The following is a 288,358-nucleotide window of genomic DNA, read 5'->3' as shown; positions in this document are numbered from 1 at the left end:
AACAAAGACTAATCAAACTTTGTCAAGAGAATGTACTGGTCAAAACAAAGATCCTTTGACAACCACACAAGAGATGGCTTTACACATGGACATCACCAAATGGCTCCTAATAGTGTCAACCTGACTATATAATCACAGGGAGAAGTGTATAACGTCAGGGGAAAAAGAAAATCTGTACCCCACTATGGATCAGATCATCAGTAACAATCTGCCAAATTCAGAAGGTCAGGTGCACAACTACTAGGCCAGCCAGGGACTAGAAAATCAAATCCTCTATGAATATGCAGTGCAGGTGGCAAAGAAATTCCAGGGTTTATATCTAGTAAACAGAGCACCTCAAAAACTAGGGAAGGAGGTCCAAAATATTGTACAGCAAACAGTGAGTGAAACAATGCCAAAGAAAAGCATGGAGGAGGATGTACAAATAGCTGAGGAAAGAAGAGCAGCAGAAAGCAAGTGGAAAAGGCAAAGGTACCCAAACAAAGTTCAGATTTCCAGAGAAGAGAAAGGAGATGTAAAGCACTCCTGAAGTACACAATGCAAAGATATAGAAGAAATCAAAAGAAGGGGAAAGACTAAAAAAATCTCTTAAAAAATCTGAATATATAAATGCAACATTTCATCCACAGGTGGGCTCAGTAAAGGACAGAAAGTTGAAAGGCCTAAAAGAAGGAAAAGAGATCAAGATAAGATGGAGAGCATGCAAAGAACTTTAGGACAAAAAGATCTTACTGCCCCAGATAACCAGGACACTGTGATGAATCCCACAGAGCCAGCCATTCTGGAGTGTGAAGTCAAGTGGGCCTTACAAAGCACTGCTGTCAACAAAGCTAATGTAGGTGATGGAATTCTTTCAGTGCTGCATAAAATTCCAAATATTGATGCTATGAAAGTGTGACATTCAATATGTCAGCAAATGTGGAAAACTTACCAGTGGTCACAGAACTAGAAAAAGGAAATTCTTACCCCAGTCCGCAAGAAAGACAGTACTAAAGAATGATAAAAACCACTGCACAAATTCACTTGTCTTTCAAGCAGGTAAAGTTATGCTCAAAATCCACTAAGCTTCTCTTCATCATTCCATGAACTGAGGAACTCCAGATGTTCAAGCTGCGTCAGACACATCAGAGGAATAAGAGTTGAAATGGTCACCATTTGTTGGATTTTAGAAGTCATAGAAGTACTAAATTTCGTTGATCACTCTCAGCAAATTTGGAAACTCAGCAGTGGCGACAGGAATGGAAATTGTCAACATTCATTTCAATTCCAAAGAAAGGCAGTGCCAAAGAATGCGGAAACTACCACACAAATGCACTCATCTCACATGCTAGTAAAGTGATGTTTAAAATTCTCTTAGCCAAGCTTAAGCAATATGTAAACCATGAACTTCTAGATGTTCAAGCTGATTTTAAAAGAGGTAGAGGAACCAGAGATCAAATTGCTAATATCTGCTAGTTCATCAAAAAAGAAAGAGACTTCCATAGAAACATCTATTTCTTCTCTATTGGCTATACCAAAGCTTCTGACTGTGTGGATCACAATAAACTATGGAAAATTCCAAATGGAATGGGAATACGAGGCCACCTGATCTGCCCCTTGAGAAATCTGTATGAGGGTCAGGAAGCAACATGTTAGAATGGACATGAACAACAGTCTGCTTCCAAATAGGAAACGGGGTACATCAAGGCTGTATGTTATCACCCTACTTATTTAACTTATAGGCAGAGTACATCATGTGAAATGCTGGGCTAGAGGAAGCACAAGATGGAAGCAAGATTGCTGAGATATATTTCACTAACCTGAGATATGTACATGACACCACCCTTTTGACAGAAAGTAAAGAAGAAGTAAAAGAGCCTGTTGATGAAAGTGAAAGAGGAGAGTGAAAAAGTTGGCTTAAAGCTAAACATTCTGAAAACTAAGATCATGGCACCCGGTCCTATAACTCCATGGCAAATAGAAGGGGAAAAATGGAAGTCAGTGACGTATTTTATCTTTTGGGCTCTAAAATCACTCCAGATGGTGACTTTGGCCATCAAATTAGAAAACAAATATTTCTTGTCAGAAAAGCTGTGAGAAATCGAGACATGTGTGAAAAAGAAAAGATACCAGTTCGCTCACAAACTTTGGTATAGTCAAGTCTGTGGTCTTTGCGGTATTCACATAGAGTTGATTGAGCAGGACCACAAAAGTGGCAGAATCCTGAAGAATTGATGCTTTTGAATTGTGGTATTGGAGAAGATTCTTGAGAGTTCCTTGGACAGAAAGGAGATCAAATTAGTCAATCGTCAAGGAAATCAGCACAAAATACCCATTGGATGAACTGCTAGTGAAGCTGAAGGTCTAATACTTTGTCCATTTAATGCAAAGAGCCAACTCATTGGAAAAGACCCTGATAATAAGAAGTACTGAAGATAGAAGGAGAAGGGTGTGACAAGAATGAGTGTGTTGGATGGCATCACTGCCAATGCAATAGATATGAACTTGGGCAAGCTCCTGGAGATGGTGGTGCCTATTGAGGCTTGCCTGATGCAGTCCATGACATCACAAGGAGTCAGATATGACTTTGCCACTAAACAACAAAAGGGAGCCTCCTAATTGCACTTTCATCTTTATCTCTCAAGATTTTCCAGCAGCACCTATAAAGGATAATATATCCTCTCCATTGTATATTGTTGCCTCCTTTGTCATAGATTAGGTAAGCATTTGGACAAGAGATTATTTCAGGGTCTTCTATCTGTTCCATTGGGCTGTATTCCATTTTTTTTTTTTTTTTGCAAGTTTCATGCTGTGTGGATGACTATAACTTTGTATTACAGACTGAAAGCAGGAAACCTGTTTCCTCCAGGTCTGTTTATTTTTCTCATGATAGCATGGCTATTCAAGGTCTTTTACATTTCCCAACAAGTTGTAAAAAAAAAAAAATTATCTAGTTCTGTGAAAAATGTCATTGGCAATTTCAAAGCAATTGCTTTGAATATGTAAACTGCTTTTTGTCGCACAGCCATTTTCACAGTATTGATTCTCCAAGTCAAAGAGAATGTTATATTTATCCATTTATTTTGTCACCCTTGATTTATTTCCTCCATGTCTTATTCAATTCAGCACACAAATCTTCTCCCAGGTTTACTTTTGGGAATTTTATTCTTCTTGCAGTGGTGACTGGGATTCCTTTCTTAATTTGTTTTTGATGTTAGTTTATAGGAATGCCAGAGATTGCTGTGTGTTAATTTTATAGCCAGACACTTCCCTGAATTCATGGAGTACTGCTAGTAATTATCTGGTTGTATGGTAGGATTCTCTGTGCATAGTATCATATCATCTGCAAACAGTGACAGTTTTACCTCTTATTTTCCTTTTCATTTGAAACTTTTTTCCTTCTTCTTCCTATTCTCTGATTGCAGTAGTTAGGTGTCCCAAGACTGTGTTGAGTAACCTTGGTGAATAGGAAGCATCTTTCTCTTATTCATGAATTACGGGTCATGGTTTCAGAATTTTACTATAGAGAACACTGTTTGTGATGAGTTTATCCATAAATGGCCTTTATTAGGTTAAAGAAGATTCCCTCTATTCCCTCTTCCTCTACAGGTTTAATCATAACTAGGTGTTAAATTTTGTCAAAAGCTTTTTCTTAATCTATATCCTAAACAGATTCAACACCTCCCCTTGGAATACTTAGGTATCTTTCGGTTTGTTTGTTTGTTTTTCCTCCTTTGGCCACATGATACAAAGAGCTGACCCATTAGATAGTGTCCTGATGCTGGGAATGATTGAAGGTAAAGGAGAAGTGGGTAGCCAATGATGGGATGGTTAGATAGCATCACTGATTCTATGGACGGAAATCTGAAAAAATTGTGGTAGATAGTGAAGGGAAGCCTGACAGGCTAAAGTCCATGGGGTGGCAAAGAGCCAGAGCTGACTTAATAACAACAAATGTTCTCCTTCTGTTCATGACAGGAGTAGCTTTTTTTTTTTTTTTTTTACTGCTCCATTTTCTATCCCACCTCACCCTGTCTAGATTCTACTTATGTTATATTGGCTCCTTATCATGTTGAGATTCAGCCACATTTTGCTATTTTTATTGCCACCCACATGGCCCAACATTTGTGTGATTTTAAACTCCACATGTTTCAGTGGTTTCCTAACCACCAGCATCCTGATATTTTCCTGACACACTGATGTTTCATTCTGTTCTGTTCATCTCGGTCTCACACTGTGTGCATATGCCAATTATCTATTTCCCTTGAATTTTCTTTGCCGTTAGTGTATATGAGACATTCTTTTAAATTACTAATGAAGATTTTTTTCTTTGTTTTGTACATTCTTATGTGATAACTATTCCATATTGACCTGCTTGATGTTCTTTGATATGATATGTTCTCCAGTTGAAATAGACAATCAAATCATATGATTATTTCGGTTTATGATTTACTCACAGCTGTTCAGGATTAGAGGCCTCTGTTTCAAAAATACAGTCTAAATAATGAAACAAATAAGAAACAAAACTTAAGCATATAAATCTTAATAAATTCTAGATTTGAAAAGAAAATTATCTCCAAGAAAGGAGTATATTGTTTGCAAGTTAAAACTGCCAACTTTGTCTATTCATCCCTAGATCAGCCAAAAAATATCATCAGCTGCTTTGAAAAGCATATTTTGAAATGATGATTAAGGCAAATGGCAGACGAAACAATGGACAAAGAACTAATCTGAAACCTATACAAGCAACTCCTGCAGCTCAATTCCAGAAAAATAAACGACCCAATCAGAAATTAGGCCAACGAACTGAGCTGACTTTTCTCCAACGAAGACATTCAGATGGCTAACAAAGCAAATCAAAACCACAATAAGGTACCATTCCATACCAGTCAAATTGACTTCTATCCAAAAGTCTACAAGGAATAAATTCTGGAGAGGTTGCAGAGAAAAGGGAAGCCTCTTACACTGTTGGTGGAATGCAAGCTAGCACAGCAACTATGGAGAACAGTGTGGAGATTCCTTAAAAGATAAAACTGCAATAGGACTGCCATATGACCCAGATTACACTGCCTGGCATACACACTGAGGAAACCAGAATTGAAAGAGACAGGTGTACGCCAATCTCCATTGCATCACTGTTTATCATAGACAGGGTATACAAGCAACCTAGATCTCCATTCGTTGAAGACGAATGGATAAGAAAGCTGTGATGAATATACACACTGGAATATTCACTTCAGTTCAGTACAGTCGCTCAGTAGCGTCCGACTCTTGCACACCATGAGTCTCAGCACGCTAGGCATCCCTGTCCATCACCAATTCCCAGAGTTTACACAAACTCATGTCCATCGAGTTGGTGATACCATCCATCCATCTCATCCTCTGTCATCCCCTTCTCCTCCTACCCACAATCTCTCCTAGCATCAGGGTGTTCTGCAATGAGCCAACACTTCACAGAAAGTACCCAAAATATTGACCCAGATTCAGCATCAGTCCTTTTAATGAACACCCAGAACTGATCTCCTTTAGGATGAACTGGTTGGATCTCCTTGCAGTCCAACGGACTCTAAAGAATCTTCTCCAACAACACAGTTCAAAAGCATCAATTCCTTGATGTTCAGCTTTCTTCAAGTTCAACTCTCACATCCATACCTGACCACTGATAAAACCAGAGCTTTGACTGGACAGACCTTTGTTGGCAAATTAATGTCTCCGTTTTTTTATATGCTGTCTAGGATGATCATCACTTTCCATTCAAGGAGGAAGTGTCTTAATTTCATGCTGCAATCGCCATCTACAGTGATTTTTGGAAACCAAAAAAATAAAGTCTGACACTGTTCCACTGTTTCCCCATCTCTTTCTCATGAAGTGATGGGACCAGATGCCATGATCTTAGTTATTTGAATGTTGAGCTTTAAGCCAACTTTTTCACTCTCCTCTTCCACTTGCATCAAGAGGCTTTTTAGTTCCTCTTCACTTTCTGCCATAAGCGTGATGTCATCTGCATATCTGAGGTTATTGATATTTTTATCGAGAATCGTGATCCCAGACTGTGCTTTCCGACCAGCGTTTCTCATGATGTACTCTGAATAACTAAAATAAGCAGACTGACAATATATAGCCTTGATGTACTCTTTTTCGTATTTGGAACCAGTCTGTTGTTCCAGTAGTAGAATATTACTCAGCCGTTAAAATCAGTTCTAAAGAGTGGGTGAAACCAGAGCCTTACTTAGAGAGTGAAGTAAGCCATAAAGAAAAACACCAATAGAGTATACTAATGCATATTTGTGGACTTGAGAAAAATGGTAATGGTAACCCTATATGGGAGACAGCAAAAGAGACACAGCTGTAAAGAACAATCTTAGGACACTGTGGGAGAAGATGAGGGAGAGATAATATGGGAGAATGACATTGAAACATGTAAATTATCATATGTGAAAGAAATTTCCAGTCCATGTTCGATGCATGATACTGGATGCTCAGGGCTGGTGCACTGGGATAACCCAGAGGGATGGGATGGGAAGGGAGATAGGAGGGAGTTTAAGGATGGGGAACACATGTACACCCATAGGAGATTCATGTCAATACCTGGCAAAACCAATACACTACTTTAAAATAAAAAAAAGAAAAAAGAAAACTGCAAATAAAAAAGGATTAGAACATATAAAAGCAAACAAAAAAAACGAAATTCAGAATTCTACATCAGGAATGCTAAATAAAAACAGACAGGGGCATTTCTACTTTAGAGAAATTGTGGTTAGAGTAAAAATATTTTTCATTTTCCTTTTCCTGGTGAATGGTATTTGCTCTTCAGTAGTGGGAATGTTTTCATCAGTATCCCTTAAATCAGGGTCCATAATTACTCTTCAAGTGACTTATTGCTGAGGATTTCAAGGAGAAATGGAAAGAGGGAACAAAGATATATCAGAAGGAGTACAGAATCTAATATTAAGTGTAGAACAATTTGCACCACTTTGTATATAAATTTTCAAAAGTTTTTCTCACTTTGAATTAAGCCATTTGTTTCCAAGTCACTCACTGTTAAAGTTTTACCCGTGGAAATGGGATCTTCTCCTCTCACACGAGGAGGCTTTAATGTGACCAAAGGAAATTATTTTCAGACTAGGGAGCCTTTTAAAGAGATTAGCGGCCAGGGCTTGTAGAGCTTGAAGGGTGCCTAATTAAAAAGACCTGGGTGGGACACTGTAAAAGACAGCTAGTCTGGACACAGTCTCCCCAGCTTGCCACGCTTCATCTATCTTTAAAAATTTGTTTTTTTTTACTTATCATACTCCTGAAATAGAGGCTACCTCTGATCTTTGGACCACTAAATATTGGAAGAAAGCCTACTAAGGAGCAAAATAACCAAGTGATTGGTATTGAAAATACCTAAATATGAAAGAGCTTAACAGTTCCAAGAAAATGGTTTGATTATGAGAAAAATAAAAATTAGAAGACAAAGCTTTGCAGGCCCACATTAGTAGATATAATGGTCATCTTAGTTAAATTCACCCATTCCAGTCCATTTGAGTTCACTGATTCCCAGAATGTCGATGTTCACACTTGCCATCTCCTGTTTGACCACTTCCAATTTGCCATGATTTATGGACCTAACATTCCAGGTACCTAAGCAACATTGCTCTTTACAGCACTGGATCTTGCTTCTATCACTAGTCACATCCACAAGACGGCTTTGTTTTTGCTTTGGCTGTATCCCTTCAGTCTTTCTGGATTTATGTCTCCACTGATCTCCAGTAGCAAATTGGGCATCTACCAACCTGGGGAATTCCTCATTCAGTATCCTATCATTGTGCCTTTTCATACTGTTCATGGGGTTCTCAAGGCAAGTATACTGAAGAGGTTTGCCCTTCCATTCTGCAGTGAACCACACTGAGTTAGACAAGGCTGTAGTCTGTGTGATCATATAGACAGGTTTTCTGTGATTATATTTTCAGTGTGTCTGCCAGCTAATGCCCTCTCACGTTACCTACCATCTTACTTGGGTTTCTCTTACCTTGGATGTGGGGTATCTCTTTACAGTTGCTCCAGCAAAGCACAGCCACTGCTCCTTACCTTGGACAAGAGGTATCTCTTAACTACCGCATCTCCTGACCTTGAGCATGGAATAGCTCGTCTCGCCCCTCCTGCGCCTGGGCAGTCGCCACCACTTGGACATGGGGTTGCTCCTCTCAGCCACAACCCAGATCTCGGGCAAGGGGTAGTTCCTCTTGGTCATGCCTCTGCGTGGTCCATCGCACAGCCGGCATCACTTCTGCATGGTCTGTCATGCAGTTTTGCCAAGAGAACGCACTGGTCATAGCAAAAACCCTCTTTCAACAACATAAGAGAAGACTCTACACGTGGAAATCACCAGATGGTGAACACTGAAATCAGATTGATTATATTCTTTGCAGCCAAAGATGGAGAAGCTCTATACAGTTAGCAAAAACAAGACCAAGAGCTGACTGTGGCTCAGATTATGAATGCCTTATTGCCAAATTCAGACATAAATTGAAGAAAATAGGGAAAACCACTAGACCATTCAGATATGACCTAAGTCAAATCCCTTATGATTATACAGACGAAGTGAGAAATAGATTTAAGGGACTAGATCTGATTGATAGAGAGCTTGACGAACTATAGACGGAAGTTCGTGACATTGTACAGGAGAGAGGGATCAAGATCATCCCCACTGAAAAGAAATGCAGAAAAGCTAAATCACTGTCTGGTGAGGCCTTACAAATAGCTGTGTAAAGAGGAGAAGTGAAGAGCAAAGGAGAAAAGGAAACATATAAGCATCTGAATGCAGAGTTCCAAAGAATAGCAAGGAGAGATAAGAAAGCCTTGCTCAGAGACCAATGCAAAGAAATAGAGAAAAACAACAGAATAGGAAAGACTAGAGATATCTTCAAGAAAATTAGAGATACCAAGGGAACATTTCATGGAAAGATGGACTCGATAAAGAACAGAAATTGTATGGTATGGGTTCTTAATAGAAGCAGGAGAAATGGAGAAGTGGCAAGAACACAGAACTGTCCAAAAAAAAAAGATCTTCCAGACCAAGATAATCATGATGGTGTGATCACTCATCTAGAGCCAGACATCTTGGACTGTGAAGTCAAGTGGGCCTTAGAAAGCATCACTAGGAACAAAGCTAGTGGAGGTGATGGAATTCCAATTGAGCTGTTTCAAATCCTGAAAAATGATGCTGTGACAGTGCTGCCCTCAATATGCCAGCAAATTTGGAAAACTCAGCAGTGGCCACAGGACTGGCAAAGGTTCGTTTTCATTCCAGTCCCAAAGAAAGGCAATGACAAAGAATGCTCAAACAACAGCGCAATTGCACTCATCTCACATGCTAGTAAAATCATGCTCAAAATACTCCAAGCCACTCTTCAGCAATACGTGAAGCGTGAAGTCCCAGATGTTCAAGCTGGTTTTAGAAAAGGCAGAGGAACCAGAGATCAAATTGCCAATGTCCCCTGTTTCATGGAAAAAACAAGATAGTTCCATAGAAACATGTATTTATGCTTTATTGACCCATTTCTTTTTTCAGTCATTTGTTATTTAGGCATTGAGTTTCATGAGCTGCTTTTGTAGTGTAAGGATTAACTATTTGTAAGTTACTTCGTTTCCTGTTATTTCCTCTGTTTCATAGGGTGCCTTTTCACATTGCTTATAGTCTCCTACTGATCGCTATAGTAAAAGAGCGGATATCAAACGAAGTCATAAGTAATACTGTCAGTCAAGTAAGGAAGAAGTTGAAATTTGCAGTTTAAATATCAGAGGAAGCTGGTTAATCACCTGTTAGCAGTGTATGTGATGAGGGGAGAGACTTGATGAGACCTCAGTGGGAGAAAAATGGATTTCTTGATATCTACAACAAATAAGATATGTACAAGGATTGCCAATTTCTCATCAGAGCTTCTTCCACACTATTATGTCAATCAGTCATCTAATGGTCTACTTTTCCATGGTCTTTCTTGATCTCCAACACTTCTCAGGAACTTGGCTTAATTTACTGTTATTTTCTCCTTTCAAAGGGTGCCTTTTCACATTTCTTTTAGGTTCCTTCATTGTACAAAAGCTTTTAACTTCAATTAGGTCACATACGATTGTTCGAGTTTTATTTCTGTTTCTCTGGGAGGTGGGTCAGAGAGCATCTTGCTGAGATTTACGTCAAAGTGTGTCCTGCCTACATTTTCCTCTAAGAGTTTTATAGTTTCTAGTCTTATATTTAGATCTTTAATCCATTTTGAGTTTAGTTTTGCATATGTTGTTAGAAAGGGTTATGGTTTCATTCTTTTACAACTGGTTGATGCTTTTTCCCTCAGCACCACTTGTTAAAGAGATTATCATTTCTCCATTGTATATTATTACCTCCTTTGTCAAAATTAAGATGCCCATGTATGTGTGGATTTATGTCTAGGCCTTCTATTTTGTTCCACTCATCTAGATCTCTGTCTTTGTGCTACTGTCTTGATAACTGTAATTTTGTAGTATAGTCTGAAATCAGGCATGTTGATTACTCCATTTCATCCTTCTTTCTCAGGGTTGCTTCTGCTTTTAGAGGTTTCCCTGGGTTTGTATATTTACTGTGAAAGTATAAATACTGTGAAAATGTTTGTTCTAGTTTTGTGAAGAATACTATTGCTTACTTGGTAAGAGTTGCATTGAACCTATAGATTGCTTCGGTTTGTGTACTCATTTTCACTATATTATTTCTTCAAGTACATCAACCTGGTATAATTCTCTGTCTCATCTTTCTTTCATCATTTTTTTATAGTTTTCTATATATGCATATAAGTCTTTTTGTTTCTTTATGCAAATTTACCGCTAAGTATGCTATTCTTTTCACTGCAACGCTGAACAGGATTTATTCTATTTCTATTTACTCATGGTTCATGTATAGCAATGCAAGCGGCTTCTGGGTAATAATTTATAACCTGAAGCATTTTGATATTCGTCAATTAGCTCTAGTAATGATCTTGTGGTGTCTTTAGGGCTTTCTACGTAGAGGATCATGTCGTCTGCAAATAGTGAGAGTTACTTTTTTTTTTTTTTTAACCAACCTGGATTCCTTTTTATTTCATTTTTTTCTCTGACTGTTGTGTCTAGGACTTCCAAATCAATGTTGAATAGTTGTGGTGAGAGTGAGCACCCTTGGCTTGCTCCTGATTTTATAGGAAATTCTTTCAATTTTTCACCATTGAAGATACTGTTTGGTGTGGGTTTCTCATATATGGCTTTTATTGTGTTGATATATTTTCCTCTTTCTTACACTTGCTTTCTGGAGAGTTATCATAAGGAGGTGTTGACTTTTGTGGAAGACTTTCTCTGCATCTACTGACATAATCATATTGTTTTTAATCTTTCTGTTTAATATGGTGTATCAGATTGATTTGCAAATATTAAGGAATCCTTGCATCCCTGGGGTGATGCCCACGTGCTTCTAAGGTAATGATGTATGATCTTTTTGATATGTTTTTGGATTCTGTTTGCTAGAAGTTGCAGGAAAATTTCTGCACCTATGTTTACCAAAATGTTTAGTGACATTAGCCTGCAGTTTTCTTTCTTTGTTGCATCTTTGTCTGGTTTCGGTATTAGGGTGATAGTGGCCTCGGAGAATGAGTTGGAAAGCTTATTAGCCTCTGCAATTTTCTGGAAGAGTTTGAGTTGGTTAAGGCTTTGTTCTTCCATAAACCATTAGTTGGTAAATTCAAAAAAAAAAAAAAGTAGGATTCACCTGTGAAGCCATCTGGTCCTGGTCTTTTGATCGTTGAAAGATTCTTGATTACAGGTTTTATTTCCGTGATTCTGATTCATCTATAAGATTTTCTACTTGCTCGTCCATTTATGGACAGTTATTCTTTTCTAAGATTCATACCTTTGTTATGCCTGTGTTTTCTGTTGTGATTACTATATTTTCATCTGTAATTTTATTATTTGGATTCTTCTCCACCACACCAGCACCCCCCCCTTTTTTTTTCTTTTTTCCTTGGTCACTCTGCCTAATGCTTTGTCTTTGATTTATATTCTCAAAGAACCAGATTTTCATTTTATTGAGTTTTGCCATAGTCACTATTGTTTCTTTTTCACTTATTTCTGTTCTGATTATTATGATTCTATTCATTCTACTAACTTGGGGGTTCTTTTCTTCTTTTTGTGTTTGCTTTAGATGTAAAGGTAGCCTCTTTCTTTGATGTTCATCTTCTTCTTTGAGGCAGATTTATATGCTATGAAACTCCTTCTTAACACTGCTTGTTACTGAAACCCAAAGTTTTGGGTTGTCGTGTTTTAATTTTCTTTTTGTAATTTTATTTATTTTATGGAGGCTAATTAGTTTACATTATTGTATTGGTTTTCCCATACCTTAACATGAATCTGCCCCAGGTGTACATGTGTTTTAATTTTCCTTTGATTGAATTTAAATTTGATTTCCTTTTTGACTTTTTCTGTGATCTGTTGCTTATTCAGATGTCTGTTATTTAGCCTCCATATGTTTGGAGATTTATTTAATTTTTCTTCTGTGTTTGACACCTATTCTTACTTCATTGTGATTGGAATAGATGTTTGAAATTCTTTCACTTTTCTTTCTTTCTTTCTTTTTCTTTTTTTTTGTTTGAATTTAGCAACGGTAGTTTTATGGACTGGGATTTGATCTTTCCAGGAGGCTCTTCCATGTGCACTTGAGGAAAGGTGTGTCCATTACTAATGAGTGTAATGCCTATATATAGCAATTAGGTGTAACTAGACAATTGTGCTATTTAGGAGACCCTCAATATGTAAGGTAAATGCAAGCAAGTAGAAAAAAGGAACTTAACAGTAACACAATTATAATGGGGGCTTTTATATCCCACTCACACCTATGGACACTTCAACTGAAAAGAAAATTAGCAAATAATCATGAGCTGTAAATGTTCTTTTGTAGGTTGTCTGTTTTTACACTTATTGCAGTGCCTTGGGTACGGGAGGAGGAGGTACTCTAAAGTTGGCCATGTTTAGAAGTGGCAGAAATTTACCCAGCATAATTGGTAGAGTTGGAAAATTGATAGAAAAGTCCTAATACAAAGATGTGACTTCCAAGCTATTGCTATCTTCCATTTCTATGAGTCGAGAAGTACTCACCAAGAAAGTGAAATCCCTGATATGAGGGTATATGATCACAAAATTGAAATATGCCTAAGAGAACAGTCTATATGCATAAAAATGAGTCCTGGTTAGAGCCCTATTAATTATGCTAAGTGTTAGAACATGTCTGATAGACCACATCCCCCGCAAGTCTCCCAGAACCTCCCCTAAATTACTATCTCCTGCATTTCTAAGCTATGGCACTGTACTTGGTATAGTATCATAGGCTGAGGCTTTAAGATTGTAAAAGTTCGTTGAGAACAGAGACCACATTAATTTATTACCTTTGGAAATATCTCCCCAAGACCTGAACCCAAGTCTGGCATAGCTGCCACCACCTAAAAGGCCAGATTCTAACTCTGAAATCTGCCCTTAATTCTCCTCTCCAACTTCCCCCATCTTATCACCAACCAGTGGTGTATTTTGTCCCTTGCTCTGGAAAGATTCTTTGTTCTTACAGTCTTCTTCATCGTTCAGGGGTGACTACCCATTGTCTGTATTTCAAACTCTCTGCTGATTGAATGAACATAATTTAGGAATGGCAATCAGAGGCTGCAGACAGGCCTGTACAGAAGCTTCTGAAGTTACATAGTGGGAATCTGCACTGACATATGGCTACGTTGAATGTTATTAGTGACTTGAATCCTATCAACTGAGTCATCTGGGAGATGAACATTTTCTCTGTGAAACTGTACAAAAGATTTCTGTATGACTTCTCTATAGTCTCCTATACCTGGTACTGTTCCCTCCAAATATTCCCAGTTGAACATACCTTGGCCTGATGTACACACATTCTGTCCTTTAGGCTTGGCTAAGACGGGAGGTTCATAGATCTTGTTAGCCCAATTTCTCAAGTTGGTAGAGGACTCTGTATCAATACTGGGGCATGTCCCTTGAAGGGCTGCAGGTGTTAACAATGAACTTGCCTGGAGCTGTGGTTTTGCTGCTCTAATGGCCCTACTTAGAGCTGAGGAGCATGTGATTATCCATAGGCCCTTCAGTTTGGACTGGTATTTATTTGTTTATTTTTATCAGTTGTGCACTTTGCAAACTAGAATTGTGGTCTTTTGGGGTTCTCACAAATCCAGAGGACTGGCAGTAAGACTGGGGACCATAGATGAAAACTTTTAAAAAAGGACTTCATCTCACCTGGAAAACTCTCTGTAGGAAAGGCCCAGGTGGCTCCAACACATCGTGGGAGACCTTGTGATCCTCTAATCTCCCTAAAGGCTACTGCAGCCTATTGTCTTGGTTAAGGGAGGTTAACGGAGCTGCGATTGCCATGATGTATTTGCTTTGTGTCATCACTAAATCAATAGGCAGCAATGCCTTGGTCACTACCCTTTGCAACGACCAGTCCTCAGGACTGGTCAGGTCTTATCCTCGGGATTTAGAAGGAAATCAGTGGGAAGGATTAAAGGAGAGTTCTGTATGTTGTTGACCAGGTCATTCTGCCTTCCTGATGTGCTTCCTTTCTTCTATCCTTTTCTCTTAATTATGCCCCTTCCATAGTTTCCTAGGAGATCTTACCCATTTAATAGAATGTTCATCCCAGCTGAATCTCTGAGGAAAGAGTGAAAACACTTAGGGAGCATTAGGAATCTTTGAGGATTTGCAGTTGATGGGTAAGAGTGTTCTTTACCACTTTCCTTTCCCTGAGAACCAAAGTAAGTACGGTGAATTCTGTTAAGTCACTCAGTCCTGTCCAAATTTTTCTGACCCCATGGATTGTAGCCTGCCAAGCTTCCCCGTTCATCAGCAACTCATAGAGCCTTCTCAAACCCATGCCCATCGAGTCAGTGATTCCATCCGAGCATTTCATCTTCTGTCTTCGCTCTCTCCTCCAGCTTTCAATCTTTCTCAGCATCAGGGTCTTATCCAGTGAGTCAGTCCTTCCCATCAGGTGGCCAACATATTCAAGTTCCAGTTTCAGCAACAGGCCTTCCAATCAGTATTCAGGACTGATTTCCCTTAGAATTGACTGCTTTGATCTCCTTGCAGTCAAAGGGACTCTCAAGAGTTTTCTCCAACACCACATTTCAATAGCATTGATTCTTTGGAGGTCAACTTTCTTTCTAGTCCAGTTCTCACTTCTATTTGACTCTGTACGTAGCTTTGACTAGACCGAACTTTGTCTGTTTTATAATATGCTGTTCAGCCAGGTCATAACTTTTCTTCTAAGGAGAAAGTGTACTTCGATTTCATGACCAGAGTCACCATCTGCAGTGATTTTGGAGCGCCCTCCCCCAATAAAGTTTCTCACTGTTTCCAATGTTTCCCCATCTTTATGACATGAAGTAATAAGACCAGATGCCATGATTCTCATTTTGGATGTGGTGTTTTAAGTCATCTTTTTCATTCTCTTTCACTTTCCTCAAGAGACTCTTTAGTTCTTTCGAAGTTCTGCCATGTGAATCGTGTCATCTGCATATCTGAGGTTATTGATATTTCTCCAGAAACCTTGATTGCAAACACTGTTGCATCCAGCGTGGCCTTTTGTATGATTAACTCTACATGTAAGTTCAATAAAGAGGGTGACAATATGCAGCTTTGACGTGCTCCTTCCCCAAATCCTAACCAGTCTGTTCTTCCATGTCCTGTTCTAACTGTTGCTTCTCGACCTCCATACAGTTTACTCAGGAGGCATATAACATGGTCTAGTAGTCCCATCTTTTGTCGAATTTCTCATTTTGCTATGATCTACCCAATCAAAGTCTTTGGCATTGTCAAATAGGAGTAGATGCTTTCCTGGTGTTTTCTTGATTTTTCATTCCCCAACAGGTGTTGGCAGTTGATCTCTGGCTCGTCTGTCCTTTTTAAATCCAGCTTGAACATGTGAAAGTTCATACTTCACATTCTGTTGAAGCCTGGTTGGGGAATTTTGAGCAGTACGTTGCGAGTGTGTGAAATGTGTGCAACTAAGCCGTAGCATGTACATTCTCTGGATTGCCTTTTTTGCAGTTGGAATGACAACTGACCTTTTCCAGTACTCTGGCCACAGTTGAGTCTTCCAAATTTGCTAGCATATAGATGGCAGCACATTCCTAGTATAATCTTTTAGAATTTGAAATAGCTCGACTGAATTCCATCACCACCTCGAGCTTTGCTTGTAGTTCAGTTCAGTTCAGTTCAGTCGCTCAGTCGTGTCCGACCCTCCACGACCCCATGAATCACAGCACGCCAGGCCTCCCTGTCCATCACCAACTCCCGGAGTACACACAAACTCATGTCCACAGAGTCGGTGATGCCATCCAGCCATCTCATTCTTTGTCGTCCCCTTCTCCTCCCGGCCCCAACCTTTCCCAGCATCAGAGTCTTTTCCAGTGAGTCAACTCGTCGCATGAGGTGGCCAAAGTATTGCAGTTTCAGCTTTAGCATCAGTCCCTCCAATGAACATCCAGGATTGATCTCCTTCAGAATGGACTGGTTGGATCTCCTTGCAGTATAAGGGACTCTCAAGAGTCTTCTCCAACACCACAGTTCAAAAGCATCGATTCTTCGGCGATCAGCCTTCTCACATCCATACATGACCACGGGAAAAACCATTGCCTTGACTAGACGGACCTTGGTTGGCAAAGTAATGTCTCTGCTTTTTAATATACTATCAAGGTTGGTCATAACTTTCCTTCCAAGGAGCAAGCGTCTTTTAATTTCATGGCTGCAATTAGCATCTGCAGTGATTTTGGAGCCCCAAAAAAACAAAGTCTGACACTGTTTCCACTGTTTTTCCATCTATTTCCCATGAAGTGATGGGACCAGATGCCATGATCTTTGTTTTTGCTTGCAGTTATGCTTCCTAAATCCCACTTGACTTCACATTCCATGATGTCTGACTCTAGGTGAGTGATCACAGCATTGTGCTTAACTGGGTCATGAAGAACTTTTGTGTATCATTCATTTGTGTATTCTTGCCACCTCTTCTAAATAGCTTCTGCTTCTGTTACATCTGTACCATGTCTGTCCTTTAATGTGCTCCTCTTTGAAGGCAATTTTCCCTTGTTATCTCTGATTTTATAGGAGGGATCTGAAGTCTTTCCCATTCTCTTTATTTCCTCTATTTATTGGCATTGATAACCGAGGAAAGTTTTATCTCTCTTTGCTATTCTTTGGGACTCTGCATTCAAATGTGTATAGTTTCCTTTTCTCCTTTTCGTTTAGCTTGCCTCCTCTTCTCAGCTCTTTGTAAGACCACGTCACTTTGCTTTTTGCATTTCTTTTTCATGGGGATGGTCTTGATCACTGGTCTTGATCATTTGTACAATGTCACAAATCTCCACCTATAGGTCTTCAGGCACTCGATCAGTTATAATCCCCTGATTCTGTTTACCACTTCCACTGTATAATCATAAGGGCTTTGATTTACATGTGTAAAATATATAAATTCCCTGTTTCATGTAGGGAAATATTCACCCAGGCTTTCATCTAAGAAATACAGAGAACTCTATATGGTATTAGGGAAATACATGAAATATAGCTGTTCAATGTTTGACAGTTTAGCACAGGTCTTAATTTCTGAATCATCGAAAATTCTCTATTTTACGTTTACAAATCTGGGAAATTTTTTCATGCGTGAATAATTGAGATTTCATATGAGAACCTTTCTCCCCAGATTTTCAAATATGAAATACACAGATTTCCAAATCTCCTATCAGAAGACCTTCATTCAAATTTTCTTGATGGAAATACAGATAATTTCATAGCTCAAGCATGAAAATCTGTGGGCAAATTCTATATGTCTAGTAGGAAAATTAGTGCAAGTTTTTCACATATTAAATGGACAGTATTCAGTATTTCATGAAGGAAAGACAACACAAAGATTTTCAAATGAGAAATATGAAAATAATCTCATATTTCATGTTAGAAAACCTGTGACCATATTTTGATATGTGAAATTGACATTTTCATATCTCCTTTAACAGAATCTGCATCCAGATTTTCATGGCTCTAACGTGAAAAATTCCAGATTTTATGCAGAAAATTCTATGTCCATACTTTCATGTGTGATGTATAGAGAATTCCATGATTCAAATTGGAAAAACTGTCCCCAGATTTGTATATGTGAATAATAGAGAATTCTGTATTTCACCTATTGAAACCTGCATCTAGATTTTCATATGTGAAACTTAGAATTTCACCTTTTATGTAGGACTATCTCGTTTCAGATGTCTATGCTTGAAACAGAAAATACCTTCATCAAGAGACTCCTTGGTTCCTATTGTTCTTCTGTCATTTGGGTGTTGTCACTGGGAAAACTAAGGTTATTCGTATCTCCAACATAAATTTTGTTTCTAGCTTGAGCTTCATCTCGGATTTTATTTTTCATGATGTTCTCAGAAACAGAAGTTAAATAAGTAGGGTAACAATACATAGCTTTGACATAGTCCTTTCCCGATTTTGAACCAGTTTATTGTCCCATGTCCAGTTCTAACTGTTACACCTTTACTAGCACGCACATTTCCCAGGAGGCAGGTAAGAAGTTCTGGTATTCTTATAGCTAGGAATTTTCCACAATTATTTTCCCTTTGTTTTGGTTTGTGTGTGATTCACAGTGTCCTAGTCATGCACAGAGACAATTAAGCAGATACAGATGATTGTATGGTATCCCCTTTCTTTTTCTATGATCCAAATATCAATTAATGTGTACCTCTTATGATTAAATCACTAACTACCCATTTTGTTTTGTTTGTTTTTTATTTTAATTTTGTATTTTGGTCATTGCTGCTATTGTGGTTTTCTCTCTTTTACAAGTATTCAAGTAGGAACTGGTAATTTCCTGTGTTTGCCTTCTTATTCTACAAGATTTAAGTTATGGTCACGGCAGTCTCTGACCTTTGACACCCAATGAATGGAGTTAAGCTTTGAGATCCAAAATTAGACATCTGTGCTGTGGGAAAATTTCAGGAATGTTAAAAAAAATAAAAAAGCTAAATATATTCAAGTGCTGACTTTTTGAGCTCCATTATGCTATTATATTTTACGTGGAAAGTTCTGAATTTCTTTATGCTGATGAAAATTCTTCATTAAGAGAAATTTCCAAGGGCGAAAGAAAAGCAGTAACAACAACAAAATGCACTTGATTGCATTTGGAAGTCAAAGTAGTACCATTTATGTGTGTATGTATGCAACCTCCCACCAAACAGAGTAATTCATGTTAACTAATGTTTCATGTTTTGCTTTCAAGGATAAAAGAATAGTGCTTGCCAGGCAAAACAGAAGTTCCAAGAAGACAAAAATTTAGGTGGACGTGAAATGCAACTCTCTCAAAGAATGGATCACAAATACTACTTCTACACTGACAACAGTTCTCCCAGAGCATCCGATAAATACTAGCAGAAGACCCGGGTCACCAGAATGTCCCTTGAGGGTTTCAGATATACTGGGGTGGAAAGGAAATAAGATGGAAGAAGGAAGGTAAGAGGAATCAAGACAAAACCTGCACCTTGGGGTGGGAGATGGAGAAGCAGGGAAGAGATTTCCAGAACGAGGCAAGACGCTTCACTATAGTGTACATTACTTGGGCTGAAAGGAAGGAAGGAGGAACAGCTAATGAAATATAAATTGTATAGAACAAGAGTCACACAGACAATGTGTGTCATGGCCCTATACGGCCCAGACTACAAGGCAGCTCAACCAGTGTGCATGGGGTCTGGCAGCTGGAACACTGGATTTAGAAAGCCATCCTGGGAGAGGACTGCTCTTGACTATGTGGAGATGGCCTAATGGAGCAGGTACGAGTAGATATGTAGCAGGGAATGCATTTTGAGTATTCCCAAACTGCCAAGGAGGCAGGGCTTTACTGCTGATCACACTCAGGAGGTAGAGACACGTTTTTTGCCCCTGCTCTTCCCACCTGTTAACACCGACTGCAAGACAATAGAGAAAGACCAGCCAAAAGTACCACTCATTCCAAATTTCTTATGCCCATGGCTGCTGGCTCCTATTCAAAATTGGCACCACCAGGGTTCCAGCATTCCAAGCAGCTATACCGCTCCTGTGCTCACCAAGGCAGATCCCAGTGCTCCACAAGTGTCTCGGGGAAGACTTCTTTGGTGACCACAGGTGAAAGAAAGATGAAAATTACATCTTAGACCCAGGGACAGAGACATTAAGGAAGAGGATTGGATATCTTCCAACCGGTTGAGCATGCCACAGATTAAATACACACTATTAATCACATAGACCCTGTATCTACAGAATAGATCAAAAGATGATAAGAGCTCAAGCAAAAGAAAATGACCAGGCTCAGGCAGCTGTCAGAACGCACAGCAAATATAGCAGTTTTAAGTATGAGCTTTCCTTGGAGAGATCCAGAGTCCAGTTTCCTCCATCGTTGGACAGCTTCCTAAAGAGGTATAGTTGTCCTCTGACTCATCTTGGGGACTAAGACACTGACAGATGAGACACGAGGAAATATGCATTATTCTTTTGATGCATTGCATTGTTGTGTTGTTGGTGCACTATTTTGCCCAGTTGTCGGCTTCTTTGTTATTACACATTGCTTTGGCCTTTTAAGATTATTTCAACCATATTTTTTATTTCATGTATAGCTATTTCAACTTTTACTTTGGCTACCTGTTTTCCATGCCTTTACTTGCTGTTGAATCTCTTCCTTTTTAAAAGGTATTCATTTCTACATTAATTGTGATTTTCTGTTATTCTGTGGGGGCTGTATCTGATCTTGTCAGATTTGCTTTCTTTATTCTTCAGTTGACACTCTGCTCTGGTGTTGTTTTTTTGGCTTGAGATTTATTCGATTGGTTCCCTTTATGAATCTGTTGTCTTCTCTGTTGTGTTTATTGCTTGTGCTCCTTTTATTTATTTTTTTCTTTTTGCCATTTACCTGTGTTACTTTTTTAAAATCTCCTCAATCTCTTCCTATGGTATCGTGGTTCTCTGAGCATAAGTTGGGCCTGATCTTCTCAGGTGTCAGCACGGAAAACAGGATCATGGGACACCAGGGAATTCCTGTCTACTGTGAATATTAACTGGTGACAGTCTCCATGAAGGCCTCCTTCTTGATCTAAGATGTACTCCAACCAACGACTTGTGCAACCCAGGGCTGATGCCTCACACCACACAACAAGTAAGACAGAAACACAAACCAAATCATCAGCAGAAAGACTGGCTAATGTCAGACTAATCCCATAAACACCTGCAAATGACATGAACATACATGGTCCCACCATTAATGAGAGAAGTCTCAGCTGAAGACTCAAGAACATAGTTTCCAGTCTCTCCCACTCCAAAGCCCATACTAGTCACTCAACCAAATTTATCGACTTGGAGTGGAGACGAGGAGCAATAACTATAACCCAGCAGTCTGAGAAGAAATGACCATTAACACAGAAAGTAGGGAAATATGAAGACAGACAAATATGTTGTGGGCAAAGGAATGTGGTAAAAATTCAAAACACAATGAAAGAAAAAACGGGCAGCCTCCCTACAAAATACTTGGAAGTAACGATAGTAAAGGTGAGAAAAGCATTCCTGAGATAGAATGGAGAAAAGACGAGAAACATTTTTGAAGGGCCTAGAAAAACGAATAAGTAACAAAAAATAATTAACAATGGACATTAATAAAAATGGACATTGGTCTCCAATAGGCTAATACACACTGTTGTACTGCTGAAGCCAACACAACTTTAGGAAGCAATTATCCTCCAATTAAAAACATGAAGTTTAAAAAGAAACACAACCGTTCAATGGCAAAAGAGACCTGACAAAGTTAAATGATACGTATAGAACATTTCAACCAAACAGAGAAAAATATGCATTTTTCTAAAGCGAAAATGAAATATCTCCAGGATATATCACAAACTGACTCTCAAGTCAAGCCTCAGTAATTTTAAGGTAATGGTTATTGTAATTATTTTTTTTAAAACCCACAATGCTATGTTTTACATACCAGATATGGAGGCAGAGACTGTAAAAATCACGAATCCATGTAGGCTAACAAATACACCTCTACATGGCCAAGAGATCCCTGATTAAAACAGAGAGAAAATTAAAAAAAATATTTAGAAGAAAATAATATTAAAAGCATGATTATCTGAACGTTGTGGAACATGCTAAAGCAGTAAGAGAGTGATGTTGATAAATACTACACATCCCAAGTAATTAACATAATATTAAATCTAAAGCATTTAGAGAAAGAAGAAAAAGCAGACAAAAATCCCCAAAGTGAATACAAGGGACAAAAATGATTAAAAAAAAAAAAAATCAGCAGAAATTAAAGAAAATACATGACGAAAGAAAATAGCCAAAATCAATATCTTTAAAAGGGGTCTCTTGGAGAGGATAGACAAAATAGATAAATCATGGTCCAGACTTATGAAGAAAAAAGGGACAAACACTTAAATCAATCAAATTTGACATGACAAAGCATGACATTATAACGGATACCACAGAAATAACAAAGAATCGTAAGAGACTACAGCAAACAACTGTAAGTCAATAAAATCCAGGGTCTTGAATCCATGGATAAATCCTCAGAAATTCAACGAAGAAGAAACAGAGAATATTAACCCAACAATGGTAAGCACTAATATTGAAACTGTGATAAAAGTTTTCCAATTGATAAAATTAAGGCAGATGGCTTCACATGGAAATTTTACAAACCAGTCAGAAAACTGCTAACACATGGACTTCTGAAACACTTCTAAAATTCTAGAGTGGAAGAAAACCCCACAAACTCTCCTACAAGGTAACCATCACTCCAATGCCAACACCAACATAACAGAGAAAAGGGAAGTTAGACCGATATCACATAGATGAACAGAGGCAAATATCCTTAGCAAAATACAAGCAAAAAAATCCACCAATACCTTAAAAAGACTGAACACCATTACTAAGTGGGGGGTATATGACAGATACAGAAACATTTTCAGAAGCTGCATATCAATGGGTCAGTTCAGTTCACTTCAGTCTCTCAGTCATATCCGACTCGTTGCGACATTATGAATGAGAGCCCGCTAGGCTTCCCTGTTCATCACAATGCTCGGAGTTCACCCAACTCATGTCCATGGAGTTGATGATGCCATCCAGCCATCTCATTCTCTGTCTCCCTTTATCCCCTGGACCCCAACCCCTCACAGTATCAGGATCTTTTTCTAAGAGTCAGCTCTTCCCAGCAGGTGGACAAAGTATTGGAGTTTCAGCTTCAGCATCAGTCCTTCCAATGAACACCCAGAACTGATCTCCTTTAGAATGGACTGGATGGATCTCCTTGCAGTCCAAGGAACTCTCTAGAGGTGTCTCCAACACCACAGTTCAAAAGCGTCAATTCTTCGGCGATCAGTTTACTTCACAGTCCAACTCTCACATCCATACATGACCACGGAAATAATCATAGCCTTGACTAGACAGACCTTGGTTGGCAAAGTAATGTCTCTGCTTTTTAATATGATATCTACGTTGGTCAAAATTTTCCTTCCAAGAACTAAGCGTCTTTTAATTTCATGGCTGCAATCACAATCTTCAGTGATTATGGAGCCCCAAAAAATAAAGCCTGACACAGTTTCCGCTGTTTCCCCATCTATTTCCCACGGAGTGATGGGACCAGATACCGTGATATTATCTTTCTGAATGTTGAGCTTTAAGCCAACATTTTCACTCTCCTCTTTCACTTGCATCAAGAGGCTTTTTAGTTCTTCTTCACATTCTGCCATAAGGGTGCTGTCATCTGCATATCTGAGATTATTGATATTTCTCCTGTCAATCTTGATTCCAGCTTGTGCTTCTTCCAGCCCTGCATTTCTCATACGTGCTCATCATATAAGTTAAATAAGCAGGGTGACAATATACAGCCTTGACATACTCCTTTTCCTATTTGGAACCAGTCTATTCTTCCATGTCCAGTTGTGACTGTTTCTTCTTGACTTGCATATAGGTTTTTTAAGAGACAGGTCTGGTATTCCCATCTCTTTCAGAATGTTCCACAGTATATTTTGATCCACACAGTCAAAGGCTTTGGCATAGTCAATAAAGCAGAAACAGATATTTTTCTGGAACTCCCTTGCTCCTTTGATGATCCAGCGGATGTTGGAAATTTGATCTCTGGTTCCTCTGCCTTTTTGTAACGAGCTTGCGCATCTGGAAGTTCACAGTTGACATTTTGCTGAAGCCTGGCTTGAAGAATTTTGAGGATTACTTTACTAGCGTGGGAGTTTCGTGTAATTGTGAGGTTGTTTGAGCATTCTTTGGCATTGCCTTTCTTTGGGATTGGAATGAAAACTGACATTTTCCAGTCCTGTGGCCAGTGCTGAGTTTTCCAAGTTTCCTGGCATATGGAGTACAGCACTTTTAAAACATCAAATTTCATTATTTGCAAGAGCTCAACTGGAATTCATCACCTCAGCTAGCTTTGTTCATAGTGATCCTTTCTAAGACCCACTTGACTTCACATTCCAGGATGTCTGGCTCTAGTTATCTGAGTCATAAAGACTTTTTCGTACAGTTTTGTGTATTCTTGCCACCTCTTCATAATATCTTCTGCTTCTGTTAGGACCATACCATTTCTCTCCTTTATTGACCCCATCTTTGCATGAAATCTTCCCATGGGTTCTCTAATTTGCTTGAAGAGATCTCTAGTCTTTCCCATTCTATTGCTTTCCTCTCTTTCTTTGCATTGGTCGATGAGGAAGGCTTTCTTATCTCTCCTTGCTATTCTTTGGAACTGTGTATTCAGATGCTTATATCTTTCATTTTCTCTTTTGCTTTTCGCTTCTCTTCTTTTCACAGCTATTTGTAAGTCCTCATCAGACAACCATTTTGCTTTCTTTGCATTTCTTTTCCATGGGGATGGTTCATCCGACATTCTATCAGATCTAGTCCCTTAAATCTATTTCTCAATTCCACTGTATAAACATAACGGATGTGATTTAGGTCATACCTGAATGGCCGAGAGGTTTTCCCTACTTTCTTCAATTTAAGTCTGAATGTGTCAATAAGGATTTCAAGATCTGAGCCACAGTCAGCTCCTGGTCTTGTTTATGCTGACTGTATAGAACTTCTCCATCTTTGGCTGCAAAGAATATAATCAGTCTGATTTCAGTGCTGACTGTCTGTTGATGTCCATGTGTAGAGTCTTCTCTTGTGATATTGGAAGAAGCTGTTTGCCTGTTTGCTATGACCAATGCATTCTCTTCGCCAAACTCTATTGGCCATTGCCCTGTTTCATTCTGTACTCCAAGGTCAAATGTATCTGTTACTCCAAATGTATCTTGACTTCCTACTTTTGCATTCCAATCCCCTATTGAAGGATTGAAACCATATGATCACTTCAATAGATGCTGAAAAATCTTTCATATATTCCAACAATCATTTGTGATAGAAATTCTCCAACAATTGAACATAGTAAATACTACTGCAATTAACAAAACCACACAAATCAAAACTATGAAGTATCACCTTGACCATTCCAAATAGGCATCATTAAAAAAAAAAAAAAATCTATAACAGCCCTGCTGGTCCAGGCGCTAAGACACCATGATCCCAATGCAGAGGTCCCAGGTTTGATCCCTGGTCCTGGAATTAGATTCCACATGCAGCGATTGAAGTTTGTTGCAGCCAAATAAAGAAGTAAATATATACATGTATAAATATATTTATATGATTGCATACTAATATATGAAGGAGAAGGTATGGAGAAAAGAGAAACCCCCTGCCTATAACCCAATAATCACACGGTTTGCCATACACTAAAAGGAAACCTTAAACAAAAAATACATGTGTATGCCAGTAACCATTGTAAAACCATTTAGAGTAGCCAATAAAGGGAAGCAACCTCAGTGTCCATCAAACGAAGAATGGATAAAGAAGCTATAGTCCATATATAGGATGGAAAATTACTCACCCATAAAAAGGGAGAAAGTTGGATTATTTGCAGGGTTGCAGATGAATCTAGAGCCTATTACACAGTGAAGGAATTAAAAAACAGAAAGACCAATATTGCATATTAATATAAATAAGTGGAATTTAGAAAACAGGTACTGAAGAACCCATTTGAAGGGTAGGAAGAGATGCAGTCATAGAAAACAGACTTGTGGACACAGTGTGGGAAGGAGAGAATGGAATGCATTGACAAATTGTACAGACATGTAAAATACCAAGTACGTAGTAGATAACTAGTGCTATGGAGAGTTCTAGTGGAGTGGGTTGTGGGGTAGGAGAGGAGGTACAAGAGGGAAATGGGAGGACCGCTCAAAAGGGAGGCTCAGCTATATTTACTAATAACTGATTTATTTCGCTGGGCCGCAGAAATTAACACAACATTGTAAGTTAATTATGTTCCAAGTTTTAATCATTTTGTTTCAATTGAAGAAAGGAAATCAGTCCTTGGCCAACTTGTGAAATTGACAAATAAAGTATCCAGGGCATGTCAAATAAAATATGTAGACTGCTTTAGTATGTATAGACTTAGCAAAAATAAACAAACAAACTTAAAATGCAGAACTAAGTTAGCCAGAATAAGTTCAGACTCTACACTTAAGTGTCCCTTCACTTCACTAATTTGTCATAAACATAAAGAATGGGTTCCTAAAATAAAGCAAACAAACGTGATATGTTTTCATAAAATGATGTCACCATTTTATGAATCCATGAATCCCCTCAAGTTTTAATAAGTAATAGCAGACCTTTGACTTTCACAACTATGGTAAGTAGGAATTAGTAAGCATAGGTTAAAACTGAGGTGCTGAACAAGAATCCCTTATATCGCAATACTAGAATGTGTGCTTCTGCTGCTGCTAAGTCACTTCAGTCGTGTCTGACTCTGTTTGACCCCATAGATAGAACCCCACCAGGCTCCCCTGTCCCTGGGATTCCCCAGGCAAGAACACTGGAGTGGGTTGTTATTTCCTTCTCCAATGTGTGAAAGTGAAAAGTGAAAGGGAATTCGTTCAGTCGTATCTGAGCCTTAGCGACCCCATGGGCTGCAGCCTACCAGGCTTCTCCATCCATGGGATCTTCCAGGCAAGAATACTGGAGTGGCTTTTGTGTGCTCCGAGAATACATGCTACTGACTGGGAAAAATGCATAGCCTAAAAGTGGAGAATTGTATTTTCTTCAGCAGGACTTTCATCCTAAGAAGGATTTTATCATGAGGAGTAACTTCTCAAGTATTGCCAAAAGACTGCTCTGAACAAGGATAGATGGAGCCAGGTTTTACAAAAGTTTTGGTACAATGATCAGGTATGGAGAATGTCCAAATATTATGGTTAATGAAGAAACACTGGACACCACAAGTGAATGAATTGACATATTTTTTTACTTCTGGGAATATGCAAAAATCTGGGCTCCTTGAAATAATTCCTTTGATAAACACCTTAACTAGGGCTAGTATCTATTCTTTCTGTCTGGAATCAGTCCTTCAGGCAACACTGGTGGCAGCTGCAGTAACTAAGGACTTGATCAGTTCAGTACAGTTCAGTTCACTTCAGTCGCTCACTAGTGTCCGACTCTTTGCCACCCCATGAATCACAGCATGCCAGGCCTCCGTGTCGATCACCAACTCCCAGAGTTCACTCAAACTCATGTCCATCGAGTTGGTAAGGCGATTCAGCCATCTCATTCTCTGTCGCCCCCGTTTCCTCCCACCCCCAATCTCTCCCAGCCTCAGAGTCTTTTCCAGTGAGTCAACTCGTCGCATGAGGTGACCAAAATATTAGAGTTTCAGCTTTAGCATCAGTCCTTCCAATGAACACCCAGGATTGATCTCCTTTAGAATGGACTGGTTGGATCTCCTAGCAGTCCAAGGGACTTTCAAGTGTCTTCTCCAACACCACAGTTCAAAAGCATAAATTCTTCAGTGATCAGCTTTCTTCACAATCCAACTCTCTTGATACAAGTCCTTAATTGCAAGGACATATCTGAAATTGTATACCTCCTGTGAAGAAGGCTGACACCAGTCAGAATAGCTGCTATCCAGAAGTCTTACACTGTTGGTGGGAATGCAAACTAGTACAGACACTATGGAGAACAGTGTGGAGATTCCATTAAAAACTGGAAATAGAACTGCCATATGATCCAGTAATCGCACTCCCGGGTGTACACACTGAGGAGACCAGTATTGAAAAATACACATGTACTCCAATGTTCATTGCAGCACTGTTTATAATAGCGAGGACATGGAATCCACCTAGATATCCATCTGCAGATGAACGGATAAGAAAGCTTTGGTATATGTACACAATGGAGTATTTTTCAGCCATCATAAAGAATGCATTTGAATCAGTTATAAAAAGGTGGATGAAACTGGAGCCTATTATGCAGAGTGAAGTAAGCCAGAAAGAAAAACATCAATACAGTGTACTAACTCATATATATGGAATTTAGAAAGATGGTAATCTTAACCATGTATACAAGATAGCAACAGAGACATAGGTATATAGAACAGTCTATGGGACTCTGTGGTAGAGGGTAAAGATGGGATGATTTGGGAAAATGGCATTGAAGCACGTATATTGTCATATGTGAAATGAATCACCAGTCCAGGTTCGACGCATGATACAGGATGCTCGGGGCTGGTGCACGGGGTTAATCGGGAGGGAGGATATGGGGAGGAGGGAGATGGGAGGGTGGTTCAAGAAGGGGAACACATGTACACCCAGGGCGGATTCATGTTAATGTATGGCAAAACCAACCAATGTATTAATGTAAAATAATTAGCCTCTGATAAAAAAAAAAATAAAAAAAGTTGCAATATCCCCCAAAATAGATAGAAAATATATAATTAATATAATCATTGGAATGACTGATGCTGAAGCTGTGACTCCAATACTTGGCCACCTGATGTGAAGAACTGACTCATTTGGAAAAACTTGTTGCTGGGAAAGTTTGAAAGCAAGACGAGAAGTGGGCAACGGAGGATGTATGGTTGGATGGCATTATCAACTTAATGGACAGGAGTTTGAGAAAACACCGGGAGTTGGTTTTGGACAGGGAGGCCTCAGATCAGATCAGATCAGATAAGTCGCTCAGTCGTTTCCGACTCTCCGCGACCCCATGAATCACAGCACGCCAGGCCTCCCTGTCCATCACCAACTCCCGGAGTACACTGAAACTCATGTACAGAGAGTCGGTGTTGCTATCCAGCAACCTCATTCTCCGTTGTCCTCTTCTCCTCCCGCCCCCAACCTTTCCCAGCATCAGAGTCTTTTCCAGTGAGTCAACTCGTCGCATGAGGTGGCAAAAGTATTGCAGTTTCAACTTTAGCATCAGTCCCTTCAATGAACATCCAGGATTGATCTCCTTTAGAACGGACTGGTTGGATCTCCTTGCAGTATAAGGGACTCTCAAGAGTCTTCTCCAACACCACAGTTCAAAAGCATCGATTCTTCAGCGATCAGCCTTCTTCACAGTCCAACTCTCACATCCATACATGACCACGGGAAAAACCATTGCCTTGACTAGACCGACCTTGGTTGGCAAAGTAATGTCTCTGCTTTTTAATATACTATCAAGGTTGGTCATAACTTTCCTTCCAAGGAGCAAGCGTCTTTTAAATTCATGGCTGCAATCAATATCTGCAGTGATTTTGGAGCCCCCAAAAAATAAAGTCTGACACTGTTTCCACTGTTTTTCCATCTATTTCCCATGAAGTGATGGGACCAGATGCCATGATCTTTGTTTTCTGAATGTTGAGCTTCAAGCCAACCTTTTCACTCTCCTCTTTCACTTTCATCAAGAGGCTTTTGAGTTCCTCTTCACTTTCTGCCATAAGGGTAGTGTCATCTGCATATCTGAGGTTATTGATATTTCTCCCAGCAATCTTGACTCCAGCTTGTGCTTCTTCCAGCCCAGCGTTCCTCATGATGTACTCTGCATATAAGTTAAATAAGCAAGGTGACAATATACAACTTTGACATACACCTTTACCTATTTGGAACCAGTCTGTTCCACAAATTGCCAACATCCGCTGGATCATGGAGAAAGCAAGAGAGTTTCAGAAAAACATCTATTTCTGCTTCATTTACTATGCCAAAGTCTTTGACTCTGTCGATCACAATAAACTGTGGAACATTCTGAAAGAGATGGGAATCCCAGAGCACCTGACCTGCCTCTTGAGAAACCTGTAGGCAGGTCAGGAAGCAACAGTTAGAACAGGGAGACCTAGGATGCTGCAATCCATGGGGTGGCAGAATCAGATACGACTGTATGACTAAGCTGAATATACTTAATGCCTTTTGTTTCATACCATTTTTTATTTAAAGTCTGTTTTGTCTACTATTAGTACAGTAACTATGACACTCTATTACTTATTGTTTGCATAAAATGTTCCTTACAATATATTGTTGAGAATCTCTTGAATTGTAAGATTTGTCTCTTTGATAGTCTATCTTTGCCATATTAAAAAAAAAAATCCATTTTCCCATCTTCTAGTTTACCATCTTAAAGTGTGTGTTTTGTTGTTGTTATTTATTTTACTAAATAACATTTAGAATGACTTTAAGAAGTATTTTGAGATATTTTCATGGATGTTGTTCAGTCATTCAGTCATGTCCAACTCTTTTGTCACTCCTTGGACTTCAGCACACCAGGCCTCCCTCTCTTTCACTGTTTCCCATAGTTTGCTCTAACACATGTCCATTGAACTGGTGATGCCATCCAAGATTCTCACCCTATGTCACCCTCTTCTCCTCCTGTCCTCAATCTTTTCCAGTATCATGGTATTTTCTAAAGTGGGCTCTTATCAACAGATTGGCAAAATCCTCGAGTTTCAGCTTCAGCATTAGTGCTTCAAAAGTATATTCAGGTTTGGTTTCCTTGAGGATTGATTGATTTGATCTCCTTGCAGTCCAAGGGACCCCTAAGAGTTTTCTCCAGCACCTCAGTTTGAAGGCATCAGTTCTTCAGCTCTCAGCCTTCTTTAGATTACAATTCTCACATCTGTGCAGAGGTTTGTGACTGAGGAGGTTTTTGTTAATAAGCTCATGTCAATTCTTTTTAAGACAAGATCTAGGTTTGTCATAGCTTTTCCTCCAGGAAGCAAATGTCTGTTAATTTCATGCCTGCAGTCACCATTCACCGTGATTTTGGAGCCCAAGAAAATTAAGTCTGCCACTGATTCCATGGTTCCACCTTCTTTCTTCCAAGTAGTGATGGAACCAGGCACCCTGTGTTGGTCTTTTGAATGCTGAGTTCTCAGCAAGGTTTCTACTCTCCTCACTCATCCTCATCAAGACACTCTTTAGTTCCTTTTCACTTTCTCTTTTTACAGTGTTCCCATCTGCATATCTAAGAGAGTTGAAGTTTATCCCAGAAACCTTGATTCCAGTTTATTATTCATCCATCTGACATTTTGAATAGTATAGTCTGCATATATCTCACATAAGCAGAGTGATTATGTGCAGTCTTCTTCCTCACCTTTCCCAGGTTTAAAATGGTCAATTGTTCCATGCCTTGTTCCAACTCTTGCATCTTGTGCTGCATACACATTTCTCAGATGATAGTAAGAAGGTTTGTGACTCCAGTCTCTTTCAAACTGTTCACAGTTTACTTTTATACACACAGCCAATGTCTTTAGTGGAGTCAGTGAAACAGAAGTAAACAATTTTCTGAAATTATCTTGTTTCCTCTAGGATCCAGTGAATGTTTCCTAATTGTTCTCTGGTTCATCGATTGTTTCCAAGTCTAGCTTTCACATCTGGAAGTTCTTGGTTTATGTTCTTTTGAAGAATTTTGAGTTTTACACAGCTAGCATGTGAAAGAAGCAACAGTGCATGCTGGTTTGAACATTCTTTGGCATTACCATACTTTGTTGTTGGAATGAAAACTGACCTTTTCCACCCTCATGGCCACTGATGAGTTTTCCAAATCTGATGACATATGAACTCAGTGTCACAGTTTAACTGCATCATTAAGAGTTTGGCAGTTTCATGTTAATGAATACTCAAAGTTTTGCTTAAACCATTTGGTTTCTCCTTCATATCTGAATGAGATCCTTGTTGGTGTTAGGTTTGGCTCATTCATCATTTTGAGAATGTTCTACCATCCTCTACTGGCCTGAAGAGTTTCTATTGAAAGAGCAGCTGCTATCTTTATGGGGATGCACTTGTATGATACTTATATCTTTCTTCTTGCTGCTTTTAATATTTGTTTTCTGTATTTAAATTTGCAGTGTTTTCATTTTTTTTTTCCTCTTACACACCCCAATGTGTTTTGTTTATTTCCTCCTTTCTGCTGCTGCTGCTGCTAAGTCACTTCAGTAGTTTCCAACTCTGTGCGACCCCATAGACAGCAGCCTACCAGGCTCCTCCGTCCCTGGGATTCTCCAGGCAAGAACACTGGAGTGGGTTGCCATTTCCTTCTCCAATGCATGAAAGTGAAAAGTGAAAGTGAATTCGTTCAGTCGTGTCCGACTCTTCGCGACCCCATGGACTGTAGCCTACCAGGCTCCTCTGTCCATGGGATTTTCCTGGCAAGAGTACTGGTGTGGGGTGCGATTGCCTTCTCCTTTCTTCCTCCACCTAATTAGTTGTTTCTCTGTCTCAGTTATTCTACTGTTGGTTCATTCCAGATTAACAGATGTTGTTAATCTCAGTAATTGCATTGATTATTATCAATTGATTCTTCTTTACTTCTTCTAGATCCATGGTAAACATGCTTATTTCTTCTCAGTATGGCCTCCAGGTATTTACTAGCAACTCTATTTAGCTTTCAAGATGTTAGATATCTTTACTCTCATCATTCTGAATTATTTTTCAGGAAGACTTCCTATTCCCTCTTCTTTTGTTTGTTTTGGTGTGTTTTTATCATGTACCTTTAGCAGTTGCATAATTCTCTCCCTTTTCATTTTGTTTAGATTACTGCGGTTTGGGGCCCTTTCTGCAGGCTGGAGGGTTATGGATCCAATTTACTGTTGAAGCTGATTTTGTGTGTTGGATTGGACCAGTAAGTTTCCAAGGTTTAATGTTTGGTGGATCTTGTGCCTGTGGTCTGTCAGGAAGCGCTAGGTCACTTCTCTATGAAGTGCAATGAATTATCCTGCAAGGTGCTTTGCAGGGTCTGTGGCTTTGGTATGCCTTCAGGTAGCACTTTTATATTGTTTATTTTTGTGTTTCTGCTTTGCTGAAGAATAGGTGCGGGTTGACTTGCACTGAAATTGCTGGCTTCAACTAGGGGCTTGATTTCCATGTAGGCATGGAAACTTTTAAATGTGCTTCTCTTTTAGTGTTCCTTGGTGTCAGGAGTTCAACAATGATCTAAAGATTGGGAATTGACTTTGTGGCTTCTGGGGTTTGGTCCCTGAGTTACAGAAGCATCAAGAATTCTGCATCCTCAGACAGAAGATAAATTCCAAGGTTTATGGTGAAGCAATATTCCATAGCCAAAAACAATCAAAAGGATTCATAGAGTTCTTTGGAGCAGAGCAAAGTGAGGTGGGAGATAGAGGTTTCTAGGAGAAGAAAAGGGAGAGTAAAAAGGCCAGCATGAAATCAACTCAGGAAATAAATCCATAAGTAAAAGTAGATTCTAAAGATAGAATTCCTAAAGGTATAAACATTGATTAATAAAAAGTTTCAAAAGTCAAAGATTAAAAACCTAGAATAGAATTCAAACTACTGTCAGTTCAGTTCAGTCGCTCAGTAGTATCCGACTCTCTGTGACCCCATGGATAACAGCATGCCAGGACTCCCTGTCCAACACCAATTCCCGGAGTTCACACAAACTCATATCTATCGAGTCGGTGATGCAATCCAGCCATCTCATTCTCTGTTGTCCCCTTTTCATTCTGCCCCCAATCCCTCCCAGCATCAGAGTCTTTTCCAGTGAGTCATATCTTCGCATGAGGTGGCCAAAGTATCGGACTTTCAGCTTTAGCATCAGTCCTTCCAGTGAACACCCAAGACTGATCTCCTTTAGAATGGACTGGTTGGATCTCCTTGCAGTCCAAAGGACTCTCAAGAGTCTTCTCCAGCACCACAGTTCAAAAGCATCAATTATTTGGTGATCAGCTTTCATCACAGTCTAACTCTCATCCATACATGACCACTGGAAAAACCATAGCCTTGACTAGACAGACACTGTTTGGCAAATTAATGTCTCTGATTTTTAATATGCTGTCTGTATCTATATAAACTACTATAAATACTGGAAAAATGATAGAAACCAAAATAATTCTCAAACTTGTAATGTAGTATATAGAAATGAATGTAAGGGAATGATAAGGAACCAAAAAAAAGTTTTCTTAACAAACTTGAAAAAATAAGTTGTTCATAGACTATCCTGCAGTGATTTATGTCAGAAAGTATTTTGCCTTCGATTTCCTCTAGGAGTTTAGGAGTTTCTCGTCTTATATTTAGAGCCTTAATCCATTCTGAGTTTAATTTTTAGTGTGGTGTTAGAAAGTGTTCAAATTTCACTCTTTTACAAAGTGGTTGACCAGTTTTCCCAGTACCATTTGGTAAAGAGATTGTCGTTTCTTGATTGTTTACTCTTGTTACCTTTGTCAAAGAATCCATAGTTGTCTCAATTTATGTCTTGGCTTTCTGCTTTATTCTATTGATCTATATTTTTGTCTTTGTCCAGTAGCATACTGTCATGATGACTGTAACTTTGTGGTATAGTCTGAAGTCAGACAGGTAGATTTCTCCAGGTCCATTCTTCTTTCTCAAGCTTGCTTTGGCTAGTCAAGGTTTACTGTTTGTTTGTTTCCCCATACAAATGGTGAAGTTATTTTTCCAATTATTTTTTATAAAAATACCGTTGGTAACTTGATAGGGATTGCGTGAATCCATAGATTGCTTTGGGTATTGTACTCATTTTTACTATACTGATGCTTTGAATCCATGAAAATGGTATATTTCTCCATATACTTGTGTTATCTTTGATTTTTTTCAGTGTTTTATAGTTCTCTATGTAGAGATCTTTGTTTCTTTAGGTAGATATATTCCTGAGTATATTAATCTATTCTCTGCAATGGTGAATGGAATTGATTCCTTAATTTCTTTCTGTTTTCTCATTGTTAATGTATAGGAATGCAAGGGATTTCTGTATGCTATTATTATATCCTGCCACGATACAATATTCACTGATTAGCTCTAGTAATTTTCTGCTGGTGTCTTTATTTATTTATTTTTTGTAAAGGATCATGTTCTTTATAAACAGGGAGAGGCTTATTTGCTCTTTCTCAATCATTCTTTTCATATATTTTTCTTCTCTGATTGCTCTGGCTAAAACTTAAACAATTATGTTGAATAGTAGTGGTGAGAGTGGCCACACGTCTTATTCCTGACTTTGAGAAATGCTTTCAATTATTCATCATTGAGGATACTGTTTGCTGTGATTTTATCATATATGGCTTTTATTATATTCAGGTATGTGCGTTCTATGCATGCTTTCTGGAGGATTTCATCATAAATTGATGTTGAATTTGGTCAAAGGCTTTCTCTGGATTTATTGAGAAAATCATATGCCTTTTTTTGTTTTGTTTTGTTTTTATGTCTCAATATATTAACCTGGTGTAATCCATTGGTTGATATGCAAATACTGAAAAATCCTTGCATCACTGCTTTAAAGCTCCCTTGGTCATGATGTGTAATCTTTTAATATGCAGTTGAATTCTGTTTGCTAGAAATTTGTTGAAGATTTTTGCATTTGTGTTCATCACTGATATTGGCCTGTAGATTTCTTTTTTTGTGGCATCCTTGTCTGGTTTTGGTATTAGGGTGTACCATTACATCATGGCTGATGTTGGGGTCTTCTCTCAATTTCCACTCACCATGTGGCCTTTCACCACCACTGCACAGGCAAAGGTTGTAATGGCTTAAGGCTGGTTCAGGTCAATACTGAAGGGTTGTGGGAAGAAATGGTAAAGGATACCAAAAGGGCAGGATACAGTGCCTAGAGACATTTTCACTACTGGAACACCTGTGCCTCTGTGTGTGTGTGTGTATGTGCGTATCCAGCCCACTGAAGATGCCGACAAGAAGACAGCAGTAGATGAATTTTGGGGCAACCCGAAGAGGAGGCACAAGGCATCCACAGACAGCAGGAGACTGGTTAATATATTTCCACAGTGCCCCTGTTCAGGACTTGAAATTGAAAAGAATGGCTGATGATAACTCAGGACAGTGGTTCCACAAATCTGGAGTGACCTTAAGAGACATAAACACACTCAGAATGTTTGCTGTGTTGTGTGTGTTTGTACTGGGAGGAAGGTGTTGAGGTTTTGAGGAGTCACCCACTGGTATGGGGCTTTTAAACCACAATCCTTGGATCCCCTAAAGGGCCTACTGTGAGCTGAAACACACGGCCTTTCACAAGCGGAAGCTCCACTGGGGCAAAAAAGATCCTGGCTTAGAATTGTATTCCTTATGTGGAGCTTGTGGAATTCACGACAAAAATCACTGCAAATGGTGGCTACAGCCAGGAAGTTCAAAGATGCTGGCTTCTTGTCGGAAAAGTTATGAACATCTTAGACACGTGTTAATTAAAAACAGGGACATTACTTTGCAGCAAATGTCCATCTAGTAAAAGCTATGGTTTCCCCGGTAGTCATGTAGGGATGTGAATGTTGTTCTTGAAAGAAAGCTGAGCATGGAAGATTGGATGCTTTTGAACTGTTCTGTTGGAGAAGATTCTTGAGAGTCCCTCGGAAAGCAAGCAGATCCACGTGGCCCATTCTAAAGGAAATCAGTTCTGAATATACATTGGAAGGACTCAGGCTGAAGCGGAAACTAAATAATTTGGCCATCTGATGCAAAAAACTGACTAACTAGAAAGGTCCCTGAGGCTAGGAATGATTGAATGCGGGAGGAGAAGGGAATGACAGAAGAGGATATGAGTTTGCATGAACTATGGAAATTGGTGATGGACATGAAGGTCTGGCCTGCTGCAGCCCATGGGTTCTCAAACAGTCAGACAGGACTGAGTGACTGAACTGAAAAGAACTGATAGATAATTTAATATTGAATGGAGGACGAATGAATGTCCATATTTTCAGAGGTGACAAACAGGGGATTACATATATCGTGTAGGAAAATGTGCACAGAGAAATTCCTTTATGTGATATAAAGAACTCAAAATTCCATTCCCTGTACACTGATTTCCATATTGGCTGCAGGGAAATCTGTGCCAAGATTTTCAAATGACACATATAGGGTACTCCATCTCATGACATATAAAATGTAGAAATTACAGCACTCATATTTTCAAATTAGAATATAAAGCATTCCCTATGTCAGAAATTAAACCTGGGCTCATATTTTAATAAGGAACATAGAGAGAATTCCACAGAGCACTCAAGAGAAGAAAGTCTACACCTAGCTATGCATGTCTTACACATCTCATCTGTCCTGTCATAGGGAGAAAAATCAGTATTCAGATTTCTTATATGGGATGTAAGGATTCTGCATTTCCTACAAGAATATCTGAGGTAAGATTTCCATATTAGAAATATGGGAAATTCACATATCACGGTGAATATATGTAACCAAATTTTTATATCCGAAATATGTACACTTCATATGTACTCTTACATAATCTATAGCCTTGTTTCCATATGAGAAATGAAGAAAACCTCAATTTTCCATATCACAAATTCCTCATCAGGTGAATTAAAAAGAATACATATGCAATAGAGAGAATTCCGTATTGCATGTAGAAAACTCTTCTTGCAGATTTAAGTATGTGAGATACGCAACCTTCCATATTTCCTTTAGAAACTTCGACACCTAGATGGAGAAATATGGCCCATAAAACACAGGATTTCATGCAAGAAAACAAATGCCTTGATTTTTTATGTGAAATTTAGATAATGCAAAATTCAGGGGAGATGATCTGCACTTAGCTTCATGAATGAATTACGGAGGTTTCACATTTCATGATGGGAAAATCTGCACACAGATTTTCATCAGCGAAATAAAGATAATGACATTATGTGTGATAAAATCTGGGCTCAGCATTAGAGCTTGGAAGGACTGAGAGTTTCATATTTAATGTAGGAAAATGGGTTACCTGATTTTCAACAGAATTTCAAAACTTCATGCAGTAAAATCTGCACACAGAGGCAGATGAATGGGAAAAGAATTTATCGTGCCTATAAGAGAGTCTGATGTTAAGAAGGATTGGAGATGGGAGGAGAAGGGGATGACAGAGAAAGAAATGGCTGGGTGGCATCACCGATTCGATGGACATGATTTTGAGTGAACTCCCGAGTTGGTGATGGACAGGGAGGCCTGGTGTGCTGTGATTCATGGGGTCGTAAAGAGTCGGATACGACTGAGTGCCTGAACTGAACTGAACTGATGCACAACAAAGCAGTATTACTCAGCTGTATAAGGGAATGCATTTTACTCCTTTGAACGAGGTTTATGGACATGGAAACTCTTATATAAATTCAGAAAGAGAAAAATCAATACTGAATATCAATCCATGTATTTGAAATTTATTTTTCTTCAAGGTTTTCCATCTATTTTTTTTTTTTTTTCAAAAACAATTTTAGGAAAATTTACTTAAAAACAACCTTATCTTAAAATGGAGTAACTTTGGTTTTACAAGCAGCAAGTAAAGTACAGAACCAAAAATTCATTATAGGAGCATTAAGTTCTACATTAGGTCACAGAGTCTAATCTGAAATCATACCCATAATATCATTTTTCAGGATATCTTTGAATTAGTTATTTCCCAAGATGTCTGAACCATAGCTACTCTATTTTGATTTTTAATTGTAAAAAAAAAAATTTAATAGCCAAAGCAGATTTCACCATTAATGACGTCAGTGTTTTTCTAGGTATGAGAAGATGCAAGAATTGGAACTCATAAAACCTTTTTCTGAAAAGATCTAACTATCTGAAGGCCTGTTCTGCCAGTTTTGTTTTTTTGTTTTGTTTTGTTTTCTTTTTTTCAGAGCACAGAGTGCCTCATTCCTGATTTTCAGACTGAACTTCTTTCAGGGGGTGTTGAAGGTCAGCAGCTTGCAATGGTCATGATGTAATCTTTATAGAGGCAGCTGGCAAGGACAAACTTCCAGTCAGCAGAGTCACTTCATAGCCTCATATCTGACCATGTGACACCATTTCATGGCCATTGTGTCCCGCAGTGCTGGGAAGGCTCATTTCCAGGTCTAGGGAAGTGACGGGCCACTGAGTGTGCAAAAATTGGATCAGGTCTTGCAAGTAGCAAAAGTCTCTGGACCGCTGTTTCACTAGCCTCCTTGTCCAGGAAAATATTTCCCCTTGATGCTTTTTCCCATACCCAGAGTCACATTATTACAATTATTGATTTCATATGGAACAGTCAGTTCAGAATTATGATCCAGCAATCGCACTCCTGGGCATACACACCGAGGAAACAAGAATTGAAAGAGACACATGTACTCCAATGTTCATTGCAGCACTGTTTATAACAGCCAGGACATGGAAACAACATAGATGTCCATCTGCAGAAGAATGGATAAGAAAGCTGTGGTACATATACACAATGGAATATTACTCAGCCATTAAAAAGAATGCATTTGAATCAGTTGTAATAAGGTGGATGAAACTGGAGACTATTATACAGAGTGAAGTAAGCCAGAAAGAAAAACACCAATACAGTATACTAACGCATATATATGGGATTCAGAAAGATGCAAATGATAACCCTGTATAAGAGATAGAAATAGAGACACAAATGTATAGTACAGTCTTTGGGACTCTGTGGGAGAGGGTGAGGGTGGGATGATTTGGGAGAATGGCATTAAAACATGTTTGTTGCCATATGTGAAACGAATCACCAGTTCATGGTCGATGCGTGTATTTGAAATTTTATGGGAACTGACAATCCTACATAGTGAACATCGAATAAGACACGGACATAAAAAACAGACTTGTGGACTGAGTGGGATAAGGTGAGGGTAGGATGATTTGAGAGAATAGCACTGAAACTTAAATATTGCCATGTATATGTAAAATAAATGATCAGTGGGAAATTGGTAGAAAAAGCAAGACACACAAATTCGTGCTCTGGGACAACCAAGAGGGAGTGAATGGGGAGGAAGGTGGGAGGGGATTAAGGAAGGGGTGTGTGTGAGGAACACATGCATAGCTTGGGCTGATTCATCTTATTAATGCAAAAACCCTCACAATATTGTAACGTAGCTACCATTCATTACAATGAATAAATGAATGAAAAGATTATTCACCATACTATTGCACAATGGCCAGGAACCTCGAAACGATTGTGGGAGGAGAGAGAGATGCCAAAGCACATCCAAAGTAAGTGCGATGATGAAAAGAGAAACGAATGATGGATAGTGAGGCACAGCTCTGTACAAAGAAGACTCACTGATTTCTTCAGAAGAGTGATAGTATTTGAGCCCAAAATGAGGAAACACCTGTAGTTGGGGTCTTGGTTGTGGAATGAGAGTTCAGAGGCACAGTGCAGCTGAGTCATCTGTAAATCTGAGAAGTGACTTTTGTAGGTCAGGCTGCTTCATCTACCCCAAGATTCCCTAGTAGAAACCTGTTATTCAGTAGGAGTATGCACATGCTCTCTCAACCAGCTGCCCTCATGCACTGGTGTCACGCTGTGTTACACAGATGCTCAGTTTCTCCACAAGGGAAATAAACGACCCAGATTCCTGGAAACATGCCTGTGAGTGCCCGTCCCACAGTCTCCTCACCTGGTCTCCTCTCAGTTATCTTTCATGGTGTTGCCTTCTCCCGAGTATTAGTCCTAGTAGTCAGAACTAGTACTGAGAGTTTTGGGCTCGATAACCTCAATGATGATATGCCTGGGAAACCAGCAAAGTCAGCAGAAGGTTGGTCAGACCCTGAGCTCACCGAGCACTCCTAAGTGAACTGCCAATTCTGTGCAGGCACAGAGAGAGCCCAAGTCTACAATCCTGCTAGATCCTGCTAAATTTTGGTCACAGAACAATCTGAAAAATTTTATGCTGTTGCTATAATTGTGGTGCCTGTAGGACTGTGTTTTATGTTCAAGTCCCTCGTGCCAATGAATTGGAGGGGAATGACTTGCTGATTCAGGATGCTCCAGGACAGAAAGGGTATGGGGGAAGGACCTAAATCACCTACCAAGGTTAACCTATCCCTTTCTGTCCCCACTCTCCATATCCAGGGTGCTGCCTCATACCAGTGATGCTGGCTACTGCTTAACAATCAGTTCACTGCCATGGCTTCTTGCGAAAGAACAGTGTGCTGTTACATCAATCCGTGGGTTGCCTGAGTTCCTCCACTTGCCAGGACAAACTCAAGGTAGGCGAGGTGTTAAACCTCATTACATGAAAGCTGTCCTTTCCTCTTTTCAGGGGCAAAATGTGTACCCACCCCTTCACACTCACCATCCTTTCGCATGACATTGTCTCCAGTCTGATATTCAAGTTCATCATGTAGCAGTAAAGCATGTCTTCTTCACGGTATCTAATCAAGGCTGTCATCTGGAAATGGTTTACAAACTGCTTTGGGTCAAGGAGTCTCTAGATGATAGAGGTGACAGGGCTGGAAGACAAAATCCAGTCTAGCATCATCCGAAATCATCTGAATTTAATTTGCGACTTGTAACGAGTCACCTTCTGCTCACCCAGAATGTATGAAGGCCAAAACCCCTAGTCTGTGCATATCAAACTCTTCCCCAAAGGAGGTGCTATTCTATCTGAAGGCCCTGAGATCCATCTTCAGGTCAGTTCAGTCACTCAGTCATGTCCGACTCTTTGCGACCCCATGTATCACAGAACTCCAGGCCTCCCTGTCCGTCACCAACTCGGGAGTTCACTCAAACTCATGTTTATCGAGTCGGTGATGCCATCAAGCCATCTTATTCTCTGTCCTCCCCTTCTCTTCCTGCCGCCAATCCCTCCAGCATTAGAGTCTTTTCCGTTGAGTCAACACTTCACATGAGGTGGCTGACGTTTTGGAGTTTCAGCTTCAGTATCAGTCCTTCCAATGAACACCCAGGACTGATCTCTTTTAGAATGGACATTCACCTTGGACTCCTGAAAATTAGCTTATTCCTGGAAAACACAGCCTGCTCACTAGGACTAACATGAGCACTTAGACATCCCAAAAACCTCACCCCCAAATTCACTCAGTGTTTTGGATGGGAAGTGTGTAGCACACAACCCATTTTTCTGAAGAGTCTGTCCCTGGTGCTAACAACAATTCTGATTAAGACAGCTGCAAGGACAGGCCAAGCATCAGTTTGTGCTCATCAGAACAACAGGGCCATCACCCGTAAATCAGGAACCGATTTGTAGGACTGCAGCCAACACTCATTATCCAGTAAGTATATTTTGTACCCATGCCTCCAGATCTGCAACTCTTTTTCTCATAGCCCAGATAAAATGGATGCGACAGCACCCAATGGGCCCACAGATTTGAACCAGAAGTGGCAGATTCCCCGTGCATGGAATTTTTCTGTTCTAGGCAGGTCTTCCGCTTCTGACCAATCCTGGGTTTCATCAGAGATTAGGTCCCTTGACATCCACAGGGAGGACTTCGAGAGCCTCATATCACTTGATTAACTGTTAGTGACTCCTCAAACCCTCCACATGTGCTTCCCAGTATAAACATACAAAACAACACAGCAGAAATTGTGAACTTCTTTATTTTTCTTGATGTAATTCCCGATTTGTGGACCCACTGTCCTGAGTTTACACTGGCCATCTGGGAAAGAGTGCACAAAGAAATTCATAAATGCAATATAAAAAATTTAGTATTTCTTTCCACTGTATTGAATTCCATATTTCATGCAGGAAAATCCATGCCTAAAATTTCAACTGTTATATATAGAGTATTCTTTTACATTACATATTTATGAATAACAGCACACATATTTGCAAATGTAGACTATGAACCATTCCCAATTCAGAAATTACACCTGGGCTCATATTTTAATAAGGGAAGTATAGATAATTCCACATTTCAGGAAGGAATATCAACACCCAGCTATTTATATGGGAAATAGAGCATCTGGCATGGCAAGAGGTGAAAAGTTGGTGTCCAGATTTCTTTTCTCAAATACAAGGTTTCTCTACTTCATATAAGTATATCTGATGTAAGATTTCCATATTGAAACATAGAATGTTCCATATTTCATGGACAAATCTGCACTCAAAGTGTATGTCTTATTGCACACTCTGTAGTTTGGTTTTCATATGGGAAAGGAACAAAATTCCAAAATTTCCACGTCAAAAATCTCCTTGTCAGGTTAATTAAAGTGAATATATGAAATATAGAGAATTCCATATTGCATGTAGGAAACTCTGCTTTCAGAATAAAGAATATGAGATACAGAGAACCCCATATTTCAGTTAAATACATCAACACCCAGATGGAAATATATGACATATAAAGCATACCTTATTTCATGAAGGAGGTGGATGAAACTGGAGCCTATTATACAGAGTGAAATAAGCCAGAAAGGAAATAACCAATACAGTAGACCGACACATATAGATGGAATTTACAAAGGTGATAACGATAACCCTGTATACAAGACAGCAAAAATTACACAGATATATAGAAGTCTTTGGACTCTGTGCGAGGGGGCGAGGGTGGGATGATTTGGGAGAATGGCATTAAAACATGTATATTATCATTTGGAAGTGAACTGCCAGTCCAAGATCGATGCATGATACAGGATGCTCGGGGCTGGTGTACTGGGATGAACCGGAGGGATGGGATGGGGAGGCAGTTGGGAGGGGGGTTCAAATGGGGAACACAGGTACACCCAGGGCAGATTCATGCAAAGTATGGCAAAACCAGTGCAATAATATAAAGAAATTAGCCTCCAATTAAAATAAATAAATTTAGAAAAACAAATAAAATAAAATATCTTATTAAAAAAAAAGAAAAGGTGTGCCTTAAATTTATATGTGAAATTTAGATGATTCCAAAATTCTGGTAAGATTATCTGCACCCATTTTCACGAATGAACCTCAGAGGTTCCATATTTCATGTGGGAAAAACTGCACCCAGTTTCTCAGTGGTGACTTAGAAATGATTTTATATTATATATGAGTATGTGATAAAGTCTGTACTCAGAGTTAGATCTTGGAAATACTGAGTATATCATATTTAATATAGGAGAAAGGACACACTGATTTTCTACAGAATTTCAAATCTTGTAGCAAAATGTAGAGATAATAGTAGATAAATGGATAAGGAAGATGTGGTCTAATACTCAGCTCATCTATTGCACTCAGCTATAATAGTGAATGCATTTGACTCACTTCTAACAAGGTGGATGAACATGGAGCCTCATTTACAGAGTAAAGTCAGAAAGAGAAAGAAGAATACTGAATATCAATGTATGTATTTGGAATTTAAACAGATGTTACTGACAATCCTATATACAAGGCATCCTATAAGAGTCAGACCTAAAGGATAGACTTCTGAACTGAGACGGATAAAGCGAAAGTGGGATAAGATTTGCGACACTAGCGCAGAAATACAGACATTACCATATAAATGTGAAATAAATGACCAGTGTGAGTCTGACACAGGAAGCTGGAGACACAACATCGTGCTCTGGGATAACCCAGAGAGAGGGAGTGGGCAAGAAGTTGGGAGGGGATTCGGGAATTGTGTTTGTGTGCGGAACACCAGTATGCCTAGGGCTGATAAATCTTGATACATGGCAATAAACCATTACAATATTGTAAAGTAATTACCCTCCAATTGCACGAAATAAATTAATAAAAAGTTTATTCACCGTAGTATTGCACAAAGGCCAGTAATCTCAGAAGGACTGGGGATATCAGAGAGATGCAAAGGAAATTACAGGTTAAATGCGATCAAAAAAGAGAAACCAACTGTGGAATGTGGCTCATGTGTTTGTACAAATTGACACACTAACTTTTGTGAAAAGGGACTTTTAAGAGCAATAGTAGCTGAACCCAAATTTAAGTCGAGACTCTGGGCGGGGTTGTTGGCCATTGAATGACAGAAGAGAGGCTCAGTGAAACCGAGTCGTTTTGCAATCTGAGTAGTGAGTTTGGTCGGTTAAGGTACTTCGTCTATCTCAGTCTTCCCTAGTGCATAGTTCTTCACACTTCTGACTAATCCTGATTCCCTTTTGTCCTGTGTCACTCTGTGGTCCATGGAGGATCAGTTTCTCCATAAGGTTAATAAATGACCCACAGTCTTGTAAACAAAAAAGTCATTGCCAAGCCTCCAGTCTCCTCACTTGGCCTTCTCACAGCCTTCTCCCTCAATTAGTACTGAAATGGTTTTGGACATAGATTCTTAATGATGATCTTCCAGGAAACAAGCAAAGTCCGCACAGGGCTCGTGAGATGCTGAGCCGCCCTGTTCGCTGGCAATTTCTCCACATCAATTGCCAATTTTTAGAGGCTCAGTTTGATCCCACAACTGCACTCCTGCTAGATCCTTCAATTTTTGCCTGAGAACCATTCTAAAAGATTTCAGGTGCTCTAGCAATGACAGTGGCTGTTTGCATTATCATCAATCCTTAGAAGGTAACAGGCAAGAAGACCAGTGGTATTCAAATGGGAGAAATAGGCCACAAGTATCAGACATTTTTTATGTCTCTTAAGTGGCAGGAGGAAGCAAACTATAAATTTTAGATTGTTTCCCCTTCTGTATACAGATTTAAAAGGAGGTTTCTTTTAAAATTCTGTGCTGCCTTGAGGACACCTGATTAGAACTGAACTTAAATTTCTCAGGTCTTAATCCAACCAATGCCTTTTTTATAAGGAAATGATTTCCTTAAGCTATGTTAATGAACTATACAATTTCCCTTTGCTATGTCTTTTTCAATACCGTTCTGCCTAAGATTCATAACCTACTTGACAAAGCAGAATGTTTGTCTAACATAAATTTTCGCTACAGTTCAGTTCAGTTGAGTTCAGTCGCTCAGTCATGTCCGACTCTCCGCGACCCCATGATTCACAGCACGCCAGGCCTCCCTGTCCATCACCAACTCCCGGAGTTCACCGAAACTCATGTCCACAGAGTCGGTGATGCCATCCAGCCATCTCATTCTAGGTCGTCCCCTTCTCCTCCGGCCCGCAACCCTTCCCAAGTTATGGTAATTAGATGATGTGTTTGCTGGGAAAGCTAAGCCATTTTATGGCACAGAACAAAACAGATTGCGTCAGTGTTATCTCAAAATGTATGTTATGGGTGAGGATCTCTGATTTTTGAGACATTTTCTTTCTCTAATTAGCGTCCTGCTAGTACCTGTGTAAACTTTGACTAAAGAGAGGCAAAGGGTCACTCTTTCTGCCCCCTTCTAATGTCTATGTCTAACTCTTTTTCACTCTTATTACACAAAATAAAACCTTATTACACAAATGATCTGCATGATGAAGAATCCTAAGTGGCCACAGATTGAATTCCTGTCTTCCCCAGGCCACAAATCCAAGTACCTTTCAATGTAGCTCATAAGCAACTTTTCAAATCCTGGGTACCGCTGAGTTGTAATGGAATGAATTCCTCAGTATCCTGCAGGAAAAGGAATATGAAAGATGGACCAAAATCACTTGCCAAATTAAACCCACGCCTCTCTGCTCCTACCCTTGACATCCAGGGAGCTGTCTCTTACAACTGATGCTAATGAGATGCTCCTTAACAGTCATCTCATTCTGGAATTGCCAGGTGTTTTAACAGAACAAACTGACCTTGCAACACCTTGCTACTTTCTGGATAACCCAGAATTTCAAAATAACTCTCTGGAAAGACTACTCTGGTACACAGTCTCTGGTCACTGATGACATACATTTCCTGCCAAACTGTATGGCTTCTATTCAAATGTGAGTCAAAAGCAGTCTTCTATAGTTATTCGCTCAGACATATAGGTATAGTGATTCCCAGGCTGTTCTGGCACTGTGCTTTTGGTGATCGTAATTCCTGGAGCCCCCAATTCACTTGACCCCTGTCTCCTGGCCGGTGCCATCACCCCTGGCCCTCTCCAACTCCTGTTCTTTCTGTTCCTCCTGAGCAACTCACCCCCAAGAAGTGGCAGGAAATATACGACTTTGGCCCAGAAGCCAGCAATGCCCTGGATGATGGCACTTCTCTGATTAAATGGATGTCTTCTCTTATCGCCCTTCCTCTGGAGCCATAGATAGGCTTTGGGGTCTTTCTCATTCTCGGAGCTCAGCTCCACCTGAAGGGACACCAAAACCTTCTGTAAATTCCAGTGAGGGCTGGTCACTCTGGACACCTCTCCTTGGATGTTCCTGGCGCTACTCCTCCAGGTCCTGCTCATACTCCTGGAAGGACTCCTGCTCCTGCTCCTCCTCTGCCATCACTCGAACTTCCTCAAAGCAAGGTCTTCAACCAGCAGCTGGAACTCTTACCCAATTTCTGACACCTCTCCCTCGTTCAGGACCATGCTTTCCTCCACCGACTCGCCACTGATAAGAGTGGCCTCCTCACCCGGTGTGCCACCTTGTCCGTGAAACATTCCCAGATGGATCCACCATACCAGTGGGTCCAGAGTCCCATGTACCTTGCAGACCCACACTCACAACTAAGCAGATTCAGGTTGGTCCAGGGGTGCTCCCCCCTTTCTCTGGTCTCACTCTCTATGTGGCACTGGTATTGGCCCAGAACTGCAAAGGAACTGGACACCAAAGCACAGCAGGTTCCCATAAGCTCAGCCACTCCCCACTAATTGGTTTCTTGCCTACAACCTATGAGCAGGGAATGTGAAACATGCTTGTCCCAGGGTCTTGTGACATCACACATTCATAATGTGTTGGTGAGAGGGGACTCACTTCTACACCCTGACCTCTACACCCTATCATGAACCAATCAAACGGAATCGACAGGCCTTTTCTCACAGGAACAACGCCCTTGTAATAATGGGCAATCTGGCAGCAGTGACCCCGTTGCTAAAATTGGCTCAAGACAAAGTTGTGGTGAGTCCTCAGAAACTGTTTCAGTGGGCAACAATGGAGAAGAGCCTGAGCAGTGAGTGGGCAAACAGGGTCAGTAACAATCAAATCAAGGATTAGGAACCTGATGCTGTAACCCTCCTCAAGCCTGAAATTGCTTCTGGGGCAATGTGTGACTGCCTGTACCAATGGGTCCACTCTGGTGAGAGAAGGTAGCCCTGAGGGTCAGGGGTCCTCACCTTGGATTCAAACTGCAAGTCCTGGGCAGAGAGTAGGGTTGGGTGGCGCACACAATGACCTCGCCTTCTGTCAGCTGTTGCAGAGTCCATCCAAAAACTTGTGCCTTGGGTTACAATAGTGTCAGGAATGCAGTCAATCTCTGCGGAAGGAGTATAGCACTTCCCTTGGCTCTCTGTCTGGTCCCCACACGTACCCCCTAACCAAACCATCCTGGAAAACCTAGCCCAAAATCTGTCAGCTCCAGGCATAGGGACACTGATGTAAAGAGGGAACACAGATGTTTCACTAGTTGAAATACCAGTGGGTCATATAAATTGAGAGATTTCCTTATTTTCCTGGAAAGTCTTCTCCATTCTGATCTTCAGATGTAAATGTAGAGAATTCCAACTTCCATGAAGAAGGATTAGTTCCTAGATTTTTATATGGGACGTATAGAGAATTTGATAGGGGGAAATTGTCCAGACATCTATGAGAAATACAAATATGTTTCGTATTTCATGGGGAAAAAATTGTTGTTTTGATATAAATGAACAATACGAAGAAGAATTTCATATTTCATGAAGAAACAGTGGTGGCCAGAATTTCATTTTTGAAATAGAGCTAATTCCAAACACATTTGGCCTTCCCATATCTTTATTGCACATTTTTGTCAGTAAAATTGATTGCCATGTTTATATAGGATGTATACAATTTCACAATTCAACCAGTAAAATGTAGGCACCATTTTCACATATGAAATATCTAGAGTTCCATATTGAGGAAGAAAAAATTTGTGTGTACTTATCCACATGTGAAACATACAAGATTCAATATATGATTAAAGACACATGTAAGTAGATTTTCAAACATGAAACAGATTTCTTATTTCACATAGAAAAAGCTACACCCATATTTTCTCATGTGAAACATAGAATATTACATAAATAATGCAGGAAAATCATCATTTAGGTTTTCCGATGCTTGAAGTAGATCATCCAAAGTTAGTGCTCTGGAACAACCCAGAAGAATAAAGTAGAGAAGGATGTGGGATGGGCTTGATGATGGAAAGGACACATTGATACCTGTAACACATTAATGTTGATAAATGACAGAAATCATCACAATATTATATAGCATTTATACTTCTGATATAATTTAAAAATATAGTTTAAAAAATGCAAAAGAAGAAAGGACTGTATTCATTAATTTATCATGACCTAAATGGAAAATCGGAGAAGGCAATGGCATCCCACTCCAGTTCTCTTGCTTGGAAAATCCCATGGATGGAGGAGCCTGGTATGCTGCAGTCCATAGGGTGGCTAAGAGTCGGACACCACTGAGGGACTTAACTTTCACTTTTCACTTTTATGCACTAGAGATGGAAATGACACTTCACTCCAGTGTTCTTGCCTGGAGAAACCCAGGGATGGGGGAGCCTGTTGGGCTGCCATCTATGGGGTCGCACAGAGTCGCACACGACTGAAGTGACTTAGCAGCAGCAGCAGCAAATGGAAAAATATTAAAAAGTAAATGTGTACAGATGAAATTGATTCACTTTCACTTACAGCCAACAAAATTTTAGTGTGACTATAGTTCAATAAAAACTGGTGAAAAATACTGCATCAACTATACCTCCAACAAAGAGTAAATAAATGGTTGCCTTTCTGCACTATATATGTCATTGAGGACATTATGCTAGGTAAAGTACTTAAGTTAGCAGAAGCAAAATTTTGATAATCTCACGACGTTGTTAAAATACCTGAGTTATAGAAACAGAGAGTGGAATGTGGTTTCTGAGCTAGTGGAAATGAACCATGATGATCCAGGTTACCAACTTTTAGTCACAGGTTGAATAATCTCAACACAGAAGACTGTGATAGAGGCAGGATGGACATGGAATGGCAGCCCTTAGGACAGGAACATAAACGAAGTTTGAAGTCCAACTCCACCGACAGAAAACTTCTCAGCAGAGTGTAGTGAAAGATGTATTGCAACCCTCCATGTTCTCTGGCCTTAGGCTGAGTAGCGAGCAGCAGAGTTTCAAAACAGACTGTGTCTTGCAGAGGCTCAGAGCACTTTCTAGAGCCACTCATGGTTGTGGCCTGGGTTTCAAAGTAATAGCCAATGTGTCCTATCCCCACATTCATGACCTATGGTCGTGGCAATTTGCGTGGGTCACTGTCTGTGGGATCCGGTGCCCCATTTGGATAAACTGAGAAGACTGAAGGCCAACTGCATACTGGGCACATGTTTTCCTAATTGAAGATGTGTGGGTATAGTATGAGGATCTTGGTAAGAGGAAGGCAGAGAGAACTGAGAGATATCTCCTCAGCTGGGAGTGGGCACTTGTGGCAGGACCAAGAATGGGTGCTGGATGCATTTTTCCCAGACAGGAGAGCCAGCATGCAGAGGGACACCCTCCTCCTTTCCAGGACCTTGGAAGGTGAAAGTCAAACGTGGGCCCCTTTCCTTTCAGGGTAGGAAATTTTATTTATTTCTGTGGAAGTTTACAGGAACACTGTTACCTGACACTGACCTTACCTCAAGAACAGAGGGTCTACAGGAAGATGGTTACAACAGCTAATCACACCCTTCCCTCAACTTCCCTATAAGTGGGCTTTGCTGAAAGCTGTGGGGACAGGTTCAGTTCAGTTCAGTTCAGTTCAGTCACTCAGTCGTGCCCGACTCTTTGCGACCCCATGAATCACGGGCGGCCTGTGATTCACGCCAAGCCTGTTAGCGTTTTTCAAAGGTATAACCCACCCAATTTCTCAAAACAAAAAAAGCCCTGCAATAAAAACACCTTGGTTTTAAACACCTATGTTCTGATATTGCTTAGCCTAACTATGTTGGGCGCATGGCTATTTGGTAACAGTTGCACCTAATCTCTCATGTCTTTAGAAGGTTGCTGACTATCTGAAACCCCATCCAAAACCACATTCTCTCATGAAAGTATGAGAATGTGTATTCTTCTATACAAAACGAGCTTGGAAAGGCTGATGGTAACCCCAATTACCAGGTGAATTTAAACAAACTGAAAAAATGTTGTCATTAAATCTTACTTCAGTTCAGTTCAGTTCAGTCACTCAGTCGTGTCCGACTCTTTGTGACCCCATGAATCACAGCATGCCAGGCCTTCCTGTCCATCACCAACTCCCGGAGTTCACTCAAACTCATGTCCATTGAGTCGGTGATGCCATCCAGCCATCTCATTCTCTGTCGTCCCCTTCTCTTACCACCCCCAATCCCTTCCAGCATCAGAGACTTTTCAACTGAGTCAACTCATCGCATGAGTTGGCCAAAGTATTGGAGTTTCAGCTTTAACATCAGTCCTTCCAAAGAATACCCAGGATTGATCTCCTTTAGAATGGACTGGTTGGATCTCCTTGCAGTCCAAGGGACTCTCACGAGTCTACTCCAGCACCACAGTTCAAACGCATCAATTCTTCGGTGATCAACTTTCTTCACAGTCAAACTCTCACATCCATACATGACCACGGGAAAAACCATAGCCTTGACTAGACGGACCTTGGTTGGCAAAGTAATGTCTCTGCTTTTTAATATGCTATCTAGGTTGGTCATCACTTTCCTTCCTAGGAGTAAGAGTCTTTTAATTTTCTGGCTGCAATCTATTAATTTTTAAAATTCTGTAATAACTGATTTGCTCGCATAAACATATAGAGTATATCTATTTGTCTTTACAATTTTTTAGTAGTTTACTTATCATGAGCATCATCTTATGGCTTTGTATTCATTCACAAACAGAAAAGTTTTCCTTCCCATATGTCTTTGTGGTGAGGATTTCTAGATTGGTTAACAACAGACAAGGAAACAAACAAAAACTGAAATTTGGTTTCATCTGTATAATCCATGCACAACCCATTTCTCTTAACCAGTTGCTCTTGGGTTCAGGAGTCTTGTCTACTGGTGTGAACATGGTAAACAGATGCATATACAGCAGTACAAAATGGAAAGAAGAAACTCAATATTATACAATACGTTGTTTTCTCTCGAAATTTGTATGCTGAAGCTCTAACTCTCTGTACTTTATACTTAGTGAAACTGTGAGGAAATTATAATTCTTTTCTGACCCTATTTGGAAATAGGACCTCTAGATTGGTAATTGAGTTTATACAATTGGCACTTTATAAGAAAAGCAGATCAGTCAGAGAAAAAACAGAAACATTACTATGTGAAGACAAAGCCAGAAAATGGCCGGTAAAAATCCAAAAGAGGTCTCAGACGAAAACAAATCAGCTGACTTTAATTACTGCCTTGAACCTCAGAAGTTTGGAATACATTTCTTGACTCTCCCTGGTATAGGAAACTTTCTTATGGCAGCTTTAGCAAACTAATATATGTGCTTCTCTTGAAAAGCATCTGTCAATTCCCAAAGAATCCTCCATTTCTTACACAAGTTTTCAGGGAATGGAAACTGGCAAAGAACTCACTTATCCATCAATTGATTACCCTCACAACGTCCTAGTGCTCCCTAAGAGTTATCATTCTTTCTTTAGAGATTCAGCTGGGTTAGAACTTATTCCTACTTCATGGTTAAAGATGACCTAGCACATATTAGCATGATCATAATTTACAGGAAGTGGTAAAAAAAAAGCACAAGGGAAAGCAGGCTGACATTGAAAATATACAACCCTCTCCACTTATCTTTCCCATACATCATGTTTAATTCCCTAGGAGAAAAGTGGTAGTGACCAAGGCATTGCTTCCTAATGCCTTGGGAAAATCACAAAGATGTGATGCTATGGTAATCATACCGACCTAAACATTCCCAAACCAAGACACTAAGCTGCAGTAGCCATGGAGAAGGCAATGGCAAGCCACTCCAGTACTCTTGCCTGGAAAATCCCATGGATGGAGGAGCCTGGTGGGCTGCAGTCCATGGGGTCACTAGGGGTCGGACACGACTGAGCAACTTCACTTTCACTTTTCTCTTTCACACATTGGAGAAGGAAATGGCAACCCACTCCAGTGTTCTTGCCTGGAGAATCCCAGAGACGGGGGAGCCTGGTGGGCTTCCGTCTATGGGGTCACACAGAGTCGGACACGACTGAAGTGACTTAGCAGCAGCAGCAGCAGCAGCAGCAGCAGCCATGGGGCAGCCTAGAGGACAACAAATCTTCCCATACTGTTGGAGTCACCTGGGCCTTTCCACCAGACAGTTGGCCAGGAATGTTTGTGTCAGCATTTCTATGGCAGAATTTGTGGTTTATGGCTGCCACTTTTATCACCAACCCTCTCGATTCCTGAGACACCCAAGAGACTATCATTCTAGCCTGTAGACTACTTATCTTAAAAATACAGGAATACAACCCAATCCAAAGTGAAGGGTTCCAACCCATGGAGATGTTAAATGGTCCTCAGACACACGAAGGGCTTTTATGAGCAGCAATACCACAGCTCCAGGCAAGCTCGCCATTAACACTTGCAGCCAATGCCATACACATATCCTCAGTATCAATAGAGAGGGTAGATTTGAAGTCCACTATCAACTAGAGGCCACATCCTTAGTGGCTCAGATGGTTAAGCATCTGCCTACAATGGGTATGGAAGATCTCTTGGAGAAGTAAATGGCAACCCACTCCAGTATTCTTGCCTGGCAAATCATATGGACGGAGGAGCCTGGTAGGCTACAGTCCATGGGGTGGCAAAGAGTCATACACGACTGAGTGACTTCACTTTCACTTTCACCAACTAGAGGGGAAAAAGTTTTATATATACCTTCTGTCTTAGTCAAGTCCAAAAGACAGAGTCTGTACTCCAGCACATCATGCCCAATGCATACATAAGTAATAATTTTTGCAGGTAACAGTACCAGGTACAGGACACCTTTTAGCTGATGTGCAACCAAAGTGTAGTAATATAGAAACCTTTAATGCTAGTTTCAGAGAGAAAATGGTCATCTCCCAGTTGATACAGTCAATAGGACTCAAATTACTAATAACATTCAATTTGGCCATAAGGTATTGCAGCTTCCCTCTACGGAACCTAGTCAAGAAGTTTCAGTTCAGGCCTGTCTGCAGGCTCAAATTTCCATTTTTCAAATGTTTTCATTCAATCCTCAGACAGTTAATATATAGACAATCTACATGCCCTCTGAGAAAATGATTAAGACTGTAAGAACAAAGAACATTTCCAGGGCAAGCGACAGATGGTGCTACAGGTTGGTGATTAGATGGAGGAAGATGGAGAGGAGAATGAAACGGAGATTTCAGAGCTTGGATCTGACTGTTTGAGTTGGTAGGAGCAACACCAAACCTGCCTGCAGACCTCAGAATGCTATACTAGACCAAGTGCAGTGTTACCACTTAGAAATTCAGGAGATAGTATTTGGGCAGGGGGGTGGTGGTCTTGTGGGAGAATTCTCTATTAGAGTTCTTCCAACATATAGCATAGTTAATAGATCTGGAGCCATGGTTCACGTTTCGATAGCATGCTCTTTCACAAATATTTCAATTGAGTTATCTTCAGTGGATCTATCATATCAAACCTTTGTGAACCCCATGGACTGCAACAGGGCAGGATTCCCTGGTCGTCACCAACCCCTGGAGTTCTTCAAACTCGTTTATTGAGTTGGTGCCACCATCCAACCTTCTCCTAATCTGCCATCCCCTTCTCCTCTGGTCTTCAATACATTCCAGGCATCAAGGTCTTTTTCAATGAATTCGAACTTTGAGTCAGCTGGAGCTTCAGTATCAGCCCAGCCAATGAATATTCATAGTTGGTCTCCATTCGGATTGACTGGCTTGATCTTCTTGCACTGCAAGGGACTCTCAAGAAACTTCTCCAACACTGAAGTTCAAAAGCATCAGTTCAGCACTCAGCTTTCTTTATGGTCCAACACTCACATACATTCATACATGACTACAGGAAAAACTATAGCTTAGACTAGATAGACATTTGTTGGTAAAGTACTGTATCTGTTTTCTAGCCTTATCAAAACTTTTATTCAGGAACAAGGATATTTTAAATCATGACTACAGTCCCCATCTGCAGTGGTTTTGGAGCCCAAGAAAACTAAGTCTCTCACTGTTTCCATTGTTCCCCCATCTATTTGCAATGATGGACAGGGAGGCCTGATGTGCTGTGATTCATGGGGTTGCGGAGAGTCGGACACGACTGAGCGACTGAACTGAACTGAACTGAATGGGAGTGCATGCCATGATCTTCATTTATTGAATGTTGGATTTTAAGACAGGTTTTTTAGCTCCAAAATAGGTTCTTTTGTTACTTTTCATTTTCTGCCTGAAGTGTAGTGCTATCTGAGTATTTGAGATTATTGTTATTTTTCCTAGCACTCTTGATTCCATATTGTGCTTCATCCAGTTCAGCATTCCGTATGATGTACTCTGCATATAATTTAAATAATTAGGGTGACTACATATAGCCTCGGTCACCTGTTTTCTTGCAATTTGGAAACAATGTAATGCACCTTGTCTAGTTCTAACTGTTGCTGTTTGACCTGTATACAGATTTCTCACAAGGCAGATAAAGTAGTCTGGTATTTCTGTTTCCTTAAGAGTTTTCCAGTTAGTTGTAATGTGCATTATCAAAGGTCCTAGCATAGTCAGTGAAGTAGAAGTAGATTTGTTTTTTTGGGAATTCTCTTTTCTATGATCCAGTGGGGGTTGCCAATTTGTTTTCTGGTTCTTCGGCTTTGCCAAAATTTAGTTTGAACATCTGGAATTTATCAATGCACTTACTCTTGAAGACTAGCTGGAGAATTTGATCATTACTTTGATAGAGTGTGAGATGAGTGCAACTGTGTGACAATTTCAACATTTTTTGCTATGACCTTTCTTTGAAACAGGAATGAAACTGAAGTTTTCTTGTCCTGTGGCCATTGCTATTTTTTTTTTCCTAATTTGCTAGCATATCATGTACAGCACTTTCACATTCTCATTATCTGAGATTTGAAACAGTTTAGCTGGAATTTCATCATCTCCAATAACTTTGTTTGCAGTGATGCTTCGTAAGGCCTTCTTGACTTCGCATTCCAGGATAGCTAGTTCTAGGTGAGTGATCACACCACTGTCGTTACTGTAAGATCTTTTTTCTGAAGTTCTTCTGTGAATCCTTGTCACCTCTTCTTAATATCTTCTGCTTCCTTTAGCTCCATACACTTTTGTCTTATTCTGCCTATCTTTACATGGGATATTTCCTTGGTATGTCTAATTTTGAGGGAGAAATCTATATCCCTTCTCGGCCATTGTTTTCGTATGCCTTTTTACATTTATCACTTAGGAAGGTTTTCTCAGCTCTCCTTGCTATTCTTTGTAACTCTGCATTCAGACGGACATATCTTTTCATTTTGCCTATCACCTTTCCCTTCTCTTCTTCTGTAGAAAGTAAGCAAATTGAAAGTCCTCCTCAGACAACCATCTTGCCTTTTTGCGTATCTTCTCCTGGGGGTGATTTTGATCACCACTTCCTGTGCAGTGTTATGAACCTCCATCCATCAGTCCATCATATTGGGCACCTGGCAGTCTTGGGTGTCTTTCTTTTCACCTTTTCATTCTGTTCATGGGATTCTTCTCAAGACAAGAATACTGAAGTGGTTTGACATTCTTTTCTCCAGTAGACTATGTTTCATGAGAATTCCCACCATGACCTGAATATCTTGGGTGGTTATACACAGTATGATTCATAGCTTCATTGAGTTAGATAGGACTCTGTCCAAGTGATCACTTTGGTAAGTTTTCTGCAATTGTGGCTTCTATTTTGTCTGTACCCTGATGGATAAGGATGAGAGGCTTATTGGGGTTTCCTCATAATATTTCAGTTATGAAATCATATAACAACATACCTTGGATTTGCATTGTTTTTTTCTCTTTGAATACTTCTCTACTGATACAAAATGAAGAGAGTACACACTTGGAAGTCGCATATTTTTATTAGATTTTTTACTAATTTTTTAAACTGTATCAATGTTGCTGAATGACTTCCTGACTCTAAATATAACCTATTTTTTAGTAACTCCTCCTGCCGTACGAGACACACACAAATAAATGGAAAGGAAGATAAAATGCAAAAGAACAGACAAACCAACTTCTGAAGAGTGTTGCAAATAAAGAAAAGCCATGGGAAAATCAGCCATAAGTTGGTTGACTGACATAGTAGTGTGAGGGAAACTCTGGAGAGAAATCAGCAAAACTTGTAAACAAATCATTTGTCATCAATCTAGTACAGTTCAGTCTCCAAGTCGTGTGTGACTCTTTGTAACCCCATGGATTACAATATGCCAGGCTTTGCTGCCTTCCCACCAGCAACTCCCAGAGATTTCTAAAACTAATGTCCATTGAGTCCATGATGCCATCTAACCTTATCTCATCCTGTGTTGTCCTTATCCCCTTCTGCCTTCCATCTTTCCCAGTAGCAGGGTCTTCTCCGGTGAGTCATTTCTTCACATTACATGGCCAAAGGATTGGAATTTCAGTGTCAACATCAGTCCTTCCAATGAATATTCGGAATGATTTCCTTTGGGATGCACAATTTGGATATCCTTGATGTCCAAGTGACTCTCAAGTCTTCTGTAACCCCACAATTCAAAAGCATCAATTCTTCAGTGATTAGGTTTTCTTGTAGTCCAGCTCTCACACCCATACAAGACCACTGTCACTTGTCATAGATATCAGTAAGTTCCTATTGATAACATCTGATTCTCATTATCCCTCCTTTCCTAGTATATCTTGCCTACATATTAAGAACCTGCTGGATTTCAAATCTAAATGACACATTTCAACTTCTTCCTTATTCTCATGACAGGATTCCTTATGACCTTGTTAGCCACCTCCATTTGTTTTAGTCTAGTAATCAGTCTATCCCAATGCTTCTGACACCAGGAAATATAGGAACGGAAGGGCCATCCTTTCATTTTTTTCATGTCATATCCATCTTCTCCTGAGCCTCCAGATACCTCCATCAGTACTTCTTATATGCTACTGATTAAGACAATTGTGACCACGCTTAATGTATCTTATAAAACTTATTAATGTATGAGAAAGGGAATTATGCTAAAACTAATGCTAAAAGCCTTAGTTCTCACTAATGCTTGAGAACTCCTTCAGAAACGGGACTCTCAGCCTTCCTGATACATTCTCTGGCAAGGTCTAGAGGCTCAGAGGAAAAGAATATTATAGAGATTCACCTTTTTGTATGGAATGTATTGTGGAATATAGTTGAATCTAAAACCTCTTTAAATTGTGACATAAAAGTAGGCATGACAGCATGCTAAAGACAAAAAACAGAGCCACATACACTTGGGAAAATAGTTCTAGTGGCTCTCTAGTGATATGACAGACCTGTTCATGTCTGCCGCTAAGAAGCCTGGTCCTAGATAAGGAAGAGGTTTATGTGGATTTCAATGTTGACATTTCCTCTCAGTTCCAGAGATTTCCATTGCTCTAGAAAAGGGAAAATTTGTTAGAGGTTACTATTCCCAAATCAACAAAGCCATATCCCAGTTTACCAGATCCCATATAGCCAAAGAAAGATAGAAATCCATATTTCTGGTAATAGGAAAGAAATTCCAAAACATCAGTGGAGAAAAGGCAGCAAACTTCTTGCCACATGGGAGGAAATTTTTCTTTGTTTTGTTTTTAAGAAGCAGTCAATAGTCTATAGAACATTTACAGTGATAATTTAGAGAAAAATGCTTGGTCTTTCAGTGTGAAACATATGAAGACCTGTGAAAAAGAAAGAAAATTTGAACATCAGTTAGGTGTGTAAGTGTGTGTCTCTCTCCTATCCAACTCCTTGAAAACCAATGAGTGTAGCCCACCTGGGCTACAATTTTGTCAATGGGATCTTACAAGAATGAAACCTGGAGTGGGTTGTTATTCTCTTCTACATTAAGTTAGGTGTATAAAGCTGAAGAAAAACATTACCCAAGTATTTTACAGCATCTTTTTCAAGGTAAAGCAAGCTGTATAAGCTCTCTTCTCCAGAGAGTCTCTCTGTAATTCCAAAGTTGCATTTGTGAAAAGGACAAGTTTACAAACTTGTGGACTGGGATAAATCAAGGCATAGAAGAGACAAATTAAGCAAAAAAGGGAAATGTTTAACAATCTGGATTACTTCAAAATTCCTTAAGTCCTTTATTTTTTCTCTAAATCCCAAAACAGAATAAATTCCATCCTTTACTGCTTCTACACGTCAAGCAGGAGAAAAAGGTAAAAAGAAGGAGTAGAGTGCTGAGAAGTGGGTCATAAATCTGTGCATCTGAATCAGTAACTTTACTACATTTTCATTTTTTTTTTTTCTAGAACTCATCTCCAAGAACTTCCTTCTAACTCTAATAATGCTGCAGATCTTGTGTTGCCTTGGTGATGGCAGTAGAGGGCCAATGAGATAGTGTCCCTGACTATCCCTCAGGGATCCAGGTATAAGGCAATGTATCCAGTGTTAATCTGTGTTGTAGGAGAGTCTAGAGATCAGGTAATGACATGTTCCAAATGGGCACAGAAACCATAGGCATGCAGAACCAGTTGCAGATTAAGAACTTTAATCACTTATTCCTCCTTTACATGGTGTTCAAGAAGATAATAAGATCTAGGCACAGTTTTAGTCTCTGTTTCTATCACTCAAGTATGAAGTACAAGTTTGTGCTGGTTTAAAGAGGGGATGGGTGTACATAGAAGCATAAGTGATCATGAGGTAATCATGAAGGGGCTTTTTGGTGTCACATTCAATGAATGTAAAGCTGAGGACAATAAATCCATATTGTAGCATGCTGTTAGAACTATGCAGAACTATGGCTGCTTGTGCTGGATTTCAAAGATGTCTTCAACATGTCCCCCACTAGGTCCTATCACCTATTCCATGTTTTATGCTATCCCTCCAACAAATGTTCAGGGAGGAGAAAATACCACTAGTTTGCTGCCATGAAGCTAGAGCTAATGTATGTGCTGGAATATGGACTTGGCCAAGCAGCAGTCTCCTCCATTCGTATTACTAATTCCAGGCAAGCTGAAAATACAACGTTCCAAGACTAAAGCAGATAGGGTCCTGGAAAATGCGCTTATTAACATCTTAACTGCATAGAAGAGACATCAGAACATAATCCTCCTCCACTTAAGCATTTCTGATGAGTTTCACACCTAAATGATAAGATGTTTCTAATCATGTCTGACAACGCTGCTCACTGCACATGTCCACACATGACCAGTCATTCAGGTTCCCTTAAGCTCCATGTTTTATTCTTCCCCTCTTCTGTGCCTTATCAGGTCCTTCATTTTGCCTGAATTGCCCTTCACTTCTTTCACAATTTCTCCTACTTAATGCTGATGTTTTTAATGCCTTCTTCAGGTGTAATTTCATCTTCAAATGCTTCCTGAAACATTTATAAGCTTCCCCAAATATATCACCACCTATAGTATGTCTACACTCCACGTATTTATATATATTACACATATTCATTACAATCATTTTTCACTATCTCTTCTATTAAGACAAAGACTTAAAATAATGTGAATAACACTTTTTATCACTCATTCATAGCACTTATGTATTCCTGACATATATAGATTTTTTCTTTCTGATGAATAGCCACAGGTAGGGTGAGAAGCCTGAAAAATATATTCGATACTGTTCATCTATGACATATTCATCAAAGAAATCTACACTAGACATTTAGAGCCTTAAAATAATGTAAACTTTCAGATGTTCAATCTGAATTTAGAAAAGGCAGAGGAACCAGGGATAAATTGCCAGCATCTTCTGGGTCATAGCAAAAGCAAGATAATTTCTGAAAAAAAAAAATCTACTTCTGCTTTCCTGATGACATCAAAGCCATTGACTGTGTAGATGGAAAAAAAAATGTGGAAAATTCTTCAAGAAATGGTAATGCCAGATCCCCTTCCTTGCCTCCTGAGAAGTCTGTATGTAAGTCAAGAAATAATACTTAGAACCAGACGTGGAACAACAGACTGATCAAAACTTGCAAAAGGGATATGTTAAAGAATAGTGTCACTTTGCTTATTTAACATATATGCACAGTACATCATGCAAAATGCCAGGCTAAATAAAGCACAAGATGGAATACAGATTACCTGAAGAATTATCAGTCCTCAGATACTCAGATGATACCTCAGTTATGGCAGAAACTGAAGAGGATCTATAAAGCCTCTTGATGAAAGTGAAAGAGCAGAGTGAAAAAGCCGGTTTAAAACTCCACTTGCAAGAAGTGAAGATCATAGCATCCAGTACCGTCACTTCATGGCAAATAGATGGGAAAAAAATGGAAACAGTGACAAACTTTACTTCCTTGGGCTACAAAATCACGACAGACACTTACTGTAGCCATGAAATTAAGACACTTCCTCCTTGGAAGAAAAGTTATGACCAACCTAAATAGCATATTAAAAAGCAGAGACATTTTTTTGCTGATCAAAATCCATCTGCTTAAAGATATGGCTTTTCCAGTAGTCACGTATGGATGTAAGAGTCGGATTGTAATAAAAACTGAGCACAGAACAATTGATATTTTTGAACTGTTTTGTTAGAAAATACTCTTGAGAGTCCCTTGAACAAAAGGAGATCCTACTAGTCAATCATTAAAAAAAAAAAAAAATAAGTTTTGAATATTCATTGGAAGGACTGAGGCTGAAGTTGAAACTTCATTTTTGGCCACCTGATGTGAAGAAATGACTCTTTACAAAATACTATGATGCTGGAAATAAATTAAAGGCAGGAGGATATGACAAAATGGTATGACAAAAGATGAGATGGTTGGATGGGATCACTGACTCTTTGGCTATCAGTCTGAACAGGATCTGACCATTGTTGGTGTGGTAGGGGAGTTTGGCATGCTGCAGTCCATGGGGTCATAAAGAGTCAGACATGGCTCAGTGACTTAACTGAATGAAAAAATAAACAAAAACAAAAACGGTGCCTAATCTGAATGTGATTCGTTACGGATATATTACAGATACTGATGCTGAGGAGAATACAGAAGAATTAGGGATAATGATGTCAATGATAACAATTGTTTATACATAATGTCAGTTTGCTTCGTGTACTTCGTTATCCATTCTTATGGAAATGTAATCCTAACAATAGCTTCAGAATTTGCTGCAATTTATTCAGGTCAACATTGTCTGAGGAAACCTCATACTGAAAGCTTGCTGGACTTTGACAAGCAACATCCTTTATATTGCTGTTTCTTCATCTATATACATAAGATAGTGGATCAGTTTAGCAGTTGTTCACCTCTAAGCTTTAACCTTTTCTTCCTCAGATGACATTGTATACAACAGACAAAATTTAAACTATTCGAGTTGATTTATGGAATGAATGTGGGCATGCAAAATTCTGATTTCTAATTTATCTTTTTCCTGCAATCTTCTTAATCAAGACATCTCCCTATAACTTCTAAACTCTTTCATGTTTGGATATTTTCAATGACAAACATTTGACTATTTTGCTCTTTAGAAGCCTTCCAGCTCATAAATATCTAGCTTTGGGCACCTCCCATTGTAACAGGGTATGCAGTTTAGAGAAGGTTGATCTTACACCCTGGATTAGTAGAAGCCGTCATCAAAGAACCATTCAATAGAATTGCGCCAAGGATCTTGAACTTTGAGTATGGTGGTTAGTCAGTGGAGTCCTCATTGTCATTGACCTGTACAGTTCAGACACAAAAAATATCTGCTTGCAATGTTGGAGACCCTGGTTCAATTCCTGGTCAGGAAGATCACCTGAAGAAGGAAATAGCTACCCACAACAGTGTTCCTGCCTGGGAAATTCCAGGGACAGAGGAACCTGGGGTCGGGGGCTGTGAGGGGTGGTACAGTCCTTTGGGTCGCAAAAATCAGACACATCTAAGCCACTAACACTTTCCCACTCTGTTAGTACTTTGGTATGGTGGTTTACTGGAAAAGCCTAGTGGTCCAGAAGTCAGAGGTAGACTCTGACTCAGGCATGCAATAAACAGGAAGACCAATGGCGAAAAAGAAAAAGAAAGAAAAAGAGAACTCACCCAATGTGGCTTGCTGGGAAAACTGTTCCTGACTATTCCTCCTTAATATTATACCACAAAGGTTCATTTAAAAATTAGGCAACCTTCAACTTTACAAATCCTGGCCATGAATACCTGTAAAAGACTCCCTATTCTGGAAAACTGCCTTTGGTTACATGAAAGTCTCCTCATCTGAGAGGTGAAAATCCCATTTCCATTGGTAAAATTTTGACAGGGATAACATGGAAACAAATGACTGAATAGAAAGTGAGATAAAGTGTAGTATAATTTGGTTTCCAGTTGGGATTATACTTGCTTTACCACTGCATTATCTTGCTTCTCTCATTCCATGTCTCCTGAAAATCCTCACCATTAAGTCCCATGAACATCAATCATGGGCACTGATTTAAGGGATTCTTATGGAAAATGTTCCAACCACAGAATGGAAAATACATACCATTCACCAAAATAGTAAAGGGAAAAACATTCATAGTCTAGCATCAGTTTCTCTTAATGAGAAATTTTGCTCTTTCTGACATTTACTATCCCTGATACAGACCTCTGAAATCTCTCTATTTTCCTCTTTTAGGTTCCTTGCCCACATAAGTCATTGTAAAATATGCTTTCCTTAGAAGCTGATGACATTTTTTTAGCTGATCTTGGGAAGGACACCCAATGTTGGTGATTTTAATTTGTAAATGATATACTATTTTTTCAGAGGGTTAGGATCTTAACAATCTTGCTTCCATCCAGAATTTCTTAAGATGAACATGTTTAATAAGTGTTTCTTATTGATCCCATAAGTCCTTATTCAGATGTTTTTTATTTATTTTTTTCTAATTAGAGACCTCTACTCCTGAAGCAGGTGAGTAAAAGCAAAAGGAAAAACAGACATGGAATGTGACTGTTTATTCCAATCGGAGACCACAGTCTATCAAAGAAAATTGAACAGCTCAACTAAAATAGTAATCTTTTAACAATCTGTAAAGTCAGATTAGAAAACTTCATGAGTAATTTAAAATCATACCTCAAAGGTCATTAACATAAAGATAAAAATTAAGGGAAGCAGAAGAATGGCAGATGCACAGGCAGTGACACCAAGAAGAACAGAACACAGCCTGAAAGTTCAGTGTGACTGAATAAAAAAGCATTAATGGAACAACAGGAAGATTGATAATTACTAGTTTACTGTGAACAATGTCAGATTCCTGATCTCTGAAGAAATAGGTTTTGTTTCGGGTACAGGGACCACACTTGATCACTCATGAACTTTTGTGTAGCAGAATTTTATCCAAGAATGAAATGGGACAGAGAAGCTTCTGACATAGACATCAGAAGGGGGACAGAGAATGCCCCCTGACTAGTCTAAGCAAGATAGCTATATACTATTTCATTTCGTCATAAAAATAAATCCACAGATTGACGCAAGGTTGTAAAAAAGTTTACCAGACCACTTCCATAATTTACATTTTAAGGTAACAAGATTAGATTTTACCAGACCCACTCCCATAGTCTACGTTCTAATATTAAGTTTAGTCAGAATGTTTTCAAGAAGGAGAAACTGTTCTCAAGCAGGATACACTATTGTTATATAATCCTTACTAAGGAATAATAATAATAATAAAAAGCTTGTCTTTTCCTACTCCTTGAGAATTCCAGGCCTCTATTTCTTCTTCAAGAACCTCAAACTGTTTCTCCTCCTCAGGGCCTCTGGACTTATCATATTGCCTATGAACTGACTCTCTTATTATCCTCTTTTCTTCTTAGGGGAATTACTTTGCCAAGGAAAAGCGGTGTCGTTTTAATTCCATAACTACTTCCTAATGTGATGGGGCTTCCTCCTTAAATTTATCAGCATCTCTTCTAACCATCATATTGACAGTCTCTGGTTCAAGTAATAGATCGGAGAGGCTGTGGCAATTGTAGGAGCCTGTACATTTGTAACTTAAAAACTTTCACACAGTTAGAAACAAACCCTGTTTTAAAGTTAGAGATGAAAGTTAAAATAGTCATTAAACCAAATTAAAACCCAGCAAAGTTAAGAGTTACATTATGTCCATAGTTACATGAGTCCATTTTAGGATTTTTAGATATCATCAGATCAAGAAGTGTCACATATGATTGTTGTTATTGAAGGCATTCACAGAGCTGAATAAAGGCCTTTCTTGAAGTGGAGAATCCCACCATGGGAAGCTTCCTTCAACTGATGGGGAGTTTGAAATGCTGAAACCTGAATCACATAGTTAATTCTAAACCTTTAGGATATATGCAAATATCTGTGCTTAAAAATAGTCTGTCATTGAGTTAATCTTTTTTTTTTTGGCGGAGGGGGCAGTCTGAACCTTCGTTAAAGGTATGGGTAAATTTTCAACTAATGGTTTTGTGTTTCCTGAGTTAGCTTATGCAGATGCCTATTAATGATATCATTTCTCTTTTTCTGCCTTCCCTGAAGACTGGAGTTGGCTCATATAACTTTTGACACTCCTTCAGTTACAATAGTTTTAAAAATGGAGCCACTGTTGCTCTGAATTGTAGAGGTTAAGATCCCACTTTAATCATGAGAAGTCAGTACAGTAAGATTTTGTCCATTCCTTAAACTCAGGCTGTAATGGATACTGCTCTTGACAAGAAAAGAGGTCTTTGAGCATGGTATACACAGTGTCTTTGAGGTTGATAACAACAGGAACAACATTTGCGCTCTACCCATACTTTTCCCATCAGCCCACACCCTAACATTTACATTATTGTTCATATTAAAAGAAAGGGTTCTGTATTCATGAAAACAGAGGCCTGGACTTGTTCAGCATATTCCTCACCCAAAGGGATAAGAGAGGCTCTGGCATCATTAGGAACCCATGCGGAATTAACACAGAATCCTAGCTGCAGCTTAATGGATGACTGATATAATAGTGTTTGGCTCATCCTGACAGCTCAAATATAATAGTGCATAGGAGGAAAGTGGACCAATGGCTTCAGTGAGCACAGAGAAATTTGCCACGCTTTCCAAAAGGAATCAACAGATTAGCCCCCGCACAGTGCTTAATACCTGGTTTCCTCAGATATTATTAAGATGTGGGCTTGTGTGTGGTCCCAATTCTCTGGAGAGTCTGATAACTGGGGCCTATACCTCAGAGGTCAGTCTCTCTCTAGTGTGGTCTTTTGCAGACAAGACAGGGAGCCAGAGGTGTCTTAGACGCCTGAGGGGAACCCATATGGAGATGCCCCTCCTTTCCACAGTAATAGCAAGCCCATTCCTTTTCAACTGTGTTCTTCTGCTTATTTTTCTCAGGCTGTTTCAGAGCAGTTGTAACAGACATTGTTGGGGCTTCAGTCTTTTGCTGGATTTCCCCCCCCTATTTTCCACCTCATATTCTTTACAATAAGGTAGCATCTGAAACATTTGCAACACTTTTTCAAGGTTTCAGTTCAGTTCAGTCGCTCAGTTGTTTCTGACTCTTTGTGACCCCATGAATCACAGCACGCAAGGCCTCCCTGTCCATCACCAACCCCTGGAGTTCACTCAATCTCATGTCCATCGAATTGGTGATGCCATCCAGCCATCTCATTCTCTGTCGTCCCCTTCTTCTCCTGTCCCCAATCCCTCACAGCACCAGTCTTTACCAGTGAGTCAACACTCCACAAGAGTTGGCCAAAGTATTGGAGTTTCAGCTTTAGCATCAGTCCTTCCAATGAACACCCAGGAACGATCTACTTTAGAATGGACTGATTGGCTCTCCTTGCAGTCAAAGGGACTCTCAAGAGTCTTCTCCAGCACCACAGTTCAAAAGCATCAATTCTTCGGTGATCAGCTTTCTTCACAGTCCAACTCCCACATCCATACATGACCACTGGAAAAACCATAGCCTTGACTGGATGGACCTTGTTTGGCATAGTAATGTCTCCACTTTTTAATATGCTATCTAGGTTGGACATAACTTTCTAAGGTTAAATTTGGTCCAAATACCTGTTTTCGTAAATTATGGCAGAAATCTGGACCCAAATGAATGAGAAATCTTTTTTTAGAATTATTTCCCTCTCTGTAATATTAACGTGAAAGTTAGTAAAATTATGGAGAGACTCCATAGTCTATCTAGGCATGTACCAGAATTTCCTTGTCTCCCTATTCTATGTCAGCCAACTTAGCATAGTTTAAAATCAGTAGGGGGTGAGGGGGTGCAGTCCTAAGATGGCAGAGAAATAGGACGGGGAGACCACTTTCTCCCCCACAAATCCACTGAAAGAGCATTTGCAAGCTCAATAAATTCCACAAAACGAATTCTTTACACTGGCAGAGGAAAAAAGACACCCAGAAATGTGGCCAGTTTTCTTCAAAGGAGGTAGGATAGAATATAAAAGATAAAAGGAGAGAAAAAAGAGTTAGTGATGGAGATCCATCCCAGGAAGGGAGTCTTAAAGAGGAGAAGTTTCCAAACACCAGGAAACCCTCTCTGCAGCAGGTCTGTGTGGAGTTTTGGATTCTCAGAGCGCAACGTACCCAGGATGAAAAACACATACATACATACATAAATACACAAAACCCACAGATTATGTGCCTAACGACAACTCCCAGCAGAGAAGTACCCCAGTCACTCGCATCTACCACCAGGAAGAGGAGGCAGAACAGGGAGAAGAGAGATACATTGCTTAGGGTAAGGACCAGGTTTGAATGCCCTGAGGGCAATCTGAGGGAGCTCTCATGAGAAAACAACCTCAAATGTGTGATAGCCAGGGCCAGGGTGGGAGTGGGCGGTCGTGTGGGAAGAGAGGGAGAACTATCCTGCAAAAAACCCTAACCTAAGGTATGGCCGGGCCAGCTCACAGAACAAAGGACTGAGCGAATACCAATGGAGAGTTAGCCGGAAGTGGACAGCCCATCAACTTCAGGAGTCAGGCGGGTGGAAGCCAGAGCAAGAAAGGGGCAAACTCGGCCCAGAGACGACATCCCCTATCAAACCATGAACAGGATTCCAGTTGCTAACCAAGACTTCCCGGGATTCTGGACAGTTGACATCCATCAGGAGGATAGCATCTAGAGATCAGCTCCCCAGTGGAGACACATGGGACACCAGAGATGGTGCACGCTCTCACCCAGTAAACCAAGCGGCTGGGACACAGGAAGTGATAGGACGAACTGACTGCCCAGGGAATGCACAGTCGCCAAGCACCTGGTTGCCTGAGCTGTTCCGACCTGGGAAGGGTACAAAAAAAAAAAAAAAAAAAGCCCAACTGAGTCTAAGTCTTTGTGGAGTACCTGAGAACGTGAACCTAGATCAGGAACGTGCACACAACTGGGGGCCTGCTCCATGCAGAGTAATCTGGAACCTGAACAGTGTAGACTGGGAAAGCACACACACCAAAAGCAGGAGCAAACCCAGGGTGTCCAAGACACTGTGAGAACTCCCCACACACCAGTGATATTTGTTTGCAATGTTCCTCCCTCTTCACAACACGATTGAAAAAGTGAGCCTAAATAAGAAATCAATTCTCGCCCTTATGTTAGGGTGGAAATTAGACACTGAAGAGACCAGTGAACAGAAGAAACCAAACAAACAGAAGGAACCAATTTGAAGTGACAGGTGAAACAGAATAAACGCTGTAGATAACAGCAACTACACTGGAGGTGCCTTAGATCACCTAAGCTGGAACCAAGAACTATCTGAAACTGAACTGAGCCCACACTGTCTGCAACTGCTCCACAAAAATTCCAGGATTTATTTTTACTACAATAATTTTTTTTTAACTTTTATTTTTTAAGACCTCTATACTGCCTTTAATTTTCATTTTTATAACATACTATTACATTCAGTTCAGTTCAGTCCCTCAGTCGTGTCCGACTCTCCGCGACCCCATGAATCACAGGACGCCAGGCCTCCCTACCCATCACCAACTCCCGGAGTTCACTCAAACGCATGTCCACAGAGTCGGTGATGCCATCCAACCATCTCATTCTTGGTCGTCCCCTTCTCCTCCTGCCCCCAACCTTTCCCAGCATCAGAGTCTTTTCCAGTGAGTCAACTCGTTGCATGAGGTGGACAAAGTACTGCAGTTTCAACTTTAGCATCAGTCCTTCCAATGAACACCCAGGATTGATCTCCTTTAGAATGGACTGGTTGGATCTCCTTGCGGTAGAAGGAACTCTCAAAAGTCTTCTCCAACACCACAGTTCAAAAGCATCAATTCTTCGGCTATCAGCTTTCTTCACAGTCCAACTCTCACATCCATACATGACCACAGGAAAAACCATAGCCTTGACTAGATGGACCTTGGTTGGCAAAGTAATGTTTCTGCTTTTTAATATATTATCAAGGCTGGTCATAACTTTTCTTCCAAGGAGTAAGCGTCTTTTAATTTCATGGCTGCAATCAGCATTTGCAGTGATTTTGGAGCCCCCAAAAATAAAGTCTGACACTGTTTCCACTGTTTTTCTATCTATTTCCCATGAAGTGATGGGACCAGATGCCATGATCTTGGTTTTCTGAATGTTGAGCTTCAAGTCAACCTTTTCACTCTCCTCTTTCACTTTCATCAAGAGGCTTTTGAGTTCCTCTTCACTTTCTGCCACAAGGGTGGTGTCATCTGCATATCTGAAGTGATTGATATTTCTCCCAGCAATCTTGATTCCAGCTTGTGCTTCTTCCAGCCCAGCGTTCCTCATGATGTATTCTGCATATAAGTTAAATAAGCAAGGTGACAATATACAACCTTGACGTACTCCTTTTCCTATTTGGAACCAATCGGTTGTTCCATGTCCAGTTCTGACTGTTGCTTCCTGACCTTCATACAGGTTTCTCAAGAGGCAGGTCAGGTGGTCTGGTATTCCCATCTCTTTCAGAATTGTACACAGTTTATTGTGATCCACACTGTCAAAGGCTATGGCATAGTCAATGAAGCAGAAATAGATGTTTTTCTGGAACTCTCTTGCTTTCTCCATGATCCAGCGGATGTTGGCAATTTGATCTCTGGTGCCTCTGCCTTTCCTAAAACCTGCTTGAACATCTGGGAGTTCACGGTTCACATATTGCTGAAGCCTAGCTTGAAGAATTTTGACCATGACTTTACTAGCTTGTGAGATGAGTGCAATTGTGCGGTAGTTTGAGCATTCTTTGGCATTGCCTTTCTTTGGGATGGGAATGAAGACTGACCTTTTCCAGTCCTGTGGCCACTGATGAGTTTTCCAAATTTGTTGGCATATTGAGTGTAGCATCACCAAAAAAGTAGAGGTTAGACCATCAAAGCTACAATATTTAAACAAAAGCATGATCCCCAAAATTATATATATATATAGTTTTGTTTTAATGTATTTTTGAAAGTCCAACTTCTACTTTAGATTTTTAATCTTTGCTCTTTGGTATTTGTTATCAATTTTTTACCTTTACAAATCTACTCTTAAGTACCCATTTTTATCTTGGAGTGTGAAACCTGGCTTGATTACTCTCTCCCGTTTGTACGCTCCTTTTTCTACACAAGGTCGCCTCTATTTCCTCCCTCCACCTTCATTTCTCTACCCACATCTACGAATTTCTCTGTGTGTTCTGGGCTGTGCAGAAGATAGTACTACCTCGATCTATCTCTCTCCTTTTGATTCCCCTTTTTCTCCTCCATTTCACGCTATCTCCTTCCTCCCTCTTCTCTTTTCTGTATAACTCGGTGAGCCTCTCTGAAGGTTCCAGACTGTGGAGAGCACATAGAGAATGGTTTCCTGGCTCGATTGCTCTCTCCCCTTGTGATTCCCCCTCTTCACCTTCTGGTCACCTTTTACCTCCCTCCTCTCTCTTCTCTTCTTCATGTAATTCTGCAAACCGCTCTGGGTGTGCTTCACTGTGGAGTCTTTTCATCATTAACCTAGAAGTTTTATCATTGGTCCTGTATGGGTGTAGACGTCTTGAGGCTACTGTAAGAATAAGACTCTAAATCAGAAGCAAGAGGCTTAAGCCCAAATCCTGAAAACAAACCAGAGAACTCCTGAATTCAGGGAACATTAACTGATAAGAGATCATCCAAAGCCTCCATCAATTCAGTCGCTCAATCGTGTCCGACTCTCTGCGACCCCATGAATCACAGCATACAAGTCTTCCCTCTTTATAACCAAATCCCGGAGTCCACTCAAACTCATGTCCATCCAGTCGGTGATGCCATCCAGCCATCTCATTCTCTGTTGTCCCCTTTTCCTCCCGCCCCCAACCTTTCGCAGCGTCAGAGTCTTTTCCAGTGAGTTAACACGTCGCATGAGGTGGTCCAAGTATTGCAGTTTCAGCATTAGCATCAGTTCTTCCAATGAACACCCACGATTCATCTCCGTTAGAATGGACTGGTTGGATCTCCATGCAGCAAAAGGGACTCTCAAAAGCATTAATTCTTCGGCGATCAGCTTTCTTCACAGACAAACTCTCATATTCATACATGACCGCGGGAAAACCAAAGCCTTGACTAGACAGACATTGGTTGGCAAAGTAATGTCTCTGCTTTTTAATATGTTATCTAGGTTGGTCATAACTTTCCTTCCAAGGAGTAAGTGTCTTTTAATTTCATGGCTGTATTCACCATCTGCAGTGATTTTGGAGCCCCCCAAAATTAACTCTGACACTCTTTCCATTGTTTTTCCATCTATTTCCCATGAAGTGATGGGATCAGATGCCATGATCATTGTTTTCCGAATGTTGAGCTCCAACCAACCTTTTCACTCTCCTCTTTCACTTTCATCAAGAGGCTTTTGAGTTCCTCTTCACTTTCTGCCATAAGAGTGGTGTCATCTGCATATCGGAGGTTATTGATATCTCTCCCAGTAATCTTGATTCCAGCTTGTGCTTCTTCCAGCCCAGAGTTCCTCAGGATGTACTCTGCATGTAAGTTAAATATGCAAGGTAACAATATACAGCCTTGACATACTACTTTTCCTATTTGGAACCAGTCTGTTGTTCCATGTCCAGTTCTGACTGTTGCTTACTGACTTGCATACAGGTTTCTCAAGAGGCAGGTCAGGTGGTCTGGTATTCCCATCTCTTTCAGAACTGTACACAGTTTATTGTGATCCACACAGTCCAAGGCTTTGGCATAATCAATGAAGTAAAAATAGATGTTTTTCCGGAACTCTCTTACTTTCTCCCTGACTCAGCAGATGTTGGCCATTTGATCTCTAATACCTGTCTTTTCTGAAACCTGCTTGAACATCTGGGAGTTTACGGTTCACATATTGCTGATGCCTGGCTTGGAGAATTTTGACCATGACTTTACTAGCGTGTGAGATGAGTGCAATTGTGTAGGAGTTTGAGCATTCTTTGGCATTGCCTGTCTTTGGGATTGGAATGAAGAGTGACTTTTTCCAGTCCTGTGGCCACTGCTGAGTTTTCCAAATTTGTTGGCTTATTGAGTGCAGCACTTGCACAGCATCATCTTTCAAGATTTGAAATAGGTCAACTGGAATTCCATCACCTTCACTAGCTTTGTTCATAGTGATGCTTTCTACGGCCCCCTTGACTTCACATTCCACGATGTCTGGCTCTAGGTCAGTAATCACGTTATCGTGACTATCTTGGTCGTGAAGATATTTTCTGCACAGTTCTTCTGTGTATTCTTGCCACCTCTTCTTAATATCGTCTGTTTCTGTTAAGTCCAAACCATTTCTGTCCTTTATCGAACCCATCTGTGTATGAAATATTCCCTTGGAATTTCTAATTTTCTTGAAGAGATCTCCTGTTTTTCCTATTCTGTTGTTTTCCTCTATTTCTTTGCACTGATCACTGAGGAAGGTTTTCTTATCTCTCCTTGTTATTCTTTGGAACTCTGCATTCAGATGCTTATATCTTTCCTTTTCTCCTTTGCTTTCGCTTCTCTTCTTTTCACAGCTATTTGTAAGGACTCCTCCGACAGGCATTTTGCTTTTATGCATTTCTTTTCCATGGGAATGATCTTGGTCCCAATCTCCTGTATAATGTCACGAACCTCCGTCCAGAGTTCATCAGGCACTCTATCAGATCTAGTCTCTTAAATCTCTTTCTCATTTCCACTGTATAATCATAAGGGATTTTATTTAGGTCATATCTGAATGGTCTAGTGTTTTTCCCTACTTTCTCCAATTTAAGTCTGAATTTGGCAATAAGTATTTCATGATCTGAGCCACAGTCAGCTCCTACCTACACAGAATGCAAGGATCACCCAAGAGCCAACAAGTTCCAGAGAAAGACATACCACACAAATTCTCCAGCAACACAGGAACATAGTGCTGAGCTTCAATATAGAGGCTTCCCAAAGTCACACCAATCCCATAGACATCTCAAAACTCACTACTGGACACTTCATTGCAATCCAGAGAGAAGAAACCCAGTTCCACCCATAAGAATACCAACAAAAGCTCCATGACTCAGTAAATTAACAAAGATCAAATGCAACGAACAGATTTTAAAAGCTTCAAGGGAAAAACAACAAATAACACACAAGGGGATTCCCATAAGAACAACAGCTGATCTTTCAATAGAATCTGTTAACCTCAGAAGGGAATGGCAGGACACATTTAAAGAGATGAAAGAGAAAATATACAACCCAGATTACTGTACCCAGGAAGGATCACTTTCCAATATGAAGGTGAAATCAAAAGCTTTTCAGACAAGTAAAAGCTGAGAGAATTCAGCACCACCAAACAAGCTCTTCAACAAGTGCTAAAGGATCTTCCCTAGACAGGAAACACAGAAAAAGTATATAAATTCAAACCCTAAAGAACAAAGTAATTGGCAACGTGATACTACTTATCAATAATTACCTTAAATGTAAATGGGTTGAATATTCCAAACAAAAGACAATGACTGGCTGAATGGATACAAAACAATTCCATGAAATATGCTGTCTACAAGAGAGCTACCTCAAAACGAGGGACACATAAAAGTGACCGAAAATGAAGGTCTGGAAAAATCATTTTACACAAATGGAGATTAAAAAAAAAAAAAAAAAACCACTAGTAGTGATACTCTTATCAGATGAAATAGACTTTTAAATAAAGTCTGTGAGAGAGACAAAGAAGGGCAGTACGTAATGATCAAAGGATCACTCCAAGAAGAAGATATAACAATTATAAATATAGATGGAGAAGGAAATGGCAACCCACTCCAGTGTTCTTGCCTGGAGAATCTCAGGGACAGTGGAGCCTGGTGGTCTGCGGTCCGTGGGGTCGCACAGAGTTGGACACGACTGAAGCGACTTAGCAGTAGAAACATAGGACATGGCAATATGTAAGGCAAATGCTATCAAGTATGAAAGTGGAAATTAACAATATCACAATAATAGTGGGAGACTTTAATAACCCACTCAAACCTATGGATAGATCAAATAAACAGAAAATTAACAAGGAAACACAAATTTTAAATGACACAATGGACCAGTAGACCTAGTTGATATCTATAGGACATTTCACTCTAAAACAATCAATTTTACTTTTTTTTCAATTGCACATGGATACTTCTCCAGGATAAATCATATCCTGGGCCATAAAACTAGCATTGGTAAATTAAAAAAAAAAAAAAAAAACAACTGAAATCATTCCAATCATCGTTTTTGACCATAGTGCCATAGATTAGATCTCAATTACAGGAAGGAAAAAAAAAAAAAAAACTATTAAAATGCCAACATATGGAGGCTTTTCAATAACCAAAAATCATAGAGGAAATAAAAAGAGAAAAATATACATAGAAAGGAGTGAATAATGAAAACACAACAACCCAAAACCTATAGGACACTTTAAAAGCTGTGCTAAGGGAAGGTTCATAACACTACAGGCTTACCTATGGAAGATCCCCAGAAGAGGGCATGGCAATCCACTCTAGCATTCTTGCCTGGAGAATTCCATGGACAGAGGAGCCTGGTGGTCCATGAGGTTGCAAAGAGTCAGACATGAGTGAGTGACTAACAATTTAATTTGCAGGCATGTTCATTAAGGGTCTTGGGCTGTGGCAGACTCCAAGCTTCAGCTGACTGAAATCTTGAGAATCAGAACGAGATGCTATCAACATCCCTTACATTCCAGCTGGTCTGGTGCAGATATAGATATCTATTCTTCTTCATATTGAGAGAGTAACAGGTAGGAAGGCCAGGGGTCTCCAAACGGAGGAAATAAACTGCAAGTGTCAGACATTTTTATCTCTCTTAAGCGGCAGGAGGAAGAAAACTAGATATTTTTTTCTTCTCTATACAAATTAAAAAAAAAGTTTCTCTTAAAATACTGTGTTGCCATAATGACTCCTGGTTTCACCTGAAGTTAACTATTCTCAAATCTTGAGTTAACCAATGCATTTTTCTTATGGAAATGTTGGTCTTAAGATATGTTAATGTACTAAGCATTTACCCCAGACTCTATCTTCAAGTCGGTTCCGCCAAATGGCTCAGGGCCTACTTGATAAACCTCTATGTTATACTCAGATATTGTTCCCTTAATCTATGCAAAATGAAACTATTTGTATGGTAATCTGCCCTTCTACAAGATTCAAGCTAATCATTTTATGGCCCAGGATGAATCATCTGGTGTCAAAATTATCCCAAATGCATCTTATATTTGAGGGGCATGGTGCCATTCGAAGCCTTAAGGCATTCCTTTCTTTCATTAACAGACAGCTGCTGCTGCTGCTGCTGAGTCACTTCAGTCGTGTCCGACTCTATGTGACCCCATAAACGGAAGCCCACCAGGCTCCCCCGTCCCTGGGATTCTCCAGGCAAGAACACTGGAGTGGGTTCACATTTCCTTCTCCAATGTGTGAAAGTGAAAACTGAAAGTAAGTCTCTCAGTCCTGTCCAACACTTAGCGACCCCACGGACTGCAGCCTTCCAGGCTCCTCCATCCATGGGATTTTCTAGGCAAGAGTACTGGAGTGGCTTGCCATTGCCTTCTCCGCTAGTGACTATATAACATCCAGCTGAAGACTAGCAGAGGGGGACTCTTTCTGCCCCCTTCTGATGTCTATGTCAGAAAGCTTTCTCTATCTCCTTTATCCTTTAATAAAACTTTATTACACAAAAGCTCTGAGCGATTAAGCCTCGTATCTGGCCCCGGATTGAATTCTTCTCCTCCGGAGGCCAAGATCCCAGTGTCTTTGTGTCATTCCGCAGGAACCTTTCAATATTCTTTCCCCTTATCAGTTCAGTTCAGTTGCTCAGACCTGTAAAACTCTTTGTGATCCCATGGACTGCAGTACTCCAGGCTACCCTGTCCATCAGTAACTTCCAGAGCTTGCTCAACTCATGTCCATCGAGTCGGTGATGCTATCCGCCCAAATCATCCTCTGTCATCCCCTTCTCCCACCTTCAATCTTTCCCAGCATCAGGGTCTTTCCCAATGAGTCAGTTCTTCACATCATTAGGCAAATTATTTGAGCTTCAGCATCAGTCCTTCCAATGAATATTCAGGACTGATTTCTTTAGAATGGACTGGTTAGATCTCCTTACAGTACAAGGGACTCTCAAGACACTTCCCCAACACCATGGTTAAAGGCATCAATTCTTCAACACTCAATTTTCTTTGTGAGATTATTTTATGAGAGTTCAATTCTCTTATCCATACATGACTCCTGGAAAATACCACAGCTTTGACTAGACGGCATTTTGTTGGCAAAATGATGGCTCTGCTTTTGAATATGTCTAGGTTCCTCAGAGCTTTTCTTCCGAGGAGCAAGCATCTTTGAATTTCATGGCTGCAGTCACCATCTGTGGTGATTTTGGAGACTACAAAAATAAAGTCTCTCGGATTTCCATTGTTCCCCAATCAATTTGCCTTGAAGGAAGGAAAACAAATGGCATGATCTTCGATATCTGAATGTTGAGTTAAGCCAGCTTTTTAACTCTCCCTTTTCACTTCCATCAAGAGGCTCTTTCGTTCTGCTTCAGTTTCTGGCCTAAGGGCATTGTCATCTGGATAGCTAAGGTTATTGATATTTCTCCGAGAAATCTTGGCTTAAGCTTGTGCTCTGGCATTTTGCATGATGTACTCTGAACTAAGTAAACATGGTAACAATATATAGCTTTGACATATCTGTCCAATTTAAAACCAGCCCATTGTTCCATGTCTGGTTCTACTGTTGCTTTTTGATCTGCATAAAGCCTTCTCATGAGTCAGGGAAGGTGGTCTGGTGTTCGCATCTTTGGAGAATTTTCCAGCATTTTTTTGTGACTTACATTGCCAATGGCTTCAATTCAGTTCAGTTCAGTCGCTCAGTTGTATCCAACTCTTTGTAACCCCATGAATTGCAGCACGCCCGGCACCTCTGTCCATCACCAACTCTCAGAGTACGCTCAAACTCATGTCCATTGAGTCGATGATGCCATCCAGCCATCTCATCCTCTGTCGTCCCCTTCTCCCTCTGACCCCAATCCCTGCCAACATCAGGGTCATTTACAATGAGCAAGGTGGCCAAAGTATTGGAGTTGCAGCTTTAGTCCATAAGTCCATCCAATGAACACCCATGACTGATCTCCTTTTATGATGGACTGGTTGGACCTCCTTGCAGTCCAAGGCACTCTCAAGAGTCTTCTCCAACACCATAGTTCAAAAGCATGAATCATTCGGCACTCAGCTTTCTTCACAGTCCAACTCTCACATCCATATATGACCATGGGAAAAACCATAGCCTTGACTTAATGGACCTTTGTTGCAAAGTAATATTTCTGCTTTTTAATATGCTATCTAGATTGTTCATAAGTTTCCTTCCAAGGAGCAAATGTCTTTTAATTTCATGGCTGCAATCAACTTATGCAGTGATTTGGAGCCCGAAAAATAAATCCTGACACTGTTTCCACTATTTCCCCATCTATTTCCCATGAAGTGATGGGTCCATATGTCATGATCTCAACTTTCTGAATGTTGAGCTTAAACCCTTCTTTTTCACTCTCCTCTTTCACGTTCACCAAGAGGGTCTTTAGTTCCTCTTCACTTTCTGCCATAAAGGTGTTGTCATGTGCATATCTGAGGTTATTGATATCCAGGGAAACTTGATTCCAGTTTGTGCTTCTTCCAGCCCAGAATTTCTCATGATGTACTCAGCATATAAGTTAAATAATCAGGGTGACAATATGCAGCTTTGACATACTCCTGGGCATAGTCAATAAAGAAGAAATAAATGACCTGCCTCTTGAGAAACCTGTATGCAGGTCAGGAAGCAACAGTTAGAACTGGACATGGAACAACAGACTGGTTCCAAATAGGAAAAGGAGTACGTCAAGGTTGTATATTGTCACCTTGCTTATTTAACTTATATGCAGAGTACATCATGAGGAACGCTGGGCTGGAAGAAGCACAAGCTGGAGTCAAGATTGCTGGGAGAAATACCAATAACCTCAGATATGCAGATGACACTACCCTTATGGCAGAAAGTGAAGAGGAACTCAAAAGCCTCTTGATGAAAGTGAAAGAGGACAGTGAAAAGGTTGACTTGAAGCTCAACATTCAGAAAACAAAGATGATGGCACCTGGTCCTTTCACTTCATGGGAAATAGATGGAAAAACAGTGGAAACAGTGTCAGACTTTATTTTTTTGGGCTCCAACATCACTGCAGATACTGATTGCAACTATGAAATTAAAAGACGGTTACTCCTTGGAAGGAAAATTATGACCAACCTTGATAGTATATTAAAAAGCAGAGACATTACTTTGCCAACCAAGGTCCGTCTACTCAAGGCAATGGTTTTTCCTGTGGTCATGTATGGATGTGAGAGTTGGACTGTGAAGAAGGCTGATCGCCTAAGAATCGATGCTTTTGAAATGTGGTGTTGAAGAAGACTCTTGAGAGTCCTTTATACTGCAAGGAGATCCAACCAGTCCATCCTAAAGGAGATCAACCCTGGATGTTCATTGGAGGGACTGATGCTAAAGCTGAAGCTGCAATACTTTGGCCACCTCATGCGAAGAGTTGACTCACTGGAAAAGACTCTGATGCTGGGAAAGGTTGGGGGCGGGAGGAGAAGGGGACGACGGAGAATGAGATGGCTGGATGGCATCACCGACTCTGTGGACATGAGTTTGAGTGAACTCCGGGAGTTGGTGATGGACAGGGAGGCCTGGCGTGCTGTGATTCATAGGGTCGCGGAGAGTCGGACACGACTGAGCGACTGAACTGAACTGGACTGAACTGAACTGCACTCTCTTGCTTTTTCTATGATCCAGTGTATGTTGGCAACTCGATCTCTGGTTCCTCTTCCTTTTTCTATATTCAGCATGAATATCTGGAAATTCTTGGTTCAGTTTTGTTGAAACCTCACTTGGAGAATTTTGAGCATTATTTTACTAGCATGAGAGATGAGCACAATTGTTCAATAGTTTGAATATTCTTTGGCAGTAACTTTCTTGGGGATTGAAATGACAACTGATCTTATCTAGTCCTGTGAACACTGCCGAGTTTTCCACATTTGCCGGCATATTGATTGCAGCACTTTCACAGCATCTTCTTTTAGGACTTGAAAGAGCTCAGTTAGAATTCCATCACCTCCACTAGCTTTGTTCATAATGATGCTTCCTAAGGCCGATTTGACATCACATTCCAGGATGTCTGGCTCAATCTAGGTGAGTGATAACACCGTCGTGTTTATCTGGGTCAGTAGAGAGACGCCGGCCCCAGTGCAAAAAACCACGCAAAGAGGTGCGGCTGTGAGGAGGTACCCCAGGCCTGAGGCCAGGACCAGTGGCCGAGAGGAGCTATCCCATGTCCAATAGGCCATGGTTGTGCGGGCGCAGGAGGGCCGAGAGGAGCTACTCCACCTTCAAGGTCAGGAGGGGCGGCCATGAGGAGATACCCCTTATCCAAGATAAGGTGCAGTGGATGGGCTTATTTGGAACAGCTGTGAAGAGACATCCCAAGCCCAAGGTAAGAGAAACCCAAATAAGATGGTAGAATGAGAGGGGCTATCAGAGGGCAAACACACTGAAATGATAATCATAGGAAACTAGTCGATCTGATCACACGGACCACAGCTGAATGTGCTACACTGGAGAAGGGAATGGCAAACCATTTCAATATACTTGCTTTGAGAACCCCATGAACAGTATCAAAGGGCAAAATGATAGGATACTGAATTAGGAATTCCCCAGGTCGGTAGGTGCACAGGATGCTACTGGAGATCAGTGGAGAAGTAACTCCAGAAGGAATGAAGGGATGGAGCAAAAGCAAAACCAATACCCAGTTGTGGATCTGACCGGTGATAGAAGAAAGGTCCAGTGCTCTAAAGAGCAATATTGCATAAGAACCTGGAATGTTAGGTCCATGACTCAAGGCAAATTGGAAGTGGTCAAACAGGAGATGGCAAGAGTGAACACAGACATTCTAGGAATCAGTGAATTAAAATAGACTGGAATGGGTGAATTTAACTCAGATGACCATTATATTTACTACTCTGGGCAGGAATCCCTTAGAAGAAATGTAGGAGCCATCATGGTCAACAAAAGAGTCCGAAATGCAGTACTTGGATGCAATCTTAAAAATGACAGAATGATTTCTGTTCGTTTCCAAGGCAAACCATTCAATATTACAGTAATCCAGGCCTATGCCCCAAAAGTAACACTGAAGAAGTCGAAGTTGCACGATTCTGTGGAGACCTACAAGGCCTTTTAGAAATAACACCCAAAAAAGGTGTCCTGTTCATCATAGGGGACTGGAATGCAAAAGGAGGAAGTCAAGAAACACCTGGAGTAAGAGGCAAATTTGGCCTTGGAACACGGAATGAAGCAAGGCAAAGGCTAATAGAGTTTTCTCAAGAGAACGCACTGGTCATAGCCAACACCCTCTTCCAACAACACAAGAGAAGACTCTACACATGGATATCACCAGATGGTCAACACCGAAATCAGATTGATTATATTCTTTTCAGCCAAAGATGGAGAGGCTGTATACAGTTATCAAAAACAAGACCAGGAGCAGACTGTGGCTCAGATCATGAACTCCTTATTGCCAAATTCAGACTTAAATAGAAGAAAGTAGGGAAAACCACTACACCATTCAGATATGACCTAAATAAAATCCCTTATAATTATACAGTGGATGTGAGAAATAGATTTAAGGAACTAGATCTGATAGACAGAGTGCGTGATGAACTCTGGACAGAGGTTCGTGACATTGTACAGTAGATTGGGACCAAGACCATCCCCATGGAAAATAAATGCAAAAAAGCAAAATGGCTGTCTGAGGAGGCCTTACAAATAGCTGTGAAAAGAAGTGAAAAGCAAAGGAGAAAAGGAAAGATATAAGTATCTGAATGCAGAGTTCCAAAGGTTAGCAAGGAGAGATAAGAAAGCCTTCCTCAGTGATCAATGCAAAAAAATAGAGGAAAACAACAGAATAGGAAAAACAAGAGATCTCTTCAAGAAAATCAGAAATTCCAAGGGAACATTTCATGCAAAGATGGGCTCGATAAAGGAAAGAAATGGTATGGACCTTATAGAAACAGACGATATTAAGAAGAGGTGGCAAGAATACACAGAAGAACTGTACAAAAAAAGATCTTCACGACCAAGATAGTCACGATAATGTGATCACTGACCTAGAGCCATACATCTTGGAATGTGAAGTCAAGTGGGCCTTAGAAAGCATCACTAGCAACAAAACTAGTGGAGGTGATGGAATTCCAGTTGAGCTATTTCAAATCTTGAAAGATGATTCTGTGAAAGTACTGCACTCAACATGCCAGCAATTTTGGAAAACTCAGCAGTGGCCACAGGACTAGAAAAGGTCAGTCTTCATTCCAATCCCCAAGAAAGGCAATGCCAAAGAATGCTCAAACTACCACACAATTGCACTTATCTCATACGCTAGTAAAGTCATGCTCAAAATTCTCCAAGCCAGGCGTCAGCAATATGTGAACTTTGAAATCCCTGATGTTCAAGCATGTTTTAGAAAATGCAGAGGCACCAGAGCTCAAATGGCCAACATCTGCTGAGTCATGGAGAAAGCAAGAGAGTTCCAGAAAAACATCTATTTCTACTTCAATGACTATGCTAAAGCCTTTGACTGTGTGGATCACAATAAACTGGAACATTCTGAAAGAGATGGGAATACCAGACCACTTAACCTACCTCTTGAGAAACCTGTATGCAGATAAGGAAGCAACAGTCAGAACTGTACATGGAAAAACAGACTGGGTTCAATTGGGAAAAGGAGTACGTCAAGGCTGTATATTGTCACCTTGCTTATTTAACTTATATGCAGAGTACATCCTGAGGAACGCTGGGCTGGAAGAAGCACAAGCTGGAATCAAGATTGCTGGGAGAAATATCAATAACCACTGATATGTAGATAACACAACCCTTGTGGCAGAAAGTGAAGAGGAACTCAAAAGCCTCTTGATGAAATTGAAAGAGGAGAGTGAAAAGTTTGGCTTGAAGCTCACCATTCAGAAAACAAAGATCATGGCATCTGGTCCTATCACTTCATGGGAAATAGATGGAAAAACAGTGGAAACAGAGTCAGAATTTATTTTTGGGGGGCTCCAAAATCAGTGCAGATGCTGATTGCAACCATGAAATTAAAAGACGGTTACTCCTTGGAAGGAAAGTTATGACCAACCTAGATAGTATATTAAAAAGCAGAGACATTACTTTGCCAACCAAGGTCCGTCTAGTCAAAGCTATGGTTTTTCCCGTGGTCATGTATGGATGTGAGAGTTGGACTGTGAAGAAATCTGATCACAGAAGAATTGATGATTTTGAACTGTGGTGTTGGAGAAGACTCTTGAGAGTCCCTTGTACCGCAAGGAGATCCAACCAGTCCATTCCAAGGGAGATCGATCCTGGGTGTTCATTGGAAGGACTGATGCTAATGCAGTTTCATCTACAATACTTTGGCCACCTCACGCAACGAGTTGACTCACTGGAAAAGACTCTGATGCTGGGAAAGGTTGGGGGTGGGAGGAGAAGGGGACGACGAAGAATGAGATGGCTGGATGGCATTACCGACTCTGTGCACATGAGTTTGAATGAATTCCGGGAGTTGGTGATGGACAGGGAGGCCTGGCGTGCTGTGATTCATGGGGTCGCGGAGAGTCGGACACGACTGAGCGACTGAACTGTACTGATGCCTTGTCACTAAAAAAAATAAATAAATAATTATTGATTCTGATGTGAGTAGATGGAGGACAGGAGAAGGGGACGACAAAGGATGAGATGGCTGGATGGCATCACCAACTCTGTGAGCATGAGTTTGAGTGAACCCCGGTAGTTGGTGATGGACAGGGAGGCCTGGCTTACTGTGATTCATGGAGTCCCAGAGAGTCGGCCAGGACTTAGCGACTGAACTGAACTGAACTGAAGATCTCTTTTATGTAGTTCTTCTGTTCTATAATTCTTCGGTTTTATATACTTCTTCTGTTTTTACCACTTCTTTTTAATAGCTAATGCTTCAGAAACGGTCCATACTATTTCAGTCCTTTACTGTGCCCATCTTTGCATGAAATATTCCCTTGTATATCTAATTTTTTTCAAGAGATCTCTAGTCTTTCCCTTTCTATGTTTTCCCTCATATTTTTTTTTTGGGGGGGGCGGTGCGAGCATTGTTCATTTAATGTTATTTTCTTATATCTCCTTGCTATTTTTGGAACTCTGCATTCAGATGGGTGCATCTTATTCCTTTACTCCTTTGCCTTTAGCTTCTCTTCTTTTCTCAACTATTTGTAAGGTCTCCTCAGACAACCCTTTTGCCTTTCAGCACTTCATTTTGGTGGGTGGTTTTGATCATGGCCTCCTGTACAAGTTTAGGTACCCCCAACCATTGTTTTTCAGCATTGTGCTTGTCAGAGCTGATCCCTTGAATCTAATTTCTCTTCTACTGTATAATCACGAGGGATTTGATGTAAGTCATACTTGAGTGGTCTATGGGTTCCCCCTACTTTCTTTAATTGAAATCTGAACTTTGCAATATGGAGGTCATGATAGAGCCATATTAAGCTCTTGGTCTTCTTTCTGCTTACTCTATAGAGCTTCTCCATCTTTGGCTGCAAAGAACATAATCAGTATGATTTTGGTGCTGACCATCTTCTGATGTCCATATGTCGTGTCTTCTCTTGGGTTGTTGGAAGATGGTGTTTTCTACGACCAGTGCATTTTCCTTGCACTTTTCAATGGCAGCTATTCTAACTGGCATGAGATGGTAGCTCTTTGTGTTTCTGATTCACATTTCTCCAATAATGAGTGACATGGAGCATCTTTTCATGTGTTTGTTACCCATGTGTATGTCTCCTTTGGAGAAATGTCTGTTTAGATCTTTGGCCCATTTTTTGGATTGGGTCATTTACTTTTCTGGCAATGAGCTGCATGAGCTCCTTGTATATTTTGGAGATTGATTCTTTGTAAGCTGTTTATTGCTTTCTCCCATTCTGAAGGCTGCCTTTTCAACTTGCTTATAGATTCCATTGTTGTACAAAGGCTTTAAAGTTTAATTAGATACTGATTGTTTATTATTGCTTTTATTTCCATTACTGTTGGAGGTGGGTCAAAGAGGATTTTGCTGTGATTTATGTAAGAGAGTGTTCTGCCTATGTTTTCCTCAGGCGATTTAGTTTCTGGTCTTAAATTTAGATATTTAATCTATTTTGAGTTTATTTTTTTGTATGGTCTTAGAAAGTGTCCTAGTTTCATTCTTTTACACATAGTTGACCAGTTTTCCCAGCACCACTTGCTCAAGAGAATGTCTCTTCTCCTTGTATATTTTGGCCTCATTTGTCCAAGATCAGTTGTCCATAGGTGTGTGGATTCATCTCTGGGTTTTCTATTTTGTTCTGTTGATCTATATTTCTGCCTTTGGGCCAGTACCATACTGTCTTGATGACCGTAGCTTTGTATTATTGTCGGCTTGACATCCTATTTTTGCATCCCAGTCCCCTATGATAAAAAGGACAAGTGTTTTGGGGGTATTAGTTCTAGAAGGTCTTGTGGGTCCTCATAGAACAGTTCAACTTCAACTTCTTTGGAATTAGTGATTGGTGCTTAGACTTGGCTTACTGTGATATTGAATGGTTTGCCTTGGAGATGAACCGAGATCATTGTCGTTTTTGAGACTGAACCCAAGAACTGCATTTTGGACTCTTTAGTTGACTATAAGGGATACTCCATTTCTTCTAAGGGATTCTTGCCCACAGTAGTAGATGTAACGATCATCTGAATTAAATTCACCCATTATATTCCACTTTAGTTCACTGATTCCTAAAATGTCAATGTTTCCTATTTGATCACATCTAATTTACCTTGATCATGGACATAATATTCCAGTTCCTATGCAATACTGTTCTTTATGGTATCGGACATTGCGTCCATAATCAGTCACATCCACAACTGGGCACTGTTTTCACTTTTGCCCTGACTCTTCATTCTTTCTGGAGTTACTTCTCTACTCTTCTGCAGTAGCATATTGGGCACGTACTGACGTGGGGAGTTCATCTCTCAGTGTCATGCCTGTTTGCCTTTTCATACTGTTCATGGGGTTCCCAAGGTAAGAATAATGAAGTGTTTTGCCATTGCCTTCTTCAGTGGACCACGTTTTGTCTCAACTCTCCACCATGACCTGTCCATCTTGGGCAGCCCTACACAGCATGGCTCATAGTTTCATTGAGTTAGACAAGGCTGTAGTCCATGTGATCAGTTTGTTTAGTTTTCTCTGTTTGTGGTTTTCATTCTGTCTGCCCTCTTATGGATAGGGCAAAGAGAGTTCTGGAAGCTTCCTGATGGGAGACAATGACTGGGGGAATCTGGGTCTTATTCTGATTGGCGGAGCCACACTCAGTAATATTTAATCCAATTTTCTGTTGATGGGGGAGGCTGTGTTCCCTCCAGGTGGTTGGGTCTGAGGCCAAAGTGTTGACACATGCTTCCATCAGACTCCTGGACTCTCCCAGGGACGTCCAACTCAGTCATTTGTGGGAACACTGCTCCTTTCTTCTGGCTCCTGGTGCACACAAGGTTTTGTTTGTGCCCTCCAAGAGTCTGTTTCCCTAGTCCTGCCATTAAATCCCACTGGCCTGCAGAGTCAAATTCCCTGGAGGTTTTCTGTCCATTTTATAGATACACAGGTTTGTAAATCTTCTGTGGGTCTTAGAACTTTAGTAACAGTGCGAGACTTTCTTTGGTATAATCGTTTTGCAGTTTGTGGGTCATCTGCTCGGTGGCTCTGTGATGGGTCAAATGGCAGCTTCCTCCAAGAGGCAAATGCTTTTTATTATTCCGTGTATGAAAATCTGGACAAAAAATTTATTGCATGAATATGGCATACTCTTTATTTTACATTCGGAAACCTGAGTACAGATTTTCCCATAAAAAATATGGACTGCTCAGTACTTAATATTTGAAAGCATAGACATACATTTTTATAAAGGAAACATGAATCTCTCTATATTTCACAGTGAAAACCTGGGCATATTTTTCCATTTAAATATTAATTACCCTTATTTGCCTATGAAAATCTGAATGAGTAGTTTGAATCATGAAACACAGAACGATGTTCATTTTACTTATGATATTCTGAAGTGAGATATTCATACATGAAAAATGAGATCTCTATATTTTACATATGAACATATGAATGAAGATTTAAGTACGTGGATTATATCTTTTATGTGTCCTATATTGAATTCTAGGCATACATATTCTGATATGAAATATGGAATTCTACTTTTCACATATGAATATCTGGGCTTAAATTTTCCTATGAATTTCCTATGAGAATTATGCAATCTCTATAAAAATTTTGGCATGCAATATGGAATATTGTACATCGCAAACATGAAAGTCTGAGAGAAAATTTTCTTCTAGGAGATATCAATTATCTATATCTCACATATGATTATGGGGCAATATGAAAATTTCTGTATTTCATGTATTGAAATATGACACCAGATATTCCCACTTGAAAGATGAGATTCTCAGTTTTACGTATGAAAATGTATGTGCAGACTTTAAGACATGGAATATGAAATTCTCTGTAATTCACTTATGAATATCTGGGGACAGATTTTCCAAGTGAAAATACAGAAATAAAATATAAAATATATATTTCATATCTATATAAATCTATATTTCACATATTAAATATGGATACAGGTCTTTCTGTATGAAATGTGGAATTCTTTATATTTCACTTTTGAAATTCTGAATGCAAATTTTTTACCACGACAGAGAAAAATTTCTCTATTTCACACATCAAAATACGGTCTACTTTTTCTAACAGGAAATGTGTAATTTTTTGTATTTCTCATTTGAAAATCTCTGTTGATTTTTCTTCATGAAGTATGGAATTCTCTACATGTAACATTTGAACAAGTTGGCATTAATTTTCCTTAAGAAATAATGGAATTTTATATTTTACATATGAAAATCTGTCCTGCTTGAGACATAAAATTTTTATTTTAGTGAAGAAAATTTGAATGGATGCTTTCCAACATGCAATATAAAAATCTGTCTCTTTCACAATTGGGAACAAATTTTCTTATGTGAAATATGAATGTCAATATATCACATATGAAAATTTGTGGACAGATTTTTCACACATAAAGTATGAATTTTCTATGATTCAGAACGTATAATCTGGCCTAAATTCCCAAATATAGAATCTACTATTTTTCGTATATGAACATTTGGTCACAGATTGTCCTAAAGTTATTTGGAATTCTCTATGTTTCAATAATGAAAATCTGGTTGAAGACTTCCCTATATGAGATATGGAATAATCTATATTTCATATCTGAAACACGGACTGTCAATATTTCTATATGATTTTTAATTCTCTCTTAATATTTGAATTTCGTGATTTTGATTTTTCCCAGAAAAAATGGAAATCTTTATATTTCACGTATGGGAATCTGGATGCCAGTTTTCATACATGTAATATGGAACTCTCCATATGAATATCTGGGTGCAGATTTTCCTACATAAAATGTGAAACTCTATAATTAATACAAGAAAATATGGGCATTGATTTTCCCCCATGAAAGATGAAATTCTCATCGTTTTCGATGTCTAAATCTGAGCATATATTTTATGACTTAAACATATCATTATTTATATTCCACATTTGAATGTCTGGGTGCAGATTTTCCTGCGTTAGTTATGCAGTTATCTCTCTTTCACCTTTGAATATCAGGGCATCAATTTTCTCCACATGTGGCATGCTGAAGAAGAAAATCTGCTTGCAGATTGAAGTATGTGAAATATAGGGAATTCCGAATATTAGGTAGAGCCATCTACTCCTGGATGTCAATCACAACTATTTGTGACACCATGGATTGAGATCTCCAGGCTTCCCTGTCCTTCACTGTGACCCACAGTGTGCTCAAACTCATTCACGGAGTCAGTTATGCCATCCAACCATCTTATCCTCCATCACCCTCTTCTTCTGTCCTCAATCTTTCCAATTATCAGTGGCCTTTCCAATGAGTCAGCTCTTCACATCAGGTGCCCAAAATACTGGAGCTTCAACATCATCCATTCGAATGAATATTCAGGTTAGTATCTTGGATTGATCTCCATTCTGTCCAGTGGACACTGAAGAGTCATCTTCAGCACCACAGTTCCAAAGACTCATTTCTTTGGCATTCACCCTTCTTTATAGCTGAAATGGCACAGCCACACGCAACTCCTGTAACACCTTAGCTTTCACTATGTGGACAAAAGTCAGCTAGTGATATATCTGCTTTTCAATCCATTGCCCCAAGGTCTGTCATAACTTTTCTTCCCAGGATCAAGGGTCTTTTATTTTCATGACTGTAGTCACTGTCCCCAGTGATTTTGGAGCCCAAGAAAATTGTCTGTCACTGTTTCCACTTTTACCATTTCTATTTGCCAAAACTGTTAGCCTTGTCCTGCCTCATTTTGTACTCCAGTGCCAAACTTGCCTGTTACTCCAGGTGTCTCTTGACTTCCTGCTTTTTCATTCTGCTCCCCTGTGATGAAAAGGATATCTTTTCTTGGTGATAATGCCAGCAGGTCTCGTATGTCTTCACAGAACTGTTCAATTTTCCTAGTCGCTTAGATGGTAAAGAATTGAAATACAGAGACTTCCTTTTTTCATGTAGGAAAATCTACATTCAGATGTACATGTGAAAAATAATGACTTCCACATTCCCTCTAGGAAAACTGTCCGTTCAGATTTTCAAATGTGAAATACAGAGAATTCCATCTTTCACATAAAATTGGCAACTAGATTTTCATATGTGAAATGTGGAGAATTCTTTATTTCATGTAGGATAAGCTACATCAAAATCTTCATATATGAAATCTAGAGAATATATATTTCACGTAGGAAAATCGACCATATTTTTCATATGTACAATATGGGTAATCTAATTTTCAAGGGGTTAATTCTACATCCAGATATTCATTGTGAAATATTTTAAAAAATCATATTTCAGGAGAAAAAGCTCAGTGCCTAGATTTTCACATGTCAATAATAGAGAATTCCATATTTCATGAAGGAGTATCATTGCCCAGATTTTCATTGTGAAATAGAGATTTCAATATCTGCATGGAAATCCTAACCCAGATATACCTATATGATATATAGGTAATTACATATTTCACTGAGTTAAATCAGTGCCAAGATTTTTATATATGATATAATGAGAATTCCATATAAATGTAGAAATGTGAGTGCTCTAGTTTGCATACATGAAATAAAATGTGGTATTTGGTGTAATGAAATCTATGGTCAGATGTTCATATGTCAAATATGCAAAATTACAAATTTCATGTAGAAAAGCCCACATTATATTTTATGTGAAATGCATACACTTCCATATTTAATATAGGAAAATAGGTACACAGATTTTCTTCTGAAATATACAGAAATTTCGTTTTGAAAAGTATGTGCCAAAATTTTCATCTGTGAAATACAGAGAATTCCACATTCCTTCAGGGAAACTACATACATATTTTCATATGTGAAATATACAGTCCCATTATTTCATATAGGGAAATTTTGGCCACATATCGAATTATGACATAGAGAGAATTACAGTTTATGTAGAAAATTTGCACTTGGAATTTCTTCTATGAAATTCAGAAGATCCCATATATTAGGTAGGAAAAGTGGCACTCAGATTACCTTGTGTTAAGCCTTTGGCCTTGTGTGTCACTCAGTCGTGTCGGACTATTTGTGTCCCCATAGACTGCAGCACGCCAGGCCTCCCTGTCTGTCCCCAGCTCCTGGAGTTTACTTTAACTAGTGTCCATTGGTAGATGATGTCATACAATCATCTCATCCTCTGACATCCCATTCTCCTCCTGCTATCCATCTTTCCCAGCATCAGGGTCATCTCAAATGAGTCAGTTCTTCACATCAGGTGCCAAAGTATTGGAATTTCAGCTTCAACATCAGTCCTTTCAATGAACATTCAAGACTGATCTCCTTTAGGATGGACTGGTTGGATCTTCTTGCAGTCCAAGGGACTCTCAAGAGTCTCTCAAGAGTCTCTCAAGAGTTCAAAAGCATTGACTCATTGGCACTCAACATTCTTTACAGTCCAACTTAAAAAAACTAATTTTCAAGAACCTGTAGCAATCATGACAACATAATTCAACATTATATATATATATAACTGTTTAAACATTTTGGAAATATACTTTTCTTGTCAATGAAAAACTCATATTTTTTAAATGAATGGGGAAAAGACGTTTAATATTCATCCATAACAGGTTAGTAAAGGCTGTGTGTGACAAATAAAACATACATTTTAAGGAATCAATTGAATAACTAAACCCAGGTGACTGATAATAGTTCTGTTGCCACCTATTTAAAAGGTATTTTTTCTTTTCGGAAAATCTTTCAACCTTTTGACATACACATATACACTAATTTCTGTACTTCACATTTATTTTTATTCATACTCTTTTCATGAGAAGTGCATTATCAAATAAAATTCAGTTTTCAGGGCTTTATAGTCAATTTGTCATTCAGGTAAACATATTTCGAGTTCTTCTTTTGAATTCATAAGTAACATGAGAAGCAGTAAGAGGTATGCCTTTTTTTAGTTGAATATACTTTGAAATTTAAATTTTTATTGGAGCATAATTGCTTAAGACTCTTTTTGTAGTTTCCACTCTACAGCAAAATTATAGCATGCTGCAATCCAATGGTTCCAAAGACTCGGACACCATTAAGTGATTGAACAATCATACATCTATCCTCTCATTTTGAGACTTCTTTCTGATTCACATCACCGCAGTGATGTTCCCTGTGCTGTATATATATATATATATGCATCAATAGTGTACAGCTGTCAGTTGCAAGCTCCCAATTCCTTCCACCAGCATTCAGTTTATCCTTGATATCCATAAGTTTCTTCTCTATAAATATGTCCCTACTTTTGCTTTTCTTATAAGGTCATCTATACAGTCTGTTTACTTTATATGCAGAGTATGTTATGAGAAACCGTGGGCTGGAGAAAGTACAAGCTGGAATCAAGATTGGAGGAGAAATATCAATAACCTCAGATATGCAGATGACACCAGTCTTATGGCAGAAAGTGAAGAAGTAAAGAGCCTCTTGCTGAAAGTGAAAGAGTCATAATAACTCTTTAAGCCAACTTAAAGCTTAAAGCTCAACATTCTGAAAACTAAGATCACGGAATCCAGTTCCATCACTTCAAGGCAAATAGATGGGAAAACAGTGGAAATAGTGGCTGACTTTAATTTTCTAGGCTCCAAAATCACTGCGGATGGTGATTGCAGCCGTGAAATTAAAAGACACTTACTCCTCGGAAGGATGTTATGACTAACGTAGACAGCATATTAAAAAGCAGAGACATTACCTTGCTAAAAAAAGTCCGTTAGTCAAGGCTATGGTTTTTCCAGTGATCATGTATGGATGTGAGAGTTGGACTATAAAGAAAGTTGAGTGCAGAAGAACTGATGATTTTGAACTGTGGTGTTGGAGAAAACACTTGAGAGTCCCTTGGACTGCAAGGAGATCCAACCAGCCCTTCCTAAAGGAGATCAGTCCTGGGTGTTCATTGGAAGGACTGATGTTGAAGTTGAAACTCCATTACTTTGGCCACTTGATATGAAGAGCTAGCTGATTTGAAAAGACTCTGATGCTGGGAAAGATTGAGGGCAGGAGGAGAAGGGGATGATAGAGTATAAGATGGTTGCATGGTATCACTAACTCAATGCACATGGGTTTGGTTGAACTCCGGGAGCTGGTGATGGACAAGGAGGCCTGGTGTGCTGTGGTTCACGGTGTCGCAAAGAGTCGGACATGACTGAGCACCTGAACTGAACTGATACAGTTTATACATATATATATATATATATATATTTATATATATATATATATATATATTTATATAAAGTTATGTTACATATAATATATACGCTATGAAATATAAATATATATATTATACAATATACTAAAATTTTATGTTAGATAAACAGTCTATGTTATATAAAGTTATGTTATTTATAATATATGTGATAAAATATGTTATATATAATGTATTAACAGCTTATATATATGTTAATAAGTGATATTTGTTTTCCTTTTTCTATTTTATTTCATTATATAGGACTCTTTTTCAATCCATCCACCTCTCTACAAATGACCCGATTTCATTCCTTTTTTGATTGTGTAATGTGTTATTTTATACATATACCAAATTATCTTTATTCATTCCTTTGTAAATGGACATTTCTGTCGCTTCAGAGTTCTGCTGTTGTAAATCCTGGAGCCATCAATACTGTTGTTATGCATCTTTTGTAATTATGATGTTCCTTAGGTAAATCCAAACAATCCCAGCAGTGGAATTGCTAGATCATAGAGTTTCTTCATTCCTAGATTTTTAAAGACTCTTCATACTGATCTGCATACATAGTGGCTGTATCAATGTATATTCCTTCCAGCAGGACTGGAAAGAAAATGAAAGTGAAAGTCACGATGCCATGTCCAAATCTTTGTGACAGACTGGAATTCTCTAGTCCAGAATGCTTCTTCTGAGGAATCTGAGTTCCTGAATTCAGAATCTGAATTAAAATATTCGGGGCAATTCCCTTCTCCAGGGGAATTTTCCTAACCACGGGATTGAATCCAAGTCTCCTGCATTACTGCTGGATTCTTTCCGTTGAAACCACTTGGGAGGGTTACCTTTTCTCCACACCCTCTGCAGAATTTATTTATTTGTAGATTTTAGTTGCTGTTGTTGTTGATAAGGGTCAATCAGGCCAGTGTTAGCTGCTACCTCATTGAAGGTTTTGTTTCCCTTTTTCTAATAGTGATGTTGAGCATCTTCTCTTATGATATTGAAAACCTGTTAGTCTTCTTGGGAGTAACGTCTATTTCCTCTCGGTCCATTTTTTTTTTCCAATGGGGTTGTTAGTTTCTCTGCTATTCAGCCATGTGTGCTATTTGCTTATTTTGGAGTTTAATCTGTTTTCATTTCCTTCATTTGCAAATGTTTTCTCCCACAATGAAAATTGTTTTCTGTCTTGCTTATGGTGTTGCTGTGTGGAAGTTATTAAGGTTAATTAAGTCCTACTTGGTTATTCTTAACTTTATCTTCATTGCTTTAGGAGCTAGATTTAAAAAGAAAAAAAACATCATTCTCCATTTTATGTCAAAATGTGTTCTACCTATGATTTCCCCTAATAATATAGATTTAGAGAGACTGACCTTATATTTAGATATTTAATCCAGTTTGAGTTTATCTTCTTGCATGATCTTAAGGAGTGACTAAAGCTGATCCACTGAAGAAGTGAATGGCAAAACACTCCGATACACCCATGAATTAACTCTATAAAGAGGCAAAAATATATTACCCTAAAAGGTGTCTCTCCCGGTGCAGAAGCTGTCCAAAATGTTACTGGGGAAGAGCAGAGGGCGATTTCTAATGGCTGTAGGAAACATAAAGTGGTGAGATGAAAGAGGAAATGAAGCTCAGTTATGGATATGTCTGATGATGAAAGTAAAATCTGATGCTGCAAAGAACAATAATGCATAAGAACATGGAATGATAGGCCCATGAATCAAGGTAAATTGGATGGGGTCAAATGGGAGAAAGCAAGAGTAAACATCAGCTAGGATTCATGGAACTAAAATGGAGAGGAATGGGTGAATTTAATTCAGATGACTATTTTGTCTATTACAGTGGGCAAGAGTCTCATAAGAGTAAAGGAGTAGTAATCATAATCAACCAAAGAGTCTTAAATGCAGTATTTGGGAGCAGCCTCAAAAGCGACAGAATGATCTCAGTTCGTTTTCAAGGCAAAACATTCAACATCACTGTAATCCAAGTGTAGGTCCCAAAAGCTGGCCCAAAGAAATTGAAATTGATCAGTTCTATGAAGACTGCAAGAACTCCTAGAACTAAGACCGAATGAAAGATGACCCCATCACCACAGGGGAGTACAATGCAAACGAATGAAGTCAATAAATACCTGGACGAAACTGGAGCAACTTTGACCTTGGAGTACAAAATGAAGTAGGGCAAAGACAAATAGAATTACACCCAGAGAATGTACTGGTCAGAGCAAACATTCTTTAACTACGTCACAAGAACCGACTTTACACATGAATCTCACCAAAAGGTCTGTAAGGATTATCAGCTTGGTTATTCTCGGCAGCAATCAAGATGGAGAAGCTGTATAGAGTCAGCAAAAACAAGACCTGGAGTTGATTGTGGCTCAGATCATCAGCTTCTCATGACAAAGTTCAGGTTTAAAATAAAGAAAGAGTTGATTGGGTTGGACCCGCTAGGCTAGCCAGGTACAACAAAAATCAAATTGCCTCTGGAAAATGCAGCGGAAATCACAACCAGTTTTAAGGGCTTAAATCCAGTAAACAGTTCCCCAAGAACTACAGAAGGAGCTTCAAAATGTTTTACAGGGAGCAGTGAATAAAACCATCCTAAAAAAAAAAGAAAAGCTCGAAGACAAAGTGATTTTCTGAGGAGGGTTTATATATAGCTGTGGAAAGATGAGAAGCAGAAAACAACTGAAAAATATAAAGGTAGCCCAATTAAATGCAGAATTCCAGAGAAATTCAAGAGACAAGAGGGTATTTTCAATAAATAATGGAGATAAATAGAAGAAAGCAAGCAGATAGGGAAATACAAGTGATCTATTCAAGACAATTGAGAAGATCAAAAGATCATTTCCTCCAAAGATGGACAAAATAAAGGACAGAAACAGTAAAGGACTAAAGAAGCAGAAGAGATCAAGACAGGATAGAAAGAATACAGAGAAAAACTTTAGAAAAAAAAAAAAAAAAAAGACCGTAATAACCCAGATAACCACAAGGTGTGAGCATTCACCCACAAACACTTATTCTGGAATGTAAAGTCAAGTCTTACAAAGCATTTCTGACCATAGAACTAGTGGAGGTGATGGATTTCCAGCAGAACTGTTGGAATCTTAAATGCTCTCAAAGTACTGCAATCAAAATGGTGCAAATGTGGAAAACATAGCAGTGATCAGGGGACTGGAAAAGGTTAATCCTTATCCAAATTTCCAAGAAGGACAGTATTAAATAAAGTTCAAACCACCACTCAATTTCACACATCTCCCATGCTAGTAAAGTTATGCACAAATTCCTTCAAGGTAGTCTTCAACATTACATGAACTGAGAACTTCCAGAAGTTTGAGCTGGGATTAGAAACATCAGAGGAACCACAGATCAAATGATCACCGATTACTGGATCATAGAAATACCAAATGAATTCCAGAAAATCTCTGCCTGTTTTTCATTGACCACTGTAAAATCATAGTCTGGGCAACATATAAATTGCAGAAAACCCTTAAAGAGATGGGAATGGCAGAACATTTTACCTGTCTCCTTCATACTTGACCTGTAGGCAGGTCCAGAAGCAATAGGGTCAAGTATGCAATGACTGACTAGCTCGAGGTTGAGAAAGGAGTATGATAAGGCTGTTGATTGTCACCTCATTCATTTAACTTATATGCATAGCAAAGCATAAGAAATGCCAGGCTGGATGACTTACAAGCTGAATCAGGATTGCTGGGGATAATGTCACCAAACTCATATATGTGTGTGACTATCACTCTGCTGCTACTGCTACTACTGCTAAGTCACTTCAGTTGTGTCCGACTTTGTGTGACCCCATAGATGGAAGCCCACCGGGCTCCCCCATCCCTGGGATTCTCCAGGCAAGAACATTGGAGTGGGTTGCCATTTCCTTCTCTAATGTGTGAAAGTGAAAAGTGAAAGTGAAGTCGCTCAGTCGTGTCCAACCGTTAACGACCCTGTGGACTGCAGCCCCCCAGGCTCCTCCATCCATGGGATTCTCCAAGCAAGAGTACTGGAGTGGCTTGCCATTACCTTCTCTGAATGATAGAAAAAGAAGATGAACTAAAGAACCTCAATGAAGGTGAAGGAGTACAAAAGCTTTTTTTTTTTTTTTTTTTGGCAGTGGTGACAGGGTGGTTTACTTTATTACTCATTTCTTTATTTTCTTTTTTTAAATTTATTTATTTTAATTGGAGGCTAATTATTTTTATTATTGTATTTGTTTTGCAAATTGACATGAATCTGCCCCAGGTGTACATGTGTTCTCCATCTTAAAACCCCCTATTGTACAGATTGAAGTAAGCAAAAGCTTTTGAAGGGTGCAAAGTGAAAGTGAAGTAATTTAGTCGTCTCCCACTCTTTGAGATTATAGCCTAACAGGCCCATGGATTATAGCCTAACAGGCTCTTCTGTCCATGGAATTTGCAAGGCAAGAGTATTGGAGTGGGTTGTCATTTTCTTCTCCAGGGAATTGTCCTAACCCACGGTCTAACTCTGCTCCTCCGCCTTGCAAGCAGACGCTTTACCATTTGTCCCGCCAGAGCAGGCCTAAAACTCAATGGTATAAAAACTCAGATCACAACCTCTGGTCCCATCACTTCATCGCAAAGAGAAGGGGTAAAAGGAAAAAACAATGTCAGGTTTCCCCTTCGTGGGCTCTGACATCAAGGCAGATTGTGTCTGCAGCCATGAAATTAGAAAATAAATGCTTCTTTACAGAAAATATATGACAGAATTAGATAAAGTGTTACAATGAAAGAAATCACCGTGCTGTCAAAGGTCCATTACAGTCAAAGCTATGGTCTTTCCCGTAGTCATATACTGTTGTGTGAGGGACCATGAAGGAGGCAGAACAACTGAAGAACTGATGCTTTTCAACCAGGGTTCTGGAGAAGACTCTTGAGAGTCTCTTGGACAGCAAAGAGAAGAAATGAGTCAATCTTAAAAAATCACCCTGAAATACACATTGGAAGGATTGCTACTGAAGTTTATGCTCTAATAATTTGCCACCTTATGTGAAGAGACAACTCATTGGAAAAGACCCTGATGCTGGGAAACATTGAAGGCAAAAGGAGAAGACAGCACGAAGGATGAGATGATTGGGTTTCATCAGCGATGCAATGGACATGAACTTGGGTAACCTTCAGGAGATGGTGTGGGACAGGGAAGCCTGGCATGCCACACTCCATGGCATCACAACAAGCCAGTGTCCTAATTTCATTCTTTTACTTTTAGCTGTCCAGATTTTCCAAAATCACTTTTAAAAGAGATTATGTAGTCTCCATTGTATATTGTTGTCTCATTTGTCAGAGATTAGATGACCACTTGTGCAAGTGATGATCAGGGTTTCTATCCATCCCAATGGCTTATATTTCTGCTTTGGGCCCATTCCATGCTGTACTGATTACTGTAGCTTTGTAGTATTGACTTATGTCAGGAAACTTGATTCCTTCAGCTCTGTTTTCTTTCTCAAGCTTGCATGGCTATTCAAGGTCTTTTGCATTTCCATACTAGTTGCAAAAATACTTTGTTCTAGTTCTGTTAAAAATGCCATTGGTATCTTGATAGCAACTGCATTGAAACTGTAAACTGCTGTTTATAGTGTAGCCATTTTCACAATATTGTTTCTTCCAGTGCATGTGAATGGTATATCTCTCCATCTCTTTGTGTCAACTTTGCTTTGTTTCTTCCATGCTTTATTATTTTCTGCACACCAGTCTTTCCCCTGCCTCGGTAGGTTTATTACCAGGATTTTTACTCTTCTTGTTTCCATGGTGAATGGGATTGTTTCCTTCATTTCTATTTTTGATATTTTGTTGTGAGTGTGTAGGAATACAAGGGATTCCTGCGTATTAACTTTATATCTAGCAACTCCCCTAAACTTATCGATCAGCTCTAGTAATTTTCTGGTGGCATCTTTGGATCTCCAGGCATAATAGCATAGCACGTGTAAACAGTGGCAGTTTTACTCCTTTTCCCGTTTGTTTGCAATTGTATTTCTTCTAATCTGATTGATATAATGAGGAGTTCAAAGTCTATGCTGAATTCCAGTAGTGATAGTGGGTATTTTTGTCTTATTCATGAATTAGGGGTCACATTTACAGGTTTTCACCATTGAGAATCATGTTTGCAGTGAGTTTATCCATATGTGGCCTTTATTAGCTTGCAGATGGTTCCGTCTGTTCCCACAAATTTTATACAGGGTTTATTATGAATGGGTCTTCCGTTTTGTCAAAAACTTTTACTACATCTCTATCCTAAACTGCTTCAAGATCTTTCCTCTAAAAAGTTAGTTGTCTTTTAGTGTTCTTTCTTCCTTTGTCCACCTAATGCAAAGAACTGACTCATTAGAAAAGGCTCAGATAGTGGAAAATATTGAAGGTCAAAGGAGAGTTGGGCAGCAGATGTTGAGACAGTTAGATAACTTCACCAACTCTATACACATGAATCTGAACAAATTCTGGGAGATAGTGAAAGGAAGCATGGCGGGCTCTAGTCCATGGGGTCACAAAATTGGACATGATTTCCGGGAAGAGCAACAAATTCTCTCCTCTGTGATTGAGACTATTACTTATTCTCAACTGCTTCATTTTCTATCCACCTCATCCTCTTCATATCTCAGGTATCTTAATTTTACTCGTTATCATGTTTAGAATCAGTTATGTTTGTTTGACTTTATTGTCACCCACCTGGCCCCAAATTTGTGTGATATCTCAATTGTACATGACTTATATGTGATGAGGGCATGGCGTTGACAAATAATGATATTGAGAGGTGTAGGCAGAGATGGGGTTTTTCCAAGTCAGCTGAGCACAACGCCCTATGCTATTTGTCTGTGGTTTCTGGAAAGAAAGCACAGAGGATAGAATCATGCCAACGTGAATAACACTGTGAATCTGTCCAAGGTGATGTGAGAATACAGAACACTGCTGTTCATTTCTCAGTTTTCCATAGTGAGCACTTCCAAACCTGCCCACCTCTTTGCAAGGCTGTCCTCCTCAGGAGCAAAGCCCCAGGTTAGGAACCTTCCAGGATAATTAGCAGAAGTGGAAGAGGTGCTTGACTTGATTGAAGAGGGAGGGAAAAAAAGAAATAAAAAAGAACTGGGACAAAATAAAAAAGGGGGATGTTACTTGCATGAAATATTGAATTTTGTATGCTTCACATTTGAAAACTGGGGGAAGATATTCTTACAATTAATGTGAAATCTCTGTATTTCACATGTGAAAATGTAGGTGTAGTTTTCACACATGAGATATAGGATTTTATATGTTACCAAGATAAAATCAAGTCCTAATATTTTTTCTTAAAATATGGAATTTTCTACATGAAATATAAAATCTCTGAATTTCCCCATATGAAACTATATTGGTCTTGATTTTTGTGAATACATTTTGGAAGTTTTTATGTTTCACATAAAATGGAAATCAACCCCAGGATATTTCTATATGAAACATAGATTTCTCTTTCTTGCTGACATCAAGACCTGCACACATGTTTTCCTAAATGAAAATAAAGAATTCCTTATAGTTCCTGTGACAAAACATTGATGGTGATTTGAAACATTAAAACTTGAAGTGAAACATGGAATTTTCCAATTTTATATTTTAAAATCTGGGTGCGTATATTTCACAAGATAATCGGAAATTTTGTAAATGTTTAATGAACTCTGCACTGATTTTCCTACATGAAGATGGAAAAATCATGTATGAAAACTTTAGATTTTCCCCCATGAAATAGGTTTTGTCATCTATTTTGCACATGAAAAGCTGAACACACCTTTTCCTAAGTGATAATTAGAACTCTATTAGTTCATGTATGATTCTGTGTGTGCATGTTTATACATGAGTCATTTATTTCTCCAAATTTTTATATGGTAATCAATGTGCTGGTTCTCTTCTATGAAATACGGACTTCTTTATGAACACATATCTAATACTTGAGCTGATTATTCTACAGCATTATACGATTCTCCACATTTCACATATGAAAATTTGTGCATAGATGTTCCAACAGGGAACCTTGTGTTCTCTGTAATTAACATATGAGAACTGACTTGATTTTCTGACATGAAAAATGACATTACATATAATTAATATATTCATCCTAGGTGTGGTAAAATATGGATTAATCTATATTATATATATGAAATTCTGCAGATAGAATTTACTACATAAAATATATAATTGTGTCTATATTACATATGAGCATATGAGTATAATTTTTCAATTTAATATATGGAATTATCTGTGTTTCATATATGGACATCTGATAAAGCTTTTTTGACATGACTTTTGAAAGTTGTATATTACACATAAGATTTTCTTACGTGAAATATGAGGTGTATATTTCACATATGAAAATTAGGATACAGTTTTGATAGATGAAATATGGATTGCATTTTCATTCATAGGAAAATGTGGGTACATTTTCATAAATATATTTGGAAAGTAAAAAAATTTATATGCAGTCCTAAACCCAAATTGTCATGTGTAAGAGAGGAGTATTTGATATTTTAAATATAAAAAAATCACTTAGTCTTTCAAGCATGAAATATAGAATTTCCTATATTCTTAATATGGAAAACTGAGTGCATATTTTCTCATATGAAACAGAATAAACTCTATTTCACATTTGAAACTCTGGACACAAGTTTCTTACATGAAATTTCAGATTTTCTTTATATCATATATGAATATATGTGCTCCAGTTTTTACAGGAAAAATGGAATTCTCTCATTTTCTTTTATGAAAATCCAGATGGCAACCATCTACCTGAAATATAGGATGCTGTGTATTTCACATAAGAAATTTGGGCTTATCTTATCTTACATGAAACATGAAAAGTTTTCTACTCTTCATATGAAAGCCTGGACTCTGATTTCCCTGTAAGAAATATGGAATTCTCTGTGTTTAACACAGGAATCTTGTAAACAAATTATCTTACAGTAGGGTTCTCTATGTTTTACCTATGAAAATCTGCACACAGCTTCTCCTGTATGAAACATGAAATTCCCTACATTCAATATATGTAAACCTGGGCACAGGTTTTTGAGCATGATATATAGAGTAAAATATGTAAATTTCCCTGTTCTTTATATGCAAACTGGGATTCCATATAAAATATAAAATATTTCCATATAAAATATTTGTCATTTTACTGAATTTATATGAAATCTACTTACAGTTTTTAGTGTATGAAATATAAAAATTCTAACATTATATATGTTAAAATAGCTTCAGACTTCCAAACATGAACCATGGAGTTTGTACATTTTGTATATGAAAATCTGGGCAACGTTTTTCTTATGTGAAGACATGAAAGCCTCTTTATGTTACATTTGGAGTTTGACATGCAGATGTTCCAAAATGAAATTTGACATTTGTATATTTCATTTCTGAACATCTGGGTGCTGTTTCCTACATGAAACGTGGAATCCTTTAAATTTCACATGTGAAAATATCAGTGTCTATCTAAAATATGGAACACTGTCTATTTGCTATGAGCAGATTAGGGTGCAGATCATCCTAAATGACATTTGAAATTCTCTATATTGCACTTAGGAAAAACCTAAGCACTGTTTTTCTTAGATGAAATGTGGTATTTTTATTATCTGTATTAAAACATTTTCACAGGACAATTTTACATATGAATTCTCTATATTTCACATAGGAATGCAGGTACAGACTTTCCTCCATGTAATTGGGAATTTTTTATACTTCATAAATTTAAAACATACCCAGGTTTTCTGTATAACATATGGAATGATCTGTTTTACATATGAAATATTGACTTATTTTCATGTTAAATATTTCCTATCTATATTTCATGCATGAAAATATGGATCCAGGTTTTCCTCTTGAATTTACTATGCAATTAACTTTGCTGCACATATCAATTCTACACGCCAAAATTTCTCCATGAGTTATGTGATCCTCCTTATTTTACATAGGTTTATCAGATGGTAGATTTTTCTACATGAAGTATGGAATTGTCAATATGATATAAGTATGAAAACCAGAGATTTTCTTACATGAAAAATGTCACTTTCCAGATTTTGTATATGAAAACGTGTGTAGAGGTTTTTTAAATGAATTACTGAATTTAAAATATTTCATGTGTGAATGTATGGATAGAATTTAATGCATAAAATATGGAATTTCCTGTATTTAGTGTATAAAACTCCCTACAAAACTCTAGGCAAAAGTTCTATGATTGCAAAGAAATTTTCTCTTCCACATGTGAAAATCTGTGCCCAGGTAATCATCCAAAAATATGGGATTGTGTATATTTCATATCTAAACATCTAAGGACATATTTCCACTATTAAGTATATATTTTATGCAATATATCACAATAAATAACTTTAGGAAACATGAAAATCTCATCATCAATATCCTTCATGAAATATGGAATTTTGTATGCTTCACATATTAAACCTTGGGCACTGATTTTCCATGAGGAATTTTGGAATTTTCTATTCTTACATAGAAAAATCGAAGCACTGATTACTGCACATGAAGTATGGAATTTTCTTTCTTTCCCATATGGGTGTCTATTTTCCCACATATAAACAGAATACTCTATATTTCAAATGTAAGCTATGATCACTGATTTTCCTACATGAAATAGATAATTCTCTGTATTGCCCATAGGAAAATCTGGGCCCAGATATTCTTCCATAACCCGTGAAATTCTGCATACTTCAGGGTCAATTTCAGCTGAATGAGTGTATTGCCTGCATATGTAAATCTTCTAAAAGATTCTAAATATAGTACTGAAGTCGCCATTTTACATATGAAAATCTGCATGTCAAATCTCTCCCATGAAATATGGAGTTCTGAAATTTATCATACAAAAATCTGGACTCTGGAATATACATTTAGAGAAAATTTCATATTCTATTTCACATGAGCAAATATGGATGTAAATTCTCCAACAAGAAATGTGCAAGTGGCTAAATCCAGGTGTGCAATTTCCCTGCATGACACTTGTAACCCTCTGTCGGTCACTTATAAGCTATAAGATTTTCCTATATCATGAACTGAATTAGATATACTTCATGCATAAATATCTGGACACAGATTTTCCTAATTAAATATGGAATTCTCTGAATTTAATATACTAATCTAGTCTCTTTGCCTACATGAATTATTCATGCTCAGTTGCTGCATTCGTGTTAGACTCTTTGTGACCTTGGATTGTAGTTTTCAGGATTCTCCGTCCATAAGATTCCCATAAAACATGGAATTTTCTATTTTCAATTATGAAATGGTAGAGATGATCCTATATAAAAAAGTGATTTCTCTATACTTTCACATCTGAACATTTTCCCACCTTTTTTCGTATATGAAATTTGGAGTTTTCCTTATTACATACATGATTGTATGCGAGCCAGTTAACCTATATATGAAATATTTAATTCCCTACATTTCACTTGTGCGCATCTCGACAGAATTTTCTCAGAAGAAATGTTGAATAGGATATTTAGCTGCAATATAAAATACTGTATATTTTCCACATGGAAGTTTGTGCAGAATTTCCACATGCAGTACAGAATTATTTGTGTTTAACGTATGATAATCCAAGAGCTTATTATCGAACATGACATATGGAATCTGTATATCTCCTTTAAAATTCTCTGTGCAGAATTTTGTACATTCAAAATTGAATTCTCTATATTTCACATATGAAAATCTTATCAAAGATTTTCCTCCATGACTTACTGAATTCTTTAGTTTACCTATGAAAATCTGAATGTTGATTCTCCTACATGAAATTGGGAAATTTCATTATTTCACTTAGGAAAATCTGGGATAGATATTTTTTCTTAAGTGAATATGGGTTTCTCTATATTACGCAAATAAAATCCAAACATGGATTTTTAAGATTAACTTGAAATACACACTCATATTTGAAAATATTCTTATATCCAATGTGGAATCATATTTTTTCAATTCTTGACACAGATTATTTTTATACAGTATTCTCTAGGCTGTGACTTTTCTATATGATACCTATGGTACTCTTTATTTCACATATCAACACTTGGAGTAGATATCCCAACATAAAATATAGATTTGATATATTTCTCATATGAACATCTTTTCACAGATTTTCCTACATGAAATATGGAATTCTCTATTGTTTGCATATCAAATTGTGGGTGGTAATTTTTCCATATGGAATTCTCTAGATATCATTTATGCATGTAATCTGAGTGGCAATTACCCTTATGTATTTCTCTAGATGTCACTTATGAATATTAGGATCTACAAGTGTTTACATGAAAAATGGAATTCTCTACTGTGTTTCATCTATCAAAAATCTGGTTCAGAAACATAAAATTCCCTTCACATCACATAGGAAATTTGGGGCTCATTTTTCTGATATAGGGCATGGAATTATGATATGATACATGCATATATGATCGTATGGGTCCCTATTTATCTACATATCACATATGAAAACCTAATCACACATTTTCTCAAATGAAAGTGGGAATCCAATGTATTTAATATTGAAAATGTAGCCCCAGAATTTCCATATTGAAGTATGGAATTCTCTGTATTTCACATATGAATATCTAGCTGCAGATTTTCCAACAGAAAATGTGGAATTATCTATAGTTCATACATGAACGTCCAGGTGATATTTTCCATGTGAAATATGGATTTCTCAATATTACACATGTATAAGTGTGAGAATACGAAATTCTCTGCATTTCATATTTGAAAAGTTGAATGCAGATTTTCTCAGAGAAACTTGGGTTTCTCTATATTTCATAGAGGGATGTATGGGTGCAAATATTCCTACTTATAATACATTTCAAGTGATCATACATGTGAAAATCCGCGAGCACTTTACTGAGATGTATTACCAAAATTTCTATTTGTCTTATTGAGAATTTGTGTTCAGTTCTTTATAGACTAAATATGGATATTTCTGTTTTGTGTATTCAAATCTGGCTGGCTATTTACATATACAATATTTGTAATTTTCCTAAATGTATATGAAAATCTAAAGAAAGCTTTTCATATGTGAAATATGAAAATTCTAGAATTTTATATGTGATAATTTTTTGGATTTCCAAACATGAAATATGAAATCCTTTATATATTGTATAAGAAAATCTGGACAATGGTGTTTCAATGTGAAGTACATGAAAGCCTCTGTATGTTGTATTTGGAAATGGATACGGATATTCCAAAATGAAATGTAGAATTTGCTGTATTTTATATCTGAACATTTGAGTGCAGATTTTCTACATGAAATGTGGAATCCGCTATATTTCACATAGGAAAAATATTGCTGTCTATTTTTCTGTCTAAAAAATGGAACAATCTATGTTTAACATTAGCAGGCTAGAGTGAAGATGATCCTAAATGAAATATGGAATTCTCTATATATGACATATGAAAATATAAATCCTGGTTTTCCTGGATGAAATATGGGATTCTCTACATCTCAATGAAAATTTGTACAGAGGAGAATTTTCTGTCTGAAATCTCTATATTTCACATAAGAATGGTACAGATTTTCCCACATAAACTTGAAATTTTATATATTTCACAATATGAAATATTGACTTTCCTATATTTCACATGTGAACATCTAGGCATAGATACTCTCAGATGAAATGTTGAATTTTTTATTTTAAATGGCAATGTCACAGTGTATATTTTTAATAAAATATGAAATACTATATTTTCCATAGGGAAAATATGTGCACAGATTTCTACAAACAAAATGCCATTCTCTGTATTTAGCATATAAATTTAGCATATGAAACTCCAAGAGCTTATTATTTTACACATAATATATGGAAAAGTATATATACACACACATAATATATAGAAATCTGTATTTCTCCTGTAAAATTCTGTGTGCAGAATGTGTACACACAATATTAATTTCTCTTGGTTTCACACGTGTAAGTTTGTCAAAGATTTTCCTACCCATAATACTGAATTCTTTACTTTACATATCAAAATCTGGATTTGAATTTTCCTTTATGAAATTGGGAAATCTCTGAATTTCACATATGAAAATCTCGGGACAGATTTCCCTCCATGAAATTTGATTATTTTCGTTTGATAAATGAATATATAATATTTATTTTTCTACATTACATGCATAAATTTTGAGCACAGGTTTTCAACATGATATATGGAATTAAAGATGAAATACACATTTCAGAATAGGTAGGGCCAGAATTCAATATATGGAACTTAGAGAATTCTATATATCATGTATTTAAATCAACATTCTAATATCCATATATGAAATATAGAAACTTCATATTTCATGTTTGAATTTCTTTTTTCAGGTTACCATATATAAAATGTATAAAATTTCATGTTATATTTCAGGAAATATTCATTCTGATTTTCAATGTGAATATATAGAGAAACAAAGTTTTCAACAGAAAATTATGCAATCCGTTTTTCTTTGTGAAATATACAAAGGTCCCTATTTCTCATAGGAAAATCTATGCGTAGAGTTTCAAATGTCTAATATTGAGCATTCCATATTTCATTTGGGAATATCTGTGGCAAGTTCTCAAATGTAAATTAGAGAGAATACTATATTATTGCACAAAAGTTTGTGTCCCGATTTTCACAAGTATCCAGTAGAATATTTTGTGAGACATAGAATACACGTATGAAAGATTTTGAATAGAATTAAGTACATAAAAAATTAAAACATAACAAATAGACCCAAAGGTAACCTGTGTCGATTATATCCAGGTTACTGATAGTAGTTCTGTTGCCACCACTTTTAAAGTAGATTTTCTTTGGGGGAAAAAAGAAACAAAAAACTTTTATATGTACAACACATTCAGCTTGATTTTACTATTTTCTTAATAAGTGTGTTATATAGTTGGATGACAACTGAAATTTTCAGTAAGATACTGACATTTAGATTTCTTATTTTGACTTCCAAATTGACGTGAGATCCACCAAGACTTATACTATTTTGGTAAAATCATTAATATACATTGAACAGCTAATTTTATTGGAGTATAACTGATTAAGAATACTTTGCTAATTTCTACTCTAAACCACAATGCTTGCATATTGCATTCTGTGGGGTAGAAAAGACTCAGAAATGCCTTAGTGATGGAACCATAACCATATATCTAAACCTTCAATTTTAGACTTCCTCTCAATTTAGGTCAACACAGTGCATTAGGTAGAGTTCCCTGTGTTGCATACAGGCATTATAAGCACATGTGTGTCAGTTACGATCTCCCAATAGCTTCCACCACAAACCGTTTCCTCCCTGCATCCTTATATTTCTTCTCTATATCTGTGTCCCTATCACTGCTTCTCAAATAAGATTATCTCTATCAGTTTCTTAGAGTCCATATATGTGTTAATCTGTAATATTTGTTTTCCTTTTTACAATTTAGTTCTTTATGACTATACAGTAGAAATGAGAAATAGATTTAAGGGGCTAGATCTAATAGATAAACTGCAGGATGAAATATGGACGGAGGTCCATGACGTTGTATAGGAGACAGGGATCAAGACCATCCCCATGGAAAAGAAATGAAAAAAAAGCAAAACGGCTGTCTGAGGAAGCTTTACAAATAGCTGTGAAAAGAAGAGAAATGAAAAGCAAAGGAGAAAAGGAAAGATATTCCCATTTGAATGCAAAGTTTCAAAGAATAGCAAGGAGAGATGAGAAAGCCTTCCTCAGCCATCAATGTGAGGAAAACAACAGAATGGGAAAGACAAGCGATCTCTTCAAGAAAATTAGAGATACCAAGGGAACATTTCATGCAAGATGGGCGCAATAAAGGAAAGAAATGGTATGGACCTAAGAGAAGCAGAAGATATTAAGAAGAGGTGGCAAGAATACACAGAAAAACTGCACAAAAAATATCTTCACAACCAAGATAATCACGATGGTGTGATCACTGACCTGCAGTCAGACATCCTGGAATGTGAAGTCAAGTGGGCCTTAGAAAGCATCACGACGAACAAAGCTAGTGGAAGTGATGGAATTCCAATTGAGCTATTTCTAATCCTGAAAGATGATGCTGTGATAGTGCTACACTCAACCTGTCACAAAATATGGACAACGTTGCAATGGATACAGGACTGGAAAAAGTCAGTTTTCATTCCAATGCCAAAGAATGCTCAAACTAACACACAATTGCACTCATCTCACATGCTAGTAATGAAATTCTCCAAGCCAGGCTTCAGCCATATGTGAACTGTGACCATCCAGATGTCCAAGTTAGTTTTAGAAAAGGCAGAGGAAGCAGAGATCAAATTACCAATGTCTGATGGATCATTGAAAAAGCAAGAGAGTTCCAGAAAAACGTTTATTTCTGTTTTATTGACTCTGCATAAGCCTTTGGCTATGTGGATCACTATAAACTGTGGAAAATTCTGAAAGAAATGGGAATACCAGGCCACCTGACCTACCTTTTAAGAAACCTATATGCAGGTCAGGAAGCAAAAGTTAGAACCCGACATGGAACAACAGACTAATACCCATTAAGAAAAGGAGTGCATTAAGGCTGTACATTCTAACCCTGATTATTTAACTTATATGCAGAGTGCATCATGAGAAACGCTGGCCAGAAGAAGCCCAACCTGGTATCAAAATTTCTGGGAGAAATATCAATAACCTCAGGTATGCAGATGACAGCAGCCTTATGGCAGAAATTGAAGAGGAACTGAAAAGCCTCTTGGTGAAAATGAAAGAGAGTGAAAATGTTGGCTTAAAGCTCAACATTCAGAAAACGAAGATCATGACACCTGGTCCCATCACTTCATAGCAAATAGACGGGGGAAATGTGGAAACAGTGTCAGACTTTATTTTGGGGGGGAGCTCCAAAATCACTGCAGATGGTGATTGTAGCCATGAAATTAAAAGACACTTACTCCTTGGAAGGAAATCCATCACCAACCTAGATAACACATGAAAAAAACAGAGACATTACTTTGCCAACAAATGTCCATCTAGTCAAGACAATGGTTTTCCCAGTAGTCATGTACGCATGTGAGAGTTGGACTGTGAAGAAAGCTGAGTACAGAAGAACTGATACTTTTGAACTGTGGTGTTTGAGAAGAATCTTGAGATTCCCTTGGACTGCCAGAAGTTCCAGCCTGTCCATCGTAAATGAGATCAGTCTGGGTATTCATTGGAAGGACTGATGTTGACGCTGAAACTCCAATACTTTGGCTACCTCATGCGAAGAGTTGAATCTCTGGAAAAGACCCTGATTCTAGGAAAGTTGGAGGCAGGAGGAGAAGGGGATGACAGATGATGAGATGGCTGGATGGCATCACCGACTCGATGGAGATGAGTTTTCATAAATTCCGTGAGTTGATGATGGACAGGGAGGCCTGGTGTGCTGTGGTTCTTGGGGTCGCAAAGAGTCAGACACGACTGAGAGACTGTACTGAACTGAACTGATATGACCTTTTCTGAATCCAGACACATTTCTACAGTTGACCTGAATTCTTTCCTCTTTAAGACTGGACTCTGTGGTAGAGGGTGAGGGTGGGATGTTTTGGGAGAATGGCATTGAAACATGTATATTATCATATGTGAAACGAATCACCAGTTCAGGTTCGACACATGATACAGGATGCTCAGGACTGTTGCATAGGGATGATCTGGTGGGAGGATAAGGAGAGGAGGGAGGGGGTGTTCAAAAAAGGGAACACATGTACACCAGGGACGCATTCATGTCAATGTATGGCAAAACCAATATTGTAAAGTAATTAGCCTTCAATAAAAATAAATAAATGAATAAAATAAAAAATAAAAGACTAATATAGTCTAATATATCAGTTCAGTTCAGTTCAGTCGCTCAGTCGTGTCCGACTCTTTCCGACCCCATGAATCACAGAACGCCGGGCCTCCCTGTCCACCACCAACTCCCAGAGTTCACTCAAACTCATGTCCATCGAGTCGGTGATGCCATCCATCCATCTCATTCTCTGTCGTCCCCGTCTCCTCCCACCCCCCAATCACTCCTAGCATCAGACTCTTTTCCAGTGAGTCAACTCGTCACATGAGGTGGCCAAAGTATCAGAGTTTCAGCTTTAGCATCAGTCCTTTCAATGAACACCCAGGATTGATCTCATTTAGAATGGACTGGTTGCATCTCCTTGCAGTCCAAGGGACTCTGAAGAGTCTTCTCTACCACCACAGTTCAAACGCATCAATTCTTTGGTGATTGTGTGCCAAATTGTCTTTATATATGTCTCCGTAAGTGGACACTTGTTTTTTCCAGGTGCTAGCTATTGTAATTATTGCCATACTCAATTTGGGGATACGTATCTTTTGGAGTTTAGATTTTCTTCAGGTATATGACCAATAGTGGGATTGTGGATCATAAGGTAGTTGCATTATTATTTTTTAAAGGACCCTCCATATTGTTCTCCATAGTGACTCCTTCAACGTATATACCAAGCAGGAGGAGAAAAGGATTCTCTTTTCTTCACACCCTGTCTAGTATTTATTTTTTTGGTAGATTTTTAGATACTTGCCATTAGGGCCAATGAGAGTTGATATCTTATTGAAGTATTTATTTTCTTGTCTCTAACAGTTAGTGATTTTGAGCATCTCCTCATACACATTGGCCATCTCTATATCTTCTTGAGAGAAATGTGTATTTCGTCTTCTATCCAATTTTTTTTTTCAATTTGGTTGTTTGTTTTTCTGTTATTGGGCAACATCAGCTGCTTCATATTTTGGAATTTAACCTCTTGTAATTTCCTTCATTGCAAAATATTTTCTCCCATAGTGTGAATCATTTTCTGTCTTATTTGTCGTTTTGCTGTGCAAGCCATTTAAGTTTAATTAGGTTGCATTTGTTTGGTTGATTTTTGTTTATTTTCATTAAAATAGGAGGTAGGTCAAAGATAAAAAATAAAGATATGTTGATATCATTTATGTCAAAGAAGGTACTTATACTTTCTTCTAATGTTATAGATTTAAACTGGCTGGGATTATATTTGGGTCTTTCATCCATCTTGAGGTTACCTTTTACTGCAATACTTTGGCCACTTCATCCGACGAGTTGACTCATTAGAAAAGACTCTGATGGTGGGAAAGGTTGGAGGCGGGAGGAGAAGGGGACAACTGAAAATGAGATGGGAGGATGGCATCACCCACTCTGTGGACATGAGTTTGAGTGAACTCCGGGAGTTGGTGATGGACAGGGAGGCCTGGCGTGCTGTGATTCATGGGGTCACGGAGAGTCGGACACGACTGAGCGACTGAACTGAACTGAACTGAACTGAAGGAGTGACTCCAGTTATCCGCTGATGAATGGCATGGCAAACCACTCCAGTGTACTTGCCCTGATTCCCTCATGAATGTGTAAAAAGGCAAACACACACACACACACACACACCAATGACACTGAAAGTTGAGTCCTTCAGTTCAGAATGTGTTCAGTATGCTACTAAGGAAGAGCAGAGGAAACTTACTAATGGCTGTAGAAAACATGATGTGGTTTGACCAAAGCTGAAATCAAGCTCATTTATGGATTTGTCTGCTGAAGAGTGTAAACTTTTTTTTTTCTACTTTTGTGAAAGGTGCTATTAGTAATTGCATAGGAATTACATTGAATCTGTAAACTCCTTTTTGTAGTGTAGGCATTCCCCAATATTAATTATTCCACTGCAAGAGAACAGTATATATCTCCATTTCTTTGTGTTATTTTGATTCATTTCTGCCTTATTCTTTGCTGCACACCAGTATTATATCTACCTAAGTAGACATATTCCCAGGAATTTCATTCCACTTGTTGCTGTGGTGAGTGGGACTGCTTCATAAATTAAAATTTTTGTCCTTTTGCTGTTAGTGTATAAGAAGGCAAGAGATTTCTTTAGGTTAATTTTGTATCCAGTAACTTCCCTAAACTCAACCTTTAATTCTAGTCATTTTTAGATGGCTTATTTTCACCATAATCTATCATCTCAAATAGGATCTTCAGGACAAGGTAATAACATTCCAGAGCTCTAGCCTCTCTGCTTTCACAATTTACATGTTTTCTGCTTTACTTTACTAACTCTTCAGTGTGACTGTGTGAATGAATGACAACTTGCAGAAATGAACCTTGAGCCCTGCTCTGTGGTTTCTCAGTGCCTCATAATGACTGAAAGTAGTCCCCAAAAGGGGTGCCTTCTCAGGGGTTTATACCAAACTGCCAATACCAAGAGGCACACAACATCCCTGTGAAGGGAGTGGCTAGAAATTGGTGAAGTGTGTCACCTTTTCATGATCTCTTTGACCATTTCATAATAGCATCAGGATGTTTAACTACTAACCTAATCTGTCAGATTATCCACTTTCAAGGGACTTGAGAGCCATGCTGTTGCTGTGAACTTTTACTTAGCCCCCATGTATGTAAACACCTAACCTTGTTAGGGGCCAAAATTACAGAAACACATTTGGAAATGATTTGGAACTCTAGCTTCAGCACCAACCCACTTCGCTGCCTACCTCAGGGGCTAGCGACCTGAAAATGACGCTTTGTCATGCTGTGCCTCTGATTGATAGATCTATGTGAATTAGAAGAACAATGGACTTCTTCCTTTCATAGTGCTAGCTCTTAACAAACCAGACAAAGCTCCTTAGTGGCTTCAGTTTCTATTATATAGATAGTTGTTTCGTAGAATCTGTGGAAATGAACTGAAAGTGTTGGCCCTAGTAACTGAAGGAGAAAATTCACTTTTTCCTTGCTGGCCAACCCTCTACCACCTCTTTTGATTTCAAACATACAGCGTGGTGAAACTTAGATGGGACATCTTGGTTCTTGATCATTCCTTTATGACTCACTGTTTCTATTGTGGTCACGACTACTCAGGAATGTGCACAGGTACACATTAGATGGATGCCTCCCCTAGTAGTCCTAGTTTGAGAAACATACTGAGAAAGCTACTCTGTTACACTCTGGGTGGTATCGGACTAAAGTGAAAATCAAACAAATGTCTTGGTGATAAGTAACTAGAAAACAGTCTGGGATGCCATCAGGTCTACCCCTGATGTATCTCCACCCTGCCTCAATGGTATAACCGGGAGGGACCAGTAACTCCTATTTGTTGGTAAGGAACAGACTAAGTCCGAACAGGGAAGGAAAGCTTTGGTGGAAAATCTGTCTCCACTCACTTCTAGAGTAGGGAGGGACACCTCCTGGTGAAAGGAGCCATGACCGTGGATGCTGCTATTTTCGCTTTTACAGATGGGAGATTGACGTTCCGGAACCACTCCTCTAAAATGTGTTAAAACAGCAGAAGGAGGAAGATGGCAGAGGAATAGGATGGGGAGACCACTCCCCCCCACCCCCGCAATTCATCAAAAGAACATTTGGACGCTGAGTAAATTCCACAAAACAACTTCTGAATGCTGGCAGAGACATCAGGCACCCAGAAAAGCAGCTCATTGTCTTCAAAAGGAGGTAGGAAGTAAAATAAAATATAAAAAGAGAGACAAAAGAAGTAGGGATGGAGATCTGTCCGGGGAAGGTAGGCTTAAAAAAAAAGAGAGAGAGAGAGAAGTTTCCATACACCAGGAAACACTCACTGACAAGTCTGTGGCAAGCCTTGGAACCTCAGAGGGAAACATAACCGGGAGGAAAAATAAATAAATAATTTAAACCCACAGATTATGTTTCCAATGGTAACTCCCAGTGAAGAAGCAGCGCAGACGCCCTCATCCCCACTAGAAAACAGGGGCTGGGCAGGGTGGCACAGGCTGCATCGCTTAGTGTAAAGATTGGGCCTGAATGCCCCAAAGGCAATCTCAGGGAACTAACTTTTAATACCAAAGCAGACTGTGGGATAGCTACCCCGTGAAAAGGCGAAAAGTCCTAACTTAAGACACTGCTAGACATGCTCACTGAACAAAGGACTGAGCAGAGCTAGCCAGCTGTGGATGGTCTATCCCTGCCAAGACAGGCAGGGTAGGGCAGCCAGAGCCAGAAGAGGGCAATCGCGCCCTCAGAGAGGCATCTGATACCAAACTGCAGGCAGGCTTCATTGCTAACCAAGACTTCCTGGGATTCAAGCCAGTCGACATCCACCTGAGAAGGTACGCTGGTTTTACATTCAGAAAACACAGGGGCAGGACTGGGGAGGAGATAAGTCACAGTGACCACGCTCGCCAAATATCTGGTCACCTGAGCTGCTCAGAGAAGGGCACAAAACGCAGGCCCAACCAAGTCTGAGCCTTTGAGGAGTGCCCGAGTACCTGAACCTGAGGGGCTTATACCTGGGAAGTGCATACAAACCAGGGAAGTCTTCAGACTCTTCCTGACAGAGCAACCTAGAGCCTAAGCAGTATAAACAGGGAAAGCACACACACTGTGAGCGGGGACAAACAATGTGGCTGAGACATTGCAAGCACTCCCCACAGACGTCAGTGATATTTGTTTGCAGCATTCCTCCCTCCCCACAGCATGACTGAACAAGTGAGCCAAAAAGGTGTCCACCACCGCCCCCTTGTGTCATGTCGGAAATTAGACATTGAAGAGACCAGCAGACTGAAGAAGCTAAAACAGAGGGAACTGCCTTGGAAGTGACAGATGGAGCAGTCTTGAGGCTACTGCAAGAATAAGACTGGAAACTAGAGGCAGAAGGCTTAAGTCCAAATCCTGAGAACAGCAGAGAACTCCTGACTTCAGGGAATATTAATCCATAGGAGCTCATCGAACGCCTCCATACCTACACTGAAACCAAGCACTACCCAAGGGTCAACAGGTTCCAGAGCAAGAGATACCACAAACATTCTCCAGCAACACAGGAATATAGCCCTGAGTTCAATATACAGGTTGCTCAAAGTGACTCCAATCCCATCGACACCTAATAAATCATTACTGGACACTTCATTGCACTCCAGAGAGAAGAAATACAGCTTCACCCACCAGAACACCAACGTAAGCGTTGTTAACCAGGGAACCTTGACAAGCCACCTGTCCAATGCTACCCACAGAGAGGAAACTCCACAATAAAGAGAAATCCACAAACTACCAGAAGACGGAAAAGCTACACCAAACACAGCAATATAAGCACCATGAAGAGGCAGAGAAATGCCCAGCAAGTAAACGAACAGGATAAATGCTCACCAACCCAAATAAAAGAGGAAGAGATAAGGAATCTTCCTGATAAAGAATTACCAATAATGATAATGAAAATGATCCAAAATCTTGAAAACAAATTGGAGTTACAGATAAAAAACCTGGAGACAAGAATCGAGAAGATGGAAGAAAGGTTTAACAAGGATCTAGAACAAATAAAGAGTCAATATACAATGAATAATGCGACAGATGAATTAAAAAAAAAAAAAAAAAAACTCTGGAGGGAACCATAATAGATTAACAAAGGCAGAAGATAGGAAAAGTGAGATAGAAGATAGAGTGGTAGAAATAAATTAAACAGAGGAATAAAGAAAAGCGAATTAAAAGAAATGAGGACAATCTCAGAAACCTCTGGGACAATGTTAAACGCCCAAACATTCAAAGCATATGACTCTCAGAAGAAGAAGACAAAAAGAAAGACCATGAGGAGATACTTGTGGAGACAATAGTTGAAAACTTCCCTAAAATGGGGAAGGAAATAATCACCCAACTTCAAGAAACCCAGAGAGTACCAAACAGGATAAACCCAAGGCGAAAAATGCCAAGGCATATATTAATCTAATTAACAAAGATCATCGCAAAGAACAAATATTAAAAGCAGCAAGGGAAAAACAACAAATAACACTCAAGGGAATTTCCATAAGGATAATAGCTGATCTTTCCATAGAAACTCTTCAGGCCAGGAGGGAATGGCAGGGCATACTTGAAGTGTTGAAAGAAAATAACCTACAGCCCAGATGACTGAACCCAGCAAGGATCTCATTCAAATATGAAATAGAAATCAAAAGCTTTACAGACAAGCAAACCTGGGAGAATTCAGCATCACCACATCAACTCTCAAGCTAAAGGACCTTCTCTAGATACGAAACACAGAAAGGGTGTATAAACTCGAACCCAAAACAATAAAGTAAATGGCAATGGGATCATACTTATCAATAATTACCTTAAATGTAAATGGGATGAATACCACAACCAAAAGACAAATCCTGGCTGGATGGATACAAAAACAAGACCCCTATATATGTTGTCTACAAGGGACCCACCTCGAAACGAGGGACACACACCGACTGAAAATGAAGTGCTGGAAAAAGATACTTTACACAAATAGAGACAAAAAGAAAGGAGGAGTAGCAATACTCATATCAAATAAAACAGACTTTAAAACACAGGCTGTGAAAAGAGACAAAGAAGGACACTACATGATGAACAAAGGATCAATCCAAGAAGAAGATATAATAATTATAAATAAATATGCACCCAACATAGGAGCACCACAATACATAAGGCAAATATTAACAAGTATGAAAGGGGAAGTTAACAAAAACAGAATGATAGTGGGAGACTTGAATACCCCACTCGCACCTATGGATAGATCAACTAAACAGAAAATTAACAAGGAAACACAAACGTTAAATGATACAATAGTCTAGTTAGACCTAGTTGATATCTATAGGATATTTCACACCAAAATAATGAATTTCACCCATTTCTCAAGTGTACATGGAACGTTACCAGGGTAAATTAAAAAAAAAAAAAAATGAAATAATTCCCAGCATCTTTTCTGACCACAATGCAGAAAGATTAGATCTGAATTACAGGAGAAAAACTATTAAAAAATCCCAACATATGGAGGCTGAACAACACGGTGCTGAATAGCCAACAAAACATAGAAGAAATCAAAAAATGCGTAGAAAGGAATAAAAATGAAAACACAAAAACGCCAAACTTGTGGGACACTGTAAAGGCAGTGCTAAGGGGAAGCTTCATAGCAATACAGGCATACCGCAAGAAACAAGAGAAAAGTGAGCTTTATAAGCTAACTCGACACGTAAAGCAACTATTAAAAGAAGAAATAAAGAATCCCAGGGTTCATAGAAGGAAATAAATCTTTAAAATTAGACCAGAAGTAAATGCAAAAGAAACAAGAGACCATAGCAAAAATCAACAAAGCCAAAAGCTGATTCTTTGAGTGGGTAAATAAAATTGATAAACCACTAGCCAGACTCATCATGAAGTAAAGGGAGAGACACCAAATCAATAAAATTAGAAATGAAAATGGAGAGATCATAACAGACAACACAGAAAGACAAAGGATCACAGGAGACTACTACCAGCAATTATATGCCAATAATATGGACAACCTGGAAGAAATGGATAAATTTTTAGAAAAGTACAACTTTCCAAAACTAAACCAGGAAGAAATAGAAAATCTTAACAGACCCATCACAGGCACGGAAATTGAAACAGGAATCAGAAATCTTCCAGCAAACAAAAGCCCAGATCCAGAAGGCTTCACAGCTGAATTCTCCAAATTTTAGAGAAGAGCTAACAACTATCCGACTCAAACTCTTCCAGAAAATTGCAGAAGGTAAATTTTCAACTCATTCTATGAGGCCAACCTCACCCTATTAAGAAAAGCTGACAAAGATGCCACAAAAACAGAAAACTACAGGCCAATATCACTGATAAACATAGATGCAAAAATCCTAAATATATTTCTAGCAATCAGAATCCAAAAACAGATTAAAGAGAGCATACATCATGACCAATTGGGCTTAATCCCAGGGATGCAAGGATTCTTCAATATCCAACAATCAATCAATGTAATACACCACATTAACAAAATGAAAAATAAAAACTATATGATTATCTTAAGAGATGCAGAGAAAGCCTTTGAGAAAATTCAATCAATTTATGATAAAAACCCTCCAGAAGGCGGGAATAGAAGGAACATACTTCAACATAATAAAAGCTATGTATGACAAACACATAGCAAACATTATCCTCAATAATGAATAATTGAAAGCATTTCCCCTAAAGTCAGGAATAAGACATGGGTGCCCACTATCACCACTAATATTCACCATCATTTTGTAAGTTTTGACCACAGCAATCAGAGCAGAATAAGGTATAAAACTAATCCAAACTGGAAAAAGAGAAGTAAAACTCTCATTGTTCGCAGATGACGTGATCCTCTATACAGAAAACCCTAAAGATTCTACCAGATAATTATTAGAGCTAATCAATGAATAGAGTAAAGTTGCAGGATATAAAATCAACACACAGAAATCCCTTGCATTCCCATACATCAATAAAGGGAAAATAGAGAAATTAAGGGAACAATTCCATTCACTGTTGCAAATAAAAGAATAAAATACTTAGGAATATATCTACCTAAAGAAACAAAAGCCCTATATATAGAAGACTTCAAAACACTGGTGAAAGAAATCAAATAGAACACTGATAGATGGAGTAATATATCGTGTTCATGGACTGGAAGAATAAATATTGTGAAGATGAGTATACTACCCAAAATTATTTATAGATTCAATGCAATCCCTATCAAGCTACCGATGGTATTTTCACAGAGCTAGTGCTAATAATTTCACAATTTGAATGCAAATACAAAAAAACCTCAAATAGTTAAAGCAATCTTGAGAAAGAAGAATGGAACTTGGGGAATCAACCTGCCGCACTTCAGGGTCTACTACAAAGCCACAGTCATCAAGACAGTATGATACTGACATATCTCATGAATAGCAAACTACGAAGTAAGAAGTCCTCAATTTCACTGTGTCATTTTGCTCAAAGACAAAGAAATATCTCAAACCACTATTTTTGTCCATAAATTCCAGATGACAAATAATTGAAGAGAATACTGTAAATCAACTATATATCAATAAAAAAATTGGTGAAGTATACCAAGCATGTTTGATTTGTTGATATCCTGTTTTATAGTGACTAGTGATAATTTAGCTACTGACATATTAGTACGAATAAAATATTTTTCTCTCTCTTAAAAAAAAAAAGAAATATAGATCAATAGAACAAAATAGAAAGCTCAGAGATAAAGCCCTGCATCAATGGACACCTCATCTTTGACAAAGAAGGCAAGAATATTCAATGGAGAAGACAATCCCTTTAACAAGTGGTGCCGGGAAAACTTGTCAACCCCTTGTCAAAGAATGAAACTAGCACACTCCCTCCTACCATACAAAAAAATAAACTCAAAATGGATTAAAGATCTAAATGTAAGACCAGAAACTATAAAACTCCTAGAGGAGAACATAGGCAAATCACTCTCCGATATAAATCACAACAGGATCCTCAATGACGACCTCCCACAATAATGGAAATAAAAGCAAAAATAAACAAATATGACCTAATTAAAAACAAAAGCTTCTGCACAGCAGAGGTTCACAGACAGCCTTCAGAATAGGAGGAAATTATAGCAAAGGAAGGAAGTGACAATTAATCTCAAAAATATACAAGCAGCTCCTGCAGCTCAATTCCAGAAAAATAAATAACCTAATCAAAAAATGGGCCAAAGAACTAAACAGACATTTCTCCAAAAAAAAAAAAAAATACAGATGGCTAACAAACACATGAAAATATACTCAATATCACTCTTAATCAAAGAAATGTAAATCAAATCAACAATGAGGTACCATTTCACACCAGTTAGAATGGTTGCTATCCAAAAGTCTACAAGCATTAAATGCTGGAGAAGGTTTGGACAACGGGGAACTCTCTTACACTGTTGGTGGGAATGCAAACTAGCACAGCCACTGTGGAGATTCTTTAAAAACCTGGAAATAGAACTGCTATATCTCCCAGCAATCCCAGGGCTCTGCATACAGACCAAGGAAACCAGAATTGAAAGAGACACATGTACCACAATGTTCATTGCAGAACTGTTTATTATAGCCAGGACATGGAAGCAACCTAGATTTCCAACAGCAGTTGGATGGATAAGGAAGCTATGGTACACAATGGAGTATTACTCAACCATTATAAAGAATACATGTGAATCAGTTGTAATGAGGTGGAAGAAACTGGAGCCTATTATACAGAGTAAAGTAAGCCAGAAAGAAAAACACAAATACAGTGTACTAACACATATATATGGAATTTAGAAAGATAGTAACAATAACCCGGTACGCAAGACAGCAAAAGAGACACGGTAGTATAGAACAGTCTTTTGGACTCTGTGGGAGAGGGAGAGGGTGGCATGATTTGGGAGAATGGCACTGAAACTTGCACATTGTTATATGTGAAATGAATCGCCAGTCCAGGTTTGATGTATGATGCAGGCTGCTTGGGTCTGGTGCACTGGGATGACCCAGAGGAATGATATGGGGAGGGAGGTGGAAGCGGGGTTCAAGATAGGGAACACATGAACACCCGGGGTGGATTCATGTCAAACTATGGAAAAACCAAAGCAATACTGTAATGAGTCTCCTTTAAAATAAATAAAGTAAATAAATAAAATGTTAAAAATAAAAAGCCTACGGCAGGTTTGAACCTCATGCCTGATCTTCTTTGGTGAAACTGAATTGACAAAGTACTGTTTGGAAGACGGGTAACTAAAAAACCCTTTTTCAGTGTTTTGTAGTTTTCTATATATAGTTGTTTTGTTGCTTTCAGTTCATTTCAGTCACTCAGTTGTGTCAACTCTTTGCGACCTCATCAATCACAGCAGACCAGGCTTCCCTGTCCATCACCAACTCCCGGAGTTCACTCAAACTCATGTCCGTCGAGTCAGAGATGCCATCCAGCCATCTCATGCTCTGTCATCCCCTTCTCCACCCGCCCCCAATCCTTCCCAGCATTAGAGTCTTTTCCAGTAAGTCAACTCGTCGCATGAGGTGGCCAAAGTATTGGAGTTTCAGCTTTAGCATCAGTCCTTCCAATGAACACCCAGGATCGATCTCCTTTAGAATAGACTGCTTGGATGTCCTTGCATTCCAAGGTACTCTCAAGAATCTTCTCCAGCACCACAGTTCTAAAGCATCAGTCCTTCAGCGATCAGCTTTCTTCACAGTCCAACTCTCACATCCATACATGATAACTGGGAAAACCATAGCCTTGACTAGACGGACCTTCGTTGGCAAAGTAATGTCACTGCTTTTTAATATACTACCTTGGTTGGTCATAACTTACCTTCCAAGGAGTAAGTGTCTTTTAATTTCATGGCTACAGTCAGCATCCGCAGTGACTTTGCAGCCCCCAAAAAATAAAGTCTGACACTGTTTCCACTGTGTTCCCATCTATTTCCCATGAAGTAATGGGACTTTGTTTCTTTAGGTAGGTATATTCCTAAGTTGATATTTTTCTTTTTGTTGCAATGGTGAATGGAATTGTTTCCTTGATTTTTCTTTGTGTTTTCTAATTATAAGTGTATAGGAATGAAAGGGATTCAGTTCAGTTCAATTCAGTCGCTCAGTCGTGTCCGACTCTCTGCAAACCCGTGAATCACAGCTCGCCAGGCCTCCCTGTCCTTCACCAACTCCTGGAGTTCACTCAAACTCATGTCCACAGAGTCGGTGATGCCATCCAGCCATCTCATTCTCTGTCGTCCCCTTCTCCTCCCAACCCCAACCTTTCCCATCATCAGAGTCTTTTCCAGTGAGTCAACTCATCGCATGAGGTGTCCAAAGTATTGCAGTTTCAGCTTTAGCATCTGTATGTTAATTTGATATCCTACAATTTTACTATATTCATTGATTAACAGTTGTAATTTTCTGGGAAAGTCTTTAGGGTTTTCTATATAAAGGTTCATGTCATCTGCCAAGAGTGAGTGTTTTACTTCTTGTTTCCCAATCTGCATTCCTTGTATTTCTTTTTCTACTCTGATTGTGGTGGCCAAAACTTTAAAAACAAACTATGGTGAATAATAGTGGTGAGGCACCCTTGCCTTGTTCCTGACTGCAGGAAAAAGCTTTCAATTTTTCACCATTGATATTTACTGTGGGTTTGCCATATATAGCTTCTATTATGTTGAGGTATGTTCCTTCTATCCCTGCTTTCTGGAGGGTTTTTGTCATAAACGTATGTTGAATTTTGCCAAAGGCTTTTTCTGCATCTATGGAGATAATCATATGGTTTTTATCTTTCAATGTGTACATGTGCTGTGTTACATTGACTGATTTGCAAATATTAAAGAATCTTTGCATTCCTGGAATAAATCCCACTTGGTCATGATGTATGAACATTTTAATATGTTGTTTGATTTTGCATGTGAGAATTTTGTTAAGTATAGATGCATCAATGTTCATCAGTTATATTGGCCAGTAGCTTTCTTTTTTTCTTTTTTTGTGTGGCATCTTTGTCTGGTTTTGGAGAAGGAAATGGTTAAGCCACGCCGGTACTCTTCCTTGGACATTCCAACGGATGGAGGAGTCTGGTGGTCTACTGTCAATGGGATTGTAAAGAGTCAGATATGACTATGTGACTTCACTATTCATTTTGTCTGGTTTTGTTATTAGGATGATTGTGGCCTTATAGAATGAGTTTGGAAATTTACCTTCCTCTTCAATTTTCTGGAAGAGTGTGAGTAAGATAGGTGTGAGAATTCATCTGTGAATCCACCTGTCCTTGGCTTTTGTTTGCTGGAAGATTTTTGATTACAGTTTCAATTTCCTTGCTTGTGGTGGATCTGGCAAAATTTTCGATTTATTCCTGGTTCATGTTTGGAAAGTTAGACGTTTCTAAGAATTTATCCATTTCTTACAAGTTGTCCATTTTATTGGTATATAGTTGCTCATAGTCTCTTTGTATTTCTGTTTTGTCTTTTCTGATTTTTCCATTTTCGTTTCTAATTTTGTTGATTTCATTCTTCCCCTTTGTTTCTTGATGAGCTTGGCTAATGATTTATCATTTTTGTTTATCTTCTCAAAGAAACAACTTTTCCTTCTTCTTCATTTCTATGTTCTCTTTTCTTTCTTTTGTATTTATTTTGTGCCCTAACTTTTGAGGTTTCTTTCCATCTATTAACCCTGGGGTTGTTCATTTATTCCTTTTCTAGTTGTTTTAGGTGTAGAGTTAGGATATTCAGTTGACTTTTCTCTTGTTTCTTGAGGTAAGCCTGTAGTGTTACGAACCATCCCTTAGCACGGCTTTAACAGTGTCCTATAGGTTTTGGGTTGTTGTGCTTTCATTTTTCACTCCTTTCTATGCATATTTTTCTTTTTTTTATTTCCTCTGTGATTTTTGGTTATTCAAAAGCCTCCATATGTTGGCATTTTTAATAGCTTTTTATCCCCTGTAATTGAGATCTAATCTTACTGCATTGAGGTCAGAAATGATGACTGGAATGGTTTTAATTGTTTTTTAATTTACCAAGGCTAGATTTATGGCCCAGGATATGATCTATCCTGGAGAAGATTCCATGTGAACTTGAGAGAAAGGGGAAACTGATTGTTTTGGAGTGAAATGTCCTATAGATATCAACTAGGTCTAACTGGTCTATTGTGTCATTTAAAGTTTGTGTTTCCTTGTTAATTTATGTTTACTTGATCTATTGTGTTATTGTTAATTTCCCCTTTCATACTTGTTAGCATTTGCCTTACATTATTGGAGTGCCCTATGCTGGGTCCATATATATTTATCATTGTTATATCTTCTTCTTGGGGTGATCCTTTGAGCATCATGTAGTGTCCTTATTTGTCTCTGTTCACAGCCTTTACTTTAAAGTCTATTTCATCTGATATGAATATTGCTACTCCTGCTTTTTTTATATTTTTGATCTCTATTTTCGTGTAATATGTTTTTCCAGCCCTTCACCTTTGATCACTTTTTTGTGTCCCTTGTTTTGAAGTGGGTCTTTTGTAGAGAGCATATAACATGGTATTGCTTTTGTATCCATTCTTCCAGCCATTGTCTTTTGTTTGTGAAATTCAACCCATTTACATTTAAGGTAATTATTGATATTAGTATCCCATTGTCATTTGCTTTGTAGTTTGGGGTTCGAATGTATATACTCTTTCTGTGTTTCCTGTCTAAGGAAGATCCTCCAGCATTTGTTGAAGAGTTTGTTTGGTGGTGCTGAATTCTCTTAGCTTTTACTTGTCCATAATGCTTTTGATTTCTCCTTCATATTTGAATGTGATCCTACCTGAGTACAGTAGTCTGAATTGTAGGTTTTCTCTTTCATCACTTTAAATATGTCCTGTCATTCCCTTCTCACCTGAAGAGTTTCTACTGAAAGATCAGTTGTTATTCTTATGGGAGTCCCCTCGTGTGCTATTTGTTGTTTTTCCCATGGAGGTTTTAATATCTGTTCTTTGCGTTTGATCGTTGTTAACTTACTGATTCGTGGAGCTTGTCTCTGGGTTCTTATGGGTAGAACTGTGTTTCTTCTCTCTGGATTGCAATGAAGTGTCCAGTAGTGAGATTTGAGATATCTATGGCATTGGTGTGACTTTGAGAAGCCTGTATATTGAAGCTCAGCACTATGGTCCTGTGTTGCTGGATAATTTGTGTGGTATGTCTTTGTCTGGAACTTGTTGACTCTTGGGTTATCCTTGCTTTCAGTGTAGGTATGGAGGCTTTCGGATGATGTCTTACCAGTTAATATTCCCTGAAGTCAAGAGTTCTCTGGTGTTCTCAGGTTTTGGGCTTAAGCCTCCTGCTTCTGGTTTAGAGTCTTATTCTCACAGTAGCCTCAGGACTTCTACATCCATACAGCACCAATGATAAAACTTCTAGGTTAATGATGAAAAGACTCTCCACAGTGAGTGACACCCAGAGAGGTTTGCAGAATTACATGGAGAAGAGAAGAGGGAGGATGGAGATAGAAGTGGCCAGAAGGCGGAGAGGGGGAATCACAAGGGGAGAGAGCAATCGAGCCAGTAAACCATTCCCTATGTGCTCTCCATAGTCTGGAACTCTCAGAGAGGCTCACAGAGTTATATGGAGAAGAGAAGAAGGAAGGAGATAGAGGTGAAATGGTGGAGAAAAAGTGGAATCAAAAGGAGAAGGATAGATCAAGGTAGTACTATCTTCCCCACAGCCCAGAACACACAGAGAAATTCACAGAGTTGGGAACAGAAGATAAGGTGGAGGGAGGAAATAGAGGCGACCTAGTGGAGAAAGAGGAGAATTAAAAGGGGAAGAGAGTAATCAAGCCAGTAATCTCACTCCTAGATAAAAATGGGTACTTAAGATTAGATTTGTAAAGGTAAAATATTGATAACATCTACCAAAAAGCAAAGATTAAAAATCTAAAGTGGAAGTTGGACTTGCAAAGCTACAATATTTAAAAACAAAACTAAAGAAAAAAGGTATAATTTGGGGGATTTTGTTTTTGTTTAATATTGTCGTTTTGATGGTCTAACATCTACTTTTTTGGCAGGGGTAAGGTAATAATATTTTATAAAAATGAAAAAGGCAGAATAGAAGACATAAAAAATAAAAATTAAAAAAAATGATAGTAAAAGTGCATCTAGGAATTTCTCTGGAGCTGTTGCAGATAGTGTGGGCTCAGTTCAGTTTCAGATAGTACTTTGTTCCAGCTTAGATCTTGTTCTCAAGATCTAAAGGCCCCTCCAGTGTAGTTGGTGTTATCTACACCGTTTATTCTGTTTCACCTGTCACTTCCAAAGTGGTTCCTTCTGTTTGTTTAGTTTCTTCTGTTCGCTGCTCTATTCAGTGTCTAATTTCCACCCTAACATAAGAGCGAGAAGTGGTCTCTTATTCAGGCTCACTTTTTCAATTGTGCTGTGAGGAGGGAGGAACACTGCAAACAAATATCACTGGGGTGTGTGGGGAGTGCTCGCAGTGTCTTGGACACCCTGGGTTTGCCCCTGCTTTTGGTTGTGTGCTTTCCCAGTCTACACTGCTCAGGCTCCAGATTATTCTGCAGGGAGCAGACCCTGAATTGGATGCTCTTTCTTGATCTAGGCCACTAAGGTCCAGGTTCTCAGGTACTCCCCAAAGATGCAGACTCAGTTTGGCTTTTCTTCTACCCTTCCCAGTTCTGAACAGCTCAGAAAACCAGGCTGGTGTCCTCTCCCTGTCAGTGAGTTCGCCTTATCTCCTCTAGTATTGGCTCAGTCCTTTGTTCTGTGAGCTGCCCAGCAGTTCCTCAGGTTAGGGCTTTTCTAGGATAGTTGTCGCTCCCTGTCTCTCTCTCCCCTCCCCCTCAGATTGCTCTCAGGACATTCAGGCCTGATCCTTACCTAAGCAATTCAGCCCACTCCTCCCTGTTCAGCCTCCTCTTCCTGGTGGTGGATGCAAGTGTCTGGGGGTACTTCTCTGCTGAGAGTTTTCATTAGGCACATAATCTTTGGGTTTTATGTATGTGTGTATGTATTTTTTTCCTAGGCACATTGCCCTCTGAAATACCAAAACAGCCCACAGACTCGCAGGAGAGAGGGTTTCCTGGTGTTTGGAAACTTCTTCCTCTTTAAGACTCCCTTCCCAGGACGGTTAACTCTCACTAACTCTCCTTTTATTTTATATTCTATTCTACCTCCTTTTGAAGAAAATTGGCTGCATTTCTGGATGTCTGATGTCCTCTGCCAGCGTTCAGAAATTATTTTGTGGAATTTGTTCAGCGTTCGAATGTACTTTCGCTGGATTTTTTGGGGAGAAATTGGTCTCCCAGTCCTATTCTTCTGCCATATTAGGATGACACCCCCGCCCCGCCCACTGACTTTAAATTATGCCAAGTTGATTGACAGAGAATAGGGAGAGAAGGAAATTCTGGTACATTCCTAGATAGACTACGGGAGGATCCCATAATTTTACTGACATTCACCTTAATATTAGAGGGAGAAATAATTCTAAAAATAGATTTCTCACTCATTTGACTCCAGATATCTGCCATTCATTCTGCAAACATTTATTTGGGCCAAATTAAACCTTAGAAAACTTGTTGCAGATATTTCAGATGGTATATTATAGTAGAGAATATGAGGAGGAAAATAGGAGGGGGGGGGGATCTAGCAAAGGCCTGAAGCCAAAACAATATTTGTTAGAACTGCTCTGAAGCAGCCTGAGAAAAATAACGAGAGGGACACAGGTGAAGAAAGATGGACTTGCTATTACTGAGGAAAGGAGGGACATTTCAAGAGGTTTTCCTCTCAGGCATCTAATGCACCTCTGGCTCCCTGTCTTGTCTGCAAAGAACCATACTGGAGAACAGACTTATCTCTGAGGTATAGGCCTGAGTCATCAGACTCTCAAGAGAATTGCCACTACACACAAGCCACCATCTTAATAACATCTGAGGAACAGCAGGTATTAAGCACTCTGTGGGGGCTAATCAGTTGACACCCTCCTGAAACCAAGGCAAGCTTCTCTGTGCTCACTGAAGCCTCTGGTCCACTTTCCTCCTATCCGCTATTTTACTAGAGCTGACAGGATGAGCCAAACTCTATTATGTTCAGTTCAGTTCAATTCAGTACAGTCACTGAGTTGTGTCCGACTCTTCGCGACCCCATGAATCACAGCATGCCAGGCCTCCCTGTCCATCACCAACTCCTGGACTTCCCTCTAACTGATGTCCATTGAGTCCGTGATGCCATCCAGCCATCTCGTTCTCTGTCGTCCCCTTCTCCTCCTGCCCACAATCCCTCCCAGCATCAGAGTCTTTTCCAGTGAGCCACCTCTTCACATCAGGTGGCCAAAGGATTGGAGTTTCAGCTTTAGCATAAGTCCTTCCAAAGAACACCCGTGACTGGCCTCCTTTAGAATGGACTGGTTGGATCTCCTTGCAGTCCATGGGACTCTCAAGAGTCTTCTCCAACACCACAGTCCAAAAGCACCAATTCTTTGGCAAGCAGCTTTCCACAGTCCAAATCTCACATCCAGATATGACCACTGGAAAAACCATAGCCTTGACTAGATGGACATTGGTTGGCAAAGTAATGTCTCTGCTTCTTTATTATGCTATCTAGGTTGGTCATAACTTTCTTCCCAAAGAGTAAGCGTCTTTTAATTTCATGGCTGCAATCAGCATCCACAGTGATTTTGGAGACCAAAAAATGAAAGTCTGCCCCTGTTTCCACTGTTTCCCCATGTATTTCCCATGAAGTGATGGGACCAGATGCCATGATCTTAGTTTTCTGAATGTTGAGCTTCAAGCCAACATTTTCACTCTCCTCTTTCACTTTCGTCAAGAGGCACTTTAGTTCTTCTTCACTTTCTGCCGTAAGGGTGGTGTCATCTGCACATCAGGGGTTACTGATATTTCTCCTGGAAATCTTGATTCCAGCTTGTGCTTCTTCCAACCCAGCGTTCCTCATGATGTATTCTGCATAGAAGTTCAATAAGCAGGGTGACAACATACAACCTTGATGTACTCCTTTTCCTATTTGGAACCAGTCAGTTGTTCCATGTCCAGTTCTAACTGTTGCTTCCTGACAATAATATGTAACTAGGAGTCTCTGTTATTTTCTCATGGATTCCTAATGAGGCCACAGTCTCCCTTAATCCTTTGCAGGATAGATAGGCTGAGGAAGTTCCAAGCCACTGTTTTCATGAATATGGAACCTTTTCTTTTAAAATGAACAATAATGTGAATATTAGGGAGTGGGCTGATGGGAAAAGTATGGGTCGAGCACAGATGCTGTTCCTGTTATTACCAACCTCATCGACCTTGTGCATACCAGGCTCAAAGACCTACTTTCACGTCAAATAGCAAAACCCTATTTTGAAAGCTGTTGTAACTCAAGGAGTGTCAAAAGTTCTAAGAATAAAATATCACTTACCCAACTCCAATCTTCAGGAAAGGTAGATAAAGGGTAATGGCATCATTAAGAGGAATCCACATAATATAACTCAGGAAACATAAAACTGTTGGTTTAAATGTAACCACACCTTTAACGAAGGCTCAGTCTGCCCCCCACCCCCCAAAAAAGGGGATTATCTCAATGACAGAATTTTTATGCACAGATATTGCTATAGTTCCTAAAGCTTTAGAATTAACTCCATGACTCAGCTTTCAGCTCTTCAAACTCCTCATCAATTGAAGGGGGCTCCCTATGGTGGGATTCTTCACTTCAAGGAAAGGGATTTCTTCAACTCTGTGAATACCTTCAACAACAACAATCATATCTGACAGTTTTTCTTGATCTGAGGACATCTAAAAATCCTAAAATGGAGTCATGTAACTATGGACATAATGTAACTCTTAATTTTCATTGTGTTTCAGTTTGGTTTAATGACTTTTATCTTTCATCTCTAACTTTAAAGCAGGGTTTTTTTTCTAACTGTGTGAAAGTTTTTAAGTTACAAATAAACATGCTCCTACAGTTGTCACAGCCTCTCCAAACTATTATTTGGGGCCCTTGGTCCAGAGATTCTCAATATGAGGGTTAAAAGAGATGCTGATTAATTTAGGGATGAAGACCCATCACATTAGGAAGTAGGTATGGAATGAAAATGACACCCCTTTCCCTTGGCAACATAATTCTCCTAAAAAGAAAAGGGGATAATGAGAGAGTTAATTCCTAGGTGGAATGATAATTCCAGAGGACCTGAGGAGGAGAAAGAATTGGAGGTTCTCAAAGAGGAGATAGAGGCATGAAATTCTCAATGGGTAGGGAAGGGCAAGCTTTTATATTTTAATTTTTCTCCTATATTCCTTAGTAAGGATTATATAACATTTTATCTTGCTTGAGAAAAGTTTCTCCTTCTTGAAAACATTCTGACTAAACTTGATATTAGAATGTATATGACGGGAGTGGGTCTAGTAAGTTCTAATCCTGTTACCTTAAAATGTAAATTGTGGAAGTGGTCTGGTAAACTTTTTTACAACCTTGAGATATTCTTTGGATTTATTGTTATAACGAAATGAAATAGTATAGAGCTCTCTTGCTTAGACTAGTCAGGGGCACTCTCTGTCCTCCTTCTGATGTCTATGTCAGAAGTTTTCTCTGTCCCGATTCATTCTTGGAGAAAATTCTGCAAAACAAAAGCTCATGAGTGATCAAGTGTGGTCCCTGTTACTGAGGCAAAACCTATTAACCTATTTCTTCAGAGATCAGGAATCTCACACTGTTCACAATAGCGGGTAATCTCAATCTTCCCATTGTTCCATTAATTCTGTTTTATTCAGTCACACTGAACTTCCAGTCTGTGTTCTGTTCTTCTGGGTCTCACTGCCTGTGCATCTGCCATTCTTCTGCTTCCCTTGATTTTTATCTTTTTGTTAATGGCCTTTGAGATATGGTTTTAAATTACTCATGAAGTTTTCTTCTGACTTTACAGATTGTTATAAGATTACTAATTTAGTTGAGCTCTTCAGTTTTCTTTGATAGACTGTGTTCTCCGATTGGAATAAATGATCATATCCCATATCTATTTTCCCTTCTGACTTTACTCACCTTGCTTCAGGAGTAGAGGTCTCTATTTGGGGGTGGGGGGATGTCTGAATAAGGACTTATGGAATCAACAAGAAACATGTTTATTAAACATGTTTATCTTAAGAAATGCTGTAAGGAAGCAAGGTTGTTAAGATCCTAACCCTCTGAAAAAGTAGTAAATAGTTTACAAATTAAAATCACCAACATTGTGTTTCCTTCCCAAGAAGAGCTAGAAAATTGTCATCATCTTCTAAAGAAAGCATATTTTACAGTGACGTCTGTAGACAAGGAACCTAAAGAAGGAAAACAGAGAGATTTCAGAGATGTGTATCAGGGATAGTAAATGTCAGAAAGAACAATATTTCTCGTTAACAGAAATTGAATCTTGTGTATGAATGTTTTTTTGATTTCCTATTTTGGTGAATGATATGTATTTTCTATTCTGTGGTGGCAAAGTTTTCCATAACAATCCCTTAAATCAGTGTCCATGATTGCTGTTCATGGGACTCAATGGTGAGGATTTTCAGGAAACATGGAATGAGAGAAGCAAGATAATGCAGTGGTAAAGCAAATACAATCTCAACTGGAAACTAAATTGTACTATACTTTATCTCATTTTTTATTCAGTCATTTGTTTCCATGTTATTCCTGTCATAATTTTACCAATAGAAATGGATTTTCACCTCTCAGATGAGGAGGTTTTCATGTGACCAAAGGCAGTTTTCCAGAATAAGGAGTCTTTTACAGTCTTTTAGTGGCCAGGATTTATAAATTTGAAGGATGCCTAATTTTTAAAGGAACCTTGGTGGTACAATATTAAAGAGGAATAATCTGGTAGTTTTCCCAAAAAGCCACCTTGGCTGAGTTCTCTTATTTTTTTTTTCTTCTTTCTTTCTTTCTTTCTTTCTTTTTTCCTCATTAGTTTTCCTGTTTATTACATGCTTGAGTCAGAATCTAACTTTGAGCTCTGGACCATAGAATTTTCCAGGAAGCCACCCATAACAAAGTATTACCAGAATGGAAAAGTGTTAGTGGCCCAAACGTGTCCGATTCCTTGTGACCCCATGAATCACAGCACGCCAGGCCTCCCTGTCTATCACCAACTCACTTAGTTCACTCAAACTCATGTCCATCGAGTCTGTGATGTCATCCAGGCATCTCATTCTCTATTGTCCCTTTCTCTTTCTGACCCCAATCTCTCCCAGCATCAGAGTCTTTTCCAGTGAGACACCTCTTCACATCAGGTGGCCAAAGGATTGGAGTTTCAGCTTTAGCTTCAGTCCTTCCAATGAACACCCAGGACTGATCTCCTTTAGAATGGACTGATTGGATCTCCTTGCAGTCCAAGGGACTCACAAGAGTCTTCTCCAACAGGAAAGTTTGAAAGCATCAGTTCTTCTGTGCTCAGCTTTTGTTATAGTCAACCCTCACATTCATACATGACTACTGGGAAAACCATAGCTCTATCCAGATGAACTTTTGTCGGAAATTAATGTCTCTGCTTTTTTGTATGCTATTTAGGTTGATCATAGCTTTTCTTCCAAGGAGCAAGTGTTTTAATTTCACTGATGCAGTAAGCATCTGCAGCGATTTGGAGACTAAGGAAATAAAGACTTTCATTGTTTCCATTGAATCCCATCTATTTGCCATGAAGTAATGGAACCAAATAATATCTTCATTTCTTGAAAGATGAGTTTTAACATAGCTTTTTCATACTCCTCTTCATCTTTTTATCTTCTTTACCTCTTTTGAACTCTCCACTTAAAAAAAAAAAAATCAACGTTTGGTAGGAAAAATCGTAAAAGAAGGGAAGGTCAATTCAGGCAAAATGAAGGACATTGACAAGACACAGAATATGAGAAGAACAAAATATGGAGTTTAAAGGTATCTGAATCACTGGTCATGTGTGGACCTGAGCAGTGAGCAGGAATGACAGAAATGATTAGAAATGTCTTATCATACAGGTAGTGAAATTCATCAGAAATCCTTAAGTGGAGTAGTATTAGGTTCTGATGTCTTTTCTGTGCAGTTAAGATGTTAATAAACACGGATTTGAGGACCCTATCTGCTTTAGTCTTGGAACGCTCTATTTTCCACTTACCTGGAATTTGTAGCACCATTGGAAAAGACTGTTTCTGGCTGAGTCCATACTCCAGCACATACATTAGCTCTAGCTTCATGGCAGCAAATTAGTGGTATTTTCTCTTCCCTGAATATTTCTTGTAGGGATAGCATAAAATATGGAATGGGTGATAGGATCTAGTGGGGGATATGTTGAAGCCATCCTTGAACTACAGCACCAGCAGCCATACTTCTGCATAGTTCTAGCAGCATGCTACAATATGGATGTATTTTCCTCAGCTACACATCAGTTGAATTTGACACCAACCAGCCCCTGCATGACTACCTCATGGTCACTGATGCTTATGTGTACACCCAGTCCCTCTATAAACCAACACCAACATGTATTTCATACTTTAGTGATAGATATGAAGACTAATACTGTGGCTAATACTTACTGATCTTGTTGTAAACCATCTCTAGGAGGAATAAGTGATTAAACTTATTAATCTGCAACTGGTTCTGCATGTCTATGGTTTCTGTGCCCATTTGGGACTTGCCAATGCCTGATCCCTAGAATCTACTACAACAAAGATCAACACTGGATGTATTGTCTTATTCCTGGAGCCCTGAGGGATAATCAGTGTCACTATCTCATTGGCACCTTTACTGCCATCACGAAGGCGACACAAGGTCTCCAGCATTATTAGAGTTAGAAGGAAGTTCTTGGAGATGATAATGTAGTAAAGTTACTGAATCAGATAAACAGATTTATGACCCACTTCCTGGCACTGTATTCCATCTTTTTACCTTTTTCTCCTGCTTGACGTGTTGAAACAGTAAAAGAAGGAATGTATTTTGTTTTTGGGCTTAGAGAAAAAAAATGGGACTCAAGATATTTTGAAGTAATCCAGATTGCTAAACATTTCCCTTTTATGTTTAGTTGGCCTCTTCTATGTCTTGATTCATCCCAGTCCACAGCGTGTAAACCTGCTTCTTTCACAAGTGCAACTTGGTAATTTCAGAGAGACTCTCTGGAGCAAAGAGCTTATACAGTTTGCTTTGTCTTGAGAGATACAATAAAATGCTTGGGTAATGTTTTTCTTCAGCTTTATACGTCTAACTTAATGGAGTAGAGAATGGCAACCCATTTCAGGTTTCGTGCCTGGAAAATCCCATTGACAGAAGAGCCAGGTAGGTTACACTCATTGCTTTTTAGAGTCACACAGGACAGAAAACACACACTTGCACATTTACTTATGTTCAGATACAAATTGTCTTTCTTTTTAATAGGTCTCCATGTGGTGCACACTGGAGTTACTAAGCATTTTTCTCTAAATTATCTTTGTGAATTTTCATAAACTACTCTCTGTTTCTTTTCCCAAAACAAAACAAAAACAAACAAATTACCTCCCTTTTGGCAAGAGGCTTGTGACCTTTTCTCCACTGATGTTTTGCAATTTCTTTCCTATTACCAGAAATATGGATTTCTATCTTGCTTTGGCTATATGGGATCTGGTAAACTGGGATATTGGTTCGTTGATTTGGGAATAACAACCTCGAACATATTTTCTTTCTAGAGCGATGGAAAACTCTGGAATTGAGAGGAAATGACAACATTGAGACCCACATATATATCTTCCTTATCTCGGACTATACTCCTTAATGACAGACATGAACAGATCTGTCATATCACTAGAGAGCCACTAGAACTAATTTTCCATGTGTGTGTGTGGCTCTGATTTTTGTCTTTGGAATGCTGTCCTGCCTACTTTTATGTCACAAGTTAAAGCGGTTTTAGATTTAACTGTATTCCACAATCCATCCATACAAGAAGGTGAATCTCTATAATATCCTTTTCCTCTGAGCCTGTAGACCTTGCCAGAGAATGTACCAGGAAGGCTGAGAGTCCCATTTCTGAGGGAGTTCTCAAGCATTAGTGAAGTTTCCCCAGGATTTTAGCATATTTCCCATTATCATACTATAATAAGTTTATAAGATACATCAAGTGTGGTCACAATTGTCTCAATGAGTAACATATAAGAAGTACTGATGGAGGTATCTGGAGGCTCAGGAGAAGATGGATATGACATGAAGAAGATGAAAGAATGGTCCTCACTTTCCTATATTTCCTCGTGTCAGAAGCAATGTGATAAACTGATTGCTAGACTAAAACAAATGAAGATGGTTAGTAAGGTAATAAGTAATCCTGTCATGAGACTAAGGAAGAAGTTGAAATGTATCATTTAGATTTGGAACCCAGCAGGATCTTAATATTTAGGCAGGATAATTATGAAGGGAGGTACTTAATGAGAATCAGATTGGAGAAAGAATAACTTACTGATACCTATGATAGTGACAGTAGTCTGGTATGGGTGTGAGAGTTGGACTATAAGAAAAGTTGAGTGCTGAAGAATTGAATTGTAGGTTTCAGAAGGCTCTAACTGTGCATCCTAAAAGAAATCAGTCCTGATTATTCTTTGGAAGGCCTGATGCTGAAGCTGAAATTCCAATCCTTCGGCCACCTAGTGTGAAGAACTGACTCACTGGAGAAGACCCTGATACTGGGAAAGATTAAAGGAAGAAGAGGAAGAGGACAACACAGGATGAGATGGTTGGATGGCACCATGGACTCAATGGATAGGAGTTTCAGAAATCTCTGGGAGTTGCTGATAGGCAGGGAAGCCTGGCATATTGCAATCTATGGGGTCACAAAGAGTCACACGTGACTGAGAGCCTGAACTGAACTCAACTGATGACAAATGACCTGTTTACGAGTTTTGCTGATTTCTCTCTAGAGTTTTCCCCACACTATTGTGTCAGTCTGCCAACTTATGGCTCACTTTCCCATGGCTTTTCTTTTTCTGCAACGCTCCTGAGAAGTTGGTTTGTCTGTTCTTTTGCATTTCATCTTTCTTTCATTTATCTGAGTGTGTCTGCTATGGCAGGAGGAGTTACTATAAAATAGGCTATATTAAGTAGCAGGAAGTCATTCAGCAACATTAGTACAGCTGGGAAAATTAGAAAAAAAATCTAATACAAAAAATGGGACTTACAAGTGTGCACTTTCTTCGTTTTGTATCAGTAGAGAAGTATTCAAATAGAAAAAAATTCCAGGTCTGTTGTTTTTGATTTTATAAATGAAATATTATGAGGAAACTCCCATAAGCCTCTCATCCTTACGAATCAGGGGAGAGACAAAATGGAAGCCACAATTGCAGAAAACTTACCAAAGTGATCACTTGGACAGAGTCTTGTCTAACTCAATGAAGCTATGAATCATACTGTGTAGGGCCACCCAAGATATTCAGGTCATGTTGGGAATTCTCATGAAACTTGGTCTACTGGAGAAATTAACCTCAAACCACTTCAGTATTCTTGTCTTGAGAACCCCATGAACTGAATGAAAACGTAAAAGAAAGCTCCCTGAACGATGAATTCCCAAGGCTGCTAGGTGCCCAATATGATGGATTGATGGATGAAAGTTCATGACACTGCACAGGAAGTGGTGATCAGAATCATCGCCAAGAAGATACGCAAAAAGGCAAAGTGGTTGTCTGAGGAGGACTTTCAAATTTCATTCTTTCTACCAAAGAAGAGAAGGGAAAGGCGATAGGCAAAATGAAATGATATGTCCATCTGAATGCAGAGTTACAAAGAATAGCAAGGAGAACTGAGAAACCTTCCTAAGTGATAAATGTAGAGACACAGAAAAACAACAGACTGAGAAGGACTAGAGATCTCTTCCAAAAAATTAGACATACCAAGGGAATATCCTATGTAAAGATGGTCAGAATAAGACAAAACTGTATGGACCTAAAGGAAGCAGAAAATATTAAGAAGAGGTGGCAAGGATTCACAGAAAAACTTTAGACAAAAAGATCTTATGATAACCACAGTGGTGTGATCACTCACCTTGAGCTAGCTATCATGGAATGTGAAGTCAAGAGGCCCTTACAAAGCATCACTACAAACAAATCTATTGGAAATGATGGAATTCCAGCTAAACTATTTCAAACCCCAAATAATGAGAATGTGAAAGTGCTGTATATGATATGCTAGCCAATTTGGAAAAAATAGCAGTGACCACAGGACAAGCAAAGATCAGTTTCATTCCTATTTCAAAGAAACGTCATACAAAAACTATTGAAATTTTCACACAGTTGCACTCACCTCACACGCTATCAAAGTAATGCTCAAATTCACCAAGCTAGTCTAGTGCGTAAGTGCACTGATAACTTCCAGATGTTCAAGCTAAATTTAGACGAGGCAGAAGAACAAGAAAACAAATTTGCAACACCCATTGGATCATAGAAAAGACAAGAAAATTCCAGAAAAACCAATCTACTTCTACTTCATTGATTATGCCAGGGCCTTTGATAGGGTACATCAGAACAAACTGGAAAATTCTTAAGAAAACAGAAATACCAGACTACTTTACCTGCCTTGTGAGAAATCTGTATACAGGTAAAACAGCAACAGTTAGAACAAGACAAGGAGCAATACACCGTTTCCAACTTGCAAGAAAGCAGTTGACCGAGGCTGTATATTGTCACCCTGATTATTTAAATTAATTGCAGAGTACATCATGCGTAATGTCGAACTGGATCAAGCACAATATGAAATCAAGATTGCTGGTAGAAATAGCAATAACCTCAAATATACAGATAACACCACTCTTCAGGCAGAAAATGAAATGTAACTAAAGAACCTCCTGGAGAGATTGAAAAATCTGTCTTAAAATCCAGTCTTCAATAAATGAAGATTGTGGCACACACTCCCATTACAACATTGCAAATAGATGAGGAAACAATAAAAATAGTGAGACTTAATTTTCTTGGTCTCCAAAATCACTGCAGATAGTAACTATAGTCATGATTTAAAAGAGCCTCTTTCTTTGAAGAAAAACTGTGAAAAGGCTAGAAAGTGCATTATAAAAGAGATACAGTACTTTACCAACAAATGTCTATGGAATCTAAGCTATGATTTTTCCTGTAGTCATATATGCATGTATGTGAGTGTTGGACCACAAAGAAAACTGAGTGCAGAACTGATGCTTTTGAACAGTGGTGTTGGAGAAGTCTTTTGAGAGTCACTTGGATTGCAGGAAGATCAAGCCAGTCAATCCTAACGGAGATCAGCCATGATTATTCGTTGGATGTACTGATACTGAAGCTCCAAAAATTAGCCAGCTGATGCAAAGTTCAAATACATTGGAAAAGACTGTTGCCAGGAATATATTGCAGGCTAGATGAGAAGGTTGGATGGCATCACCGACTCAATAAACATGAGTTTGAGAAACTCCAGGAGTTGGTGATGAAAGGGAAGCCAGGCATGTTGCAGTCCATGGGGGTCACAAAGATTTGATATGAGAGATCCACTGAAGGTAACTCAATTGAAATATTTGTGAAAGAACGTGTTATCTATAGGTGAATCAGGGCTCCAACTCTATTAAGTATGCTTTGTGTTGGAACAAATCTGATAGAGAAGTCTCCAACTCCCCCACCCAAAAATACTATCTCCTGAATTTCTAAGTGGTGGCACTACACTTGGTCTAATATAGTATTCTGAGGTCTGAAGATTGTTAAACGTGGCTGAGACCAAAGATCACGTTAGTTTGTTAAAAATTTGAAAAGCATCCTCTAGGTCTGCAGGCAGGTTTGGCATTTTACCCACAAAATCAAACAGCCAGATCCAGCTCTGAAATCTCCGTTTGATTCTGCTCTCCATCTTCCTCCATCTAATCAACAACTTGTCAATTGCCCTGGAAATGTTCTTTGTTCTTGCAGTCTTAATCATCTTCCAAGAGTGCATGTATACTGTCCATATTTTGAGCTGTCAGAAGATTGAATGAAAACCTTTGAGAAATGGAAATTTGGGCCTGCAAACAGGCCTGAACTGAAACTTCTTGATTAAGATCCATAGAGAGAACCTGCACGGTCTTATCCCTAAGTTGAAAGTTATTAGTGATTTGAGTCCTATCGACTGTATCATCTGGGTGATGACCATTTTCTCTCTGAAACGGGCACTAAAGTTTCCTATATTACTTCACTTTGTTTGTATGTCAGATCCAAGGTGTCCTCTACCTGGTACTGTTACTTGCAAATATTAATAGTTATGTATGTCTTGGGCATGACGTGCTGGAGTACAGACTCTGTCTTTTACATTTGACTAAGACAGAAGGTCAAGAGGGTTTTCTTGTTTTTTGTTTTGCTTTTTTCCCTCTAGTTTGTGAACGTGAAAGTGAAGTTGCTCAGTCTTGTATGACACTTTGCGACCCCATGGACTCTAGCCTACCAGGCTCCTCGAACCATGGGAATTGCCAGGCGAGAGTACTGGAGTGGGTTGCCATTTCCCTCTCCAGGAGATCTTCCCTACCCAGGGATTGAACCCGGGTTGATAGTGGACTTCAAATGTACCCTCTCTATCGATACTGGGGATATGTGTTTGGCATGGGCTGCAGGTGTAAATAGTGAGCTTGCTTCAAGCTGTGATATTGTTGCTCATAACAGCCTTTCGTGTGGTTGAGGACCATCTATGCATCTCCATTGGTTGGAGCCCTTCAGTTTGGATTGGATTTTTTTCCTATATATTTAAGATATTTAGTCTAAAACCTAGAACTGTGGTCTCTTGGGCTTCTCAGGCATCGAGAGGGTTGGAGATAAGAGTGGCAGTCATAAACCACAAATCCTGCCATAGAGATGCTGACACAAACATCCCTGGCCAATTATCTGTTGTAAAGGGCCAGGTGGCTCCAATGGTTTGGGAGGATTTGTTATCCTCTAGGCTGCCCCATGGCTACTGCAACGTAGTGTTTTGGTTTGGGAATGTTTAGGTTGACATGGTCACCACAACTTCACAACTTTATAATTTCCCCAAAGCAACAGGAAGCAAAAACTTGGCCACTACCACTTTTCTCCTAAGGAGTTAAACATGATGTATGGAAAAGATAAGTGGAGAGGGTTGTGCATTTTCAATGTCAGCCTTTTTTTCCCTTGTGCTTATTTTCTTCCACCAGTTCCTGTAAATTATGGTCATTGTAATATTTCCTAGGTCATCTTTAACCATGAAGTAGGAATAAGTATTAACACAGCTGAATTCTAAAGAAAGAATGAAACTCTTAGGGAGCACTAGGACTTTGTGGGAGTAACCAATCGATGGATAAGTGAGTTCTTTGCCAGTTTCCATTCCCTGAAAACTTATGTAAGAAAAGGAGACTTCTTTTGGTATTGACAGATGCTTTTCAAGAGAAGCACATATATTGCTTTGCTAAAGCTGCCATAACAGTGTCCTATACCAGGGAGAATCGGGAAATGTATTCCAAACTTCTGAGGTTCAAGGTAGTAATTAAAGTCAGGTGATTTGTTTTCACCTGAGACCTCTTTTGGTTTTTTTACCGGCCATTTTCTGGCTTTGTCGTCACATAGTAATGTTTCTGTTTTGTCTCTGACTGATCTGCTTTTCTTATAAAATGCCAATCGTATTAACTCAATTACCAATCTAGAGGTCCTATTTCCAAATAGGGTCAGAAAGAACTATAATTTCCTCACAGATTCACTAAATATAAAGTACAGAGAGATAGAGCTTTAACATACAGATTTCGAGAGAAAACAACTCATTGTATCATATTGAGTCTCTTCTTTCCATTTGGTACTACTGTATATGCATCTGTTTACCATGTTCACCCCAGTAGACAGAACTCCTGAACATAGAAAGCAGCTGGTTAAGAAAAATGGGTTGTGCAGGGGTAATATAGATGAAACCAAATTTCAGTTTTTGTTTGTTTGCTTGTTTGTTAACCAATCTAGAAATCCTCACCACAAAGACATATGGGAAGGAAAACTGTTCTGTTTGTGAATGAATGCTAAGCCATAAGATGATGCTCATGATAAGGAAACTTCTAAAAAATTGTAAAGACAAAAACATATACTCTATATGTTTATGCTAGCAAATCAGTTCATTACAGAATTTTGAAACTAACAGGTAGACTTAATGAGAACATTTTTTCAGTTTGTCTAGATTCACCTGGTAATTGGGGTAACCATCAGCCTTTCGTAGTTTGTTTTGCATAGAAGAATACATCTTCTCATACTTTCATGAAAGAGTGTGGGTTTGAATGTGGTTTCAGATAGTCAATTACCTTCTAAAATCTTGAGAGATAAGGTGTTACTGTTACCAAATAGCCATGTGCCCAGCATAGTTAGGCTAAGCAATATCAGAATATAAGTGTTTAAAACCAAGTTGTTTTTATTGCAGGGTTATTTTTGTTGTAAGAAATTGGGTGTGTTAAGGGCTTCCCTGGTGGCTCAGAGGTTAAAGCGTCTGCCTCCAATGCGGAAGACCCGGGTTCGATCCCTGGGTCGGGAAGATCCCCTGGAGAAGGAAACGGTAACCCACTCCAGTATTCTTGCCTGGAGAATCCCATGGACGGAGAAGCCTGGTAGGCTACAGTCCATGGGGTCGCATAGAGTCGGACACGACTGAGCGACGAAACGGACGGAACGGATACTTTTGGAAAACGCTAACAGGCCTGGCGTGCTGTGATTCATGGGGTCGCAAAGAGTCTTGCAATACTGAGCGTCTGAACTGAATTGAACAGAACCTGTCCCAACCACTTACAGCAAAGCCCATGTACAGGAAAGTTGAGGAAAGGGTGTGATTAGCTGTTGCAATCATCTTCCTGTAGACCCTCTGTTCTTGAGGTAAAGTCAGGGTCAGGTAACTGTGTTCCTGTAAACCTCCACAGAAATAAATATAATTCCCTACGCTGAAAGGAAAGGGGCCCACGTTTGACTTTCACCTTCCACGGTCCTGGTTAGGAGGAGTGTGTCCCTGTGCATGCTGGCTCTCTGTTTGGAAAATGTATCCAGCACCCATTCTTGGTCCTGCCACAAGTGCCCACTCCCAGCTGAGGAGGTATCTCTCAGTTCTCTCTTCCTTCCTCTTACCAAGATCCTCATACAATACCCACACATCTTCAATTAGGAAAACATGTGCCCAGTATGCAGTTGGCCTTCAGTCTTCTCAGTTTATCCAAATGGGACACCAGATCCCACAGACAGTGACCCACGCAAATTGCCACGACCATAGGTCATGAATGTGGGGATGGGGAACATTGGCTATTACTTTGAAACCTGGACCAAGTCCATGAGTGTCTTTAGCAAGGACTCTGAACCTCTGCAAGACACAGTCTGTTTTGAAACTCTGCTGCTCGCTACTCAGCCCAAAGCCAGAGAACATGGAGGGTTGCAATACATCTTTCACTACACTCTGCTGAGAAGTTTGTTGTTGATGAAGTTGGACTTCAAACTTCGCTTATGTTCCTGTCCTAAGGGCTGCCATTCCATGTCCATCCTGCCTCTATTACAGTCTTCTGTGTTGAGATCATTCAACCTGTGATTAAAAGTTGGTAATCTGGATCATCGTGGTCCATTTCCACTAGCTCAGAAACCACACTCCATTCTCTGTTTCTATAATTCAGGTATTTTAACAGCATTATGGGATTATCAAAATTTTGCTTCTTCTAACTTAAGCACTTTACCTAGCATAATGTCCTCAATAACATATATAGTGCAAACAGGGCAATCGTTAATTTATTCTTTGATGGAGGTATAGTTGATGCACTATTTTTAACCAATTTTTACTAAACTATAGTGAAAGTGAAAGTGAAGTCACTCAATCGTATGCAACTCTTCCCGACCCCATGGACTGCAGTCTACCAGTCTCCTCCGTCCATGGGATTTTCCAGGCAAGAGTACTGGAGTGGAGTGCCATTCCCTTCTCTTATAGTTATTGAACTATAGTCTCTTTAAAATTTTGTTTGTTTTAAGTAAGTCAAAGTGAATCAATTTCTTCTGTACATATTCATTTTTTTATCCATTTTCCATTTACGTCATGATAAAACAATAAATAGAGTCCTTTCTTCTTTTGCATTTTTTTCAAACTGTAATTTTTATTTTATCGGGAGTATAAATGCTATATAATACTGTGATGATTTCTGCCATTTATCAACATTAATATGTCACAGGTATTAATGTGTCCTTTCCATCGTCAAGCTCCTCCCACGTCCATCTCTACCCTATTCTTGGTTGTTCCAGAGCACTAGCTTTGGATGATCTACTTCAAGCTTCAGGAAACCTAAATGATGATTTTCCTGCATTATATTTGTAATAATCTATATTTCACATGAGAAAATATGGGTGTAGATTTCTCTATGTGAAATGAGAAATCTGTGTTTCATGTTTGAAAATCTTCTTATATATGTCTTTTATCATATTTTGAATCTTGTATGTTTCACATATGGATAAAGGTACACACATTTTTCCTTCCTTAATATGGAACTCTAGATACTTCATATGTGAAAATTGTGTCTACATTTTCCTGGTTGAATTGTAAAATTGTATATATCCTATATAAACATCGCAGTCAAGTTTTACTGATATGAAAGATGTAATTAAGATATGGGAAAGCAATATGGGTTCAGAATTAGCTCTATTTCAAAATTGAAATTCTGGCCACCACTATTTCTTCATGAAATATGAAAGTCTTTGTATTGCTCATTTATATCAAAACAACAATTTTTTTCCCCATGAAGTACGAACATATTTGTATTTCTCATGTATGTCTAGATAACGATTTCCCCCATGAAATTCTCTATAGGTCCCATATAAAAATCTAGGAAGTAATCCTTCTTCATGGAAGTTGGAATTCTCTAATTTACATCTGAAGATCAGAATGGAAAATTTCCGAGGAAATAAGGAAATCTCTCTATTTATATGACCCACTGGTATTTCAGTTAATCAAACACCTGTGTTCCCTTTTTGCATTGGTGTCCCTTTGCCTGGAGCTAACAGATTTTGGGCCAGGTTTTCCAGGATGGTTTGGTTAGGGGGTACGTGTGGGGACCAGACAGAGAGCCAAGGGAAGTGATATACTCCTTCTTCAGAGATTGACTGCATTCCTGACACCGCTGTAACCCAAGGCACAAGTTTTTGGACGGACTCTGCAGCAGCTGACCGAAGGTCACGTCAGTGTGTGCGCCACCCAACCCAACTCCCTGCCCAGGACTTGCAGTTTGAGTCCAATTTGAGCACCTCTGACCCTCAGGGATACCTTCTCTCACCAGAGTGGACTCCTCAGTACAGGCAGTCACACACTGCCCCAGAGCAATTTAAGGCTTGAGGAGGGTTGCAGAATCAGGTTCCTAATCCTTGATTTGGTTTGTTACTGGCCCTGCTGTCCCACTCACTGCTCAGGCTCTTCTCCATTGTTGCTCACTGAAACAGTTTCTGAGGGCTCACCACAACTTTGTCTTGAGCCAGTTTTGGCAACGGGGTCACTGCTGCCAGATTGCCCATTATTACAAGGGGGTTGTTCCTGTGAGAAAAGGCCTGTCGATTCCATTTGATTTTTTCATGATAGGGTGTGGAGGTCAGGGTGTAGAAGTGAGTCCCCTGTCACCAACATATTATACAGGTGTGATGTCACAAGGCTCTGGGACAAGCATGTTTCACATTCCCTGCTCATAGGTTGTAGGCAAGAAACCAATTAGCGGGGAATGGCTGAGCTTAGGGGAACCTGCTGTGCTTTGGTATCTAGTTCCTTTGCAGTTCTGGGCCAATACCAGTGCCACATGGAGAGTGAGAGCAGAGGAAGGTGGGAGCACCCCGGACCAACCTGAATCTGCTTAGTTGTGAGTGTGGGTTTGCAAGGTCCATGGGGCTCTGGACCCGCTGGTATGGTGGCTCCATCTGGGAATGTTTCACGGACAAGTTGGCACATCGGGTGAGGAGGCTACTCTTAGGAAAGCAGGGCCCGTAAAGTGGAAGTGGTTCGGGAATTAGGTAAGAGTTCCAACTGCTCGTTGAAGACCTTGCACTGAGGAAGTTCGAGTAATGGCAGAGGGGGAGCAGGAGCAGGAGTACTCCCAGGCGTATTAGCAGGACCTGGGGGAGTAAGGCCAGGAACATCCAAGGACAAGAGTCTAGAGTGACCAGCCCCCACTGGAATTACAGAAGGTGTTGGTGGCCCTACAGGTGGAGCTGAGCTCTGAGAATGAGAAAGACCCCAAAGCCTATCTTTGGCTCCAGAGGAAGGGCAATCAGAGGAGAAGACATCCTTTTAATCAGAGAATTGCCATCATCCAGGGCATCGCTGACTTCCGGGCCAATGTCGTGTATTCATTGCCACTTCTTGGGGGTCAGTTGCTCAGGAGGAGTAGAAAGAACAGGAGCAGGAGAGGGCCGGGGGTGACAGTACCGGTCAGGAGACGGGAGCCAAGTGAATTGGGGGCTCTGGGAATTGCGATCTCCAAAGGCACAGTGCCAGCACAGCCTGGGAATCACTACACCTGTATGTCTGAGCAAATGACTATAGGAGAGTCCTTTCGGCTTGCATTTGAATAGAAGCCATACAGTTTGGCAGGGAAAGCATGTCATAAGTGACCAGAGGCAGTGTACCAGAGTAGAGTTTCCAGGGAGTTATTCTTGAAATTCTGGGTTATACAGGAAAGTAGTAGGGTGTTGCAAGGTCAGATTGCTCTGTTAAAACAACTGGAAACTCCAGAATGAGGTGACTGTTAAGGGGTATCTCATTAGCATCAGTTGTAAGAGAAAGCTCTATGGATGTCAAGGGTAGGGACAGAAAGGCGTGGGTTTAATTTGCCAGATGATTTTGGTCCATCTTTCATACTCCTTTTCCTACATGATACCGAGCATCTCATTCCACTACAACTCAGCTGTACTCAGGATTTGAAAAGTTGCTTATGAGATACAGTGAAAAATACTGGGATTTGTGGCCTGGGGAGTACAGGAATTCAATCTGTGGCCACTTAGGATGCTTCATCATGCAGTGCATCTGTGTAATAAGGTTTTATTTTGTGTAATAAGAGTAAAAAAGAGATAATGAAAGGTTCTGACATAGACATTAGAAGGGGGCAGAAAGAGTGTCCCCTTGTCTCTCTAGTCAAAGTTTATATAAGTACTAACAGGATGCTAATTAGAGAAAGAAAATGTCTCAAAACTCATAGATCCTCACCCACAGCATACAATTTGAGATAACTTTGACACAATGTGTTTTGTTCTACGGCATAAAATGGCTTAGATTTCCCAGCAAACACATCATCATTATCATATCTTAAGAGAAAATTTATGTTAGACAAACATTGTGCTTTGTCAAGTAGGTTATGAATCTTAGGCAGAACTGTCTTGAAAAAGACAGAGCAAAGGGAAAGTGCATAGTTCATCAACATAGCTTAAGAAAAACTTTTCCTTATGAAAAAGGCAATGGTTGGATTAAGACCTGAGAAAAGTTAAGTTCAGTTCTAAGCAGGTGTCCGCATGGCAGCACAGATTTTAAAAGAAACCTCCTTTTAAATCTGTATACAGAAGGGTAAACAATCTGAAATTTATAGTTTGTTTCCTTCTGCCACTTAAGAGAGAGATAAAAATTGTCTGACACTTGTGGCCTATTTCTCCCATTTGAAGACCACTGGTCTTCTTGCCTGTTACCCTCTAAGGTTTGATGATAATGCAAACAGTCACTGTCATTGCTAGAGCAGCCGAAAATTTTTCGAATGGTTCTCAGGCAAAAATTGAAGGATCTAGCTGGAGTGCAGATGTGGGATCAAACTGAGCCTCCACAGAATTGGCAATTGGTGTGGAGAAATTGCCAGCGAACAGAGCGCCTCAGCGTCCCACGAGCCCTGTGCGGACTTTGCTCGTTTCCTGGAAGATCATGATTAAAAATCTATGTCCGAAACCATTTCAGTACTAACTGAGGGAGAAGGTTCCTCCATGAGAGGTAACTTGGAGGAGGCCAAGTGGGGAGACTGGAGGCTGGGCAATGACATTTCTGTTTACAGGAATGTGGGTCATTTATTAACCCTATGGAGAAACTGATCCTCCATGGACCACAGAGTGACACCAGGGCATAAGGGAATCAGGATGAGCCAGAAGTGTGAAGAACTATGCACTAGAGAAGACTGAGATAGATGAAGCACCTTAACCAAATTCAGGACTCAGATGGCAAAATGACTCGGTTTCACTGAGCCTCTCTGCTGTCATTCAATGGCCAACAACCCCACCCAGAGTCTTGAATTAAATTTGGGCTCAGCTACTATTCCTCTTGAAAGCCCCTTTTCACAAAAGTTAGTGTTTCAAATTGTACAAACAGAAACAGTGTCAGACTTTTTTTTTTTTTTGGGCTCCAAAATCACTGCAGATGCTGATTGCAGCCATGAAATTAAAAGACGCTTACTCCTTGGAAGGAAAGTTATGAGCAACTTGACAGTATATTAAAAAGCAGAGACATTACTTTGCCAACCAAGGTCCGTCTAGTCAAGGCAATGGTTTTTCCCATGGTCATGTATGGATGTGAGAGTTGGACTGTGAAGAAAGCTGATCGCCGAAGAACCGATGCTTTTGAACTGTGGTGTTGGAGAAGACTCTTGAGAGTCCCTTATACTGCAAGGAGATCCAACCAGTCCATTCTAGAGGAGATCAATCCTGGATGTTCATTGGAGGGACTGATGCTAAAGCTGAAGCTGCAATACTTTGGCCACCTCATGCGAAGAGTTGACTCACTGGAAAAGACTCTGATGTTGGGAAAGGTTGGGGGCGGGAGGAGAAGGGGACGACAGAGAATGAGATGGCTGGATGGCATCACCGACTCTGTGGACATGAGTTTGAGTGAACACTGGGAGTTGGTGATGGACAGGGAGGTCTGGCGTGCTGTGATTCATGGGGTCGCGGAGAGTCAGACACTACTGAGCGACTGAACTGAACTGAACTGATGACCCACATTCCACAGTTGGTTTCTCTTTTTTGATTGCATTTAACCTGTAATTTCCTTTGCATCTCTCTCACATCCCCAATCCTTCTGAGATTACTGGCCTTTGTGCAATACAACGGTGAATAACCTTTTTATTAATTTATTTCTTGAAATTGGAGGGTAATTACTTTACAATATTTTAATGTTTTTTGCCATGTATCAAGATTAATCAGCCCTAGGCATACTGGTGTTGCACACACACACACACAATTCCCGAATCCCCTCCCAACTTCTTGCCCACTCTCTCTCTGGGTTATCCCAGAGCACGAAGTTAGGTCTCCAGCTTTCTGTGTCAAACTCACACTGGTCATTTATTTCACATTCATATGGTAATGTCTATATTTCTGTGCTAGTCTCTCAAATCTTATCCCACCCTCGCTTTATCCCTCTCAGTCCAGAAGTCTATTCGTTAGGTCCGACTCTTATAGTATGCCTTGCATATAGGATTGTCAGTACCATCTTTTTAAATTCCAAATACATACATTGATATTCAGTAATCGTCTTTCTGTTTCTGACTTAACTCTGTAAATGAGGCTCCGTATTCATCCACATCATTAGAAGTGAGTAAAACGCTTTCACGATTACAGCTGAGTGAAATATACGAGCTGAGTATGTAGATCACATCTTCCTTATCCATTCATCTACTATTATGTCTACATTTTGCTGCATGAAGTTTTGAAATTCTGTAGAAAATCAATGTGTCCTTTCTCCTACATTAAATATGATATTCTCAGTATTTCCTAGATCTAACTGAGTTCGGATTTTAACACATATTCACATATAATATAAAATCATTTCTAATTCAACTCTGACAAACTCGATACAGTTTTTCCCTCATGAAATATGGAACCTCTGAGGTTCATTCGTGAAAATGGGTGCAGATAATCTTACCAGAATTTTGGAATCATCTAAATTTCACATATAAATTTAAAGCACACATTTTCTTTCTTTCTTTTTTTCTTAATTAGATATTTTATTTATTTTTCTAAATTTATTTATTTTAATTGGAGACTAATTCCTTTACATCATTTTACTGATTTTGCCATACATTGACTTGCATCTGCCCCGGGTGTACATGTGTTACCCATCGTGAACCCACCTCTCTCCCCATCCCATCCTTCTGGTTCATCCCAGTACACCAGCCCCAAGCATCCTGTTTCATGCATCGATCCTGGACTGGCGATTTATTTCCATATGATACTATACATGTTTCAATGTCATTCTCCCAAATTAACCGCCCCCCCCACGCGCCCTCTCCCACAGAACCCACAGACTGTTCCATACATCTGTGTCTCTTTTGCTGTCTCGTATACAGGGTTATCATTATCATCTTTCTAAATTCCATATATATGTTTCAGTATACTGTATTGGTTATTTTCTTTGTGGCTAATTTCACTCTGTATACTAGGCTCTAGTTTCATCCACCTGTTTCATGAAATAAGGTATGCTTTATATGTCATATATTTCCATCTAGGTGTTAATGTATCTAACTTAAATATGAGGTTCTCTGTGTCTCACATACTTAATTTTGCAAGCAGAGTTTCCTACATGCAATATGGAATTCTCTATATTTCACACATATTCACTTTAATTCACATGCCAAGATTTTGACATGGAAATTTTGGAATTTTGTTCCTTTCTCATATGAAAACCAAACTACAGAGTGTGCAATAAGATATAAAGTTTGAGTGCAGATTTGTCCATGAAATATGGAACATTCTATGTTTCAATATGGAAATCTTGCATCAGATACACGTATATGAAGTAGAGAATCCTTGTATTTGAGAAAAGAAATCTGGACACCAACTTTTCACCTCTTGCCATGCCAGATGCTCTATTTCCCACATAAATAGCTGGGTGTTGATATTCCTTTCTGAAATGTGGAATTATCTGTACTTCCCTTATTAAAATATGAACCCAGGTTTAATTTTTGAATTGGGAATGGTTTATAGTCTACATTTGAAATTATGGGTGCTGTTATTCATAAATTAAATATGTAATGAGAAGGAATACTCTATGTATAACAGTTGAAATTTTAGGCATGGATTTTCCTTCATGAAATATGGAACTCAACACAGTGGAAGCCTTTCCCAGCATCAGAGTCTTTTCCAATGAGTCAACTTGTCGCATGAGGTGGCCAAAGTATTGCAGTTTCAGCTTCAGCATCAGTCCCTCCAATGAACACCCAGGATCGATCTCCCTTAGAATGGACTGGTTGGATCTCCTTGCGGTACAAGGGACTCTCAAGAGTCTTCTCCAACACCACAGTTCAAAAGCATCAATTCTTCGGCGATCAGCTTTCTTCACAGTCCAACTCTCACATCCATACATGATCACGGGAAAAACCATAGCCTTGACTAGACGGACCTTGGTTGGCAAAGTAATGTCTCTGCTTTTTAATATACTATCAAGGTTGGTCATAACTTTCCTTCCAAGGAGTAAGCGTCTTTTAATTTCATGGCTGCAATCAGCATCTGCAGTGATTTTAGAGCCAAAAAAAAATAAAATAAAATAAAGTCTGACACTGTTTCCAGTGGGGCCACAAATCGGGGATTACATCAAGAAAAATAAAGAAGCTCACAATTTCTGCTGTGTTGTTTTGTATGTTTATACTGGGAAGCAGGTGTGGAGGGTTTGAGGAGTCATTAACAGTAAATCAAGTGATATGAGGCTCTCAAAGCCCTCCCTGTGGATACCAAGTGGCCTAATCTTTGATGAAACACGATTGGTCAGAAACGGAAGACCTGTCTAGAACACAAAAATTCCATGCCCGAGGAATCTGCCACTTCTGGGTCAAAGTTGTGGGCCCATTGGCTGCTTGTGGCATCCATTTTATCTGGGCTATGTGAAAAAGAGTTGCAGATCTGGAGGCATGGATGCAAACTATAGTTACTGATTAAGGGGTGTGGCTGCAATCCTGCCAATCAGTTCCTGATTTATGGGTGATGTCCCTGTTGTTCTGATGAGCACAAATTGATACTTGGTCTTTCCTTGCAGCTCTCTTAATCAGAATTGCTAATTGTCATTAGCACCAGGGACAGACTCTTCAGAAAAATGGGTTGTGTGCTACACAGATCCTGTCCAAAACACTAAGTGAATTTGGGGGTGAGGTTGTTGGGATTTCGAAGTGCTCATGCTAGTCCTAGCGAGCAGGCTGTGTTTTCCAGGAATAAGCTAATTTTCAGGAGTCCAAGATGAATGTCCATTCTAAAGGAGATTAGTCCTGGGTGCTCATTGGAAGGACTGGTGCTAAATCTGAAACTCCTATACTTTGGCCACTTCATGTGAAGAGTTGACTTAATGGAAAAGACTCTGATGCTGGGAGGGATTGGGGGCAGGAGGAGAAGGGGACGCCAGAGAATAAGATGGCTATTCAAAAGCATTAATTCTTTGGCGATCAGCTTTTTCACAGTCCAAATCTCACATCCATACATGACAATAGGAAAAACCATAGCCTTGACAGGACGGACGTTGGTTGGCAAAGTAATGTCTCTGCTTTTTAATATGCTATCTAAGCTGGTCATAACTTTCCTTCCCAGGAGTAAGCGTCTTTTAATTTCCTGGTTGCATTTATCATCTGCAGTGATTTTGGAGCCCAAAAAAATAAAGTCTGACACTGTTTCCACTCTTTCCCCATCTATTTCCCATGAAGTGATGGGACCACATGCCATGATATTCGTTTTCTGAATGTTGAGATTGAAGCCAACCTTTTCACTCTCCTCTTTCACTTTCATCAAGAAGCCTTTGAGTTCCTCTTCACTTTCTGCCATAAGAGTGGTGTCATCTGCATATCTGAGGTTATTGATATTTCTCCCGGCAATTTTGATTCCAGCTTGTGCTTCTTCCAGCCTAGCGTTCCTCATGATGTACTCTGCGTATAATTTAAATAAGCAGGGTGACAATATACAGCATTGACTTACTCATTTTCCTATTTGGAACCAGTCTGTTGTTCCATGTACAGGTCTAACTGTTGCTTCCTGACCTGCATATCCACCTAAAGAAACAGAAGACTTATATAGAAAACTGTAAAACACTGGTGAAAGAAACAAAATAGGACAGTAATAGATGGAGAAATATACTGCGTTCGTGAATTAGAAGTTAAATATTGTGAAAATGTGCATACTGTTTAAAGTAATTTATACATTCAATGCAATCCCTATCAAGCTACTAACTGTATTTTTCACAGAGCTAGAACATATAATCTCACAATTTGTATGGAAATACAAAAAAACCTCGAAAAGCCAAAGCAATCGTGAAATAGAACGGAACTGAGGGAATCAACCTGCTGGACTTCAGGCTCTACTACAAAGTCACAGTCATCAAGACAGTACGGTACTGGCATAAAGACAGAAATGTAGATCAATGGAACAAAATAGAAAGCCCAGAGATAAACCCATGCACCTATGGACACCTTATCTTTGATAAAGGAGGCAAGAATATAAAATGGAGAAAAGACAGTCTCTTTAACAAGTAGTGCTGGGAAAACTGGTCAGGCACTTGTAAAAGAATGAAACTGGAACACTTCCTAACACCATACACAAAATTAAACACAAAATGGTTTAGAGAACTAAATGTAAGACCAGAAACTATAAAACCCTAGAGGAGAACATAGGCAAAACACTCTCCGACATAACTCACAGCAGGATCCTCATGACTCACCTCCCAGAATGTTGGAACTAAAAGCAAAATAAACAAATGGGACCTAATTAAAATTAAAAGCTTCTGCACAACAAAGGAAACCATTAACAAGATGTAAAGAAAGCCTTCAGAATGGGAGAAAATAATAGCCACTGAAACAAGTGAAAAAGAATTAATCTCCAAAATATACAAGCAGCTCCTGTAGCTCAATTCCAGAAAAAAATAAAATAAAGACACAATCAAAAAATGGGCCAAGGAACTAAACAGACATTTATCTAAAGAAGACATACAGATGGCTAAGAAGCAAGTGAAAAAATGCTCAACATCTCTTATAATCAGAGAAATACAAATCAAAATCACAGCGAAGTACCATTGCACACCAGTCAGCATGGCTGCTATCCAAAAGTCTACAAGCAATAAATGCTGGAAAGGGTTTGGAGAAAAGGGAACCCTGTTACACTGTTGGTGGGAATGCAAACTAGTATAGCCACTATAGAAAACATTGTGGAGATTCCTTTAAAAACTGGAATTAGAATTGCCATACGATCCAGCAGTCGCACTCCTGGGAACACACACTGAGAAACCAGAACTGAAAGAGACACATGTATTCCAATGTTTATTGCAGCACAGTTTATAATAGCCAGGTCATGGAATTAACCTAGATGTCCATCTGCAGACCAATGGATAAGACAGCTTTGGTATATATACACAACGGAGTATTACTCAGCCATTAAAAAGAATACAATTGAATCAGTTCTAATGAGTTGGATGAAAATGGAGCCTATTATGCAGAGTGAAGTAAGCCAGAAAGAAAAGCACCAATACAGTTTATTCATGCATATATATGGAATTTTGAAATATGGTAACGATAACCCTGTATCAGTTCACTTCAGTTCAGTTCAGTCGCTCAGTCATGTCCAACTCTTTGTGACCCCATGAATCACAACACGTCAGACCTCCCTGTCCATCACCAACTCCCGGAATTCACTCAAACTCATGTCCATCCAGTCGGTGAATCCATCCAGCCATCTCATTCTCTGTCGTCCCATTCACGAGACAGCAAAAGAGACACAGGTATAAAACAGTCCTTTGGACTCTGTGGGAGAGGGATGATTTGGGAGAATGACATTGAATCATGTATATTTTCATATGTGAAGTGAATCACCAGTTCAGGTTCGAAGCATGATATAGGACGTTTTTGGCTGGTGCACGGTGTTGAGCCGGAGGGAGTATAATGGGAGGAGAGATGTGGGGGGGGTTTCAAGAAGGGGAACTCATGCACAGCGGGGGCGGATTCATGTCAATGTACTGCAAAACCAATACAACATTGTAATTAGTGACCAATAACAAATAATAATAATAAATAAAAATAAGTAAAAGAATTAATGTGCAAGTAAAATTACATCCAAGCAATAAACAATAAAGGAACCCTCGTGGCTTTACTAATAGTAGACAAATAAGTCTTTTAAACCAAAATGTTTTGAGACAAATGGCATTCAATATTATTATACAATATTTTTAAAATTTGTTTTAGTTGGAGTATAATTAAAGTATTGTAGTGGATTTTGCCCTTCATTGATATGAATATGCCATGGGATTAAATATGTTCCCAATCCTGAGCCCCCCTCAGGATTAAGTCTGGCGGAGGAAAACACAATTCTCAAGTTTTTGGCTGTGCATTTTTCTCAATCAGTAGAACAAATTCCAGAATTTTAAAATAAGTGATCCTTGTACAGCACCTCAACTTTCAAACTACATGTCTAATTTCCTACTTAGGATAGTCCTGAATATCAGAGGCTTACTGTTAGGTACTAAAATTTGAAGGAATTCATGTTTCTATAAATTGGTGACATCAACTGATAATCCTTCTTTACTTTTAGAAAAAACAAATGGAGGGAGGGAAGAAGATGGTGGAGGAATAGGATGGGGAGACCACTTTCTCCTGAATACATTCATCAAAAGAACATTTGAACACTGAGAAAATTCCACAAAACAACTGAATGCTGGCAGAGGACATCAGGCACCCAGAAAAGCAGCCCATTGTCTTCTAAAGAGTTGGGAAAAAACAAAAGATAAAAAGAGAGACAAAAGAGGTAGTTTTGGGAGCTCCGTCCTGGGAAGGGAGGCTAAAAAAAGAGAGAAGTTTCAAACACCAGGAAGCACTCTCACTTGTAAGTCTGTGGTGAGCCTTGGAAACTCAGAGGGCAACATAACCGGGAGGAAAAAGAAAGAAATAATCAAAACCCACAGATTACTCTCCCAATGGTAACTCCTAGCAGAGAAGCAACACAGAAGCCTGCATCCACCAACAGCAAGTCGGGTCTGGGCAAGGATGTGCAGGCTACATTGAGGACCTGGCCTGAATGCCTCAGGGCAATCTGAGAGCTAACTGGAGATAGAAAAGCAGACTGTGGTATAGCTACCCCAGAAAAAGGCAAAAAGCCCAAACCTAAGACTCCGCCAGACCTGCTCACAGAACAAAGGACCAAGCAGAACTAGCTAGCTGCGAAAACCTATCCCCCACTGAGACAGGCAGGGGAGGGCAATCAGAGCCAGAAGTGGGCAATTGTGTCCCCAGAAAAGCGTCTGATTCCAAACTGCAGGCAGGTTTCATTGCTGGCCAGGACTCCTTGGGTTTCTGGCTGGTTGACATATGCCTGAGAAGGTGCACTGGTTATACACCCAGAACACCCAGCAGCAGGGACCACAGAGGTCATAAGTCGCAGCGACTGTGCTAGCCAAACACCTTGTCACCTGAACTGCTCAGATCGGGGGAGGGCACACAAAGCAGGCCCAATCAAATGTGCACATTTGTGCAATACCCAAGTACCTGAACCTGAGTGCCTCAGGCCAGAGATGTGCATCCAACCCAGAACCTCTGTGGGAGAGGGTGAGGGTGGGATGATCTCGGAGAATGGCATTGAAACATGTATATTATCATATGTGAAACAAATCGCCAGTCCACGTTCGATGCATGATGCAGGATACTCAGGGCTGGTGTACTGGGTTGAACCAGAGGAATGTCATGGGAAGAGAGGTGGGGGGGGTTTAAGATGGGGAACACATGTGCACCCGGGGCAGATTCATGTCAATATATGGCGAAACCAATACAATAATGTAAAGTAATTAGCCTCCAATTAAATAAATTTTTTAAATATTAAAAAACATAAAAGAAAAAAAATGGCAATCAAATTAAGTGAGGAATATTTATGTCTAGAGTCGGAATTTATTCTATTTTAGCTCGGAATTTTAAGTTTTTGCTTTATGGTTTGTCTACACATACTAAAGCAGTCCTTGGTGCAGATTTTACTTGACAAATGCGCTGGTACATATTTTACTTGACATGTGCACTGTGATGCATTTCTAGCCACTTGCTCAAGTTGGCCAAGGACTGACTCATTTTTCAATTTAATAAACAATTTGAAATTGGAGAATAATAGCTTTACAATGTTTGTTACTTTCTGCTGTACCACAATGTAAATCGGCTATCAATATATATACATGAGCCTCCCTTTTGAGCAGCCCTCCCATCTGTTCTTGAGCCTGCTCTGCTACCCAACAATCCACTCCTCTAGGGCACCCCAGAGCCCTGAGGAGGAGCTTCTCACCAGCTAACTACTTCATACTTGGTATTGTACATATGTCAGGGCATCCTGCTCAAATTGTGCCACTCTCTACTTACACTTTTGTGTCCAAGTCTGTTCTTAAACTATGCATTTCTTTTCCCACTCTTCAGATAGATTCTTCAGAACCAGATTTCTAGATTCCACATATATGCGTTGATCTACAATATTGGACTTTCTGATTCTAAATTATTTCACTCTATATGATAGGCTCTAGATATATCCATATCTCTAGAACTAATCCACGATTTCCCTCTATCTGGGTGAGAAATGTTCCACCTTAAGGATGTGCCATAACTTCTTAATCCATTCATCAGTAGATAGACACCTAGATTGTTACATAACTTGTTTAATGTAAATGGTATTGCAGTGGATACTGGGATACACATGTTTGTTTGTTTTTTCTTTTTCCAATGGTGGCTTCTTCTGTGTATATGTCAAACAGTGGGATTTTGGACATATGGTAGTTTTATTAATAATTTTCTAAAGAATATTCATACTCTGCTCTATCTTGGTGGGAGTTGGTGATGGACAGGGAGGAGTGGTGTGCTGTGATTCATGGAGTCACAAAGAGTCGGACACAACTGAGCGACTGAACTGAGATGAACTGATCTGAAAAACACTGAAGAGTGTTCCCTTTCCTTCACATCATCTCCTATATTCACTGTTTTAAGGTTTATGTGTGTGCGTGTGTGTGTATATATATATATATATTTAAAATGTTTGTTAATTTATAATATAAATATTTGCATATTATATTTATAAATTTGTATATTATTCTAATTTTATTTTATTCTTGGGGTTCTCAAGGCAAGTATACTGAAGTGGTTTGCCATTCCCTTCTCCAGTGTATATATATAAAATGATTGTTAATTTATAATATAAATATTTGCATATTATATTTATATTATACATTTGTATATTATTTTAATTTTATTTATATATTTTAATTACATTTGTATTATAATTTAAATTGTATTTTATATGTATATATAAATATACACATCACACACACACACACACACACATTTGCTTCATTATTTGGTTACACCAGGCCTTAAATGCTGCATATGGAGTCTAGTTCCATGACCAGGGATCAAACATGGAACTCCTGATTTGGAATCATGGTGTCTTATCCACTGGACCATCAAGGAAGGACCCTACTGTCGATTTATGATGATCACCATGCAGAATAGTGTATGATACCTCACAGTTGTTTGGATTTGTATGCCTTTATTATGTTGAGGTAATGTTTGCTACGCTCAGTTTCTGAAAGATTATTTATCACACTTGTTGGATTTTATTAAAGTTTTATTTTTTTTCTATTGAGGTGATCATTAAAAAAAGGTGGCAAAAATACGCAGAAGATCTGTACAAAAAGATCAAGTTAATCACGGTGGTGTGATCAATCACCTAGAGCCAGTTTTCTTGGAAGGTGAAGTGAAGTGGGACTTGGAAAGCATCACTATGAACAAAGCTAGTGGAGGTGTTGGAATTCCAGTTAAGCTAATTTAAATCCTGAAAGATGATGCTGTGAAAGTGCTGCACTCAATAGGCCAGCAAATTTGGAAAACTCAGAAGTGGACACAGGACTGGAAAAGATCAGTTTTCATTCCAAACCCAAACAAAGCCAATGCCAAGGAATGCTCAAACTACCGCACAATTGCACTCATCTCACACGCTAACAATATCATGCTCAAAATTCACAAGCCAGGCTTCAGCATGCATGAATGGTGAACTTCCAGATGTTCAAGCTGGTTTTAGAAAATGCAGGGGAACCAGAGATCAAATTGCCAACATCCGCTGGATCATGGGAAAAAAAAGAGAGTTCTAGAAAAACACCGATTTCTGCTTTACTATGTCAAAGTCTTTGACTATGTGGATCACAATAAACGCTAGAAAATTCTGAAAGGGATGGTAATAACAGACCACCTGACCTGCCTCTTGAGAAACCTATATGCAGGTAAGGAAGCAACAGGACTGGAGATGGGACAGACTCGTTCCAAATAGGAAAAGGAGTACGTCAAGGCTGTATATTGTCACGCTGATTATTTAAGTTATATACAGAGTACATCATGAGGAACGCTGGGATGAAGAACCAGAACCGGGAATCAAGATTGCTGAGAGAAATACCAATAACTGCAGATATGCAGATGACACCACCCTTATGACAGAAAGTGAAGAGGAACTAAAACACCACTTGAGGAAAGTGTAAGAGGAGAGGGAAAAAGTTGATTTAAAGCTCAACATTCAGAAAACTAAAATCATGGCATCTGGTCCCATCACTTCATAGAAAATTGATGGGGAAACAGTGGAAACAGTGTGAGAGCTTTTTGGGGCTGCAGAATCACTGAAGATGCTGATCGCAGCCATGAAATTTAAAGACTTTACTCCTTGAAAGGAAAGTTACCACCAGCGTAGATAGCATTTTAAAAGAGTAGAGACTACTTTACCAACAAAGGTCCTTCTAGTCAAGGGTATGGTTTTTCCAGTGGTCATGTACAGATGTGAGAGGTGGACTGTGAAGAAAGCTGATCGCCAAAGAATCGATGTTTTTGAATTTTAGTGTTGGAGAAGACTCTTGAGAGTCCCTTGGACTGCAAGGTGATGCAACCAGTAAGGAGATCAGTCCTGGGTGTTCATTGGAAGGACTGATGGTAAAGTTGAAACTCCGATATTTTGACGACCTCATGCAAAGCATTGACTCACTGGAAAATACTTTGATGCTGGGAGGGATTGGGGGCAGTAGGAGAAGGGGACGACAGAAAATAAGATGACTGGATGGCATCACTGACTCAATGGATATGATTGGAGTGTACTCCGGGAGTTGGTGATGGACAGGGAGGCCTGGCGTGCTGTGATTCATGGGATCACAAAGAGTCAGACAGACTGAGAAACTGAATTGAACTGAGGTGATCATATGGTTTTAATCTTGAAATTTGTTATAATGCATCTCATGGATTAATACACAGCTACCGGAGAATGTCTGCATATCTGGGGGAAAACCTCAATGTTAAAGGTGTTCGATACTTTTAAAGTGTTGATGGAATCTTCTTGGGATGATTTTGTTGAGGATGTTTGCCTCTATGTTTGTCTATGTGATACTGGTCTATAATTTCCCTTTTCTGTGTTAACTTTGTCTTTGCTATCAGGTGATGCTGTACTCGTAGGATGAGTTTGTGGGTTTTCCTACCATTGTAGTATTTTGGAAATGTTTAAGAAGCCCGTATGTTAACATTTAACTTAAAGGTTAATAAAATACCATCTGACATCATCTGGACCTTGAATGTTGTTAGCTGACAAATTTTTCATAACAGTGTCAATATTAGTGGTTGTAATATTGTGTTCAAATTTGCTGGTTCCTCTTAGCTGAGTTCATAAGAAGTAGTCTGTTTTTTCCAGATTCTACATTTTATTGGCTTAAAGTTCTTTGTAGTAATCTATCATGATCTTTTGGTATTTCTGTGCTGTTGGTTATAATGTGTCCTTTCCGATGTATGACTTTATTGTTTTGAATGTTCTCCCTTTTTTGTTGATGGCTCTGGCTCATGTTTTATGTATTTTCTTTATTCTCTCCAAGAGCCCCCTTTTAGTATTATTGATCTTTGCTACTATTTTCATCTTTTTTCCCCCCGCTCTTCTCTGTTTTTTTTTTTTTTTTCCCAAAAGCAATTTTTGGTTTTGTGTTTATTCTTCTGTCTAATTGCTTTAGTTGTAAGTTTAATTAGTGTTTTATCCTGTTTCATGTGTTTTATGCAATCACAATTTCATTGTCATTAGTTTGTATGAATATGTACTTCATGGGGAAAAGATGGGGAAACAGTGGAAACCGTGTCAGACTTTATTTTTGGGGGCTCCAAAATCACTGTGGATGCTGACTGCAGCTATGAAATTAAAAGATGCTTACTCCTTGGAAGGAAAGTTATGACCAACCTAGATAGCATAATAGAAGGAGAGACATTTATTTGCCAAAAAAGGTCCGTCTAGTCAAGGCTATGGTTTTTCCAGTGGTCATGTACTGATGTGAGAGTTGGACTGTGAAGAAAGTTGATCGCCAAAGAATTGATGCTTTTGAATTGTGGTGTTGGAGAAGACTCTTGAGAATCCCTTGGACTGCATGTACTTCCAACCTGTCCATTCTAAAGGAGATCAGTCCTGGTTGTTCATTGGAAAGACTGATGTTGAAGCTGAAACTCCAATACTTGGCCACCTCATGCAAAGAGTTGACTCACTGAAAAAGACTCTGATGCTGGGAATTGGGGACAGGATGAGAAAGGGAAGGAAGAGAATGAGATATCTTCATAACATCACTGACTCAATGGACGTGAGTTTGAGTGAACTCAGTGAGTTGGTGGTGGACAGGGAGGCCTGGCATGCTCTGATTCATGAGGTCTCAATGAGTTGTATACGACTCAGTGACTGAGCTGAACTCACACACACACACACACACACACACACACACACACACACATTTTCTCTCTGATTCTTCAATGATTTCTTGGCCATGAAGAGGTGCATACATGCTTTTCAGTTTTTTCTTTTCTTTGTTATTTATGCTTTGTTTGTTTTTTCTCCCCCACCCATGAATGACATATAAATCATAACACTGTGGTTTAAAAAAAAAAAAAAGTCTGATAAAATTTTGATTATTTTAAATTTACCAAGTCCTGATTAGTGATCCAGCTTTTTATTTATTCAGAAATATTTGTTTTGACCTTGCAAAGAAACTGCACTCTGCGGGTTTTGGGTGAAATCTACTTCAGTATCAACTGAATTGTCAGGTCTTCTTGTTACTTAAATTTGTTTTCTTTTACTACTTCATTTAAAAATTGAAAGATAATTGTTTCCCAATGTTGTCCTGGCTTCTGCTGTACAAAGGCATGGAATAGCCTACAATACACATATGGCAGTTATTATGCTATCATCCATTTCTTGTTGTTTAGTTGTTCCATGACCTTCGTAAGTGTTTCTTGCATGATCTCCATTTATTTTCTGAGAGGTTTGATCATCTTTCCTATCATTACTCTCAATTTTTTTTCAGTGACAATTTCTATTTCCTCTTTAATTATGACATATGTATTTTTACCTTGTTTCTTTGCCTGCAAAATACTTTACTGTCTTCATATTTGCTTAGCTTACTATGTAACTAGTCTTTCCTACCCGGGGTATAGGATGGTAGTACTTGCTTCCAGTCTGTATCGTGAATGTTCAAGTTTGGTCCAGTGGTTTGTGTGTCCATGGAGGGGGAGGGACTGGCAACTACATTGTTGTAGCCACAGCTGATGCTTCTCTCTCTCATGGTGGGACCGTGTCAGAGGAGTCTTTTTCCGGTGTGTATAGGTTTAGTGTACTTTAGACAGTCCATCTGGGAATGATTTGGCTTGTGTTTCTGTCTTACATTTTGTGTGGTGTGAGGCAGCATCTCTGGGTAGTACAGGCTTTTGGGTGGAATGGTTCTTCGTTTCAGATGGAGGCCTTCATAGAGACTCTCACCAATTAATATTCATTAGAGCTGGGAATTATCTGGTGGTCTATGATACATTGTTGAAGCCCTAGGTGATCAGTCCCAACTTCCAGTCAGAGAACCAAGATCACATAGTAAAAGATTAGACAGGGGAACAAAGGAAGACAGACAAATGGTAAGAAATCAAAATCAAACCACAAGTAAAATAATAGAAGCAGTAATGACAATAGGGAAGAACACAGAATCAAGAGAACTAAGCAAATATCTTGTAAGACATAAAACAACACCAGAGCAGAGTGCCATATGAAGAATATAGGAAAAAACTCTGACAAAATGATAAGAGCTTTCCCACAGAATAAGAGAAAATCACAGTTAATAAGGAAATATATGTTTATTAAAACAAAACTGACAAGAAACAACAAACAACATCAACAAAAGGCACAGAAATCAGGAAAAGAAAATGCACAATAGATACATACCAATATAAGTAATCTTAAAACACCAAATAAGCAAGAATAATAAGAAAGCTTTTAAGTGAGACAGAGAGTGAACCACCACGCATCATAGCAAAACATCGGAAGTACAATGAATGTTACCTAGGGTCCCTGGGTTTTGGTCCTGAACATGTGCCACAGCACAAATTCACCTCTCTAGAAAACTCGCCAAATGTGGGCAGAACTTAACTCTGGATCTTCAGTAAGGACAGGTCAGACTCTAAACTGGGATTACTCCTTTGTTCTGAGGGCTGCAACAGCCTGGGTATTTTCATTCATTGGAAATCTATTGTCCTTTTTTTATCCCATAGAGAAAGCATCTACATAGTTGATTGCATGTATTTAATCTGCGGCTTGCTCAGCTGGTGGGAAAGTTTTCAATCTTTTTCCTTCATTTCCCTGATCCTGAGTCTCAGATGTAGTTTGATAACAACCTCTCTTTGTGGTCACCAGAGAATGCTGTCCCCAAGACCCTTGTGGAACACTTGGGCCTGCCTTGGTGAGCACAGGAGAAAGAGGTAAAGCTGCTGGGACTGTAGGAACCTGGGTGGTGTCAGTTTTGCAGAGGAGCCAGCGACCATGGGCAGAAAAATTATGGCCCTCATGGGATAGCTTTCTATCCTGTGGTGGCAGAAGCATGTGTGATAGTTCTAGTTGGTCTTTTTCTATTGTCTGATAGTAGGTCTCAGCATGTGGCAAGAGGGGGAAATTCAATGCTGTCACCACATCCTCTGTGTGACTGAGTACTAAGGTCCCACTTTATCAGTTTGGGGTTTTTCAAAGGCATTCCTTTCTACACAATTTGTCATCCCAGTTGCATAATTCCACATAGTCAAGCAGTTCCCTCACAAGTTGCCTTTCTAACCCCATGCTTGATCTTCCACGCCCTTGTACACTAGTTGACCTGGCCTGCCATTTGGGGCATGCAGGACCACACCACACATTCTCTGTTTGATTTTCACTATAGGTAAACTATATTTCATCAGCTTCTTCAGCTTGATTCCTTTCAGTCAAAATTAATTTAAGTTTAGTGAGGTTGCTTGTTTGAATCCTCAATCTATTCCCTGATTCTCCATCTCCCACCGCAAGACACAGGCTTGGTTCTATTCCTCTCGTCCTCCTCCCATCTTCCCTCCATTCTTCCCAGTTATGTCTAGTTTCCATATAGACCTCACTGTTGAGCAAGATCTGCTAATATCCATTTGATGCTCAGGAGGAAGTGTTGTCTTGATAGAAGTATTATTTGTCATGCCTCCGTAGAGAGAGTTGCACTCAATGTCCTCTTATTTTCTGCGAAATCAGAAATTCTGATCTTATTTTTAGGCAAGCTCTGTAATTCCTTTATGCATGCGGGTGAAACAACAAACATTAGCTGACATGAATTAATCAGTTTTATGGGCAGTTACATACATATTTACGTACTTGTTACATCATTGATATTGAACACGCAAATAAACACATTTATTTTTCTTGAAATTTCTGCTAATGAGGAATTGTCATCTGATTAATGGCTCAGAGCTGAAAGCATCTGCCTGCAATGCGGGAGACCTGGATTCGATCCCTGGGTTGGGAAGATCCCCTGGAGAAGGAAATGGCAATCCACTCCAGTATTCTTGCCTGGAAAATCACACGGACAGAGGAGCCTGGTGGGCTATACTCCACGGGGTAGCAAAGAGTCAGACATGACTGAGTGACTTCACTTCACTAAGGAACTATAGCTCTTTTCAGGATGAGAAGTGGTACAGGAATTGGGCTGAAAAAGTCAGTCCCTGAAAATATCTAGCTATTTGTCAAGTTGTCCTGACATTTTCCCAGAGCACAGATTCCTTATTTCAGCTCTGGAAACTTAACTGTTTTAAGTGGGTGTCAAAGGTCAGAGAGTGGCATGGGCATAATTTATTTCTTGTATAGGAAGATGGCAAGGGCCCAGGAATGTGACAATTGGTAGATGATAGCTTAAAAGAGAGAGACAGAGAAAAAAAGTGCAGAACAAAACAAAGCAAAACAGGGAGGGGTAGTTAGTCATTTAATCTTAAGGTAAATCTTAATTGGAGTTTGGATCATAGAAAAAGCAAGGGGATTTCATAAAGTTATCTACATTTTCTTTATTGTCTCTGTTACTGGCATAGACTGCGTGTGAAAATGAGGTAATTTAGGTGTGTTTGACTCTATGTGACCCACTGGACAGTAGCCTACCATCTCCTTTTGCTGGGCATCTTCTAGATGCAGTGATTAAAACTGTATCTGCCCCATTACAGGCAGATGCTTTAGCATCTGAGCCACCAGGGAAGCCCTTTGACAGCGTGGGTCACAACAGATTATGGAACATTCTTAAAGGGATAAGAATATGGGACCACCTTACCTGTTTCCTAGGAAACGTGCATGCAGGTGAAGACACAACAGTTGGAAATGGACAAGGAACAATGAACTGGTACATAATAGGGAAGGAAATACATCAAGGCTTTATATTGTCACCCAGCTCATTTGACTTCTGTGCAGAGTGCATCATGGAAAGTAACTTGCTGAAAGAATCTGAAGTTGGAAACAAAATTACTGTGAGAAGAATGAATAACCTGAGTTATAAGATGACAACACACAAATGGCTGAAAAATACCAGGAAGTAAAGAGCCTTCTGATGAAGGTGAAATGGGAGAGTGGAAAATCTGCATTAAAACTCAATATAAAAACAAACATTCACAAAAAATAAGCTCATGGAATTTGGTCTCATCATTTTGAGATATATTGATGGGATACAATTGAATTAGTGACAGGTTTCCCTTTCTTGACCCCCGATATCACTGCCGAATTGACTGCAGCCAAGAAATTTAAAGGAACTTGCACACTGATGAAAAGCTGTGACCAATCTAGACACCATGTTAAAAAGCTGAGAGATTACTGAAAAAGACCTGACTAGTCAAAGTTGATTTTCGGGAGGAACGCGTGGAGGAATGAGCAGAACCACAAAAACTGAGTGCCATAATATTGATGTTTTGAAACAAAGCCTGGAGAAGATGATTTCAGTCTAGTGACATTTTAAATCAGAATGTTTCAAAAGATAGAACATTGATCTACATCGCATGGGATCTTAGAATATTTGCATGAAAAACTATTCTGTGATTAGATGAAAATAAAGTTGTAGTGTAACAATATTGAAGTCATATTGACCTCTTTAGGCCCTTCAGTGACACATTTGCTTGTTATATTTTAAGTATCCAATTTCATTCCCTGACCTTGTCCCATCAATTTTTTCTACTTTTTGCCCGAATCTTCTGTATTTACCTCAGTTAATTTTGTTTTCAGTTTTACAATTTTAGGCACCAATTATAAAGTAAATACATAAAGGAAAGAAAATTGAATTCATGTACAATGCTTCCCTAAGGTATTGAGCTATTTTCTCTATAAACTTTGGAGAATGACAAGTACTGATATTTTAAAGCCGTATGGGAATTGATAACAAAGGGAATGGACCATATAACCAGGTTTCCCTTGGTAGGACAATTGAAGTACAGGTTAATGCTGTTAGTACAGGTTAGTACTGTAGCTTTTCAACATGATATATTGAATGTCCTTGTCCATGTCTTTTCCAAGTTATCACAGAGGACTAAGTGGATTATTCCTGTTCTTTATGAGAAGGACCTGCCACTCAAAGCAGAACATGAAAGGAAGGTAGAAGGGACTGAGAACGAATAATCAGTACATGGCAATGAAATAGCAAATGGAATCACCTTTAAGGTGATATTACTCAAAGGATGCAAATTGGACTACATCGTCAGTCAGTATGTCAGTTCAGTTGCTCACTCTGGTCTGACCCTTTGCGACCTCATGAATCACATCATACCAGGCCTCCATGTCCATCACCAACACCTGAAATTCACTCAAACTCATCTCCATCAAGTCGGTGATGCCATCCAGCCATCTCATTCTCTGTCTTCCCCTTCTCCTCCTGTCCCACATCCCTCCCAGCATCAGAGTCTTTTCCAGTGAGTCAACTCTTCACATGAGGTGGCCAAAGTATTGGAGTTTCAGCTTCAGCACCAGTCATTCCAATGAACACTCAGAACTGATCTCCCTTAGAATGAACTGGTTGGATCTCCTTGCAGTCCACGGACCTCTCAAGAGTCTTCTCCAACACCACAGTTCAAAAGCTTCAAGTCTTCGGCTATCAGCTTTCTTCACAGTCCAACTCTCACATTCATACATGACCACTGGAAAAACCATAGCCTTGACTAGCCAGACCTTGGTTGGCAAAGTAATGTCTCTGCTTTGTATATGCTATCTAGGTTCATCATAACTTTCCTTCCAAGGAGTAAGTGTCTTTTAGTTTCATAAAAAAACTGAAATCTAAAACAAGAGCATTGAACTTTGGGCTTGAAATCATAACTAAGGACACCAATTTCAATAACACTTACCATTGCTTCAAAATGCTCACCTCTTGAATGTAATTTTTCAGTGAAAGAAAAAGTGTGTTTGTTGACCATTCCTTTATCTACACAGATATTCCACAGATTTCACTGTTCATTAACTGCAAGAATGAAAGTGGTCAACTTAACTTGATGTAACAGGGATCTGACTTGATGTTGCCACCAACATCTAAAGGAATGACCCCAAATTTGAGATTGCAAAGATTTCTAGGTAGTGTTCATGATATCTGGATAGTCCAACAAGCAGACACTTTGTTCAGAGTATTTCGTTGTGAAATATATTAGGGATCAACCATTGATATTGATCCCTGATTACTCCATGACTTTTCTAGATTATTAAAATTAATGATTCTTTTTTTTTATTCATGTCTCCACAACTACTATTGAATTTTAGGGTACTGGGTACTGAAACTACATGCTTAGAATAGGTTCTTATAGAATGTAAACTTCATGATAGCAGCGGTCATTTTATAGTTTGAATTCCCACATTTAACATTCGTGTAAATATAATAAATATTTATCAACTTGAAAAAAGTTATCAGTAAAGAGGAAAGGCCAGTTATGATAAAACTGACGGTTATAGGAATATGTTGAGTAATGTATATAGCATTTGATTGGTTATAACATTTCTTTTTTGATAACTTAGTAAGTACTTAAAATGTATCATTTGCAGGCTCTAATTTTAGCTGATGTTAAAGATACATAAAGAGAGTAGACCCAAAACACATGGAAGACCTGAATGACAGTTCCTTCCAACCCCAAGAAAGAGTTGAAGCAAAATTGTGAGAAGGGGCTTAGCATGACTGAAATTAGGTTGAGAGATTGTAGCTCCGGAAGCACAGTATAAGAGAAAGATAATGAATTTATTAAGGAAAAAAGATACCATGTCTTCACAGAACTTGTTCATCACACTGATGTGCTGCAATCACCACCAGGAATTTATGTCTCTATGTGAACCGATAAACAACATCTAAACTGCATTGGGAAATATAGGGTAGAATCTTGGTTTCAGGAAATAAAGGTGTGCCTCAAGGACAGCATCTTCCCTGGTGGCTCAGACAGTAAAGCGTCTGCCTGCAATGTGGGAGACCCGGGTTTAATCCCTGGGTCGGGAAGATCCCTGAAGAAGGAAATGGCAACCCACTCCATTATCTTTGCCTGGAGAACCCCCTGATGGATGAGCATGGTAGGCTACAGTCCACAGGGGTTGCAAAACATCGGACACGAGTGAGCTACTTCACTTTGGCTTTCACTTAAGGACGGCAGAACAAAAATGTCCCTATACATTATCACTTGTAAAATACATATCTTGTGCTGACCATGGGCCAGTCACTGGTTGTGTCATGTTTTCTTTGGTATCACAGTGACAGTACAGTGGTGATCATGATTTTGATGATCATGATTTTATATTTTCAAGTATAAAATGAATTTCTATACTGAAGATAAACTTCTGTCTACCCTTTTAATACTCTACCAGTATCTAATAAAATATAATGTAACTGTGAATGCACTAAGGTGCATACTGTGCATTTCCATTTCTTTGATTTTATTTGTATCTCTTCCTTCACCCATACACTCCTCATGTAGACACCCGTTCATTTCAGCAGGGATGATTTCAAAAATCACGTTACATCCATTACCTCTTTTCCCTTTGTTCTCATTTTCTTGCTTACAAATATTAGTTCAGGTGTCATTGACCTAGGATGCATAATGAATGTTTCTTGTCCTGAAGAGTTTATAAAACATTGTAGTAAAATAGCCAGACATTAAATTAAGCCTCATTTTCCTCTTCATTGTTTGAAAAAAGAAAATGAAACTATGAAGATGAACATGTAAGTTTATTGTTCAAATATAAGAATTGTGGGTATTTGTTGACATCTCCCAACAAAAATTTCAATCTTCATTAGGCTCTATAATCTGACATTTATTTGATAGGTCCGTTTTAATTAGCATGGTTTTCACATAACGATGATTCTTGATGAGTTGACTTGAAAGAGAGGAGGCAGATGTATAAGTGATCTTTGGCACTGAGGGCCATGAGTTGCCTCTCTTTTGAAGGTCACGGAAAGGACTTTCATGTGCTGACTTATCACTGTATCTATCTGGAAACTTAGAAGGCTCCACCAGCAGTCTAGAATAACTTCTCTGTAATGGAGATAGGATGTGGTTCTGAGAATTTGATGTAGTTGTAGTAGGCAAGTCCTCAAGGTGGCCATTTACCTGAGTGTAGCTGCTATGTGAGTGCCACTTAAAAATGCTCAACTGATTCAAAACAGCAGGTTGATCTCCCACAATCTGTTCTGTTTGGCTAACTGATATTGATGATGGGGAAGGTAAGCCACACAAAGCTAAAGCTCTTGTATTTGCGACTATCTGGCTGGTGTGAGGCTTTTGTATGAAAGGCACACTTAAACTGGTGGAGGCTGAAAATGTACTCTCTCCACTAGTTTCAGGAAGAAAATCAGAGTTACGATCATCTATCTCCAAGCCAGGCTTCAGCAGTATGTAAACCGTGAACTCCCAGATGTTTAAGCAGGTTTTAGAAAAGGCAGAGGCACCAGAGATCAAATTGTCAACATCCGCTGGATCATGGAGAAAGCAAGAGAGTTTCAGAAAAGCATCTATTTCTGCTTCATTGACTATGCCAAAGCCTTTGACTGTATAGATCACAATAAACTGTGGAACATTCTGAAAGAGATGGGAATACCAGACCACCTGACCTGCCTCTTGAGAAACCTGTATGCAGGTCAGGAAGCAATAGTTAGAACTGGACATGGACTGGTTCCAAATAGGAAAAGGTGTACGTCAAGGTTGTATATTGTCATCTTGCTTATTTAACTTATATGCAGAGTACATCATGAGGAACGCTGGGCTGGAAGAAGCACAAGCCGGAATCAAGATTGCTGGGAGAAATATCAATAACCTCAAATATGCAGATGACACCACCCTTATGGCAGAAAGTGAAGAGGAACTCAAAAGCCTCTTGATGAAAGTGAAAGAGGAGAGTGAAAAGGTTGGTTTGAAGCTAAACATTCAGAAAACAAAGATCATGGCATCGGGCCCCATCACTTCATGGGAAATAGATGGAAAAACAGTGGAAACAGTGTTAGACTTTGTTTTTTTGGGCTCCAAAATCACTGCAGATGCTGATTGAAGCCATGAAATTAAAAGACGCTTGCTCCTTGGAAGGAAAGTTATGACCAACCTAGATAGTATATTAAAAAGCAGAGACATTATTTTGCCAACCAAGGTCCGTCTAGTCAAGGCAATTATTTTCCCCGTGGTCATGTATGGATGTGAGAGTTGGACTGTGAAGAAAGCTGATCGCCGAAGAATCGATGCTTTTGAACTGTGGTGTTGGAGAAGACTCTTGAGAGTCCCTTATACTGCAAGGAGATCCAACCAGTCCATTCTAAAGGAGATCAATCCTGGATGTTCATTGGAGGGACTAATGCTAAAGCTGAAACTGCAATACTTTGGCCACCTCATGAGACGAGTTGACTCACTGGAAAAGACTCTGATGCTGGGAAAAGTTGGGGGCGGGAGGAGAACTGGACGACGGGATATGAGATGGCTGGATGGCATCACCGACTCTGTGGACATGAGTTTCAGTGTACTCCGGAAGTTGGTGATGGACAGGGAGGCCTGGCGTGCTGTGATTCATGGGGTCGCGGAGAGTCAGACACGACTGAGCGACTGAACTGAACTGAACTGAACTGATATTGACACTTGCTTTAACATGCTTCTTCTTGTAGTCTCAAACTAATGAAGATATTGCAGACACATTGTTAATCCCAACTCTTCTTTTTATTCTTACTAAAAGTTGAGAATACCCTCTTTTGAAATTTGGATTATAGTAGATCTGTAACTAAAGTCAAACGATACAATTATTTAGTTCCTTTATAAACCAAGGTAAAACTGCCATAAAAGCTAAACTATAAAAGTTTATTTCTTCATACAGATGGCTAACAAACACAGGAAAAGATGCTCAACATCATTCATGGATGAAACTGGATCCTATTATACTGAGTGAATAAAGACAGAAAGAAAAACACCAATACAGTATACTAACACATATATATGGAATTTAGAAAGGTGATAACAATAACCCTGTAAATGAGACAGCAAGAGAGACACAGATGTATAGAACAGTCTTTTGGACTCTGTAGGAGAGGGCGAGGGTTGGATGATTTGGGAGAATGGCATTGAAACATGTACATTATCATATGTGCAACGAATCATAATTCTAGGTTCGATGCATGATTCAGGATGTGCGGGGCTGCTGTACTGGGTTGAACCAGAGGGATGAGATGGGGAGGGAGGAGGGAGGGAGGTGGGAGTGGGTTCAAGATGGGGAACACATGTACACCTGGGGCAAATTCATGTCAATATATGGCAAAACTAATACAATAATATAAAGTAATTAGCCTCCAATTAAAATAAATAAAACTAGAAAAGAAAAAATAATTCCTTCAATGATACCAATTAAATTCCATCAAATTAAACGCCTCCAGAGTAGTTTTAACAGCTAACATGTTAGAAACAAATGTGCTCCTCAACTAAAAATATGTTGTATGTATATAGTAAATACCATAAGTAGCTTCAAGACTAGTATCTTGTTTCAAGTTGATTGGAAAGTTTGTTAAACATCAAATATTGTATCCTCCAGCTGTCTCAACTTCAAACAATAAAGCTTTTTCAACAAATTGCTATGTCAATTTTGAATTCTGTTTTAGCTACATATGGTAACATGCTTTCTAGGTCACATGATTTAATCTTACATATTGCTAATAAGTGAAAATTTTGGGATACCTTGCTCAAAAGAGAGATGTTGTTTTCTTCCAGAAAGTCAGATAGTGAAGCAGATCTTTGAAGAGGTTATTGCTTTTTACTAAACTCATAAAGGTCCAGCTGTCGAATTAAACTTTTCATATTATTGCTTTCAAATATTCTGAAAGGCACCTTTCTTTCCAAGACTTCTTTCTTGAAGAGTTCTTCATTGATCACTATACAAGTGCCACACTCATCCCATCAAATAGATTGAAATTGATCACTTTCCACTATATTACACAATTTTTTGGAAAAGTGAGTGGAAGAAAATCATTCAGCTCATCTGTTTCAGAGACAGAAAATGTGTAACATAGCCTTTTCATCAGAACTTCCTCAGACAAAACCTGAAAAACATATTCTTCAATAAGAGATAGCAAAACCGAGTCCCCAGCAAGTGTATAATCATACAAAGGTCTAATGGAGTTTCTGAACCAGTGGATTCATCGTTAGGAGGCACATCAAGAATTTCTGAAGAAATATGTGCCATCTCAGAAAAATCTTTCTTCAGATACTTTTCTCATTTTTCTGATATTACACACAGCAAATTCAAATGCTGCTTGGCTGGCCTAAGGGGGAAACTCCCTAGACAATCACAGTGGTTCCAAAATGCACTGGTCTCCTAGCAATGGAAGAGTAGCTGTGACATCACAAAGTCACTGGTCTACTAGCAAGTGAAGGGCAGCTGTGACATAACAACGTCACTGGTCTCCTAGAAATTGATGGGCAATGTTCAACCAGTGTTTATACTTCAGCATCAACTTAAAATACAGGCTCCTTACACAAATAGCAACAAAAACCATGAGCCTGAAAAATCTCATTTCTAAAGAATTTTTATGTGTATAAATCAAATCAGTAAATCCATTTTGTTTGTGAAATAAAAGTGATTCTTGGCAGCGGCCAAGAGGAGCTACCCTATGCCCAAGGCCAGGGGCAGCAGCCGAAAGGAGCTATCCCACATCCAAGTGGCGCTGGCTGTGCAGGCACAGGAGGGCCGTGAGGATCAACTCCACATTCAAGATCAGGTGGGGCAGCCGTGAGGAGATACCCTTCGTCCAAGGTAAGGTGCAGTGGCTGTGCTTTGCTGGAGCAGCCGTGAAGAGATACCCCACAACCAAGGTAAGAGTAACCCAAATATGATGGTAGGAATTGCGAGAGGGCATCTGAAGGCAGACACACAGAAATCGTGATCATAGAAAGCTAGTCGATCTGATCACATGGACCACAGCTTTCTCTAACTGATCTCTAACTGAAGGAATCTAAGCCATGCTGTGTAGGGCCACCCACGATGGGCGGGTCATGGTGGAGAGGCCTGACAGAATGTGGTCTACTGGAGAAGAGAATGGCCAGTCACTTCAGTATACTTGCATCGAGAACCCCAAGAACAGTATAAAAATGCATAATAATAGGATACTGAATGAGGAGCTCCCCAGATCGGTAGGTTCCCAGTATGCTACTGGCGATCAGTGGCGAAATAACTTCAGAAAAAATGAAGGAATGGAGCAAAAGCAATGGCCAGTTGTGGATGTGACTGGTGATATAAGCAAGATCTGATGATGCAAAGAACAATATTGCATAGGAACCTGGAACGATAGGTTCATGAATCAAGATAAATTGGAAGTGGTCAAACAAGAGATGGCAAGATTGAATGTAGACATTCTAGGAATCAGTGAACTAAAATGGACTGGAATGGGTAAATTTAACTCAGATGAAAGTTATATCTACTACTGTGGACAGGAATCCCTTAGAAGAAATGGAGTAGTCATCATGGTCAACAGAAGATTCTGAAATGTTGAACTTGTATGTTCATTTGAATCTCCAAATGAACAGAATGATCTCTGTTCATTTCCAATGCAAACCAATCAATATTACAGTAATTCAAGCCTATGCCTCAACCAGTAACACTTAAAAAGCCGAAGTTGAATGGTTCTGTGAAGACCTACAAGACCTTTTAGAACTAACACTTTAAAAAGATGTCTTTTTCATTTTAGGGGACTGGAATGCAAAAATAGGAATTAAGAAACACCTGGCGTAACTGGGAAATCTGGCCTGGGAGCACAGAATGAAACAGGACAAAGGCTAATAGAGTTTTGCATGAGAACACACTGGTCATAGAAAGCAAGTTCTTTCAGCAACAGAAAAGAATACTCGACACATGGACATCACCAGACGGTCAACACCAAAATCAGATTGACTGTATTCTTTGCAGCCAAAGTGGAGAAATACTATAAAGTTAGCAAATACAAGACCAGAGCTGACTGTGGCTCAGATCATAAACTCCTTATTGTCAAATTCAGACTTAAATTGAAAAAAGTAGGGAAAACCACTAAACCATTCAGATATGACTTAAATCAAATCCCTTATGATTATACTGTGGAAAGGAGAAATAGATTTAAAGGACTAGATCTGATAGATAGAGTGCCTGATGAACTATGGACGGAGGTTCATGACATTGTACAGGAAACAGGTACCAAGACCATCCCCATTGAAAAGAAATGTTAAAAAGCAAAATGGCTGTCTGGGGAGGCCTTACAAATAGCTGTGAAAAGAAAAGAAGCGAAAAGCAAAGGGGAAATAAAAAGGTATAAGCATCTGAATGAAGAGTTCCAAAGAATCAGTTCAGTTCAGTTCAGTCGCTCAGTCGTGTCCGACTCTCCGCGACCCCATGAATCACAGCACGCCAGGCCTCCCTGTCCATCACCAACTCCTGGAGTTCACTCAAACTCATGTCCACAGAATCGGTGATGCCATCCAGCCATCTCATTCTCCGTCGTCCCCTTCTCCTCCCGCCCCCAACCTTTCCCAGCATCAGAGTCTTTTCCAGTGAGTCAACTCGTCTCATGAGGTGGCCAAAGTACTGGAGTTTCAGCTTTAGCATCAGTCCCTCCAATGAACATCCAGGATTGATCTCCTTTAGAATGGACTGGTTGGATCTCCTTGCAGTATAAGGGACTCTCAAGAGTCTTCTCCAACACCACAGTTCAAAAGCATCGATTCTTCGGCGGTCAGCTTTCTTCACAGTCCAACTCTCACATCCATACATGACCACGGGAAAAACCATTGCCTTGACTAGACGGACCTTGGTCGGCAAAGTAATGTCTCTGCTTTTTAATATACTATCAAGGTTGGTCATAACTTTCCTTCCAAGGAGCAAGCGTCTTTTAATTTCATGGCTGCAATCAGCATCTGCAGTGATTTTGGAGCCCAAAAAAACAAAGTCTGACACTGTTTCCACTGTTTTTCCATCTATTTCCCATGAAGTGGTGGGACCAGATGCCATGATCTTTGTTTTCTGAATGTTGAGCTTCAAGCCAACCTTTTCACTCTCCTCTTTCACTTTCATCAAGAGGCTTTTGAGTTCCTCTTCACTTTCTGCCATAAGGGTAGTGTCATCTGCATATAAGGAGAAATAAGAAAGCCTTCCTCAGCAATCAATGCAAAGAAATCGATGAAAACAACAGAATGGGAAAGACAAGAGATAACTTCAAGAATATTAGAGATACCAAGGGAACATTTCATGCAAGGATGGGCTCAATAAATGACAGAAATTGTAGGGACCTAAGAGAAGCAGCAGATATTAAGAAGAGGTGGCAAGAATACATTGAAGAACTGTACAAAACAGATCTTCACAACCAAGATAATCATGATGGTGTAATCAATGACTTCAAGCCAGACATCTTGGAATGTGAAGTCAAATGAATATGAAGTCAAGTGGGCTTTAGAAAGCATCAATATGAATAAAGCTAGTGGAGGTGACAGAATTCCAGATGAGCTATTTCAAACCCTGAAAGATGATGTTGTGAAAATGCTGCACTCAATACGCCAGCAATTTTCAAAACTCAGCAGAGGCCACATGGCTGGAAAAGGTCAGTCTTCATCCCAATCCCAAGAAAGGCAATTCCAAAGAATGCTTAAATGACCACACAACTGCACTCATCTCATAGGCTAGTAAAGTCATGTTCAAAATTCTCCAAGCCAAGCTTCAGCAATATGTGAACAGTGAACTTCCAGATGTTCAAGCTGGTTTTAGAAAAGGCAGAGGAACCAGAGGTCAAATTGCCAACATCCTCTGCATCATAGAAAAAGCAAGAGAGTTGCAGAGAAACATCTGTTTCTGCTTCATTGACTATGCCAAAGCCTTTGACTGTGTGGATCACAATAAAATCTGGAAAATTTTTAAAGAGATGGAAACACCAGAAATACCAAATGCCCTGCCTCTTGAGAAACCTGTATTCAGGTCAGAAAAAAACAGTTAAAACTGGATATGGAACAACAGGCAGCTTCCAAATAGGAAAAGGAGTACTTCAAGGTTGTATATTGTCACCCTGCTTATTTAACTCCTATGCAGAGTACATCATGAGGAATGCTGGGCTGGAAGAAGCACTGGTTGGAATCAAGATTACCACGAGAAACATCAATAACCTCAGATATGCAGATGACATCACTCCTACAGCAGAAAGTGAAGAGTAACTAAAAAGCCTCTTGATGAAAGTGAAAGAGGACAGTGAATAAGTTGGCTTGAAGCCAACATTCAGAAAACTAAGATCATGGCTTCTGGTCCCATCACTTCATGGGAAATAAATGGGGAAACACTGTCAGATTTTATCACTGCGGATGCTGATTGTAGCTTTGAAATTAAAAGATGCTTACTTCTTGGGAGAAAATTTATGACCAACCTAGATAGCATATTAAAGAACAGAGACATTACTTTGCCAAAAAAAGTCCATCTGGTTAAGGATATGGCTTTTCCAGTGGCTATATATGGATTTGAGAGTTGGGCTGTGAAGAAAACTGATCGCCGAAGAACTGATGCTTTTGAACTGTGGTGCTGGAGAAGACTCTTGAGAGTCCCTTGGACTGTAAGGAGATCCAACCAGTCCATTCTAAAGGAGATCAGTCCTGGATGTTCATTGGAAGGACTGATGCTCAATCTGAAGCTCCAGTTTTTTGGCCACCTCATGCGACGAGTTGACTCACTGAAAAGACTCTGATGCTGGGAGGGATTGAGGGCAGGAGGAGAAGGGGACGACAGAGAATGAGATGGTTGGATGGCATCACAGACTCGATGGAGGCGGGTCTGAGTGAACTCCGGGAATTACTGATGGACAGGGAGGATTGGCATGCTGTGACACATGGGGTCGCAAAGAGTCGTACTCCACTGAGCGACTGAACTGAACTGAACTGAACTGAATCTAACTAAACTTTGATTACTCATTTCTGTGCAATAGTTTATCGTAGAACCTAGCAGCTGGTCCTTCAAAGACCCACACACCCCGAATATTTTCAGGGGAACGATTTTAATGACACAGTGAGGTTGGGAATGGGGTGTGTGATATACTTTGAGCACATTCTACTAGTGGCCTGTTACTGAGGATATTGGGAGTCAACATCATTGTCCATCTCGTTCCAACTGCTTTGTGGTCTAGGTACATACATTTCAGCCTGGTTGGGGCTTTCAGTTCAGTTCAGTTCAGTTCAGTTCAGTCACTCAGTCGATTCCGACTCTTCACGACCCCATGAATCACAGCACTCCAGGCCTCCCTGTTCATCACCAACTCCCGGAGTACACTCAAACTCATGTCCACAGAGTTGGTGATGCCATCCAGCCATCTCATTCTCGGTCGTCCCCTTCTCCTCCTGCCCCCAACCTTTCCCAGCATCAGAGTCTTTTGCAGTGAGTCAACTTGTCGCATGAGGTGGCCAAAGTATTGCAGTTTCAGCTTTAGCACCAGTCCTTCAAATGAACAACCAGGATTGATCCCTTTAGAATGGACTGGTTGGATCTCCTTGCAGTACAAGGGACTCTCAAGAGTCTTCTCCAACACCACAGTTCAAAAGCATCAATTCTTTGATGATCAGCTTTCTTCACAGTCCAACTCTCACATCTGTACATTACCACGGGAAAAACCATAGCCTTGACTAAACAGATCTTGGTTGGCAAAGTAATGTCTCTGCTTTTTAATATACTATCTAGGTTGGTCATAACTTTCCTTCCAAAGAGTAAGCGTCTTTTAATTTCATGGCTGCAATCAGCATCTGAAGTGATTTTTAGTATCTCTAAAACTGTTCACAGGATATTGCTCAGAATGTTTTCTATGGCCCTTGAGGATGAACTAAAGATCTTTGACTTTGCTTAATGGCTAAAATAATATTATTCTATATCGCTTGATTATTTTCCTTTGTTTCTGTCTTTTCTATTTTCTCTGATTAATATGACTCTTGGAACCCGAGGAAGTCTAGAATCTCCTATTTCTCTCTCTCGGTTTTCATACTTTTCAATTTTAAGAAGGGACTGATTAGAACAAGAAAGGAAATAAAGTGTTGGATTTAGAGCGTGATCATATGTGACTGAGAATCCCAGTTCCAGGTTCGATTTTTAATCAGGACCCCCAGTTCTTGGCGTGCTTGAGTCAACAACAACTTTAGCTCTTTCATGATGAGATGGAGCATGGAGTTGGAAATAATTCTGACATCTAAACTTGGTATCAATATTTTCTGTTAAGCAAACATATCTGTCTATTTTATATAGATATTTGTATGAAGTGCATGTAACACAGGGCCCACTTGGGACTGTGCCCTCATGTATCAACCAGGAATCTGAGCAGTGTAGACCCAGAAATTACAAGTCACATTTGTCATTCAAAAGCCCAATGTGATCAATCCACCTCAAGCACCTCCAATATCCCAATGGTATTTGATTTCTGTGTCCCACCTCTCACCCCCCAAAGCACTGAACAAGTGAGCTCGAATATATATATATATATATATATATATTTCCATAAGTGTTTATTTTTGTCATTAAACCTGGACAAACATTTGAAAATTGGTAGATATTTATTAAAACGAAAGAGGGGAGTGATATAAAGGAGTCCTCATATTTTAGATGCAGCCAAAGAAACATATTTGGAAGTATTTCCACTTACGTATATTCAATAACCGAGTAGACTTTTGAATCATTCTGCTTTGGGGTTTGAATTTTTTTCCATTGCTGCTTTGCCTAACAGGAATTAAAAGCCATTGTACATTTTTCTATACACACACCCATACATACAAACATGCACGTACGTGTATATATGTGTATACGTCAAAATATAATTTTAGACAACTTTATTTGGGTGGTCAAAATCTTTGTTTGCTTCCAAGATTTTAAATGAACTGTTTGGGAACCCCAACACTACTTAATAACTTTCTGGTTGAATAATATATATCCTATTGCTGAAAAACTATCCCTTAATCGAGCTTATCTTCCCCTATTCTTTGTGTAAGAGATGGGGTTCATACATAAGAGGACACCTTGAGCACATAAAACCACAACTCTCATTTACTTAGAGATACAGACTGGTTCCAAATAGGAATAGGAGTACGTCAAGGTTATATATTGACACCTTGCTTATTCAACTTGTATGCAGATTACATCATGAGGAACGCTGGGCTGGAAGAGGCACAAGCTGGAATCAAGATTGCCGGGAGAAATATCAATAACCTCAGGTATGCAGATTACACGACCTTTATGGCAGAAAGTGAAGAGGAACTAAAAAGCCTCTTAATAAAAGCAAAAGAGGAGAGTGAAAAGGTTGGTTTGAAGCTCAACATTCAGAAAACAAAGACCATGGCATCTGGTCCCATCACTTCATGGGAAATAAAACGTGTTACAGAGGAAACAGTGTCAGATCCAAAATCATTGTGGATTCTAATTGTAGCCATGAAATTAAAAGACGCTTAATCCTTGGGAGGAAAGTTACGACCAACCTAGATAGCATATTAAAGAGCAGAGACATTACTTTACCAAACAAGGTCCGTCTAGTCAAGGCCATAGTTTTTCCAATGGTCATGTATGGATGTGAGAGTTGTACTGTGAAGAAAGAATTGATGCTTTTGAACTGTGCTGCTGGAGAAGACTCTTGAGAGTCTCTTCGACTGCAAGGAGATCCAACCAGTTCATACTAAAGGAGACTGATCCTGGGTTTTCTTTGGAAGGACTAATGCTAAAGCTGAAACTCTAATTCTTTGGCCACCTCATGCGAAGGGTTGACTCACTGGAAAAGACTCTGATGCTGGGAAGGATTGGGGGTGGGAGGAAAAGGGGACGACAGAGAATGAGATGGCTGGATGGCATCACCGACTCGATGGACATGTGTTTGAGTGAACTCCGCAACTTGGTGATCGACAGGAGGCCTGACATGCTGTGATTCGTGGGGTCGCAAAGAGTAGGTGATGACTGACCATCTAAACTCAAATGAACTGCTGAACATTCAAATTATATGATGTGTACATTAAAATTGCTTCTCCATAATTCAATGTGTACATTTTTCTTTCATCCCTTTAAACTTCTGGTACCAAATATTTCAATAGAAATCATTGATGATCAAAATTTATCTCTTCATAAACCCCTTCATGCCACAGGGGTTCAGCTTCATGCAGCCCTCCACATTATATCCTTATTTCTTGTCCTCCTTTGTATTTTGTAGTTGCCACATTAGAGAAAACCAACTAGATGACATGAACAGGCTCAATATATTATGTTCATAGAGAGATGTAATATAGGCTGTGCATTTTGTCAACATTTAACAGAGTTGTCACAGAAGCATGACACAAATGCTCCAAGAGGAAACTTAAAATCAGAAGTATTATATATAATTAGTAGCAACCATCTTAGAATACTCTTAGAAAATAATTTCTTATCCAAAACACTGAGGGGAAAACAGAGGTAAAAGAATAAAATAATTCTCAATGTTGATAGGAAAACAGGGTAAACAGTACACTTGAATTCTCAGTATTACACAAAGTAAGATCATGGCATCTGGTCCCACTGCTTCATGGGAAATAAAGGTGGGAAAAGCAGAATCAGTAACAGATTTCCTCTTTTGTGGCTCTATATTCACTGTGATGGTGATGGCAGCAATAAAATTAGAAGACAGTTGCTTCCTGGAAGCAAAGTGCTCACAAATTTAGTAAGTATGTTAAAAAGTGAAGAGTTGACTTGACCAAAGGAATCACAATGAGTAACACTAATGGTCTTTCCAGTAGACATGTATGGATGTGAGAACACCAAAGTGCCCTGCTGGGGATGACATGTGAGTGTCCATTGGATTGCAAGGAGATCAAGCTAGTCAAACAAAAAGGAAATCAACTCTGAAGATGCATTAGAATCACTGACGCGGAAGCTGAGTCTCCAAAGTTTTGACCACCTGAGCAAAGAACTGACTCACGAGAAAAGACCCAGATTTGTAGGAAATAATGAAATAAGGAGGATAAATGGGTTAGAGAGGAGGAGAAGGCTGTATCATTTCACCCATTCATGGACATGATCTCAGGCAGACCCTGAGAGATGGTGAGGGGCAGAGAGGCCTTGTGTGCTGCAGTCCAAGGGGTCACAAAGAGTCTGACATGGCTTTGTGACTGAACAACAACAAGATTTCAGTTAATAAAATGGATCTTCCAGGGTTGCGGTGGGAGTCACATTATGTTAGAGGAATAGGAGCCTGAGTCCACTTTCTCCCACACAAATCCATCAAAGGATAGATTGCACGTGGAACATCTTTCACAAACCAATTTGTGACCGATGTTGACGGGCCCTAGAAACTGATAAAGGAAAACCAGTCTCTTAAAAAGTAGGTAAGAAAAAATAAGTGATGAAAGGGAGGAAATGTTTTTAGGGATCGAGACTCGCCTTGGAGAAGGAGTCTTAAAGGAGGAGAAATTTGCACAAAATAGGAAACCCTCTCTCATAGGTGTCATTCGGGGAAGAAATAGAACTAGACAGAGGAAGAACAACACAGATTATGCCAATAAATCCGATCACTAGCCAAGGAATGATTCAGATGCTCCCGTCCACTGTCATACATGGGCATTGAAGGCAGGTCTGGGATGTATCAAACACATTATGGTTAAAAGCAGGCTTTAGTGCCCTGAGGACAATGTGACGAAGCTAAGATAACAAAAAATCTAAACCATGGGGACACTGGAGACAGAAATTTTAGAAAGGACCTTTCCTGTGAGACGGCTCTAAGGCCACATTGAACCAATGCATACTCACAGGACAGAAGATTGTGTACTAGAAAATACCAAAGGAGACCAAGCCAGTGTCCATTTAAGACCCTTTCCTCCACTGATTGAGACAGGAACGTGTACGACTGCCATAGGCAGAAGGAAAGAGGCTACTAGTATCTTGGCCCCAGAGACACCCACTACCAAGCTTTAAGCTGGCTGATAGTTGCTAATGATGAATTCCTCACTTCATGGACAGTTCACATAGGCCAGGAACATGACAGCCTGGGTCAGTTAGCCTGAGGAGACACATGGCATACTTGAGACTCTGCCCGCTGGCACAGGCAGCAAACTGAGTGACTGAGACCAGAGAGCTGCATAAGATGCATGGCTGGCCTGTGACTGTTCCTTGCCTCCAACCAGTCACCCGAGATTTTGGACTTGGGAAGAGCACAAAGCACATAGCCAATCGTTGTCATGGCCCTTGCCAAGGACCTGACTGCCTGATTGGCTGGGAAGTGCATGTAACACAGGGCCCACTTGGGACTGTGCCCTCATGTATCAACCAGGAATCTGAGCAGTGTAGACCCAGAAATTACAAGTCACATTTGTCATTCAAAAGCCCAATGTGATCAATCCACCTCAAGCACCTCCAATATCCCAATGGTATTTGATTTCTGTGTCCCACCTCTCACCCCCCAAAAGCACTGAACAAGTGAGCTCGAATATGAGGCTACTGCACCCTCGTTTCATTGTGAAAACCAGATATGGAGGGGTTTTCAAATAAAAGAAGGAAATATAAACAAAGAAATAAAAACCAACTCAGAAGTGACAGGTTCAATAGAATAAGTCAGCAATATATGCCCAGACTGTTCAAGTGAGGAACAACAGTCACCTTTGACAATACAAGCTTCAGCAAGAGACTGTCAGACACTATATTGACAACAAAAATCACATAACTGCTTTGAAACTCTGTGATCTATTTCCATATGATTTCTTTAACTTTAAACTATTTTAGTCCTTTATTATACCCTAAAATTTATTTCTATTAACTATTATTATCTTTCAAACAAAACACATATAAATCTATTTTTAAACACAATTTTTATATATGAGAGAATAAATTTAGACTCCATTTTCTTTTTTTTACACTATTTTTCTTGTTTCTTAACTTTTATTATCCCAAAATTGATATCAATGTTGTGACTTTAGTAACAAAATCTTTACGATCTGATTTCATTTATGGATTCGTTTCCTGAATTGATTGCTATTTTCCATTTAACACTCCCCTATCTCCTCCTAGGCACCTCTTTCACTCTCCTTCCTTTTCTCTGCTGTCTGAAATTCTGTTCATCCTGTTGATACTTTCTGGATGAGGAGAGTTGTGTCACCATTAACCTGGGATTTATATTCTGTATTGTGTGGATGTGGACTTTTGATGTTACTGCAACCTGGGAAAAGAAACCCAGAGTCCAGGATGTCGATTCCAGAACTTTAGAGCAATATTGAACTCCTTACCTCAAGGAACATTAAAGGACAAGCACACACCCCAGAGTTTCCGTGTCTACATGGAAAGCAATCTCCACACTTGAGTCAGTAAGTTCAGTACAAGAGAAACCACACCTGTTCTCCAGCAAACAGAAACAAAAAGATGAATATTATAAAAGGGGGTCCACTAAGCCATACCAAACCCACAAACACCCCAAAGCACTGTCCATGGACAATTTATTGAATTTCAAAGAGAAGAGACACAGATCCGCATGCCAGTGCACAGACACAAATGATCTGAAGTATTAAACCTTGAGAAGTCACTGGTCCAATCCCACCCACAAAGGACAGGTTCCACAACATATTGGAGCTATAACCCTCAGGCCTGCAGAAAGGGGACCCAAATCACAGTAATCAAAGCAAAATGAAAAGGGAGAGAAATATGCAGCTGCTGAAGGTAAATGATAAAAACCCACAAAGACAAAGAAAAGAAGAGTTAGGAAGTTTTCCTGAAAAATAATTCAGAATAGTGAGAGTAAAGATGATCAAAATCTTGAAAGATATGTAGAGTTGCCAGTAAATACACTGGAGGACTGGAATGAGAAGAAGTAAACATTTTTACCATGGATCTAGAAGAAATAAAGAAGAGTCAAAGAGCAATAATCCATGCAATAACTGAGATTAACAACACCCTGGAAGGAACCAACAGTAGAATAACTGAGACCGAGAAAGAACTAATTAGGTGGAGGTAGAAAGGAGGAAATAAATGAAGCATCCTGAGGTGCACAACAAAAACAACAACAACAAGTTAAACAGGCAAAGCTCTGACTGGGGCAATGATAAATGTCCCACAGTGAGAAACTTAGGTGTCTAGATGGAGAACACCAAAAACGAAAAGGGGTGGGGTACTTGGAAAATGATTGAGGAAGTAAAAGTTGAAAACATCCTAAAATGAGTCAAGCTGCAAGAATTGGGACCAGACATTGAACAATTGAATGTTCAAAACTGGGAAAAGAGAGTGACAAATCTCTAAATTGTCACTCTGTTTATGAGAATCTTAAGTAGAGTATACTATTAAAATAACAAATGAGTAAATCAAAAGCTGACATCAAGGTTTGGGAGAAACATCAACAGCCTCAGATATATAAATGGCAACACTGAAACAAATAGAAAGTGAAGAGGAATTAAAGAGTCTTTTGATGAGGGTGAATGAGAAGAGTGTAAAACCAAGCTGACAATTCAGCATACATAAAAACATAGATAAGGGCATCTGGTCCCATCACTACTCTGCAAATAGAAGGGGCAAACATGAACTTCCAGATGTTGAAATTGGTTTCAGAAAAGTCAGAGGAAAGAGAGATCAAATTGCCAAATTCCGATGGATCATGGAAAAAGCAAGAGAGTTCCAGACAAAATCTCTCTTTCTGCCTTATTGACTATGCAAAGCCTTTGACTGTGTGGATCACAATAAACTGTGAAAAATTTTGGAAGAGGTGGGAATAGCAGACAACCGGACCTGTCTCTTGAGAGAATTATATGAAGGTGAGGAAAGAGCAGTTAGTGATGGATGTGGAACAACAGACGGGTTCAAAATAGGAAAAGGAGTATGTCAAGACTGTATATTGTCACCGTGCTTTTTTAACTTATATGCAGAATACATCATGAGAAACACTGGGCTGGAAGAAGCACAAGCAGGAATCAAGACTGCTGGGAGAAATATAAAAACCTCAGATATGCAGATGACACCACCCTTATGGCAGAAATTGAAGAGGAATTAAAAAACCTCTTGATGAAATTGAAAGATGAGAGTGAAAATGTTGGCTTAAAGCGCAAAATTCAGAACATTAAGATCATGGCATCTGGTCCCTTCACTTCATGATAAATAGATGGAGAAACAGGGGAAAGAGTGTCAGACTTTAATAATTTGGGCTCCAAAATCACTGTAGATGCTTATTGCGCCATGAAATTAAAAGACACTTACTCCTTGGAAGGAAAGTTATCACCAACCTAGATAGCATATTAGAAAGCAGAGACATTACTTTGCCAACAAAGGTCAGTTTAGTCAGGGCTATGGTTTTTCCAATGGTCATGTGTGGATGTGAGAGTTGGACTGTGAAGAAATCTGAGCGCGGAAGAATTGATGTTTTTGAACAAAATTCTGTAAAAAAATTATCCCTAAGTTAAAAATAAACAAACTAAAGTAATTCCTCAAAGCATGGAATTCTGTATATTTCATATTTCAACATCTAGGTGCAGATGTTTCTAACTGAAGTAGGGAATACTATATCTCCCATATTTAAAATTGTAAGCAGAATCTCCGATTGGCGGTAATTGACGTATGAAAAATTGTTGAGGAATTTTGGACATGGAAAGGTGCGATTTTTGCTCTTTCAAATGTGAAAACCAGGGAACACATTGTATAATAAGCCATGAACTATGCTTATTTCAGATATGAAAATGTAGTGTAGAAATTTTACATGAAATATGCATCTAGTCAAAGCTGTTGTTTATCCAGTAGTTATGTATGCATGTGAGAGGAGGACTATAAAGAAATTGGAGCAGGAAAATTAATGCTTTTGAACTGTGGTATTGGAGAAGACTCTTGAGAGACTCTTGGATGCCTATGTGAAATCCAACTAGACCATCCTAAAGGATATCTGTCCTGAATATGCCTTGCAAAGACTGGGGCTAACGGTGAAACTCCAATACTTTGGCCACCTGATGTGAAGAATGGGCTCATTGGAAAAGACCCTGCTGCTGGGAAAGGTACAAGGTGGGAGGAGGAGGGACAGCAGAATATAGTTGGATGGCATACCGAATCAATGGACATGAGTCTGAGTAAACTCAGTGAGTTGGTGATGGATAAGGAGGCCTGACATGCTGCAGTTTATGGGGATGCAAAGATTTGAATAGGACTGAGCCACAAAACTGAACTCAACTGAACATGGACCTGTCCATCTGAATAAGAACCAGTTTTCCCCTCAGTTAGTCTCTCCCATCAGGAAGCTTCCATAAGCCTCTTATCTTTCTCCATCAGCGGCAAGACAGAATGAAAATCATAATCACAGCAAACTAACCAAACTGATCACCTGGTCCATAGCCTTGTCTAACTCAATGAAACTATGAGCCAGGCATGTAGGGCCACACAAGATGGCCGGGTCATAGTGATGGGTTCTGACAGAATGTGGTCCTTGGAGAATGGAATGGAAAACCTCTTCAGTATTCCTGTCTTGAGAAACCCATGAGCAGCATATAATGGCAAAATATAGCATGCAGAAAGAGGAACTCAAAAGGTTGGTAGTTGACAAAGATGCTACAGCAGATCAGTGCAGAGGAAATGACAGAAAGAATGAAGGCATGGAGCCAGAGTAAAAACAGAACCCAGTTGCAGATGTGACTGGAGATAGAATGAATTCTGATGCTGTAAAGAGTAATATTGCATAGAAGCCTGGAAGGTTAGGTCCGTGAATTAAGGTCGTTCAGAAGGGGTCAAACAGGTGATGGCAAAAGTGAGAATCGACATTTTAGGCATCAATGAATTAAAATGGACTGGAAAGGGTGAATTTAACTCAGATGACCATTATGTCTACTATTGTGGGCAAGAAGCCCTTACAGAATATGGAGTAGCTGTCATAGTTAATAAAGAGTTCAAAATGTAGTCTTGGAGGCAATCTCAAAGACGACAGAATGATCTCTGTTCGTTTCCAAAACAAACCAGTCAACATCACAGTAATCCATGCCCATGCAACAAATAGTAATGCTGAAGAAGCTGATGTAGTGCATCTTTGTGAAGACCTACAAGAACTTCTAGAACTTACACCCATAAAAGATGTCATTTTCATCATAGGGGAATGGAATGCAAAAGTAGGAAGTCCAGAGATACCTGGTGTAACAGACAAATTTGGCTTTGGACGACAAAACGAAGCCAGTGAAAAGAAATAGAGCTTTGCCAAGGGAACACACTGCTCATTGAAAGCACTCACTTCCAGCAACACAAGGCAAGATTCTATACATGGACATTATCAGATGGTCAAAACTGAAACCAGATTGATTCTTTTCTTTGCAGCCAAAGATGGAGAAACTACATACAGTCAGCAAAAATAAGACTGAGATCTATTGTGACTCAGATCATGAACTTTTATTGCCAAATTCAGATTTAAATTTAAAAAAGTAGGGAAACCACTAGACTGTTGATGTAAAACCTAAATGATATCCCTTATGATTACACAGTGAAAGTGACAAATAGATCCAAGGGATTAGATCTGATAGAGTTCCTGACTAACTACAGACAGAGGTTTGTGAAATTGTGCAAAAGGCAGTGATCAAGACCATCCTCAAGAAAAAGAAATGCAAAAAGGCAAAATGTGTGTCTGAATACACCTTACAAATTGCTGAGAAATGAAGAGAATCTAAAACAAAGGAGAAAAGGAAAGATATATCCGTTTGTGCAGAGTTTCAAAGAAGAGGAAGAAGAGATAAGAAAGTCTACCTCAGTGAACGGTCCAAAGAAACAGAGAGGAAAAAATGGCACGGAAAAGGCCAGATCTCTTCAAGATAATTAGAGATACCAAGGGAACATTTCATGCCATAATGGTCAACATAAAGAACATAAATGGTGCGGACCTAACAGAAGTAGAATATATCAAAAAGAGGTGTCAAGAATATACAGAAAGACTATACAAAAAGGATCTTCAATACCCAGATAACCTCGATGGTGTGATCATTCACCTAGACCCAGACATCTTGGAATGTGAAGTAAAGTAATCCTTATGAAGCATCATATGGAGAAAACTAATGGAGCTGATGGAATGTTAGTAGAGTTATTTCACAGGCTAAAAATGATTCTATGAAAGTGCTACACTCAATATCACAGCAAATTTTAAAAACTCAGCAATTGCCACAGGACTGGAAAAGTTCAGTTTTCAGTCCAATCCCAGAGAAAGGCCAAATCCCAAGGAATGTTCACACTACCACACATTTGCCCCCATGTCAAGCAGTAGAAAAGTAATGCTCAATATTCTCCAATCCAGATTCAAGTGTACATGAACAATGAACTTCCACATGTTCAAGCTGGATTTAGACAAGGATGGGGAATGAAAGATCAAATTGCCAACATCCATAGGATCATTAAAAAAGCAAGAGATCTCCAAAAAGGAAAAGCAAAACCGAAACCGAAACCTCTACTTCTGCTTCATTCTTTACGCTGAAGCCTGTGACAGTGGGGATGACAACAAAGTGTGAAAATAATAATAATAAAGTGATGGGAAAACCAGATCATCTGACCTGCTTCTTGAGAAATCTATATCCAGGTCAAGAAGAAACAGGATACGGGATAACAGGCTGCTTTCAAATCAGGAAAAGATTGTGCCACGGCTGCATATTGTCACCCTGCTTAATTAACCTCTATGCAGTGTAAAAGTTGTGAAATGCCAAGCTGGATGATGCACAAGCTTGAATTAATACTGCTGGGAGAAATACAAATAAACTCTGTGAAGAAGATGACATCACCCTTATGGCAGAAAGTGAAGAGTAACTAAAGAGCCTTTTGATGAAAATGAAAGAGAGGAGTGAAAAATTTGGCTTAAAAACTCAACTTTCAGAGAACTAACATCATGACATCCAATCCAAAGGTCAGCAAAGGGAGAAACAATGGAAAGAGCAAAAGACTCTATTTTGGGGGCTCTAAAATTACTGCTGATGTTGACTACACAACGAAATTAAAAGATGTACTCCTGGAAAGAAAGCTATGACCAAACTAGACAGCATCTTGGAAAGCAGCAACATTGCTTTGCCAAGTCCCACATAGTCAAAGCTATGGTTTTTCCAGCAGTCATGTATCGATGTGAGATTTGGACTCTAAAGATAGCTGAGTGCAGAATTCTTCATGCTTTTCAAATAGTTTTGCTGAAAACTAAGTGTCTCTTGGCCTTAAGGAGGCTAAAGGAAATCAATCCTGAATATTCATTGGAAGGACTGATTTTGAAGGTGAAGTTCCAATAATTTGGCCACCTGATGAGAATAACTGACTCATTTGAAAAGACTTTGATGGTTGGAAACATTGACGACTGAAGCAGAAGAGAACAGAGTATGACATGGTTGGGAGGAATCACCGACTCGATGGACGTGAGTTTGTGTATGCTCCGGGAGTTGATGATGGACAGGGAAGCATGCGTTGCTACAGTCCATGGTGTCTCAAAATGCTGAACATGATCCAGAGACTGAACTGAACTAAAATCAAATGTAGAATCACCTACATTTTTACATGTGAATATAGTGATGCTGGTTTTACTACAGGATACTTGGCATTTTTTAAATTTCATTCATGGAAACATGGAAGCGTTTTTTCTTAGGTGAAATGTGGAATTCTCTACACCTCATGTATGAAACTCCAGTTAGTGATCTCTACCATTAAATGAGGAAATATGTATATTTCACATATGAAAAGCTTGTCACTGACTTTCTGAAGATAAGGAGAACCAGTATGAAATTTCAATTTTCTCTATTGCACAAATGAAAATCTGGACACCACTGTTATTTCATAAAGTGGAGAATCTTTGCATTTCTCAAACATATAGCAAAAGAAAGAGTTTCTTCCATGAAATGTGTGATGTCCTGTATTTACTGTATTAAAAGTTAGGTGCTAATTTTCCATCTTGGATGTTAGACTTCTCTATATTTCGTATTTGTGATCAGAATGAATATATTTCTATATAAAAAAAAAACTGGAAATCTCTATATTTCATATGATGCTCTGGTTCTTCAGCTAAAGAAACACCTATGTTCCCAGTTTTCCTGTTTCCCTGTGCCTTGAACATTTGTGTGTGTCTACACGTGTGAGTTTGTGAGCTGTGTTTTTGTTTTTTTCTATGTGGATGTGTATTTCCACAGCTGATGAAGAGATCAAGGTGACAGATCATTAGATGTCTAACAAGCAGAAGGATCTTTGCTCATTTCCAAGGCAAACCTTTCAATAGTGTATTAATACAAGTCTGTGTCCTGACCAGTTATGCTGAAGTAGCTTAAGTGGAACAGTTTTATGAAGACTTACAAGACGGTCTAGAACTAACACCCCCCAAAATGTGTCCTTTTCATCATAGAGGAATGGAATGCAAATGTATAAAGTCAAGAGATACCTGAATAACAGACAAACTTGGCATTCGAGTACCAAAGGAACCCAGTCAAGGGTTAACAGAGCACTGCCAGGAGAGCACACAGCTTATAGCAAGCACCCTGGTGGACAACACAAGAGAAAACTCTACACATGGAATCATCAGATGTGCAATACTGAAATCAGGTTAATTATTTTCTTTGCCGCCGAAGATGGAGAAGCTATGCATAGTCAACCAAAGCAGGACTGAGAGCTAACTGAGGCTCAGATCATGAAGTCCTTATTGGCAAATTCAGACTTAAATTAAAAAAGGAGGGAAAACTACTAGACTATTCAGATATTCTCTAAATCAAATCCTTTAGGATTAAACATGAAGGTGACAAAGAGCTTCAAGGGATTAGATGTGATAGAATGTGTGACTGAGGAAATACAGACAGAGGTTTGTGGCTCTGTATAAAAGTAGTGACCAAGGGGTCCTCAAGAAAAAGAAATACAAAAAGGCATAATGGCTTTATAAAGATGACTTACAAATAGATGAAAAGAATAGAAGCAGAAAGCAAAGGAGAAAAGGAAAGATACACCCATTTTAAGGCAGAGTTCCAAAGTACAGGAAGGAAAGAAAAGAAAGGCTTCCTCAGTGATCAAAGCGAAGAAATAGAGGGAAATAATAGGATAGGCAAGACCAAAGATCCCTTCAAGAAAATTAGAGATACCAAAGGAATATTTCATTCAAAGATGTTTAAAATAATGTACAGCATTTTAATGGATGTAATGGAAGCAGAAGATATTAAGAAGAGGTGGCAACAATACACAGAAGAACTATACATAAAAGGGTGTTCATTACCCAGATAACCAAGATGTTTTGATCACTCACCTAGAGCCAGACATCATAGAATGTGAAGTCAAGCAGTCCTTATGAACATCCATATGAACAAAGCAAGTGGAATTGATGGAATTCTAGTTGAGTTATTTAACAGCTGTGTAAGTTCTTCACTCAATATGCCAGCAAATTTGGAAAACTCAGCAATTGACACAGGCCTTGAAAAGTTCATTCCGATCCCATAGAAAGATACTGCCAAAGACTGTGCATACAAACATACAGTTGCCCTCATCTCAAACAGAAGGAAAGTAGTGTTCATAATTCTACAAGCTAGGCTTCAACAGTACATGAACCATGAAATTCCAGATGTTCCAACTGGATTTCATAAAGGCAGAGGAACCAGAAATTAAATATCCAACATCTGTGGGATCATCAAGATAAAAAGAGAGCTACAGGAACAAACAAACTAACAAAAATCTACTTCTACTTCATGTTTATATCAAAGGTTTTGACTGTGTGGATCACAAGACACTATGGAAAACTCTTAATGTGATAGGAATACCAGATCAATTGACCTGCCTCCTAGGAAATCTGTATGCAACTCAAGAAGAAACTGTTACAACTGGATGTAAAGCAATGGACTGCTTTCAAATAAGGAAAGGATTATGAAAAGGCTCTATATTGTCACCCTGCTTATTTAAATTATATGTACAGTCCACTTCAGTCGCTCAGTCGTGTCCGACTCTTTGTGACCCCATGAACCGCAGAACGCCAGACCTGCTTGTCCATTACCAACTCCTTGAGTGTACCCAAACTTTTGTCCATTGAGTCGGTAATGTTATCCAGCCATCTCATCCTCTGTCATTCCTTTGTCTTCCTACCCTCAATCTTTCACAGCGTGAGGATCTTTTTCTTTGAGACAGTTGTTCGCATTGGCTGGCCAAAGTATTGGAGTTTCAACTTCAACATCAGTCATTCCAATGAACATCCAGAACTCATATCATTTAGGATTGGCTGGTTGCATATCCTTGCAGTCCAATGGACACTCAAGAGTCTTCTCCAACACCATAATTCAAAAGCATCAATTCTTGGCACTCTTTATAGTCCAAATAAGACATACATACATGACTACTGCAAAAAATCATAGCTTGACTAAGCAGAGCTTTTTTGGCAAAATCAGGTCTCTGCTTTTTAATATGCTGTCTAGGATGGTCATAACTTTCCTTCCAAAAAGTAAGCATTTTAGTTTCATGGCTACAATCAACATCTACAGTGATTTTGAAGCCCCCCCCCCAAAAAAAAATATATATATATATATATAATATTGGCAGCCACTCTTTCCACTCTTTCCCCATTTGTTTGCCAGAAGTGATGGGACTGGAAGCCATAATCTGTGTTTTTAAAAGTTGCACTTTAAGCCAATGTGTTCACTCAAATTACGTTACTCAAGAAACTCTTTTTCTTTACTTTCTGCCATATGAGTGGTGTCACCTGTATATCTGAGGTTATTGATATTTGAGGTTATTAATATTTCTCCCAGCAATCTTGATTCCAGTTGTGCTTCTTTCAGTCCAGCGCTTCTCATGATGTACTCTGCAAATAAGTTAAATAAGCAGGGTGACAGTACAGCCTTGATATGCTCATTTTCCTATTTGGAACCAGGATGTTGTTCAATATCCAGTACTAACCATTCATTCCTGACTTGCATACAAGTTTCTCAAGAGGCAAGTCTGGTGGTCTGGTGTTTCGAGCTCTTTCAAAATTGTCCATAGTTCTTTGAGATCCACACGGTCAAAGGTTTTTGCATGGTGAATAAAGCAGAAATAGATGTTTTTCTGGAACTCTCTTCCTTTTTTGGTGATCCAGCAGATGTTGGCTGTTTGATCCCTGGTTCCTCTACCTTTTCTAAAACCACCTTGAACTTCTGGAAGTTCACGGTTCACCCATTTTTGAATCCTGGCGTGGAAAATATTGAGCACTATTTACTAGCAAGCGTATGAGATGACTGCAACTGTGCGGTAGGTTTGAGCAATCTTTGGCATTGACTTTATTTGGGATTGTAATGAAAGCTGACCTTGTCCAGTCCTGTGGTCTCTGCTGAGTTTTCCACATTTGCTGACATATTGAGTGCAACACTTTCACAGCATCATCTTTTAGAATTTGAAATACATCAACTGAAATTCTGTCACTTCCACGGACTTTGTTCACAGTGATATTTCCTAAAGTACACTTGGCTTCCCATTCCAGAATGTCTGGCCCTAGGGGATGATTAGTGATCACAGTATCATGATTATATAGGTGGTAAAAAAATCTTTTTTGTATAGTTCTTCTGAGTATTTGTTGCACCTCTTAAAATCTTCTGCTTCATTAGGTCCATACCATTTCTGTTCTTTATTGAGCCATTCTTTGCATGAAATATTCCCTTAGTATCTAAAATTTTCTTGAAGGGGCTCTAGTCTTTCCCATTCTATTGTTCCCATCTATTTCTTTGCGCTGATCACTCAGGAAGGCTTTCTTAACTCTCTTTGCTATTCTTTGCAACTGTGCATTCAAATGGATAAACCTTTCCTTTTCTCCTTTGCTTTTAGCTTCACTTTTTTTCACAGATCTTTGTAAGGTCTTCTCAGACAGCCGTTTTTCTTTTTTGCTTGTCATTTTCTTGCAGATGGTCTTGGTTCCTGTCTCCTGTACAATGTCACAAACTTCAGCCCATAGTTCATATGTTATGTACAACATTCTAAATGCCAGGCTTTAAGAAGCACAAACATGAATAAAGATTGCTTCGAGAAATATCAACAGCCTCAAATACTTGATGAAATCACTCTTATGGCGGAAGATGATGTAGCTATAAAGAACCTCTTGATGACAATGAAAGAGGAGAGTGAAAATTTTGAGTTAAAACTCAACATTCAGAAAACTAATATCATGAGATATGGTGCCATCCATGCTTTAAATGTGGATGGAGAAACGATGCAAATACTGATAGACTTTATTTTGGGGGGCTCCAAAATAATTGCAGATTGTGACTGCAGCCGTAAAATTAAAAGGCACTTGGTACTTGGATTAATAGCTATGAAATAACTAGACAGTATAATGAAAAGCAGAGAGATTGCTTTGCCAGCGAAGGGTCCACCTGGTCAAAGCGATGGTTTCTCCTGCAGTAATTTACGGATGTGAGATTTAGACTGTAAAGACAGCTGAGCATAGAAGAATTGATGCCTTTAAAATGTGGCATTTGTGAAGAACCTTGAAAGTCTCTTGGACGTCAAGGAGGTTAAAGGAAATCAGTCCTCAATATACATTGGAAGCCCAATGGTGACACACATACTCGAATATTCCCGACCCCTGATGCAAAGAACTGACTCATTGGAAAAGACCCTAATGCTGGGAAACATTGAAGGCAATAAGAGAAGATGACGACAGAGGATGAGATGGCTAGATGGCATCACCGACACGACAGACATGAGTTTGAGAAATCTCTGGGAGTTGGTGACGGACAGGGAAGCATGACAAGCTGCAGTTCATGGGGTAGCAGAAGTTGAACACGACTGAGAGACTGGACTGAATTGAACTCAAATGGAGAATTACCTACATTTTTGTGTGCAAATATGGCGATGCTTGTTTTACTCCATGATATATTGCATTATTTTTCTTCATTTTAAGAAAATCTGTTTCAGTTTTTTGTTTGTTTGTTTTTTAATGTGAAATGTGGACTAGTCTACACCTCATATATGAATCCTCGTGGTGGTTGTCTAACATCAAGTGAAAAGTTCTGGATATTTCACATATGAAAATCTTATCACTGCCTTTAAAGTCATGGAAAACCAGTATGTAATCGGAACTATCTGTATTGCACAAGTGAAAATATGGGCACCACTGTTTCTTCATGAAGTAAAGAGTTTGTTGTGTTTCTGAAAACATATATCAAAACAAAGAATGGATTCCATGAAGTGGGAAATGACTTGTATTTACTGTATCAAAACCTGGGGGGAAGTCTCCGTCATGGAATCTGGACTTCTCTACACTTCATATTTGAGTTCAGAATGGATATTTTCCTATAAGAAATATGGAAATCTCTATATTTCACATATGGCACTGGCTCTTCAGCTGCAGAAACACCCATGTTCCCTATTTGCCTATGTTTCCGTGTGCCTTCCACATTTGTGTGTGTAGTCACGTAGGCTTGTTTCCAATGTTTGTGTGGTTTTCTCTGTGGATGTGCATCTAATCACAGCTGACAGAGAGGTGAAAGTTACAGACCACGAGATATGGAGCAAGCAGAAGGAGGCACCAGACATCCACAGACTGGGAGAGACTGGTCCATGCATCTCTGAGATATGGAATGAGGAAAGGATGACCAGTAACAACTCAGGACTGTGAATTCGGAAATCTGGGTTTACATCAAGAGACATGAAGAAGCTCACACTTTCTGCTGTGGTGATGTGTGTTTGTACCAGCAAGAGGATGTGGAACCGTTAAAGATCCATCCAGTGTAACTCCAGTGGTGTGGGGCTTTTAAAACATAGCCTGTGGACCCCTCAGTCTGTGGGAAGTAGGCTGGCCTGTGGAAACGGTGGACATGGCTATAACTGGAAATAAGAGTGTGAAGAGGTGAAGGTGCTTCAGGAAAGAGTAGAAACTGAAAGGAGGAGGAATAGAAAGAAAACCTATTGCACTGGAGAATTTTTCCAAATTAGGGGAAGGCCCTGTGATAGTGCTGCCTCGGATCAGTCAATCAGGTAACGCACTCTCTCTTTACGAGTGACCAACAATAGCGTCATGTGAGACAAATGACATGAAAAGGTAGGATCCTTCATGGTGAAACCACAGGCATCCTAGAAAATACAGGGTGACCTTGGCTCTGTCCAGGCACTTCAAGCCTATCTGACAGTTCAGAATGGTGAAAAAAGTTAAGATGTGGGATGGAGGCATTTCCCCCTTTGGCAGTGTGTGCCTGTAAGGGAGTGAAGATGGGAAAGTAGAAGGGTGTGAACCCAACTTTTCCTGTGTGAACTCCAAAATTACAGCTTGTTTCTGAAGGACCATTGACATGAGAATGTTGGGTCCCACCAAAAAGAGCAACAACAACAACAGATGTCCAAGGGCAAAGGGAAAGCCCCAAGACTGTAGCAGTAGTGAATTTGCATTTAGAATCAATAAATACCAGCGATGCCTCAAGTGCTCGATAAAACATTTTGTGCACCTATACCCAGAGACCGCACAGAGACAGAGTCAGAACTGCATTTAAGTGATTGAGTGTCTCCTGCCGAGGCATGGGTCAGCAATGGCCTGACAGGGAAGAGAGGCTCCAGCTGCTACAGACCTGGGTCATGCAATTTGTGACATAAGCTCTCTCACAGAAGGTCACCTTACAAACTAACATAAAGCCGCCTAGCACACAATCCACAAGTTGCAGGAAATGATTCCAAAGAAAGTTTCATACATTTAAGGAAGCTCTAGGACTCTACAGTTTTCTTAACCCTGGGATCTGGCAAAGGGACTGAGAACCCTAGGGAATTTGACTCTGGAGGCCAGTGGGATTTGATTATACAACTTCCACAGGAGTGAAACAGACTGTTGGAGGGCATACTTAAAACCTTGTGTGCATGAGGAGTCAAGAATAAGCAGCAGTGTCCCCAAAAGAGACTGAGCCAGACTTGCTTGTGAGTGTCAATGAGTCTCCGGCAGAAAGTGGGATGCAGAGGTGTCTCGGGCCCTGAATACAAGAGTGCTTGCTCAAATGCTTTTGAAGGAGGTCCCAATGACTTTCGTTTCCCATATGATAGTTTGGGCTCAGTTCAGACAACAAAGCCTGAACACAGCCACACCCATCAAGAGTATATTGGATTAAAGATTCACTGAATATGGCCCCATATATCAGAGCCGGACAGAGGCTCACTCACAGTCAGTTTCTCCCATCAGGAAGTTTACATAAGCCTCTTATCTTTATCCATCACAGGGCAGAGAGACTGAAAAGCACAATCACAGAAAAGTAAGCAAACTGTTCAAATGGATCACAGCCTTGTCTACCTCAATGAAGCTATGAGACCTGCCGTGTAGGGCCACACATGATAGATTGGCCATAGTGGAGAATTCTGGCAAAATGTGGTCAACTGGAGAAGGGAATGGAAAACCACTTAAGTATCCTTGCTTTGAAAATCCCATGAACGATATGAAAAGCCAAAAAGATAGGACATTGAAAGATGAACTCTCCAGGTTGGTAAGTGTCCTGTATACTTCTGGAACTCAGTGAGGAAGTAACTCCAGAGAAAATAAAGACATGGAGCCAAAGGAGAAACAACACCGAGGTGTGGATGTGAGTGGTGTAAAAGTAAATTTTGACGCTGTAAAGAATGATATTTCATAGGAACCTAGAATGTGAGGACTATGATGAAGGTAAAATTTACGTGGTCAAACAGGAGATGACAAGTGTGACGATCAAAGTTTCAGCAATCAGTGAATTAAAACTGAATGGAATGGACAAATTTAATTCAGATGACCATTTTATCTTCTAAAGTAGGTAATAATCCCTAGAGAAGAATTGGAAGAAGCTGCCCTCATCAATAAGTCAGTGTGGATTTCAGTACTTGATTGCAATATAAAAATGAAACATCTCTGCTTGTTTTCAAGGCTAACCATTCAACCATTCAGTAGCACTGTAATCCAAGTCTGCGTCATGACCAGTAATGCTAAAGTGGAAATTGAGCTGCAGGCCAGGGTGAAGCTGAGGTTGAGTGGGTCTGGGATTACCAGTAGGACATTATAGGACGTACACACAAAGAACAAGATGCTATTTTCATCATATGGGAATGGAATGTATAAGTAGGAAATTGAGAACTACCTAAAGGAACAGACATGTTTGGTATTCGGGTACAAAATAAACCAGGGCAAAATCTATCACAGTTTTGCCAAGACAAGTTACTGTCATTGGATACACCCTTTTCCAACAACACGAGATGTGACTACAGACATGCACATCATCAGATGATCAATACCAAAATCAAACTGATAATATACTATGGAGCTGAGGATAGAGTGTCTCTTTCAGTTCAGATCAGTTCAGTTCAGTCGCTGAGTCATGTCCAAGTCTTTGTGACCCCATGAACCGCAGCACAACAGGCCTCCCTGTCAATCACCAACTCCTAGAGTTACTCAAATTCCTGTCCATTGAATGGGTGAGGCCATCCAACCCTCTTATCCTCTATCGTCCCCTTCTCCTCCTGCCCGCAATCCCTCCCAGCATCAGGGATTTGTCTATTGAGTCAACTCTTCGCATGAAGTGACGAAAGTATTAGATTTTCAGCTTTAGCGTCAGTCCTTTCAAAGATCACCTAACACTGATCTCCTTTAGAATCAGTCCTTTAGGACTGGTTGGATTTCCTTGCAGTCCAAGGGACTCTCAAGAGTCTCTCCAAAACCACAGTACAAAGCATCAATTTTTTGGCACTCAACATTCTTCACCATCTAACTCTCACATCCATACATGACCACTTGAAAAACAATAGACTTGACTAGATGGACCTTTGTTGGCAAAGTGATGTCTTTCCTTTTTAATATAATATCTAGGTTAGTCATCACTTTCCTTCTGGGGAGTAAACGACTTTTACTTACATGTCCACAATCACCATCTTCAGAGATTTTGGAGCCCCCCCCCCCCAAAAAAAAAAAAGCCTGACATTGTTTCCACTGTTTCCCCATCTATTTACATGAAGTGATGGGACCAGATGCCATGGTCTTAGTTTTCTGAAAGTTGAGCTCTAAGCCAACTTTGTTACTCTCCTTTTTCACTTTCATCAAGAGACTTTTCAATTCCTCTTCACCCTCTGACATTTGGGTGGTGTCATCTGCATATCTCAGGTTATTGAAATTATTCCCGGCATTCTTGATTCCAGCTTCTTCCAGCCCAGCGTTTCTCATGGTGTACTCTGCATAGAAGTTAAATAAGCAGGTGACAATATACAGCCTTGAAATACTCCTTTCCCTATTTGGAATTAGTCTGTTGTTTCATGTCCGGTTTTAACTGTTGATTCCTGATCTGCATATAGGTTTCTCAAGAGGTTGGTCTGGTGACCTGGTATCCCCATCTCTTTCAAAATTTTCCACAATTTATTGTGATCCAAAGAGACAAAGGCTTTGGCATAGTCAATAAAGCAGAAATAGATGTGTTTTCTGGAACTCTCGTGCTTTTTTGGTGATTGAGCGGATGTTGGCAATGTAATCTCTGGTTCCTCTCCCTTTTCTCAAAGCATCTTGAACATCTGGAAGTTCACAGTTCATGTATTGCTCAAGTCTCTATACAGTCAGCCAAAATAATACTAGGAGTTGACTGTGGCTCAGATCAACCACACATATTGAAAAAATTTGTACTAACATTGAAGAAAGTAGGGAAACCCCTTGATCATTCAGGTATAACCTAAATAAAATATCTTTTGAGTGAAATTGCAAATGTCAAATTGATTCCAGGAATTAGATCTGAAAGAGAGCTTTGTACAGAAGTTTGTGATATTGTACAAAATGAAGCAATGAAGAATATCCCCAACAGAAAGAATTACAAAAGGCAAAATGGTTACCTGAAGAAGCCTTAAAAACAGCTGAGAAAAAGGAAACAAGAGAGAAAGAGAGAGAGAAGTGGAAGGGAAAAAAAAAAAAACAACAGGAAATTTACACCCATATGAATGCAGAGTTTTGAAGCATAGCTATGCCTTATAAGAAAATCGTCCTCATTGATCTATGCCTAGAAATAGAAGAAAACAATAGAATAAGAAAGACTAGAGATCTCCTCAAGAAAATTAAATATACCAGGGGAACATTTTTTGCAATGAAGGGCACAATAAAGGACACACATATTAGGGAACAAAGAGAAGCAGAAATATTAGAAGAGGTGGCAAAAACACAAAGAAAATGGTCAACCCTGAAGAGCACGATGGTATCATCACTCACCTAGACCCAGATATCCTAGAATGCATAGTCAAGAAGGCTTTAGGAAACATTAATGAGAACAAACATGGTGGAGGTGATGGCTATACAGTTGAGATATTTCAAATCCTAAAATATGATGCTGTGAAAGTGCTGCACTCAATATGAAGGCAAGTTTGGAGAACTCAGCAGTGGCCACAAGAAGGAAAATGATCACTTTTCATTGCATTCCCAAAGAAAGACAATGTCAGACTCTTTGAACTAACACACAATTGCATTCATCTCACATAAAGCAAAAAGTAATGCACGGAATTCCCCAGGACGTTTTCAACAGTATGCAAAGGAAGAATTTCCAGAGGTTCAAGCTGCATTTAGAAAAGGCAGAGGAACCAGAGATTAGATTGCCCAAACCCGTGTATGCACAAAAAAGCAAACAAGTTCAAGAAACACATCCACTGCTTTATTGACTATGTCAAAACCTTCGGCTTGTGGAACACAAAAAGTGTGGAAATTTCTTCAAGAGATGGGAACACCATACCACCTGACATGCCTCCTGAGAAATTTCTTTGCAGATAATGAAACAACAGTTATCATGGATGGGGAACAATGGGCTGGTTCCAAGTTGGGCAAAGTAGCAACTCCAGGCTATATATTGTCACCATATTTACGTATGTAGACTGTGTCATGTGAAATGCCAAGCTGGATGAAGCACAAGCTGGGATCCCATTTTTCAGGATACATAGAAACAAACACAAATATAGGATAACACCACCATAACGGCAGAAAGTGAAGAGAAACTAAGAAATCTCTTAATGAAAGTGAAATTGGAGAGTGAAAATTTTGGTTTCAACCTGAACATTCAATGACTGAAGTTCATGGCATCTGGTCCCAACTCTTCATGGCAAAGAGACGGGGAAACTGTGGAAACCATGACAGGCTTTACTTTCTTGGACTTCAAAATCACTGTAGATGGTGACTGCGTCCATAAAAGCTAGACAAATATAGACAGCATTTTAAAAAGCAGAGACATTACGTCCATCTAGTCAAAGCTATGGTTTTTCCAGTAATCACGTATGGATGTGAGATTTGGACCTTAAACCTGACTACCGAAGAACTAATATTGTGATCGATCGTATTGGAAAAGACGATTGAGATGTGCACTGCATGTAGAAGGAACGAGTGAATCCTAAAAGAACTTGGTCATGAGTATTCGGAGAAATGCTGAAGCTGAATCTTCAGTATTTTGGCCACTTGATGTGAAGAAAAACACTGTAAAACACTCTGATCCTGGGAAAGACTTACAACAGAAGGAGAATTGGACGACAGAAATTGAGAAGTTTGGATGGCATCCTCATTTTTCAAATAACAGCAAGAGAGATATTGCATCACCACTTGATGGAGATGTATTTGAGCAAGCTCTGGGAGTTTTAGATGAACAGGTAAGCCTGGCATGCTTCAGTTGATGGGGTCATAAAGTGTAGGGTGAATGAGGGACAGAAATAACTTCAACTGAATGGTGGTGGGCTGTTTGCATCAAGGGATCCTAGGACAGTGATGTTCCTGAGAGCAGTTCAGAGCCTTCAGCTTTTCAGTCTTAGGGAGAACGGAATAGCTGTCATCACAAAGTTGTCCCACTTCTTGAACCAAAAATTCTGACATAAATTCCTTTCTTTCTCTGGGATCTCATCCTTGGCGGTGGATGGCAGAGAGGCAAAATGTCTCTCTGCACTAGAGGGATGGTTCTGAAACTCTCACTGGAGGACAATCTCTGATTTTTTTGTGGTAATCCTGAGTGAAATGTGCACCATGAGACTCTCTATCACAGCCTTATGAGGGCAAGAGAAAGAGAACCTTGGCATTTAGCAAGTTAGGGAGGCCTGGTCTGGAATCATGCCCTCTTGGAACAATTGGGAGAGGAATGCCACTTTCTGAACAATAGAGCCATGAGTTGTGGGCCCAGGGCAGGCAGGCTCTCCAGGGTGTGATCTGTGGGGGGGTTCTGTGCATGTGTGTGTAGAAGTAAACTGTGGTGTTTCCAAAAAAGGAAGCCACCTGACCTTTTGGACTTCACGTTCAGTGACTTGTTTCAGCAGAGGTGCTTTGGATCCATATGTACCTTCTTCATGATATTGCTTCAGACACAGTCCTGTCACATTCTCTTTGGCATTTTGGAGGCCTCGATTTGGACTTTCCCTGCTACAGGGAGACAACCATAGGGGGAGGAGGAAGTGAAAACCTCTCCAAACAGACTATTACACAATTAGGAGGCACAGGGGCACCTCTCTCAGAAGGTCTTGGGCCTGAGTGGGTACTGGGCCTGCCATAAGAGCATGGCATTGACAAACAATGATTTTGAGAGAGCTTGTTGAAATGGGGTGCTCAAAGTCAGTGCTGTCTAAAGCTCCATGCTATTTCTGGTGTGGCTGCTGGAGTGAAAGTGCATAGAATGGAATCATGCCAATGTGACTGGCACTGTGAACCAGTCAGTGTGATGGAGGAACACAGACTAGCACCACTCTTTCAGTTGTCCACCATGAATGGACACACAACAAAAGAGCCCACACAACACTTTGAATGTCAGTCCTCCTCATGAGCAAATCCCAACACTTTGTAACCTTCCAGAATAAACAATATAGATAGAAGAGGACACTAACTTGATTAACAAGTAAATGGAAGAAAACCACCAGAGAAAATGAGAGGTGCTTACCCAAGTCCATTATCCTGGACAAGCAAAGGTATGGTTCTGCATCTGTGAAAATTTCCTTTTAGTGATGGGGTATGCAGAACCCCTACAAAGAGCTTTCTGTCTTTCTCAAATGCAACAGTATTCTTTCAGCCACAGGACCAGGCACATCTTTTTTTATGTAAGGTTTGGGAGCCTGATGGCTCTGTAGCATAAGGTGATGCTGCCTCCTGAGTAGAATTGCCCAAGAAAGGCAATGGCAACGAAGCTCAAGCTACCACTCAGTTACACTCAACTCGCACATGAGTAAAGTAATGCTGAAAATTCTCCAACCAGACTTCAGCAATACGTGAAACATGGACTTCCAGATGTTTAAGCTGGCTTTAGAGAAGGCAGAGGAACTAGAGATCTGATTGCCAACATTCTCTAGATCATCGCAAAAGCAAGAGAGTTCCAGAAAAACATCTATTTCTGCTTTATTGACTATGCCAAAAACTTTGACTGTGTGGATCACAATAAAATGAGGAAAATGTTGAAAGTGATGGGAATACCAGACCAGCTGACTTACGTCCTGAAAAATCTTCATGCAGGTCAGGAAGCATCAGTGAAATCTGGACGTGGAAAAACAGACTGTTTGCAAATAGGAAAAGGAGTATATCAGACTGTATATTGTCACCCTGCTCATTTAACTTATATGCAGAATACATCATGAGAAACACTGGGCTGGATGAAGCACACGCTGGAGACAAGATTGCCGAGAGAAATATCAATCACCTCAGATATGAAGATCATACCACCCTTATCGCTGAAAATGAGAAAGAACTAAAGAGCCTCTTGATGAAAGTGAAAGAGGAGAGTGAAAATGCTGGCTTAAAGTTCATCACTGAGAAAATTAAGATCATGGCCTCTGGTCTCATCGCTTCATGACAAATAAGTGGGGAAAAAATCGAAAAAGTGGCTGTCTTTCTTTGTTTGATCTCCAAAATCATGGCAGATGGTGACTGCAGCCATGAAATTAAGAGACATGTCCTCCTCAGAAGGAAACTTATGACCAATGTAGACAGCATAGTAAAAAGCAGAGACATTACTTTATCAACAAATGTTTATCTTATGAAGGCTATGGTTTCTCCACTAGACATGCATGAATGTGAGATTTGGACTATAAAAAAAAAAAAAAACACTGAGCACTGAAACACTGATGCTCTCCAACTGTGGTGTTGAAGAAGACTCTTGAGAATCCCTTGACTTCAAGGAGTTTCAAACAGTACATCCTCAAAGAGAGCAGTCCTAAGTGTTCTTTGTAAGGACCAATGTTGAAGCTGAAACTCCAGTAATTTGGCCACCTTATGTGAAGAACTGACTCACTGGAGAAGACCCTGGTGTTGGGAAAGATTGAAGGCAAGAGGAGAATGGGATGACAGAGGATGAGATGGCTTGATGGCATTATCGACCCAATGGAGATCAGTTTGAGCACACTCCTGTAGCTGATGATATACAGGGAGGTATGGCATACTGAAGGCCATGGGCTCATGAAGAGTAAGACACGACTGAGCGCCTGAACTGAACTGAACCTGCAGAATTTGCCAGTTTCCAACATCACTCAAGTCTTCGCAAAATTTTAAGCATGAGTGCTTTGTAGTGGATGGCTTAGGATGATCCTCCTGCTGCTCCCAGACACAAAGGGCTAAAGTGATAGGGTTAGCTGGCATGTGTTCTCACTTGGAGGCAGGAAGAAATCAGAACTACTTTGAAAGGGACCCTCTACAGTAAATGAGCTGACTTCAATGCCCCTGGCACTGATGAGTCATGTCCCTTAGCGGGATGCTGACTTTGATATCCCTTAATTAGAGCTTCTTCATCTGTAATTCTCTTTATATAGACAGAATTCCATATCTAAATAGGGAAATCTCTGTAGGTCGCATATTGGCGTAAGTGCAAAATGTTTCTACGTGAAGCACAGAACTTAGTGTTTCAAATATGAATATATGCATGTAAATTCCACGTATGAAATATGGAATTCTCTATATTTCATATGTGAATTTCTCAACCCTCAATTTACACAATGAAAATGGAGATCTCACTTGATCTTAGCCAAAAAGGTACACCGTTTCACTTTCAGTTGTTTGTGAATCCATTTAGTAAGGTATAACACATTTGTTTACCAAACCTTGAAAGGAATGGCTGATGCAATTTGCAGTGGGAGAGTGAATTTCTATCTCCTTTTATAAACTGCATATTACAGCTGTGAATCTTCCCCTCTCTGCATTGCCTACAGCTGTGCACTAACTAAGGCATCTCACAGAAAGGTAGATTTCATCCTGTCACCTGTATAGTACCTAAAACCATAGGAATGACATTACCAAGAATGTTCCCAAAATTTAGAGCACATTAGACAAGACTAATGGTTCTAATGGTGGGAATCACTCTCTCTCTCTCTCACACACACACACATAATGACCTCCTAATTAAGTAACAAATCTTACTGGTTGTAGTTCAGATAAGAACCCTCCCAAATCAGGCAGCACATGTTACTGCAAATTAGCATCTGGATAACTAATATAATTTTAAACCTCTTCATTAAGCTAATTACTGAACAGTGCTGAATGTCACCAGAACACAATACTTAACAACGTGCATAGCTAACATTGTATATCTTCAATTGTGTCTCAATAACTAGTCAGGTAATAGACATTTTAGGAAGGACAAATAAAGTTGGCTTGGAGGTTTTAGGGAAGATTTTCCTCATTTGAAATAATCATTTAAATGTCAAACTTGAAGTATAGCTCTTATTTCATCCCAGTAGTTGACAAACGTGGTACCGAGAGCCCTTCTAGCTAAACTTTAACCTCTGTGAATACCTTACTCAATCTCTAGTTAATCCCTTTACCCGAAAATCGGCTCAGACATTCTAAGTAGGGACTGATCAAGTACCTACAGGCCATTGCATACACCCAGAGGAACTCCTGTTCTATCAAATTTTCTAATTCACGTCACAAATCAGTAAGTCCAGCAAGAAACCCCGAGAGCTAAGTGAGTCAAATAGGACCTCTGGGAAAACAGCACTATAGGAATTACAAGGCTAAGACCCTGTGCTGCTAGGCGAATAGGGAATTTTTATTGAGAATAGAGTTTGGATATTCATCATATCCAGTCTTTTCTTTCTTAATATGGTCCATTTCAGACTGGTACAAGTACTGCATACAATTCAGTTTAATGCAGAAGGCAATTCACTTTTTTGAACAAGAGGGAACAAAATAACACCCCACGAGATGTAGAATCAGGGCCTCAACTTGACAATGTAGGCTTTTTCAGTCTGGGTTTTAAGTATACTGAGCATGTCTGGAAGAAGGTCAGCATTCTAGATCCCACCAAGGACTTATTCAAATGACAGACACTGGGAAACTCTCTTATAATAATCTAAATGAAACTTTTAAAAGATCTTTCTTCTGAAAAAGAGACTTCTTATCTCCTAGATATTTCTACATAATTGACCAATAATTGTCTCCAATAATTGTCTTGCCTTACTCCTAAACCTGCTTTAGTATTTTTCTCAAAAAAATGGGAACTCAGTTCCAATTGTTAAAAAAAAAAAAATGTCACAGTCATCATTGACTTTCTTCCTTCACAGGCCACATTTCAGTCTTTGGCAAATCTAGCTTTTGAACACTTCTCATCTTCTTCACTTATAGTGAAGGTTTCAAGTCATCATTACTGCTAACCTTTATTTATTGTTGTTCCGTCATTATGTCATGTCTGACTCTTTGTGATTCCATGGACTGCAGCACACCAGGCTTCCCTGTCCACCACCAACTCCCAAAGCTTGCTCAAAATCATGTCCATCCTATCGGTGATACCATCCACCCATCTCATCCTCTTTCATCCCCTTCTCCTCCTGCCTTCAATCTTTCCCAGCATCAGGGTCTTTTCCAATGAGTTGGCTCTTTGCTTCAGGTGGTCAAATATTGGAGCTTAAGTTACAGCATCAGTCCTTCTAATGAAATTTTAGGACTGATTTCCTTTAGGATTGGCTGGTTTGATCTCCTTGCAGTCCAAGGAACTCTCAAGCATCTACCCAACCATCAGAGTTTGAAAGCCTCAGTTCTGTCACTCTATCCTGTCAATTCATTTTATTCCAGTGTTAGTACTCCTCAGTGACTTTCTGTATCATTTTGAGTAAAAATAAAAGTCTTTGCAGTTAAAATAAAAAAAAGAAGAGAAAAGGAAAACAATGAAAATCTCTTTATTTCATTTGAAAATCTGTATGCATATTTTTCTACATGAAAATGGGAATTAAATGTATTTCACCTATACATTCAGTTCAGTTCAGTTCAGTCGCTCAGTTGTGTCCGACTCTTAGCCACCCCATGAACCACAGCAAGCCTATACATAACTGGATGCTAAATTTCCTACATGACATCTGGAATTTTGTGTATTTCACTTATTAAATGCTAGCCATTGATTTTAGTATACAAAATAAGGAATTTTGATTCTTTCACATATGCCAATCTGGGCACAGATTTTCTTCCTTTAAATATGGAATTCTCTATATTTCACACATAAAAACCCAATCGCAGTTGGACTCCATTAAAAAATGAATTACCTATATTCCATTTAGCAAAAAATGGGCCCAAATTCCAATTGTTTCTTTTCACAAATGAAAATCTCACTCTGATTTTCCTAAATGAAATATGGATTTCTATAATTTCCGTATTTCAAACTCTAGGCATGGTGCTTTTTTCCATGAAGTATGAAATAATTTTGTTTCATATCACCTATACAGTTGCCAGATTTCCTACTAGAAATATGGAATTACTTATTTCACATAGGCAAAGCAATGCCTATATTCCTATTTGAAATATCAATTTTCTACAATTTACATATGAATATTTGGTGAAGATTTTTTTTTTCCTACATTATGTATAGAATTTTCTACACTTAACAGCTAAAAATCAGGATAGTTATTTTTCCTACAAGGAATGAGGAGTTCCTTTTCTTGAACAAGAACATCTGGGTGCAGATTTTCCTACATGAAAAATGGCAGTCTCTGCTTTTCAATTCTTTACCATCTATGCCACTAGGGAACTTGAATGGTTTTAGGAAGACTTACAATCTCTTTCTAAAATTAACCCCGAGAAAAGATGTCCATTTCATTATAGGGTTCTGGAATGTGAAAACAGAGAATCAGAAGATACCTGGTGTAATGGGCATGTTTGGTCTTGGTGTATGAAGTGAGGTGGGACAAAGACTAGCAATATTTTTGCAAATAGAAAGGATGAAAATGAAAATAGTGACAGACAGTTTTCTTCGGTTCCAAAATATCTGGGGACAGTGACTATATCCACGAAAATAAAAGACCCCTGCTCCTGGGAAGAAAAGCTATGATAAGCCTAGACATAGATACAATGTAATGAAAAGGAGAGACATCTCTTTGACAATAAAGGTCCATATAGTCAGAGCTATGCTTTTACCAGTAGTCATGTATGGATGTGCTAGTTTCACTATAAGGAAGGCTGATTGCCGAAGAAGTGAGACTTTGCAGCTGGATGGGAAAGATGGCTCTTGAAAGATCCTTGTCCAGTAAGGAGATCAACCCCACCAATGCTAAAGGAAACTAACCCTAAATATCCATTGGAAAGACTGAGGTTGAAGCTGAAATTACAATATTTGGCTCCCCTGGTGTGAAGAAATAATACATGGGAAAAGACTGAGGTTCTGCCTTGTCACTGAAAAAAATAATTATTATCGGCTCTGATATGGGTAGATGGAGGACAGGAGGAGAAGGGAACGACAAAGGGTGTGAACTTTCGACAGCATCACTTGACTCCATAAACATGAGTCTTAGCAAAGTATTGGAGACAGTAAGAGTAGGGATATCTGGAGTGCTGCTGTCCACAGTCTTGCAAACAGTTGGACATGACTGAGTGAGAGAATATCACCAACAACTGTATTTCACATATATCAATCGGGATGAGATTTTCCACCTTGAAACATGGAATTCTCTATATGTCCATAGAAAAATTAGATATTCCTGCTTTCTCTACTTCTTTAATGAATGTCTTGGTACAGACCTTACCTCCTAAACTATGACAGTTTGAATATATCATGCACCAAAATCTGAATTAAAATATTTTGACATGGAATATGGACATGAAAAATGACATGGAACATTTGATATTTCAAATATGGAAATCTATGGATACATTTTCATATGTGAAATAACATGTGATTATGCATGCATTGCCAAATTTTCTGTTTCATATGTTGAAATTACACTAGATAGTCCTACATGAAAGATAAAATTCTCAGTTTCACATAAGAACCACTACGTGCAGGTTTTAGGACATGAACTATCAAAGCCTCTAAAATTCACAAATGAAAATCTGGGGACAGATTTTTCAATTAAAACTAGGGAATTTTCTGTATATTATATGAAAGTATGGACACAGAATTTTCTGCATGAAATAGGAAATCTTGATGCAATTTGCAGATTTCTCATTTGAAAATCTGTGTGCCGCTTTTGTTATGAAACACAGATTGCTCTGCATTTCATATTTGAAAAATGGCATCGTTTTGCTACAAAAAATATGGAATCTTCTATTTCATATAAGACAATGTGATTTTCATGTTTGAGCAATAAAATTCTCTATATTTCACCGAAACAATCTTCTGACAAGAAATACGGAATCTGGTATACTTCACATTTGAAAATCTGAGGACAGATTTGCTCATATGAATTACAAAGCCTCTATTATTCACATTTGAAAAGCTGTGTCAGATTTTTCGCGCATAAAATACAGAATTGTCCATGATTCAGAAGAGCTGACTCATTTGCAAAGAACCTGATGGTGGGAAAGATTGAAGGCAGGAGAAGGGGACGACAGAAAATGAGATGGTTAGATGGCATCATGGTTTAAATGGACATAAATCTGGTTAAACTCTGAGAGTTGGTGATGGACAGGGAGGCCTGGCGTGCTGTTGTCCATGGGATCGCTAAGAGTCAGACACAACTGAGTAAATGAACTGAACTGATGATTCAAAAATTAAGATCTTGGACGAGCACAAAAATATAGAATCAACATATTTCTCGTCTGACTGATACCTGATTTCATTATTTACATTTATAATTCTCTGTATTGCATTGATGAAAGTCCATGTGAAATTTTCCCAAAATGAAATAAAAAATAAACTCTATGTGTCACATGAAAGTCTGGGTGCAAATATTTCTACAGGGAAATGTGTACATCTCTATAGTAATATGTGAATTTTTAGATTTTGGATTCCCCACATGGCCAGTGGAAATCTGCATATTTCATATGTAAAAATTTTGATGCCATTTTCCTGCATGAAATACGGAATGATCCCTATTTCTTGCGAAAACCTGGTCAAAAACTTTCGCACACGAAATATGGAATCTCAGCAATTAATTCATGAAAATATGGGTGTAGATAGTCTCATGTGCATTTTGGAATCCTCCAAATTTCACATATAAAACCAAGGCACTTACTTTCTAACATGAAATATGGTAGTCTTTATATTTTTTACTTCACCATTTAGGTGTAACTATTTCAAGCTGATATATGGAATTCTCTGTATATCACTATTTAGATCTGCTAGCAGATGTACCTGCAAGCAATATGGAATTTCTATATTTCACATATTACAATGATGACGTTTAAACAGGAAATAAGGATTTTTGTTCATTTCACATAAAAAACCAAGGTTCAGATTTTCTGACAAGACATATGATCAGTATATAGTTCAGATATTGTAATTTGATCTGGGTTCCTCTGCCTTTTCTAAAACCAGCTTGAAAAGACAAAGGAATGAGAGATCAAATTGCTAACATCTGCTGGATCATTGGAAGAGCAAGAGAGTTCCAGAAAGACATCTATTTCTGTTTTATTGACTATGTCAAAGCCTTTGAGTGTGTTGATTAAAATAAACTGTGGAAAATTCTGAAAGAAATGGGAATACTAGACCACCTGACCTGTTTTTCAGAAACCTATATGTAGTTCAGGAAGCAACATTTAGAGCTGGACATGAAACAACAGAGTGGTTCCAAATAGAAAAAGGAATACATCAAGGTTGTATATTGTCACCTTGCTTATTTAACTTATATGCAGAGTACATCGTGAGAAACTCTGGGCAGGAAGAAGCACAAGTTAGATTCAAACTGCTGGGAGAAATATCAATAACCAGAGATATGTTGGTGACACCACCTTTATAGCAGAGAGTGAAGAGGAACTGAAAAGCCTCTTGTTGAAAATGAAAGAGGAGAGTGAAAAAGTTGGCTTACAGCTCAACTTTCAGAAAACTAAGATCGTGGCATCGGGTCCCATCACTTCATGGAAATAAATGGAGAAACAGTGGAAACAGCATCAGGCTTTACTTTGAGGGGCTCCAAAATCACTGAAGATGGTGATTGCGGACATGAAATTAAAAGACGCTTACTCCTTGGAGGGAAAGTTATGACCAACCTAGGTAGCATATTAAAAAGCAGAGACATTACATTGCCAAAAGAGGTCCATCTAGTTAAGGCTATGGTTTTTCCAGTGGTCATGAATGGATGTGAGATCTGGACTGTGAAAAAGGCTGAGTGCTGAAGAATTGATGCTTTTGAACTGTGCTTTTGGAGAAGGGTCTTGAGAGTCCCTTCGACTGCAAGGAAATGCAACCAGCCTATCCTAAAGAGATCAGTCCTGGGTGTTCATTGGAAGGACTAATGTTGAAGCTGAAACCCCAATATTTTGCCACTTCATGCGAAGAGCTGACTCATTGGAAAAAACCCTGATGCTGGGAGGGATTGAGGGAAGGAGGAGAAGGGGATGACAGAGGATGAGATGGTTGGATGGTATCACTGACTTAACGACATGAGTTTGGGTAAACTCCGGGAGTTGGTGATTCACAGGAAGGCCTGGGGCGATGTGTTTCACAGGGTCACAAATAGTTGGACACGACTGAGCGACTGAACTGATAGTTGATTTGAGAACTGGATGCCTTAATAAATATCAGATTTTCTTGTACCTACAGCCATCATGGGAATGTAATTCAACATATCAATATAACCGGTTAAAGATTTTTGTAAAGCCTAAATTCCTGTGAGTGAAGAACTATTGTTTTTGAAATAAATAATAAAGGGGATTTAAAAGAACACACAGATTGCCATTCATCCATAACAGATAGGTAAAAGACATTGTGTGACAAATACAATGAACATCTCAAAGAAGTAATGCAATAGAATTAAATACAACAAATTAAAAATACTAGAATATATAAAATGCACAAGTACTAGACAGTTGATTGTTGATGGTTCTGTCCCACCTCTTTTATGGTAATTTTTCTTTTGGGGAAAAGTTTTCAATCTTTAGACATGCACATATGCAGCAAAATATAATGTACAGTCACTATAATTTTTATTGCTGTTTTCTTAATAAGTGTGTTATGAATTTAGATATAGTTTTCTGAGATTTGCATTGCATTTCTCATTAAGGTGCACACATATTCAGTTCTACTTTTGACTTCCAAGATAATGTGAGATTCATTAAGAATAATGATGTTTAAAAAAGATTATTATACTTTTAAAACTTATTATTATTATTATTTGCAGTATACTTGCTTTACATTGTTTGGTTAGTTTCTCCCCTAAAGCAAAATTAGGGAATCCTGCAGTCCTTCAGGTCATGAACACTAGTAAACAAGATAGTGACTAAACAGCAACCACACATATATCTCCATATTTTTGACTTCTTTCTAAATCTGGTTACCACAGTGCCTTAAGTAGACTTCCCTGTGCTGTACATATAGATCAAAAGTATATATGCTTCTGTTGTAATCTCCCAGTTGCTACCATCACCAGGCATTACATACTTGATAACCGTATATTTCTTCTCCATTGCTGTGTCCCTATCTATTCTTCTCATAGAGAATCATCTATTCCAGTTTTACCTAGATCCCATATATTTGTGTTAATATGTGATATTTCTTTTCCTCTTTTGTCTTAGCTTTATTGTATCTGACACTGTCTCTGTCCTTCTATATCTATGCAATGTACCTGATTTCATTCCATCCTAAGACTATGGTATGTATGTACCAACTCATTTTATCCATTCCTGTCTAGATGAATGGATATTTCTGTTGCTTCCATGTGCTGCTATTGCAAATATTGCTGCCATCAATATTGAGGTTGTGCATCTTTTGGAGTTATTATTTTCCTCATGAAAATTATTGGCAATTATTGGGATTTCTTGAACATATGGTAGCTTCATTCGTATTTCTAAATGAACCCTGTTCTATTCTCCATTTTAATCGATCATTGTGCCTTCCTAGCAACAGAACAGGGTTGTTTTGTCTACTCCACACCCTCTTCAGAATTAGTTTTGTGTGGATTTTTTTTTTTTATATGAGTATTCAGACAAATGTAAGTTGATACCCTCACTGAAGACTTTATTTCACTAGCTCTTACAATTAGTGATGATGAGCATCTTTTCCATTATCGTTGGGCATCTGTATGTCTTCTTAGGAGAAATGTCTATTTTATCATCTATTCATTTGTTCCAATTCGGTTGTTTGTTTTGCTATTATTGAGCCACATTAGATGCTTCCATATTTTGGAGATTCTTTTGTTGTCATTATCTTCAGTTGCAAATGTTTTTCCCATAATGAGACTTCATTTTTGTCTTGATTATGGGTTGGCTGTGCAAAATGTTTAAGTATAATTAGGTCTCTTTATTTAATTTTGGTTTTAATTTCATTTCAGAGTAGGTAGGTAAAAAAAAAAAAAAGTTGCTGCTGCATTTCATGTCACAATGTATTCTACCTACTCTTTCTTCAAATATTATTGATTTACAGTTTCTGGCCTTATATGTACGTCTTTAATCCATCTTGAATTTTTCTTTTTCTATGGTGCTAAGGACTCACTGGAAAAGACTCTGATGCTGGGAAAGTTTGGGGGGCAGGAGGAGAAGGGAACGACAGAGAATGAGATACTGGATGGCATCACTAACTCAATGGACTTGAGTTTGAGTGAACTCTGGGAGTTGGTGACGGACAGGGAGGCATGGCGTGCTATGATTCATGGGGTCGCAGAGAGTCGGACATGACTGAGCGACTGAACTGAATTGAACTGAAGGAGTGACTGAACTGAACTGCACTGAAAGGAGTGACTAAAGTTGATCCACTGGAGGAGTGAGTGGCTAACCACCCCCCTTATACTTGCAACGGGACTTCCACGAACTATATAAAAAGGCAGCACGGTATGACTCCAAAACATGGTCACCCAGGATGGTAGGTGCTAAATATGCTGCTTGGGAGGAGCAGAGGGTAATAACTAATGTTTCCAGAAAGCAATAAATGGTTGCCCCAAAGTGGAAATAAACCTCATTGTTTATGTGTCTGGAGATGAAAGTAAAACGGAAAGCTATAAAGAACAGTATTTCAAGGCAACCTGGAATGTTAGATCCATGAAAAATTTAAGTTGAATGTGGTATAATAGGAGACGGCAATAGCCAACTCATTACAAAAAATCTGATTCCGGGGAAGATCGAAGGCAATAGGAGAAGGGGGAAAAAAGGATGAAATGATTGGATGGCATCACCTATGCAACGCATATGAACTCGGGAAAACTCCAAGAGGTGGTGAGGGACAGGAAGGACTGGCACGTTGCAGTTCATGGCATCCCAAAAAGTCAGACACAACTCGGTCACAGAAGAATAACCAGGTACTGTTCTACTGTAATCTTTTACTTTTAGCTGTCCAGATTTTTCCAGCTTAACTTGTCAAATATATTATCTTCTTGCCATTGCATATTGCTGCCTTCTTTGTCGTAGACTAGGTGATCATTTGGGAAAGAGATTATCTTGGTGTTTACTATCTGTTCCATTGGCTTTAATCCCAATATTGTGCCAATCGCATGCCAGGTGGAAAACAATAGGTTTTTGTATAGACTGAAGTGAGGAAACCTGAGTCCTGCAGATCAGTTTTTCTTTCTTCAGTTTGCATGGTTACTCAATGTCTTTGTGTTTCCATCAAGTTGTAAAGACTTTTTGTTGTTGTTGTTCTATTTCTGTGAAAAATGTCATTGGTAATTTTATAGGGATGACATTGAATCTGTAACCTCGTTTTTATAGTGTAGCTAGTTTCAACTATTGATTTTTATAGTCCAAATAATAGTATATCTCTCATTCCATTGGTGTCGTCTATGATTTGTCTCATCCATACCTTACTCTTTTCTGGCCACAAGTCTTTTCTCTGGTTAGGCAGGATTTTATTTTTCTTGTTACAATGGTGAATCATATTGTTTCCTTAATTTTTGTTTTTTATTTTCTCTTGTTATTTATAGGAATGCAGGTTATTTTTTCCTGTTTATTTCTTTACCCAACCACTTCCGTATTAATTTTCTGGTGCAATCTTAGGAGTCTCTGAAATGTAACTTTTTTCAGCAAACAGTGACATTTTTACGTCTTGTTTATCAGTTTGCTGGTATTTTTTTTTTCCCTTCACTGATTGCTGTAGCTAGGAGTCCCAAGATTATGTTGAATAACAGTGTTAAGAATGGCAAACTTTGTCTTTTTCACAACATTAGGCAACATGCTTTCAGATTCCACCTCTGAAAAACATAGTAGTGCTGGGTTTGTTCCTACACGGCCTTTATTAAGTTGAAGATGATCCTCTCTGTTCCCACTTCTTGTACAGCTTTTATCTTAAATGAGTCTTTAATTTTGTCAAAGGTGTTTTCTGCATTGTACCTTAGATGTGTTCAAGACCTCTACTTGGAAACGTTTACTATCTTTCATTGTTCTTTTCTTCTCCGGCCACCTGATGCAAAGTGTTGTCTCATTAAAGAATGCTCTGATACTGAGAATAATTGAAGATAAAAAGAGAAGTGAGTAACAGACGATGAGAGGGTTAGATAGTATCACAAACCCTATGGACATGAGTCTGAACAAATTCTGGGAGATAGGGGGAAGGTCAGACTGATGGGACACAGTCCATGGGGTGGCAAAGGGATGGGCATGAATAACTGACTGAACAACAATAGCAAAACATTCTTTCCTGTTATTGACAGTAGTAGTTATCCACGACTACTTCATTTTCTATCTCGCCATACCCTATCTATATCTCAGTTGCACTACTTTCACCACGTACCATGCAAAGATTCAACCATGTCTGTTGCTATTGCTGTCCCCCAAATGGACCAAAGTATATGTGATTTCTCAACTACACATGATTCAATGGTCTCCTAACCATTCTCCAGCATCCATTTATGTTCCTCAGAAACTCTCTACCTTGCTATAGACAGAGAAAATTGTCACTCATTAGCGAAGCCACGCGATAGAAAGCAAGTTCTTGAGAATAAATACCCTTTCCGGATTCTGTATTCCAACTTTTTCTCAGTCTTCACATTGTTCGCTTAGGTCTCATTTCTTAAATCACACTGAAGTTTCATTGTGTTTTGCTCTTCCCAGTCTCACTGTGCAGACACTGTTCTTCCGTTTTCCTTGATTTTTCTTTTTAATTAATGTCTATGAGATCTTATTTTAACTTCCTCAGGAAACTATTTATCACTTTACAAATCATTTTGATATTTTAATTTTAGATTGATCTTTTTGATGAGCTTTGATAGACTGTCCTCTCCAAAAGGAATAAATTATGACAACCCCCATCTATTTTAGCTTGTGATTGTACTCGCCTCTATTCAGGATTAAAGGATTGTATTTGAGTAATACAACCTGAATGGGTGTGCATCATAGTCACTGAGTTATGCCCAACTCTGCAAACTCAAGGACTGCAGCCCAACAAACTTGATTGCCCATGGACATTCCAGGCAATTATATTAGAGTGGATCGCCATTTCCTTCTCCAGGGCAACAAGAATACTGGAACTATTAAGAAATATATTTTTTCAGCTTATAAATCTTGATAAATTCTGAATTTACAGAGAGAATTCACACCAAAGAAAAAGAGTATCTTGATTGTAAGTTAAAATCACCGACTTTTTCTGTCTATCCCACAATCAGGTTTAAAAAAAGCATTAGCATATCTGAAAAGCATATTTTTCGATTATTAATATGACTAAGTAATATAAAAAAAAAGCAAAAAAGAAATCTCAGAGATCTATATCATGGTTAATAAATAGAGGCACATAATGACATTTCTCTTCAAGAGAAATTGAGACTAGAATATGAATCTTTCTCACTTTCTTTTTCTTGGTAAATGTTATTTGGCATTCCCGGTCATAGTTTTTCATCAGGATCCCTTCAATCAGGGTCCATACTTATTTTTCTAGTGAATTATTGGTGAGTGCTTTCAGGAAAAATGAAATGAGGGAAGCAAGATACAGCAGAGTGAAACTAAATGCAATCTCAAGTGGAGGCGAAATCTCACTGGGTGCAGAATTTTCTACATCAAATGTGTAATTGTGTATATTTTACATATGAATGTCCTAGTGCAGATTTTCATCTTCATATATGGAATTCTCGATATATCAGGTATGAAGATCTGAGTGAAAGTCTTCTGAAAACAAGTGAAAATTTGCATATTTGGAATGTAAATTTTCTTCGATATTCGCAAATAAATCAATGTAATACCCACATTAAAAAAATGAAAAATAAAAACCATATGATTATCGCAATAGATGCAGAGAAAGCCTTTGACAAAATTCAACATCCATGTATGATAAAAACCCTCCAGAAGGTGGGAATAGAAGGAACATTCCTCAACATAATAAAAGCTACATATACGACAAACCCACAGCAAACATTTTCCTCAATGGTGAAAAATTGAAAGTGTTCCCCTTAAAGTCAGGAATAAGACAAGGGTGCCCACTCTCACCACTAATATTCAACATAATCTTGGAAGTTTTGGTCACAGCAATCAGCGCAGAAAAAGACATAAAAGGAATCCAAATTGGAAAAGAAATAAAACTCTCACTGTCTGCAGATGACATGATCCTCTACACAGAAAACCCTAAAGACTTTACCAGAAAATCACTAGAAGTAATCAATGAATATAATAAAGTTGAGAATATAAAATCAACACACAGAAATTTCTTGCATTCCTATACACTAATAATGAGAAAATAGAGAAGTTAAGGAGATAATTCCATTCACCATTGTAATGGAAAGAATAAAACACTTAGGAATGTATCTACCTAAAGAAACAAACCAAAAATAAACTATATATAGAAAACTATAAAACACTGGTGAAAGAAATCAGACAGGACACTAATAGATGGAGAAACATTTCCTGTTCATGGATTGGAAGAATAAATATTGTGAAAATGAATATATTACCCAAAGTAATTTATAGTTTCAATGCAATCCTTATCAAACTACCAACAGTATTTTTCACAGAGCTAGAAAAAAAATTTTCACAATTAGTATGGAAAAACAAAAAATCTCGAATAGCCAAAGCAATCTTGAGAAAGATGACTGGAACTGGGGGAATCAACAAGCTGGACTTCAGGCTCTACTGCAAAGCCACAGTCAAGACAGTTTCGTACTGGTATAAAGACAGAAATATAGATCAATGGAGCAAAATAGAAAGCCCAGAGATAAATCTATGCACCTGTGACACCTATCTTTGATAAAGGAGGCAAGAATATTCAAAGGAGAAAAGACAATCACCTTAATAAGTGATGCTTGGAATACTGGTCAACCACTTGTAAAAGAATGAAACTAGAACACTCCCTAACACCATACACAAAAATAAACTCAAAATGGATTAAGGATATAAATGTAAGACCAGAAACTATAAAACTCCTAGAGGAGAACATAGGCAAAACCCTCTCCGACATAAATCACAGCAGGATCCCCCATGATCCACCTCCCAGAATATTAGAAATAAAAGCAAAAATAAACAATGGGACCTAATTAAAATTAAAAGCTTCTGCACAGCAAAGAAAACTATAAGCAAGGTGAAAAGACAGCCTTCAGAATGGAAGAAAACCATAGCAAATGAAGCAACTGACAAAGAATTAATCTGAAACATATACAAGCAGCTCCTGAACTCAATTTCAGAAGAATAAATGGCCCAATCAAAACATGGGCCAGAGAACTAAACAGAGATTTCTACAAAGAAGACATACAGATGGCTAACAAACACATGAAAAGATGCTCAACATCACTCAGAGAAATGCAATACAAAACCACAATGATGTACCATTTCATGCCAGTCAGAATGGCTGCTGTCCAAAATTCTACAAGTAAAAAATGCTGTAGAGGGTGTGGAGAAAAGGGAACCCTCTTACACTGTTGGTGGGAATGCAAACTAGTACAACCACTATGGAGAAAAGTGTGGAGATTCCTTAAAAACTGGAAATAGAACTGCCATACGACCCAGCAATCCCACTGCTGGGCATATACACCGAGGAAACCAGAATTGAAAGAGACTCATGCACTCCAATGTTGATCGCAGCACTGTTTATTAAAGCCAGGATGTGGAGGCTGCCTGGATGTCCATCTGCAGACGAATGGATAAGAAATCTGTGGCACATATACACTATGAAATATTACTCAGCCATTAAAAAGAATGCATTTGAATGAGTTCTAATGAGGTGGATGAAACTGGGTCCTATTATACAGAGCGAAGTAAGCCAGAATGTAAAACATCATTACAGTATACTAATGCATATACATGGAATTTAGAAAAATGATAAGGATAACCCTGTACACGAGACAGCAAAAGAGACACAGATGTATAGAACAGTCTTTGGACTCTGTGGGAGAGGGCAATGGTGGGATGATTTGGGGGAATGACATTGAAACATGTATATTATCATATGTGAAACGAGTTGCAAATCCAGGTTTGATGCATGATACAGAATGCTCAGGGCTGGTGCACTGGGATGAACCAGAGGGATGGGACGGGAAGGAATGAGGGAGGAGGGTTCAAGATGAAGAACACAGGCACACCAGGGGCATATTCAAGGCAATATATGGCAAAACCAATACAATAATATAAAGTAAATAATAATAATAATAAATAAAAAAAAAGAAATGTAGTGTATTCCAGATAGTCAGATTTTCACATGTGCAATAATGAAAAATCTGTATTTCTCATTAGAAACTTAGTGCCAAGATGTTGGCTTATGAAATATACAAAATTCCACATAACATGTTTGTCTATCTGCGAGCAGATGTTCATGTGTGAAATACAGACTCTTCTTTAATTCATTATGGAAATTATGAGACTCCATTTTCAATATGAAGTGCAGATGCTTCCCAATTTCACTTAAGAAAATCTGTGATTGCATTGCCATATGTAATATTCAGAGAAAGCCATTTTTCATAACATTCTGCACCAGGATTTTCATCTGTGTAGCAGAGAGAATATCGTATTTCATACAGGAATTATTGAACTTAGATTAACATACATGAACATAGAAAATTCCATGATCCAGGGACCACTAGTCACTCCCAGGTTTCCAAGTGTGAAATAAAAGGATTCTACCTTTCATGTTGGAAAATCAGCAACAAGATTTTCTTATGTGGACTGTAAAAAATTCTACATTTCATGATAGAACATTTTTACACAACATTCATCATACAGGAGAACCAGTTAGTTGTTTTTCTTATGTGAATATCAACATAAAATTTTGTATGTAAACATATAGAAAAAATGTCATGCTATATGTAAAATACACAGAGTTGCATTTGGGATGACTGATTTTAGAGTTTTGCCTATGAAATATAAACATTTCCAAATTTCATCTAAATTTTTAATTTGTGCCTAAATTTTTATTTTTTGCCTAAATTTTCATGTGTGAAATACGGAGAATGTTATAGGTCATGGAGGAAAAGAAAATCTAACACACTTTTTAAATGTGAAAGAGTACTCCATTTTTCATGAAGGATAAAGTATGCCCAGATTCTCACATGTTAGTTACACACAAGGATGTTATATTTCTTGTTCAACAAAAATATTATGCCCAGAATTTAATATATTGAATTTATAAAATGTCATGTTTCAGTAGAGAATCTGTCCCCAGATTTTCTCATGCAAAACATAGAGAAGTCTTTATTTTTTATAAGGTAATTTCTGTCCAGGTTTTCTCATACTGAACACAGAGATTTCCATATTTCATGTAGGAAAATCAGAGTGCAGCTTTTCATGTGTCGTGTTGAAGAGTCTGCATATTTCATGTAAGATAAAATGTGTCCAAAATTTCATATGTAAAATATACAGTATTCTATGTCTCAGGTAGTATGTCTGATACCCAGTTATTCATATTTAAAATGTATAGAATTCAATATTCTATGTTAAAATTGCAGCTCAGTTGTTCACATATCAAGCACAGAAAATTCCAAATTTCTATAATTAAATTTTGTGCGCAGTTTTTCAAATGTGAAATAGTGTTTATTCCATAATTTATTAGAATAACATGCCCTCAACACTCAGATTACCAGATTAACAATATAGGAAAGTCACACTTCAAGCTTAAAAATATGAAGTGATATTTTCATATACCAAATATCAAAGGTCCATAACATACATATGAATATCTTTATGCAGTCTGGCTTATTAGCATTTAGACTTTCTAATTACGTTTGAAAATGTATCCACACTTTCTCTTATTAAAAAAAAAAAAAAAAAAAAAACACAAAACTGTATTTCAGGTCTCAACAATGAACCCATAATGCTACATGTGAAATTCACATTTCATATGTCAGATAAAAAAAATCACCAGCCTTTCTTATTCCAAATATGCAAAGTTTCATGTGTTGTCAGAAAACATTCATTCAGATTTTCATATTTGATGTATCAAGAATTTCATAATGAAGTTGAAAATCTTCACTAGTATGCTCATATGTAAAATATACATAATTGCACATGAGTTGGTGATGGACTGGGCGGCCTGTCGAGTTGTGATTCATGAGGTCACAAAGAGTCGGACATGACTGAGCAACTGAACTGACCTGAACTGAACTGACATATTTGATGTAGAAATTCTACACACAGTGCAATTTTGCCTCCACTTGAGATTAGATTTATTTTCACTCTGCTGTGTCTTGCTTCCCTCATTCCATTTCTTCCAAAAATCCTCACCAATAATTCACTTGAAAAGCAAGTATGGACCCTGATTTAAGGAATCTTGATGAAAATTTATCACTAGGAATGCCAAATAACATTCGCCAAGAAAAAGAAAGAGAGAAAGATTAATAATCTAGCCTCAATTTCTCTTGAAGAAAAATGCATTATTTGCCTCTATTTTCTCACTATGATATATATCTCTGAGATTTCTTTTTGCCTTTTTTTAATATTCCTTAGCCATATTAATAATTGAAAATTATGCTTTTCAGAGAAGCTGATGATTTTTTCTATACCTGATTGTGCGATAGACAACAAAAATTGGTGATTTTAACTTGCAATCAAGTTATTTTATTCTTTTTAGGGATGTGAAGACTGAGAAAAAGTTAGAATACAGAATCCTGAAAGGGTATTTATTCTCAAGAACTTGCTTTCTATCGCATGGCTTCGCTAGTGAGAGACAATTTTCTCTGTCTATAGCAAGGTAGAAATTTCTGAGGAACATAAATGGATGCTGGAGAATGGTTAGGAGACCATTGAATCATGTGTAGTTGAGAAATCACATATACTTTGGTCCATTTGGGGGACAACAATAGCAACAAACATGGCTGAATCTTTGCATGGTACGTGGTGAAAGTAGTGCAACTGAGATATAGATAGGGTATGGTGAAATAGAAAATGAAGTAGTCACGGATATCTACTACTGTCAATAACAGGAAAGAATGTTTTGCTATTGTTGTTCAGTCAGTTATTCATGCCCATCCCTTTGCCACCCCATGGATTGTGTCCCATCAGGCTGACCTTCCCTATCTCCAAGAATTTGTTCAGACTCATGTCCATAGGGTTTGTGATGTTATCTAATTCTCTCATTATCTGCTACCCACATCTCTTTTTACCTTCAGTTCCATCACTTCATGGGAAATAGATGGAAACTGCAGATGCTGATTGCAGCCATGAAATTAAAAGATGCTTACTCCTTGGAAGGAAAGTTATGACCAACTTAGATAGTATATTACAAAGCACAGACATTACTTTGCAAACAAAGGTCCGTCTAGTCAAGGCTATGGTTTTTCCCATGGTCATGTATGGATGTGAGATTTGGACTGTGAAGAAAGCTGATTGCCGAAGAATTGATATTTTTGAACTATGGTGCTGGAGAAGATTCTTGAGAGTCCCTTGGACTGCAAGGAGATCCAAACAGTCCATTCTAAAGGAGATCAATCCTGGGTGTTCATTGGAAGGACTGATACTGAAGCTGAAATTGCAATACTTTGGCCACCTCATGCGACAAGTTGACTCACTGCAAAAGACTCTGATGTTGGGAAAAGTTGGGGGTGGGAGGAGAAGGGGACGACCGAGAATGAGATGGCTGGATGGCATCACCGACTCTGTGTACATGAGTTTGAGTGAACTCCGGGAGTTGATAATGGACAGGGAGGCCTGGCGTGCTGTGATTCATGGGGTCGCAGAGTGTAGGCCATGACTGAGCGACTGAACTGAACTGAACTGAACTGATTCCCAGTATCAGAGCACTCGTTAATGAGACAGCACTTTGCATCAAGTGGCCAGATGAGAAAAGAACAATGAAAGATAATAAACGTTTCCAAGGAGAGGTGTTGAAAACATCTAAGACACAGATGCAGAAAGCACCTTGGACAAAATTAAACACTTATTTAAGAAAAACCCTGTGCAGGAAGTGGGAACAGAGGATCATCTTCATCTTAATAAAGGCCATGTATGGATAAACCCACCACTAAAATGCTTCTCATAGGTGAAAACTGAAAATATTTTGCCTAAGATCATGAGAAAGTTAAATTTTGCTGCTCTCACCACTGTTACTCAAAATAATCTTGGGTCTGTTAGCTACAGCAAACAGTGTAGAAGAAGAAGAAGAAGAAAATTACCAGCAAACTGAAAAATAAGAGGTAAAAGTGTCACTATTTTTCGACACAATTTATTATGTCACAGAATCCTAAGATGGCACCAGAAATTTAATCCAAAGTTGTTGGATTAAAAAAATAAACAGGAAGATATCTCCTGCATTCCTATAAATAACAAAAGAAAACCAAAAACAAAAATTAAGGAAGTAATCTGATTCACCATTGTAACAGGAAAAATGAAATATTGGGTATAATCCTGCCTAAACTGAAAAATGACTTTTGTGACAGAAATAATAAGGTATGGATGAGACAAATAAAAGATGATAAGCACTCTGGAGAGGGTGCAGAGAAAAGGGAACCCTCTTACATTGTTGGTGGGAATGCAAACTTGTACAGCCACTGTGGAGAACAGGGTGGAGATTCCTTTAAAAAACTGGAAAATAGGACTGCCATATGGCAGATCAATCCCACTGCTGGGGATACAACCGAGGAAACCAGAATTAAGAAAGAGATTTGTATCCCACTTTTCATTGCAGCACTGCTTACAACCGCCAGGACATGGAAGCAAATGAGATAGCCATCGGTAGACAAATGGATAAGAAAGCTCTGGTACATATACACAATGGAATACTCAGTTCAGTTCAGTTCAGTCACTCAGTCGTGTCCGACTCTCCGCAACCCCATGAGCCACAGCATGCCAGGACTCCCTGTCCATCACCAACTCCCGGAATTCACTCAAGGTCAATCTAGTCAAGGCTATGGTTTTTCCCGTGGTCATGTATGGATGTGAGAGTTGGACTGTGAAGGAAACTAATTGCCGAAGAAACGATGCTTTTGAACTGTGATGTTGGAGAAGACTCTTGAGAGTCCCTTGTACTGAAAGGAGATTCAACCAGTCCATTCTAAAGAAGATCAATCCTGGGTGTACATTGGAAGGACTGATGCTAAAGCTGAAACTGCAATACTTTGCCACCTCATGCGACGAGTTGACTCATTGGGAAAAAAAAGAAAAAAAGGAATATTACTCAGCTATTAAAAACAATGCATTTGAATCAGTGCTAATGAGGTGACTGAAACTAGAGCCTATTATTCAGAGTGAATTAAGTTGGAGAGGAAAACACCGATACAGAATATTAACACAAATATAATTTAGAAAAATAGTAACAATGAGCCTGTATTTGAGACTGCAAAATAGACACAGATGTAAAAAACAGACTTTTGGACTCTGTGGGAGCAGGCAAGGGTGGGATGATTTGAGAGAATAGCATTGAAATATATATATTACCTTACGTGAAATTGATCACAAGTCCAGGTTTGATGCATGAGACAGGGTGCTCAGGGCTGGTGTACTGGAATGACCCTGAGGGATGGGATGGAGAGGGAAGTGGGAGGGAGTTCAGGATGGGGAACACATGTACACCCATGGTTGATTCATGTCAATGTATGGCAAAAACCACTACAATATTGTCAAGTAATCAGCCTTCAATTAAAATAGATACATTTATTTTTTTAAGAAAGGTGACAGAAATGAAATAAGAGATATACTATTTTGGGGGCTTTAAAAATCAATACGTGAAAATGGCTACCCTACGAAAAGGAGTTTGCAAATTCAGTATCATCCCTATTAAATTACCAATGACATTTTTCACAGAATAGAACCAAAAAATATATATATCTTTACATCTTGATGGAAACACAAAGATTTGAATAACCGTGCAAACTTGGGAAAGAGAAACTGAGCTACAGGACTCAGATTTCCTCACTTCAGTCTATACAAAAAAAAATATAGTTTTGAAAATGCCATGCAATTAGCACAATATTGGGATTAAAGCCAATGGAACAGATAGAAAACCCTAAAATAATCTCTTCCAATGATAACCTAATCTTTGACAAAGGAGGCAACAATATTCAATGGCAAGAAGATAATATATTTGACAATTTAAGCTGGAAAATCCAGACAGCTAAAAGAATTAGAATACAGTTAGAACACGACCTGGTTATTCTCCTGTGGCCGAATCGTTTCTGACATTTTAGGATGCCATGAACTGCAGCATGCCAGTCTTTCCTGTCCCTCACCACCTCTTGGAGTTTGCCCGAGTTCATATCTATTGCATAGGTAATGCCATCCAATCATCTCATTTTTGTTTCCCCCTTCTGCTGCCTTCAGTCTTTCCCAGAACCAGGGTCTTTTTCAACGAGTTGGCTGTTGCCATCTCCTGTTATACCTCATTCAATTTAAATTGTTCATGAATCTAACAATCTAGGTTGCCCTGCAATACTGTTCTTCACAGCATTCCATTTTACTGTCATCTCCAGACATGTAAACAATGAGGCTTATTTCCATTTTGTGGCAACCAATTACTGCTTTCTGGAAACGTTAGTTATTAACTTCTGCTTCTCTCAGGTAGCATATTAGGCATCTACCATCCTGGGAGACTCATTTTTTGGTATCACACCTTGTTGCCTTTTTATACAGTTTATAGAGGTGCCATAGCAAGTATAATGGGGTGGTGTGCCATTCCCTGCTCCAGTGGATCACATTTAGTCACTCCTTAGCACCATAGAATAAGACAAATTCAAGATGGATTAAAGACCTACTTATAAGGCCAGAAACTGTAAATCAATAATATTTGAGGAAAGCATAGGTAGAATACATTGTGACATGGAATGCAGCATCAACTTTTTTTTTTTTAAACTACCTCCTTGGGAAATGAAAATAAAACCGAAAATATATAAAGAGACTTAACTAAACTTAAATATGTTGCAAAGGAAACCAATAAGCAAGAGAGAAATGAAGTCTCATTATGGGAAAAACATTTGCAACTGAAGATAAAGACAACAGAAGAATCTCCAAAATATGGAAGCAGCTCATGTGGCTCAATAACAGCCAAATGAACAACCCAACTGAAACAAATGAATAGGTGATGAAATAGACACTTCTCATAAGAAGATATACAGACGTCCAATAATATTTGTAAAAATGTTCTGTATCACTAACTGTGAGAGAAATGGAAATAAATTCTTCAATGGTGGTATCATCTCACATATATCTGAATAACCATTATCAAAATAAAAAAATCCACACAAAAAGTGCTAAGAGAGGGTTCTAAGTAAACAGAGCAATCCTGTACTGTTGTTAGGAATGCACATTGATAGATTACGATGGAGAAGAATATAGGGGATCGTTTAAAAATAAGAATGAAGCTACCATATGTTCAAGAAATCCAATAATTGTCAACAATTTTCATGAGGAAAATCATAATTCCAAAAGATGCACAACATCAATATTGATGGCAGCATTATTTGCAAAGCACGACATGGAAGCAACAGAAATATCCATTCATCTAGAGAGGAACGGATAAAATGAGTTGGTCCATAGTCTTAAGATGGAGTGAAATCAGGTAAATTTCATAGATGCAGAAGGACAGAAACAGTGTCAGGTACAATAAAGCTAAGACAAAAGAGGAAAAGAAATATCACATATTGACACAAATATGTGGGATCTAGGTAAAACTGGAATAGATGATTCTCTATGAGAAGCATAGATAGGGACACAGCAATGGAGAAGAAATATACGGTTATCAAGGATGTAATGCCTGGTGGTAGTAGGAATTAGGAGATTACAACAGACGCACATATACACATACACTTCTGATCTGTATGCACAGCACAGGAAAGTCTTAATGCACTGTGGTGACCAGATTTAGAAAGAATTCAAAAATATGGAGATAGATGTATGGTTGCTGTTTAGTCACTATTTCGTTTACTAGACTTTATGACGTGAAGGACTGCAGCATTCTCTAATTTTGCTCTAGGGGAGAAACTAACAAAATAATGGAAAACAAGTATACTCCAAAAAAATTAAGTTTTAAAAGCATATTAGCTTTTTTATAAACATCATTATTCTTAATGAATCTCACATTATCTTGGAAGTGAAAAGTAGAACTGTAAATGTGTACACCTTAATGACAAATGCAATGCCAATATCGGAATACTACAACCAAATTCATAACACACTTATTCAGAAGACAGCAATAAAAATTAAAAGTGACTGTACATTATATTTTGCTGCACATGTGCATGTCTAAAGATTGAAAAATTTTCCCCAAAAGAAAAATTACCTTAAAAGAGTTGGGACAGAACCATGAACAATCAACTCTGTCTAGCTGACCCATGATATGTACTTGTGCATTTTATATATTATAGTGTTTTAATTTTTTAATTTAATTCTATTGTATTGTTCTTTAAAATATTCATTATATTTGTCACACAACGTCTTTTACATGTTACCATATGTTATGGATGAATGACAATATACGTGCTCTTTTAAATCTTTATTTATTTTAAAATTGATAGTTCTTCATTCACAGGAATTTAAGCTTTACAAAATCTTTAAATGGTTATATTGATATTTTGAATTACATTCCCATGATGGCTGTAGATACAAGAAAATCTGAATTTTATTAAGGCATCCAGTTTAAAGGTATCTTTCTCCAATCAGCTATCACTTGAGTTCAGTTCAGTTGCTTAGTGGTGTCCGACTCTTTGCGACCCCATGAATGGCAGCACGCCTGGCCTCCCTGTCAATCACCAACACCTGCAGTCCACCGAGTCGATGATCCCCTCCAACCATCTAATCCATCATCTAATCCTCTGTCGTCCCCTTCTCTTTCTGCTCTCAATCTTCCCCAGCATCAGGGTCTTTTCAAATGAGTCAGCTCTTCGCATCTGAAGGCCAAAGTACAGCAGTTTCAGCTTTAACATCAGTCCTTAAAATGCACAACCAGGACAGATCTCTTTTAGAATGGACTGCTTGGATTTCCTGGAAGTCCAAGGGACTCTCAATAATCTTCTCCAACAACACAGTTCAAAAGAATCATTCTGCACTCGGCTTTCTCTATAGTCCAACTCTCAGATCCATGCACGACTACTGCAAAAACCATAGCCTTGACTAGACAGACCTTTGTTGGCAAAGTCATTTTCTGCTTTTTAATATCGTGTCTAGGTTGGTCATAACTTTCCTTCCAAAGAGTAAGCGCCTTTTAATTTCATGGCTGCAATCACCTTCTGCAGTGATTTTGGAGCCCAGAAAACTAAAGTCAGCTTCTGTTTCCACTGTTTCCCCATCTATTTGCCATGAAATGATGGGACCAGTATCTGAATGTTGTTCTTAAGCCAACTTTTTATTCTCTTCTTTCACGTTCGTTAAGAGGTTATTAATTCTTCTTCACTTTCTGCCATAAGGGTGGTGTCATCTGCATATCTGAGGTTATTGATATTTCTCCCTGCAATCTTGATTCCAGCTTGTGTTTCCTACAGACCAGTGTTTCTCATGATGTAATTTGCATATAAGTTAAATAAGCAGGGTGAAATATACAGCTTTGATGTACTCCTTTTCCTGTTTGGAACCAATCTGTTGTTCCATGTCCAGGACTATATATTGCTTCCTGACTTTCATACAAGTTTCTCCATATGCAAGTCAGGTGGTCTGGTATTCCCATATTAAAGAAAAAAATTTACACAGTTCATTGTGATCCACAATTCAAAGGCTTTGGCATAGTCAATAAAGCAGAAACATGATTTCCTGGATTTCTCTTATTTTTCCGAAAACCGAGTGGATGTTGGCCATTTGATCTCTAGTTCCTCTGCCTTTTTTTTTTTTTTTCAATTAATTAATTTTTTATTGGAGGCAAATTATTTTACAATATTATATTGGTTGGTTTTGCCATACATTGACATGAATTCGTCCCAGGTTTACATAAGTTCCCCCTCCTGAACCCCCCTCCCACCTCCCTCCTCCCTTTATCCTCCCTCTGGGTCATCCCCGTATGCCAGCCCCGAGCATCCTATAACATGCATTGACCCTGAACTAGTGATTCATTTCACATATGACAACATATGTGTTTCAATGCCATTCTCCCAAATCATCCCACCCTCACCCTCTCCCACAGAGTCCCAAAGACTGATCTATACATCTGTGTCTCTTTTGCCGTCTCGTATACAGGGTTATCATTTGCATCTTTCTAAACTCCATATATATGCGTTAGTATGCTGTATTGGTGTTTTTCTTTCTGGCTTACTTCACTCTGTATAATAAGCTCCAGTTTCATCCACCTCATTAGAACTGATTCAAATGTATTCTTTTTAATGGCTGAATAATACTCCATTGTGTATATGTACCAAAGCTTTCTTATCCATTCATCTGCAGATGGACATCTAGGTTGCTTCCATGTCCTGGCTATTATAAACAGTGCTGCAGTGAATATTGGAGTACATGTATCTCTTTCAATTCTGGTTTCCTCGGTGTGTAAGCCCAGGAGTGTGATTGCTGGATCATATGGCCATTCTATTTCCAGTTTTTTGAGGAATCTTCACACTGTTCTCCATAGTGGCTGTACTAGTTTGCATTCCCACCAACAGTGTAAGAGGGTTCATTTCTCTCCACATCCTCTCCAGCATTTATTGCATGTAGACTTTTGGATAGCAGCCATTCTGACAGGTGTGAAACGGTATCTCATTGTGGCTTTGATTTGCATCTCTCTGATTATGAGGGATGTTGAGCATTTTTTCAAGTGTTTGTTAGCCATCTGTATGTCTTTGGAGAAATGTCTGTTTAGTTCTTTGGCCCATTTTTTGATTGGATCATTTATTTTTCTGGAATTGAGCTGCAGGAGCTGCTTGTATATTTTGGAGATTAATCCTTTATCAGTTGCTTCATTTGCTATTAGTTTCTCCCATTCTGAAGGCTGTCTTTTCACCTTGCTTACAGTTTCCTTTGCTGTGCAGAAGCTTTTGATTTTAATTAGGTCCCATTTGTTTATTTTTGCTTTTATTTCCAATATTCTGGGAGGTGGGTCATGGAGGATCCTGCTGTGATTTATGTCGGAGAGTGTTTTGCCTACGTTCTCCTCTAGGAGTTTTATAGTTTCTGGTCTTACATTTAGCTCTCTAATCCATTTTGAGTTTATTTTTGTGTATGGTGTTAGGAAGTGTTCGAGTTTCATTCTTTTACAAGTGGCTGACCAGTTTTCCCAGCACCACTTGTTAAAGAGACTGTCTTTTCTCCATTTTATATTCTTGCCTCCTTTGTCAAAGATGAGGTGTCCATAGGTGCGTGGATTTATCTCTGGGCTTTCTATTTTTTCCATTGATCTATATTTCTGTCTTTATGCTAGTACCATACTGTCTTGATGACTGTGACTTTGTAGTAGAGCCTGAAGTCCGGCAGGTTAATTCCCCCAGTTCCAGTTTTCTTCCTCAAGATTGCTTTGGCTATTCGAGGTTTTTTGTATTTCCATACAAATTGTGAGATTGTTTGTTCTAGTTCTGTGAAAAATATTGTTGGTAGCTTGATAGGGATTGCATTGAATGTATAAATTACTTTGGGTAGTATACTCATTTTTACAATATTGATTCTTCCAATCCATGAGCATGGTATATTTCTACATCTATTAGTGTCCTCTTTGATTGCTTTCAGTAGTGTTTTATAGTTTTCTATGTACAAGTCTTTTGTTTCTTTAGGTAGATATATTTCTAAGTATTTAATTCTTTTCGTTGCAACAGTGAACGGAATAGTTTCCTTAATTTCTCTTTCTATTTTCTCATTATTAGTGTATAGGAATGCAAGGGATTTCTGTGTGTTGATTTTATATCCTGCAACGTTACTGTAATCATTGATTAGCTCTAGTAGTTTTCTGGTAGAGTCTCTAGGGTTTTCTGTGTAGAGGATCATGTCATCAGCGAACAGTGAAAGTTTTACTTCTTCTTTTCCAATTTGTATCCTTTTTATGTCTTTTTCTGCTCTGATTGCTGGGGCCAAAACTTCCAGAACTATGTTGAATAGTAGTGGTGAGAGTGGGCACCCTTGTCTTGTTCCTGACTTTAGGGGAAATGCTTTCACTTTTTCACCATTGAGGATAATGTTTGCTGTGGGTTTGTCATATATAGCTTTTATTATGTTGAGGTATGTCCCTTCTATTCCCACTTTCTGGAGGGTTTTTATCATAAATGGATGTTGAATTTTGTCAAAGGCTTTCTCTGCATCTATTGAGATAATCATATGATTTTTATTTTTCAGTTTGTTAATGTGGTGTATTGCGTTGATTGATTAGTGGATATTGAAGAATCCTTGCATTCCTGGGATAAAGCCCACTTGGACATGATGTATGATCTTCTTAATATGTTGTTGGATTGTGATTGCTAGCATTTTGTTAAGGATTTTTGCATCCATGTTCATCAGTGATATTGGCCTGTAGTTTTCTTTTTTTGTGGGGTCTTTACCAGGTTTTGGGATTAGGGTGATGGTGGCCTCATAGAATGAGTTTGGAAGTTTCCCTTCCTCAGCAATTTTCTGGAAGAGTTTGAGTAGAATAGGTGTTAGCTCTTCTCTAAATTTTTGGTAGAATTCAGCTGTGAAGCCGTCTGGACCTGGGCTTTTGTTTGTTGGAAGTTTCCTGATTACAGCCTCTAGTTCCGTGCTTGTGATGGGTCTGTTCAGATTGTATATTTCTTCCTGGTTCAGTTTTGGAAAGTTGTACTTTTCTAAGAATTTGTCCATTTCTTCCAGGTTTTTTATTTTATTGCCATATAATTGCTGATAGTATTCTCTAATAATCCTTTGTATGTCTGTGTTGTCAGTTGTGATCTCTCCATTTTCATTGCTAATTTTATTGATTTGGTTCTTCTCCCTTTGTTACTTGATAAGTCTGGCTAGTGGTTTGTCAATTTTATTTACCTTCTCAAAGAACCAGCTTTTGGCTTTGTTGATTTTTGCTATGGTCTCTTTTGTTTCTTTTGCATTTATCTCTGCCCTAATTTTTACAATTTCTTTCCTTCTACTGACGCTGGGGTTCTTCATTTCTTCCTTTTCTAGTTGCTTTAGATGTAGAGTTAGGTTATTTAGTTGACTTTTTTCTTGTTTCTTGATGTGTGCCTGTATTGCTTTGAACTTCCCCCTTAGCACTGCTTTTACAGTGTCCCAGAGGTTTTGGGTTGTTGTGTTTTCATTTTCGTTCATTTCTATGCATATTTTGATTTCTCTTTTGATTTCCTCTATGATTTGTTCATTATTCAGCAGCGTGTTGTTCAGCATCCATATTTTGGCATTTTTAATAGTTTTTCTCTTGTAATTGAGATCTAATCTTACTGCATTGTGGTCAGAAAAGAGGCATGGAATGATTTCAACTTTTTTGAATGTACCAGGGCTAGATTTATGGCCCAGGATATGATCTATCCTGGAAAAGGTTCCGTGTGAGCTTGAGAAAAAGGTGAAATTCATTGCTTTGGGGTGAAATGTCCTATAGATATCTATTAGGTCTAACTGGTCTATTGTATCATTTAAAGTTTGTGTTTCCTTGTTAATTTTCTGTTTAGTTGATCTATCCATAGATGTAACTGGGGTATTAAAATCTCCCACTATTATTGCATTATTGTTAATTTCCCCTTTCATACTTGTTAGTAATTGTCTTACATATAGCAGTGCTCCTATGTTGGGTGCATAAATATTTATAATTGTTATATCTTCATCTTGGATTGGTCCTTTGATCATTATGTAGTTTCCTTCTTTGTCTCTTTTCACAGCCTTTGTTTTAAAGTCTATTTTATCTGATATGAGTATTGCTACTCCTGCTTTCTTTTGGTCTCTGCTTGCATGGAATATCTTTTTCCAGCCCTTCACTTTCAGTCTGTGTGTGTCCCTCATTTTGAGGTGGGTCTCTTGCAGACAACATATATGGGGGTCTTGTTTTTGTATCCATTCAGCCAGCCTTTGTCTTTTGGTTGGGGCATTCAACCCATTTACGTTTAAGGTAATTATTGATAAGTACGATCCCGTAGCCATTTTCTTTATTGCTTTGGGTTCGAGTTTATACACCCTTTCTGTGTTTCCTGTCTAGAAAAGATCTTTTAGCATTTGTTGGAGAGCTGGTTTGGTAATGCTGAGGTCTCTCAGCTTTTGCTTGTCTGTAAAGCTTTTGATTTCTCCTTCATATTTGAATGAGATCCTTGCTGGGTACAGTAGTCTGGGCTGTAGGTTATTTTCTTTCATCACTTTAAGTATGTCTTGCCATTCCCTCCTGGCCTGAAGAGTTTCTGTTGAAATATCAGCTGTTATACTTATGGGAATCCCCTTGTGTGTTATTTGCTGTTTTTCCTTGCTGCTTTTAATATTTGTTCTTTGTGTTTGATCTTTGTTAATTTGATTATTATGTGTCTTGGAGTATTTCGCCTTGGGTTTATCCTGTTGGGGACTCTCTGGGTTTCTTGGACTTGGGTGATTATTTCTTTCCCTATTTTAGGGAAGTGTTCAACTATTATCTCCTCAAGTATTCTTTCATGGTCTTTCTTTTTGTCTTCTTCTTCTGGGATTCCTATGATTCGAATGTTGGAGCGTTTAACATTGTCCCAGAGGTCTCTAATATTGTTCTCATTTCTTTTAATTTGTTTTTCTTTTTTCCTCTCTGTTTCATTTATTTCTACAATCCTATCTTCTAACTCGCTTATCCTGTCTTCTGCCTCTGTTATTCTACTGTTTGTTCCTTCCAGAGTGTTTCTGATCTCATCTATTGCATTATTCATTGCATATTGACTCTTTTTTATTTCCTCTAAGTCCTTATTAAACCTTTCTTCCATCTTCTCAATCTTTTTCTCAAGGTTATTTATCTGTAACTCCATTTTGCTTTCAAGATTTTGAATCATTTTCACCATCAAAATTTGAAATTCTTTATCAGGTAGATTTCCTATATTTTCCTCTTTTGTTTGTGTTGATGGACATTTATTTTGTTCCTTTACTTGCTGGGTATTTCTCTGCCTCTTCATCTTGCTTATAATGCTTTGCTTGGGGTGGCCTTTCCCTCTTCTGGCCGTTTGTGTAGTTCTCTTTATTATGTAGTTTCCTCGTTGTGTGTGTCGTTGGACAGGTGACTTGTCAAGGTTCCCTGGTTACGGAAGCTTGTGTCGGTGTTCTGGTGGGTGGAGCTGGATTTGTTCTCTCTGGAGTGCAATGAAGTGTCCAGTAATGAGTTATGAGATGTCAGTGGGCTTGGAGTGACTTTGGGCAGCCTGTATATTGAAGCTCAGGGCTAGTTTCCTGTGTTACTGGAGAATTTGCGTGGTATGTCTTGCTCTGGAACTTGTTGACCCTTGGGTGGTGCTTGGTTTTAGTGTAGGTATGGAGACGTATGATGAGCTCCTATCGATTAATGTTCGCTGGAGTCAGGAGTTCTCTGGTGTTCTCAGGATTCAGGCTTAAGCCTCTTGCCTCTGGTTTTTGGTCTTATTTTTGGAGTATCCTCTAGATGTCTCTATCTGTCATTTCCAAGGTGGTTCCCTCTGTTTTAGCTTCTATTTGCTGGTCTCTTCAGTGTCTAATTTCCGCCCTGATACTAGGGGGTGGGTGGACACTTTTTAAGGCTCAGTTGTTCAGTCCTGTTCTGGGAAGGGAGGAACGCTGCAGACAAATATCTCTGGCGTCTGTGGGGAGTGCTCGCAGCGACATGGCCACACTGGGTTTGCCCCCGCTCACAGCGCGTGTGGTGTCCCAGTCTACACTGCACAGGCTCTAGGTTGCTCTGCCGGGAACTGTCTGAGGCTGGCGCCGGGTTGTATGCACTTCCCAGGTCTGAGCGGCTCAAGTTCATGTTCTCAGGTACTCCACAAAGGCTCAGACTTGGTTGGGCCTGCGTTTTGTGCCTTCCCCGGTCCGAGCAGCTTAGGGGACCAGGTGTTTGGCGAGCGCGGTCTCTGTGACTTATCGCCTCCCCAGTCCCCGCCACTCAGTATTCTGGGTGTACAACTGGCACACCTTCTCAGGGGGATACCGACCGGCCCGAGCCCAAGAAGTCCTGAATAGCAACAAGCCTGTCTGCAGTTTGTATCAGATGCCTTTCTGGGGCTGCGGTTGCCCGCTCCGACTCTGGCTGCGCTCCCTGCCTGTCTCGGCGGGGGATGGGGGATGGGCCGACCGCAGCCGGCTCGCTCTGCTCAGTCCTTTATTCTGTGAGCGGGGCTGGCCGAGTCTTAGGTTAGAGCTTTCTGCCTTTTCGTGGGGAAGCTATCCCACAGTCTGCTTTGCTCTCCCCTATTCTCTCAAATTGTTCTCATGGCATTCAAGCCCAGTCCTCTCTCTAAGCAGTTCAGCCGGCTCCTCCATGCCCAGCCCCGGCTTGCTAATGGTGTATGCAGGCGTCTGCGCTGCTTCTCCGCTGGGAGTTACCATTTGGCGGGTAGTCTGTGGGTTTTAAAAAAATCTTTAAAAAAAGAAGAGGGTTATGTGGCCCTCTGATCTTCCAAGGCTCGCCACAGATTTGCCAGTGAGAGTGTTTCCTGGTGTTTGGAAATTTCTCTCTTTTTAAAGCCTCCCTTCCTGGGACGGAGCTCCGTCCTTACTTCTTTTGTCTCGCTTTTTATCTTTTATGTTTTTTCCTACCTCCTTTCGAAGACAATGGGCTGCTTTTCTGGGTGCCTGACATCCTCTGCCAGCATTCAGAAGTTGTTTTGTGGACTTTACTCCAAGTTCAAATGTTCTTTTGATGAGTTTGTGGAGGAGAGAGTGGTCTCGCCGTCCTATTCCTCTGCCATCTTGTTCCGTCTCCCTCCTCTGCCTTTTCTAGATCCACCTTGAACATGTGGAAATTCATGGTTCCCATGTTACTGATTCATGGCTTGGAAAATTTTAAGGAACACTTTAGTAGAGTGTGAGATGAGTGTAATTTTATTGTAGTTCAGCATTTTTTGCCATTGCTTTTCTTTGAGATTGGAGTGAAATCTGATATTTCCCAGTCTTGTGTCCACTGCTGAGTTTTGAAAGTTTGCCAGCATATTGCATGCATCACTGTCACAGCATCGTTTTTCAAGATTTTAAATAGTTCAAATGGAATTCCATCATCTCCAGTATCTTTGTTCATAATGATGCTTCCTAAGGCCCACTAGACTTCACTTTCCAGGATGTCTGGCTCTAGGTGAATAATTTCGTGATCATCTAGGTCATGAAGTGTTTTTTTTTTTTTTTCTTTCTGTGCAGTCCTTCTGTGTATTCTTGCCATCTCTTCTTAATCTCTTCTGCTTCTGTTAGGTCCCTACCATTTCTGAATGTCTCTGCTGCTTTCCCAGATAACCTACAATTACAGTAATAAGTCTTAGAGAATGCTGTTCTGGCATACTGTTTCGGGTCACACAGAGTTCCAGCCCCAGGGTACCACTTCCATTCAGATGCAGACCAAGAGGAGTCACCCAGAGTCATGGCTCAGACACACACAAGTGGAGACATGCCCTGGCTTTGCTGGCACTGCGACTTTGGAGCGCACCACTCCTCCCAGCCCACACATCCCTCCACCCCATGGGTTTGCCTGTGCCCTCACCCATATTCCTCCTCCTTCTCCTGCTCCTTCTATCCTCCTGAACAACCAACCCTAAGAAGCTGTAGTAAGGATATGACTTTGCCCCAGGAGCCAGGAATGCCCTGGATGATTCCACGGGCGACACTTTTCCTCTGATGGTTCTTCCACCTGAGCGGAATTACCCTGCGGAATTACCCTGCGGTAATTTTCACTCCCACAATTCAGCTATACCTGCGGGAAAGCCAATGCCTCCACTGCACGAAGTGGGGGCAGTGGAAGCCAATCTCTCGGGGTTCCTGACCTGCATACAGGTTTCTCAAGAGGCAGGTCAGGTGGCCTGGTATTCCCATCTCTTTCAGAATTTTCCACAATTTATTGTGATCCACAGAGTCAAAGGCTTTGGCATAGTCAATGAAGCAGAAATAGATGTTTTTCTGGAACTCTCTTACTTTCTCCATGATCAAGCATATGTTGGCAATTTGATCTCTGGTGCCTGTGCCTTTTGTAAAACCTGATTGAACATCTGGGATTTCACGGTTCACATATTTCTGAAGCCTGGTTTCGAGGATTTTGAGCATGACTTTACTAGTGTGTGAGATGAGTGAAATTTTGTGGTAGTTTGAGCATTCTTTGTTATTGCCTTTCTTTGGGATTGGAATGAAGACTGACCTTTTCCAGTCCTGTGGCCACTGCTGAGTTTTCCAAATTTTCTGGCATATGGAGTGAAGCACTTTCACAGCATCATCGGAGCAGCTGTGAAGAGATATCCCATGCCCAAAGTAAGAGAAACCCAAATAAGATGGTAGGTATTTTGAGGGGACATCAGAGAGTAGACACACTGAAATCATGATCACAGGAAACTAGTCGATCTGATCACATGGACTACAGCCGAATGTGGTCCACTGGGGAAGGCAATGGCAAACCACTTCAGTGTACTTGCCTTGAGGATTCCAGGAACAGCATCAAAGGGCAAAATGATAGGATACTGAATGAGGAATTCCCCAGGTCGGTAGGTGCCCAGTTTGCTACTGTATATCCGTGGAGAAATATCTCTAGATGGAATGAAGCGATGGAGCAAAAACAAAACCAATACCCAGTTGTGGATGTGTCTGGTTATAGAAGCAAGGTCCGGTGCTCTAAAGAGCAATATTGCATAGGAACCTGGAATGTTAGGTCCGTGAATCAAGGCAAATTGGAAGTGGTCAAACAGGAGATGGCAAGAGTGAACATAGACATTCTAGGAATCAATGAATGAAAATGGACTGCAATGGGTGAATTTAACTCAGATGACCGTTATATCTAGTACCGTGGGCAGGAATCCCTTAGAAAAAATGGAGTAGCCATCATAGTCAACAAAAGAGTTCGAAATGCAGTACTTGGATGCAATCTTAAAAACGACAGAATGATTTCTGTTCGTTTCCAAGGCAAACCATTCAATATTACAGTAATCCATGCCTATGCCCCAACCAGTAACTCTGAAGAAGCCGAAGTTGAACGGTTCTATGAATACCTACAAGACCTGATCAACACAAGCATGCCCTAAATGGAAGCTATTTTCATGAGCAACAGTTTCAAAGTGCAAATAGGGGAGACAAGTGTTTCAGTAGCTGAAGACCCAGTGGTTCTTATGAAATATAGAGCTTTCCATATTTCTTACAGGAAAATTTCATTTCTGATCTTCAACTGTGAAATATAGAGAAGCCCTACTTCCATGAAGGAGGATTAACTGAGATTTTTATACAGGAAATATAGAGAATTCTTTATTTCAGGGTGAAAATTGATTCTCTTGATATATGTTTGAGCAATACCAAGAATTCCATATCTCTTGAAGAAAGAGTGGTGGGCAGATTTTCATTTGCAAAATAGAGATGATTTCAATTCCATAACGATTCTCTGTATCTTAAGAAAACCAATGCCAATGTTTTCATATGTTAAATATAGATAGTTCCATATTTCATTTAAGAAAATCACCACCCAGATTTTCGTATATGATATATGGAGAACTCCACATTTGGGGTATGAAAATATCGTGATACAGGATGCTTGGGGCTGGTGCACTGGGGTGACACATGGGATGACATGGGGAGGGAGGTAGGAGGGGGATTCAAGATAGGGAACACATTTAGACCCGGGGGAGATTCATGCCAATGTATGGCAAAACCAATAAAATAATGTAAAGTAATTAGCCTCCAATTAAAATTTAAGAAAATTAAAAAATAATATGATAAAAAAAGATTAAAAAAAGAAAGAAAACCAATGCCAAGGTTTTCATATGTGAAATATAAAGGATTCCATATTTCATTTAAGAATATCACCACCCAGATTCTCTTATATGATATACAGAGAAATCCACATTTTGGGTACGAAAAATAGCATCCAGATGTTTATAACGTGAAATGCCAGAAAATTCAATGTATTATGGACTAAAAGCAGCATCAAGATTTTCACATGTAACATATACAGAGTTTGATATTTAATTGAGTAAAATTGTCACCATGATTTTTTCAGATGTGAAATATACAGAATTCCATATTGTATGTAGGACTATGACTGCACTGATTTTGGTGTCTGAAATGTACAGAATCCTAGATTTCGTGTGGAAATGATTTTTCATATGTGATGTACATAAATTTCAGTCTTCATCTATGAAAATTTAAGCAGATATTTTTGTATATGATGTAGAGAGTATTTATATCTCATGTAAATACTATGTGGTCAGATTTCAAATGTGAAATATAGAGAATTCCACATTTTAGGGCATTTTCCTATAGGAAATATAGAGAATGTTTTCCATGGTTTTTGCGATAATACCTGGGACATGATTTCCATACGTCATACATGAAAAAATTCATATTTCTTGCCTGATAATCAGGTCACACATTTCTATAGGCTACATGGAGACTTTTCATATTTCATTATGAAGGGCTATCTCCAGATTTCTATATGAGAATTATAGAAAATTACATATTTGTGTCAGAAAATAATAATACAGATTGTTTGTTATTATGAAATATCAGAATTTCATATGGCAAGGAAATATATATATGTATATATATATTCTGTCATCTGTAAAATAGACCTCATCGCATGTTTCTTTTAGGAAAATCTACACTTTGATTTTCACATGTGAAACATATCGAATTCCATATTTCACATTTGAAATTGAATGCCTCGAAAACGCTTGCTATTATTTAATTGTGTGAAGTATAGAGAATTCAATATTCAATGCAAGAAATACGAATACCCATATTTCCAATGGTAACACAAAGAATTACACATATCATGTAGGGAAATATGCACACATATATTCATAAATGTATTTTAAAGAATTCAGTGTTTAATTCCTCTATATAATATATCCACTATATGCCATACCAAAACTCCATATTTTATGCAAGAAAATCTGTGCCTGGATTTTCAAGAGATATTTAGAGAATTCCATCTCATTACCTATTTTCCTTAAAGTAACATCAGCCATATTTTAGAATGTGAACTGTAAAGAACTACATATTTCAGAAAGTAAACCTGTGCTCATATTTTGATAAGGGTCATACAGAAAATTCCTTATTTCATACAGGGAAGTCTACACCCATCTTTTCATATGTAACATGTAGCAAATTGTGGAGAAAAATCAGTGTCCAGATTTCATAAATGAAATTATAAAGATTTTATATTTCATGTCATTGTATCTGAGATATTTCCATATTTGATAAATAGAAAATTCCATGTCATGTACAAAAGCTGCACTCAAGTTTTCATATCTGTATGATACACAGCCTATGTGCCTTGTCAGAAAATCTGCACCCTGATTTTTTATGTGAAAAGAACAAAAATCCGTATTTCTGTGTCAAAACTTGCTCAACAGGTTTTTATATTTGAAATATAGAGAATTCCATATTACACGCAGGTAAATCTGCTTGCAGATCTAAATAGTCAGATACAGAGAATTCCATATATCAGCTAGATAGAGTTGCACCTAAGTGGTGAAATATGAAATGGAAAGACTACCGTATTTCATGTAGGAAAGTATGTGCCTTGATTTTATATGTGAGATTTCAGTCAGTTCAGTTCAGTCGCTCAGTCGTGTCCGACTCTCCGCTACCCCATGAATCACAGCTTCCAGGCCTCCCTGTCCATCACCCACTCCCGGAGTTCACTCAGACTCATGTCCATCAAGGCAGTGATGCCGTCCAGCCATCTCATTCTCTGTCGTCCCCTTCTCCTCCTGCGCCCAATCCTTAAATTGTAGTACCTATTAGTAAATCTCAATTTGAGAATGGTTTACAAACTTCTACTGACTTCCAAATAGATTTTTTGAAATCAATCTTATTTCAGTATTAACCATATGATGACGTACATTTGTAGTATTCTCTCATGTTCCCAGAAGAGGGTGCTTGCTATGAGCAGTGTGTTCTCTTGGCAAACCTCTGTTAGCCTTTGGAAGACTTCATTTTGTACTCTAAGGCCAAATTTGCCTGTTACCCCGGGTATGTCTTGACTTCCTACTTTTGCATTCCATTCCCCTATGATGGAAAGTTCATCGTTCTTGTTTGTTAGTTCTAGAAAGTCTTGTAGGTCTTTATAGAATTGTTCTAGTTCAGCTACTTCAGCATGTCTCGTCAGGGCACAGACTTGGATTAGTGTGTTATTAAATGGGTTCCCCTGGAAAGAAACAGAGATCATTCTGTCATTTTTCAGATTGCCAACAAATACTACATTCTAGACTCTTTTGTTGACTATGATGGCTACTCCAATTCTTCTGAGGGATTCGTTCCCACTGTAGTAGACATAATGGTCATCTGAGATAAATTTATCCATTCCCGTCCATTTTAGTTCACTGATGCCTAAAGTGTCAATGTTCACTCTTGACATCGCTCTTTTGACCCCTTCCTATTTAAATACCTTGATTCATGGACCTAATCTTTAAAGTTCCTATGCAATCTTGCTTTTTAGAGCATTGGACTGTTCTTCCATCACTAGTCACATCTGCAACTGGGTACTGTTTTGGCTTTGGCCCCATCACTTCATTCTTTTTGGAGTTTCTTCTGCACTGATCTCCCATATGATATCGGGCAGCTACCAACCCTGGAGTTTGTCTTTCAGTATGCTATATTTTGCCTTTACATGCTGCCCATGGATTTCTTCAGGCAGGAATACTGACGAGGTTTTGCATTCCCTTCTCCAAGGACCACGATTTGTCAGAACCCATTACCATGATCCGTCCATCTTGGGTGGCCCTACAAGCATGGCACATCGTTTCATTGAGTGAGTTAGACAAGGCTCTGTCCCATGTGATCAGTTTGGTTAGTTTTCTGAGATTATGGTTTTCATTTGAGGTTGTGGAAGCTTCCTGATGGGAACGACTGACTAAGGGAAACTGATTCTTGTTCTGATGGGTAGAGCCATGCTCAGTTCAGTGCAGTTCAGTGGCTCAGTCATTGACAAATCTTTGTGGCCCTATGCACTGCAGCATGCCAGAGCTCCCCGTCCATCACCAACTCATCGAGTTTACTCAAACTCATGTTCATTAAGTCGGTGATGCTCTCCAATCATCTCATCTTCTGTCTACTGTTATCCTCCCACTCTGAACCTTTCCCAGCGTCAGGGTCTTTTCCAATGAGTCAGTTCTTCATACCACATGGCCAAAGTATTGGAGTTTCAGGTTCAGCATCATTCCTTCCATTGAATATTCCGGACTGATTTCCTTTAGGGTGGACTGCTTGGATCTCCTTGCCATCCAAAAGACTCTCAAGCCTCTTCTCCAACATCACACTTCAAAAGCATCAATTCTTTGGCTTTCTTTATAGTCCAAATAGCTCAGCTTTCTTTATAGTTCAAATCTCCCGTCCATACATGACTACCGATAAAATTATAACTTTGACTAGACAGAAATACTTTGGAAAGTAATCTCTCTGATATTTGATATGCTATCTGGTTTGGTCATATTTTTCTACCAAAGAGAAAGCATATTTTAATTTTATGGCTGCATTTCCAATCTGCTGTGATTTTGAATACATCTCCACACACAAAACCCACACCTGTCCAAAAAAAAAAAAAAAAAAAAGGTCTCTCATTCTTTCCATTGTTTCCCCTTCTATTTGCCATGAAGTGATGAGACCGGTTGACATCATCATTGTTTTCTGAGTTTTGAGTTTTATGTCATCTATTTCATTCTCCCCTTTCAGATTCATCAAGAGGCTATGTAGTTCGTCTTCCCTATCTGCCATATACATGGTGCCATCTCCATATAAGAGATTATTGATATTTCACCTGGCTATCTTGATTCCAGCATGTGTTTATGCAACCAGGCATTTCGCATGATGTAATCTGCATATAATTTACATCATCAGCATGTCAGTATACAGCCTTGACATACTCCTTTTCCATTGGATTCAGACTGTTTTTCCATTTCCAGTTCTAACTGTGGCATCTTGACCTGCATACAGAATTTTTCAGGAGGCAGGTCAGGTGGTCTTGTATTATCATCTCTTGAGGAATTTTCCATAGTTTGTTGTGATTCAGAGTCAATGGCTTTGGTGTAGTCATTGATGCAGAAGTAGACTTTTTTCTTCTGGTACTCTCTTCCTGCGTTGTTGATCCAAAAGTTATTGACAATTTGATCTCTGGTTCCTCTGCCTTTTAAAAATCAAACTTAAACACCTGGAAGTTCATGGTTTATGTACTGTTGAAGCCTATTTTGGAGAATTTCGATCATTATTTTGCTAGTGTGTAAGAAGGCAATGGCAACCACCCCAGTTCTCTTGCCTGGAAAATCCCATTGACAAAGGAGCTTGGTAGGCTGCAGTCCATGCGGTCGCTAAGAGTTGGACACGGCTGAGCAAATTTACTTTCATTTTTCACTTTTATGTATTGGAAAAGGAAATGGCAACCTACTCCAGTGTTCTTGCCTGGAGAATCCCGGGGACAGGGGAGCCTGGTGGGCTGCCGTCTATGGGGTCGCACAGAGTCGGACACGACTGAAGTAATGTAGTAGTAGTAGTAGTAGGATGATTGCAATTGTGTGGTAGTGTGAACATTCTTTGGCACTGGCTTTCTTTAAGGTTGAACTAAAACTGAACTTCTCCTTGCATAATTATGGGTCACTAATATGTGTATATTACAAAACCCATCCCAATATTGGATTATGCTTATCGCCCACTTAATTTTTTTAAATCTAATTTATGAAAAAGGAGTGAAGAAGATAAAATAATTCTACTTGGTGCTCTCTGTTGACCTAAATCTGAAGAAAGTCTAAAAATGCAGGGGTTTATGTACACATAAGTGTCATTCATTTTGATATATTACAAAAAAGTAAGAGAAGGTTGTATAATTTTTATAAAATAAAATTGCTTAAAGCAATATTACAAGTCAGCTGTACCTCAAGGAGTGCACAAATAAATGGTTCCATCATTTGCAATATTTGGGTCCTTGAGAACGTGATGAGAAGTAAAACATTTCAGGTACAAGGTGACAGAAATTTAATCAGGTGCTGATATAAATAATAATATTTGAATTTAGAAAAAGTGAGTTGAACTAGTTTGCATTCCCACCAACAGTTAAAAAACTGGAAATAGAACCGCCATGTGATCCAGCAATCGCACTCCTGGGCATACACACCGAGGAAACCAGAATTGAAAGAGACACATGTACTCCAATGTTCATCGCAGCACTGTTTATAATAGCCAGGACACGGAAGCAACCTAGATGTCTATCTGCAGATGAAAGGATAAGAAAGCTTTGGTACATATACACAATGGAGTGTTACTGAGCCATTAAAAATAATGCATTGGAATCAGTTCTAATGAGGTGGATGAAACTAGAGCCTATTATACAGAGTAAAATAAGCCAGAAAGAAAAGCACCAATGCAGTATAGTAACGCATATATATGAAATTTAGAAAGATGTAAATGTTAAACCTGTACACAAGACCGCAAAAGGACACAGATGGATAAAACAGTCTTTGGGACTCTGTGGGTGAGGGTGGGATGATTTGGAAGAATGGCATTGAAACATGTATATAATCTCATATGTGAAACGAATCGCCAGTTCGGGGTCAATGCATGCTACAGAATGCTCGAGTCTGCTGTGCGGGGATGACACAGAGGGATCATAAGGGGCGGAGGGAGGTGGGAGGTGGGTTCAGGAAGGGGAACTCATGTACACCCGGGGTGGACTCATGTCAATGTATGACAAAACTAACCAATATAATATTGTAAAATAATCCAGCTCAGGTCAGTACGGTTCAGTAGCTCAGTCGTGTCTGACTCTTTCCGACCCCATGAATCACAGCTTGCCAGACCTCCCTGTCCATCACCAACTCCCGGAGTTCACTCAAACTCATGAACATCCAGTCGGTGATGCCATCCAGCAATCTCATTCTCTGTCGTCCCCATCTCTTCACACCCCCAATCCCTCCCAGTGTCAGACTCTTCTCCAGTGAGTCAACTCGTCGCATGAGGTGGCCAAAGTATTGGAGTTTCAGCTTTAGCACCAGTCCTTTCAGTGAACATCCAGGACTGATCTCCTTTAGAAAGGACTGGTTGGATCTCCTTGCAGTCCAAGGGACTCTCAAGAGTCTTCTCCAGCTCCACAGTTCAAAAGCATTAATTCTTTGGCGATCAGCTTTCTTCACAGTCCAACTTTCACGTCCAAACATGACAACGGGAAAAACCATAGCCTTGACTAGATGGACCTTGGTTGGAAAAGTAATGTCTCTGCTTTTTAACATGGTATCTATGTTGGTTATAACTTTCCTTCCAAGGAGTAAGCGTCTTCTAATTTCCTGCCTGCAATCAGCATCTGCAGTGATTTTTGAGCCCTAAAAAATAAAGTCTGACACTGTTTCCACTGTTTCCCCATTTATTTCCCATGAAGTGATGGGGCCAGATGCCATGAACTTCATTTTCTGAATGTTGAGCTTCAAGCCAAACTTTTCACTCTCCTCTTTCACTTTCATCAAGAGGCTTTTGAGTTCCTCTTCACTTTCTGCCATAAGGGTGGTGTCATCTGCATATCTGAGATTATTGATATTTCTCTCGGCAATCTTGATTCCAGCTCGTGCTTCTTCCATCCCAGCGTTCCTCATGATGTACTCTGCATAGAAGTTAAATAAGCAGGCTGACAATATACAAACTTGATGTACTCCTTTTCCTATTTGGAACCAGTCTGTTGTTCCATGACCAGTTCTAACTGTTGCTTCCTTACCTGTATACAGGTTTCTCAAGAGGCAGGTCAGGTGGTCTGGTATTCCCATCTCTTTCAGAATGTTCCACAGTCTATCGTGACCCACACAGTCAATGGCTTTGGCATAGTCAATGAAGCAGAAATAGATGTTTTTATGGAACTCTCTTGCTTTCTCCATGATCCAGCCGATGTTTGCAATTTAATATGTCGTTCCTCTGCCTTTTCTAAAACCTGCTTGAACATCTGTGAGTCCACGGTTCACATATTGCTGAAGTCTGGCTTGGAGAATTTTGAGCGTGACTTTAGTAGAGTGTGAGTAAAATAATTAGCTTCCAATAAAAATAAAAAAATATAAGAAAAAAAAGAAAGAAAATGTGAGTTGAAGGTCGTTATCTGAGCCTATTCAAAATGGACGATGATTGTTCAAGTTACCAACTTGTATCGTAGGTCAAATATTTATTCACGGAAGATGTTCTAATAGAGACATGACAGACATAGATCTGCAGATCTTAGCTCAAGATTATTACTGAAGTTGGAAATACAACTCCTATCACAGTCACACGTTCAATGACGTGTACTAGAATATATGTTGCTCCCATTGATTTGGGCTTTCTAGGCATTCTACCCTAGGGCCAGGTAGTGAAAGGCAGAGCTTCGGGATAGGCAAAAGTCTGTGTATTGCAGAGGCACAGTTCCTTTGATGGAGCCATTCACTGAGGCCTTTACCACGGTTAGAAAAAATAGCCAACATGTCCGGTGCTCACCTCCATGATCTAATGGTTGTGGCAAACTGTAGGGGTAACAGTCTACGACACCCAGCCCTCTTCTGGATAGTATGAGAAGACAGAGGCCCGACTGTCCTTCGGGCACCTGACTCCCTCTTTAAAATGACTGGCCAATGTATGAGAACCTTGGAAAGAGAAGGACACAGAGAAGAGACAGCGTCCCCTTCAGCTGGGACTGGGCACTGATGGGAGACCCAAGACCAGACATTGAGATCTAGCCTGAACGCAGACAGGATAACCAGCCTTCAGAAAGAAACCCTCCTCTTAACCAGGATGTTGGATGATGAAAGTCATTTTAGCATACTTCTTTTCAGGATACGGATTGATATTTGCTTCAGTACAGGTTTACAGAAACAGTATTACCTGACCGTGACTTTACCTCAATAACAGAGGATCTGACAACAAGATAGTTTCAACACCTAATTACAACTCTCACTTACGTTTCCTCTAAGAGTACTGTGTTGAAAACTTTGAGGAGTTTGGTGTAAGTAAAGGCATAAGCCACACGTCTTGCATTGTTCTGCAATGAAAACCTCTAGCATTTAAATGCCACTCTTTGGAAATAACTTAGCCTAATAATATTGGGTAATTTTAGCAGTAGCATCCTATGTCTCAGTTATGTGGGTCAGAGAGTGCCTCATTTCAAAACCACATTCTCTCAGGTGTACATGAGAAGATTACCCTTTTCCAGTATAAAACAAATTAGCTGGTGCACTGGGATGAACCAGAGGGATGGGATGGGGAGGGAGGTGGGAGGGCGGTCAAGATGGGGACTGGGGCGGATTCATGTCAATGTATGGCAAAACAAATACAATATTGTAAAGTAATCAGCCTCCAATTAAAATAAATACATTTACAATAATAATAATAAAATCAAATTAACAAACACTTATGGCTATCCCGATTATCAAGTTAATTAAGGACCAAATTACTGTGACAGATGTCGTCAGGTCTATTTGAAGAATACTTATAACTTTGAAAATATTGTAATGAACTGATTTGCTAGTATCAGTTCAGTTCAGTTCAGTTCAGTCGCTCAGTCGTGTCCGACTCTTCGTGACCCCATGAATCACAGCACGCCAGGCCTCCCTGTCCATCACCAACTCCCGGAGTACACTCAAACTCATGTCCACAGAGTCGGGGATGCCATCCAGCCATCTCATTCTCCGTCGTCCCCTTCTCCTCCCTCCCCCAACCTTTCCAACCTTGATAGTATATTAAAAAGCAGAGACATTACTTTGCGAACCAAGGTCCGTCTAGTCAAGGCAATGGTTTTTCCCGTGGTCATGTATGGATGTGAAAGTTGGACTGTGAAGAAAGCTGATCGCCGAAGAATCGATGCTTTTGAACTGTGGTGTTGGGGAAGACTCTTGAGAGTCCCTTATACTGCAAGGAGATCCAACCAGTCCATTCTAAAGGAGATCAATCCTGGATGTTCATTGGAGGGACTGATGCTAAAGCTGAAACTGCAATACTTTGCTAGTATACATATATAACAGATATGTATTTTGACTTTACAAACATTTTGTCGTTTGTATATGTGCATCACAGTTTGGTTTAATACTTATACAAAATAAATGTTCTTCTTTCCCTAATGTCTTTATGTATAGGATATCGAGGTTAGCAAGAAACTCTGAATCTTGTTTACAGTTGTATGAGTCCCAAACAACCCATTTTTCTTAACAATCTTCATTCTGAATTGGGTAGATCTGATTAGTGGGGTGAACACTCAGAGACAGATTAGTATACAACAGTCACAAGTCAAAAGAGGAAAATCAATATTGTAGAATAATTTTGTCCTCTCAAAATGTATATTTTGAAGCCGATGGCATCACCGACTCGATGGACATGAGTTTGAGTGAACTCCGGGAGTTGGTGATGGCCAGGGAGGCCTGGCATGCTGTGATTCATGGGGTCACAGAGAGTCGGACATGACTGAGCTACTGAACTGAACTTACTTTACTTTGTACAGAGTCAAAATTGTGAGCAATGTATAATTTCTTTCTGAACCTTTTTGCGAATAGGGTTTTTAGGTAGATATTTTGATACACAGAAATGGGTTTTTATAAGGAAAGGAGAGCAGACACACAAAAAACAGAGACATTTATATGTGAAGACAAAGCTGTGTGATGATGTGCCACTATCCAAAAGAGGCCTCAGAAGAAAGCAAATCTGGTAACCCTTTGATTACTGGCTAGGTCCCTGGAAGTATGAGAAAACATTTATTGAAGCTACCTGCTTTATGGCATGCCTTGACAGCAAACCTTGAAAAGACTTACCCCACTACCTCTTGAAAATAAGCTTTCAAGTTCAAAAGAAGCCTGCAGTTCATACCCAGGTTCTCACTGAAAGGAAACTGTTAAAGAACTCTCTGACCCATTAACTGATAATGCTTCAGAATTTTAAAGGAAAAAGTTCCATTCTCCATTGAAAAGAGAAGTATAAAGTATTTAGGAACAAATTTACCTAAAGAAACAAAAGACCTGAATCTATATATCGAAACCTAAAGCACTGCAGAAATAAAGATAATAGAAACAGACAGAGAAATCTGTCAGGTTCTTAGATCAGAAGAATCAATATATGAAAATGAGTACACCAGCCAAAGCACCATAAGTTCACCGCTATCTCCCAGTGTTGTTGCTGTTGTTGTTATTTTTTCCACAGAACAAGAACAAACAATTTCAGCCTCTGATAGCCAAAGCAATCTTGAAAAAGAAGAATGGAAATAGTGGGATCAAACTGCCTGACTTCAGGTTATACTACAGTCATCAAGAAAGAAAGGTACCGGCACAAGACAAAAATATAGATCAATGGAACAATATAGAAAGCCCAGGGACATAGCCACACACATATGGACACTTTGTCTTTGACAAAGGAGGCAAAAATGTATAATGGAGGAGAGACAACGACTTTAAAAAGCGCTGCTGGGGAAAATGGTCAACAACTGTAAAACAATGGCGCTAAAACACATTCTACCACCCTATACAACAATACACTTAAAATGGATTAAAGAAATAAACATAAGTCTAGAAACTATATAACTCTCAGAGGAAAACATAGGCAGAACAGACTCTAACACGAATCACAGCATGATTCTCTGTGACCCACCTGAGTGATGGAAATAAAAACTAAAACAAATATGGGACCTCATTAAACTTAAAAGTTTTTCACAGTGAAAGAAACAATACTCAAGGTGAAAAGGCAGCCTTCCAAATGGGAGAAAATAATAGGAAACAAAGTAACTGACAACAAACTAATCTCCGAAATATACAAGCAACTCATGCATTTCAATACCAGAAAAATAAGCAATCCAATCAAAACGTGGGACAAAGAACTAAAGAGATTTCTCAGAAGGAGACATAAAGCTGTCTAACAAACACACGAAAATCTGCTCAACATCACTCATTATCAGAGAAACTCAAATCAATAGTACAGTGAGGTACCATTTCACACTGGCCAAAAAGCTACCATCAAAAACTGCCATCAAAAACCTCTACAAGCCAACAATGCTGGAAAGGGGGCGGAGAAAGGGAACCTTCTGACATTGTTGGTGGGAAGGCACACTAGTATGGGCACTATGGAGGACAGTGTGGAGATTCCTTAAAAAAAGAGAAAAAAAAAAGAAAATAGAATTACCATATGACCCAGCGACCCCACTTCTGGGTATACACACCAAAACAACTAGAATTCAATGAAACATATGTACTTCAATGTTCACTGCATGAAGCAACCTTGATGTCTGGTTCGAAGATGAATGGTTAAGGATGATGCTATCCATATATACAGTGGAATATTCAGCTATTAAAAAAGGGACACGTTTGAGTCAGTGCTATGAGGTGGATGAAACTGGAGCCTATTATACAGAGGGAAGCAAGCCAGAAAGAGAAACACCAACACAATACATGAAACCTTATACATGAAATTTAGAAAGAGGTAACAACGATGCTACAAGCGAGACAATGAAAGTGACACACATATAAAGAAAAGAATTTGAGACTAGGTGGGAGAAAGGGAGGGTGGGATGCTAGGAAAGAATAGCATTGAAACATGAAACACTGAAACATGTATATTATCATATGGAGAACAGATAACCAGTTGAAGCTCATTACATGAAACAAGGCATGCAAAACTGGTGCTGTGGGACAATCCAGAAGGATGAGTCCATGAGATGGCTGACTGGTATAGTAGTGTGAAGGAAGCTCTGATGAGAATTCAGTAGTCACAAAAGTAGTTCACTTGTATTACAGTAAAAAAAAAAATATATATATATATATATATATACATATATATATATGGCCCCATAAATATATATATATTTATGACTTCATTGCCATCCACATTTCTTTTACTGTAGCAATGAGTAGTCTAACCCACTGTGACTGAGGCCTTCAGATATGTCACTGTGAAGCCCATCCTTTCTTCTTTCTAAGATCATCTCCATGTTCCCCTGAGCATCAGGTGTCTCCACAAGTACTTCTTATCTGTTGCTCATGAAGACAGTTGAACAACCCTCATGACCTCTTATCAATCTCATTAAAGTGTGAAATATACAAATATGCTAAACAGGCCTGGAAATCTTCACTAATACTGAGAACTCCTTCAGAAGAGGGAGTCTCAGCCTTCCTGATAAGTGCTTGGTAAAGGTCATGCAACTCGTGGGAAAGAATATGAGGAATATGCTCACTCTTGCCATGGAAAGAAGTAGGTAACACGATGGAACTAATAAGCATAAAATGATGAGACAGCATAGGAAAGACAGGACTCAAAGCCACACATATGTGGGGGAAAGTTCTTGGGGTTCTTTTTTTCTACAACAGACCTGTTCAATGCATAAAGCAGCCTGCTCCTAGAAAGGAAGAGATATATATGGGTATCAAGATTATCATTTCCTTTCAGTGCCAGATCTTTCTGTTGGGCTCCTTACTGGTCTAGACAAGGGAAAACTTAAATTAGAGTTTATCATTCCCAAATAGGAAAAGAAACGTCCCAGTGGACCAATTTCTATCAAGTCAGAACAGTGTCTTTATTTCATATACTAGGATAGAAGTTTCAAATCTTGGATGGAGAAAAAGAAGCATAAGACCCTCCACATAGGATACATTTTCGTCTATTTCTTCTTTTTTCTTTTTTTTGAAGGTAAAGAAACAGCCAGTGGACTTTAATAAAGTCACAGAGATAATTTAGAAAAATGTTACGCCCTTCAGTGTGAGTGACACAGTGTCCTAGGAGACAATAAATGAAACACAATTGCATCTGACACTAAGTTACATGTATGTTTGTATGTTCAGTCTTGTCCAACTCTGCAACGAAATGGAATGTAGAACACCAGGGTCCTCTGCTCATGGGATTTACCAGGCAAGACTGTTGCTTTCTGTGGCCATTTCCTACTCCACTGTTAGATGTGTAGAATGAATAAAAACATTATCCATGATTTTCTTGCATCTCTTTCAATGCAAAATAAATTATACAGGCTCTTTGTTCCAGCGAATCTTTCTGAAATTCCAAAGATGCCATTGTGAATGAGAAATGGTTAAAATATTGTGGACTCTCATGATCCCAGCAAGGCAGATACAAATTAAAAGAAAAGGTAAACCTCGAAACCTGGCCTACCTTATAATTCAGTGAAGCTCATTTTTTGTTAAACAAATAAGAAAAGTTTCCTTCTTTATGTCCTTTTGACAGCTAAAGATGGAGAAATACGTAGATAGACGGAGTAGAGCTCAGAGTAGTGGGACAGAAATCTCTGTATATGACCCAGTCAGTTTTCAAGGGTTTCACCTTTGTTTGCTTGTTTGTTTTTAAAGAACTCATTTCCCAGAACTTCATAGCAACGTTAGTGATGCTGAAGATCTAGTGTCACCTTGGTGTTGGCGGGAACCATGACCACGAGCAAGTGGCACTGATTTCCCTTAGGGCTCCAGGTATAAATCAGTATGTCCAGTGTTTTTGTTCTCCGTAAGAGGAGCCACAAATCAAATATCCAAAATCTGTGGGATCATGAAAATAACAAAAGAGATCCAGGAACAAACAAACAAATAAACATATTCTTCTACTTCATTGTTTATAACAAAGGTTTTGACTGTGTGGATCACAACAAACGGTGGAAAATTCTTAAATTGATAGGAACACCAGGTCACCTGACCTGCCTCCTAAAATATCTGTATGCAGATCAAGAAACACCAGTTAGAACCAGATGGAAAACAACAGACTGCTTCCAATTAGGGTAAGGATTATGACACGGTTGAATTTTGTCACTCTGCTTATTTAAATTATATGTAATGTTCACTTCAGTCGCTCAGTCATATCCAACTCTTTGCGACCCATTAATCACAGCACACCAGGCCTCCTTGTCCATTACCAACTCCTTTGGCTTATGCAAACTCCTTTCCATTGAGTTGGTGATGCTATCCAATCATCTCATCCTCTGTCATCCCTTTCTCTTCGTGCCCTCAATATTTCGTAGCATCAGGAAATTTCCCTGTGAGTCACTTAATGGCCAAAGTATTGCAATTTCGTCTTCAAGATCAATCACTCCCATGAACACCCAGGACTGATCTCCATTAGGAGGGACTGGTTGGATCTCCCTGCAGTCCAAGGGACTCTCAAGAGTCTTGGCCTACACAACAGTTCAAAAGCATCAATTCTTCAACGCTCAGATTTCTTTATAGTCCAACTCTCACATCCATACATGGCCACTGGGGAAACCATAGTCTTTACTAGATGGACCTTTGTTGACAAAGTAATGCCTCTGCTTTATAATATTCTGACCGGGCTGGTCATAACTTTCCTTCCAAAGAGTAAGCGTCTTTTAATTTTAATGGCTGAAATCACCATCTGCAGCAATCTTGGCGCCTAAGAAATAGTCAGTGACGGTTACAACTGTTTCCCCACCTATTTGCCGTGAAGCGATGGGACCGGATACCATAATCTTAGTTTTCTGAATGTTGAGTTTCAAGCGAACTTTTTCACTATCCTTTTTCACTGTCATCAAGTGGTTCTTTAGTTATTTTTCACTTTCTGCCAAAAGGGAGGTGTCATTGGCATACCTGACGTTATTGATATTTCTCCCAGAAACCTTGATACCAGCTTGTGTTTCCTCCAGCCCAGCACTTCTCATGATGTACTCTGCATATAAGTTAAATAAACAGGGTGATAATATACAGCCTTGACGTACTCCTTTTCCTATTCGGAACCAGTCTGTTGTTCCATGTCCAGTTCTAACTGTTGCTTCGTGACCTGCATATAGGTTTCTCAAGAGGCAGTTCAGGTGGTCAGGTATTCCAATCTCTTTCAAATTTTCCACAATTTATAGTGATCCACACACTCAAAGGCTTTGCCATAGCCAGGAAAGAAGATATAGATGCTTTTCTGGCACTCTCTTCCTTTTTCGATGATCCATCGGATGTTGGCAATTTGATCTCCGGTTCCTCTGCCATTTTTAAAACCAGCTTGAACATCTGGAAGTTCACAGTTCACGTATTGCTGAAGCTTGGCTTGGAGAATATAGAGCATTATTTCACTAGTATGTAAGATGAGATTTGGTGATGGGCAGGGAGGCCTGGCGTGCTGTGATTCATGGGGTCGTGGAGAGTCGGACACGACTGAGCGACTGAACTGAAGATGAGTGCAATTGTGCGGTAGTTTACATATTCTATGGCATTGTCTTTCTTTGGGATTGAAATGAATCTTGCCCTTTTCCAGTCCTGTGGCCACTGCTGAATTTTCCAAATTAGCTGGCATATTGAGTGCAGCATTTTTAAAGCATCATCTTTCAGGGTTTAAAATAGCTCAACTGAAATTCCAAAACCTACACCAGCTTAGTTCGTAGTGATGCTTCCTAAGGCCAGCTTGACTTCACATTCTAAGATGTCTGGCTCTAGGTGAGTGATCACACCATCGTGATTATCTGGGTTGTAAAGATATTTTTGGTACAGTTCTTCTGTGTATTACCACCTCTACTCAACAGTTTCTGCTTCGGCTAGATCCCTACCGTTTGAGACTATCGTTGCATGAGATGTTCTCTTAGGATCACCAATGTTCTTGAGGAGATCTCTAGTCTTTCCCATTCTATTGGTTCCATTCTTTTTTCGCATTGATCCCTGAGGTAGGCTTTCTTTTCTCTCCTTGCCTTTCTTTAGAAATCTGTATTCAAATGGATATATCTTTCCTCTTTTTCGCTTTCTGTTTCAAAGCTATTTGTAAAGCCTCCTCAGACATCATTTCATTTTTTGCATTTCTTTACCTGGGGATGGTCATGATCCCTGTCTCCTGTACAATGGCAGGTACTTCCATCCATAGCTCATCAGGCACTCTCTCAATCGAATCTAGTCCCTTACATGTATTTTGCACTTCCAGTGTATAGTCATAAGGGAATTGATTTAGTTCATACCTGAATGGTCTAGTGGTTTCCTCCAATTTCTTTAACTTTTGTCTGAATTTGGCAATAAGAAATTCACGATCTGAGCCACAGTCAGCTTCCTGTTTTGGTTTTGCTGACTGTATAGAGCTTCTCTATTTTGGCTACAAAGAGTATGATCAATCTGATTTCAGTGTCGACCATCTGGCGATGTCCATGTGTAGAGTCTTCACTCGTGTTGCTGGAAGAGGGTGTTTGCTTGACCAGTGCGTTCTCTTGGCAGAACTCTACTAGCCTTTTACCCTGCTACTTTCTGTACTCCAAGGCCAATTTGCCTGGTACTCTAGGTGTTTCTTGACTTCCTACTTCTGTTTTCCATTCCCCTATAATGAAAAGGATATCTTTTTTGGGTGTTAGTTTTAGAAGGTCTTGCAGGTCTTCACAGAACTTTCAGTTTCAGCTTCTTCAGCATTACTGATCAGAGCATAGGTTTGGATTACCATGATATTGAATGGTTTGCTTTGGAAAAGAACAGAGATCATTCTGTCGTTTTTGAGATTGCTCTCCAGTACTGCATTTTGGACTCTTTTTTTGACTATTGTGTCTACTCAATTTCTTCAAAGGGATTCCTGCCCACAGTTACAGATATAATGGTCCTGTGAGTAAAATTCTCCCATTCCAATCCATCTTAGTTCACTCATTCTTAGAATGTCAATGTTTACTCTGGCCATCTCCTGTTTGGCCACTTCCAATTTGCCTTGATTCATGGACCTAACATTCCAGATTCCTATGCAATATTGCCCTTTACAGCATCAAACCCTGATTCCATCACGAGTCCCATTCACAACTGGTTCTAGATTCTGCTTTGGCTCAATTGCTTCATTTTTTCTGGAGTTATTACTCCACGAATCTCTAGAAGCATATTGGGAACTTACCGGTGGTTCATCTTTCAATATCTTATCTTTTTGTTTTCATGGTTTTCATGGGGTTCTCAAGGCTAGAATACTAAGTGGTTTGCCATTCCCTTCTCCAGTGGACCACATTCTTTCCACTTTGGTGAAGGGCTGTCATCCAAGTAAGACAATTTCTTCTTGGAGAAAACTCTATTGCAAACCTAGACATTGTATTTAGAACAGACATTCACCTTGGTAACAAAGGCCTCCACTTCGCAAGCCCCTGTTGTTTAATCAGTAGTCATGTGCAGATGTGAGAGCTGGAATATCAACAAGACTGAGAGAAGGAGATTCGATGGCTTTCAACTGTGCTGCTGTCGAAGATGCTTCATTTCAGTTCAGTCGCTCAGTCATGTTCAACTCTTTGCGACCCCATCAACCGCAGCACGCCAGGCCTCCACCTCCAAAACCAACTCCCAGAGACCACCCCAACACATGTCCATTGATCAGCAATGCCATCCAAGCATCTCATCCTCTACCATCCCCTTCTCCTCCTGCCCTCTATCTTACCCAGCATCAGGGTCTTTTCCAGTGAGTCAGCTCTTCGCATCAGGTGCCCAAACTATTGGGGTTTCAGCTTCACCATGAGACATTCCAATGGATACCCAGGGCTCATCTCCTTTAGGATGGACTGGTTAGATCTTGCAGTGCAAGGTACTTACAAGAGTCTTCTACAGCACCACAGTTAAAAGCATCAATTTTTCGGTGCTCAGCTTTTCTTACAGTCCAACTCTCACATTCATACATGACCACTGAATAAGCCTTAGCCTTGACTTGATGGACCTTTGTTGGCAAAGGAATATCCCTGCTTTTTAGTATGCTATCTAGGTTGGTTGTAACTTTCCTTCCAAGGATAAAGTGTCTTTTAATTTCATGGCTGCAATCACAGTCTGTAGTGATTTTGAATCCCCCCAAAATAAAGACTTGTAGGGGTCACTTTGACTGCATTGAGATTAAGCCAATTCATCCTAAAGGAAATCAACCCCTAAGAATTCATTCAAAGGACTAATGAAGTTGAAACTTCAGTTTTGGCCAGCTGATGCAAAGTGTCAATTCACTGGAAAAGTGCATGATGCTTTTAAAATTGATGACAGGAGAAGAAGGGAGAAACAGAGGACGAGATGGTTGGACTGTATGAGAAATACAGTGGGCATGCATTTGAACAAACTCTGTGAGATAGTGAAAGATAGAGAGGCCTGTTGTGCAACTGTCCATGGCGTCACAAGAGTTGAAGACAACTTGTTGACTGAACAACGACACTCGATGTCTCTAGAGTTACTTTTTCAAATCACTCTAAAATATACCTAATGAAAGTAGTAAAAAATAACAACTAAGGTTGTATAGTAGAAAATAGCGCAATGCATTTATATATATATATATATATATATATATATATATATGAACGTTGGGCTCTGAAAGAAACGATTCTTAGAATGGAATAAATTTTAAGTATTAGTGTGAGGGAGGAGATATGAAAATGGAGGAGGAAAAGGATGCGGAGACACCTTTCTCCCGCACAAATTCATCAAAAGGACATTTGAATGCTGAGTTATTCCCACAAAACAACTCTGAATGCTGGTAGAGGACATCAGCCACCCAGAAAAGCAGCCCATTGTCTTGGAAAGAGGTAGGAAATAATACAAAAGATAAGAAGAGAGACAAAAGAGGGAGGGATGGAGTTCCATCCCGGGAACGGATGCTTAAAAAAAGAGAGAAGTTTCCAAACACCTGTAAACACTCACTGGTGAATCTGTGGCAACCTTTGGAACCTCAGAGGGTAACAGAACCAGGAGGAACAATAAATAAATAATTAAAACCTACAGACTACGTGCCTAGCAGTAACCCCAGGGGAGAAGCAGTGCAGCTGCCCACACTCCCCACTAGCAAGCAGTGGCTGAGCAGGGAGGCACGGGCTGCATCCCTTAGAGTAAGGACCGGGCCTGAATGACCTTAAGGCAATCTGAGGGAGCTAAACTAAGATAGCTAAGGAGACTGTGTGATAGCTAACCCGCGAAAAGGCAAAAAGCCCCAAGCTAAGACACCGCCAGATCCACTCACAGAACAAAGGACTGAACAGAGCTAGCCAGCTGTGATCAGCGCATCCACCATCCCCTGCCGAGACAGACAGGGGAGGGCAGCCAGAGCTGGAAGTGGGCAATCGCGGTTCCAGAGAGGTATCAGATACCAAGCTGAAAGCAGGCTTCTTTGTTAACCAAGACTTCTTGGGTTCTGGCTGGTCGATATCTGCCTGAGAAGGTGTGCTGGTTGTACACCCAGAAAATCGAGCAGCAGGGACGGGGGAGGCAATAAGTCTCAGTGACAGTGCTGGCCAAATACCTGGTCACCTGAGCTGCTTGGATCAGGGAAGGACACACAAAGCAGGCCCAACCAAGTCTTCACCTTTGTGTAGTACCCGAGAACTAGAACCTGAGTGACTTAGGCCAGGGATGTACATCCAACCCAGGGCCGGCCTCAGACGGTTCCTAGCAGAGCAACCTAAAGCCTGTACAGTGTAGACTGGGACAGCACACACGCCGTGAGCGGGGGAAATCCCAGTGTGGCCGAGAGACTGCAAGCACTCTCCACAGATGCTACTGATATTTGTCTGCAGCTTACCTCTCTCCCCACAGCACGACTGTACAGGTGAGCCTAAAAAAGGGTCTACCACCGCCCCTTGTGTCAGGACGGGAATTAGACATTGAAGAGACCAGCAAACAGAAGAAGCTTAAACAGAAGGAACTGCCTTGGAAGAGACAGATGGAGAAGTCTTGAGCCTACTGCAAGAATAAGACTGAAAACCAGAGGCAGAGGCTTAAGTCCAAATCCTGAGAACACCAGAGAACTACTGTTCCAAGGAACATTAGTTGAAAGGAGCTCATCAAATGCCTCCATACCTACACTGAAACCAGGCAACACCCAAGGGTCCACAAGTTCCAGAGAAAGACATACCACGCAAATTCTACAGCAACACAGGAAAATAGACCTGAGCTTCAATACACAGGCTGCCGAAAGCCACTCCAAACCAAATGACATCTCATAATTCATTACTGGACACCTCATTGCACTCCAGAGAGAAGAAATCCAGCTCCACCCACCAGAACACCGACACAAGCTTCCCTAACCAGGGAACCTTGACAAGCCACCCGCCGAAGGCCACACAGAGCAATGAAACTACACAATAAAGAAAACTCCACAAACTGCCAGAAGACGGAAAGGCCACCACAAACAGAGCAATATAAGCAAGACGAAGAGGCAGAGAAATATCCAGCAAGTAAAGGAACAAGATAAATGCCTTCCAAAAAAATGAGTAAGATATAGGGAATCTACCTGATAAAGAATTTTGAATATTGATAGTGAAAATGATTCAAAATCTTGAAAACTAACTGGAGTTACAGATAAATAACTTGGAGACAAGGATCGAGAAGATGTAAGAAAGGTTTACTAAGGATCTAGAAGAAATAAAAAAGAGTCAATATGCAATGAATAATGCAATAGATGAGATCAGATACACTCTGGCGGGAACCAACAGTAGAATAACAGAGGCAGAAAACAGTTGATAATTGAGATAGAAGATAGAATTGTGGAAATAAATGATTCAGAGAGGAAAAAAGAAAAACTAATTAAAAGAAATGAGGACCATCTCTGAGACCTCTGAGACAGTGTTAAATGCCCCAGTATTGGAATCATAGAAGTCCCAGAAGAAATGACAAAAAGATAGACCATGAGAGAATACTTGAGGAGATAATAGTTGAAAACTTCCCTAAAATGGGAAAGGAAATAATCACCCAAGTCCAAGAAATACAGAGAGTCCCCAACAGGATAAACCCAGGGAAAATACTCCAACACAAAAAATAATCAAACTGTCAAAGATCAAACACAAAAAACAAATATTAAAAGCAGAAGGGGAAAACCAACAAATAACACACAAGGGGATTCCCATAAGGATAACAGCTCTTCAACAGAAACTCTTCAGGCAAGGAGTCCATGGCAAGACATACTTAAAGGGATGTAAGAAAATATCCTACAGCCAAGATTACTATACCCATCAAGGATCTCATTCAAGTATGAAGGAGAAATCAAAAGATTTAAAGACAAGGAAAAGCAGAGAGAATCCAGCATCACCAATCCAGCTCTCCAACAAATGCTAAAGGATCTTCTTTAGAAAGGAAACACAGAAAGGGTGTATAAACTCGAACACAAAACAATAAAGAAAATGGCAACGGGATCACACTTATCAATAATTATCTTAAATGTAAATGGGTTGAATGTCCCAACCAAAAGACAAAGGCTGGCTGAATGGATACAAAAACAAGACCCCTATATATGTTGTCTGCAAGAGACCCACCTCAAAACAAAGGACACATACAGACTGAAAATGAAGGGCTGGAAAAAGATATTCCACACAAATAGAGACCAAAAGGAAACAGGAGGAGCAATACTCGTATCAGATAAAATAGACTTTAAAAGAAAGGCTGTGAAAAGAGACAAAAAAGGACATTACATAATGATCAAAGGATCAATCCAAGAAGAAGATATAACAATTATAAATATATGCACCCAACATAGGAGCACCGCAATATGTAAGACAATTTCTAACAAGTATGAAAGGTGAAATTAACAACAATGCAATAGTACTGGAAGACTTTAATACCCCACTCAAACCTATGGATAGGTCAACTAAACAGAAAATTAACAAGGAAACACAAACTTTAAATGATACAATAGACTAGTTAGACCTAGTAGATATCTATAGTACATTTCACACCCAAACAATGAGTATCACCTTTCTCTAAAGCCCACACGAACTTTTTCCAGGATAGATTACAACCTGGGTCATAAATCTAGGCTTGGTAAGTTCAAAAAAGCTGAAATCATTCCAAGCAACTTTTCTGACCACAATGCAGTAAGATTTGATCTCAATTATAGGAGAAAAATTATTAAAAATTCCAACATATGGAGGCTGAACAACACACTGCTGAAAAACCAACAAATCATAGAAAAAATCAAAACGTGCATAGAAACGAATGAAAATGAAAACAGAACAACCCAAAACTTATGGAACACTGTAAAAGCAGTGCTAGGGGGAGGTTCACAGCAATACCAGCATACCTCAAGAAACAAGAAGAAAGTCAACTAAATAGCCTAACTCTACATCTAAAGAAACTAGAAAAGGAAGAAATGAAGAACCCCAGGGTTAGTAGAAGGGAAAAAATCTCAAAATTAGGGCAGAAATCAATGCAAAAGAAATAAAAGAGACCATAGCAAAAATCAACAAAGCCAAAAGCTGGCTCTTTGAGAGGGTAAATAAAATTGACAAACCACTAGCCAGACTCATCAAGAAACAAAGGGAGAAAAGCCAAATCAATGAAACTAGAAATGAAAAGTGAGAGATCACAACTGACAAGACAGAAATACAAAGGATCAGAAGAGACTACTCTCAGTAATTATATGGCCATAAAATGGACAACTTGGAAGACATGGACAAATTCTTAGAAAAGTACAGCTTTCCAAAACTGAATCAGGAAGACATAGGAAATCTTAACAGACCCATCACAAGCACGGAAATCGAAGCTGTAATCAGAAATCTTCCTGCAAACAAAAGCCCAGGGCCAGACGGCATCAGAGCTGAATTCTACCAAAAATTTAGAAAAGAGGTAACAACTATTCTACTCAAACTCTTCCAGAACATTGCTGAGGAAGGTAAACTTCCAAAATCATACCATGAGCCCAAATTCACCCTAATCACAAAGCCTGGCAAAGATCCCACAAAAACAGAAAACTACAGCCCAATATCACTGATGAATATAGATGCAAAATTCCCTAACATAATTCTAACAATCGGAATCCAACAACACATTAAGAAGATCATACATCATGACCAAGGGGGTTTTATCCTAGGAATGCAAGGATTCTTCAATATCCACAAATCAGTCAATGTAATACAGCACATTAACACATTGGAGAAAAAACAAACCAACATTTGATTATCTCAATACATGCAGAGAAAGCCTTCGGCAAAATTCAACATCCCTTTATGATAAAAGCCCTCTAGAAGGTGAGAATAGAAGGAACATATCTCAACGTAGCCTATAGCAATCAGAGCAGAAAAAGACATAAAAGGAATCCAAACTGGAAAAGAAGAGGTAAATCCCTCACTGGTTGCCGATGACATGATCCTCTACAGAGAAAACCCTACAGACTCTACCAGAAAACTACTAGGGCTAATCAAAGAATACAGTGAAGTTATAGGATATACAATCAACACAATACAATCCCTTGCATTCCTATACACTAATAATGAGATAATAGAAAGAGAAGTTAAAGAAACTATTCCATACGCTGTTGCAATGAAAAGAATACAATACTTAGGGATATATCTACCTAAAGGAACAGAAGACTTATATATAGAAAACTGTAAGACACTGGTGAAAGAAATCAAATAGTACACTAATAGATGGAAAGATATACCGTGATCGCGGATTAGAAGAAGAAATATTGTGAAAATGTGCATAATAATTAAAGTAATTTACTCTTCAATGCAATCCCTATCAAGCTATCAAAGGTATTTTTCACAGAGCTAGAACAAACAATCTCACAGTTTGTATGGAAATACAAAAAAATCCTCGAAGAGCCAAAGCAATCTTGAAACAGTATGGAACTGAGGGAATCAACCTGCTGGACTTCAGGCTCTACTACAAAGCCACAGTCATCAAGAGAGTATGGTACTGGCATAAAGGCAGAAATGCAGATCAATGGAACAAAATAGAAAGCCCAGAAATAAATCCACGCACCTATGGACACCTTATCTTTGACAAAGAAGGCAGGAATATAAAATGGAGAAAAGACAGTCTCTTTAACAAGTGGTGCTGGGAAAACTGCTAAAAGAATGAGTCTAGAACACTCCCTATCACCATACATGAAAATAAACTCAAAATGGATTAAAGATCTAAATGTAAGAGCAGAAACTATGAAACTCCTAGAGGAGAACATAGGCAAAACCCTCTCCGAAATAATTCACAACAGGACCCTCCATGATCCACCTCCCAGAATATTGTAAGTAAAAGGAAAATAAACAATTGGGACCTAATGAAAATTAAAAGCTTCTGCACAGCACAGGAAACTATTAACAAGATGAAAAGGCAGACTTCAGAAAGGGAGAAAATAATAGCCACTGAAACAACTGACAAAGAATTAATCTCCAAAAGATACAAGCAGCTCCTACAGCTAAAATCCAGAAAAATAAACGACCCAATCAAAAAATGGGGCAAAGAACTAAACAGACATTTATCCAAAGAAGACATACAGACGTCTAACAATCACATGAAAAAATGCTCAACATCCCTCATAATCAGAGAAACGTAAATCATAATCACAGTGAGGTACCATTTCACTCCAGTCAGAATGGCTGCTATCCAAAAGTCTACAAGCAATTAATGCTGGAAAGGGTTTGGAGAAAAGGGAACCTTCTTACACTGTTAGGGGGAATGCAAACTAGTACAGCCACTATGGAGAACAGTATGTTGATTCCTTAAAAAACTGGAAATAGAACTGCCATATGACCCAGCAATCCCACTCCTGTGCATACACACCGAAAAACCAGAACTGAAAGAGACACATGTACTCCAATGTTCATTGCAGCACTGTTCTAATAGCCATAACATGGAAGGAACCTAGATGTCCATCTACAGATGAATGGATAAGAAAGCTTTGGGACATATACACAATGGAGTATTACTCAGCCGTTAAAAATAATACATTTGAATCAACTCTAATGAGGTGGATGAAACTGGAGCCTAGTATACAGAGTGAAGTAAGCTGGAAAAAAAAACAAAAAAAAAAAAAACAAAAAAACACCAATACAGTATACTAATGCATATATGTGCAATGTTGAAAGCTGATAACGATAGGCCTTTATTCGACACTGCCAAGGAGACAAAGGTGTATAGAACATTATTCTGGACTCTGTGGGAGAGGGATGATTTGGGAGAATGGCATTGAAACACGTGTATTATCACATGTGAAGCGAATCACGAGACCAGGTTCGAAGCATGATGCAGGACGTTTTCGGCTGGTGCACGGGGATGATCCGAGGGAGTATAAGGGAAAGAAGGATGTGGAAGAGGGGTTCAAGAAGAGGAACACATGAACACCGGGGGCGGATTCATGTCAATGTACTGCAAAACCAGTATAATATTGTAAAGTAATTCAGTTCAGCTCAGTTCAGTCGCTCAGTCGTGTCCGACTCTCCACGACCCCATGAATCACAGCACGCCAGGCCTCCCTGTCCATCACCAACTCCCGGTGTTCACTCAAACTCATGTACACAGAGTCGGTGATGACATCCAGCCATCTCATTCTCTGTCGTCCTCTTCTCCTCCCGCCCCCAACCTTTCCTAGCATCAGAGTCTTTTCCAGTGAGTCAACTCGTCGCATGAGGTGGCCAAAGTATTGCAGTTTCAGCTCTAGCATCAGTCCTTCCAACGAACACCCAGGATTGATCTCCTTAAGAATGGACTGGTTGGATCTCCTTGCAGTCCAAGGGACTCTCAAGAGTCTTCTCCAACACCGCAGTTCAAAAGCATCAATTCTTTGGCGATCAGCTTTCTTCACAGTCCAACTCTCTCATCCATACATGACCACGGGAAAAACCATAGCCTTGAATAGACAGAACTTTGTTGGCAAAGTGATGTCTCTGCTTTTTAATATACTATGAAGGTTGGTCATAACTTTCCTTCTAAGGAGTAAGCGTCTTAATTTCATGGCTACAATCAGCATCTGCAGTGCTTTTGGAGCCCAGAAAAATAAAGTCTGACACTGTTTCCACTGTTTTTCCATCTATTTCCCATGAAGTGATGGGACCAGGTGCCATGACCTTCGTTTTCTGAATGTTGAGCTTCAAGCCAACCTTTTCACTCTCTTCTTTCACTTTCATCAATAGGCTTTTGAGTTCCTCTTCACTTTCTGCCATAAGGGTGATGTCATCTGCATATCTGAGGTTATTGTTATTTCTCCCGGCAATCTTGATTCCAGCTTGTGCTTCTTCCAGCCCAGCGTTCCTCATGATGTACTCTGCATATAAGTTAAATAAGAAAGGTGACAATATGCAGCCTTGACGTACTCCTTTTCCTATTTGGAACCAGTCTGCTGTTCCATGTTCAGTTCTGACTGTTGCTTCCTGACCTGCATACAGATTTGTCAAGAGACAGGTCAGGTGGTCTGGTATTCCCATCTCTTTCAGGCTTTTCCACAGTTTATTGTGATCCAAACAGTCAAAGGCTTGGCATAGTCTATGAAGCAGAAATAGATGTTTTTCTGGAACTCTCTTGCTTTCTCCATGATCCAGCAGATGTTGGCAATTTGATCTCTGGTGTTTCTGCCTTTTCCAAAACCTGCTTGAACATCTGGCATTTCACGGTTCACATATTGCTGAAGCCTGACTTGGAGAATTTTGAACATGACTTTACTAGCGTGTGAGATGAGTGCAATTGTGCGGTAGTTTGAGCATTCTTTGGCATTGCCTTTCTTTGGGATTGGAATGAAGACTGACCTTTTCCAGTCCTGTGGCCACTGCTGAGTTTTCCAAATTTGCTGGCATATTGAGTGCAGCAATTTCACAGCATCATCTTTCAAGATTTGAAATAGCTCAACTGGAATTCCATCACCTCCACTAGCTTTGTTAGTAGTGATGCTTTCTAAGGCCCACTTGACTTCACATTCCAAGATGTCTGGCTTTAGGTCAGTGAACACGTTATCGTGACTATCTTGTTTGTGAAGATCTTTTCTGTACAGTTCTTCTGTGTATTCTTGCCACCTCTTCTTAATATCTTCTGCTTCTGTTCGGTCCATACCATTTCGGTCCTTTATCGAGCCCATCTTTGCATGAAATTTTGCCTTAGAATCTCTAATTTTCTTGACGTGATCTCTTGTTTTTCCTATTCTGTTGTTTTCCTCTATTTCTTTGCATTGATCACTGAGGAAGGCTTTCTTGTCTCTCCTTGCTATTCTTTGGAATTCTGCATTCAGATGCTTATATCTTTCCTTTTCTCCTTTGCTTTTCGCTTCTCTTCTTTCCACAGCTATTTGTAAGGCCTCCTCAGACAGCCATTTCGCTTTTTTGCATTTCTTTTCCGTGGGGATGGTCTTGGGCCCTGTCTCCTGTACAATGTCACGAACCTCCGTCCAGAGTTCATCAGGCACACTATCTATCAGATCTAGTCCCTTAAATCTATTTCTCACTTCCACTGTATAATCGTAAGGGATTTGATTTAGGTCATATCTGAATGGTCCAGTGGTTTTCCCTACTTTCTTCAATTTAAGTCTGAATTTGGCAATAAGGAGTTCATGATCTGAGCCACAGTCAGCTCCTGGTCTTGTTTTCGCTAACTGTATACAACTTCTCCATCTTTGGTTGCAAAGAATATTATCAGTCTGATTTCAGTGTTGACCATCTGGTGATGTCCATGAGTAGAGTCTTCTCTTGTGTTGTTGGAAGAGGGTGTTTGCTATGACCAGTGTGTTCTCTTGACAAAACTTTCTTAGCCTTTGCCCTGCTTCTTTCTGTGCTCCAAGGCCAACTTTGCCTGTTACTCCAGGTGTTTCTTGACTTCCTACTTTTGCATTTCCGTCCCCTATAATAAAAAAGACATCTTTTTTGGGTGTTAGTTCTAAAAGGTCTTGTAGTTCTTCACAGAACCGCTCAACTTAGGCTTCTTCAGCGTTACTGGTTGGGGCATAGGCCTGGATTACTGTACTACTGAATGGCTTGCCTTGGAAACGAACAGAAATCATTCTGTCGTTTTTAAGATATCATCCAAGTACTGCATTTTGGACTCTTCTGTTGACCATGATGGCTACTCCATTGCTTCTAAGGGATTCCTGCCCACAGTAGTAGATATAATGGTCATCCGAGTTAAATTCACCCATTCCAGTCCGTTTTCATTCACTGATTCCTAGAATATCTATGTTCACTCTTGCCATCTCCTGTTTGACCACTTCCAATTTGCCTTGATTCATGGACCTAACGTTCCAGGTTCCTATGCAATAGTGCTCTTTACAGCACGAGACCTTGCTTCTGTCACCGCCTAATTAGTAGTTAATTATACAGAGTGAAGTAAGCCAGAAAGAAGAACATCAATACTGTATATTAACGCATATATATGGAATTTAGAAAAATGGTAACCTGAACCCTGTATAAGAGACTGCAAAAGAGACATAGGCACTTAGAACAGTCTTTGGGACTCTGTGGGAGAGGGTGAAGGTGGAATGTTTGGGGAGAATGGAATTGTAGCATGTATATTATCATAAGTGACCAGTCCAGGTTCGACGCATAAATTTTCCTCTGTTCATTTCTTTGCATTTGTGCTTTTTTAATAAAAATACCTAAAAAAAAAAAATAAATAAATAAATAAAATGATTGGTGTGAAAGTAAAATTTCATCAAAGCAATAAATAATAAAGGAACCCTAATGGCTATACTAACAGTAGACAAATAAGTCTTTTAATCAAAACGTTTTTTGACACAAATGACATTCAATATTATATACAACCTTTTTTTAAATTTAATTTTCTTTTTAATTTGGAGGATAAATAAAGTATTGTATTGGTTTTTGACATTCATTGATATGAAGAAGCCATGGGTTTAAGTGTGTTCCCCATCCTGATCCCCCTTCAGGATTAAAGTCTGGCTGAAGAAAACACAATTCTCAGCTTTTTGGCCGTGAAGTTTTCCCAGTCACAAGCACAAATTCCAGGATTTTAAAATAAGTGATCCTTGAACAGCACCTCAACTTTCAAACTGCATTTATTATTTCCTACTTAGCATAGTCCTGAATATCAGAGGCTTACTGTTAGGTACTATAATATGAAGGAATTCATGTTTCTATAAATTGTTGACATCAACTGATAATCCTTCTTTACTTTTAGAAAAAAAAAAAATGGAGGGAGGGAAGAAGATGGCAGAGGAATAGGATGCTCAGATCAGATCAGATCAGATCAGTCGCTCAGTCGTGCCCGACTCTCCGCGACCCCATGAATCACAGCACGCCAGGCCTCCCTGTCCATCACCAACTCCCGGAGTCCACTCAAACTCATGTCCACAGAGTCGGTGATGCCATCCAGCCATCTCATTCTCCGTCGTCCCCTTCTCCTCCCGCCCCCAACCTCTCCCAGCATCAGAGTCTTTTCCAGTGAGTCAACTCGTCGCATGAGGTGGCCAAAGTATTGCAGTTTCAGCTTTAGCATCAGTCCCTCCAATGAATATCCAGGATTGATCTCCTTTAGGATGGACTGGTTGGATCTCCTTGCACTATAAGGAATTCTCAAGAGTCTTCTCCAACACCACAGTTCAAAAGCATCGATTCTTCGGCGATCAGCCTTCTTCACAGTCCAACTCTCACATCCATACGTGACCACGGGAAAAACCATTGCCTTGACTAGACGGACCTTGGTTGGAAAGTAATGTCTCTGCTTTTTAATATACTATCTAGGTTGGTCATAACTTTCCTTCCAAGGAGCAAGCGTCTTTTAATTTCATGGCTGCCGTCAGCATCTGCAGTGATTTTGGAGCCCAAAAAAAATAAAGTCTGACACTGTTTCCACTGTTTTTCCATCTATTTCCCATGAAGTGATGGGACCAGATGCCATGATCTTTGTTTTCTGAATGTTGAGCTTCAAGCCAACCTTTTCACTCTCTTCTTTCACTTTCATCAAGAGGCTTTTGAGTTCCTCTTCACTTTCTGCCATAAGGGTGGTGTCATCTGAATATCTGAGGTTATTGATATTTCTTCCAGCAATCTTGATTCCAGCTTGTGCTTCTTCCAGCCCAGCGTTCCTCATGATGTACTCTGCATATAAGTTAAATAAGCAAGGTGACAATATACAACCTTGACGTACACCTTTTCCTATTTTGAACCAGTCTGTTGTTCCATGTCCAGTTCTAACTGTTGCTTCCTGACCTGCATACAGGTTTCTCAAGAGGCAGGTCAGGTGGTCTGGTATTCCCATCTCTTTCAGAATGTTCCACAGTTGATTGTGATCGACACAGTCAAAGGTTTTGGCATAGTCAATAGGATGCTGAGACCGCTTTTTCCCAAGAATTCATCAAAAGAACTTTGGAACAGTGAGTAAATTCCACAAAACAACTTCTGAATGCTAGCAGAGGACATCAGGCTCCCAGAAAAGCAGCCCATTGTCTTCCAAAGAGGTGGGAAAAAACATAAAAAATAAAAAGACAGGCAAAAGATGTAGAGGCAGAGCTCAGACCCGGGAAGGGAGGCATAAAAAACGAGAGAAGTTTCTGAACACCAGGAAACACTCTCACTTGTGAGTCTGTGCGAGCCTTGGAACCGCAGAGGGCAACAGAACCAGGAGGAAAAAGAAAGAAATAATCAAAATCCACAGATTACTCGCCCCATGGTAACTCCCAGCGGAGAAGCAGCACAGATGCCCACATCTGCCATTAGCAAGTGGGGCCTGGGCAGGGAGGTGTAGGCTGCATTGATGACCCGGCCTCTGGTCCTCAGGGCCTCAGGGCAATCTGAAAGAGCTAACTGGAGATAGCAAAGCAAACTGTGGGATAGCTACCCCGCAAAAAAGGTGAAAAGCCCTAAGCTAAGACTCCGCCAGACCCGCTCACAGAACAAAGGACTGAGCAGACATAGCCAGCTGCAGAGGCCCATCCCCCACAGAGACAGGCAGGGGAGGGCAGCCAGAGCCAGAAGGGGCAATTGCGGCCCCAGAAAGGCATCGGATACCAAACTGCAGGCAGGCTTCATTGCTGGCCAGGACTTCTTGGGTTTCTGGCTGGTCTACATACGCCTGAGAAGGTGCACTGGTTGTATGCCCAGAACACCCAGCAGCAGGGACCACGTAGGTGATAAGTCGCAGCGATCGCACTGGCCAAACACCTGGTCACCTGAGTTGTTCAGAGCGGGGAAGGGCACAAAACGCAGGCTCAACCAAGTCTGTGCCTTTGTGGAGTACGCAAGTACCTGAAGCTGAGTGGCTCAGAGCAGAGATGTGCATCCAACCCAGCACCCCTGTGGGAGAGGGTGAGTGTGGGATGATTTGGGAGAATGGCACTGAAACATGTATATGATCATATGTGAAACAAATCGCTAGTCCACGTTCGATGCATGATGTAGGATACTCGGGGCTGGTGTACTGGGATGAACCAGAGGGATGGCATGGGAAGGGAGTTGGGAGGAGGTTCAAAATGGGGAACACACGTGCACCCGGGGCAGATTCCTGTCAATGTATGGCGAGACCAATACAATAATATAATTAGCCTCCAATTAAAATAAATAAAGTTTAAAGATATCAAAAACATAAAAGAAAAGAATGGCAGTCAAATGAAGTGAGGAATACTTATATCTAGAGTCTGAATTTATTCTGGCTCTTTTAGCTCTGAGTTTGAAGCTTTTGCTCTATGGTTTGTCTATACATAAAAAGCAGTCCTTGGTGCAGATTTTACTTGACAAATGCACCGGTACATATTTTACTTGACATATACACTGTGATGCATTTCTTGTCACTTGCCCAAGTTGGCCAAACACTGACTTTCATTTTTCAATTTAAGAAACAATTTGAAATTGGAGAACAATAACTTTACAATGTTTGTTACTTTCTGCTGTACCACAGTGTAAATCGGCTATCAGTATATATACAAGAGCCTCCCTTTTGAGCAGCCCTCCCGTCTGCTCTTGAACCTACTCTGCTACCCGACAATCCACTCGTCTAGGGCACCTCAGAGCCCTGAGGAGGAGCTTCTCACCAGCTAACTACTTCATACTTGGTATTGTACATATGTCAGGGCATCTGGCTCAAACTGTCCCACTCTCTACTTACACTACTCTGTCTAAGTCGGTTCTTTACCTCTGCATTTCCTTTTCCATGCTTCAGAGAGATTCTTCAGAGACAGGTTTCTAGATTCCATATATATGCATTAATTTACAATGTTGGACTTTCTTTTTCTGAATTACTTGACTCTATATAATAGGCTCCAAATGCATCCATATCTCTAGAAATAATCCAAGTTTTTCCTTTTTCTGGATGAGAAATGTTCCATCCTGTAGATGAACCATAACTTCTTTATCCATTCTTCAGTAGATGGACACCTAGATTGTTACATAACTTGTTTAATGTAAATGGTATTGCAGTGGATACTGGGATACACATGCTTATTTTTTTTCCAATGGTGGCTTCTTCTGTATATATGTCAAAGAGTGGGATTTTGGGCATGTGGTATTTTTATTAATTTTCTAAGGAACATTCATATTCTGCTCTATCTCAGTGGGAGCTGGTGATAGACAAAAGAGTCTGACACGACTGAACGGAACTGAACTGAAAAACAATGTAGAGTGCTCCCTTTCCTTCACATCATCTCCTTCATTCATTGTTTTCATGTTTATGTGTGCGTGTCTCTCTCTCTATATATATATAAAATAGTTGTTAATTCATATTATAAATATTTAAATGTTATATTTATATTATAAATATGTACATAATTTAAGTTATATTTTATATATTTTAATTAATTTATATATTTTAATTATATTTGTATTGTATTTTTAAATTGTATTATATATATTATACATATGTATATAATTAAAATTATATTTTTATATTTTATTTTATTTATATATTTTAATTATATTTGTATTGTATTTTAAAATTTATATATATTTATAATATATATACATGCACATACACACGCACATATTTCCTTCATTAGTTGGTTACACCAGGCCTTAAATGCTGCATATGGAGTCTAGTTCCATGACCAGGGATCAAATATGGAACCCCTGATTTGGAATCATGGTGCCTTAGCCATTGGACCACCAAGGAAGGACCCCACTGTCGATTTTTATGATGATCACCACACAGAATAGTGTGAAATGATACCTCATTGTTGTTTGGATTTGTATGCCTTTACTATGTTGAGGTAATTTTTGCTGTCCTCAGTTTCTGGAAAGATTGTTTATCACACATCTTTGTTGAAGTTTATCAAAGTTGCTTTGCTTTGTTTTGTTTTGTTTTTTGGCATCTATTGAGGTGATCATTAAAAAGAGGTGGCAAAAATACACGGAAGAACTGTACAAAAATATCTTCAGGACCAAGTTAATCACGAAGGAGTGATCGATTACCTAGAGCCAGATTTCCTGGAATGTGTATTCAAGTTGACCTTAGAAAGCATCACTATGAACAAAGGTAGTGGAGGTGATGGAATTCCAATTGAGCTGTTTCAAATCCTGACAGATGATGTTGTGAAAGTGCTGCACTCAATATGCCAGCAAATTTGGAAAACTCAGCAGTGGCCACAGGACTGGAAAAGATCAGTTTTCATTCCAATCCCAAAGAAAGGCAATACCAAGGAATACTTGAACTACCGCACAATTGCACTCATCTCACATGCTAGTAAAGTCATGCTCAAAATTCTCCAAGCCAGGTTTCAGCGATATGTGAACCGTGAACTTCCAGATGGTCAAGCTGGTTTTAGAACAGGCAGAGGAACCAGAGATCAAATTGCCAACATCCGCTGGATCATGGAAAAAGTAAGGGAGTTCTAGAAAAACATCTATTTCTGCTTTATTGACTATGTCAAAGTCTGACTGTGTGGATCACAATAAATTGTGGAAAATTCTGAAAGAGATGGGAATACCAGACCACCTGACTTGCCTCTTGAGAAACCTATATGCAGGTAAGGAAGAAACCGTTAGAACTGGACATGAAACAACAGACTGGTTCCAAATAGGAAAAGGAGTACATTAAGACAGTATATTGTCACCCTGCTTATTTAACTTATATGCAGAGTACATCATGAGGAACGCTGGGATGTAGAACCAGGAGCGGGAATCAAGATTGCTGGGAGAAATATCAATAACCTCAGATATTCAGATGACACCACCCTCATGACAGAAAATGAAGAGTAACTAAAAAACCTCTGGAGGAAAGAGTAAGAGGAGAGTGAAATTTTTTTTCTTAAAGCTAAACATTCAGAAAACTAAGATCATGGCATCTGGTCCCATCACTTCATGGCAAATTGATGGGGAAACAGTGTGAGAGATTTTTGAAGGCTCCAGAATCAATGGAGATGCTGATTGCAGCAACGAAATTAAAAGAAGCTTACTCCTTGGCAGAAAAGTTACCACCAACCTAGATAGCATATTGAAAGAGTAGAGACATTACTTTGCCAACAAAGGTCCATCTAATCAAGGCTATGGTTTTTCCAGTGGTCATGTACAGATATGAGAGTTGGACTGTGAAGAAAGCTGATCGCCAAAGAATTGATGCTTTTGAAATGTGATGTAGGAGAAAACTCTTGAGAGTCCCTTGGACTACAAGGTGATCTAACCAGTCTATTCTAAAGGAGATCGGTCCTGGGTGTTTATTGGAAGGACTGATGGTAAAGCTGAAACTCCGATATTTGGCCACCTCATGCAAAGGGTTGACTCCCTGGGAATGACTTTGATGCTGGGAGGGATTGGGGTAGTAGGAGAAGGGGACGACAGAGGATGAGATGGCAGAATGGCATCACCAACTGGATGGACATGAGTTTGAGTGAACTCCGGGAGTTGGTGATGGACAGGGAGGCCTGGCGTGCTGTGATTCATGGGGTCGCAAAGAGTCAGACAGACTGAGAGACTGAACTGAACTGAACTGAACTGAGGTCATCATATGGTTTTAATCCTGAAATTTGTTATGCTGTATCTCATGGTTTGATACGCAGCTACCAGAGAATGTCTGCTTTTCTGGGGAAAACCTCACATATTAAGGCAGTTCGATACTTTTAATGTGTTGTTGGAGTCTTCTTGGGAATATTTTATTGAGGATGTTTGCCTCTATGTTTATCTATATGATACTGGTCTATAATTTTCCTTTTCTGTGTTAACTTTATCTATGCTATTAGGGGATACTGTACTCGTAGGATGAGTTTGTGGGTTTTCTTACCGTTGTAGTATTTTGGAAAAGTTTAAGAAACCCATATGTTAACATTTAACTTAATGGTTCATAAAACATCTGTGACATCATCTGGTCTTTGAATGTTGTTAGCTGACAGATTTTTCATAGCAGTTTCAATATTAGGGGTTGTAATGTTGTGTTCCTATTTTTTGTTTCCTCTTAGTTGAGATCCTAAGAAGTAGTCTGTGGCTTCCATATTCTACATTTTATTGGTTTAAAGTTCTTTCTTGTAATCTATCATGATCCTTTGATATTTCTGTGCTGTTGGTTATAATGTCTCCTTTCTTATGTATAACTCAGTTGATTTGTGTGGTCTCCCTCTTTTGTTGATGAATCTGACTCAAGCTTTATGTATTTTCTTTATTCTCTCCAAGAGCCCCCTTTTAGTAGTAGTGATCTTTGCTACTGTTTTCATCTTTTTTTTCCCCTGTTCTATTCTCTATGTTTTCTTTTTTTCCCAAAGCCAAATTTTAATTTTGTGTTTATTCTTCTTTCTCTAATTGCTTTAGTTGTAAGTTTAGTTAGTGTTTTATCCTGTTTATTGGGTTTTATGCAATCACAAATTCATTGTCATTAGTTTTTATGAGTATATACTTCATGGGAAATAGATGGGGAAACAGTGGAAACAGTGTCAGACTTTATGATTTTGGGCTCCAAAATCACTGCAGATGCTGATTTCAGCCATGAAATTAAAAGACGCTTACTCCTTGGAAGGAAAGCTATGACCAACCTAGATACCATAAGAAAAAGCGGAGACATTACTTTGCCGACACAGGCCCGTCTTGTCAGCCTATGGTTTTTCCAGTGGTTATGTACAGATGTGGGAGTTGGACTGTGGAGAAAGCTGATCACCGAAGAATTGATGCTATTGAATTGTGGTTTTGGAGAAGACTCTTGAGAATCCCTTGGATGCATGGAGATCCAACCAGTCCATTCTAAAGGAGATCAGTCCTGGGTGTTCATTGGAAGGACTGATGCTAAAGCTGAAACTCCAATACTTTGGCCACCTCATGCGACGAGTTGACTCACTGAAAAAGACTCTGATGCTGGAGATTGGGGACAGAAGGAGAAGGAGAAGGCAGGGAAATAGATGGCTGGATGGCATCACAGACTCTATGTATGTGAGTTTGAGTGAACTCTGTGAGTTGGTGATGGTCAGGGAGGCCTGAGGTGCTCTGATTCATGAGGTCGTAATGAGTCCTACATGACTGATGGACTGAGCTGAACTGATACACACACACACACATTTTTTTTTCTCTCTGATTTTTTCATTGATTTCTTGACCATGAAAAGGTGTGTACATGAGCCTCAATATATTCATGCTTTTCAGTTTTTTCTTTGTTATTTATGCTTTTATTTGTTTTTGTTTGTTTGTTTGTTTGTTTTTTCTCCCCCACCCGTGAATGACATGTAAATCATAACACTGTGGTTAAAAAAACAAAAAAAATGATAAGGCTTGATACAATTTTGATTCTCTTAAATTTATCAAGTCCTGATTACTGATCCAGCTTGTGATTTATTCACAAATATTTCATTTGACCTTGCGAAGAAACTGCATTCTTCTGGTTTTGGGCGAAATCTACTTCAGTATCAATTGAATTGTCAGGTCTGCTTGTTATTTAAAGTTTGGTATCTTTTATCACTTCATTTAAAACTTGGAAGATAATTGTTTTCCAGTGTCGTTCTGGCTATGCTGTACAAAGGCATGGAGCAGCCTACAGTACACGTAAGGCAGTTATTGTGCTATCATCCATGTCTTGTTGTTGTTTAGTTGTTCCATGTCCTTTTGAAATGTTTCTTGCATGATCTCCATTTATTTTCAGAGAGGTTTGATCATCTTTACTATCGTTACTCTCAATTATTTTTCTGTGACAATTTCTATTTCCTCTTTAATTACGTCTTATGTGGTTTTACCTTGTTTCTTTGCCTGCAAAATGCTTTACTGTGTTCAGATTTGCTTAGCTTACTATGTAACTAGTCTTTTCTGCCCGGCGTGCAGGATGGCAGTCCTTGCTTCCAGTCTGTATCGTGAGTGTATAAGTTTGGTCCAGTGGTTTGTGTGTCTTTGGAGGAGGAGGGACTGGCAACTACATTCTTGTAGCAACAGGTGATGCTTCTCTCTCTCATGGTTGAACCGTGTCAGAGGGGTCTTTTGCAGGTGTGCATGGGTTTAGTGGACTAAGGACAGTCCATCTGGGGATGATTTGGCTTGTGTTTCTGTCTTGCATTTTGTGTGGTGTGAGGCAGCAGCTCTGGATAGTATAGGCTTTTTGGAGGAATGGTTCTTCATTTTAGATGGAGGCCTTCACAGAGAATCTCACCAATTAATATTCGTTGGAGCCAGGAATTCACTGGTGGTCTATGATACAGTGCTGAAGCCCTAGGTGATCAGGCTCAACTTCCGGTCAGAGAACCAAGATCACATAGTAAAATCTTAGACAGAAGGAACAAAGGAAGACAGACAAACTGTAAGAAATCAAAATCAAACCACAAGTGAAATAACAGAAGCAGTAATGACAATAGGGAAGAACACAGAATCAACAAGAGAACATGACAAATAACTTGTAAGACATAAAACAACAGCAGAGCAGAGTGACACATGAAGAATAAAGGCTAAAACTCTGACAAAAACGATAAGGCTTTTCCACAGAACAAGAGAAAATCACAGTTAATATGGAAATATAGATTTATTAAAACCAAAATGACAAGAAACAACATCAACAAAAGGCACAGAAAGCAGGAAACAAAAGTACAAAATATAGACATACAAAAAATATATAGGATATAAACAATCTTAAAACACCAAGTAAGCAGGAATAATAAGAATGTTTTCAAGTGAGACAAAGAGTGAACGACCAAGTGGCATAGCAGAACATCATAAGTACAATGAATTTTACCTCGGGTCCCTGCTGTCAGGGTTCTGGTCCTGAACATGAGCCACAGCACAAATCCACCTCTCTAGAAAACTCGCCCAAATGTGGGCAGAACTTAACTCTGGATCTTCAGTAAGGACAGGTCAGACTCTAAACTGGGATAACTCCTATTGGTTCTGAGAGCTGCAAGAGCCTGGGTATTTTCATTCATTGGAAATCTATTGTCCTGTTTTATCCCATAGAGAAAGCATCTGCAGAGTTGATTGCATGTATTTAATCTGCGGCTTGCTCAGCTGGTGGGAAAGTTTTCAATCCTTTTCCTTCATTGCCCTGATCCTGAGTCTCAGATGTAGTTTGATAACAACCTCTCCGTGTGGTCACCAGAGAAGGCTACCCCCAAGACCCTTGTGGACCACTTGGGCCTGCCTTGGTGAGCACAGGAGCAAGAGGTACAGCTGCTGGGACTTTAGAAACCCTGGTGGTATCAGTTTTTCGGAGAAGCCAGTGACCATGGGCAATAAAATCATGGCCCTAATGGAATAGGTTTATAGCCCGTGGTGGCAGAAGCATGCATGATAGTTCTAGCTAGTCTTTTTCTCTTGCCTGATAGTAAGTCTTAGCATGTGGCACGAGGGGGAAATTTAACGCTGTCACCACCTCCTCTGTGTGACTGAGACCTAAGTTCCCACTTCTTTGTCAGTGTGGGATTTTTCAAAATGCATTCCTATCTACACAATTTGTCATCCCAGATGCATACCTCCATCTCCACAGTCAAAAGCACTTCCCTCCCAGGTTGTCTTTCTAACCCCATGTTTGATCGTCCAGGCCCTTTTACACTAGTTGACCTGCACTGCCATATGGGGCATGCAGGACCACATCATACATTCTCTGTTCTATTTTCACCTAGGCAAACTATATTTCATCAGCTTCGTCACCTTGCTTCCTTTCAGTCAAAATTAAATTAAGTTTAGTGAGGTGACTTGCCTGGATCCTCAATCTACTCCCTGCTTCTGCATCTCCCACCCCAAGACACAGGCTTGGTTCTATTCCTCTCGTCCTCCTCCCATCTTCCCTCCATTCTTCCAGTTATGTCTAGTTTCCATATAGACCTCACTGTTGAGCAAGGTCTTCTGCTAATATCCATTTGATGCTCTGGAGGAAGTGTTTCCTTTATAGAAGGATTATTTGTGATGCCTCCATGGACAGAGTTGCACTCAATGTCCTCTTATTGTCTGTGAAATCAGAAATTCTGATCTTATTTCTAGGCTAGCTCTGTAATTCCTTTATGCATGCCGGTGAAACAACAAACTTTAGTTGACATGAATTAATCAGTTTGATGGGAGGTTATATACATATATATGCAATCGGTACATCATTGATTTTGAACATGCAAATAAACAGATTTACTTTTCCTGAAATGTCTGCTAATGAGGAATTGCAATCTGCTTAAGGAACTATAGTTCTTTCCAGGATGAGAGGTGGTACAGGACTTGGGCTCAAAAGCCAGTCCCTGAAAATATCTAGCTATTTGTCAAACTGTGCTGACATTTTCCCAGAACACAGATTCCTTATTTCAGCTCTGGAATCTTAACTGTTTTAACTGGGTGTCAAAGGTCAGAGAGTGGCATGGGCATAATTTAATTCTTGTAAGGGAAGATGGCAAGGGCCCAGGAATGTAACAATTGGTAGATGACAGCTTGAAAGAGAGAGAGCCAGAGAATAAAAAGGCAGAACAAAACAAAGCAAAACAGGGAGGTGTAGTTAGTCATTTAATCTTAATGTAAACCTGAATTGGATTTTGGATCATAGAAAAAGCAAGGAGATTTCATAAATTATTTACCTCTACTATATTGTCTCTGTTACATAGACTGCTTGTGAAAATGAGGTCTTTCAGTTGTTTCTGACTCTTTGTGACACCATGGACTGATCAAAGCTGGGTCTGCCCCTTGCAGGCAGAAGCTTTAGCATCTGAGCCACCAGGGAAGCTCTTCAACTGTGTCGGTCACAACAAATTGTGGGACTTTCTTAAAGAGATAAGAATAAGGGACCATCTTACCGGTTTCCTGGGAAATGTGCATGCAGGTGAAGACACAACAGTTGGAATTGGACAAGGAACATTGAACTGGTATATGAAGGCTATATATTGTCACCCAGCTCATTTGACTTCTGTGCAGAGTGCATCATGGAAAGTAATTTGCTGAAAGAATCTGAAGTTGGAAACAAAATTACTGTGAGAAGAGTGATTAATCTCAGTTATAAGATGACAGCACAAAAATCGGTAAAATATACCAGAAAGTAAAGATCCTTCTGATGAAGGTGAAAGGGGAGAGTGGAAAAGCTGAATTAAAACACAATATAAAGACAAACACAGACACAAAAATAAGCTCATGGAATTTGGTCCCATCATTTTGAGATATATCGATGGGATACAATTGGATTAGTGACAGGTTTCTCTTTCTTGACCCCCGATGTCACTGCCGAATTGACTGCAGCCATGAAGTTTAAAGGAACTTGCATTTTGATGAAAAGCTGTGACCAATCTAGACACCATGTTAAAAAGCTGAGAGCTTACTGAAAAAGACCTGACTAGTCAACGTTGATTTTCAGGAGGAACAAGTGGAGGAATGAGCAGAACCACAAGAACTGAGTGCCATAATATTGACGCTTTGCAACAACGCCTGGAGAAGATGTGTGAGAGTTCCGTGGTGAGCGTGGAGTTCAAACTGGAAAAGCGTGAAGGAAATCATCTCTGACTGTCTGAGAAGGACAGATGCCGAACATGAAGAGCCAATATATCGGCCACATGAGTCCCAGAGCAAAATCACTGGGAAGAAACCGATGCTGGGAAAGAGTGGGCACAGGAGAAGAAGGGAACGGCAGAGGGCGAGATGGCCGCAAAACATCACTGACTCAAAGGTCATGGATTTGAGAAAGCTCTGGCAGATTTGAAGGGCAGGCGGGCCCCGGGATCTTGCTGTACATGGAGTCACAAAGAGTCAGACAAGACTGAGTGACTGAACTACATCAAAAAATTAGTCTTGGCAGTGCTGGGAGATAGATCAGATAGCATGCTAAGCCTGTCATTGTACCTGAGATGATAAGTGATATTCAGGACAATTAGAAAGAACAATGCTCTTGTCAGTTTCCTTCTTTTCCTCCCTCACATTGTACTTCTCACAATGTTTTTGGGGAACTTCCCAGAAAAGGAGAACTCCTGCGGAGTCATGTGGTATCCTGAGACAGAATCCTAACCGCATCAGCCACTTGGATCTACAGTCTTGGTCTTAGGCAGAAGCAGGTATTGTCTGTAAGTGTCTGCTAGTCTGCCCATCTTCTGATGTGTTAACAGGCTGATGTTTGGTCTTAAGGATGAGGTGAGAGTTAAGCAAACTTATATCTTCTCAATCAAACTCTGTAATCCTGGGAGAAGCATCTCTGGGTTGTGTATTCTAGTTACCCTTAGGAAAGCTTACAAGGGGTTACATTAGTAAGCAAGGATGTAGGTAGGAGACTGGATTCATTTAAACTTTGCTACTTGCCTTCTCTGTACATAGACCATTCCTCTTTTAATGTCACAGGTTTTGTCTTCAGATGAGGGTTGAGAATTGTGGAACTGTGTGAATGCATGTGAAGTCCCATGAAACTGAAGATAGGGAGTACACAGTTTTTCTCTTTGAATCAGATCTCAAGACTATTGCCTTAATCGATTTTCACTATCAGTGCATCTCAAACATTCATACATTCTTTTTATTTATTTATTTTAATTGGAGGCTAATTACTTTGCATTATTGTATTGGTTTTGGCATACATTGACATGAATCTGCCTCGGGTGCACATGTGTTCCCAATCTTGAACCCCAATCCCACCTCCCTCCCCATCCAATTCCTCTGGTTTATCCCAATACAACAGCCCTGAGCATCCTGTATCATGCATCGAACCTGGACTGGAGATTCGTTGCACATATGATCATATACATGTTTCAGTGACATTATATGATGATTGCCACACAGAGCTGAAACCAGAATTCCTGTATAGTCATCATCTTATCAGTGTGGTAGGGCTTGGATATTGAAGATTTTATCTACGAAGTATGTGGGCCATGTTATCACTTCCTTCTATTTAATTGTCTATTTTAACTGATACCCTTGTGAAAGAGGAAGGCCACTTCTACCATGTGGGAACAGAATTACAGATTTCATCATTAGTTTCTTTGATCCCTAAGAATGTTATTCATATTGGTGAGTGTGCCACCTCCTATTGGAAGATAGTATCCTATTTTACGAAGGCCTGGTTGAAACTCTGCGCATCTACTTAGCTTCTCTGGTATTGCCAAATTAGTAGGGGGGTGTTTTTGTTATTGCCAGACATCACAGACTTCTAAGGCGCCTCTCAACTTTTGCTGGGCTGATTGTGACAAAGCCATAGATTTTATGTATCTTAGGGTGGAGTAGCTTGGTTATTGTAGAACTACTTTCAATTTTTGAGTCTCATCCATTTGTCTTGTACTTTGAAATACTAAAGCAGACTTGACATGGAAGCAACCTAGATGTCCATCTGCAGATGAATAGATAAGAAAGCCTTGGTACATATACACAATGGGAGTATGACTCAGCCTTTAAAAGAATGCATTTGAACCAGTTCTAATGAGGTGGATGAACGGGCATTTTAATTTGTACCTCTTTATGGTATTGAATTAGCCGTTTTTTCAGCCAAAATCTCTAACATAAAAGTCCAAAAGAGAACCCAGACGTACACTCAAAATCACATTCTTAATCTGATACAAACACACACACACACACACACACACACACACACACACACAAGCAGAGTCACAATCATACATGCCCAAAACACAATTATGAAAGGAAAAGAAAACAGGATTCATGAAGGACACCTATGAAATACACAGAGTTCTCATTTATCTGTTTCTAGGCCTAATGTTGGAAGCTATTTTGTAGTTAAATGATTTCACTCTTGTGATATTTTAAATCAGAATGTTTCAAACGATAGAACTTTGTTCTACAACCCATGGGATCTTAGAGTATTTTGCATCAAAAAATATTCTGTGATTTGATAAAATGAAAATAATGTTGTAGTGTAACAATACTGAAGTCATATTGATCTCTTTAGGCCCTTCAGTGACACATTTGCTTTTTATATTTTAAGCATCCAATTTCATACACTGACCTTGTCCCATTGGTTTTTCTAATTCTTGCCCCAATCTTCTGTATTTAACTCACTTAATTTTTGTTTTCAGTTTTACAATTTTAGGCACCAATTATAAAGTAAATACAATAAAGGAAAGAAAATTGAATTCATAATTCATGGGTTCGCGGAGAGTCGGACACGACTGAGCAACTGAACTGAACTGAACTGATAAAAAGGAAGCAAATTTGACTACATCGTCAGTCAGTTAGGCAGTTCAGTCTCTCATTCTTGTCTGACTCTTTGTGACCCCATGAATTTGCGAACATGCCAGGCCTCCCTGTCCATCACCAACTCCCGGAGTTCACTCAAACTCATGTCCATCGAGCCGGTGATGCCATTCAGCCACCTCATTCTCTGTCTTCCCCTTCTCCTCTTGCCCCAAATCCCTCCCAGCATCAGAGTCTTTTCCAGTGAGTCAACGCTTCGCATGAGGTGGCCAAAGTACGGCAGTTTCAGCTTTAACACCAGTCATTCCAATGAACAGCAAGAACTGATCTCCTTTAAAATGGACTGGTTGGATCTCCTTGCAATCCAAGGGACTCTCAAGAGTCTTCTCCAGCACCACACTTCAAAAGCATCAATTCTTTTATGCTTTTCTTCACAGTCCAACTCTCACATCCATACATGACCACTGGAAAAACCATAGCCTTGACTGGCTAGACTTTGGTTGGCAAAGTAATGTCTCCGCTTTTTATATGCTATCTAGGTTCGTCATAACTTTCCTTCCAAGGAGTAAGAGTCTTTTACTTTCATAAAAATCCTGAAATCTAAAACAAGAGCATTGAACTTTGGGCTGAAATCATAACTAAGGACACCAGTTTCAATAACACTTACCATTGCTTCAAAATGCTCACCTCTCTACACATGGCATTCTCACCTACATTGAATATAATTTTTCAGTGAAAGAAAAAGTGTGTTTGTGGATCACTCCCTTATTTACACAGATATTCCACGGATTTCACTGTTCATTAGTTGCAACAATGAGAGCGGTGAACTTAACTTGGTGATGTCCTATGTGGGTAACCATCCCAAAACAGGGATCTGGCTTGATGTTGCCACCATCATCTAAAAGAATGACCCCACATTTGAGATTGCAAAGATTTCTAGGTAGTGTTCATGATATCTGGATAGTCCAACAAGCAGACACTTTGTTTAGAGTATTTCATTATGAAATATATTAGGGAACAACTATTGATATTAATCCCTGCTCACTCCATGACTTTTCTAGATTACTAAAATTAATGCTTCTTTTTTTTCATACATGTCTCCACAACTACTCTTGAATGTTAGGGCACTGAGGCCTGAAACTACATGCTTAGAATGGGTTCTTATAAACTTCATGAGAGCGCAGTCATTTTATGATATGAATTCCCACATTTAACATTCGTGTAAATATAACAAATATTTATCAACTTGGAAAAATTTATCAGTAAAGAGGAAAGGACCAATTATGGTAATAACGAAGATTATAGGAATATGTTGAGTTATGTATATAGCATTTGATTGGTTATGACATTTCTTTATTGATAACTAGTAAGTACTTAAAATGTATCATTTGCAGGCTTTAATTTTAGCTGATATGAAAGATACAGAAAGTAGACCCAAAAGACACTGAGGATCTGATATCTGGGCTCAACTTGCTAGGAGGGCAAATGACAGTTCCTTCCAACCCATAAAAAGAGTTGAGACAAAATTGTGAGAAAGGGCTTAGCATGACTGAAATTAGGTTGAGTGATTGTAGCTCCGGAAGCACAGTATAAGAGAAAGATAATGAAATTATTAAGGAAAAAAGATACCATGTCTTCACAGAACTTGTTAATCACACTGATGTGCTGCAGTCACCACCAGGAATTTATTCTGTCTCTGTGGGAACCGATAAGCAACATCTAAACATGCATTAGGAAATATAGGGTGGAATCTTGGTGTCAGCAAATAAAGGTGTGCCTTAAGGATAGCATCTTCCCTGGTGGCTCAGACAGTGAAGTGTCTGCCTGCAATGTGGGAGACCTGGGGTCAATCCCTGGGTCGGGAAGATCCCTGCAGAAGGAAATGGCAATCAACTCCAGTATCCTGGCCTGGAGAATCCCATGAATAGAGGAGCATGGTAGGCTACAGTCCATGGGGGTCGCAAAAAGTCGGACACGACTGAGCTACTTCACTTTCACTTTCATTTAAGGGCAGTAGAGCAAAAATGACTTTATACAATATCACTTGTAATATACATATCTTGTGCTGACCATGTGCCAGTCACTGATTATGTCATGCTATCTTTGGTATCACAGTGACAGTACAGTGGTGATCATGATTTTGATGATCAAGATTTTATATTTTCAATTACATAATGAAATTATATACTGAAGCTGTCTACTCTTTTAAGCCTATACCAGTATCTAATAGAATATAATGTAACTATGAATGCACTAAGGTACATGCCGTGCATTTCCATTGTTTTAATTTTATTTGTATCTCTTCCTTCACCCATACACTCCTTATGTACATACCCATTCATTTCAGCAGGGATGATTTCAGAAATCCCGTTACATCCATTACCTCTTTTCCCTTTGTTCTCATTTTCTTGCTTACAAATATTAGATCAGGTGTCATTGACCTAGGATGCATAACAAATGTTTTCTTGTTCTGAAGAGTTTATAAAACAGTGCAGTATAATAGCCAGACATTTTATTAAAGCCTCATTTTTCTCTTCGTCATTTGTAAAAAGAAAATGAAACTATGAAGATGAACATGTAACTTTACTGTTCAAATACAAGAATTGTAGGTATTCGTTGACATCTCCCCCCAAAATTTCAATGTTCATTCAATTCAGGTCAGTCTCTCAGTCGTGTGCGACTCTTTGTAACCCCATGAATCACAGCACGCCAGGCCTTCTTGTCCATCACCAGCTCCCGGAGTTCACTCAAACTCATGTACACAGAGTCGGTGATGCCATCCAGCTATCTCATTCTTGGTCGTTCCCTTCTCCTTCTGCCCACAATCGTTCCCAGCATCAGAGTATTTTCCAGTGAGTCAACTCATCGCATGAAGTGGCCAAAGTACTGGAGTTTCAGTTTTAGCATCAGTCCTTCCAATGAACACCCAGGACTGATCTCCTTTAGAATGGACTGGTTGGATCTCCTTACAGTCCAAGGGACTCTCAAGAGTCTTCTCCAGCACCACACTTCAAAAGCATCAATTTTTGGTGATCAGCTTTCTTCACAGTTCAACTCTCACATCCATACATGACCACGGGAATAACCATAGCCTTGACGAGACGGACCCTGGTTGACAAAGCCATAACTCTGCTTTTCAATGTTATCTAGGCCGGTCACAACCTTCCTTCCAAGGAGCAAGCGTCTTTCAATCATGTCTGCAATCAGCATCTTCAGTGATTTTGGAGCCCCAAAAAATAAAGTCTGACACTTCTTCCACTGTTTTCCCATCTATTTCCCATGAAGTGATGGGACCAAATGCCATGATCTTTGCTTTCTGAATGTTGAGCTTCAAGACAACCGTTTCACTCTCCTCTTTCACTTTCAACAAGAGGCTTTTTAGTTCTTCATTAGGCTCCATAATCTGACATTTATTAGATAGGTCCGCTTTAATTAGCATGGTTTTCACATAACGATGATTCTTGATGAGTTGACTTGAAAGAAAAGAGGCAGATGTACAAGTAATCGTTGGCACTGAGGGCCATGAGTTGCCTCTCTTTTGAAGGTTACGAAAAATACTATCATGGGCTGACATATCAAAATATCTAATCTGGAAACTTAGAATACTCCACCCTCAGTTCATAAAAACTGCTCTGTAATGGAGATACGATGTGGTTCTGAGAAGCAGATGTAGTTGTAGTAGGCAAATCCTCAACGTGTCCATTTACCTGAGTGTAGCTGCTATGTGAGTGCTACTTAAAAATGCTCAACTGATTTAAAACAGCAGGTTGATCTTCCAAAATCTGTTCTGTTTGGCTAACTGATATTGATTATGGGGAATGTAAGTCACACAGAGCTAGATCTCTTGTATTAGCGACCATCTGGCTGGTGTGAGGCTTTTGTATGAAAGGCACAGTTAAACTGGTGGAGGCTGAAAATGTACTCTCTCCACTAGTTTCAGGAAGAAAATCAGAGTTACGACCATCTATGTTGACACTTGCTTTAACATGTTTCTTGCAATCTCGAACTAATAAAGATATTGCAGACACATTGTTAATCCCAACTCTTCTTTTTATTCTTACTAAAAGTTGAGGATAGCCTCTTTTGAAATTTGGATTATAGTAGATCTGTAACTAAAGTCAAAGGACACAATTATTTAGTGTCTTTATAAACCAAGGTAAAACTGCCATAAAAGCTAAAATATAAAACTTTATTCCTTCATACAGATGGCTAACAAACACATGAAAAGATGCTCGACATCACTCATAATCAGAGAAATGCAAATCAAAACCGCAGTGAGGTACTATTTCACGCCAGTCAGAATGGCTTTTATCCAAAATCTACAAGCAATAAATGCTGGAGAGGGTTTGGAGAAAAGGGAGCCCTCTTACACTGTTGGTGGGAAAGCAAACAGCACAACCACTATGGAGAACAGTGTGGAGATTCCTTAAAAATCTAGAAATAGAGCTGCCATACGACCCAGCATACGCACTCTTGGACATACACACCGAGGAAACCAGAATTGAAAGACACACATGTACTCCAAAATTTATCGCAGCATTGTTTATAATAGCCAGAACATGGAGGCAACCTAGATGTAATCTGCAGCTGAATGGATAAAAAAGCTATGGTGCATATAAACAAAGGTGTATATTAAAAAGGATACATTTGAATCAGTTCCAATGATGTGGATGAAACTGGAGCCTATTTTACAGAATGAAGTAAGGCAGAAAGGAAAACACCAATATATTATACTAACATATATATATGGAAATTAGAAAGTTGATAACGATAACCCTATACACGAGAAAGCAAGAGAGACACAGATGTATAGAACAATCTTTTGGACTCTGTGGGAGAGGGCGAGGGTGGGATGATTTGGAATAATGGCATTGAAATATGTATATTATCATATGTGCAATGAATCACAAGTCCAGGTTTGATGCATGATACAGGATGCACGAGGCTGGTGTCATGGGATGAACCAGAGGGAGGGGATGGGGAGGGAGGAGGGAGGGAGTTCAAGATGGGGAACACATGTACACCCAGAGCAGATTCATGTCAATGTATAACAAAACCAATACAATATTGTAAAATAATCAGCCTCTAATTAAATAAATTTAAAAAAGAAAAAAAAATATTCCTTTAATGATACCAATTAAATTGCATCAAATAAAACACCTCCAGATTAGTTTTAACAACTAACATGGTAGAACAATTATGCTTTTAAACGAAAAATATGTTCTATATATAGAGTAAATGCCACTTTAAATTTCTTGACGACTCATATCTTGTTTCAAGTTGACTGGAAAATTTGTTAAAAATCAAATACTATATCCTCCACCTGTTCTCAACTTCAAAAGATAAAGCTTTTTCAACAATTTGCTATCTCAATTTTGAATTCTGTTTTAGCTACATATGGTAACATGCTTTCTAGGTCACATGATTTAATCTTACATATTGTCAATAAGTGAAAATTTTGGAATACCTTACTCGAAAGAGAGATGTTGTTTTCTTCTTCCAGAAAGTCAAATAGTGAAGCAGAACTTTGAAGAAGTTGTCGCTTTTTACTGAACCCATAAAGGTTAAGCTGTCAAACTTAACTTTTCATTTTATTGGTTTCAAGTATTCTGAAAGGTGCCTTTCTTTCCAAGAATTCTTTCCTGAAAAGTTCTTCATTGATCAAAATACAAGTGCCACTCTCATCACACCAAATAGATTCAAATTGAACACTTTCAAAAATATTATACCATTTTTGTGAAAAGTGAGTGAAAGAAAATCATTCAGCTCACCTGTTTCAGAGACAGAAAATGTGTAACATGGCCTTTTCATCAGAACTTCATCAGACAAAGCCTGAAAAGCATATTCTTCAATAAGAGATTGCAAAACCGAATGCCCAGCAAGTGCATAATCATACAAAGGTCTGATGGAGGTTTCTGAACCAGGGCATTCATCGTTAGAAGGCACATCTTGAATTTCTGAAGAAATATGTGCCATCTCAGAAAAATCTTTATTCAGACAAGTTTCTCACTTTTTTTATTTTACACACTGCAAATTCAAATGCTGCTTGGCTGTCCTACAGAGAGAAACTCCCTAGACCATCACAGTGGTTCAAAAACTCACTGGTCTCCTAGCAATGGATGGGTGCCTGTTACATCACAAAGTTACTGGTCTCCTAGCAAATGAAGCGTAATATTCAACCAGTGTTTACTTCAGCATAATCTTAAAATACAGTCTCCTTACATAAATAGCAACCAAAACCATAAGCCTGCAAAATCTCATTCCTAATGAATTTTTATGTAGATAAATCACATCAGTAAATTTATTTGGTTTCTGAAATAAAAGTGTTTCTCGGCGGTGGCTGAGATGAGCTACCCACTCCTGAGGCCAGGAGTGTCGGCCGAGAGGAGCTATCACATATCCAAGTGGCACTGGCAGTGTGGGCACAGGAGGGCCGAGAAGATCTTCTCCACATTCAAAATCAGGAGGGGGCAGCCGTGAGGAGACACCCCTCGTCCAAGTTAAGGTGCAATGGCTGTGCTTTGCTGGAGCAGACATGAAGTGATACCCCACAACCAAGTTAAGAGAAACCCAAATAAAATGATACGTATTGCGAGAGGGTGTCAGAGGGCAGACACATTAAAATCGTGATCACAGAAAAACAGTCAATCTGATCACACGGACCACAGCCTTGTCTAACTCAATGAAACTAAGCCATGCTGTGTGGGGCCACCCAAGAATGGCAGGTCATGGTGGAG

This window comes from Moschus berezovskii, chromosome Y, assembly GCF_049115385.1.
Source record: "Moschus berezovskii isolate FMDL1 chromosome Y, NW_MosBer_1.0, whole genome shotgun sequence".
Classification (NCBI taxonomy): domain Eukaryota; kingdom Metazoa; phylum Chordata; class Mammalia; order Artiodactyla; family Moschidae; genus Moschus; species Moschus berezovskii.
This window is presented reverse-complemented; position numbering follows the sequence as displayed.